General features: G+C 42.3%; 3 protein-coding genes, 1 long non-coding RNA gene and 1 pseudogene across 8 annotated transcripts; 3 read left to right on the top strand and 2 right to left on the bottom strand.

The window, feature by feature from the left end:
- Positions 1 to 13,083: 13,083 nt before the first annotated feature.
- On the top strand, positions 13,084 to 41,885 carry snx2 (sorting nexin 2). Of its 2 annotated transcripts, XM_041900612.1 has the most exons (16): positions 13,084 to 13,285; positions 15,278 to 15,398; positions 23,325 to 23,479; positions 23,760 to 23,826; positions 26,885 to 26,928; positions 30,931 to 31,072; positions 31,289 to 31,367; positions 32,455 to 32,530; positions 33,031 to 33,144; positions 33,654 to 33,747; positions 34,679 to 34,884; positions 35,282 to 35,425; positions 37,993 to 38,004; positions 38,916 to 38,996; positions 39,559 to 39,630; positions 41,334 to 41,885. In XM_041900612.1, the coding sequence occupies exons 1-16, from the start codon at positions 13,178 to 13,180 to the stop codon at positions 41,382 to 41,384; spliced, it is 1,566 nt and encodes a 521-aa protein (XP_041756546.1). In that variant the 5' UTR covers positions 13,084 to 13,177; the 3' UTR covers positions 41,385 to 41,885. The 2 variants fall into 2 exon arrangements, with proteins under 2 accessions (XP_041756546.1, XP_041756547.1); XM_041900613.1 differs by lacking the exon at positions 37,993 to 38,004.
- A 51,520-nt stretch (positions 41,886 to 93,405) lies between these two features.
- Positions 93,406 to 99,903, bottom strand: LOC121584302 (annotated as a pseudogene).
- Positions 99,904 to 112,585: 12,682 nt separating this feature from the next.
- Positions 112,586 to 166,454, top strand: prdm6 (PR domain containing 6). Of its 4 annotated transcripts, none has more exons than XM_041900608.2 (9): positions 112,586 to 112,720; positions 113,149 to 113,653; positions 116,066 to 116,373; positions 136,498 to 136,625; positions 143,023 to 143,147; positions 147,612 to 147,954; positions 150,252 to 150,335; positions 162,121 to 162,297; positions 164,923 to 166,454. In XM_041900608.2, exons 2-9 carry the CDS (start codon positions 113,161 to 113,163, stop codon positions 165,038 to 165,040), a joined length of 1,776 nt encoding a protein of 591 aa, XP_041756542.1. In that variant the 5' UTR covers positions 112,586 to 112,720; positions 113,149 to 113,160; the 3' UTR covers positions 165,041 to 166,454. The 4 variants fall into 4 exon arrangements, with proteins under 4 accessions (XP_041756542.1, XP_041756545.1, XP_041756544.1 ...); XM_041900611.1 differs by having other exon boundaries at positions 162,121 to 162,307; positions 164,923 to 165,009; XM_041900609.2 differs by lacking the exon at positions 112,586 to 112,720 and adding an exon at positions 112,732 to 112,865.
- LOC121584619 lies at positions 123,388 to 126,794 on the top strand. The gene is made up of 3 exons (XR_006003746.2): positions 123,388 to 123,690; positions 124,589 to 124,677; positions 125,975 to 126,794. It is a non-coding gene; the product is annotated as an uncharacterized LOC121584619 (long non-coding RNA).
- Positions 166,455 to 172,200: 5,746 nt separating the features above from the next.
- Positions 172,201 to 242,185, bottom strand: LOC121584617 (centrosomal protein of 120 kDa). The gene is made up of 20 exons (XM_041900607.2): positions 241,921 to 242,185; positions 241,372 to 241,528; positions 241,081 to 241,195; positions 231,180 to 231,324; positions 230,852 to 231,000; positions 214,263 to 214,460; positions 213,803 to 214,027; positions 213,348 to 213,588; positions 212,810 to 212,990; positions 202,100 to 202,249; positions 197,024 to 197,206; positions 195,137 to 195,233; positions 194,630 to 194,782; positions 194,414 to 194,503; positions 194,057 to 194,149; positions 191,555 to 191,716; positions 189,977 to 190,099; positions 182,618 to 182,716; positions 173,807 to 173,952; positions 172,201 to 173,020 (listed from the first exon to the last, which is right to left on the bottom strand). Exons 1-20 carry the CDS (start codon positions 241,967 to 241,969, stop codon positions 172,810 to 172,812), a joined length of 2,967 nt encoding a protein of 988 aa, XP_041756541.2. The 5' UTR covers positions 241,970 to 242,185; the 3' UTR covers positions 172,201 to 172,809.
- Between the last annotated feature and the right edge of the window lie 7,456 nt (positions 242,186 to 249,641).

Genomic DNA, 249,641 nt, shown 5'->3' with positions numbered 1-249,641 from the left:
ATTTGAGTTCCTGTCTGTATCAGTGACATGTATTGATGAGAGATTTGAAGTGACTTGATATACCCACACTTTGAGAATGAGGACAAGTGTCCTTTTCTAATCATGATAGGATTGTTAGGGCTCTGGTGGAATATAAATGGTTGATCATGTTTTTTTGTTGTTGTTTTTTTCTTTGGTATAACACACATTTGACAAAATGTCAAACAATGGATTTGATACATCCCCCAGTACAAATGCAATAGTTGCTCTAGTCTATGTGAGGTGTTAAACCTAAAGTGTATTTTACATTTTGTAGAAGAGTTGTCAGGTTTTGTATGCACAAAGACGCAATGAACCAAATATTGATGATGCTTTGCCCCCTCCCACTGTTTACACCGTTGTTACGTCAAACTCGGAGCTGAAATAAACCATTACTTGTCTTCTGTCTCCTGGTTGTCTGTATGATTCTGTGGATTCAAAACAAGTCTGAAATTGTTACGGTTTAAAACATTACCTGGGTCGTTCTCAGATGTAAGTCCAAATGCAGTCATGAGTCAGTATTGGCTCACCACAATCCATAATCAAGATAAAATGCCATCATGATGCGGTAATACAGAGTTATTACACAACTGTAATTTAAGTTGATGGCCCTTGAAGTGATGTGGCCATTGGCCAAGTATTCAATTCAAATAACTTTATTTTCCTGTGCAGGGAATGTCTTGTGTGGAGGGGTTCATAAAACAAAAACACAGTACATACAAATAATCAGAACAGGAAATAAAGGAGTCCATTAAATTGAGCCCATTCAATCATTTATCAGCAAGCATAGTTAAAGATGACTACTCTATTCGTTATGGAGCCTGATGAAGGTTGACAAAAAACTAGATACAACACATTGGGTTTATGCTGTTTTAAAAAAATCCAATTCAACCAATAGATAGGGTGTATCTAAGTGTAATATAGAGTTGAAGTCGTAAGTTTATATAGACCATAGCCAAATACATTTAAACTCAGTTCTCACAATTCCTGACATTTAATCCTAGTAAAAATTCTCTGTCTTAGGTCAGTTAGGATCACCACATTATTTTAAGAATTTGAAATGTCAGAATAATAGTAGAGAGAATGATTTATATCAGCTTTTATTTCTTTCATCACATTCCCAGTGGGTCAGAAGTTTACATACACTCAATTAGTATTTGGTAGCATTGACTTTACATTGTTTAACTTGGGTCAAACGTTTCGGGTACATTCCACAAGCTTCCCACAATAAATTGGGTGAATTTTGGCCCATTCCTCCTGACAGAGCTGGTGTAACTTGGTCAGGTTTGTAGGCCTCCTTGCTCGCACACGCTTTGTCAGTGCTGCCCACACATTTTCTATAGGATTGAGGTCAGGGCTTTGTGATGGCCACTCCAATACCTTGACTTTGTTATCCTTAAGCCATTTTGCCACAACTTTGGAAGTATGCTTGGGGTCATTGTCCATTTGGAAGAACCAAGCTTTAACTCCCTGACAGATGTCTTGAGATGTTGCTTCAATATATCCACATCATTTTCCTTCCTCATGATGCCATCTATTTTGTGAAGTGCACCAGTCCCTCCTGCAGCAAAGCACCCCCACAGCATGATGCTGCCACCCCGGTGCTTCACGGTTGGGATGATGTTCTTCGGCTTGCAAGCGACCCCCTTTTTACTCCAAACATAACGATGGTAATTATGGCCAAACAGTTCTATTGTTGTTTCATCAGACCAGAGGACATTTCTCCAAAAAGTACGATCTTTGTCGCCATGTGCAGTTGCAAACCGTAGTCTGGCTTTTTTATGGCGGTTTTGGACCAGTGGCTTCTTCCTTGCTGAGCGGCCTTTCAGGTTATGTTGATATAGGACTCGTTGTACTGTGAATATAGATACTTTTGTACCTGTTTCCTCCAGCATCTTCACAAGGTCCTTTGCTGTTGTTCTGGGATTGATTTGCACTTTTCGCACCAAAGTACGTTCATCTCTAGGAGACAGAACGCGTCTCCTTCCTGAGCGGTATGACGGCTGCGTGGTCCCATGGTGTTTATACTTGCGTACTATTGTTTGTACAGATGAACGTGGTACCTTCAGGCATTTGGAATTTGCTCCCAAGGATGAACCAGACTTGTGGAGGTCTACAATCTTATTTCTGAGGTCTTGGCTGATTTCTTTTGATTTTCCCATGATGTCAAGCAAAGAGGCACTGAGTTTGAAGGTAGGACTTGAAATACATCCACAGGTACACCTTCAATTGACTCAAATGATGTCAATTAGCCTATCAGAAGCTTCTAAAGCCAAGACATCATTTTCTGGAATTTTCCAAGCTGTTTAAAGGCACAGTCAACTTAGTGTATGTAAACTTCTGACTCACCGGAATTGTGATACAGTGAATTATAAGTGAAATAATCTGTCTGTAAACAATTGTTGGAAAAATTACTTGTGTCATGCACAAAGTAGATGTCCTAACCGACTTGCCAAAACTATAGTTTGTTAACAAGAAATTTGTGGAGTGGTTGAAAAACGAGTTTTAATGACTCCAACCTAAGTGTATGAGAACTTCCGACTTCAACTGTATCACTGGTTCATTCTATTGAGATATATCATTCAGACTGATCTGATTAAATAAGATCATTTATTTTTCAAGGGGTGACACTTAAGACAATCTTTCAATATGGTTTGTTCAGACATCATAATTAATATTAAAAACAAGAATACGGTCAGCTTGTTATAGTCACTATACATTTTGTGGCTTCATGCTACCAGAAACACATATACTGTAATGTTATACATAACATAATTGTTTTGTGTTTTTGCAGGAAATCAACCTATATTTATTACATGTAAGTATCCCAAACGAGTCTAATGGATCTTCACTAATTGTAGTTTTTAATCTTAGTCCACAATATGAAACATTTTCCATAGGTACACAATTAGCCGAACAATAATTCACAGATGTGAGTAGTGTCAATTGAATACATTCATAAAATGCATCGGTTTGGGAATCGGTTGAGAGACATTTTCAATTTATACCACACGAGCAGCTCGCAGTTCATGTTCCAAAAAACAAGAGCAATTTTTTCAGTGAAGTTAAACTGATAAATTAGACCTCATTTATTGGACAACAGTTTGAGTCAATATCCCAGGGAGCCATTCCACACCTTTGAAGACCCAGGGAGTTTAATTGGGTGATGGTGTGAGAGGAAACGTTTAAGCATGGGGCGCCAGGCTTGGTGTGCAACATGAAAATGGAGGAGACAAGCACTTGATTTGACAAGGGGAGTCATATATAGATTTTTGTGTCCATTGTTTTGGCTTATTTGTGTGTGCTTTACTCAGTCAATCAAATATAATTGACACCACTGGGCTCTGTTGTTTCTGGGATGACAGCAGTAAATGCCAGTGGAAAAAAACGCTAGGAGGAAACTTCTCCCTGTGAAGGATGGGAAAAGGTTTCTGCCTGGCCTGTGACAATCTTTCACCCGTCAACAGTATTAATTGATGTAATGGCAGGCAGAGATGATGGATACTAATAAATGCAACCTTTAAAATAAGGTAATTGCATTGCTCACATGCGTGCTGGTTGAACCTGGGGGCCGGTAAACAATGATACATCTCAAAAGCCCCACGCATTCATTTATTCATAGCATAGAAAAAACTTGAAATTGAAAAACACATTTTTGTAAGACACAGTTTTGTACATACGCAAATAAACACATTTGCATGTAAAAATATTTGTTGGTAATAATGAAAGTATCCAGTATTCACTCATTGTTGTATTACATGCAGTTTGTTATCTGTATAGATTTGCTCACAATAAGACATTTGCAACTTAATACCTTATATGGTTACTCATTGTTGCGTTATATTAAGATAGCAAATTGCCATTTATTAATTCAGAGAAATGCTTAGTGTCCAGTAGGGTGGACCGTTCCTTCCACGGTGTGCCAGAAGAGGGAAGCATTGCTGTTCAAGTTGTACCACATGCAAAAAGACACAATTACAGCAGCATTCATTCTCTTAGCACTGTTTTGCATCTTGTAACTCACAAACCAAAGCCATTTTGTTTATCTCAACATTTAATTGCTGATATTATTTACCTGTGCTGTCAACAGCTGTCATCTTTACAGGTAGTTTTTCAAAGCTATTATTTTTAAAATTAAAGTTAAAGTTAAAAATTAGGTGGAAACTGAAAGTCCAGTGATTTTCAATCAGGCTCTGAAAATCGTAGGTCACATGGACTAATTCTCTGTTGGTATATTGAAGTCATTAAGGAAAGGTTATCCACAAAGAAAATGAGTTAGGTATTGTCTCTGTGCCATATTAAACATATTCCCGGTATATTGCTATTGCTATAGTATGTTTAAAGTAATACTACACTCAAAAAGTATATTTTAGTATTTTGTTCACTGTTAATTCAATCACCCCAAAAATGTGCATGTAAGCAGTCAAGTTTTCAATATAGAGCATGTTCATTACAGAGCAAAAACTTTTATGATGATGCAAAATGCATCATATGATGCAAACTCATTAAAACCTCCTAATTTATAATTTCTGTATGCTAAAAACATTAAGTGATTGGTAATAAGGTAATAATTATAACTATTTTTATATACATAACCAGAGAGGAGAAAACATATTTTGTAAATAAATATATTTTTTAAATGTCATGTTCATGGGAGAAAGAATAATGTCCATTTGGTTTTTAAGCGAGTGCTATTTTGGAATTAGAGAGCAGCACCATTCACACTCCGTATTTGGACTGGAATGCCTGGGTTTTTAAGTTATTCCTGATGGACCCCTTATAAACATACCAGACATTACATAGTGTATATTTCACTTATGTGGGCATGAGACTGGTATGCATCAAGTGTGTTTTAGCAATATACTGTAAAACAGGGGTCATCTGGCAGATGTATATTACAACTACTATTTAACCGTCTGAAAATACCTCATGACCACATCATGAAATTGTAATGTCAACTTTTTGATTTGCATTAGTGAGGAGGAAATAGATAATAGAGAATCATATCTTTCTCTGTTTTACAGGAATTAATAATGATGCTTGTTTGTAGAGCACCTTGTAAATCATAACAACATTAAGTCTGTCAACACAGCCACTAGAGACACAGCAGCTCATTGTTAATCCCTAGTCCCCGGAGATGGCTCCAGACCAAAACATAGTCTCTGTCCCAAATGGCACCCTATTCACTTTATGGTGCACTACTTTTGAGTAGAGAGCCCTATGGGCCCTGGTCAAAAGTAGTGCACTACACAGGGAATAGGGTGCCATTTGGGACACAAGCCCATAACAGTAAAACACTCCATTTAAAATCTCAAAGGGGCAATCCAGGATTTGAAAAACAACAAAGCGGGCACCTCACCCCTTGTTTTGGTAAACAGCCATGGGATGAGGCTGGAGAAATGTAACCACTCTCAAATGTATAAACAGAGCTATTGAGGCATCTCTTGAATCACATTGCTTGCAAATGATTCAGTAAAACAAGCTTATATTTTAGGTTCTGATGGCGTACGACAGTTGAACTGAGCTCATGAGGCATTAATAAGTTATGGCTATATATAATTAATTTATGCGTCCAAAAATGTATCTACCAATCCCAGATTGCCCCTTTAATACTACATTTACATTTACGTCATTTAGCAGACGCTCTTATCCAGAGCGACTTACAAATTGGAGTCAAGCATAAGGGGAGAGAAGAGGGCAAATAATTCTCACCCAAAAAATTAAAGATTGAAATGTGAAAATAGCATCAGTTAAAGATCATGATAAACAAATTGGTTTTTATTGCAGTTTACATATCTTGGTAGTTGCAACATAGGCTACTGATTTTCCCTTTGGAAGAGAGAGAGAGAGGAAAACATGTACAGTGGGGAAAAAAGTATTTAGTCAGCCACCAATTGTGCAAGTTCTCCCACTTAAAAAGATGAGAGAGGCCTGTAATTTTCATCATAGGTACACGTCAACTATGACAGACAAAATGAGAAAAAAATATCCAGAAAATCACATTGTAGGATTTTTAATGAATTTATTTGCAAATTATGGTGGAAAATAAGTATTTGGTCAATAACAAAAGTTTCTCAATACTTTGTTATATACCCTTTGTTGGCAATGACACAGGTCAAACGTTTTCTGTAAGTCTTCACAAGGTTTTCACACACTGTTGCTGGTATTTTGGCCCATTCCTCCATGCAGATCTCCTCTAGAGCAGTGATGTTTTGGGGCTGTCGCTGGGCAACACGGACTTTCAACTCCCTCCAAAGATTTTCTATGAGGTTGAGATCTGGAGACTGGCTAGGCCACTCCAGGACCTTGAAATGCTTCTTACGAAGCCACTCCTTCGTTGCCCGGCGGTGTGTTTGGGATCATTGTCATGCTGAAAGACCCAGCCACGTTTCATCTTCAATGCCCTTGCTGATGGAAGGAGGTTTTTCACTCAAAATCTCACGATACATGGCCCCATTCATTCTTTCCTTTACACGGATCAGTCGTCCTGGTCCCTTTGCAGGAAAACAGCCCCAAAGCATGATGTTTCCACCCCCATGCTTCACAGTAGGTATGGTGTTCTTTGGATGCAACTCAGCATTCTTTGTCCTCCAAACACGACGAGTTGAGTTTTTACCAAAAAGTTATATTTTGGTTTCATCTGATCATATGACATTCTCCCAATCCTCTTCTGGATCATCCAAATGCACTCTAGCAAACTTCAGACAGGCCTGTACATGTACTGGCTTAAGCAGGGGGACACGTCTGGCACTGCAGGATTTGAGTCCCTGGCGACGTAGTGTGTTACTGATGGTAGGCTTTGTTACTTTGGTCCCAGCTCTCTGCAGGTCATTCACTAGGTCCCCCTGTGTGGTTCTGGGATTTTTGCTCACCGTTCTTGTGATCATTTTGACCCCACGGGGTGAGATCTTGCGTGGAGCCCCAGATCGAGGGAGATTATCAGTGGTCTTGTATGTCTTGCATTTCCTAATAATTGCTCCCACAGTTGATTTCTTCAAACCAAGCTGCTTACCTATTGCAGATTCAGTCTTCCCAGCCTGGTGCAGGTCTACAATTTTGTTTCTGGTGTCCTTTGACAGCTCTTTGGTCTTGGCCATAGTGGAGTTTGGAGTGTGACTGTTTGTGGTTGTGAACAGGTGTCTTTTATACTGATAACAAGTTCAAACAGGTGCCATTAATACAGGTAACGAGTGGAGGACAGAGGAGCCTCTTAAAGAAGAAGTTACAGGTCTGTGAGAGCCAGAAATCTTGCTTGTTTGTAGGTGACCAAATACTTATTTTCCACCATAATTTGCAAATCAATTCATTAAAAATCCTACAATGTGATTTTCTGGAATTCTTTTTCTCAATTTGTCTGTCATAGTTGACGTGTACCTATGATGAAAATTACAGGCCTCTCTCATCTTTTTAAGTGGGAGAACTTGCACAATTGGTGGCTGACTAAATACTTTTTTCCCCCACTGTATAGACAGTACACAGCCTGTGTTGCAGCACAGTATAAAGTCAAGAATGTGTTGAAATATGTGTGTAGTGGGTATCTCTTGAATGATGTAATGATAATCTCTCATGGACATATCTACGTAAACATAACTGGCACCGGTAGAATATGTCGAGAAGGAATGGGATGCTTGGGATATCGAGCAGCAGTAGTTCCGGTGTTTGGAGTTTTCGTCACTAGTTATTTGGACAAATGATGATTTTGCAGGTGTTAGCATCTTTCGAATTTCGGAAGCGGATGGGACATTCGGCCCTTAGCAAAGAGATAGGGTGGAGCTCTTCGTTCCGGTTCCACTCCTTGTTCTAGCATCTCTTCTCTTAACATGTATGGACTCAGAACTTAATCGAGCGGCTGACCAATTACGCAAGACTTTAGTTCAGGGTTAACCGAGATTACTGTAATGATAACAATAGATTGGATTTATTTAGTGTATTTCAGTGTTTGGCACTTTACTTTGTAAGGGGGGATTTACCTCATCCACCACCAAGGTAGTGCAAACCTGGTTGATATCACTGTCAACAGCTGCCATTAGAGAGAATAGAGAAAACAATAGGTGTGTCATATTCAGAGAGATTGTCAAATTATTCCTTGTAGATGGTACCTCTGTCTGTCAGTCCACTGAGTGTCCATACAGAGTGGTGTTCTTGTACTGCTAGAAATTACCCTTGACCTGCTGTCAGTCTGCTTGCCCTGCCTGAGAACTCCTTCTCAAACAAGTAGCTGACAGGTATTCTGGAAACAATACAACTCAATCTTAAAAAATATATATATTTCCCAAAAACTTTTGTAGCCGTTTTTATCTCAATGTCCTTCCTTACTGTTATACTTTCCCATTCAAATTGTAAAAAAATAAACACATATAGGTTTTTAGCAAAAGTCTATTTCTCAAGCATGAATTTTGCTAGGAGGGTCTGGGAGTGGTCAGAGTGAGGGGCCTAATTGGAGGGGCCTAATGGGAGGGATATGTAACCTGAAAAACGAGCTGTTATTGGCAGAGAGGTATCAAATTCTCTTTGTTATTGGTCTATTAATTTATACTGCCTGGGGATGTTACCAGGCAAGCCAAAACTCCACCCATGCAAAACCTACCGGATTAGAAGGTCCTGTGTAAATTGTATTTTCAACCAGCAACTATCAGGAAATAACACTGATCACATTTTTCACACATTTTAGTTTCATCAGCTGTTGTATAATATGATACAAATCACAGGAAAAACAGAATTTTGACTGCACTGGGCCTTTGAAGAGTATTTCTGTCATCTATCCTGTTCTGTCTGTCTCTGTCTCAATTTGTGTTGCAAGCCACTTTATTCAGCCAAATGCCTTTCTATGTTGTCATTTCATGAAAGCAGTTCCAGATAGAAGGACAACTCTTCCCGCTGACTCAATCTGCTGTGTGTACAGATTCCTTACATTACCACTTCCTGAAAGACACCCATTTCTAAAAGAAAAGTTATGAAGGAACAAAGCATGACTAACTATATACTTCCAGGGCTGGTTTCCCGGACACCGATTAAGACTAGTCCTGGAATGCACTTTCAATGAAGATTCTCCATTGAAAATTATTTTTTATCCAGGACTATAGGCTTAATCTGGGTCCGGGACATCGGCCCCAGTAGTTTTACAAATGCTATCCTTTGTAGTGGACTTCAAGTGCAGTGCAGCCTTGAGGTCCTGCAATATTGAGTTTTATAAAACAACTCTTTATATGCAAACACAATATCATGCATACGAACATAACATCCTTTACCATAACCAGGAGTTATATTGACGGAGGAAAGGTGACAGTTCCACCACCTTATATTTCTAAAAACTATTGTGAAAGTGACAGTTATTTGCTGCCTAGAGCCTGAATTATTTCTATTCATAAACCAAGACACAATTTTCACAATCAACTTTGGTAACAGTATATACTGTAGTAGGTCAAAGTGGGACTGGATCAGTCAGGAGCCAGCCAGGCAATTCCTCTTGGGTCCTCCCAGTTTGGGTGTGGCAAGAAATATGGTTAGAGAACCACTGACCTAGTCCCACTTTGACCTACTATATACCGTTACCAAAGTTGATTGTGAGTATTGTGTCTTGGTTTATGAATAGAAATGATTCAGTTTCTAGGACACAGGGTAATCTATAGCCTGGTCCCAGATATGTTTGTGCTCCATGACAAGGAGTTAACATGATAGCACAAACAGATCTGGGACCAGACTAGGTAATCTAGTGTTTTAAAATAGAATGATGAGTTCTTGTTTAACAGAAGAAAAAATGTCCGCAAGTGCACCCAATGATCGAAGGAGAACCCTCTTTATTCTAACAGCCAGTCATTATTCAACCTCTTTATCATGCCCTGGATGTATTATTTTCCTATTAGATTGTAGCCTAATGTTTCCGGGGCTGCACTTTTCATTGCTTATATCACACTGTGCTTCACTCCACTCCAACGCCATAGTTGGGTGCGCTCAGTATACATTTATTGGAATGCAATGGCTCTTTTAACCTATTTCATTGATTGGGGAGTGTCTCCCATTAAAGCTCAGAAGTGTGTCCACGGGGAAAGGAATAACCAGTCCCTCACTGCCTGCCTGCCTCCCTGCCAGGCCCTTCGCCCTGCCCTCGGGGGAGTGGCGGCTTCACCAGCACTTCATTTAGGCCTGTGTTCTCTTAGCCAGCTTATTTGCTGTAAATAGCAGCTCATTATAGCGGGGCCGACAAGTGCATTGTGGTCTCAGCTCGATGCCTGCGTTCAGCCTGCCAGTGATTCTGGACTGGGTGGTTGAGGGTGCGGGGAGTGGGGGATGCTGTCCCGTGGGGCCCTATCTTGAGCTCTCAAACTGTCAGGGTTCAATGCGACAGTTTAGTTTGAGGATGTAAAAAAATGTTGTCACCCTATCCTGTTACATCCCGGCAAATGACTTTTACCGCTGACATTTAGTTAGAGGAGAGACAGATGTGGTCGCAGTTTTCTTAAATCACCCATAGTCCTGTGCGATGCAATTCATCCAACTCAATTTTATACATCTTTAGCTAATAGCATAGTCGCCCTATTTTGTGACATCAATACAAAAAATCTCTCTCTCTATCTCCCTTTCTCTCTTTGTATCCTGTTTGAAGATGTCTCCCACGCTGCTGATGTGATATGTGACACAATGGATTAGACAAGGTACTGTAGAGCTCCCATGTTTCTAAGCATTCTCTGTAAAGTGATGTCAAGATGTCTTCACCAATACATTTTGGCTGAAGAGATATTCCAACTTTTTTTACACAGAGTAGCCTAGCTACAAGCCAAGTAATCTATATCATGAGTGGAGAACCCTTTAAAATATAAACCACAAACTAGCATAGAGGTAGGTCTACAGTAATGTGGATAAACTGTAATCAAACATCTACAGCAAGTCTTTGTATCTGGGTATAACATCACTTATTCATCGATAAGCCATTTCCGCGTAAAAAGGGGTCAATGTAAAATGTATTTACATTGTAATTATAATATTACAGTATAGGTACACATAATAATTACAGTGCAGGTATACTGTAGGCATATTTACATTGTTACTGTACACATAGTAGGCCTGCAGGCCTTTTAGAAACTATTTTTCCATAGACAAGGTTCCGAAGAGTCCTCTTGGATGAAAGGTGTGCAATGTAGAACCCTTTTTTCTACTATACAGGCACAAAGGATTCTATATGCAACCCTTTTCATCCAAGAGGGTTTTTCAGAACCTTCTTGAAAAAAGGCTTGTGGTTCTAGGCAGGGGCGTAATTTCAGCTGGGGTGGGCACTAGCATTAAAAACTCTAGTTTAGTTTAATGTCAAGTCAAACAACAGTTACCTAGCTAAGGGTTAAGGTAAGGGTTAGGGTAGGGCCGTCCCCATCCATTTGTTTTTTCTTATATACAATATATACAAAGCTACTTTTGTTAAAATGATTGCTGAAATGAAATAGGACCGTTTTTTCAATTGCTCTCTAGCTAGTGATACTGGAAATAAATAACTATCCTTTGGGCAGTGTTGGAGAAGCTACTCTGAAAAGATACACTGAACGAAATTTTCCATACGCACAAAAAGCTTATTTCTAAGGCCCATTGTGAGGCCCATTTTTTAAAAAGTTATCTGTGACCAACAGATGCATTTCTGTATTCCCAGTCATGTGAAATCCATAGCTTAGGGCGTAATGAATTTATTTCAATTGACTGATTTCCTCATATGAACTGTAACTCAGTAAAATCAATGAAATTCTTGCATGTTGTGTTTATATTTTTGTTCAGTATAGTTTACCAAGCTACCAATTACTTTACACTGGAAGAAGTTTAGCTACACTTAAGCTACCCTTAAAGGCCCAGTTCGGGATTTATCTACCTCCCCAGACTTAGATAAACTCACGGATACCATGTTCATGTCTCTGCATCCAGTATGAAGGAAGTTAGAAGTAGTTTTGCGAGCCAATGCTAACTAGCGTTAGCACAATGACTGGAAGTATATGTTATCTACTAGCATGCTAGCAGTTACTATAGAATTTCAGTCATTGTGCTGACGCTAGTTAACAACTTCCTTCAAACTGCAGGCAGAGACATACAAATTGCAACCAAGTGTTCTTTTGACTTAAGTAAATACATAAAGGGCTTCATTGCAAAAATACTGACGTATCATTTTAAGAAAAACATAGTTTACTTATCCAATGAAAAAAGAAGTTCACTACATCCAAACTACTTCATGAAAAATTCTCAAATGTAAATCTGAAGTGTCATAGACTACAAATTGTAAGAACATATCACTTTGGGGTCATATGTTAACAAAATGTATTAAACACTAAAAGGATGTTGCAAGTGAGAATTGGGCAGGTCTGATGCCGAAAAAGAAAGGAGATGACTGCCTACTTAATCCATATTTTCTTGCCTTTTAGCAAAATAACTACTGTGTAGTTCCAGTAGTTAGCTACACCGTTACATGGCAAAACAATTTTTATTAGCTACTGAAAACACTACCTAGATTTGAATTTAGTTAAACTACCAACACTACCTAGATTTGAATTTAGTTGAACTACCACCAACTACTGCTAAATGTAGTTCAATTACATGCACTTCACTTCATCAAAACACTGCCCTTCGTCATCATCCTTACTGTCATCATCAGCATAAACTAAATTAGTTAGTGCGACCTGTGCGAAATATGATCTCCATGAAAGCGCCAACTGTCACAAGACTAAATCAAAGATGATCTATAATATTGACAAGATAGCCGAGTGACCGCTCTAACAATGAACATACGTTCATATGTCCTCAATAATTAAAGGCAGGCGAGACAGGGGGGACCATTCTAGCCAATGAGAGGTCAGATACACGTGTGAACAACAGGCACAACTGTGGTGGTCGTTTTTCTCAGAGTTGCCGTAATGCCACGTACATTCACTTATATAAGTACATTTGTAACAGTCTTCTGTTACAAACTTCTATTCGATCAAATAAGCCTCACGTTATTCGACACTCTCTCATATACCTCCATACAAAAAAGGGCTTATCTCACGCAGACAGATTTTGGGCGGAGTAAATGCTCTCGCTTCGCCTCTTCCTCTCTGACTAAACTGTTCCTGTGAGTCACATGACAGCTCGCAAACCTCCTGACTCCTTTCTGTCGATTGTTTTCTTACTCGGATATTATTGCTAAAGGAAGATGGCTGCGGAGATGGAACCTCCACCACTGGGAGATGCAGGACAGACTGACTTCAGGGAGATAGAAGATGGAGAAGGCCTTTTTGTCAGTACTGTCACTACGCTAGAGGTAAGAGTGATCCGAGGCCGACGTATGAAAGCAGCTAGGGGCTTGATGCTCATTGATACAGTACTAGACGACAAGTAAGTCAGGCGACCTTCAGTTGTTGTGAGCTAGATACTGCTAGGTTTATGAAACGGTTGTGCTTCGGGCGTTATTTTCTTTAAATGAAAATAATGCAACAAAGTAGCCACTACAGTTTATTATAATCATGAATGATCATTTGTAGCCAGCTCACTATCCTGATGATGGCCAATAACGCATACTGGGAGTGGGTTTGTTCTTGAGATTCAGCCCTGCGTCAGAAAAACGCATAATGTCTGCGCTGTTAACTGTTTTCGGGTTTTCTGTAGATCAGGTGATCATCACAGGTGTGGCACATTTTAAATGAGTCCATTTTCATTTCATTTTATTTATTTAAATGGAATAAACTAACAAATGGGACACTCATGGAGTTGTACAAACATTAGCTTGGTCTTTAGCTGAATTCATTGTTGTGCAATTTACATTTTACATTTTAGTTATTTAACAGAGTCTTACGCTCTTAGTTGCAAAATGCTAAAGGCCTAATATTCTACAAACTATACCAAATATCTTTTTGGAGTATCACCAATTATGGGAGAGTGCACTAGCCCAATCCTAGAAGTTGACTCCCTCTGAAATGTAGACTATAATCTCTCCATTCCTGTTGCGTCAGTCATACATTTCCCTTGTGAGCTGTGAATTTACAGGTGTAAGTCAGGTGTGCATTTATTGCATAGATGGTCCTTGAAATTTTCCAATAAACAAATGAACAATGATGAGCATACACATTAACTAAGTGGACCTCTTTCTGCACTTTTAAGTGGAGTGGACTAAGGTTAAGTGGAGTCTCTATTGACCTCTGCCCCCTCCCCCTGCCCCAAAATGCAATGACACTGTAGTTGTGATCGAGGTGTTAGACTGCCTCAATAACATGTTACACCTACAGCGTAATTCCATGAATGTCGAACTTTTGCTGCACACATCCAGATCATGCTGCATACCATTTTGCGCAATGACGCTTTAAGTGTGATCGAGGCATAAGGTTTTGCTGCTGTTCTTTTTTGCCTGAGGTGAACTTTGATTTTGAACTCAGCAGCAAACATACATTGATGCCAAGGAGAGTTTCCTGGCTTTTCTCTTATCCTGTGCTGAGTAGTAGGTGGAGGAAACGTCCCATTATCAGTCCCACTTCCTCTTTTCTCCTTAGCTCAGCTTTTATTTACGTACACTCTAAAGTGTTCTTGAATTGTGACGAGGTGTCTTTCTGATGTGTGCTATTTCTATGCTTCTCGTTCTTAAGTTTAGTTTTTGCATCTTTTACTTTCGGTTTTGTACACCAACTGAAAATAAAATCTTTTTGGTTATTGGAAATATATTTCACTGCGGTTTAGATGGTACAATGATTCTCTACATTATACATGGCTTGTTTTGTCACAAACTGAAATTAGGCAAACTACTAGAATTTTAGCAACCAGGAAATTACGGAGTGTTTTCTGCATATTGCGCCTTTAAATTCATTTAAAACAATAGAAAATTGTAATAAGCTTAATCTTGACTGGAGTGAAACTGTGTGTTTAAAACACTAGTTATTGGTTTGTTATGTATTCATGTAGGCCTATTTAGGTTAATGTTTTATTTTACTGCCCATTATGATTCCTCCTTTTTACATTATGGCTGCTCATATATTTCATTGGAAGCTGACACATGGTTTTTGTGTTACTTTCCAATAAAATAAAAATGTTGTCATCTGAGGACATGCAACAGTTAGTTTTTTCTACTTAGTTCCAGTAGGCCCGTATGCTAGTTTGTTTCCAACATTTCACATGTCCCATAATAGGCCTATACTGAAATTCATTGGTTTTTAAGTTGACATTTAGCATTGGTTTATCCTTTATCTAGGCCTATGTGCACTTAATAAAATTAGTCTTAACTGATACGATTTTTTTGACTTTTTATTACGTTTGTGCTTTTCTGCAGTCTCCAGAACCCTCATCTCCAGACCCAGCCAGCATGCCTGCAGAAGGCATCAGTACAAACTCCAATGGACCTAAGCAAGAAGACATTTCATTAGATGATGACCCAGAGGATCTGTTTGCAGGTATTCCATCACCTCTGATTAAACAATTATCTGCAGGTACTGCGGGATTTTGTTCCAACTAGGCATCACACCTGACCAACTGAGCTAATTGATCAGTTCAGTGATTGCCTAAATTCAACACACCTGGTCTTCAAAAACATGAAGCGCCTGCGGCACTCCAGGACCAGGGTTGCCTATCCCTGCTGTAAGCAGTCTATGGAAGATAAGACACCAATCTTTGCTTTTTGGTTTTGTTTACCTGGTCACTGTCTTTTTTGCATTTATGGCGCAAAACCAATCCAAGTGGATATCACTTTTTGACTGCAGCCCTTTTGATTTGAACGAAACATTTTATACATATTTGCCCATGGTAGAAGTGGTCCGAAAGTAACTGAATGCCAAAACATTTAGGGAATAGAGGTGCTCAAATTTGACCTATTTTGCATACCCCACCTTACCATGAGACATCCATGTCTTCATCACTGGAAAAGATAAACGGTTGAGTTTCTTTTTAAAGCTCACAAACAGGGTTGTTAAACTATTTTACAATTTCTTGCAAACATAAAAAAAATAAAAATACAAAAAAGCTATGCACAAGTACTACTTTTAACAATTTACACAAAAGTTTACAAAAACATATTTACTTGAACAACAGTGCATCTGCACAGTTTGTTAACAGAATGACGGCGCCAACAGCACAAACTGTCATTCTGTTACCAAACTTTGCATGTGTACTGTTCTTCAAGTGTTTTTTATCAAACTTTCTGTGTAAATTGTTAAAAGTAGTCTTTGTGCATAGTTGTATGGTTTTTACATTTTCATATCAATGGATTTTGGTTGGCATACATTTTTAAAGTAAAAAAATCTGAGTCTGAGCATTATTACGGTACCATGGAATTGCCCTTAATCTACCAACCAATCATCTCCCACAACACCTTCTCCCTAACCCTCCTCACGCCTCAGTCGTGTGATTTGCTAAAATTAAATGGTGACAAATACTTTACTCAGTAGGTCACTCCCATAGAATTCTATGGTCACTCCCACTAAGGCCAACTTTGAAACGTTGATATTCCAGGCTTATATGCGCTGTGCGCCATCCCTCGTACAGTATGTCTCTAATTGTCCCCCACAAGAGCTATCTAAGACACCACTGGCCTGATTTTGACTAAACTTGGGTGAATGATGCGTCTTGCCATAGAGATCCAGCATTTACAAAATTACACTGATTGGCCCAAGGGGGTGCTATAGTAATCAACTGAACTTTGAACAAGCATATCTCCTGTCCTGTTTGAGCTACAGTCAGGATATGTTGTATGTATATGCAGCCCCTTATGAGCATCGTGTCCTATAAGGACCTATAAGTTCCGCCCGTTAGAATTTCAGCAAATTAGACTGTCTCCCACCAAACTTTGAACAAGCATTTCTCCTGCCCCGTTTGAGCTACAGTCATGTAATTTCGTACATACACTATATATACAAAAGTATGCGGACACCCCTTCAAATTAGTGGATTCGGCTATTTCAGCCACACCCGTTGCTGACAGGTGTTTAAAATCGAGCACACAGCCATGCAATCTCCATAGACAAACATTTGCTGTAGAATGGCCTTACTGAAGAGCTCGGACTTTCAACGTGGCACAGTCACAGGATGCCACCTTTCCAACAAGTCAGCTAGCGCTGCCCCGGTCAACTGTAAGTGCTGTTATTGTGAAGTGGAAACGTCTAGGAGCAACAACGGCACAGCCACAAAGTGGTAGACCACACAAGCTCACAGAATGGGACCGCTGAAGCGTGTAGCGCGTAAAAATCGTCTGTCCTCGGTTGCAACACTCACTACCAAGTTCCAAACTGCCTCTGGAAGCAAGTCAGCACAATAACTGTTCGTCGGGAGCTTCATGAAATTGCTTTCCATGGCCGAGCAGCCACACACAAGCCTAAGATCACCATGCACAATGCCAAGCGTCGGCTGGAGTGGTGTAAAGCTCGCCGCCATTGGACTCTGGAGCAGTGGAAACGCGTTCCCTGGAGTGATGAATCACACGTCACTATCTGGCAGTCCCACAGACGAATTCGGGTTTGGCGGATGCCAGGAAAACGCTACCTGCCCCAATGCATAGTGCCAACTGTAAAGTTTGGTGGAGGAGGAATAATGGTCTGGGTCTGTTTTCCGTGGTTCGGGCTAGGCCCCCCTAGTTCCAGTGAAGGGAAATCTTAACGCTACAGCATACAATGACATTCTAGATGATTCTGTGCTTCCAACTTTGTGGCAACAGTCTGGCTGCACAACCGATTGGCAAACGTACTGCAAATTGAGAAATTATGTGACTAAACTGAATAAAAAGAAGAAGAAACTATACTATGAAACAAATAAATTATATAAAGAATGATAGTAAAAAGCTCTGGAGTACCATCCATTGAATCAGATGGCTTGTTCATCACAAAACCCGCTGATATTGGCAATTACTTTAATGATTTTTTCATTGGCAAGATTAGCATATTTAGGCATGACATGCCAGCAACAAACGCTGACACTACACATCCATGTATAACTGATAAAATGATGAAAGACAAGCATTGTAATTTTGAATTCTGTAAAGTGAGTGTGGAAGAGGTGAAAAATGGTCTATCAACAATGACATGCCACAGGGGTCTGACAACTTGGATGGAAAGTTACTGAGGTGAATAGCTGACGATGTTGCCACTGCTTTTTGCCATAACTTCAATTTAAGCCTTCTAGAAAGTGTGTTCCCTCAGGCCTAGAGGGAAGCAAAAGTCATTCCGCTACCTAAGAATAGTTAAGCCCCCTTTACTGGCTCAAATTGCCGACCAATCAGCCTGTTACCAACCCTAAGTAAACTTTTGGGATTTTTTTTTTGACCAGATACAATGGTATTTTACCGTAAACAATTGACAACAGACTTTCAGCACTCTTATAGGGAAGGACATTCAACAAGCACCGCACTTACACAAATGACTGATTGGCTGAGAGAAATTGATGATAAAAACAATGTGGGGGCTGTTTTGTTAGACTTCAGTGCAGCTTTTTACATTATTAATCATAGTCTGCTGCTGGAAAAACGTATGTGAATGCGGATGACTCTACACTATACACGTCAGCTACTACAGCGACTGAAATGACTGCAACACTTAACAAAGAGCTGCAGTTAGTTTCAGAATGGGTGGCAAGGAATAAGTTAGTCCTAACTATTTCAAAAACTAAAAGCATTGTATTTGGGATAAATCATTCACTAAACTCTAAACCTCAACTCAATCTTGTAATAAATAATGTGGAAATTGAGCAAGTTGAGGTGACTAAACTGCTTGAAGTAACCCTGGATTGTAAACTGTCATGGTCAAAGCATGTTGATACAACAATAGCTAACATGGGGAGAAGTCTGTCCATAATAAAGCATCCTACAGGCCCTAGTTTTGTCACTCCTGGACTACTTTTCAGTAGTGTGGTCAGGTGCCACAAAGAGGGACTTTAAATTAAAATTGGCTCAGAACAGGGCAGCACGGCTGGCCCTTAAATGTACACAGAGAGCTAACATTAATGATATGCTTGTCAATCTCTCATGGCTCAAAATGGAGGAGAGATTTACTTCATCACTACATGTTTTTGTAAGAAGTGTTGACAAGCTGAATGCACCGAGCTGTCTGTTTTTAAACTACTAGCACACAGCTCGGACACCCATGCATACCCCACAAGACATGCCACCAGAGGCGCACAGTACTACATAGAGCCATGACTACATGGAACTCTATTCCACATCCGGTAACTGATGCAAGCAGTAGAATCAGATTTTAAAAACAGAAAAAAATACACCTTATGGAACAATGGGGACTGTGAAGAGACACACACAGGTACAGACACACATACGCACATGGGTGCTAGCACATGCGCTCTACACACACGTACAGTGAGGGAAAAAAGTATTTAGTCAGCCACCAATTGTACAAGTTCTCCCACTTAAAAAGATGAGAGAGGCCTGTAATTTTCATCATAGGTACATGTCAACTATGACAGACATTATGAGAAGAAAAAAATCCAGAAAATCACATTGTAGGATTTTTAATGAATTTATTTTCAAATTATGGTGGAAAATAAGTATTTGGTCACCTACAAACAAGCAAGATTTCTGGCTCTCACAGACCTGTAACTTCTTCTTTAAGAGGCTCCTCTGTCCTCCACTCGTTACCTGTATTAATGGCACCTGTTTGAACTTGTTATCAGTATAAAAGACACCTGTCCACAACCTCAAACAGTCACAGTCCAAACTCCACTATGGCCAAGACCAAAGAGTTGTCAAAGGACACCAGAAACAAAATTGTAGACCTGCACCAGGCTGGGAAGACTGAATCTGCAATAGGTAAGCAGCTTGGTTTGAAGAAATCAACTGTGGAATCAATTATTAGGAAATGGAAGACATACAAGACCACTGATAATCTCCCTCTATCTGGGGCTCCACGCAAGATCTCACCCCGTGGGGTCAAAATGATCACAAGAACGGTGAGCAAAAATCCCAGAACCACACGGGGGGACCTAGTGAATGACCTGCAGAGAGCTGGGACCAAAGTAACAAAGCCTACCATCAGTAACACACTACGCCGCCAGGGACTAAAATCATGCAGTGCCAGACGTGTCCCCCTGCTTAAGCCAGTACATGTCCAGGCCCGTCTGAAGTTTGCTAGAGTGCATTTGGATGATCCAGAAGAGGATTGGGAGAATGTCATATGGTCAGATGAAACCAAAATAGAACTTTTTGGTAAAAACTCAACTCGTCGTGTTTAGAGGACAAAGAATGCTGAGTTGCATCCAAAGAACACCATACCTACTGTGAAGCATGGGGGTGGAAACATCATGCTTTGGGGCTGTTTTTCTGCAAAGGGACCAGGACGACTGATCCGTGTAAAGGAAAGAATGAATGGGGCCATGTATCGTGAGATTTTGAGTGAAAACCTCCTTCTATCAGCAAGGGCATTGAAGATGAAACGTGGCTGGGTCTTTCAGCATGACAATGATCCCAAACACACAAGGCAACGAAGGAGTGGCTTCGTAAGAAGCATTTCAAGGTCCTGGAGTGGCCTAGCCAGTCTCCAGATCTCAACCCCATAGAAAATCTTTGGAGGGAGTTGAAAGTCTGTCTTGCCCAGCGACAGCCCCAAAACATCACTGCTCTAGAGGAGATCTGCATGGAGGAATGGGCCAAAATACCAGCAACAGTGTGTGAAAACCTTGTGAAGACTTACAGAAAACGTTTGACCTGTGTCATTGCCAACAAAGGGTATATAACAAAGTATTGAGAAACTTTTGTTATTGATCAAATACTTATTTTCCACCATAATTTGCAAATAAATTCATAAAAAAATCCTACAATGTGATTTTCTGGAAATTTTTTCTCATTTTGTGTGTCATAGTTGACATGTACCTATGATTAAAATTACAGGCCTCTCATCTTTTTAAGTGGGAGAACTTGCACAATTGGTGGCTGACTAAATACTTTTTTCCCCCACTGTACATTGTAATATTGTTGTATTGTGGTATCATACATTTTGTGTTTTAGATATATAGTGGTGTAACAATGTTATATCGTTTACTGTTTTATCTTTTGTTTTATATAAAATGTCAGTGCCTTAATGTGTTTGGACCCCAGGAAGAGTAGCTGCTGCCTTGGCAGCAGTTAATGGGGAACCCTAATAAATACAAATAAATGCAGTTTGGGGAAGGCCCTTTCCTGTTTCAGCATGACAATGCCCCCGTGCACAAAGCGAGGTCCATACAAAATTGGTTGTCGAGATCGGTGTGGAAGAACTTGACTGGCCTGCACAGAGCCCTGACCTCAACCCCATCGAACACCTTTGGGATGAATTGCAACGCCGACTGCGAGCCAGGCCTAATCACCCAACATCAGTGCCCATCCTCACTAATGCTCTTGTGGCTGAAGCAAGTCCCCGCAGCAATGTTCCAACATCTAGTGTAAAGCCTTCCCAGAAGAGTGAAGCATGTTATAGCAGCAAAGGGGGGACCACCTCCATATTAATGCCCATGATTTTGGAATGAGATATTCGACGAGCAGGTGTCCACATACCTTTGGTCATGTAGTCTATGCAGCCCCTCATGAGCAACACGTTTCCCATAAGGACCTACAATCTCTGCCCATTAGATTTTCCGCACATTCTATTTTTTTGTCCCCCACGATGGGGGAGGGGCTAGATTTATTTGATAAAATGCCTTTTTCTCTTCCTTCTGATATGATTTGATGACACTACATAACCGCCTGGTCTTTTGTCATGAAACTTTGCACAATGATGGAAAGTCACTCCCAAGGTTACTACGATTGACCACATGGTGGCTTAAGTTTGACTATGGCCTGCTTGGCCCCCGGAATTGCAGATTTAATAGTTTTTTTCTCTCTCTCATTCTATTTGAATAATTGTCACTAATTGGCCCAAGGGGGGGAGCTGCATCATTCGTATGGGACGACATGTTTACTTTTGCCTTGTTTAACAATTAAGTTGGGTACGGTGGAAGTTTGCACAAGAGGGCTTTATAAACAGAAAGAGAGCAGTGCATTGATCTATAAGACTTAAGAGAGGGCCAGCCTACTCTCTGATACAGAATGCATTGATGTGTACTGAACCTATCGCCAGTAATAAAGTGTAGTGTGCTATGATAAACTGTCCAATGGCTTCAATACAGTGGCAGCTGCATTCATATAGACGATATCGCCATAGTCAAATGCCAGAATGAATTCCGACTGAATGATTTGTTTTCTGCTGTTTAATGAAAGGCATGATCTATTCCTATAAAATAAGCCCATTTTAATTCTTAATTTCTTAACTAACTCATCAACATGCTTTTTGAAAGATAAACATCAATCCATATGCCCAGATAGATAAGCGGGATATGATCAATGAGGGCACCATCCAATGTTTATGCATAAATAATCAGATAACATATACTTGGTTTTACCTGCATTTAGTACCAATTTCAGTTCAGGAAAGGCTTTCTGCATGGCAATAAAGGCTGATAGAACATCTGAAAGAGCCTTGTCAAATGGGTGGGGGCAATAGCATACACAACAGTGTCATTTGTTTATATGTGTATGTAAAACATTTCTGCAGAGAGACCAATATTGTTTATATAAACAGTAAAAAGTACAGGACCTAAAATCGACCCCTGTGGGACACCTTTCATAATATCAAATGACACCCACCCTGTATTCAAGAGTATGCTGTGTCTCAACTGATGGCGGGCACAACACCTCAGATTATGTAAAATAGGGTCGACGCTACAACATATGCGAAAAATCTTATTTTTTTTGGTTTATGCGTTTTTAGATAATTGACGTTAAATTATATTTTTAAATGAAAACAATTTTTTTTTAAAGGAATGATCAAATTGTTTGATAACTCAACCTCAACCGTTTATCATTTCCAGTGATGAAGACATGGATGGTCATGGTAGGTTATGCAAAATGGGTAAACCTTGAGCTCCTCTATCTCCTAAATGTTTTGGCATTCAGGTCCAAAAATTCACTTTCTACCATGGGCAAATAGGTATGGTAAGTTTTGTTCAAATAAAAGGTGTGCGGTCAAAAAGTGATTGATTATCAAATGGAATATCCACAATTTTCACATTTCATGTCCAAGTCATCCCAAAGTGTCTAAAATTAATTGTGTAGCTCAATAAAGTTATTGTAAGATGATTTGGACATGAAACGAGAAATGCTAATAATAAATGTATAATTTGGGTGAACTATCCCTTTAAAAAGAAACCATTAACTCTGAAGATTGTGTATTACGCTCTTCGAAGGTAAAACAGTAGCAGTACATGAATACCATAATTCCCCAAGTGTTTCCCTTTCCATTTGGAGTCATCACTTGTATTGTCTTTCTCAGTGGAGTGTTTTGTTGTTTGTATTGTTCTCGATTCTTTGTATTTCAGAAGCAACAGAGGAGGTTTCTCTGGACAGCCCAGAGAGGGAGCCCATCCTGTCGGACGGTCCATCTCCGGCCATCACCCCAATCACCCCCACAGCTATGCTCACCCCCAGGATGGGCCTGGGCACCGCTGAGATGTTTGAGAGATCCTTGGATGAGGTAAGTAGTAGGGTTAAGTTGGCCCTAGACACTGATCTTGGGCCAGTTTTGGATTTTCCAAAATAATGGTTAAGATTAGTATTGAGGGAGGAGATCCTGATCCTAGATCTATACCTAGGGGAAACTTCACCGTGGAGCGTTCTCATAACACAAAGGTCAAGGTGGACTTTTAATACCACCAATGTTAGCCTCCAAAACATTGGTAGCATAAAAGGTTCACTGCAGGGAGAGGTTGAGAGTGCGACTTTCATTTTATTTTTCTGACTTTGTTTCCTTGTAGATTGAAGAGGACGATAGTGGTGACATCTTTGACATGCATATAGCAGTGTCCGATCCAGAGAAAGTTGGTAAGTTAATACCGTGTTAATGTATTCATATATTAAAGGGATACTTTTGGATTTTGGCAATGAGGACTTTTATATACTTCCCAAGAGTCAGTTGAACTCATGGATACCATTTTTATGTCTCTGTGTCCAGTATGAAGGAAGTAAGAGGTGGTTTTGTGAGCCAATGCTAACTAGCGTTAGCGCAATGACTGGAAGAAAAATTCTAATCTGTTATTAATGAAAAATTAAACACTAACTTCAGTAGATAATTACTCACCCCCCTGAGTCAATACATGTTAGAAACACTTTTGGCAGCGACTACAGCTGTTAATCTTTTTTGGTACGTTTCTGAGAGCTTTGCACACCTGGATTGTGCAATATTTGCCCATTTTATTATTTTCTAAGCTCTGTGAAGTTGGTTGATGATCATTCCTAAACATTCATTTTCAAGTCTTGCCAAATATTTCCAAGCACATTTAAGTCAAAACTGTAACTAGCGCCACTCAGAAACATTCACTGTCTTCTTGGTAAGCATCTGCAGTATAGATTTTAGATTATTGTCCTGCTGAAAGGTGAATTTTGTCTCCCAAAAAGTGCATTCCTTTGCCACATTCTTTGTAGTATTTCTTTAGTGTCTTGTTGCGAACAGAGTGCTTGTTTTGGAATATTTTTATTCTGTACAGGCTTCCTTCTTTTCACTCTGTCATTTAGGTTAGTATTGTGAAGTAACTACGATGTTGTTGATCCATCCTCAGTTTTCTCTCATCACAGCCATTAAACTCTGTAACTGTTTTAAAATCACCATTGGCCTCCCTGAGCTGTTTCCTTCCTCAGCAGCAACTCTGTTAGGCAGGACACCTGTATCTTTGTAGTGACTGGGTGTATTGATACACCATATAAAGCCTAATTAATAAATGTACCATGCTCAAAGGGATATTCCTTGTCTGCTTTTTCAATGTTTACCCTTCTGCCAATTGGTGCCCTTCTTTGTGGGGCATTGGAAAAGCTCACTGGTCTTTGTGGTTGACTCTGTTCTTGAAATACACTACTCAATTGAGGTATCTTACAGATAATTGTATGTGTGGGGTACAGAGAGGCGGTAGTCATAAATAAATCATGTTAACCCCTATTATTGCACACCGAGTGAGTCCATGCAACTTATTATGTGACTTGTTAAGAAAATTCTGACTCCTGTACTTATTTAGGCTTGCCATAACAAAGGGGGTGAATACTTATAAACTCAGCAAAAAAAGAAACGTCCCTTTTTCAGGACCCTGTCTTTCAAAGATAATTTGTAAAAATCCAAATAACTTCACAAATCTTAATTGTAAAGGATTTGAACACTGTTTCCCATGCTTGTACAATGAACCATAAACTATTAATGAACATGCACCTGTGGAACGGTCGTTAAGACACTAACAGCTGACAGACAGTAGGCAATTAAGGTCACAGTTATGAAAACTTAGGACACTAAAGAGGCCTTTCTACTGACTCTGAAAAACACCAAAAAAATATGCCCAGGGTCCCTTCCCATCTGCGTGAACGTGCCTTAGGCATGCTGCAAGGAGGCATGGGGACTGCAGATGTGGCCAGGGCAATAAACTGCAATGTCCGTACTGTGAGAAGCCTAAGACAGTGCTACAGGGAGACAGGACGGACAGCTGATCGTCCTCGCAGTGGCAGACCGATGTAACAACACCTGCACAGGATCGGTACATCCGAACATTACACCTGCGGGACAGGTACAGGATGGCAACAACAACTGCCAGAGTTACACCAGGAACGCACAATCCCTCCATCAGTGCTGACTGTCCACAATAGGCTGAGAGAGGCTGGACTGAGGGCTTGTAGGCCTGTTGTAAGGCAGGTCCTCACCAGACATCACCGGCAACAACATCGCCTATGGGCACAAACCCACCGTCGCTGGACCAGACAGGACTGGCAAATAGTGCTCTTCACTGATGAGTCGCGGTTTTGTCTCAACAGGGGTGATGGTCAGATTCGCGTTTATCGTCGAAGGAGTGAGCGTTACGCCGAGGCCTGTACTCTGGAGCGGGATCAATTTGGAGGTGGAGGGTCCGTCATGGTCTGGGGCGGTTTGTCACAGCATCATCGGACTGAGCTTGTTGTCATTGCAGGCAATCTCAACGCTGTGCGTTACAGGGAAGACATCCTCCTCCCTCATGTGGTACCCTTCCTGCAGGCTCATCCTGACATGACCCTCCAGCATGACAATGCCACCAGCCATACTGCTCATTCTGTGCGTGATTTCTTGCAAGACAGGAATGTCAGTGTTCTGCCATGGCCAGCAAAATGCACCGATCTCAATCCCATTGAGCACGTCTGGGACCTGTTGGATCGGAGGGTGAGGGCTAGGGCCATTCCCCCCAGAAATGTCTGGGAACTTGCAGGTGCCTTGGTGGAAGAGTGGGGTAACATCTCACAGCAAGAACTGGCAAATATGTTGCAGTCCATGAAGAGGAGATGCACTGCAGTACTTAATGCAGCTGGTGGCCACACCATATACTGACTGTTACTTTTGATTTTGACCCTCCCTTTGTTCAGGGACACATTATTCAATTTCTGTTAGTCACATGTCTGTGGAACTTGTTCAGTTTATGTCTGTTGTTGAATCTTGTTAAGTTCATACAAATATTTACACATGTTAAGTTTGCTGAAAATAAACGCAGTTGACAGTGAGAGGACGTTTCTTTTTTTTGCTGAGTTTATAACCAAGATATTTTAGTTATACATTTTTTATTAATTTGTAAAAATTTATATAATTATAATATATAAATGTGTGTGTGTATGTATATATATATATATATATATATATATGACATTAATGCAGCATTTTGTGTAGGTCAGTGATACAATAAATCACAATTAAATCCATTTCAATCCCACTTTGTAACGCAACAAAATTAGAAAAAATCCAAGGGGGGGTGAATATTTATGATATGCACTGTATAATCCTCTCAAATAGAAAATGAGCGACAATGCTGTTGTATAGAGGAGGGAATAGTTAAAACAATGTTGTGACTTTGGTTTACACTAATATTTATGTTTCTTCTTTAAGGGGATGGAATGAACGCTTACATGGGATACAAAGTAACAACAAAGGTAAGGAAAATATACAGAAGCTAGCCCTATTTGGTAAAATACCAAGTCCATATTATGGCAAGAACAGCTCAAATAAGCAAAGAGAAATGACAGTCCATCATTACTTTAAGACATGAAGGACAGTCAAAAAATTTCAAGAACTTTGAAAGTTTCTTCAAGTGCAGTCGCAAAAACCATCAAGCGCTATGATGAAACTGGCTCTCAGGAGGACTGGTTGAGAGAATGCAAAGAGTGCAAAGCTGTCATCAAGGCAAAGGGTGGATATTTGAAGAATCTCAAATATAAAATATATTTTGATTTGTTTAACACTTTTTGGGTTACTACATGATTCCATATGTGTTATTTCATAGTTTTGATGTCTTCACTATTATTCTACAATGTAGAAAATAGTAAAAAATAAAGGAAAACCTTGAATGAGTAGATGAGTCCAAACTTTTGACTGGTACTGTACATGACGGAGGCTCAACCAATCTAGTCGTCTTGACCACGTTCTTATGTCATTCTCGCTGGCACCAGAAGTTTAAAAAGTGTTGATAGGAGACAGAATGCGGTCGGACCATCAAATAATTGGCATATACATTACTCTTACAGAATTTCCACGTGGGCGAGACTATTAGAAATGTAATCAAAACCTATTGAATGACGACTTGTTTTTAACCAGCACAGAATAATTTATAACTGACTTTTTCCGACCTAATATAGGTACAGCAGATCCCCTTATTGTATATTCTTTCTATTAAAAATGTAAAATTAACAGCTGTACAGAAAGACTCACGTGAAGGTGAAATTACAGAGGAGGAACTTCTTGATGCAATTAAAGCCTTTAAGTCCGGGAAACATCCAGGGATGGATGGCATACCAGTTGAGGTATACCAAACCTTTTTTGATGTACTCAGAGGACAGTTATTAGCATGTTTTAACCACTCCTATAAAAGTGGTAGATTATCAGATACTCAACAAGAAGGTCTGATTTCATTATTACTGAAACAGGACCCAAGTGGTAAATATAAAGATCCAGTCCATTTAATAAATTGGAGGCCCCTTACACTTCAGTGTTGTGATGCAAAAATTCTAGCAAAATGCATAGGGCATTGAATTAAAAAGGTATTGTCTGATATTATTCATTCAAATCAGACAGGTTTTTTACATGGACTATACATTGGAAATAATATAAGACAAGTACTGGAAACAATAGAAAACTATGAAAAATCTGGGAAACCAGGCCTGGTATTTTGAAAAGGCTTTTGATCAAGTACAACTGGAATGTATATGTAAATGCCTGGAACGTTTACATTTTGGAGGATCTCTAGTACGATGGGTTAAAGTTCTGTATAGTAACCCTAGGTGTAAAATAGTAAATAATGGCTACTTCTCAGAAAGTATTAAACTGTCAAAAGGAGTAAAACAAGGTTGTCCACTATCGGCATATCTATTTATTATGGCCATCGAAATGTTAACTATTAAAATCATATCATAACAATAATATCAAGGGGCTAGAAATCCAAGGCTTAAAAACAAAGGTGTCATTGTATGCTGTTTTATTTTAAATCCACAATTTGGATCCCTCCACAGCCTCATAGAGGATCTAGATACTTTTTCTAACCTCTGGATTACAACCAAATTATGATAAGTGTACTATATTAAGTATTGGATCAAAAAAATGAAGACTTTTACATTACTGTGTAGCTTTACCAATAAAATGGTCTGACAGTGAAGGGGACATACTCAGTATTCATATCCCGAAAGAAAGAAATGATCTCACTACGATACATTTGAATAGAAAGTTAGCAAAAATAGATAAGATCTTGCTACCATGGAAAGGAAATTACCTGTCAATTTCTGGAAAAATCACCCTGATTTAACACTTTAGTCATATCCAAGTTGACCTATTTGCTTATGGCCTTGCCTACACCTAGCGACTTGTTTTTTAAATTATTCGGCAAACCAGACAAAATTAAACGGGCCTATTTATATAATTAATATGAATTCGAAGGGCAGAAATGAATAAATATAAAAGCATTAGACCTCTCACTAAAGCCTTCGGTCATACAAAAGTTATACTTCAATTCGAACTGATTCTCTAGCAGATTAGTAAGAATATCTCACCCCATGTTCAAGAATGTCCTTTTTGCCTTTATTCAGATTCCAACCTCTTACTTTCTGTTTTATTAAAACAAAATCATCTCCAAAATATCGCAATTTTTAAAACATGCCATAGAAAATGGTTGCAATTTCAGTTTAATCCACCAGAAAATACAGAACTAATATTACAACAAATATTATGGTTAAAGTAATATATTAATTGATTTAAATTATTATACACAATTCTTGCAACCAATAGAATGTTATATACAGTGCATTTGGAAAGTATTCCGACCCCTTGACTTTTTCCACATTTTGTTACGTTACAGCCTTATTCTAAAATTGATTAAATCGTTTTTTTCCCCCTCATCAATCTACACACAATACACCATAATGACAAAGCAAAAAGTGTTTTTTTAGAAGTATTTGCAAATGTATTAAAAATAAAAAATGGAAATATCACATTTACATAAGTATTCAAACCCTTTACTCAGTACATTGTTGAAGCACCTTTGGCATAGATTACAGCCTCGAGTCTTGTTGGGTATGATGCTACAAGCTTGGCACACTTGTATTTGTGGAGTTTCTCCAATTCTTCTCTGCAGATCCTCTCAAGCTCTGTCAGGTTGGATGGGAAGTGTCGCTGCACAGCTATTTCAGGTCTCCAGAGATGTTCGATAGGGTTCAAGTCTGGATTCTGGCTGGGCCACTCAAGGACATTCAGAGACGTGTCCCGAAGCCACTCCTGCATTGTCTTGGCTGTCTGCTTAAGGTCGTTGTCCTGTTGGAAGGTAAACCTTCGCCCCAGTCTGAGCTCCTGAGTGCTCTGGAGCAGGTTTTCATCAAAGATCTCTCTGTACTTTGCTCCGTTCATCTTTCCCTCGATCCTACCTAGTCTCCCAGTCCCTGCCACTGAAAAACATCCCCATAGCATGATGCTGCCACCACCGTGCTTCACTGTAGGGTTGGTGCCAGGTTTCCTCCAGACGTGACGCTTGACATTCAGGCCAAAGAGTTCAATCTTGGTTTCATCAGACCAGAGAATCTTGTTTCTCATGGTCTGAGAGTCCTTTAGTTGCCTTTTAGCAAACTCCAAGCGGGCTGTCATGTGCCTTTTACTGAGGAGTGGCTTCCGTCTGGCCACTCTACCATAAAGACCTGATTGGTGGTGTGCTGCAAAGATGGTTGTCCTTCTGGAAGGTTCTCCCATCTCCACAGAGGAACTCTAGAGCTCTGTCAGAGTGACCATTGTGTTCTTGGTCACCTCCCTGACAAAGGCCCTTCTCCCCTGATTGCTCAGTTTGGCCGGGTGGCCAGCTGTAAGAAGAATCTTGGTGGTTCCAAACTTCTTCCATTTAAGAATGATGGAGGCCACTGTGTTGTTTTTGGTACCCTTCCCCAGATCTGTGCCTCGACACAATCCTGTCTCGGAGCTCTACGGACAATTCCTTCGACCTCATGGCTTGGTTTTTGCTCAGACATGCACTGTCAACTGTGGTACCTTATATAGACAGATGTGTGCCTTTCCAAATCATGTCCAAACAATTGAATTTACCACAGGTGGACTCCAGTCAAGTTGTGGAAACATTTCAAGGATGATCAATGGAAACAGGATGCACCTCAGCTCAATTTCGAATATCATAGCAAAGGGTCTGAATGAGGTATTTCTGTTTAAAAAAATAAATAAATTAGCAAACATTTCTGAAAGCCCTTTTTTGCTTTGTCATTATAGAGTATTGTGTGTAGATTGATGCTGGAAAAAAATAATTAGAATAAGGCTGTAAGATAACAAAATGTGGAAAAAGTGAAGGGGTCTGAATACTTTCAGAATGCACTGGATATAAGTTGTATTATTTGTGTTAACAATAAAAATGACATTTTCCACTCTTGCATTTTCTTCTTCCTCCTTCCTTCTTCTAGACCTCTATGACAATTTTCAGCAAGAATGAAACAACTGTAAGGAGGAGGTTTAGTGACTTTCTGGGCTTGCACAGCAAACTAGCCTCCAAGTACCTGCATATAGGATACATAGTCCCTCCCGCTCCAGAGAAAAGCATTGTGGGTGAGTGAAATCTGCTTGGATGTGTATTGAGTTGAATTGAAGACGGTATTATTGTTGTTGCGTCAGAGCTAATTTAGTCATGTCTTGTGGTACCAAAACAGCAGAGCTGATATTTCCTACAGTAGGGTGTAAAGAGGGCAGTCATTTTGCCTGGGCAACTTTATTCATCTACAGGAATGACTGTGTGTAAACATTTGTGTATGTGTTCATCTACAGGAATGACTAAGGTCAAAGTGGGGAAGGAGGATTTGTCTTCTGCAGAATTTGTCGAGAAGAGAAGATCAGCCTTAGAAAGGTATCTATGAAAATACCAAAAACCCTTCTCAAAATCAGTAGATTTTCAGTACTTCAGACCGACTGCAAACATGTATTATTCTGCTGTTTCATTTGTTTTGCCAATTGTTACGACATGCATCCATGCCTGTCCTCCAACAGAGAATGATCCTCGCCACGCAGCTCGTTTAATGCCCTACTTGTCAGACGAGACAGCTCTCATGTCTTACACAAAACTTTTTCGTGAAAAGCCCCTTCAGTCTAAAGAGCATTCTTGTTCTGGTCTTTTGTGGCCTGAAAGGTTAACCTAGAAATATTAGGTAAATAATTATCACAGAGCTCCAGGGCTTCGGGGCTGTCAACACACGAACGGGGTGGGGAGGGGTGAATGCTGAGGGAGAAGATGGTGCTTTCCTCCAGAGCTTCATACCGTATCGTATTCTCTGGACAGAGCTGTCCGACGCGTTCGGTGTTCAGCCCGAGGATGACTACTGCTGCCCCATCCCTGGTTTTAGCCAATTCTGATGAATCGAATAAAAATGTACGTTAAGTGAGGCCCTGACATTTCTCTGCCCTTTTCATCATCTGCCCATTGACTGACATGAAGGTCAGCGTTTACAAGTGGGCAGGGTGTCAGCTTTATACACCTCACTGTTAAAGAACTGAATCCTGATGGCCAAAATAATTCATTTTAAAATAAGTTATTTTAATATATATGCATTAAAATAACTTACTTTAAATTAATTGTTTGGAAAAACAAATTGCAATACATATAGAACTTTGAGAATCACAGTACATATCATATTGGCACCTAAGTACATTTACATTTATGTAATTTAGCAGACACTCTTATCCAGAGCGATTTACAGTAGTGAGTGCATACATTTTTGTACTTTTTCATACTGGTCCCCCGTGGGAATCGAACCCACAACCCTGGTATTGCAAGCACCATGCTCTACCAACTGAGCCACACAGAACGAATTATCGTGATCTATTATTGTGAGGTCCCTGCCAATTCCTAGCCATATTTTTTCATAAATTGTTACCTCTGCACTGAACATGGTAATGATTTATTCACACAATGTAACCTTTTATTTTGTGCTCAATAGGTATCTGATGAGAACAGTGAAACATCCCATCCTGCTGAAGGATCCGGATGTCATGATGTTCCTGGAGAGTTCAGAGGTAGCGTTTCATCTCAATCTGTGTACGACACAAAATTGAACAACACCCAATTTGAGAATTAATGAAAAAAGCGCATTACTTTTTTGTTGTTCTTGTGTGGTAATATTTTTCCCCCATTTCAGTATCCTTTAATAAAGCCAACTTCTGAAAATAGTTTGGGATAAGCTCAAGAACATACGTGACCTTTGTTTTGAAAATGGCCAGTGTAACAGAAAACCGACCTATATGTTCCCATGAAATAACTGTATTAATCCAGTCGTAATGAAATGCCACTGTAGAAAAGAAGGATAAATGGCTGAAAGCAATTGAAAGCTATTTTTGCCCATTGTTCCTCTGAGAGTTTTCCCAGTAAATGGATTAAATTAGATTCTAACAACATTGAAATGTATGGGAGTGGAGAAAACCCCACACAGCTCCTGGCGCGGGGCTCCCTCTGGGATTAGGTCGGAGCCCTAGCCTGTTAACCGGTTTGTTTGCACTTATTTGTCATTTTATCCCAGCTGCCGAGAGCGGTTAGCACCCAGGCGCTGAGTGGGGCCGGAATATTAAGGATGGTAAACAAAGCTGCCGACGCTGTCAACAAAATGACAATCAAGATGAATGAATCGGATGCGGTAAGGGCTGATTTTTGGACTTGAATAATGAGACGAATTAATGAGGCTCTCCACTTGAATTCTAAGATTGGGCGAGTGAAAAGAAGAAGGCAGGTGCTGCTCGGGGGGGGTGGCCCTTTCCTTCCTTACTGGGAAAAGCTATATCGTTTTTATTTTCCACTCCATTGCAATTTATTAACTTTGTTTATTTTTATATACTTGTCGTTCAAATGTAACCTGTAAAAGCATTTTCGGCAATGGAAAGCTTGAATATATGGGGCCTGTCTTACACCGTCAATGTGTTGAACGTAAACCTAGCATCTCGCACACGGTCACTCAGGATGTAAGAAGAATTTCCATTTGAATGTGTTAATTAATTAATTAATCAATAATTGCAAATGTTTTGAAAACATACATAGTTGCTAGTTACTATCATTACTTATTCATACTATTATTATTTAATTTTGTGGAGAAACTGTATTATGTTTAAGCTTGACTTTATTGCTCTGATGTGTTGTGAATGTCAACAGTGGTTTGAGGAGAAGCACCAGCAGTTTGAGAACCTTGACTTGCAACTCAGAAAACTGCATGCTAGTGTGGAGTCTCTGGTCTGCCACCGGAAAGGTAAACCTACCCTGAGTCCTGACCTTGAGCCTCAGTTTACAGTGACATACTCTAGACGCATAAGGCAACATTCGGCTCTTTTAAATGCACAAGCAGTGCGTAAAGGATCTTCAACTAATATCAGCAACTCTGCAATTACTCAAACTTGATTGCACCGCATGTAGCGCATTTTCACAAACTGAAAGTAAAACGCTTCCCATAATGTATATTAATATACTATATAATGTGCTGTCCATTACTGGGCAATGTCTGGTGTTACAATTATCAAAAAATTGCGATGTATAATACAATTCTCAATTGAACAATGTTGTTATTTTGTTAAAGGCCCAGTGCAGTCAAAAACGTGATTTTCCTGTGTTTTTATATACTGTATAATTCCACACTATGAGGTTGGAATGATACTGTAAAATTTAAAATTATGATAATGCCCTTTTAGTGTAAGAACTGTTTGAAAAGACCGCCTTAAATTTCTGTTTTGGTGGGATGGACTTTTGGCCTGCCTGGTGGAGTTACCAGGTGGTAAATTAGGTAATAGACCAATAAGAAAGCGAGTTCCAAACCTCTCTGCCAATAACAGCTAGTTTTCCGTTTTCTCCTCCCCACTCCGACCACTCCCAGACAATCTTACCAAAATTCTTGCTTGAGAAATTGCTCTTTGCTAAGAAGCTGTTTTTGTTTATTTTTGAGCATTTTAATTGAAAACAATCACAGTAAGGTAATTGTTAGCCAGAAATTATTTGATATTGAGATAAAAATGGCTGCATTGGACCTTTTTAATCATCTTGTAAATTTTTGGTGAACCATTGAAATTGGACCACTTTGTACTAGCTTAAATTAGGGTTCAATGCTTCACCTATGAACCTGCTCTCTTTCTAAACAATGTCATGATCCCTTTCTCTTCCTTTCTCTTTTCTTCTCTCCTCCTCTTCAGAGCTGTCGGTAAACACGGCATCCTTCGCCAAGTCGGCAGCCATGCTGGGGAACTCAGAGGACCACACAGCTCTGTCGCGGGCCCTGTCGCAGTTGGCCGAGGTGGAGGAGAAGATCGATCAGCTGCACCAGGACCAGGCTTATGCTGATTTCTACCTGTTCTCTGAGCTGCTGGGGGACTATGTACGCCTCATCACTGCAGTCAAGGTATTCACTGGAGACCTGTACCACTGTGCTGGAATAAAACACTGGGGAGCAGCCTTATTCCGTGTGGGCCTCACATTTCTTTATCTGTATAATTCTTTAGCCCACACCGATATTCTCAAGTTTAGGATGTGCATATCACCTTCTTTTTTGATCACTGGACACCTAGCACAGTCCTATGAATGTATACGCTTACCTTCATTATCTGCAATACATTTTCAATTTCACTTAGAGTAAAATAACTTACGCACCAGCCCTCTATTACTACAAACCTTTGCCCTAATTCTGCTTTTCAAGATTTTGTCTCGGCTGTTGTAATAAAGGCATATTCCCATTTCGATTCCTTTTAACATGTGAGGTTAGCAGTGAACCCAAACATATGCTTTGTCTCTTTCCGTAGGGTGTATTTGACCACAGGATGAAGACTTGGTCCAAGTGGCAGGACACCCAGCTCTTGCTGCAAAAGAAGCGTGAGGCTGAGGCCAAACTCCAGTTCGCAAACAAGCCTGACAAGCTACAGCAGGCTAAGGACGAAATCAAAGAGGTAAGAGAAACGGGCACCTCACTAACAGGCAACCAGACGTTTTAATGATATGTGTGCTCAAATAGGCTAGATAGAATGACAAAACATAGCAAGGGAGGGTAGCTATATAGTGGCAGGACACCCAGAACAAAAACGTAAACGCAACATGTAAAGTGTTGGTCCGATGTTTCATGAGCTGAAATAAAAGATCCCAGAAATGTTCCATATGCACAAAAAGCTTCTTTCTCTCAAATGTTGTGCACAAATTTGTTTACATCCCTGTTAGTGAGCAATTGCCAATATAATCATCTACCTGACAGGTGTGGCATATCAAGAAGCTGATTAAACAGCATGATCATTGCACAGGTGCACCTTGTGCTGGGGATAATAAAAGGCCACTCTAAAATGTACAGTTTTGTCACACAACACAATGCCACAGATGTCTCAAGTTTTGAGGGAGCGTGCAATTGACATGCTGACTGCAGGAATGTCCACTAGAGCTGTTGCCAGTTAATTGAATGTTAATTTCTCTACCATAAGCCGCCGCCAACATCTTTTGAGAATTTGGCAGTACTTCCAACCGGCCTCACAACTGCTAACCACGCCAGCCCAGGACCTCCACATCTGGCTTCTTCACCTGCGGGATCGTCTGAGACCAGCCACCCTGACAGCTGATGACACTGTGGGATTGCAAATCCAAAGAATTTGGTGCTCTTTGTCTTCACCAGGGTCTTGACCTGACTGCAGTTCGGCGTCGTTGCCGACTTCATTGGGCAAATGCTCACCTTCGATGGCCACTGGCACTCTGGAGAAGTGTGCTCTTCACAGATGAATCCCAGTTTCAACTGTACCGGCGTCGTGTGGGCAGCGGTTTGCTAATGTCAATGTTGTGAACGGAGTGCCCCATGGTGGTGGTGGGGTTATGGTATGGGCAGGCATAAGCTACGGACAATGAACACAATTGCATTTTATCGATGGCAGTTTGAATGCACAGAGAGGCCCATTGTCGTGCCATTCATCTGCCGTCATCACCTCATGTTTCAGCATGATAATGCTCGGCCTCATGTCGCAAGGATCTGTACACAATTCCTGGAAGCTGAAAATGTCCCAGTTCTTCCATGGCCTGCATACTCACCAGACATATGTCACCCATTAAACATGTTTGGGATGCTCTGGATCGACGCGTACGACAGCAACTTCGCGCAGCCATTGAAGAGGAGTGGGACAACATTCCACAGGCCACAATCAACAGGCTGATCAAGTCTATGCGAAAGAGATGTATCGCGCTACATGAGGCAAATGGTGGTCACACCAGATACTGACTGGTTTTCTGATCCACGCCCCTACTTTTTTTTTAAGGTATCTGTGACCAACAGATGCATATCTGTATTCCCAGTCATGTGAAGTCCATATATTACTGTAACTCAGTAAAATCTTTGACGTTGTTGCATGTTGCGTTTATATTTTTGTTCAGTGTAGTTGGTTACAAAACATTTATTCAAGAAGTTAGTTTTCACATTGACAACATTTAAAACCCAAAATATAAGTTTAATTAAATTCATCTTGAACCACTAAAGCTTTATTTGAATGAAGCATGTTAACCCCAGTTGCTCTCCTTGATTTGGAATAGCAAGCCAACCTTAGTAGTGTGTCGGTTGTTTTGCTAAAACAATTACTTGGGTTGATTTCGGCATTCATCTCTAGATCCATTATTTGGGCATCAGCTTGGGAAAACTGGTTAAAGGATCACAAATTATTAGCGTAGACTAATATTGCTAATTTGAGTATGATCATATTTGACATTACTTACAATTAGGCCATCATTACATGTTCCGCTACTCAACTTAACAGTCCTTAGCTTTATGAGAACACAATTCTATCTCGCCTTTTCCTCTCCTGCTACCCTACTACCTCTCCCTATGTGCATTGCCGTCGATTCAATTGTTAGAAACGCTTCTGAATTGTAGTCACATGCTTTCCACTTTCATTTAAACATAAGTAAATGTTTGCATTAAATATGAGAAACCTAAGAAATACTTTGTTTAGGATGTTTGTAACAGACAAGGTGAAAAATCGGTCTGTCCCCTTGAGCAAGACACACCACACGCTCCAGTGGTGCCATACTACTATGGCTGATCCTGTAAAACAACACATTTCACTGCACCTATCCTGTGTATGTGACAATAAAACATATATTTTTGTATTAACCATGTACTTACTAATTTAATATTGAACCATACTGCCCCCTCTGGTCAGTAATAAGTATTGCACTAAGGACAATAATAATGGGTGGCGGTAGATTAATCCAGACGTTTTTGTCATAACAACGCATGCTACTGGGGATATTCACAGAGGGGTTGTTTTTTAAGTTGAATATCTCCCCTTTCAGTCTTGGGCATTACATGCTAACCAGGGTGACTGTTGTAATGGCTATTAACCTGCTTACCTTCTGCTTTGATCAGTGGAATGCCATTCCTCTGTAGTTCACCTGTGTTTGGCAACAGTGGGTTCATGTTTGAATTATTTTAAGAACAAAACATTTTCAAGCTCTTTAATTTCTGCATTTTCCCTGCCATGCCTCCACCAAGGAGATTGAGGAGGTAGGACCCTGGGCTTGGCTTTTTTAATTTACTTTTCTTCATCACTTACAGTTCCCTCCATTTCATCACTAAACTGCACCAATTGAAGTGCCTATCTAGTGTCACATTGATCATCTTTGTCAAAAGACTAAGTTTGGCTGATTCGTCATTTGAAACCCATAATGATATCAATAGACAAGTGATCACTTTGGATCACTTTGGGACTAGGGCAGGGTTTCCCAAACTCGGTCCTTGGGACCACAAGGGGTGCACGTTTTGGTTTTTTGTCCTAGCGCTACACAGCTGATTCAAATAATCAACAAGCTTTTTGATTTGAATCGGCTGTGTAGGATAAGGGCAAAAACCAAAATGTGCACCCCTTGTGGTCCCAAGGACCGAGTTTGGGAAACGCTGGACTAGGGGATGAGGATTTGACAAAGTGAGGGTTGCAAACCTAATAAACAGAATATATAAATGGACTGTGCAAATTGGCACAGCATTGTGCAAACTGCTTAATGTGACTGTCTTACAGTATCTATACGAACAGGACTGTTTCGTATTTGTAAGTGTAAAAATGGGCTTGTCTTCAATTTATTTTTTTATTTTTACTCCAACTTAATATTCATTGCTTCACCATTAACTTGGTATTGTCAATCATCTCCAGTAAATAGTGTGTTTACTTTACCCCATAACTCCTGAGAATTTGTCTATCCTCATTACTAGTAATTACTTAATAGCTTTTTCATTTTTTCAAATGCAACTGACTAATGGATAATGTATACAGTAGTAACTGACCAGTAACAGTTAATTCTGCAACAGGTTACAAGTGTATAAATACAGTACACCAGTATAGAATACATGTATACATTAGTGTACTTGTTTTGGACCGAGTACTTTCTTAGTGGAGAGAACTTGTCATTTTGTCTTTGCAGTTGGAGGGGAAGGTCCAGCAAGGTGAAAAAGACTTTGAGCTGATTTCCAAAACCATTCGAAAAGAAGTGAGCCGATTCGAGGTATGATGAACACGATAACATTTGACATCTTAGTCATTTAGCAGACGCTCTTATCCAGAGCGACTTACAGTTTAGTGAGTGCATACATTTTTTCATACTGGCCCCCCGTGGGAAACGAACCCACAACCCTGGCGTTGCAAGCGCCATGCTCTACCAACTGAGCTACACAGGGCCCCACCTTTTATGTATTTGGTTTCGCCCCAGAATATGGGCATCATGTGGATGGGAGGGGCCTGATAAACTAGAGTTAAAAAATAGGACAAATACAAATGTTTACCCTTATTGCTAGTTTGATGTTTCCATAACCACTGAATAGTTGATTTGTAATATCAAGATAGCCCTTACTAAAATATATATATTTTTTTTACTGCAGTATTATGAGGATACTTTTGATAGTGATTTATTACACCGACCGTATGTCAAATAAAATAAAATAAAATGTTATTTGCCACATGCGCCGAATACAACAGGTGTAGACATTACCGTGAAATGCTTACTTACAGCCCTTAACCAACAATGATGTTATTTTGTCTGACCTGTGACCATGTCTCTCCCGTTACAGAAGGATAGGGTGAAGGACTTCAAAGTTGTCATTATTCAATACCTGGAGTCGCTTGTGCAAACACAACAGCAGGTACAGCATATCTGGGTTTGGATTCCTATTGGTAGTGTAGTGGGAGACTACACATGCACATACACCACTTGCACCAACTTGTAACAAATGTCATAATTTATATTTCATTAAGGAATGTATTAAAATATGTTGACAATTTAGCGTTTTCCCAGAATTCTACATACTATCTAATTAGCATAATAATCAACTTAGAACTTAGCATAAAGTATGCGGCAAGTTTACTTTTTGAAAGTGAAGTATTAGCATCAGAAAAGTGCATTGTGTGACAGTATACTATACATACACTACCATTCAAAAGTTTGGGGTCACTTAGAAATGTCCTTGTTTTCTAAAGAAAAGCAATGATTTTGTCCATTTAAAATAACATCAAATTAATCAGAAATACAGTGTAGACATTGTTAATGTTGTAAATGGCTATTGTAGCTGGAAACTGCTGATTTTTTAAAATGGAATATCTACATAGGCGTACAGAGGCCCATTATCAGCAACCATCAGTCCTGTGTTCCAATGGCACGTTGTGTTTGCTAATCCAAGTTTATCATTTTAAAAGGCTAATTGATCATTAGAAAACCCTTTTGCAATTATGTTAGCACAGCTGAAAACTGTTGTGCTGATTAAAAAAGCAATAAAACGGGCCTTCTTGAGACAAGTTGAGTATCTGGAGCATCAGCAATTGTGGGTTTGATTACAGGCTCAAAATGGCCAGAAACAAATAACTTTCTTCTGAAACTCATCAGCCTATTCTTGTTCTGAGAAATGAAGGCTATTCCACGCGAGAAATTGCCAAGAAACTGAAGATCTCGTACAACGTTGTGTACTACTCCCTTCACAGAACAGCGCAAACCGGCTCTAACCAGAATAGAAAGAGGAGTGGGAGGCCCCGGTGCACAACTGAGCAAGAGGACAAATATATTAGTGTCTAGTTTGAGAAACAGACGCCTCACAGGTCCTCAACTGGCAGCTTCATTAAATAGTACCCGCAAAACACCAGTCTCAACGTCAACAGTGAAGAGGCGACTCCGGGATGCTGACTTAGGCAGAGTTGCAAAGAAAAAGTCCAGTGTCTGTTCTTTTGCCCATCTTAATCTTTTATTTTTATTGGCCAGTCTGAGATATGGCTTTTCTTTGCAACTCTGCCTAGAAGGTCAGCATCCCGGAGTCGCCCCTTCACTGTTGACGTTGAGACTGGTCTTTTGCGGGTACTATTTCTAATGATCAATTAGCCTTTTAAAATGATAAACTTGGATTAGCAAACACAACATGCCATTGGAACACAGGACTGATGGTTGCTGATAATGGGCCTCTGTAAGCCTATGTAGATATTCCATAACAAATCAGCCGTTTCCAGCTACAATAGCCATTTACAACATGAACAATGTCTACACTGAATTTTTGATCAATTTGATGTTATGTTTTTTCTTTTCTTTCGATAACAAGGACGTTTCTAAGTGACCCCAAACTTTTGAACGGTAGTGTATGTCTGAAAACATACTTTGAAATAATATACTTCCTAAATATACTATTTGAAAGGGAAATAAACATATGGGCCTAATACAACTAAATGTTTTGCTGTTTAGTTCGATTTTTTTAAAAACTGACAATAGACATTAATGAACTTCATTTTCATAAGGATTACCTTAAAAGTCTGAAGCATGGTCATGTAGCTAATGGATCCTCACTGTAGTTTCCCTTCTGCTCCACAGCTGATAAAGTATTGGGAGGCGTTCTTACCTGAAGCCAAAGCTATCGCATAATAACTGGATGGCCCGCCTTGCCTGCATTTTTGCCAACCACAGCACCCCTGTCTGATGATCACACATTTTCTTATGTTTACGTCCAGATCACGCCTTCAAGAGGATGCACAGAGAAACTAAATACACTTTTTGACATGCGAATTGCTCACCCTCCGCAGTTACCCTATGATTTTACCTGAAAGAAGCACCTGTCCTATTTCTGTTGAGAGATTAACCCCATGAGGACTGTGATAAGCCAGGGACTTCGCACTCCCTGTTTGATCAAACACTACTACTACTCTGTCTTATTTACTACCAGAATGATTTGTGGGTTTGATATTTGCCACCTAATGTGCAATGGTTGACGATTTCTTTAATATAATTTTTTGTTGTATTGTTTCATTTGAAGGCCTTGTTTCCCCCAATAAAAAAAAAACTGTGATCTTTTCTTTTCACTTTACATTCCCGTGCTGCAAATGTTTGAGTACTTTAATTCTAATAAAGGAATGTATCTCAGTGTTGGATGTGATGTTTTGAAATGGTATATTTGTTGTGCATATCACTTGGCTGACAGGCCTTGTCTTTGTGTACAGTACAAAAGGAGTTTTCAGTTACTACGGTGCTTCATACGTATTCCATGCGGACCACGTGATATTTTCTGAGGAGAGCTTGTTTATTTTTTTAAAAGTTCCACTCATTCTCATTAAAATATACTTTAAAATACTAACACTGTACATGTCATTGAGACAAACACTGAGTGTACAAAACATTAGGAACACATGCGCTTTCCATGACAGACTGACCAGGTGAATACAGGTGAAAACTGTGATCCCTTATTGATGTCACCTGTTAAATCCACTTAAATCCGTGTCGATGAATTGGAGGAGACGGGTTAAAGAAGGATTTAAGCCTAAAGACAATTGAGACATGGATTGTGTGCGTGCCATTCAGAGGGTGAATGGGCAAGACAAAATATTTAAGTGCATTTGAATGGGGTATGGTAGTAGGTGCCAGGCACACTGGAGTGTGTCAAGAACTGCAACGCTGCTGGGTTTTTCACACTGAACAGTTTCGTGTGTGTCAAGAATGGTCCTCCACCCAAAGGACATCCAGCCAACATGACATAACTGGGAAGGATTGGAGTCAACATGGGCCCGCATCTCTGTGGAATGCTTTTGACACCTTGTGTAGTCTATGAATTGAGGCTGTTCTGAGGGCAAAAGGGGGTGCAACTCAATATTAGGAAGGTGTTTCTAATGTTTTGTACACTCATTGATTGAACTACCAGTTGTTATAAGCAGTGGCCAATATTACAACTGCATTTATACTGGCCAGTATTACGTCTCTTGTAGCCCAACAACTTTATACAGAACACAATCATCCCGACATGTCCTGTCAAGTGTTTAGAACTGCATAATACATCTTCAATGCGCTGTCAAAAAGTCCAGTGCACATGACTTTGCATTGTCGCTGTCGTATTGACAAGCTGTCATATTAATGCATTGCTTTAGGTATCTGTAAAAGAGGATATTCATATGTGAGGCAGCCTGTTATGAGAGACACGAAGTGAGTCCTCTCCTTAAGGGCCTGTGTGTATGGGACCATGTCACTATTGACACCACTCAATTTAGTGCTCTTGCAGGGGACCACAAAGCCCAGTTTCACTAGAAACTCACAGGTGCTTTCACTAGCACACACATGCCTACCCTTTTATGGTGATTTGATACAATGCAGGAGACTAAGCTGTTGAAACAGGAAACACTCCAAAATCGTATCGGGTGTATTCATTATGCCGATTCTGTTGCAAAATGTTCTTAAACGGAACAAAACCGGGAGGGACCCACCTGAATTTGTCCAATAGAAACTCATTAGTTTGGACTAATGATTACAAGTTGTCACGTACTGTACTACTATACTACATCTTGAATGAAAGATATCCACCCATAGTTAGTTTCAGTGGAACATGTAATGCCACCTCATTGAACGTTTGGTTGATTCAACCAATTGTGAGTTAAACCAGTTAGTTAGGATATTGTTTGTTGGTGAGACAAAAGTCAGGGCCAGGGTTGGGGGTAAATTCCATTTAAATTCAGGAAGTAAACTGAAATTCCTATTCCAAATTTGTACTCATAGAGAAGCATTGAAAATGGAATTGTAATTTCAGATTAATTTCTGACTCTTGTCAAGAGGAACGAGACCTACTGTGTGCACACACACTGGACTCTACCCACACACTCACACATACTGGACTCTACCCACACACTCACACATACTGAACGCTACCGACACACTCCCACATACTTACACTGACACTACATATGCCCACACACACATAACGTGTACACACATACACACTGATGCCGCACACACACACACTTACACACTCACCTCTTACCCCTGCACATTGACTCAGTACTGGTATATAGCAATTCTTACTCATTATTGTTATCCACTGTGTATTTATTCCCTGTGTCACTATTTCAATGTTTTATTAAAATGTGTATCTTTATCTTTAACTCATTGTACGCATTGTTGGAAAAGGACCTGTAAGTAAGCATGTGACAAATACACATTTATTTGATTTTGCATGACCGTTATCTCACTATAAGATTTTGTTGTACTGTTTTGTAGTATTGTCTCTCACTTACTGACACATCCTGTGTTCCATGTAGAAAATGCATCAATAGCCTCTTCTTATTATCAAAAATAATGAAAAAGAAATTTTGACAGGGTTGAGCTACTCAAAACATATTTTTATATGTAATTATTTTTTGGGGGGAAAAACCTATTTCTATCCCGCTGTATTCAGTACTCTGGAATATTATATCTTGTACATTTGTATTTAATGTGTAATTTGCTTTTAGGTAAATGCATTTACAAATGTATGTAAATGTATTTAATTGTTCAGAAATTGGTGCTGTTTGAGTGGCACTGTAAAGGAGACACTAAGTGATCGCATGGATAAGCATATTCTAGATAAGCCTATTCTGCATCCTATAGGCCAAACCTTATCCTCACATCGTTGGCATTCAGAGCAGGTTTAGAATAATGTAGGTACATTTATTTTACCTCATCAATTACACAAAAACACTCTGAATGTCTCTCTATTTTCCCTTTGTAGTTTTAACATTCCTCAGTATATGTACACTGAGGTAAAAAAGAGCCGAATGAACAAAAAGCTACAGAACAGATAAAAATGTTGTCTAGCATTGGCTTTATTTATCATATCTCCAAATAGCAATGTAATGGTGTGTTATGGTCAAAATACAGTGACCTTACTTGATCAAGTACACCCTCAGCCCACAGATAAGAAGAGCAATATAATAGAGTACACTGAAAAGAGTGTACTGTAATTATTTGTGCCCTGTCAAGAGAAGGCCCCTGGACCCCTAGCGATTCAAATCTGAGAGCACTACGTACAGCAGGAACTAACCCTTGCCAACATGAGACAAATATCGCCCTGCTCCTGCGACATGGCTGAAATTGCACCAGTTTGTCATGCACACTGCTGCCAGCTCTCCTGAAATATAATTTGCTTGCAAATGTGAGCCCCCTTTCTCCCAGATCTCTAGCAGTCGTCTCAGTGGTTAGACATTTGTCTTTCCACTGTCACTATCAGTGAGCAATGATTACTCTCTGGGCTTTGTATTTTTCTACACAGTTGTGCTGATAAAGAGATAATAAAGAAGGAAATATTTGAATGCATCTGTTTTGTACTATTTTGTAATTATGCAGGATTGTGGACATGACGTAAAACTAATTGTTTCCCATAGTGATTATTTTTGGTGGTCTTTGTGTAATCTGCCTGGTTATGCCTTTGGTTTTTCTTTACATATTTTAGTCAAAGTTGTACAGGGTGACCATTCATTGCAGAGTGTTTGCTCAGTAGCTTACATGACATTCACGCTGAAATGACGTGAACAACATACGTTTTATAAACAATGTTACTCATTGTGTATTTATTATTACTTTTATTATTACGTGTTATTACTTTTCTATTATTTATTTGTTTTCTCTCTCTCTCTCTGCATTGTTGGGAAGGGCCTGTAAGTAAGCATTTCACTGTTAGTCTACACCTGTTGTTTACGAATCATGTGACAAATCAAATTTGATTTGATTTTAATATGTCTTTTTTTCTGACTTTTAGTGTGAAGCAGCTAACTCACTGATAGATTGCATTCGAAAATGTCTATTAAATCTGTCTCGAGTTCATGTACTAAAGGATAAGGGGGGGGAATGAAGTTCAGTGCCCAATCGTATTCATTTCTTTCTCTTATCTGTTGATAGTGTGGCTCCTGTGGTCTCGGATTATCCTTTGCCTGCTCATTTTGTGGCTGGAAGAGAAATGACTCCCCGTTGAGCTCATATTAGTTTCTGTGTCTTACCACCAAACCTTAATTCCACAGCTCAACACTGAGCATGTGGCCCTCTGGCGTCAGGGACTCCGGGTCATTGGAGTCAGAGGAGATGAGGCCTGATAACTAGCAAAGTGCTCCGATGAGCAAGTCTTTCTGTTCTGGTTAAATGCAGAAGATGTGATATTATCCATGGGTGACTATTAAACTGGGCTCAATCTGCACTTCCAAATGAGGGTCACTGTCTGCAATCGTTGCCACAGCATTTAAAGGAGTTTAAGTGTTTTGTTTAAGAGCATTTGAACCCAGAGTGCTATCACTTTAGTCAAAGTTAGAGACTGCCATACATTAGGAACTTATTATCCTATGGGGTGAATAATATACATTAAAAGGAGGTTTAAAAAACGGGAAAAAGCGGCCTTGGGGATGGGTCGAACAAAGGTCGTGCAGCCACTCCGAAAAATATAATAGTCTTCTGTTTGCTAACAAACTAGAATATGCATGTGAATTCAGATTACTTCTCAATTGCTTATAGCAATATTGTCAACATGGCCATTTACATGACCACTAGATCTTCGTTAAAGCACTCTCCCTTGTTTTTAAGATTCCTTAAAAAAAGATTGATCGTCTTCACAGAATGACTTTCTGTCCAAGTGGTAATGATTATGCAGATACCACAACCTTTACGTTTGACTTGAGTTCCCATGGGTACCAATGCCACTGTCTTGTTCCAAGCATGTCTGTCCTCTTGTGCTTAGTTTGTCTTTTATTTCTCGTTCATATTATCTATTCAGTTATTTATTTGTAAAGTAGTTGGGAGCACCATTTTGTAGGACGCGTGGATGAGGAGAGATTAATTGAATGTAATAAATGTTTTTGAAGGACACAAAGTGAATTTCAATATCACAATGTAAGTTATTTAGTGATGTAGCTATACTCCCTTGTCCTTTTGGTGACATTCATTGTTGATTTAATAATGCTGGAAGTCCTTGTGGAATATTGACAGGGGCCTTTTCACAATATCTCTGCTCTTCCTTCTGGTTAGGACTGTTTTCCTTTCATATTCAGTTTTTTCTGCGACTTGATTTTATTTGACAGAAAATATTCCTGAGCACCACAAATGCCATTGTGAATTTCAGCGATGGCAGACATATTGATCCTGTGCATTTGCATACATAAATCTATTGGCTATCTGACACTTGCCAATATTTCCGCATTCTGAGAGCTGTGGTGCTGACTCCTGCACAGCACATTATCATTTGTGATGGGCCTTTTATGGACTCTGACAGTTTTCCCTCACTGTCTACTCATGGCAATACGAGCAGTTAACTGTGCAGATATTATTACATTCTGTTTGTTATTTTATTTTAACAGAATTTATTTTAGCATCTGATTTAAGATATTGATCAAGTGCTTTTATTAACGTCACTAACAATCAAAGCCATTATGAATGCGTTGAGAAAATATAATTTACCTCATTGTGAGTGGTCCAAAATCGAGGCTCCTGCTGCCTGTTGTCTTTGTTCGCTTCGGGGAAAGGTCAGAATTGCAAAGGGAATTAATTTAATTGTGAGAGGGTGCAGCTGGCAGTGTCAAATGGCTTTGGCTGGAGTTCTTCCCATTTCATTAACTGGCCACGTTCCAATTCCTGGCCCTGTAAATGCACTGTGACACCCAAGCATTTAGTATGCAAGAGATTATGAATGGGCACGATTAGCAGTTAATAGCTCTGATGTGCTAGGAGGCCGCTCCCATCAACACCTATACAAACCAATCAGCAGGGTCTTTAAAATGATATAAATACAAGTGGCGTGATGTAATGAAGTTGTGTTCTTTAAAGCACTCTGTTGGGCAGCATAATGTCTTGGTTGGTAAGTGCCTATCTCAGATATAACCTCATCTGCTCCCTTGAATAGTTTTACACTGATCAATAAACAGTTTCCCCTGGCCTTTCACTGGTGTCACTTGACATTGAGGGATGGAAATTTATGTCAGAAACTAGCTTGACAGTTTTCCTTTTGCTACTTTGGAAATTACTCAAACGATGACGGCTACTGCGGAGGTCGTTTTCAAACACAAAGTTCCTTCCCACTGGGCACAAACTGGTTGAATCAACGTTGTTTCAACTTAATTTGTCAACGTATTGGGATGTGGAATCTTCGTGGAAAATACATTGGATTTGAAAAAAGTAATCTGTTGTTTTGAAGGTGAAATTTGAGGGGAGGACGGCTCATAATAATGGCTGGCAAGGAGCGAATGGAATAGCATCAAACACATATAAACCATGTGTTTGATACCATTTCACACATCCGCTCCAGTCATTACCACAAGCCAATTAAGGTGCCACCAACCTCCTGTGATATCCACTATGACAAAATAAACAACAATAGGCTGGGCAGCACCTCCTACTATAGAATGTATCTATCTACAGCTACCCTTTGGTCTCCTATCCAGGGTTTTAACCAGGCCCTGCTTAGATATTATATTTGTCACTGGCTATTACTAATGTGCTATCATGAGAATGACTGTTAAAAACTAAATAGGTTCACTGTTGCAATCGAAGTCATTCCAAAGGGTATAGGTTTAATAGAGAAATGAAATGTGACCATACTTTATCACTCATATATCATCAATGATGCTATTTAGGCCTATAGTTCCCTCAGAAAGTATTCACACCTCTTGACTTTTTCTACATTTTGTTGTCTTACAGCCTGAATTTAAAATGGGTTAAATTGAGATTATTTGTCACACACAATACCCCATAATGTCAAAGTGAAATTATGTTTTTCCTTTTTCTTTTTGCCACCCTTTGTTGTGGCAAGCCTAAATAAGTTCAGGGGTCAAATGTTGCTTAACAAGTCACATAAGAAGTTGTATGGACTCTCTCTGTGTGCAATAATAGTGTTTAACATTATTTTGGAATGACTACCTCATCTCTGTACCCCACACATACAATTATCTGTAAGGTTCCTCAGTCAAGCAGTGACTTTCAAACACAGATTCAACCACAAAGACCAGGGAGGTTTTCCAATGCCTCGCAAAGAAGGGCACCTGTTGGTAGATGGGTAATATATATATTTTTTAAGCAGACATTGAATTTCCCTTTGAGGATGGTGAAGTTATTAATTACACTTTGGATGGTGTATCAATAAAGGTACAGGCGTCCCTTCCTAACTCAGTTGCTGGAGAGGATGGAAACCACAGAGAGATTTCACCATGAGGCCAATAGTGACTATAAAACAGTTACAGATTTAAATGGCTGTGATGGGAGAAAACTGAGGATGGATTAACAACATTGTAGTTACTCCACAATACTAACCTAATTGACAGAGTGAAAAGAAGGAAGCCGGTACAGAATACAAATATTCTAAAACATGCATCCTGTTTGCAACAAGGCACGAAAGTAATACTGCAAAGGAAATTGGCAAAGCAATTAAAGTGTTATGTTTGTGGCAAATCCAATACATCACGTTACTGAGTACCACTCTCCATATTTTCAAGCATAGTGGTGGCTGCATCATGTTATGGGTATGCTTGTCATCATTAAGGACTGGGGAGTTTTTCAGGATAAAAATAAACTGAATGGAGCTAAGCACAGGCAAAATCCTAGAGGAAAACCTGATTCAGTCTGCTTTCCACCAGACACTGGGAGATTAATTCACCTTTCAGCAGGACAATAACCTAAAACACAAGGCCAAATCTACACTGGAGTTGCTTACCAACAAGACAGTGAATGTTTCTGAGTGGCCGAGTTACAGTTTTGACTTAAATCTACTTGAAAATATATGGCAAGACTTAAAAATGGTTGTCTAGCAATGATCAACAACCAATTTGACAGACCTTGAAGAATTTTGAAAAGAATAATGGGCAAATGTTGCACAATCCAGGTGTGGAAAGCTCTTAGAGACTTACTCAGAAAGACTCACAGCTGTAATCGCTGCCAAAGGTGCTTCTACAAAGTATTGACTAAGGGGTGTGAATACTTACTATACTTAATGAGATGTTTCTGTATTTTATTTTCAATGAATTTGCTAAAAGTTCTAAAATAATGTTTTCACTTTGTCATTATGAGGTATTGTGTGTACATGGTCGAGAGAAAAAAAAGCAATTGAATCAATTTTGAATTCAGGCTGTAACACAACAAAATGTGGAATAAGTCAAGGGGTATGAATACTTTCTGAAGGCACTGTATAGCATTTGCAAAGTCATCAACAGTTATTGTTTCAATTCCACCCAGAATTCAACTAACAATAGACAATACAATAGGCTAGGGTTTTCAGCTCTGGTTGATTTCAAATTGTATGAGATTTAGTGATATTGAATTGTGTTTGGTTGTCAACGCAACCTAATATCAACATTTGAATTAGATGTAGACAAATCCAGTTTGTCTCCAAATTAATAATTTATATGTCTCCATCTCAAAGTTTGATTTGAATTAGTCCTATTCTTTGACTTAGATTTTTGGTTGAGATGGAGACGTGAATCCAACACATCAATTATTAATTTGTAGACAAACTGCAATTAAAGCCAGACTAAGTCAGTGGCACGGATGGAACTTTCCAAGCAGAAGATAAATCTCCTTCAAATGTTTATTTTTGGCTGACAACCAAACACAATATCACTTTTGAAATACAATAAATAGCCAAAGTTAAAGCTATTTTACAAATGAATGTAACATTCAACCTTAAAATGAGTAATACATCCATGGCTAAATTTTGAGGTTACTGCAACTATACATTTCTTCTTATGTAATCATATAAAGCATGTTCAAGATAGCATCCATAGGTCATCGCAGGTCTGTGGAGATCTTCATGATTGCTGTAATAATCTGTGCAGAATCTCAAATGGCATTGATCACTCGGACCATGTACTTTTACTGCAATCCAGGTCATTTGGTTCTGCTATTAGATGAAGCACAGTGATAACACATGAATCTGTTGTATAAATAAACAAAATATCTGACATTGTATTCCCATTTGAACTTTGCTGTGTTTTTAAAATGGTTGAAAGCGCAGTGATAGACATTTGGGTGACAACTAAACCAAAAATCAGACATTGTTTTTCCATTGGATTTTGGTTGTGCTTTTAGATGGTTGAAGACATAGTGATAACACATTGGAAATTCAACTACATTTTGGCTCTCCTTTTGAGTGGGTGAATATAGGTTGTTGATCAATGTCTCAACCAAATATAACCCAATTATCCACGTTGAATTTACGTGGTGTGCCAGTGGGTAGTCTCTGGAGATGGCAGCAAAGTTCTTAGAAGTGCATGACATGAAAAATCAACACCTTGCACATAAAGTGTATGAAAATGTCTACCTCAGTATCAGAACATGAATGATGTGATGTTATAAATGATGTATATTGGGAGACAATATCATAAATGAAAAGCTGAGCTGTAGTCAACTTAAAGTGCCTACCATTCTTCATAGATGAGACCTGTGGTCTAGAGAGAAGATGTGTACATTTTTGCAGGGAGGACCAGGGCAGTACCAAGCATCTATTTTGAACGTGGTACAATAGCTTGAGTTTACTGTAGTGTATATAGCTTCTTCGTATCATCCCCACTGTATTGACTAAAACAATACTGCCTCAACTCAAATTTTTAAGACCCACTGAAATGTCGTCATTACAAGCAGTTTGGTTGTAATCTGTTTGTAATGACTGCATTCCAACCAGTTTTGCCCACTGGGTCAGAGGAAGACCCAGGCCCAGACCACCTCAACTCATCAGGAGATTGGACCTGACCAGCAGAGGAACTTGAGGGGGTTCAGGGGTAACACATTTTTTAAATATTTGTTTGTTTGTCTCATGATTTTTTTCTTTCCTTTTCTTTCATGCTGTTTTTGGTTTGGAAATGTTGTATGTTCTGTTGTCTTAGCGCATAAATCGCATTGTACATACAGTTGTATACTTGGATGACAATGCTTTGTAATAAAACATATTTGAAAACAGAAGGGCCAATTTCTGGTCTCAGTCCATCCCTGATTGTTTGCAATAATTTTACATGTTGTTCTAATTTCATAAATGAAAGAGGAATTTGCATCTCTTGCAGTTCAATACTGCAGTAATCGGTAGAGGCCAGTCTGAGTTTAATCCTTTCGTACAGTAACATTTAGTTGTAAACGTTTGACCAATGAATGTCTGCGTCATGCAATGTAATATAGCTGTTACTTTCACATCATCTGTTGGGTTAGTATTGAATTTCATTATTTTTTGTAAATACCCTTAAATGCTAAGTTTGAGTAACATAAATTGATAATGCCAGGTGATAACAAGGCTAGCAGGGAATTGTACCATCGTATTGTGTTCTCCACACCCCGTTCTGTCTGCTTATTAAGATTTCAAAGATACGAACACTAGTTCAGTAATTGCTTTCTTGAATCTGCCTTTAATAATTACACTTAGAAAAGCTGTAGTGAAAATTAGAGAGGCAGAGACTAATGGAAAACTAGATTTTTTCACTGAATTAGAGAGCAAGACAATCCATATATTGACAATCCATCAAGATGAAAGAGATCAGGAAAAGTGTTTTAGACTGTCCAAGAGAGGAAGGCAAACTGGTTCTGATGCAGTGTGGCATCTGCTGCGAGGCTCGCCGCCCGGGAGAGGAGGAGAGGAGATTCAGTGCAGATCAGACAGAGGAGGCATCAGTGTGTGTCTCACATCGTTCACCGAGCCACTTCAAGGGCCGCCATCCTCATCTCGGCCCAGATTGCAAAGTGTTCAGAGGGTGGGTGGGGTGTGGGTGGGGGGTGGGGGTGGGGGGTTTAACCTTTTGTTTGATGATTCTCCTGTAGGAAATCTAAATGAAAATTGAAAATTGGTTGTTGAGAAAGTGCTTTTCTCTGGCTATTGATAATTAACTAAGTTCTTGGCAAATGATAGCTTATGTCAGGGATCATCAACTAGATTCAGCCGCGGGCTGATCTTTTCTTGAGCGGATGGTCAGTGGGCCGGAACGTAATTAAAAATTATTTGTTGACTGCAAATTGACCGCAAAAAGCCCAATCAGATATAATATTTGACTAAAACATAATAATTTCCCAATTTGTAAGTCGCTTTGGATAAGAGCGTCTGCTAAATGACGTAAATGTAAATGTAATTTCAAACCTTGCTTACATTTGTATACGATCATCTCTTTATTTTGCGTGGGAATACTTTGGAACAGATTTCCCAAATTAAAATCACTTGAAGCTGATTCGCCTGTGTTTTTACAGTCTTTTATGGCCACCAAATTAAAAATATATTATATTTTTCTGCTCACAAAACTTGGGGGCCAAATAAAAACATATATTTGGCCTGCAGGCTGCCAGTTGGGGAACCCTGGCTTAAGCGTAAATTCCCACATCTTTACAATAAATATCAGCAAAAAATGTATCAAACATTTTAAAAGTATACAATCGACAGGAATAAATTAAAGTCATTTTCTAATTCAGAATGTTGGAAATAGGACAGAAAATAATAAATACATTATTATAGTATGCTGTAACAAAAACAAACACTACGATTTTGAGTTATGTATATGTCGCTGTTCCTCTTTCTTCAAACAGTGTTTTTGTTTGGAAACCATCCATCATTTTCAGATGTATATTTTTTTCTACCAGTAACATACTGAAGACAAAACGCAGATAGACAGTATATTGTGACTTACAATCATGTCAAATTCATTGAGAAAAGGAAAATGGACATGAAAAGACCAAATAAAGAACAATATTTTCATTGTGTAAACAATTTCAATAGAGGATATACTGTAGAACCCTATACAGTAGGGCCTACAGACTTTTTGTTCTCAGTGTGACATTGTTAGACACAAGAGTCGGTTCGTACCCTTACAGGTAAACGTCTGTTTTGAAACTCCTGTACATCTGTTGCGGCAAGGTTACAAATTAAGTGATTATGATGTATCATGTATTAGAGAAAGTCTCTTTGTTCAGGGAAAAAATCAATACCAAAGCTCCTGGAGCAGCCCTTTTTTCCCTTTTAAATGTCCAGATAGGATGGGTCTGGAATTGCTGATTCCACATTTAGAATGACAGTGATTCATACCATGGTGCTGTCCGGTTAGGCCTCTAACTTATACCTGAGGGTCTGCCTCTGACATTTCATCTGCAACTTTGGGAAAGGTTAAGGGCTGGGGGGCTGGAAGCTGGCGGAAAGCAGGGAGCCTTTACTATTGACTTATTTTTAGATTCTACAGTAGGAGAGAGGCCAAAGAAAAATAGTTTTCTTACTGTGGAAGAAGTGAAGCTGATCATTTGCAGAAATGATACAAGGGTTTTCTTTTTCTCAATCATGACAAGTGATATACAACATATGCAGGAGTAAAGAGGTGTTAAGACAGATGCTGTACGGGGAACGCAAAATCCTGTGAAAAAGCTCTTAATGGTAACATAGCTAGCAACCGGAGATCAGACAATACAGTAGAAATGTCTTCATGAAACCAATAGAATTTTTTAAACCTAAAAAATACGACTTGCCTCCCTCTTTAAACATTGTCGATCCTTAACCTCATGATATATGGTGACATTGATTTGAACACAATTTAATATTAGATAAAGTACAGTAAGTACTCAGAATATAGGCCTTATAAGCACTGTTCAATGGAACAGAAGATAATCCGATATCTAAACTAATCAAGTTATGGAGTCATTGAATACACTGACTGTGTGGGTGACATCGCTTCATGAATATCTGCACCAGATATCAGCATCACTTTATCAGTGTCTTACATTTAATGATAAACGCTGTATACCAAAGTCTTGTATTTCAGAGAGGTATGCACTAGACACCAATGGACAATAGGTGCGGACTGCATCCCTTTCTAGGCACCCCCACTCTGATTTTGACCTCTGACCCTACAACCCCAGTGGCTCTTGAGTGGCATGGCTTTGGGTCATAATTAGGGTGGCCTAGGGTTTCCTATCTTGACCTTGGTCCCCGAACAGCCAGGAACCACACAAACTACAGCTGGAACCAATTGGGTGCAGAGAATCCCTCTTTGAGATTTAATTGGCAAGGGTATCGAAGACCATCCAAAATAGTGCCCTTGTTCCTCTGGATGTAACTACATGGAGAAGCAGGGGGTGCATTGTGTTTCTCTTTTCAAAAACAGCTTTTAAACCTAGCATTTGCCCAACTTTATATAACATTTAGTTGATGAGTATTTTTTTTAAACAGGCAGGAACATCCCTCTAACCATGTGTTATGATGTTGTAGTACAATAATGTAATACAATATTTGAAATGTAATTATGTAAATATTGAAAATATTGGGGTTTGTCGTGTGTAGGTATCCAGAGTGCCCAAACAATTAAATCACAAGTGAAAAGGGAGCTTTTATCTGCTACTTTACATAAATTTTCGTCCTTGCTTTATGACAGAATTGGAGAGTTGATGGAATTGAAGTCGCTCAATACCTTGAGTCGTTCTTGGGGACAGAATCTCGCCAGTCCATGATATTGTTGTTGTCGTCATTGTTTTTTGTCTGTTTTTTGCCACCATTTCTTTCACCTGAAGGTATACTAATGAGCTACTATGGTGCATTCCATCTAGGGCTAAAGATGGCGAGTTCATAGTGGCCCCTTCCCCCAGCATCTGGTCTGGCTGTAGGAGGTGGTGGGCGGAGGCTGTGCAGAGCACAAGAGGTTGTTCATCATGGACTGAAGGGTCACCCTGTGAGTATTTATCTTGTAAGCAGCTTAGCCCTACTGGAAACTGGCCTTGTCTCCCGTTTGTCTTCATTCAGCACCAGCCATTGTTAATGACTGTCACCGGCCACACTACCTGTCCAGATACCTCAGGGTAGCCAAAGTGGGTGGAAAATACGGAAAATTAACAAGGCTGACAATGTAAAAGATACAACCTATACAACCTAAGGTGGGAAAGCCATAACCATGCAACATTATGGGGCGGTCTCTCAGACACAGATTAAGCATAGTCCTACACTAAAAACCTATTTCAATGGAGAATTTCCATTGAACATGCTTTTCAGTCCAGGACTAGGCTTAATCTGTGTCCCGGAAACTGGCTCTATGTGCCTGTTCTTTATTGGGATTTTTGCAACCTGCTATTTAGACCAGGGCACTCCATATAGTGATCAATTGAGAGGATGAGGATACATTATTCACCAAGGATCAGCTCCTGGTGTGTCTGACCTTATGTAGATATAGACATTCTTAGAATCAAACTTGGGTTTTTCAGCTGTCATGGTTTGAAAGGTGCATTAATCGGAGGTCTTCTGAGAAGTTGACCCCGTCATTTGGTGAAGCGGGGGAAGCTGACAGAACATGTGACAAACATTTTCACAGAATGATGGGAGAGAGCTGATCCCTATCACTGACAAGAGAACATCAAGTCTTTGTCATATAGTACCCTGGTCCAGTCGTACGGTACCCATCTTTATAGATCTGTAGCAAGATGCAACCTTTTAGATATCCGGCTAGACATGTTATTATCTCATGTCTAAGGATTTCACAACCAAAAATTGGTTGGGGTTTTCTTCAAACTTCAATTTTCAATATAGTTTTCTGCTTTCAAATGATTAAATATACTGTACCAGCACTATCTATTATGCATGTCACTAATTTTGATCTGTTAGTTTGGTGTGTACTATGAATTTCCTTTTTATGTGATCAATCTTGTGTAAACTTTTGTCATTTTATTAAATGTAGTCAACATATTCTGTATGTCCTACAAACTTTTACCTTTCTTATAGAAGCATTGTTTGTCCCAATGATGGACCATTATATATTTTTAACTATAATGTTAGTTTCCCCCCATTAAAAGTTCTATGAGATATTATACAACAGTTCTGTATTTGAACTTGAGAGGATGTGTGGATGGGTCTGGAGGAGGCAGCGTTAAGATTACACACGTTTACGTCCCAAATGGCACCCTATTCCCTACGTAGTGCACTACCTCTATGGGCCCTAGTCAAAAGTAGTGCACTACACAGGGAATAGGGTGCCATTTGGAACAGAAGCACAGTGAGCTGAGAGGAACACACAGTTTTTCTTCTTCATTAGGCTCTGTGAGAAGAGTGTTAAATAATATTAATGACCGGGATAGTCATTACTTACCTCCGTTTGTACCGGCTCAAGTGATTTTATCGATCACTGGGGAATGCAGCACAGTACAGAAGATTATTCTGCCTGATATTATCACTGGCTTAAATAAGTTGATTAGCACACCCACTATCTTTAAATAGATCTAGATGATGATGTTGATTGGAAGAAGCAGAGCACCATCCATCTTTTTGATCTGCTAATAACTGAAATCCATCACTGTTTCTATCAGGCCCAGGCTCTCTCCCTCTCCCGAGTCCACAGGTTTTGGAGAGCGGGCAGGCCCAGGAATGTAGGACAACACAGACTGGACTATTATTTGTTAATGGGTTGTGAAACTATAGTTGCCATGGCCCTATATACTGTTGTCACGGTTCAGACAGACGACAAGAGGACCACAATTGCGTCACACCAGAAAGTTTATTAAAACTTAAGGGAAAAGGGAAGTAGGGAGTGAGTGAAGGCTCCAGGGGTTATCCCGTCCAATGTGCTGGGTCTGTGCCCCCCCCCAGTGGCAGCGATGCGTCCGATGACGCCCGGTGGTTGGTGGTCCAGAAGTCCTGGGGGGAGGAAACACAGACACAACGGGGCGGATGAAACAAGGCAGAAGTACAGTTCAAGGGAAATCCAAATACGTTGTAGCAAGGCAGAAGGCTGGTCAGAGTTACCGGGGTCGAAGAGTAGTCAGGAGTCGTAATGGCAGAGAGCAGGTCTGGTTTTCCTGGGGCAGAAGAGTATCCAAGAATCAGGCAGGTCCGGGGTCACAAAACAAGGGTGAGCCAGAAGCGCGAGCACACAGGTTCGGGTGTGAGCTTTGCAGACGATCTGACAAAGGAGAGCTGAAAGACGGGACTTTAAATACTGGGAGAGGTTAGTGGGTAATGCAGCGCAGCTGGCAGAGTAATTCGAGCCGAGCAGAGCAGGAACAGGTGGAGCTCGTTAGGCTGAGTAGAGAGAGAGAGATGAGCAGAGTGGAAGATAGTGGAAACACATTAAGGTGGTAACCCGGTGGAGTGAGAGGGCTCATGACAGAACCCCCCCAAGGGACGGCCCCAGAAGTCCCAAGAGCAACACCACGCCGGGCGGGAGGAGGGGAGCCGGAGGAGGGATAGAACTCCTCCGAACGGTCCCGAGCGAACGCCCTCATCCTCGGAGGAAGCCGGAGGGCCGTGGTCGGGAGATGGGACAGGTCCCGAGACAGGATCAGGCACAGGACAGGAAGCCGAGCGGGCAGGACGGTTAGGGATCCCTCTGGGGCGGCCCCTACGGATTGCAGGTTGATCAGGATGCCGTTGGTGGAAGGCGGTGATGAGAGTCCTATCCACAATCCGACTAGCTGGCACCCAGGTCCTTTCCTCAGGTCCATAGCCCTCCCAGTCAATGAGGTACTGGAGACCCCTACCCCTCCGTCTGGACCGAAGCAGGCGGCGGACGGTGTAAACCAGACCACCATCGACGAGCCGTGGAGGAGGAGGACAAGGCGCAGCAGGGACCAGCGGACTCTCATGAATGGGCTTAATCTTAGACACATGGAAAGTGGGGTGCACCCTCATGGAATTAGGCAGTTGGAGCCGGACAGCAGTTGGGCTAATCACTCTTATGATAGGGAATGGGCCAATGAACCGAGGTGCCAACTTCTGCGACTCCACCCTGAGTGGCAGGTTCCTTGATGACAACCACACCCTTTGACCAACATGGTAGGTGGGAGCAGGGATTCTCCGACGGTTGGCCCCGGTAGTGTAGCTGGCAACGGATCTGAGAAGTGTGGCTCGGGCCTGTGACCAGGTGCGGCGACATCGACGGGCAAACGCAAGTGCAGATGGGCAAGTAACCTCCCCTTCCTGACTGGCAAATAGAGGAGGCTGGTATCCATAAACACATTGGAAAGGGGACATACCGATGGCAGAGCAGGTCAGAGAATTGTGTGCGTACTCCACCCATGTCAATTGCTGCGACCAGGAGTGGGGGTTGCGTGAAGTCATGCATCGCAGTGCCTTCTCGAGCTCCTGATTTGCCCGCTCTGACTGCCCATTGGATTGGGGATGGAATCCGGAAGTCAGACTGACTGTGGCTCCCAGCAGGTGACAGAACTCCTTCCAAAAAGCGGAGGAGAATTGTGGACCACGGTCAGAAACTACATCCTTTGGCAGTCCGTGGATCCGGAAGACGTGTTCCAGGACCACCTGGGCGGTCTCCTTGGCGGTTGGGAGCTTGGGGAGGGGAATGAAGTGTGCCATCTTGCTGAATCGGTCAACTATGGTGAGAATGACGGTCTTGCCCCTTGAAGGGGGCAGCCCCGTGACAAAGTCAAGGGCGATGTGAGACCAGGGACGTCTGGGCACAGGCAGGGCTGCAGCAATCCGGCTGGGGGCTGGCAGGACGACTTGTGTTGGTTGCAGATGGGGCAGGCTTGGACGAATTCCCGTACATCCTTTCTCAGAGCGGGCCACCAGAACCTCTGGGCGAGCAGGTTGTAAGTGCGGGTGGAGCCAGGGTGACAAGCTAGGCGGGAGTCATGTCCCCACTGAACGACCTGGGACCTTAGGTTTTCGGGGGACAAAAGGCGGTCAGCTGGGCAAGTGCTGGGACCGGGCTGGTTACGGAGAGCTTCCAGCACCTGTTCCTCAACAGCCCAGGTCAGAGCTGCTACGATGCAGGGACTTGGCAGAATCGACACAGGATCCTTGGAGGGGTTGTCATCCTTCTGGAATTGACGGGAGAGGGCGTCTGGCTTGGTGTTGCGTGATCCAGGCCGGTATGACAGAGTGAAATTAAACCTGGTGAAGAACAGGGCCCAGCGGGACTGCCTGGAGTTCAACCGTTTGGCCGTGCGGATGTACTCCAAGTTCTTATGATCGGTCCAAACGAGAAATGGAATGGTGGACCCCTCCAGCCAGTGACGCCACTCCTCCAAGGCAAGCTTCACAGCCAGCAGCTCTCGGTTCCCTATGTCGTAATTGCACTCAGAGGGGGACAACCGACGTGAGAAAAAGGCACAGGGATGGAGCTTCCTATCCTCCGCAGCCCACTGAGAAATCACAGCACCAACTCCCACATCCGAGGCGTCCACCTCCACAATGAATTGCCGGTCCACGTCAGGCATCTGGAGGATGGGAGCGGAGGTGAACCTTACCTTGAGGGTACTGAAGGCCTTGTCGGCTGCTGGGGTCCAGGTGAAGGGTTGCTTGGTGCTGGTTAGAGCAGTGAGAGGGGCAGCAACGGTACTGTAGTTCCGGATAAACTTTCTATAGAAGTTAGCAAACCCCAGAAACTGTTGCAGCTTCTTTCTGTTCTCCGGAACTGGCCATGACGTGACTGCTGATACTTTGGCAGGATCCATTTGGATACTTCCCTCTGCCACTATGTACCCCAGGAAGGCCACTGTCTTGACGTGAAACTCACATTTCTCTGCCTTGGCGTAGAGGGAATTCTCCAGAAGACGATGAAGGACTTGCTGGACATGGCGGGTGTGTTCAGACAGGTTTCTGGAGTAGATTAAGATGTCATCCAGGTAAACGAAGACAAACTTGTTTAACATGTCCCGCAGTACATCATTCACTAGAGCCTGGAACACAGCAGGAGCATTGGTGAGGCCAAAAGGCATAACCAGATACTCGTAGTGGCCTGTTGGTGTATTGAATGCGGTCTTCCATTCATCTCCCTCCCCGGATCCGCACTAGGTGGTAAGCGTTTCTGAGATCCAACTTGGTAAAAACAGTGGCTCCCTGGAGCAACTCAAAAGCAGAGGTGAGCAGAGGGAGAGGGTAACGGTTTTTCACTGTGATGTCGTTGAGTCCCCTGTAGTCGATGCAGGGGCGAAGAGATCCGTCCCTCTTCCCCACAAAGAAGAAGCCAGCACCAGCCGGAGATGAAGATGAACGGATCAATCCTGTGGACAGAGAGTCATTGATGTAGTCCTCCATGGACCTTCTTTCAGGAGCAGACAACGAATAAAGACGGCCCCTTGGAGGGGCTGTTCCAGGGAGGAGGTCGATGGCACAGTCGTACGGTCGGTGAGGGGGCAGAGATGTGGCTCTTGCTTTGTTAAACACTTCTCTGAGACCATGGTAGCATTCTGGGACATGGGAGAGGTCAGGGGCGGAGTTAGTAGGTACTGGCCGAGGGGGTAGTGCGGCAGCAAGCAGGCAGGTTCGGTGGCAGTCCTCTCCCCACTCCCTGATCACCCCGGTCACCCAGTCGAGCTGAGGGTTGTGCCGGGCGGAGCCATGGGTAACCCAGGATGAGGGGTTGGCCTGGAGAGGGGAGCAGGTGAAACTGGATAGTCTCTTGATGGTTTCCGGACAGACCCATCAAGACCGGGGCCGTGACATGAGTGACCGATCCGAGTAAGTGTCCGTCCAGTGCCCGGGCAGGAATAGGAGGTGTCAAACGGAGGTTCTCCAGTCCCAGTTGGCGTGCCAGCTTGATGTCCATTATGTTGGCTTCGGGCGCCAGAATCCACCAGAGCAGCCAGGGTGTGAGTAGAGTCAGAGAGGCGGAGGTGAACTTGCAGCAAGGGTTTGCGGTCGGAGGACTGGATGGTCATTGAGCTCAACCGGACTCCCCCTATGCCCGGTGAGCTTCGGCTTTTAAAGGGCAGGTTACCACACGATGTCCATCACCTCCACAATAGAGGCAGAGGTTTGAGGTGAAGCGGCGCTGGCGCTCTGCAGGAGTGAGAGAGGCTCGCCCAATCTCCATAGGCTCAGACTGATCAAGCTGACTTGGGTGAGTGGCAGTAGCTGACAGGAGCCCAGTCGGATCTCTCCGAATGCCGGTAGTTGGTGGACCTTGGCGCCCCCTCTCACGACGACGGGTCTGTATCCTTCTGTCGATCCGGACAGTCAGTGCGATGGCTTCATCAAGAGTGGAAGGCAGTTCATGGGAGACCAACTCGTCCTTGATATAGTCAGCCAAGCTATGGAAGAACGCGTCCACCAACGATGGTGTGTTCCAAGAACTTCGTCTTGCCAGGGTTCGGAAGTCGATGGAATGGTCTGCGACTGTACGTCTGCCTTGTCGAATACTGAACAGTTCACGAGACGCCTCTGCGGTTGGTGAATCCAGGTCAAACACCTTCAGCATCTCCTCAGCAAACAGGTCGAAGGTTGCACATGCGGGGGTTTGACGTTCGAACTCTGCTGTTCCCCAGAGTCGAGCTCGGCCCGTCAGGTGAGTGATGGCATACCCGACCCTAGCCCCCTCCGTGGCGAAGGTCCTTGGCTGCAAGGAGAACTGAAGTCGGCAGCTAGTCAGGAACGGCCGGACCTGGGTAGAATCGCCGTTGAACCGCTCGGGGGTTTCCAATCTTGGGTTCCGGGGCAGCGGCTGAAATGACCGGGGCAGGTAACTCGGAGGCAGGGCTGGTGGGCAGACTGGCTGGGGTAAGGTTGGTGAGGAGTTGGATGATCCTGGCGAGTTGTTGTTGCTGCTGCTGGGACTGCTGCTGGTGCTGCTGGAACTGCTGATGCTGTTGGTGGCCGACCTGAAGCAGAGAGGTGATGTCGCCGCTCATGCGACCTAGCTCTCTCTCAGTGTGTTCCAGGCGTAGCATGGCGGTGGGTTGCTCAGGTTCTTCGGTTTCCATGTCGGGGGAAGTGTGCGCTGAGTCCATGATGGTCAGATCGTACTGTCACGGTTCAGACAGACGACAAGAGGACCACAATTGCGTCACACCAGAAAGTTTATTAAAACTTAAGGGAAAAGGGAAGTAGGGAGTGAGTGAAGGCTCCAGGGGTTATCCCGTCCAATGTGCTGGGTCTGTGCCCCCCAGTGGCAGCGATGCGTCCGATGACGCCGGTGGTTGGTGGTCCAGAAGTCCTGGGGGGAGGAAACACAGACACAACGGGGCGGATGAAACAAGGCAGAAGTACAGTTCAAGGGAAATCCAAATACGTTGTAGCAAGGCAGAAGGCTGGTCAGAGTTACCGGGGTCGAAGAGTAGTCAGGAGTCGTAATGGCAGAGAGCAGGTCTGGTTTTCCTGGGGCAGAAGAGTATCCAAGAATCAGGCAGGTCCGGGGTCACAAAACAAGGGTGAGCCAGAGCGCGAGCACACAGGTTCCGGGTGTGAGCTTTGCAGACGATCTGACAAAGGAGAGCTGAAAGACGGGACTTTAAATACTGGGAGAGGTTAGTGGGTAATGCAGCGCAGCTGGCAGAGTAATTCGAGCCGAGCAGAGCAGGAACAGGTGGAGCTCGTTAGGCTGAGTAGAGAGAGAGAGATGAGCAGAGTGGAAGATAGTGGAAACACATTAAGGTGGTAACCCGGTGGAGTGAGAGGGCTCATGACAACTGTGTTTGAAATTATACTGAACAAAAATATAAATGGAACATGCAACAATTTCAAAGATTTTACTGAGTTACAGTTCATATAAGGAAATCAGTCAATTGAAATAAATGCATTAGGCCCTAATCTACTGATTTCACATGACTGGGAATAGAGATATGCATCAGATACAGTGGGGAGAACAAGTATTTGATACACTGCCGATTTTGCAGGTTTTCCTACTTACAAAGCATGTAGAGGTCTGTAATTCCAGAAAAAAATCCAGAAAATCACATTGTATGATTTTTAAGTAATTAATTTGCATTTTATTGCATGACATAAGTATTTGATCACCTACCAACCAGTAAGAATTCCGGCTCTCATAGACCTGTTAGTTTTTCTTTAAGAAGCCCTCCTGTTCTCCACTCATTACCTGTATTAACTGCACCTGTTTGAACTCGTTACCTGTATAAAAGACACCTGTCCACACACTCAATCAAACAGACTCCAACCTCTCCACAATGGCCAAGACCAGAGAGCTGTGTAAGGACATCGGGGATACAATTGTAGACCTGCACAAGGCTGGGATGGGCTACAGGACAATAGGCAAGCAGCTTGGTGAGAAGGCAACAACTGTTGGCGCAATTATTAGAAAATTGAAGAAGTTCAAGATGACGGTCAATCACCCTCGGTCTGGGGCTCCATGCAAGATCTCACCTCGTGGGGCATAAATGATCATGAGGAAGGTGAGGGATCAGTCCAGAACTACAAGGCAGGACCTGGTCATTGACCTGAAGAGAGCTGGGACCACAGTCTCAAAGAAAACCATTAGTAACACACTACGCTGTCATGGATTAAAATCCTGCAGCGCACGCAAGGTCCCCCTGCTCAAGCCACCGCATTTCCAGGCCCGTCTGAAGTTTGCCAATGACCATCTGGATGATCCAGAGGAGGAATGGGAGAAGGTCATGTGGTCTGATGAGACAAAAATAGAGCTTTTTGGTCTAAACTCCACTCGCCGTGTTTGGAGGAAGAAGAAGGATGAGTACAACCCCAAGAACACCATCCCAACCGTGAAGCATGGAGCTGGAAACATCATTCTTTGGGGATGCTTTTCTGCAAAGGGGACAGGACGACTGCACCGTATTGAGGGGAGGATGGATGGGGCCATGTATTGCGAGATCTTGGCCAACAACCTCCTTCCCTCAGTAAGAGCATTGAAGATGGGTCGTGGCTGGGTCTTCCAGCATGACAACGACTCGAAACACACAGCCAGGGCAACTAAGGAGTGGCTCCGTAAGAAGCATCTCAAGGTCCTGGAGTGGCCTAGCCAGTCTCCAGACCTGAACCCAAGAGAAAATATTTGTAGGGAGCTGAAAGTCCGTATTGCCCAGCGACAGCCCCGAAACCTGAAGGATTTGAAGAAGGTCTGTATGGAGGAGTGGCCCAAAATCCCTGCTGCAGTGTGTGCAAACCTGGTCAAGACCTACAGGAAACGTATGATCTCTGTAATTGCAAACAAAGGTTTCTGTACCAAATATTAAGTTCTGCTTTTCTGATGTATCAAATACTTATGTCATGCAATAAAATGCAAATGAATTACTTAAAAATCATACAATGTTATTTTCTGGATTTTTGTTTTAGATTCCGTCTCTCACAGTTGAAGTGTACCTATGATAAAAATTACAGACCTCTACATGCTTTGTAAGTAGGAAAACCTGCAAAATCGGCAGTGTATCAAATACTTGTTCTCCCCACTGTACCTTTAAATAAAAGGTACGGGCATGGATCAGAAAACCAGTCAGTATCTGGTGTGACCACCATTTGCCTCATGCAGCGCGACACATCTCTTTTGCATAGAGATGATCAGGCTGTTGATTGTGGCCTGTGGAATGTTGTCCCACTCCTCTTCAATGGCTGTGCGAAGTGGCTGGATATTGGCGGGAACTGTAACGCGGTGTCATACACGTCAATCCAGAGCATCCCAAACATGCTCAATGGGTGGCATGTCTGGTGAGTATGCAAGCCATGGAAGCTTCCAGGAATTGTGTACAGATCCTTGCGACATGGGGCCGTGCATTATCTTTGTGAAACATGAGGTGATGGCGGCAGATGAATGGCACGACAATGGGCCTCAGGATCTCATCACGGTATCTCTGTGCATTCAAATTGCCATCGATAAAATGCAATTGTGTTCATTGTTCGTAGCTTATGCCTGCCAATACCATAACCCCACCGCAACCATGGGGCACGCTGTTCACAACATTGACATCAGCAAACCGCTTTATATTTTTGTTCAGTATAAATTCCAATGTACCTGTCCAGTTTTATCATTTGAATCCTCTCCTTGTACAATCATACAGGTATCCCACTATTTGTTGGCAACTTAACTCGCCACGGACCCAAAACAGATCATGGAAAATTCTTGAATAAAAAGAAAGAATGAAAAACTAGATTGTTATTTTACTTTAGTTTATCAACAAAGAAAATCCCCACAAAAAAACATTTTGGGACATATATGCAAACCACCAGTCCATTTGACTAGTATTGCCCAACACTTGTATTGATCTTTTGGGTCACTGAACCACAGTAGTCTTTGTTCTGAACCAGAGGAGGTTTTTGCTGCTAAGCCAACTGTGAACAGTGGGGCTTGCATTAATCTTATTAAACACTTTGTTACTTGTAGCAATTAATGTAATGTTTTCCTGAAAAAATTGTCCACAGTTTCCCGCATCTAATATGGCCAGCCCTGCTTGATTATGCACTTGTTGATTGGTCATTTTCACTGATGGTTGCTAGGGTGATGTTATTAGAAGGGTAAGCTCGCTGTTGGACGTAAAATCTCTGCAGAGCATGGCCGCTCAGTCGAGTCCATTTATTCCCAGACCAAGTCTAATTACTCTGCCTGGCCTGCCAGAGGTACGGGCCGCCTTGATCCAAGCGCCACAGCCGCCCCAACACAGAACCAATAGGAAAAGATTAATTGTTTGCTTTGTTTTGTCCCCCAAGGGACCCGGGTCACTTAATAAAGAAAAAGAATTCCTTCTTCTTCTTGATTCGCCTGCTATTCTGAAATTATTCCAGAGTGCAGACAAGGAGGAGGGAAAGCTTTGTTCTCGTTACCGGGTGGGCTGTTACTTTCAAACCGGCCAGATACCCTGAAAACAAATCTAGTTAATAAAGGTGGAAATGGATGAGGGTTGCAGGACATTGTTCGGTGAGAGTTGTATCATCATTTGCAGAGCGTATTTCCTCTAGATGACTCATTAGAGAGACCAAATTAACACCACCCTCCCAATTGTTCTTAATTTGTAAAGCAAGCAGAATGGCAAAGGGTGCTGAATGGATGTGCAATTAGCAAGCGTGGTTAATTGACCCTCTGTGCTACATCTGCTGAGTGAACACATCACAGCCTGAAACACATTAATGGCATGCAGTCAGGACACTGCAACTGAAGGTCAATAGAGTGTACACTTAAATGCAAATGGCACTGTGACCTGTCACATAAGGCCACCTTTGTGCAGGAAAGAAGGACAGATTCTCAGGCTCATTCAGTAGCTTTGGAATGATAGTTACAACTAATGTTTAGACATTTACCAAGAGTACATAATACAGAGAAATAAACAGCTCATAGCTAGTCCTGCTGACCATATTGTAATATAGAAAACATCTAACTTCTTTCTTATGCATAATGTACAATAAAGTTACAGCCCCGTAGAATGTAGAGCAAGTGCTATCTTAGAAACCACCGAAAACAGTCATGTTTCACACAAGCTATAGGCCTACTATATAGTACAGTATAGATACAGGACATTTTAAATGATACACAGTATGGTATATGTACTGTATTGAATGTTCAATATCTAGCTATATTGGTAACAAATGCAGTAATAATTCAACATTCTGTAATGTGTTTGGTCAATACAGCAGTCTGCTGGTTTTCTGTGGGCGATCAAAGAAGATCGATGCGACACTGGGAGGTCTATGACAGTGTAATGCGTTGTGGCATGCTAGTTGGGTTTATTAGCAGAGCGTTTTTATTTTTCCTCTGCTGAATGGGGACCTAAGTGCAGATAGGTTCGTGATAAATGCAGTCTTACACCGTTGATCCAATTCATTTGTCAACGGCGTGAAAAAGGTTAATCAGTATTCTCCAGCCAGGTTATAGTGGTCTCTCTTTTCTCCAGAGTAATTGTGCCTCTCTGCGCCCCCTATCAACCCGGGCCTCACCAGCAAGGAAAGCGGAGCAAGGCCTCACTACAGACCAGCCATAAATAATTATCTGTGATTGCACAGAGATTATATTTCTCACTAAGGGCAAAAATACAGAACACAAATCACTAATATTGTCAGCTCTCCCTCACAATTTATACAGAGAGGTTATTTTAATTTTTATACAAGTAACAGAATGACCATGAGAGAAAAAAATCTGTTGGAATTCAGGCATTAATTAATTTAGGCATTCATTCAAAGGCCATAATTGCTTTGGAATGTGTGTGGTGGTAATTTGTTTGTGAGGACTGCACTGCAGTTTCTTGATGGCACTGCCTTTCCCTACCAGCTCTCACAATCTCATGTCAGACGCTCATCCATGTTTCTAAAACTTCACATTTTGAAGTTGTTCCCAACGTCATATTTCAAAGTGTTTAAGGTTAAGTTTAGGCATTAACTCAGAATTTTTAAGGTTAGGGTTAAGTTCAGGCCTTAACTCAAATTCTTAAGGTTAGGCATTAACTAAAAATTTTTAAGGTAAAGGTTAGGGATAGGCTTAAAACAAAAATAACTTTCTATCGCTGGATTTGAACTTGCAACCTTTAGAATCAGAGGCAGATGCCCATCCCCGTCCACAATGCCCTAGCAAAACCGAAACCTACTTGAAGCTAACAGCGCTCACTGTTGCCCCTAGTGGCCGGTTTCCACGTCATCTCCTGACGTCCTCAGACATGGATGGACGTCGAATACTGACTTAGATCACAGGTGACCTGGCTGACCTTCCCACCGGGCACACTACGCCATTTCAGCGTCAATAATTGGGTAATATAACACTCAAAAAGACAGCCAAAAGTTAGTTGAATTTCCAATGTGTTATCACTGTACATTCAACCATCTAAAAGCACAACAAAGCCCCCCGAGTGGCGCAGCGGTCTAAGGCACTGCATCGCAGTGCTTGAGGCATCCCTACAGCCCCGGGATCGATCCCAGGCTGTGTCACAGCCGGCCGTGACCGGGTGTCTCATGAAGTGGCGCACAATTGGCCCAGCGTCATCCGGGTTAGGGGAGGGTTTGGATGGCCGGGATTTCCTTGTCCTATCGCGCTCTAGCGACTCCTTGTGGCGGGCCGGGCGCCTGCAAGCTGACATCGGTCGCCAGTTGTACAGTGTTTCCTCTGACACATTGGTGCGACTGGCTTCCGGGTTAAGCGAACAGTGTGTCAAGAAGCAGCGCGGCTTGGCAGGGTCATGTTTCGGAGGATGCATGGCTCTTGACCTTCGCCTCTCCCGAGTCCGTAGGGGAGTTGCAGCGATGGAACAAGACTGTAACTACCAAATTGGGAGGAAAAAGGGGTAAAAAAAATTTTTAAAAATAAAATAAAAGCACTACTAAATTCCTTTGGAAAAACAATGTCTGATTTTTAGTTGTCACACAAATGTTTATCATTGCGCTTTCAACCATTAAAAGCACAGCAGATTCAAATGGGAATACAATGTCAGACCATTTGTTTATTTATACAACAGATTAATGTGATATCACTGTGCTTAATCTAATAGCAGAACCAAATGTCCTGGATCGAAGTTGAGATTTCATTAAAAACAGCCTACATGGTGCAAGTGATAAAAGCCATTCGAGATTCTGCAAGATTATTACAGCAATTGTAAAGATCTCCACAGACCTGGCATGACCTTTGCCTGTTATCGTGAACATGCTAACTTTATATGATTACATACAATTATAATATACACTACCGGTCAAAAGTTTTAGAACACCTACTCATTCCAGGGTTTTTCTGTATTTTTTACTATTTTCTACATTGTAAAATAATAGTGAAGACATCACAACTATGAAATAACACATCCGGAATCATGTAGTAACCAAAAAATGTTAAACAAATCAAAATATATGTTATATTTCAGATTCTTCAAATAGCCACAGCTTTGCACACTCTTGGCATTCTCTCAACCAGCTTCAGCTGGAATGCTTTTCCAACAATCCAGATGGGATGGCGTATCGCTGCAGAATGCTGTGGTAGCCATGCTGGTTAAGTGTGCTTTGAATTCTTAATAAATCACAGACAGTGTCACCAGCAAAGCACCCCCACACCATAACACCTCCTCCTCCATGATTTACGGTGGGAAATACACATGCGGAGATCATCCGTTCACCCACACCGCGTCTCACAAAGACACAGCGGTTGGAACCAAAAATCTCACATTTGGACTCCAGACCAAAGGACACATTTCCACCGGTCTAATGTCCACTGCTCATGTTTCTTGGACCAAGCAAGTCTCTTCTTCTTATTGGTGTCCTTTAGTAGTGGTTTCTTTGCAGCAATTTGACCATGAGGGCCTGATTCACACAGTCTCCCCTGAACAGTTGATGTTGAGATGTGACTGTTACTTGAACTCTGTGAAGCATTTATTTGGGCTGCAATTTCTGAGGCTGGTAACTCTAATGAACTTATCTTCTGCAGCAGAGGTACAGTGAGGGAAAAAGTATTTGATCCCCTGCTGATTTTGTACGTTTGCCCACTGACAAAGAAATGATCAGTCTATAATTACAGTGGGGGGAAAAAGTATTTAGTCAGCCACCAATTGTGCAAGTTCTCCCACTTAAAAAGATGAGAGAGGCCTGTAATTTTCATCATAGGTACACCTCAACTATGACAGATAAAATGAGGAAAATAAATCCAGAAAATCACATTGTAGGATTTTTAATGAATTTATTTGCAAATTATGGTGGAAAATAAGTATTTGGTCAATAACAAAAGTTTCTCAATACTTTGTTATATACCCTTTGTTGGCAATGACACAGGTCAAACGTTTTCTGTAAGTCTTCACAAGGTTTTCACACACTGTTGCTGGTATTTTGGCCCATTCCTCCATGCAGATCTCCTCTAGAGCAGTGATGTTTTGGGGCTGTCGCTGGGCAACACGGACTTTCAACTCCCTCCAAAGATTTCCTATGGGGTTGAGATCTGGAGACTGGCTAGGCCACTCCAGGACCTTGAAATGCTTCTTACGAAGCCACTCCTTCGTTGCCCGGGCGGTGTGTTTGGGATCATTGTCATGCTGAAAGACCCAGCCACGTTTCATCTTCAATGCTCTTGCTGATGGAAGGAGGTTTTCACTCAAAATCTCACGATACATGGCCCCATTCATTCTTTCCTTTACACGGATCAGTCGTCCTAGTCCCTTTGCAGGAAAACAGCCCCAAAGCATGATGTTTCCACCCCCATGCATCACAGTAGGTATGGTGTTCTTTGGATGCAACTCAGCATTCTTTGTCCTCCAAACACGACGAGTTGAGTTTTTACCAAAAAGTTCTATTTTGGTTTCATCTGACCATATGACATTCTCCCAATCCTCTTCTGGATCATCCAAATGCACTCTAGCAAACTTCAGACGGGCCTGGACATGTACTGGCTTAAGCAGGGGGACACGTCTGGCACTGCAGGATTTGAGTCCCTGGCGACGTAGTGTGTTACTGATGGTAGGCTTTGTTACTTTGGTCCCAGCTCTCTGCAGGTCATTCACTAGGTCCCCCGTGTGGTTCTGGGATTTTTGCTCACCGTTCTTGTGATCATTTTGACCCCACGGCGTGAGATCTTGCGTGGAGCCCCAGATCGAGGGAGATTATCAGTGGTCTTGTATGTCTTCCATTTCCTAATAATTGCTCCCACAGTTGATTTCTTCAAACCAAGCTGCTTACCTATTGCAGATTCAGTCTTCCCAGCTTGGTGCAGGTCTACAATTTTGTTTCTGGTGTCCTTTGACAGCTCTTTGGTCTTGGCCATAGTGGAGTTTGGAGTGTGACTGTTTGAGGTTGTGGACAGGTGTCTTTTAAACTGATAACAAGTTCAAACAGGTGCCATTAATACAGGTAACGAGTGGAGGACAGAGGAGCCTCTTAAAGAAGAAGTTACAGATCTGTGAGAGCCAGAAATCTTGCTTGTTTGTAGGTGACCAAATACTTGTTTCCCACCATAATTTGCAAATAAATTCATTAAAAATCCTACAATGTGATTTTCTGGATATTTTTTTCTCAATTTGTCTGTCATAGTTGACGTGTACCTATGATGAAAATTACAGGCCTCTCTCATCTTTTTAAGTGGGAGAACTTGCACAATTGGTGGCTGACTAAATACTTTTTTTCCCCACTGTATAATGGTTTATTTGAACAGTGAGAGACAGAATAACAACAACAAAAATCCCCCAAAACGCATGTCAAAAATGTTATAAATTGATTTGCATTTTAATGAGGGAAATAAGTATTTGACCCCTCTGCAAAACATTACTTAGTACTTGGTGGCAAAACCCTTGTTGGCAATCACAGAGGTCAGACGTTTCTTGTAGTTGGCCACCAGGTTTGCACACATCTCAGGAGGGATTTTGTTCCACTCCTCTTTGCAGATCTTCTCCAAGTCATTAAGGTTTCGAGGCTGACGTTTGGCAACTCGAACCTTCAGCTCCCTCCACAGATTTTCTATGGGATTAAGGTCTGGAGACTGGCTAGGCCACTCCAGGACCTTAATGTGCTTCTTCTTGAGCCACTCCTTTGTTGCCTTGACCGTGTGTTTTGGGTCATTGTCATGCTGGAATACCCATCCACGACCCATTTTCAATGCCCTGGCTGAGGGAAGGAGGTTCTCACCCAAGATTTGACAGTACATGGCCCCGTCCATTGTCCTTTTGATGCGGTGAAGTTGTCCTGTCCCCTTAGCAGAAAAACACCCCCAAAGCATAATGTTTCCACCTCTATGTTTGACGGTGGGGATGGTATTCTTGGGGTCATAGGCAGCATTCCTCCTCCTCCAAACACGGCGAGTTGAGTTGATGCCAAAGAGCGGCCCTGTATATGTGCTTTCTTGAGCAGGGGGACCTTGCGGGCGCTGCAAGATTTCAGTCCTTCACGGCGTAGTGTGTTACCAATTGTTTTCTTGGTGACTATGGTCCCAGCTGCCTTGAGATCATTGACATGATCCTCCCGTGTTGTTCTGGGCTGATTCCTCACCGTTCTCGTGATCATTGCAACTCCACGAGGTGAGATCTTGCATGGAGCCCCAGGCCGAGGGGGATTGACAGTTATTTTGTGTTTCTTCCATTTGCGAATAATCGCACCAACTGTTGTCACCTTCTCACCAAGCTGCTTGGCGATGGTCTTGTAGCCCATTCCAGCCTTGTGTAGGTCTACAATCTTGTCCCTGACATCCTTGGAGAGCTCTTTGGTCTTGGCCATGGTGAAGAGTTTGGAATATGATTGATTGATTGCTTCTGTGGACAGGTGTCTTTTATACAGGTAACAAACTGAGATTAGGAGCACTCCCTTTAAGAGTTTTTCTGGATTTTTTTGTTGTTATTCTGTCTCTCACTGTTCAAATAAACCTACCATTAAAATTATAGACTGATCATTTCTTTGTCAGTGGACAAACGTACAAAATCAGCAGGGGATCAAATACTTTTTTCCCTCACTGTAACTCTGGGTCTTCCATTCCTGTGGTGGTTCTCATGAGATTCAGTTTCATCATAGCGCTTGACGGTTTTTGCAACTGCACTTAAAGAAACGTTCAAAGTTCTTGACATTTTCTGTATTGACTGACCTTCATGTCCTAAAGTAATGATGGACTGTCATTTCTCTTTGCTTACTTGAGCTATTTCTTGTCATAATATGGACTTGGTCTTTTATTTTAGATTCTTAAAATTAGCCATCATTTGCGTTGATGACAGCTTTGCACACTCTTGGCATTTTCTCAAACAGCTTCACCTGGAACACTTTTCCCTCAGTCTTGAAGGAGTTCCCAAATATTCTGAGCACTTGTTGGCTACTTTTCCTTCACTCTGCGGTCCAACTCATCCTAAACCATCTCAATTGGGTTGAGGTCGGGTGATTGTGTAGGCCAGGTCATCTGATGCTGCACTCCATCACTCTCCTTCTTGGTCAAACAGCCTGGAGGTGTGTTGGGTCATTGTCCTGTTGAAAAACAAATTACAGTCCCACTAAGTGCAAACCAGATGGGATGGCGTATCGCGGCAAAATGCTGTGTGTAGCCATGCTGGTTAAGTGTGCCTTGAATTCTAAATAAATCACAGACAGTGTCACCAGCAAAGCACCCCCACACCATCACACCTCCTCCTCCATGCTTCATTGTGGGAACCACACATGCAGAGATCATCCGTTCACCTACTCTGTGTCTCACAAAGACACAGCGGTTGGAACCAAAAATCTCAAATTTGGACTCATCAGACCAGAGGACAGATTTCCACCGGTCTAATGTCCATTGCTCATGTTTCTTGGCCCAAGCAAGTCTCTTCTTATTATTTGTGTCCTTTAGTAGTGGTTTCTTTGCAGCAATTCGACCATGAAGGCCTGATTCACGCAGTCTCCTCTGAACAGCTGATGTTGAGATGTGTCTGTTACTTGAACTCTGTGAAGCATTTATTTGGGCTGCAATTTCTGAGGCTGGTAACTCGAATGAACTTATCCTCTGCAGCAGAGGTAACTCTGGGTCTTCCTTTCCTGTGGTGGTCCTCATGAGAGCCAGTTTCATCATAGCGCTTAATGGTTTTTGTGACTGCCCTTGAAGAAACTTTCAAAGTTCTTGGAATTGTCCGTATTGACTGACCTTCATGTCTTAAAGTAATGATGGACTGTTGCTTCTCTTTGCTTATTTGAGCTGTTCTTGCCATAATATTGACTTGGTCTTTTACCAAATAGGGCTATGTTCTGTATACCTTGTCACAACACAACTGATTGGCTCAAACGCATTAAGAAGGAAAGATATTCCACAAATTAACTTTTAACAAGGCACACCTGTTAATTGAAATGCATTCCAGGTGACTACCTCATGAAGCTGGTTGAGAGAATGCCAAGAGTGTGCAAAGCTGTCATTAAGGCAAAGGGTGGCTATTTGAAGAATCTCAAATATAAAATATATTTTGATATGTTGAACACTTTTTTGGTTACTACATGATTCCATATGTGTTATTTCATAGTTCTGATGTCTTCACTATTATTCTACAATGTAGAAAATAGTACAAATAAAGAAAAACCCTTGAAGGAGTAGGTGTGTCCAAACTTTTGACTGGTACTGTATATTATATATGTCAGTTAAAGAATAGGACTAAATCAAATCAAACTTTAAATGCACTTTAAATAAAGTTTGATTTGATTTATTCCTATTCTTTAACTTATATTTTTGTTTGAGACGGAGACCTGAATCCAACATATCAATTATTAATTTGTAGACAAACTGGAATTAAAGCCATGCTAAGTCAGTGGCATACATGAACTATCCAAGCAGAAGATTAATCTCCTTCAAATGTTGATATTTGGTTGCTTTGACAAACAAACACATTTCAATATCACTAAATATCATTCAATTTGAAATCAATCAGAGCTGGAAACCCTAGGCCTATTGTATTGTCTATTTTTAGTTGAATTCTGGGTGGAATTCAAACAATTGCTGTTGATTACTTAGCAAATGCTACCCACTGAGCACAGACGTCAGTTCAATGTCTAGTTTTGATTCACATTTGGTTGAGTTGTCAACTAACGTGAATTCAATCTGAAATCAACAGAAATGTCACCATATCATTGGATTTACGTTAAAAGTCAGGTGAAAAAAAGACGAAATTCCCTTACTTTGATGACTTTCTTCAAATCCAATCAGTTTTCCATGTTGATTCAACGTCATCAGATTGATTTGTTTTGTTGAAATGACGTGGAAACAACATTGATTTAACCAGTTTTTGCCCAGTTGGTATATAGGCCTTAATAGCATCATTGATGTTTAATAAAGTATAGTCACATTTAATTTGCTCTGTTAACCCTACCCTTTGGAATGACTTCTATAGAAACAGTTAATCTATTTAGTTTTCAAGTAGAGATCTTTCAACAATCATTCTCACGATAGAACATTGGTAATAGTCAGAGACAAATACCATGGCTGAGCTTGGTTAAAACCTTGGATGGGAAACCAAAGGGTAGCTCTAGATAGATCAATTCTTCAGTAAGAGGTGCTGCCCAGCCAATTATTATTTTTTGTCTTCTGATATACAGTTGAAAATCTGACTTTGTTTTAAAGGTACAAATTCAACATATTTTATACAAGGTTTGTCTATGTTGAAATTAGGTTACCATGATGACATAATCCTGTGGTTTAAATTTCACCCTCAAAACAACAGTTTACAAATCCAAAGTATTTTTCATGTAGATTCCACGTCACAATACATTGATAAATTACGTTGAAACAACATTGAGTCAACCAGTTTGTGCCCAGTGGGTTACAATGGAGACTGGTCTTATTTCTACTCTATACTCCATTCTGCCTACCCCCTGACCTAACGCCTTTCCTTTTTACCAGCTATCGCCGCTGGAAATAAGGAGTTGGTTGTCAAGACAATTGCATGTTTTTTTTTCTCTTACTTGACAACGTTCTATCATCTGTGAAGTTATCGATTTGCCAGTGTTTTAACCATCAAACTGGATCTATTTGAGTGACTCTGGTTTTTAAACAATTTTTTGGACAGGCGAGGCGTCACAGCAATTGGGTACTTTTAAAGACAGTATTTCAATTTGTAGACAGTACTTCAAACTGCACTACCCCCTTTGAAGGGGAATCAGCCTTGTTTAGACCCCATGGTGGACAGAGTTGTCATAGTGGGGGAGAAAAAAGAGCCGGCTTGCTTTATAGATTGCTGTTAGGTCAACAAAACTTTGGCAGCATTGATTAACTTGACAGTGAATACACCAGTACATTTATCACTAATGGCTGTGCTGTAGAAAATCTAATAAGAGGCGAACAATCCCCTGTGGAGCTGTAACAGGTTCAGTGTGGCCAGCAGAGCGTGTGCTGGAAATATCTGTCTCCCCCGACGCCCGTGTTGTGTGTCAGACAGGCAAGATCACAGCGATGATGCCCCCAAACACACGCATCATCTCGTCATGCCGCTCACTCGCTTGTTTCTTTACTAAACCCCCTCCCCTGTAACCCTGCAGGGATTAAAGCACAGCTTGACAGACAGCAGAATGGCTAGTGCCACTGGCCCATGCAACTGCTAAAGCAAAGGCGATATAGAGAAGTGAATTCCAAAGAGGACCATTTTTGTTTTTGTAATACTTATACATTAACCACTCTGCTCTTTGTCTGTAGCGTATCTCTATGAAATGCAATACATCTTCATCTTCTCTGCATTGGTCTACATTGTTTGCAGGTTTAAGGCATGTTCGGAATGACAAAACATTTTCAACACTTGGAGGAGAGTTGAGCATCATTTGCATCTCCGGCTATAAAACACCCTGACCGTATGTCAGAGTTTAGTGGTCGGGGGAATCGATTTGCCATCACCTGGGCATCAGGTTTGCTCTTAGGATTAAATTTTTTCCCCCCGGTTTTGCATAATGTATTGATCGGGCGTGGTAAACGAGCATCAAGCATGCGGCCAGGGGATGAATTGTTTACTCGCATAAAAATAACCTTTCAATAGGGGAAGATGCATGGAGTGGACCTCTGGTGGCATTCTGCTGCCCCAAGCAGATGGCATTCAGCTGTTATTGATCTGAGGCCTGCAGGCGAGTGGGGGACAGGCCGGGCCAAGCGGGCACCAATACTTGGCCCCTCCATCCCCACTTATCTCCTCCCATAGGCTACAGCCAGCTAAACAAAGGGAAACAACAGGGGGAAGTTCACTATTTCTCACTAGGTTTTCATTAGAAAAATGATATACATGGCCAGGAAGAGACAGGTGTGTGAAATCACTATTACTTTGGCCTGCCTTCCGCCTTCACCATTGACATTGGGCACCAGAGGGCCATCACACACAACCCACAGCGGAAATTCAAACGTTACCACGATAATATCCCCATGGAACTACGCAACGCAACCTCTAAGGCAAACAGAGAGAGTTGTCATAACTGCAGGCAACAGAGATTACAGAGTGTGTTGCCGTTTTCATTACAGAGTTTGTTGCGGTCTGTTTACTAACCTTGACGGTTAAGTTTAGGCATTCATTGTAAGGGTTGGTGTGAGGTGTGACCCAGGTGCGGTGCAGGTTAGACAGTAGGCAGTAGGCAGAGATGGTGAAACAAGGAACTTTACTGATGGTCCCGAAATCAGGATTCAAAATAACGGACTTTACACGAAAAAGAAAGGTAGAGAAAATAAGACTCCAAAAAACAGGCAGACAGCCAAAAATACAAAATACTAACTATGACTGAAATAATAAATAAACAGGGAGAACACTTCTCACGTACCTGTCCATACGTCCCGCCATCAGACACTAACTAGTACTGCTTGGCATAGTGAAACTAGCAGAGAAAACTGAGCAAGGAAACACAGGGAAGTGAGGGCATAAATACACAGGTGAATCAGATAGACACAGGTGACACCTGCCCTACCCTATGCTTTGACTTCTTTCTCCCCTCTCTCTCTAGATAAAATCTTGCGACTTGTGACGGCCGGCCGCCCAACAACCTGCCCGCTTGACCCTATCCCCTCCTCTCTTCTCCAGACCATCTCCGGTGACCTTCTCCCTTACCTCACCTCGCTCATCAACTCATCCTTGACCGCTGGCTATGTCCCTTCCGTCTTCAAGAGAGCGAGAGTTGCACCCCTTCTCAAAAAACCAACACTCGATCCCTCTGATGTCAACAACTACAGACCAGTATCCCTTCTTTCTTTTCTCTCCAAAACTCTTGAGCGTGCCATCTTTAGCCAACTCTCTTGCTATCTCTCTCAGAATGACCTTCTTGATCCAATACAGTCAGGTTTCAAGACTGGTCATTCAACTGAGACTGTCTCACGGAGGCTCGCCGCACTGCTAAAGCTAACTCTCTCTCCTCTGCTCTTGTCCTTCTAGACCTGTCTGCTGCCTTTGATACTGTGAACCATCAGATGCTCCTCTCCACCCTCTCCGAGCTGGGCATCTCCGGCGCGGCTCACTCTTGGATTGGGTCCTACCTGACCGGTCGCTCCTACCAAGTGGCGTGGTGAGAAGCTGTCTCCGCACCACTTGCTCTCACCACTGGTGTCCCCCAGGGCTCAGTTCTAGGCCCTCTCCTATTCTCGCTATACACCAAGTCACTTGGCTCTGTCATATCCTCACATGGCCTCTCCTATCATTGCTACGCAGACGACACACAACTAATCTTCTCCTTTCCCCCTTCTGATAACCAGGTGGCGAATCGCATCTCTGCATGTCTGGCAGACATATCAGTGTGGATGACGGATCACCACCTCAAGCTGAACCTTGGCAAGACTGAGCTGCTCTTCCTCCCGGGGAAGGACTGCCCGTTCCATGATCTCGCCATCACGGTTGACAACTCTGTTGTGTCCTCCTCCCAGAGTGCGAAGAGCCTTGGCGTGACCCTGGACAACACCCTGTCGTTCTCCGCTAACATCAAGGCGGTGACCCGATCCTGTAGGTTCATGCTCTACAACATTCGGAGAGTACGACCCTGCCTTACACAGGAAGCGGCACAGGTCCTAATCCAGGCACTTGTCATCTCCCGTCTGGATTACTGCAACTCGCTGTTGGCTGGGCTCCCTGCCTGTGCCATTAAACCCCTACAACTCATCCAGAATGCCGCAGCCCGTCTGGTGTTCAACCTTCCCAAGTTCTCTCACGTCACCCCGCTCCTCCGCACACTCCACTGGCTTCCAGTTGAAGCTCGCATCTGCTACAAGACCATGGTGCTTGCCTACGGAGCTGTGAGGATAACGGCACCTCCGTACCTTCAGGCTCTGATCAGTCCCTACACCCAAACGAGGGCTTTGCGTTCATCCACCTCTGGCCTGCTGGCCCCCCTACCTCTGCGGAAGCACAGTTCCCGCTCAGCCCAGTCAAAACTGTTCGCTGCTCTGGCACCCCAATGGTGGAACAAGCTCCCTCACGACGCCAGGACAGCGGAGTCACTCACCACCTTCCAGAGACACTTGAAACCCCACCTCTTTAAGGAATACCTGGGATAGGATAAAGTAATCCTTCTACCCCCCCTTACCCCATCCCACTCCCCCCAAATAATAAAAAAAACATTGTAAAGTGGTTATCCCACTGGCTATAAGGTGAATGCACCAATTTGTAAGTCGCTGTGGATAAGAGCGTCTGCTAAATGACGTAAATGTAAAATGTAAATGACACCAATAGGAAGATGATTAGTCCCGACTGTGAGTGAGGAGGTGCCTAAGGCTGTTGGAGGATGACACCTAGTGGGTCTCTCTGGAACTGCCTCCCAGGGGGAGGCGACGGAATGTTGTTATCAGCCCTGGGTCCAGAATGTCCCTCCTGGGCACCAAGGACCGCTCCTCCGGCCCATAACCCTCCCAGTCCACCAGAAATTGGAGACCCCTGCCCACCCGCCGGCAGTCCAGGATCCGGTCCACACTAAAAGCCGGCTGCCCTCCGACGAGGTGCAGCGGGGGAACAGGACGAGGAGTGGGAGCCAGGGGATAGGTGGCGACGCGCTTGAGGAGGGACACATGCAACGTGGGATGCACCCGCATGGTGGGGGGACGTTGCAGGTGGTAGGCCACTGGGTTGACTCGCCAGACCACTCTGAATGGCCCGACGAACAGGGTGACAGCTTCCTGGACTCCACGCGAAGGGGAAGATCCCGCATGGCGAGCCACACCCTCTGTCCCGGGCGAAAGACCGGGGCAAGGCAACGCCTGCGGTTGGCCTGATGTTGAGACCTGACGAGGCCCGCTTAAGCGCCATCAGTACCTGCCTCCAGGTGCGGCGACAGCGACTGATGTGGGACTGACGGGACCACCGCCTCCTCCTCTTGCTCGGGGAATAGGGGGGGTTGGTACCTGTATTGGCACTGGAAGGGGGACAGGCCGGTGGACGAGCAGAGAAGGGTGTTGTGGGCATACTCCGCCCACGCCAGTCGCTGACTCCACGTAGCTGGGTTGCTGGAGGTGTAGCACCTCAGCGCCCCCTCCAGGTCCTGGTTGATGTGCTCCGTCTGCCCGTTCGACTGGGGATGTAAGCCGGAAGACAAGCTGACGGAGGCGCCGAGGCAGGTGGCGAACGCCTTCCAGAACCTGGAGGCGAACTGAGGGCCCCGATCCGACACCACATATTGGGGAAGGCCATGGACCCCGAAAACGTGCTGCACCACCAACTTAGCTGTCTCCCGGGCCGGTGGGAGTTTGGGAAGGGGAATGAACTGGGCAGCCTTCGAGAACCGGTCCACATGACCAGGATGATTGTGTTTCCATCAGAGGGGGGTAGGGTGGAAATTAAATCCAGCGAGATGTGGGACCAGGGGCGCTTGGGCGCTTGGGCGCTTGGGGACGTGAGCTCTTCATGCGCGCGCACACCGGGCAAGCAGCCACGAAGGTGCGCATATCCCCCTCAGCAGATGGCCACCAGAACCTCCTATGCAGGAACTCCAACGTCCTGGCACCCCCGGATGGCTGGTGAGGTTGGACGCGTGCACCCACTGAAGCAGTCGCGAGCGCGCAGCCTTGGGTACGTATGTCCTCCCCGATGGACATCAACCCGGATCGGGCTCCCGCCGTAGCGCTGCTCTGATCAGCCTATCGATTCCCCACGAAACTGGGGCAGCAATCAGGGCGTTGGGGACAATGGGGCCATCCCTCTCCACCACGTCCATGGTATAAGATGGGGAACTGGAACCTGGTGAAGAACAACGCCCACCTGGCCTGGCCCATCCACCTCCACAATTAATGGCAGGGACGGATCAGGATGCCCGAGGACCGGGGCCGATGTAAAGCGCTGCTTCAGCGCATCAAATGCGTTCCCCGCTTCCGGGGTCCAGGTGAAGGAGCGTGCGCTTGTCTGGGTGAGGGCTGTCAGGGGAGCGGCTAGGGAGCTAAAATTGCGAATGAATCGTCTATAAAAATTAGCGAACCCTAAAAACCGTTGTAGTTGCTTGAGGGAAGAGGAATGAGGCCAATCCAGTACCGCGCTGACCTTGGCTGGGTACATCTGTAGGTCCCCCTGGGTGACGATGAACCCCAGGAAGGAGACTGTCTCAGTGTGGAACACACACTTCTCCGCCTTGACGTAGAGCTGGTGATGGAGAAGGCGTTGGAGGACCTGCCGAACATACTGCTGGTGTTCACTCATGTCCATCGAAAATATGAGGATACCATCCAAATACACGAAGACACTGTACTCGAGGAGGTCCCGGAGCACGTCATTGACCAACGCCTGGAACACCGCAGGCGCGTTGGCTAGACCAAACGGCATGACTTGGTACTCGTAATGCCCACTAGGTGGTAGGCATTACGTAGGTCCAGCTTGGTGAAGACCCGGGCTCCCTGCAATGACTCGAATGCCGTCGTCATCAGGGGGAGTGGGTAGCGGTTCTTAAACGCGATATCATCGAGCGCCCGGTAATCAATGCACGGCCGCTGCCCACCGTCCTTTTTCCCCACGAAGAAGAAGCCCGTCCCTCCAGGATGTGTCGCCCCGTGTACCAGTCTATCCGGGGTTTGTGGGCGACCAGCCAGGGGTGCCCGAGGACGAGGGGACACTCCAGAGAGTCCACAATGAAAAACTGGATATCTTCCCATAGCCCCCCCGCCACCCGGACACGCACGGGAACAGTGCGCCGGGAGATGAAGCCCGACCCCAACGGCCAGCAGTCCAGGCCCATGACTGGAACCGTCTCGGAGAGAGGGAGAGTAACGGGAACGCTCCACCCTTGGGCCAGCCCCGCGTCCATCAGCCCCAGAATCCACCAGTGCATGCGCCCGACGCAGCGCGGGCCCACTGAACCCTGACGGGGAGAAAAGTCTGGGAGTCTCTGGAGTTGGGGTTTCCTGTCTGGCCACAGTACAGGCAACGTCCCTGGCGCGAGACGCCTCTGCCTCTCCATCCTGGACAAGCGCGCCGCACCCAGCTGCATAGCCTCCTCCTGAGGCGTCTCCTCCCTGAATCAGCGGAAAGCCTCAGGGCTGATAGGGGGACGCGGAGGCGCGCCTTGCGTCATGCCTCTCTCGTGCATCCTCTCACGACGCCGATTGTCTACCCGCACTGAGAAGTCGACAAGGCCGTCCAGTCGCTCAGGCAGCTCCCTGAAGGAGAGTTCGTCCTTCATCCCCTCCGGTAGCCCCTGAGTGTAAAGGACGACCAGGGCGGCCTCCTCCCATCCTGCCTCTCGAGCCCTGGTCCGGAACTCCACGGAGTAGTCCGCCACCGAACGGACACCCTGCCGACAGGCCATGAGCCTGGGGCAGCAATCAGGGCGTTGGGGACAATGGGGCCATCTTTCTCCACCACGTCCATGGTATGAGATGGGGAACTGGAACCTGGTGAAGAACAACGCCCACCTGGCCTGGCCCATCCACCTCCACAATTAATGGCAGGGACGGATCAGGATGCCCGAGGACCGGGGCTGATGTAAAGCGCTGCTTCAGCGCATCAAATGCGTTCCCCGCTTCCGGGGTCCAGGTGAAGGAGCGTGCGCTTGTCTGGGTGAGGGCTGTCAGGGGAGCGGCTAGGGAGCTAAAATTGCGAATGAATCGTCTATAAAAATTAGCGAACCCTAAAAACCGTTGTAGTTGCTTGAGGGAAGAGGAATGAGGCCAATCCAGTACCGCGCTGACCTTGGCTGGGTACATCTGTAGGTCCCCCTGGGTGACAATGAACCCCAGGAAGGAGACTGTCTCAGTGTGGAACACACACTTCTCCGCCTTGACGTAGAGCTGGTGATGGAGAAGGCGTTGGAGGACCTGCCGAACATACTGCTGGTGTTCACTCATGTCCATCGAAAATATGAGGATACCATCCAAATACACGAAGACACTGTACTCGAGGAGGTCCCGGAGCACGTCATTGACCAACGCCTGGAACACCGCAGGCGCGTTGGCTAGACCAAACGGCATGACTTGGTACTCGTAATGCCCACTAGGTGGTAGGCATTACGTAGGTCCAGCTTGGTGAAGACCCGGGCTCCCTGCAATGACTCGAATGCCGTCGTCATCAGGGGGAGTGGGTAGCGGTTCTTAAACGCGATATCATCGAGCGCCCGGTAATCAATGCACGGCCGCTGCCCACCGTCCTTTTTCCCCACGAAGAAGAAGCCCGTCCCTCCAGGATGTGTCGCCCCGTGTACCAGTCTATCCGGGGTTTGTGGGCGACCAGCCAGGGGTGCCCGAGGACGAGGGGACACTCCAGAGAGTCCACAATGAAAAACTGGATATCTTCCCATAGCCCCCCCGCCACCCGGACACGCACGGGAACAGTGCGCCGGGAGATGAAGCCCGACCCCAACGGCCAGCAGTCCAGGCCCATGACTGGAACCGTCTCGGAGAGGGAGAGTAACGGAACGCTCCACCCTTGGGCCAGCCCCGCGTCCATCAGCCCCAGAATCCACCAGTGCATGCGCCCGACGCGCAGCGCGGGCCCACTGAACCCTGACGGGGAGAAAAGTCTGGGAGTCTCTGGAGTTGGGGTTTCCTGTCTGGCCGCAGTACAGGCAACGTCCCTGGCGCAGACGCCTCTGCCTCTCCATCCTGGACAAGCGCGCCGCACCCAGCTGCATAGCCTCCTCCTGAGGCGTCTCCTCCCTGAATCAGCGGAAAGCCTCAGGGCTGATAGGGGGACGCGGAGGCGCGCCTTGCGTCATGCCTCTCTCGTGCATCCTCTCACGACGCCGATTGTCTACCCGCACTGAGAAGTCGACAAGGCCGTCCAGTCGCTCAGGCAGCTCCCTGAAGGAGAGTTCGTCCTTCATCCCCTCCGATAGCCCCTGAGTGTAAAGGACGACCAGGGCGGCCTCCTCCCATCCTGCCTCTCGAGCCCTGGTCCGGAACTCCACGGAGTAGTCCGCCACCGAACGGACACCCTGCCGACAGGCCATGAGCCGCCTCCCGGCCTCGTTCCCCGACAGGTGTCAAACACCTTGCGTTGCTCCTGGGTGAATAGGTAGGAATCGGACATTGCCAGAGTTTGGCTCTCCCACTCCGCGGTAGCCCAGGAAAGGGCCCGACCCGTCAACAGAGTGATAATGTATGCCACCCGGTCCTGCTCCGTTGGGAAGGAGGAGGGTTGTAGGCTGAATATCAAGGAACACTGGGTGAGGAATTCCCTGCAACCCTCTGGATGTCTGTCGTTCCTCTCCGGAGGTGGTAGGCGGGGTTCCCGCGATGTCGCAGGCGAGACTGGAGACGCCGCTGCCGCGGCTTCCGCTCCGCCAGCTGCCGGTGCTGGTCGGGTGTCCACCCGGCTCTGCACGGCGATCGTCAGCTGGTGGAGATTCTCGGTGATCTGCTGCAGGCTGCGGTCGTGCTGGTTCAGCATGGCTCCCTGCGTTGCCAATGCGCTATGATACTGTGCTGCCTCTGCTGGTTCCATAGTGGCTCAGTTTTCCTTAAGGGTTGGTGTGAGGTGTGACCCAGGTGCGGTGCAGGTTAGACAGTAGGCAGTAGGCAGAGATGGTGAAACAAGGAACTTTACTGATGGTCCCGAAGCCAGGATACAAAATAACGGACTTTACACGAAAAAGAAAGGTGGAGCAAATAAGACTCCAAAAAACAGGCAGACAGCCAAAAATACGAAATACTAACTGTGACTGAAATAATAAATAAACAGGGAGAACACTTCTCACCTACCTGTCCATACGTCCCGCGATCAGACACTGATTAGTACTGCTTGGCATAGTGAAACTAGCAGAGAAAACTGAGCAAGGGAACACAGGGAAGTGAGGGCATAAATACACAGGTGAATCAGATAGACACAGGTGACACCAATAGGAAGATGATTAGTCCTGACTGTGAGTGAGGAGGTGCCTAAGGTTGTCGGAGGATGACACCTAGTGGGTCGCTCCGGAACTGCGACCCACTCCTGTAACATTAATTCAGAGTAATTGTTAAGGTTTGGGTTAAGTTTAGGCACTAGGGACACGTTTAGGCATTAATTCAGAGTGGTTGAACCCATTATGTTCAGAGCCATAACTCACAGTTTATGGTTAGGGGCTACGTGAGCCCCTCCCCAGGTTTAGCCCATCCCTAGGTTAGGGGCTATGCGAGTTACGGCTCCGAACATTGCAGGTTCAATCCCGGAGCCGAGCACTTTATTTTTTGTTTTAACCCTAACCCAAACCTTAGCCTGAACCTTCACAGTTTTAGCCCATCCTCACCCCCATCCCCAACGCCCTAGCTCGTCACGAGCCTACTAGATGGTAACAGGCACTAGCGTTGCCCCTAGTGGACGGTTGCAAATAAAATGATAAGCCATCCTGTAACTTCACCATTCATCATTCTAATAATGCCTGGACAGCGCATAATCCACTGGAGTTTGTGCTGGAACTAACCACTCTTGTGTAATTTAAGCTCATGTTTTTTAAAGAGCAAATAACAGCAGAGATAATGAACATCTTTGTCTACTTCCTCCTTGCGGCAAGAATAATTTGCATATGTAATCCATGAGTTATTACAGATTTTTATGATAGCTGTATAGTATTTTAATCCAGTCGATGAAATATGGACATATTCCAAAGTGATTTAAAGCAGAGAAAAGAAAGGACTATATTACCCTTTAATCTCCTTCACTCATGTAATATCAAATATATACTGAACTATAAACATACAGTTTGTATTGTTTCAATGAAATCTGAATATTGACCAGCTTCCATTGGCAATCTGGGGGCAAAAGCAGTGAGTGAATGGAAATCATCCTCTAATGATGTAGCTGTAATGAGGCCTTGATGCTCAGATAAGTTGGATGCAGTGGAGTATCCATTGTCTCTTGGCTGAGTGGGCTTCCAGGGCTGAGAGAGAGCTCACCCGCAGCCCTCTGTGTCTCATCGTCACTCCTCTCCCGGCCCTTCGCTTCTCCCTCCACTCCCCTCCTTGCCTTCCCAGTTAATTAGTTTCAGAGGGAGTGGAGGGCTCCTTACTCCAATCCCAGGCCACACAGTGTTCGACTGCAGAGCAGAAACATTAGTGAGACAAATACTGCCGGAAAACTGCAGCAGCACCATTCTGGTCAGGGAATATTCTCAGTTCTAGTAGTTGGCTGTTATAAACTGGTTGTTTCAGTATGTTCAACGAATGTTGTTGTAGTAAAACCTTTTTAGAACCTGATACATCTCTGGTTAGGACCAAAATAAAATATAGCAGGAGTTAATTTGGTCAGAAAAAAATGCCCTATGTGCTCCATATGAGATTATGCAGAAGCTGTTCATAATTGATTTACCTTTAATAATATAATTGTTGTGGATACGTCAGAGGTTGTGAATGCTTTGCTGTTGTTTTATTTGTGCACGGTTATCAGTGATCTGTTATGCACTGAGATAGTTTACACATGCACTGTACCCACAGGTTATCAGTGAAGTGGTGTTGTGAAGAAGAGAACCTCTCCTCTCTCAATGCTTTCAGGTGGAAAGCACTTACAGCTCAGTATCTCCTGATTTATTAAGCAGCTTTTCTTTTCTGCGTTCTGAGCCTTGAATCCAGCTTATGATAAATGTGGCGCGATGCATAAATTTAACACAATGGCTCCCGCGCCAACCTTTCGTCTTAATGATTAAACATTGAAGTGATCGTCCACCTAACTTTTTTCATCCATCTTCCTCTATAAACTCCGTTTTTGCCAAGAGATTTTTAAGTTTTTAGTTCAGGAATAATTTTTCAAATACATATTTTTGTTTGTTCATGTATTCCCATCCATTGGAGAGTGGGGGAAAAAGGCTGTGGGTATTTGTTCTGTCTGGCAGCTGGCAAAAAAAGCCCTATTACATGGAGGTGTGATCTGAAGCTGCTGTGAAGAATCCTCTATTCATTTCTAAATAGCTCCTCAGGGCATGGTGGCCCTGAAGTCTGTGCAGTGTGGCCTGTTTGGCATTGTACACAGTCATAATCTCAGAAGGTTAGTGGCTCTCTCGTCCCAAGATGTGAGTGCGCTCTTCCGTTACTGCGGTAATTGGCTGATGAGGAAGCCCAAGTTGAAAAGGGAGTGTCAGTGTTCGATTTCCCCGGGATCCTAAGTGAGGATATGTCACCATTTATGCTACTTTCTGTGACACTGCTCCTTGGCGGAAACTCAGGGGAAATCATTAAGCTGTTTATACCTCTCTCCTGTCGAGGCCGCTTCCCTTTGATATTTTCACAATGTTTTCCACCGAGTGATGGTACCTCGCTTGGGTCAAGAGAGAACAAGTCCCTTTTGTAAATTTGTGACCAAATTTTAACTGTGGAAAGAGAAAAATCCAGACAATTGGTGAACATGGTGGTAAGGTGCTGAAAGAGCCTGAGAGGCTGTCAATGCCATCCACCTGGTGTCCTAGTCACAATTTCAAGAGATGGAAACTTAATGATTGTATGTGTATGTTCGGCCACATTCTCAGGGTGAACTGAAAGCTAATGGAAGCGGGGCTAAAAAAGGGTTTTAATCAGAAATGCTTATACTCACAGGGTTCTAAACACTTTTTAACCACAAAGTATGTTTTCAAATCAATATCTGTTATTCAACAAATTTGGATCATCTTATAAATATATAGAAAGTAGTCCATGTATGGACCAGGAGAGTTAGTGACCCATTATTTAGGTTTGTTTACTTAGCATTGCAAAACAATGGGAGTGGTAGAGCCCCTTGTTACCATGCTCTCAATAGCATGTTTTAAGTGGATATAAAAGTGGACAAAATGATAGCTCTGGAATCACCAGAAATTGCTCAAAGTGTACTGATGCTAATATCTCTGCACACAGTAACTCTTCATACTATCTGATAGTGCTGTCGAAAGGCTGTCAGAAGTGTCAATATGATAATACAGAGTATAATTGTAGCCTGGTGGACTAGGAGCGGTTGGTGATAATTGTCAGTGTATAACAGAGTGAGACACTGTCAATATGGCCGACACTGAGAAGAGATCTGTAAATGATTTCACTGTCAGAAATCAGTAGAGGGACATAAAAAGAGCTTTTCAATAGCCCACTCTCAATGAGTTTATTCAATGCTTGACAACGCAGTGAAATGAAGCCTAGCCAAAAGGGCCTTTTACAGGAACTCTATGTCACTGTTATACAGAACGGACATGTTAGTGAAAACTAATGTGTATAGCATACGAGTATTGTTGTATTGCCTTGTATAAGCTTTACGAGGATGACGACTGTGGAATATAATAGTGATTATATGGACCCTGCATAATTTTATCACAGACACATTCATACTGTAAATTCCTCTGCTTTACAGCATGGCCTACAAAACCAGTTGCCTCTTTAATTCTGTGGTCTGTGACATCCACACATAACTTAACAATATAATCAGATATCACTATTTGGTTTTATTAGAGCAGGGGGGTGCATCGTTTGAGTCATGCGAGAATTGTATTTCTAACTATCTTGATTAAAAGATACCAAGTAGATCTGTATAATTGATAGGCCATTTATTTGCGGGCAGAAAGTTGCACTGGTCTGTATGGTTCTGTGGTTCTATCAGGCTTTTGTTCTGCGATGCTGATTTGTCTGTTCTTGACCTTTCTAGCATACTGTCCCATCATCCTGCACTGAGGGTCCTGTGGGAGCCCTGCATGCTGCCCAGTGTTGTTGCTAATGAAGCCTGTCATCCCTTCACAGCCTCTCCCAGCCCTGCAATGGACAGAGAGCCAACTTTTAGCCCATCTCCCATTGATCCTCTCATATATTCCTAACCAGCTCTGGACTGCTCTTACCCAGTTACCGAATTGGACTATTTTCCACTCTTGTGTACACGCTGCATGGTCAGACCTCTCATTACATGCCCAACCACTGAGATATGGTTCAGAATGACTACAGATACACTGCACACATCATGTATATGACTACCTGGAATGAAGTACAGAAAAATACATTAGAACAGGTTTCGATGGAGATGCACTGTTTTGATGAGGCCATTGTATACAGTATAAGTAATTGCATATGAAGCTACCATGCGATCAGGGAAGGTAGCTTTTCATTTCAGCTGGAGTGGAAAGATGGAGGGAGATGGAGAATATAGACTTTCTGTGTGTGTGTTTTTAGTGTGTGTGTGTGTGTGTGTGTGTGTGTGTGTGTGTGTGTCTGTGTGTGTGTGTGTGCGTGTGTGTGTGTGTGTGTTGTGTGTCTGTGTGTTCCATGGTGTTCTCATGAGATGTATCCTCTTGCTCTGACCTTTGTGTCCATGGCTGTTTTCTTCCTCTAGCCCTGGCAGTGTGGAGACATGGGAGTGAAGAAAACAAATCACACTGTGTTCTCATTAGTTCACAGTGCTGTCAATTTACGCAAATCACCTGTCAGCCCCAACACTTGCACTTGACCATTCATTTCAAATGTCTGCGTGTTCTACTGGCCCCCCAGAAGTTATTAATTCATACATACCATATTTAGCCCATGAATGGATTTTTTTCCCTAGCGACTCATTGATATACTGCAGTATTTCTACAAGGCAGAAAGACTAATTCCTATTGTATTAATTGATGAACTAGTAAGCTCACCAGTAATTAGCTTGAGTTTGGAAAAATACCAATGCAAACAAACACTAGAACAAATACTAACACCACTTGAGACTGAGGTCCATATGAACAAAATAACAACCCGTACAAATACATAAATTCTAACAATAGCATTTTATTATAGGAAATACCCTTGCTGGTACTTTCCTTTACTATTATTGCATTGCAAATAACGAATGATATGATATGATAGGATGGACTGTTTCTGATAACATAGATGAATTCCATGCAAACAGAAATTAGTCATTAGGACGTCCCCAGAACATCCCGAAAATAGTCGCCTAAAGTCGTCAGGACGTTGTGTCATTGTTCTGTGGATGTTTTGTCTAGTTCCCGGGACATCCCCAAGGACGATTTTAGGATGTTCTCCGGACGTTGTGTCATGGTCGCGTGAAGGTTTTTGTCTTGGTCCCAGTTTGTTTCCGGGGACGTCCCCAAGGATGTTTATAGGACGTTCTTAGAACGATCTGTCATGGTGCCCTGGATGTTTTTGTCTAGTACACGCTTAGAAAAAAGGACTCCAAAAGGGTTTTTCGACTGTAGGAGAACCCTTTTTGGTTCCAGGTAGAACCCCTTTGGGTTCCATGTAGAACCCTCCACATGGAACCCAAAAGGGTTCTACCTGGAACCAAAAAAGGTTCTACCTGAAACCAAAAAGGGTTCTTCAGAGGGTTTTCCTATTGGGACAGCCGATTAACCCTTTTAGGTTCTAGATAGTGTACCCGGTTTGTTCCAGGGTGGTCCTCAAGGACGTTCATAGGATGCTCTTGGAACGTTCTGTGATGGTCCCCTGGATGTTTTTGTCTACTACCCGGTTTGTTCCGGGATGCCACAAGGATGTTTATAGGATGCTCTTAGAATGTTCTGTCATGGTCCCCTGAAGGTTTTGTTCCGGGATCGTCACCTGATGGTTGCAAAGAAACGTTCTACCCCAAAATAAGTTATACCCAGGCACGTGCACCCTCATTTCTTTACATATCACCCCATCAAGATACACTCAAGAAAAACTATTTAATTTAAGGAGTAACATTGAAACAGAATAATATGTCCCACCAACATTAGACCAATGTATAGAAAACTCTATAAACAAGTAAATGAAATCAATGAGAGAAAATAGTCACATTAACTTAGAACTAAAATAAAAGTGCAGATGGCACTCTTTTGCTAAGTGCAGAGAGAAAGTATTCAGACCCCTTGACTTTTTCCACATTTTGTTACATTACAGCTTTATTCTAAAATGGATTAAATAAATACAAATCATCATCAATCTACAGACAATACATCATAATGGCAAAGTGAAAACAGGTTTTTAGAACGTTTTTGCTAATTTATAAAAAATGTAAACAGAAATACCTTATTTACATAAGTATTCAAACCCAATGCTATGAGACTCAAAATTTAGCTCAGGTGCATCCTATTTCCATTGATGATCCTTGAGATGTTTCTACAACTAATTGGAGTCCACCTGTGGTAATTTCAATTGATTGGATATGATTTGGAAAGGCACACACCTGTCTATATAAGGTCCTACAGTTGACAGTGCATGTCAGAGCAAAAACCATGAGGTCAAAGGAATTGTCCGTAGAGCTCCGAGACAGGATTGTGTCGAGGCACAGATCTGGGGAAGGGTACCAAAAAATGTATGCAGCATTGAAGGTCCCCAAGAACACAGTGGCCTCCATCATTCTTAAATGAAAGAAGTTTGGAACCACCAAGACTCTTCCTAGAGATGGCCACCCGGCCAAACTGAGCAACCGGGGAGAAGGGCCTTGGTCAGGAACCCGATGGTCATTCTGACAGAGCTCCAGAGTTCCTCTGTGGAGATGGGGGAACCTTCCAGAAGGACAACCATCTCTGCAGCTCTCCACCAATCAGGCCTTTATGGTAAAGTGGCCAGACGGAAGACACTCCTCAGTAAAAGGCACATGACAGCCCGCTTGGAGTTTGCAAAAAGGCAGCTAAAGGACTCTCAGACCATGAGAAACAAGATTCTCTGGTCTGATGAAACCATGATTGAACTCTTTGGCCTGAATGCCAAGTGTCACATCTGGAGGAAACCTGGCACCATCCCTACGGTGAAGCATGGTGGTGGCAGCATCATGCTGTGGGGATGTTTTTCAGTGGCACGGACTGGGAGACTAGTCAGGATCGAGGGAAAGATGAACGGAGCAAAGTATTTTTCCTTGATGAAAAGTCAAGGGGTCTGAATACTTTCCTAATGCACTGTAGGTAATTAACGTGTAGGGGACTTCTGAGAATGCTACAGACAGCAGAAAGATCACTGTACCCCAAATCCAGAAGTTATGAGTTCATATCCCAGGTGTGGTCACATTGAAAGGTTTGATTATGTCAAATTTAATCATATTGTCTTCGATTAAAGATTTGTACACTATTTTAGCTGAACAGCGTACCACTTGTCTTAAAACCCCCATAACATTTAATTACTTTACTTATAATGGTTTGGGACACCTGGGACCATCACGTGACGTTCTGACAACTGGTAAAACAAATGTCTTGAGAACATCTTACAATTGTCCTACATGGTCCTCAATGACTTCCTGTTAATGTAACATGTGGGATATGAACCCTGGTCTACCTCGGGAGGAACCAACATCTTGACCAATAGACCAAGAGGAAATTCCCTTTTGGTCTGAGGGCCGAAACTGATTTTGAAGTCGCAGGCAGGGTTACCCATCACATGACCATGAGCAACCATGAGCAACTCATGTCCACTATAATAACTTAAAGGGAACTACACAAATGTCCACCAGAGAACGTTCCCTTGGGACCATCACGCGGCGTCCTACCCTGCAAACCAAAATTAGTTGTTAGGACATCCTCAGAACGTCACGAAATGGTTTCCTAAAGTGGTCAGGATGTTGTGTCATGGTGCCCTGGAGGTTCCCGGTTTGTTCCAGGGACATCTTTGAGGACGTTTTTTTAGGACGTTATTGGGTTGTTGTGTCATGGTCCCCTGGAGATTTTTGTCTAGTTCCCATTTTGTTCCAGGGACGTCCCCAAGGATGTCCTCTTATGGTCCCGAGGTTTTAATGTTCCTAGAACGTTCTCTGAACGTCAGTGGGATAACGTCTCGCCGAACCCTCAAAGGGACCTAACAGAAACGTTGCCTAATGCATTTGTGCACAATTTAAAAAATATATATTAATAACTTTGCCGCCTGCTAACTACTACATCTTCCTGATTAATCCCGACAATTTGATTTCTCATAGAGAATAGAAAAATATTATGACCATGACAACGCAACATACTTTATTCACAAAGGTAACCTCATTAACATGTTAAAATGCATTTAATGACATACAGCTGTGGGTGATGACGTTTATGCATAGCATATGTGAAAATGTGTGAAGTATTGCATACTTTGTTTACTCGCATTAACAATGTGAGAGAAAAAAAGTTTTCAGCTTAGCATGACAAAGTGCTGAGTGGATAGTGCAAATTACATACTGATCATTTGACAATTAGTGTAGAACAAACAACAAATTATATCCAAAAGTTTTAACATATTCATCATCAATTACATCTTCTCATGAATTAATTCACTGTATTTATTTTGTTAATAGTTGGTATACCCATTAGAGAGCCACGGATATGCTCTAGTAATAAATAAACATAAACAACACCTGCATACTATTTATCTAGATAGAGTGAAAAAGTAGTGAAAGTGTAGTGATATCCCTACCAACCCTCCACCTCCACAATAAATTGCTTTTTGACTTCAATCTTGCCACTGTTGACAATGACACACTCTGTATAGGGCAGGTTCCGGTCATTTGTGTCTTGGAGCTCGATGGTGTGAACCACAGACTGAAAAGAGAAGATTAGAATATGTACTAGTGACTAATCTTACCACTGTGTATATCCTGTGTGTGTACACGTGTGTGCGTGTGTATATGTGTGAGTGACAAATACTTTTTCAATGTCAGTGGCCAAAAAAATTATTCAAACTCTACCAACAAATTGTTTGCCTCCACTTACCATACCCTCTAGGATCTTTCCAAACACCACATGCTTCCCGTCCAGCCTAGGAGCCCTGGCCGCAGTGATAAAGAACTAGGAGCCATTGGTGTCTGGGCCCGTGTTGGCCATACTGACCCAACCTCCTCTCAGGTGCTTCAGCTTGAAGTTCTCATCAGCAAATTGGTTGCGTTAATGCTTCTACCTGTGGCAACAAATGAGGAAACAGCATTTAGGGACTGTGTGGGGACGGATCAAGAGACTGGGACTAGAGACTATGTGCCCTGGTCAAAAGTAGTGCACTATATAGGGAATAGGGTGCCCTCTGGGATGGGCCCACTGAGAACTTTGGGGGAGTATACGTAACCACCTTCTCTGCTTTGTTGATGCACTATTCCCAACATTCAACATGAGATCAAATATATGAGACAGGTCAAACTCTAAGTGATCATCTTTCTTATCTCCAGCTGTGAAGTCACTGCCTTAGATCATGAAGTCCTTGATTACCCGATGAAACGTACTTCCTTTGTATCCTTTCTGCAAAAACAACGATTTGGGAAATTCAGATGATTGTATCGCCTATCCATTTGCAAATGTGCAAGAAATATGCAGGTGTGTTAGACTATAGGCTACTTTAGATGATGTGTTCAGTCTACTCTTCAAGAACAACGTCATGTCAACTCTTAAAGGGGAAGTTCAGGATTTTACAACTTGTGTAGAAACTGTAATCCATGGGCCAGGAGAAACTGTAATCAATGGGTTGTTTTTTCTTCTAAACAGCCATGATCATAGATCTATGATCTATGGATGGATAATTGGTATTCTGATGCTTTCCTCTCTTGTTCACTCACACCACAATAACAACTTTTACACAGACAGCGTACAGTGGCCTACCTCCCCTGTGGCAAGAGCCACAAAGTTATTCACAGTCAGTGGAACAACATCTTCAAACTGGCCAATCACAATCCTGCCAACCTCATGGCCTGCCACAGTGATGTCAAACAACACCTGGAATAGGGAAACAAACACAAAACACAGGAACTAATTCTATAGCTAAATAATATAATAGATTGAATGGAGTACAATGGAATATAATTACTTTATTTTTCACATGAACTTCAGTAATTGATTAATATACAGTAGAGTTCTATTGAAACGTAAAACAGAAGTGATCCTATTTCATTCTTGTGGTGATATCTTGAGTTGTGAACTGAAGAAAATGTCTCTACTTTCATAGGATACTAGTCCCTTTCGCGTAATGGTGGGATATTAAACTTTAAAGTATGCATACATACAGTAGGTCCACATTTTATTTATATAAACATTTGAATGGCTGAGCTATCTCATAAACATTAGCCTGAAAGGCTTTTTATAAAGTATATTTTCCTGTATAGTGCACGCCAGGGGAATGAGTGTAGCTTATTATTTATCATATCTAGGCTACAGTAGTCCTACTCCTTCCATTCCAAAGCCTAGCCTATTTGAATAAGTGCTACTATATGTATAACAAACATAGGTTATTTTGAGATCAATCTCCCGTGAACTAATCCTAGATCCTAGAATTGTATAAGATATGTCGATAAATGTACCAAGACGTTCAACGTTAAAATGGGATAAATGCAATGTGCTGTTATTGTGCTATATCCGTTATGAACATGTAGACTCTCGTAGACTCTCGTACCAGTATGTATTCAACACAGTAGCTGTTCATTCATGAAGGCTTCCATCAAATTCCCCCTTGAGGCAAGCTTGTGTTTGTGTATGCGCCGAAGTCGCATAAAATAACATGATCGCACGATGCTCTACTAACCGTTTCGGTCACTTTAGCTTAAACTCTTCCTCTGAACATAAGATGTTTTATAATAATAATAATATGCCATTTAGCAGACGCTTTTATCCAAAGCGACTTACAGTCATGCGTGCATAATTTTTTTTGTGTATGGGTGGTCCCGGGGATCGAACCCACTACCTTGGCGTTACAAGCGCCGTGCGTTTTCTAATGCAAGAGCCAAGAAAACGAAGGCGGCCAACATCATTTTCGGCACGACCTTGCAGAAATAAGGGGCCCGGAAAAAAAATCTCAGCTTGTCAAAGATGCTAGAAAAAGCTATTTTTACCATCCATCCTTCCTGCATCATAAACCCCACTCCAAATTGAGCAGTACTTAGTGGAGAGGTTGGCTTTATGTGCGTAGATCTACATGCATGCGTGCTCTTGGGTAGAGTCAGATTTTTTGGAGCAACATGCACCTTTTGTAACATGATACCCTCGCCGGTCCATGTGTTCCTAAACCTTCAAATAGCAACATACACAAGGGGGCGATAGCAGAGATTTTCTTGTTGTTGTCTTCCCATTTGTGGTAAAAGCAAAGAAGAATCACGTATAAAACATAATCACCACTGTTAGCTTATTTAAATGAAAACCAACTGCATATTTGAATAATAGCTACATGTAATGAAAGTTTAGGTTTGTTTTACATTATCTCGTGTGCCTGCCAGTTGGCTGTAGGCTACGCCACTAGCAGCTTGTTAGCTAGCTGGCTAAAAACAGCAAGCAAGCTGGCCTTTTAGCTTCCTACGTGTGAAATAATCAGATTTCAAATTAAATCATATGCCCTGGCAAAATTCTTTACTTGCCAGTATAACCTACAACATTATCCCAGTTTAATATGCTACTTGAATGTATCGCTCCCATATCAGCTAAAAATAGAATGCCATCATTTTGCTCACAGAGAAAAAACACATGGCTTGGGGCTGTTTTTAAGTAGTCAATCAGGTCGTTATTACAGTACTTCTAAACAAAATACCTTTTGGGGGAATTCTAATTAGGCTACAGTGTTGTTTGGTTTATTGTTTGAACAGTCGCTGAGATTATATATTTGGTTATCAATGGAAAATGTTACATTTACATTTTAGTCATTTAGTAGATTTACAGTAGTGAGTGCTTACATTTTTTATAGGCTGATTATTTAATGCCAAGCTAAACCAAGACAGCAATCTTGAAGTTGCAGTGATTTTGAAGTTGATTGGCTTCCCGCATAGCAATGTGAAATAATCAGATACGAAATTCCCTTACATTGATGACTTTTTGCAAATCCAATCAGTTTTCCATGTTGATTCAAGGTCCTCAAATATCATTTTTGGGTTGAAATGACGTGGAAACAACGTTGATTCAACACGTTTTTGCCCAGTGGGTATAGATCAGATCAAGGAATCAAGCAAGCTTCATTGCCTACACAACACTGCCCCACTGCTACGCAAGGAATGATATGGCGCGTTACAAATGTAATGTTGCACAGGAGTACATCGAATGTCTACAAGGAGCTGCCCGTTTTGTGACGAAAAACGACATTACGACCCTGCGCTACGCTCCGTAGAGTCCGTCTCAGTAGGGTATAAATAGCCCTAGAATGTAGCCAGCCCTACATACTTCAGCTCAGTGAGAAATGGCGGAGAGATAGATGCGCAGGAGCGAGCGCTCTACAATCCGACAGTGCATTCTGTGCAGTGGTAAATGTAAAGACACCTTCACAGAATATTACTCAAGTAAAAGTGAAATACTACTTGAGTAAAAGTCTAAAAGTATTTGGTTTTAAATATACTTAAGTATCAAAAGTAAATGTAATTGCTAAAATATACTTAAGCATAAAAAGTACAAGTAAAAGTATAAATCATTTCATATTCCTTCTATTAAGCAAACAAGACGGAATGATTTCTTGTATTCATTTTTTTTTACGGCTAGCCAGGGGCACACTCCAACACTCAGACATAATTTACAAACAAAGCATTTGTGTTTAGTGAGTCTGCCAGATTAGAGGCAGTAGGGAAACCAGGGATGTTCTCTTGATAAGTGCGTGAATTGGACCATTTTCCTGTCTTGCTAAGCATTCAAAATGTAACAAGTACTTTTGGGTGTCAGGGAAAATGTATAGAGTAAAAAGTACATTATTTTCTTTAGGAATGTGGTGGAGTAAAAGTAAAAGTTGTCAAAAATATAAATAGTAAAGTACAGATACCCTAAAAAACTACTTAAGTAGTACATTAAAGTATTTATACTTAAGTACTTTACATCATTGATTCTGTGTAATTTCGAGTTATAACAGCATTACAAACCCTAGCACATCATTTTACGATTTATAACGTGGAAGGCTATACTGGGCTTCAGCCATGGTCATTATCTCTAGGCTATGTATTACACATTCGTTAATTAGGCTATTGTTCATAGGCCTACCTGGTTATTAGGGCTAGGGATTTATTTTCATGGAACAACTTGAAGAGAGTTGTTTAGAGTTTTCAGTTTGTTGTGCTCTTGATGGAGTTTTCAGTTTGTCAATGCACTTGATTTCAATCTCTTCCTGTAGATTGAAGAATTTCAGCATGGAGTGGAGATTGCTTTTTTCAGTCTCTCCAGTGCTGCTTGTTGTTCTGGGTGCCACTGCCATGCCATGTCCTTCCTGAGGAAGATTCTGAGTGGCTTCGTCTGGGATATACTGGGTTAGGAAACATGTCATGCCCAGTAGCGTCTGTAGATATTTTCTGTCTTCTGGTGGGGGCATTTGTGTGATTGCTGTCAACTTGCTTTAACCCCATCTGTGCTGGTGATGTGCCCTATATACTTCACTTCACTTCACTCACTATGTACTGTATCTTGTCATCATTGAACTTCACATTCGGACGGATGGCTCTGTCCATCACCTGCTGTAGAATGCCGCTATGCTCTTCTCTGGTGGCTGCTGCAATTATCATGTCATCTGCAATTACATAGACATCATCAATGTCACCAAAATTCTTTGAGTTCATCTGCTGAAATACCTCGCTGGCACTTTTTATGCCATAGGGTAAGCGATTGAACTGGTACCTCCCCCATGGGGTATTGATTTGCCAATACCCATCCTTCTCATCTAGAATAGTGAAGACCTTCTTGCCTGCTAGTTTGCTGGTGTGGGTATGGAGAAGTGTTGGTGCTGTATGGACTTGTTCAGGTCCTTAGGGTCCAAGCATACCCTAAGAGAGCCATTCTTATTTTCAGTTATGACTAGACTGCTCACCCACGCTCTTGGTTTTGTTACTTTGCTGACCATACCCCTCTGCTCTTGGTTGTCCAATGTCTCTTTCAGCCTGTCAAGCACAGCATATGGGATTTTCCTACATCCATGAACAACAGGAGAGTCTTTGGAATCAATGTAGATGTGGTGCTGGCCTGGAAACTCACATAGTCCTTTGAACACAGATGCGTAGCGCTGGCTGAGCGTGGCGTGCAACTGTTTCAACTTTTCTGATGAGGTCAAGTTGAACACAGGCCTCTCTGCCTAGTAGTGGTGTGTCAGATGCGTCTGTAACATAGAACTGTAGCTTGTTTGTGCAGAGTGTGTTACAATGTCATTACACCCTTTGGTTTGATGCAGGTGCCTCCATAGGCTATGACTACAGTCTCAGTCTCTTTTACTTTGAATTGCTTGGTAGATTTTTCTGCTACCACTGTCTGTGATGTTAAACACCATTTTCTCCTTTAGCATTAGATCCTCAGTGTCTCTGAACTCACAGTTGCGTGCTCTCAGTCTCAGTTTGGTTATAAACGTGTCAATACCTGCCTGTTCATTGAGCTTGTGTTCCTAAAACTGATGTTTCTCAAAAACAGTATTCCTCCGTGGTGCACAGTATTTTTCAAACACTTGCTCACCTCTGCCATTTTCTTGTCCTGTGGATCAGCATATGGAATCTCCATCGTGTTGTAGATCTCCAGCGCATCCTCGCCGATGCAGTGTAGAAAAACGGCTATTTTCCACCGGCTTGTCGTTTAGCCTACTGGCAACATAGTACAGGTTCAGTCTTGTTCCCATTTCCGCCAATTTTCTGCAAGGTTTAAACCAGGGATTCCCAAACACATTTAGGTTTTTGCCCTAGCACTACACAGCTGATTCAAAGAATCAAAGCTTGATGATGAGTTGGTTATTGGAATCAGCTGTGTAGTGCTAGGGCAAAAACCAAAACATGCACCCAGGCGGGGCCCCAGGACCGAGTTTGGGAAACCCTGATACACGACTGCATTGCTGCTAATCCCAAACTCATATCAAAGTATGTTTGTTTCACTCACGTCCTTTAGCGTTGGTAGTCTGCTGGCGAAGTCCACGTTCTCACTCATGCAGCTAGCTACTGGAATTTTCTCCCTCCATGTTTGATTGAAGATAATGTCCGAATACATCCACTCTTCTGCCACCATGTCGTGCTCTTGATGGCACTGTAGAATTAACTTGTCAATAGAGACTGAATTACCATTTACTTTATACTTTTAATATCAAACCGAAGCATGGTAAAATAACAAAGTGCAAGCAGGCACACTTACATTTACATTTTAGTCATTTAGCAGACACTCTTATCCAGAGCGACTTACAGTTAGTGAATACATATCTTTTTATACTGGCCCCCCGTGGGAATCGAACCCACAACCCTGGCGTTACAAACGCCATGCTCTATCAACTGACCTACATCCCTGCCGGCCATTCCCTCCCCTACCCTGGACGACGCTGGGCCAATTGTGCGCCGCCCATGAGTCTCCCGGTCGCGGCCGGCTGCGACAGAGCCTGGATTCGAACCAGGATCTCTAGTGGCACAGTTAGCACTGTGATGCAGTGCCTTAGACCACTGCGCCACTCAGGAGCCTCGCTTCAAGGAACACAGCTCATTTGCATATCCACTTAACCTTCAATCTCAAGTGGGATACTGATTGGCTGTTAAACACAAGCAGAGATACTGGATACAATGATGAGATGCTTGTGTCTCCGCCCTAACAATGTGATTCATTGTCCACAGAGTGGAACAGCGGGCTGTCAAGCTCCCACCTATTCCTCTCTTTGGATTGGTGGATACATCTCTTTATTTGAATATTCTTTGAATATTCGATGAGGGATGTTGACGTCAACCACCTGCTTTCAATGGAGAGTGAGATGCTATGAGGCTGCCTCATGACTAAGCATAGACGTCTCAAATTTCAACAGGGACAACTCCAATATAACATTTTTTTTGTTTTATTTTGCCAGGATGTCACGTGCATCAAACTTATATCAGTAAACTCGTAACAACCTAAACATTATGAAATGTATATTAGTTCAAATAAGCCTCAAGTATCAAAATAGCAATTCATTTGTATCTTGACTAAATTCGACTCTCTCATTGCCCCCCATACAAAAACGAATCACTTAATGTGGACAGATTTTTGGTGGAGTAAATCCTCTCGCTTTTCCTAGTCCTCTCTGACACAAGGGAGTTATGGACTATCCTTAAAGGTGTATATCTCCATATACTACACAGTTAGTTAGCCTATCTAATAAACTGATCTCTTTAGTAGGCCAAATGTATGAAAAAATAAGGTCTGGGTAGCTATAGTTTAGTCTTGTCAACTCAGTTAGGTTGTGCATGTAGTTCACCTGTGTGTCCGTGTCACTGTCCATGGTCATGTGGTATGATCGGATTTATAACACCATACTGAGGGTCTACTATCTTATTTATGAACTTTGTTATTATGGATGGACACTGTCATCTGTCAGACTGCATAACCATAGGATTACAAGCCAACCTTCCTTGACTCAGCTGAGTTCAGCTATCCTTTCTCAACTGCTACTCAGGCTGGTGTTGGGATTGGGTTTACTTGTGTTGCCAGTCTGAAGTGACAGAGGACCATGAAGACAAAGAATATAAACAGTAGCTAGTCTAGGCCTACTTACTATGGCCAAATATGGATGAAAGGCAAATTAAGTCAGAGGAACATCTTTTGGCCTCAGGCAGGATTACTATGATAATAGTGATAGAAGAAGTCTTCACTAATGTCAATATCACAACTTTTGATATGCCCTGTTTAGAAATTATAAGGTCAAACAGGAGCACGAGACTTGTCTTGTAGGCCTACTTACCTTCTGAGTAACACTTGTAATATGTCTAAAAATGATGCCATTACTATATTACACTGTAACGGAAAACTGTAATTTATATGGTAGGGTCCTCCTGTGTCTGAACTAGGGTTGAATATGTTCTGGGTATTTTACACTGTCACACCCTGACCTTGAGAGCCCTGTTTTACTCTAGTTGGTTTGGTCAGGGTGTGAATTCTAGATGTTCTATTTCTATGTTGGCCGGGTGTGGTTCCCAATCAGAGGCAGCTGTCTATCGTTGTCTCTGATTGGGGATCATACTTAGGCAGCCATTTTACCTACCTTAGTTGTGGGATCTTGTTTCTGTTTTGGCTTGTGGTTGTGTAGCCTGTTGAACTTCACGTTCGTTTGTATTTTGTTGTTTATATTCAGTTAATAAAGGAATATGTCCGCATACCACGCTGCACCTTGGTCTGATCCGTCTATCAACGAGCGTGACAGAAGATCCCACCACCAACGGACCAAGCAGCGTGGCCAGGTGGAGCAGACATGCTGGACACAGGTGGGGAAGACATTCTGGACATGGGAGGAGATATTGGCCGGTAAGGGACCCTGGGCGAAGGAAGAAGCCCAGTCAGGAAAGGATCAACGGCGACATCGTAGTTCAAGACTGCGAAGGTAGCCCGAGAGGCAGCCCCAAGAAAATGTTTGGGGGGGGGGCACATGGGGTGGTTGGCGAAGCAGCAGGAGGCCCTGAAAGGGCTGATTGTGGAGGAGGAGGAGGCCGCTAGGATAGAGGCCCTCCAAGACCTGCAGCTCAGCACTCTAAGAGAGGAGACCACCACATTACGGGGGCTGATAGCTAAGAGGGAGCAGGAGATCTCCCTTCAGAGGGAGGCGCTGCAGGAGGCCCACAGGGAGAAGGAGTCAGTGGATGCACTGAGAGAGGAGCTGGCCAGGCAACAGGAGGAGCTGAGAGAGGAGTTAACCCTCCAGCAGCAGAGAGCACAGTCCTTAGAGCAGAGGCTGGCGGAGCCAGGTTTCAGAGTAGAGCCAACTCCCCGCACTCGCTTTAAGGAGCGTGGGACCATTCAGTGCTGTGATACGCACTGTGTCTCCAGTGCGCATTCACAGCCCAGTGCGCTTGGTGCCTGCGCCCCGCACTTGCCGGGCTAAAGTGAGCATCCAGCCAGGACGGGTTGTGCCTGCTCCTCGCACCAATCCAGTGGTGCGTGTCCCCAGCCCGGTACGGCCCATGCCTGCTCCTCGCACCAGTCCAGTGGTTTGTGTTTCCAGTCCAGTAAGGCCCGTGCCTGCTCCGGTTAGCTGCTCCACTCCAGTGCTGGAGCAGTCCGCTCCACCGGTGCCCAGTCCAGCACCGGTTATCTGCTCCCTACCAGAGCCGGGGCAGTCCTTTTTCTATTTCTATGTTGGCCGGGTGTGGTTCCCAATCAGAGGCAGCTGTCTATCGTTGTCTCTGATTGGGGTTCATACTTAGGCAGCCATTTTGCCTACCTTAGTTGTGGGATCTTGTTTCTGTTTTGGCTTGTGGTTGTGTAGCCTGTTGAACTTCACATTCGTTTGTATTTTGTTTATATTCAGTTAATAAAGGAACGCATACCACGTTGCACCTTGGTCTGATCCGTCTATCAACGAGCGTGACATACAAATATTCCATCCCGAGAATAAATCACTTTCTCCCGGGTAACCCGCCAAAATCAGAAGTGTCCTTCAAAAGCATTATAAAGCATATAAATAGGCCTATGTCTGGATTTGATTAGAGCTTTCATCTAAAATTCAAGCCTGATTCTCCCTGAGCCTGATGAGCCATACATTAAATACATTTTATGAGCACTACATTAAAGACATTTAATGAGCCCAAGCCCCAAAAAGAACAAATGATTGTGCTGTTATCTAATACATATATGATATGGGCTACTGCACATTACCCATAACAGGAAAACATAAAAGCCCATAGATGTAGCTAGCTGTATGCTCTCTTAGGTAAATAAATGAAACTAGCTCCAGTAGGCTAATCTTCTGAGTGTGAACTGTATTACTGTACTGTATTGTATTATACTGTATTATATGGACTGGAATTACGCACATCGTTCAAACCATGATAAAGCAGAAGAGAACATGCGATTCTGGTGCAGCACATGTGGCCTACAAAGTTCTACAAAGCCTCACCTGGAATGCTTTTCCAACAGTCTTGAAGGAGTTCCCACATATGCTGAGCACTAGTTGTTTGATGAGGTGATTTGGAAGGAGTCAGGCACAGGAGGGTAAATCACAGAATAACAGGATTTATTCTGAAGCACAAAGTTACGCAGTAATGCATCAGAACACTCAAGAGCGCAAAACAGGCGCACTGGAAAATACAAGGCACATGGGGAAATATCCCGGCGATACAAAATACACGGAGCTCCACCGAGCTACTCTATCCTCCACAATAAACAATCACACACAAAGACAAGGGGGCAGAGGGAACACTTATACAGCTACTGATGAGGGGTTATGAACCAGGTGTGTGTAATAAACAAGACAAAACTAATGGAATGATGAGATGAGGAGCGGCAGTGGCTAGAAGGCCGGTGACGAAGAACGCCGAAGACTGCCCGAACAAGGAGAAGAGTCAGCCTCGGAGGAAGTCATGACATTACCCCTCCCTTGACGCGCAGCTCCAGCAGCGCGCCGATACCGGCCTAGGGGAAGACCAGGAGGACGGGGAGCAGGGCGAGCCAGATGGCGACGGTGGAAATCCTGCAACAGGGAGGGATCGAGGATATCCCTCACCGGAACTCAGCACCGCTCCTCCGGACCGTACCCCTCCCATTCCACGAGGTACTGAAGGCCCCCCACCCGACGCTTCGAATCCAGGATGGAACCGACGGAGTACGCCGGGGCCCCCTCGATGTCCAGAGGGGGCAGAGGGACCTCCCGCACATCAGACTCCTGGAGCGGACCAACCACCACCAGCCTGAGAAGAGACACATGGAACGAGGGGTTCCATGTGTCTGGAGGGTAATCTGGAGGGAGTAGTAACCTATAAGTAACCTCGTTTATTCTCCTCAGGACTTTGAACGGTCCCACAAACCGTTGGCTCAGCTTCCGGCAGGGCAGGCGGAGGGGCAGATTCCGGGTCGAGAGCCAGACCTGATCACCCGGTACAAAGACCGGGGTCTCACTGCGGTGGCGGTCAGCGTTGGCCTTCTGGCGATGCACGGTGCATTGGAGGTGGACGTGAGCAGCGTTCCACGTCTCCTCCGCGCCCCCGAAACCAGTCATCCACCGCAGGAGCCTCGGTCTGGCTCTGATGCCACAGTGCCAGAACCAGCTGATAACCTAAAACACATTGAAATAGCGTTAGGTTAGTGGAGGAGTGGCGGAGAGAGTTCTGGGCATATTCGGCCCATGGCAAGAACACCGACCATTCCCCGGCCGGTCCTGGCAGTAGGACTGCAGGAACCTACCCACATCCTGATTCACCCGTTCCACCTGCCCATTAGACTCTGGGTGAAAACCAGAGGTCAGGCTGACCGAGACTCCCAGACGTTCCATGAATGCCTTCCAGACCCTGGATGTGAACTGGGGACCCCGGTCAGACACTTTGTCCTCTGGCACCCCGTAGTGCCGGAAGATGTGTAAACAGGGCCTCCGCAGTCTGCAGGGCTGTGGGGAGACCGGGCAGAGGAAGGAGGTGGCAGGCTTTGGAAAAGCGGTCCACAACGACCAGGATGGTGGTGTTACCTTGAGAGAGGGGAATATCAGTAAGGAAGTCAATACACAAGTGGAACCATGGCCGTTGTGGAACTGGTAAGGGCTGTAACTTATCCGCTGGGAGGTGCCTAGGTGCCTTACACTGGGCGCACACCGAGCAGGAGGAGACACACACCCTCACGTCCTTAGCCAAGCTGGGCCACCAGTACTTTCCTGTCAGGCAGCGCACAGTACAACCGATACCTGGGTGACCAGAGGAGGGGGACGTGTGTGCCCAATAGATCAGACGGTCACAGACAAGAGAAGGCACGTACTGCAGCCCAGCTGGACATTGAGGTGGAGATGGCTCTGTGCGTAACGCCTGCTCTATGTCCGCGTCCATTGTCCATACTACCGGCGCAACAATGCAGGAGGCCGGGAACATGGGGGTGTTGTCTATGGGCCTCTCCTCTGTGTCGTACAGCCGTGACAGTGCGTCTGCCTTCACGTTCTTCATTCCTGGGATGTAAGATAGAGTAAAATCAAACCGGGTGAAGAATAGGGCCCACCTGGCCTGGCGAGGGTTCAGCCTCCTCGCTGCCCGGATGTACTCCAGGTTACGGTGGTCCGTCCAGACGAGGAAAGGGTGTTTCACCCTCTCGAGCAAGTGCCTCCACACGGTCAGGGCTCGGACAACAGCCAACAGCTTCCGATCACCAATGTCGTAGTTCTGCTCCGGCGGGCTGAGCTTCTTGGAGAAGAAGGCACAGGGCGGAGCTTGGGTGGCGTGCCCGAGCATTGAGATAGGACAGCACCTATCACTACCTCGGACACATCCACCTCCACTACGAACGGTAGTGATGGATCGGGATGGGCCAGTACCGGGGCTGAGGTGAACAGAACCCTCAGGTTACTGAAGGCCCCGTCAGCCTAAGCAGACCAGCGGAGGCAGGATGGCCCACCCTTCAACAGGGATGTGATGGGAGCTGCGACCTTGCCAAAGCCCCGGGTAAACCTCAGATAGTTGTTGGCAAAGCCAATAAAGCGCTGCACCTCCTTAACCGTGGTTGGAGTCTGCCAATTACGCACGGCTGAAATGCGATCTCTCTCCATCTCCACACCTGAGGTGGTTATGCGGTATCCGAGGAAGGAGACGGACTGTTGGAAAAACAGACACTTTTCTGCCTTGGTATAAAGGTCATGTTCCAACAGTCAGGCCAGCACTTTGTGAACCAGGGACACATGCTCGGCGCGTAGAGGAATACACCAGAATGTCATCGATGTAGACCACTACACCGCGACCAAGCATGTCCCGAAACACCTAATTCACAAAGGACTGGAAGACGGATGGAGCCTTCATCAAACCGTAAGGCATCTCCAGGTATTCGTAATGCCCCGTGGTTGTGCTGAATGCTGTCTTCCACTCGTCCCCCTCTCGGACACGTTTTGGAAAACGCGTGAGCCAAATCGAGGTATTCGGGGGAATGCGCAAGGTGGAGGTAGTGTCTGGACTTTCCACCGTGGTTGCACCAACGGAAACAACTAGACACCTACCCTGACACTCTCGTGACCACCCCGTGAGAACCCTCTGTGGCCATGAAAAGGTGGGGTTGTGTAGTGCTAACCAGGGAAGACCTAACACAACAGGGAAATCAGGAGACTCAATAATAAAAAAGTGACTTGCTCTCGATGAGTCTCGTGCGTAACCATAGTGACTAGTGCTGTAACTTCCCTAACGAACTCAGACCCATAACACTTCCTTCTCCATGCATTACGGTGGGAACTACACATGCGGAGATCATCCGCTCACCCACACCACGTCTCACAAAGACACGGCGGTTGGACCCAAAAATCTCCAATTTGGACTCCAGACCAAAGGACACATTTCCATCGGTCTAATGTCCATTGCACGTGTTTCTTGGCCCAAGCAGGTCTCTTCTTATTATTGGTGTCCTTTAGTAGTGTTTTTTTTTGCAGCAATTCGACCATGAAGGTCTGATTCACAAGGTCTGATTCACACACCCTCTGAACAATTGATGTTGAGATGTGTCTGTGACTTGAACTCTGTGAAGCATTTATTTGGGCTGCAATTTCTGAGGCTGGTAACTCTAATGAACCTATTGTGATGAGGTGATGTTGAAGGAGTCAGGCGCAGGAGGGTAAATCACAGAATAACAGAGTTACGCAGAAATGCGTCAAACAATAGTGCGCAAAACAGGCGCACTGGAAAATACAAGGCACACAGCGAAATATCCTGGCGATACAAAATACACAGAGCTCCACCGAGCTTAGCTATCCTCCACAATAAACAATCACACACAAAGACAAGGGGGCAGAGGGAACACTTATACAGATACTGATGAGGGGATATGAACCAGGTGTGTGTAAAAACAAGACAAAACAAATGGAATGATGAGATGAGTAGTGGCAGTGGCTAGAAGGCCGGTGACGATGAACACCGAAGCCTGCCCGAACAGGGAGAGGTGGCAGCTTCGGAGGAAGTCGTGACACTTATCTTCTACAGCAGAGGTAACTCTGGGTCTTCCATTCCTGTGGCGGTCCTCATGAGAGCCAGTTTCATCATAGCGCTTGATGGTTTTTGCGACTGCACTTGAATAAACTTTCAAAGTTCTTGAAATATTCTGTATTGACTGACCTTCATGTCTTAAAGTAACGATGAACTGTAGTTTCTCTTTTACTTATTTGAGGTGTTCTTGCCATAATATATGGACTTGGTCTTTTACCAAATAGGGCTATCTTCTGTATACCACCCCCCCCCTTCCTTGCTTTCAACAGTTAAATGAAATATGTTTTGTTGTCCTTATCTTCATCATTCTAATGACATTCTTGAATAATATAGGACTAGAATTATATGCGGAAGGTTTTCACATCGCTCTTCTTTCAAACTTCCTGTGAGTTCTATTGGCTGCATTATTTAACAAGAGCTTGCATCCCTCTTCGAATAGTCTATTGGTATAAGATATGGTAAAAAAAAATATGTCCAGCAAGCTATTCTAGTCTAGCTTTTCCTGCATGGGACTCCAAGAGCTAAGGAGCATTTTTTAAGGAGAAAGGCCAGAGGAGCACAGGTGCCATGTGTATTGTTCAAGAGACATAGGCTATAAGTTAGAAGCATACTATTTATAACCAACCCATCATTAATTAGCTAAATATAAGGCTAATACTGCATTCAATGTTTTACCTGAAAGAGGTAGGCTAGGACATCTAGGGCTATATATCAATCTACAACAGGATTATTTTAACTGAACAAAAACATAAAAGCAACATGCAATAATTTCAATGATTTTACTGAGTTACAGTTCATATAAGGAAATCAGTAAAATATAAATAAATTAAGTAGGCCATAACCTATGGATTTCACATGGCTGGGCAGGGGCACAACCATGGGTAGGCCTGGGAAGGCATAGGCCCACCCACTGGGGAGTCAGGCCCAGCCAATCAAAATAAGGTTATCCCCACAAAAGGACTTTATTACAGACCAAAATACTCCTCAGTTTCATCAGCTGTCCGGGTGACTGGTCTCAGATGATCCCACAGATGAAAAAGCCGGATGCTGGCGTGGTTACACGTGGTCTGCGGTTGTAAGGCCAGTTGGACGTACTGCCAAATTCTCTGAAACAACGTTGGAGGCGGCTTATGGTAGAGAAATTAACATTCAATTATCTGGCAACAGCTCTGGGGGACATTCCTGCAGTCAGCATGCCAATTGCACTCTCCATCAAAACATGAGGCATCTGTGGCATTGTTGTGTGACAAAACTGCACATTTTAGAATGGCCTTTTATTGTCCCCAGCACAAGGTGCACCTGTGTAATGATCATGCTGTTGAATCAGCTTCTTGATATGCCACACCTGTCAGGTGGATGGATTATCTTGGCAAAGGAGAAATGCTCACTAAAAGGGATGTAAACAAATTTGTGCACACCATTTGAGGGAAATAAGCTTTTTGTGTGTATGGAACATTTCTGGGATCTTTTATTTCAGCTCATGAAACATGGTACCAACACTTTACATGTTATGTTTATGTTTTTGTTCAAAATATAGTTTTAGAGTTGATGGAAGAGAGAAAGACTGAGAGAGAGTGCTCATGTGTGTACTGATTTAAAGCAAGGATATTGGAGTGATAGGCTGTTTTAAACTCTGTAGCTGCAATAAAGAAATACAATCTTTAGAATTAAAAAAATAAGGTGACCCCTAGAAGCCAATGGAGATGGGTAAATTAGACTGGGTCTTTATATCACTGTAGCATAGACTATGCTGCAGTAAATGCAGGCCTACCTGCCACAAGAACAAAAGTTACCATAATGAGATGATAGGTTTACATGCATTGTGAACTGCGCTCCATACTGAGATGGGCTGTCTGTCCCCACCCTGAGCGTTGATGATTTATCATCCAGAGGCTGTAGAGAAGCCAGATTTAGACATAGCATATAATTTAACAGTTCAAATAAATAATTTATTATAATTTACCGGTTTCTCGCAGTTATTTATCCCGGAAAAGGGGAATGGTTTTGGGCGGTAAATCCCGGTAAATCTCGGAAACCGGGTTCCCGCCATTCAACCCTAGTCTGGACCAGGCAACTACTGCACGCTCTGGCAACTTTGGAGACATCACAATTATTTGTTACACATCCAATATCTGCAGCCCTTGAATTGAGACTATACTTATACTCTCATTGTCTTTGGCTATTGCTTATTTTCTTGTATACAAACAAATGGAGAGTTGAGATTTATGTCTGAGAAGAGACTGCGAATAGGCTAAGGAATTCAGGACAGGGCAGGCTATTTAGGCTATTCGATATTGACAGAATACATGTGTTATAACCTACATGAAACCCCGACAGCGGGCTACGTTTTATGCCCATGAAGACCAACATCATCAAAGTTTATTTGAACTAATCTCCAGTTCCATCTGAGATGGATTCAATAGGCCTAATCAAAATAGCCTACCTATATCGAAACGTGGCAATCCAAAACCACGAATAAAGAAAATACTTCCTCCTACATTTCCCATATTAAAAGTAATGCCTAGGGGAAATTATAGCCTAGGCAACACCACCAATAAGGGCAAGTGCTCAAATGGTGTATTGTGTCATGGCTGCAGAGCTTGTTCATTGAAACAAATGAACACTTTCAAGTATACAGGTTGTAAGAGATACGATAAATATGGGAAGGCTGGGGGCAATTGTATCAGGGGGCAATTATAACACTTTGCATTTCCCCAAACAGAAAGAAGCTAATGACACACACGGTACATGCCTATTTAGGTTCTCTCCCTGCTTGAAACGTCACAGCCAAATATCTCACTATTTGCACGTTTTATGGGCCAATTTTTGTTTTTTATGGGTGAAAGTCGTTTTTTCAACTGGCGGTATTTTTCTTATACTGCCCTGAGCATGAATGTCCAATAATTCAAAATAGCATAATTTTAATTGGCTATATAATTTAGTCGTCCTAAATATTAAGCAGTTACACAATTCTCAAAACACTTATAGGCCTTATAGGTGCAGAATAAGTTGAAATAAAGAGAGGTATTCAAATCACTAACTCCCATCTGAATATACGTCCATATTAATGAATTATATACTCAGCAACCCGTGACCTTAGAGGCATGATCAGGAGACACTTGGGGCATGGGGAGAGGTTGTTGAATTCTTTATCGGACTTCTGTCAAAGACAGCCGTCCATTTGTCTTGCATTCATCAGGCGAATTAATTAACAAGAAATGTAAACGTTTTAATTGAATGTCAAACAGAATACACTATGCAAATGAGAGCTACAACAATTTAAGTAGGCTATAGCCTGCTTTCAAATCAAGGTTACATAAATATATAAATACTATTTTCTATAGGCCTGTTTAAATAATTAGCTTTTGTCATAGAAAATGATTAATTTTGGCAGTTAATTTATTGATCCGGGCCCCTACTCCGATGTGCTTTACTTTAGGAAGCATTAATCAATGAATGAAAACACCAATGCTCTCCTTCTGTAGGCTACGCTTTGTTCTAGAAACGATGTTGTAGCTTAATTAAAAGTCCAAGCATAGGACAATATCAATTATTTGGTCATGCTTATAGAAAACAACAACAATAGGCCTACATAATAACCATTGAATAGGCTTATAACATGAGTCTATTATTATCATTTATAATTATTATAGTCATTATTATTATTATTATTATAATAAAAAATATGAATAATATCCCTTTAATCATGCAACACCAAATTAATAATCTAAGGTTCTGAATGGCTGTTAAATGTATTGATAGGTTTGAGTGCTTCAGTGAACTTGGGAGGGCTTATTAGCTCCAAACTTGCTTGATGCATAAATAACTGACTTATTCCCATGTTGTAAAGTTGAGTTTGATGATTGGAGTTGAGGTGAATAGGCCTACTGGTGTGCAAAAATAAGGGGTTGAGGTTCTAATCAGTTTTTGTGTGTATAGCCTACATGAGCTAGGCGATTCATCCCTCAAGAAATCCCTCAATCAGTCCGTTTGGTGGGCTGTGTTATTTTTCACATTCTTTTACAGTGAAATTGCGCTTTTGTAGACAAGAGTTAATTTTCAGACGATTATGTTGGTGTTTTTGTTCGTTATCAATCTACAGAGGTCTCGAGATGACAAATGGCCTTGTCAAAATCACGCCAGTCAAAACATTTTACCACCCCTCTGGAAGGAATTGTGTAAAATGCCCTACATTTAGATAGGCTATGCAGACACTGTACAAACAGTAATAACTTTCTCAAGCGCATGTGAAACGATGGGAAACACAAGGGCTGGATAACAAGTTAAAGCAACAATACCATGAGGCAGTCTATATTATCTTGAGGTGCACCTATTTATTGAATCAATCGACAAATGTCATGAAATAGGGAAAGTTGTACAGGAATACGCCTAAGTAGCCCTTGCGCACCTTGAACACCATTGAAAATAAAACTTTCAAAACATGATTAACAAAGGTTCATATTAAACATTAGCATAATATTTTTTTCCTTATTCATGTGGTTGAAAATAAATTAAAGGTGCATGACTGCATGCCTCAGATTACAAGTTAAATACGCACCCAAATAAGCAATATATGCTAATACTGTTGGTCATGGGCGTTATCTTTTTGAATTTCTAATTTAACTAAAAACTGTCCCACTTTCAACTCCTTCAAGCCTAAAATCCAAGAATAGTTTTGGCAAAGAGATGCGGCAATACAATTTTGGGCCAGTGTGAACTTTTTCGTCCCCTGTGTTTTATGCTGTCGTAAAACCCACGTGCCCTTGCTCTGATCCTGCGAGTGCTCAGAGGAGAGGGGGCAAGAGCGGGAGGAGACTGTATTGTACTTCAGATGTAGAGCTTGAAACAGACGCCGCGTATCCGAAGTCATACTGTTATGGTGTAGGAGTCTGGGAAATACTATTGGAATCACCTTCGAGGACCAATCCCCGTTTTCGCGCAACAGAGTAAGTCTTGCTAGATCGATGCTCCACTTGCCATTTCGTTGAAAAGAACATTCCTCTGAAAAGTAGCGGACTGTCTTCTATTGCCTTAGCGCAAGGATGAGTAGCCTATGTGATGGGAGGTTCACAGACCTGAAACGCTCATGAGGTTGACTTCCATTTACATTTTAGTTTTTGTACTGTTAAATCGCTTTCGGTCAGGTCGACTCGCTGTGTTAGTTTATTTTACTTTCAAAACCGATTACACATTTTCATGCAATGTGTAAACAGTGCGTAAACCGTGCTTAAAGTGCGATTGTTTGATACTTTGCATCTTTTACATATGTTGTATGGTGTAATACTTAACTTGTTTAAAAGCAACAGCATTTGCATGCTCAACTTGTCTCTTCCAAGTAGACTAAGTTAGGCCTACTGTTTACTGTCTCCTCTAGCTCCTGTTTGAGATGCTAAAACCCGGTGACCCTAGCGGATCTGCTTTCTTGAAAGTGGACCCGACGTACATGCAACACTGGCAGCAGCTCTTCCCTCAAAGCCAGCTGAAGAATGGAGGCATTACGCAGCTGCAGCCGCCGGACAGGGTAGCTGTTCCGGTGGAAAGTCTCCGTCAGCGGCCGAACCTGATCTCCTCCACATCATCATCGTCGGCTTTAACACCTTCCTCCACATCTTCATCGACTCCATCCGTTTCATCATTGGCAGGTTTATCTCAACTATCTGTGCCACAAATTGCACTTTTTGGACAAACTCTCTGTTCCGACATTGTCTCGTCAGACAACACCAACCTCCAAGCGAAAGAACTTTGTATATCCTCCAGCTTTAAGAATGACAAAGGGTCCAGATTTAAACTGACCTCCGATGAGTTAGACTACTACCTCTACGGACAGCAGAGAATGGAGATTATCCCATTGAACAATCACACCGGCGACCACAACAATCGTATGTATGAATCCCACACACATACTGCAATCTATTCCAGTGGAAATCTTGTTTTACAGCAGTTAAAATGTTACCACATGTTAGGCCTGTTAGAAAACGTGATTTGGCTTTATGCTCACAATTGAACAAATGAACTTCAATCATTTAAATCTCGCTCCACCCCATCACTCAAAATCAGCCTTTATGGGCTAGTATAAACTAAACTAGAGCTAGACGAGGCTTTCTATTGCCTTTTAATCGAGGGTCCTCGAGCACACCAAACTTCTGTTTTGCCTCATTAAAGTCATGCTTCTCAGCACTGACCATCAGCAGGTGCCCCGCGCTTGTGTGGGTAGCATGGGTCAATTAGGCGTATGCATGATTCACTAACTCTGATCGTCTATATTCACACCAATTTATGTATAGGCTATACCACTGATGAGCAAATATTGTCTTTTGCATGTGTTCAACTGCAGCACCACAACTTGCAAGGGCGACAAATGTAATAGCTATAGCCCATTTACAACCGTTAATATGGGCTTTAACAATAGCCTACATGGCCTTATTGGCGTATACTTTTTTAATTTATAGACAGTTAAAGGGATTCCACAAATAATCCTCTTCTGATAAATATGATAAATAAGAAATAACACTGAGCTCGTCATTGATATGCTAATATTAGGCCTTTAGGCTAAAATGTTTGTAATTAATGTAAGCTTTTATCAATTTGTTTTCTTATTAGTGCCTAATAAAACAATCCGTTTCTCTTTTCATTTTGCTAAAAGAAACAACATCACATTATTTATATGTATTATTAAATAGATTTTGAAATCAGATTTCAGTCTTCGTTCTTCATCTGTCTTTAATTTTGTTTTTCTGCTTGGAGAATTTTAGCTTTGACATTATCGGCTGGAAATAGACGTCGAGGACAACCCTCTCTATATTAAAGCGAAGTTTGAAATGGTGGTGTTTATTTAAGGTGATAAAACGGCCCATCAGCAGTAATCTCCATCGATATGTGCCACAAGGAGATGAGGGATGGGGGGACAAGCCACAATTAATTGCTGTATAGTTTTGTAGAAGAGAGTGGACTGAGTGTGGATCAGAGATCGATCTTTTCCATCGGCCGCTATTCATCATCCGAACATGGTATATGGAAGTCTCCCGGGGACAGCGAGACTGCTTTATCTACATTCGGTATTCTCTCCCCCATATTTCAAACCAATGCAATGTCGGTCATTTATAAAATAGCTGAAGTGTGTATTACACAAGGAAACATACAATTCCATGTACGTTATAATGTGTGTAATTACACCGACAGCCAGATAGGTTTTAATGTGTAGGCCCTACTTGAGTTTAGGCTATGTGTAACCTGTTAATAGGCTAAACTGTTTTTCTAGTTCAAATCTTAGAAGCCCTAACATAGGACTTTTTGGGGTACTTGACACTTGAAGGCGATTATATTAATCCGTCTAAAAGGTGTTTGTTTGTCCTCAGGCCATTTCTCCAAATATTTTGGGCAACGTGTTGAAATTAAACTTTAGAAAAATTATCTGAGAGTGCTCTTTTTTACTGCATGACCAATGAAGCGTGTTGCTGGTGCTGTTCGGGTATTTGAATGGCTGTAACAAATGGGCAAGTAGCCTACATTTTCAAATTTGATTATTTAAATGATATTCATTACGCATTACATAGGGTACAATCTGGGAGTAGCCTACGATTCCAGTTTACTCCATTCATGTTTGTAAGACAGACCCAATTTCTCGCCAAAATGAATAGATCAACAACATGACAACATCGGTGGGATATGTATGGTCTTGACTTGAGTTGCACACCTATTTCAGTTCCAAAAAGAAACCCCGCAGTGTCATGACTCATGCTGCTATGACAGCACACTATTCTTAAATTGATTTAGATAATGCTTTTTTATTCATTTAGTGACAGAAGCTGCAATGTTTTTCCATCCCTCTGTAAACCCAATTAGGCCTATATTTAACATAATTATGTTTGGTTATGCATAAACATTATTGTGGCCTTTAAATGAGCAATATAATCCCATTCTAATTTTAAAACAAAGCAGAAGAGTTGCATGAAAATGTTGTCAAAACATTTTTGAATGGATGTCACAAAATACTTATGTTGAATGATTACTTAAAAATGTGTGTACTTCCTCCCTTCCTCCTGACCAATGACTGTCCTACCCATATATATATATATATATATATATATATATATATATATATATATATATATATATAAAGTACAATAAAAAATATATATATATCAAAACCCATATTTAAAAATGCAAATAAGTTATACTTCTTACACATATATTTTTTCCCTGGTCAATGTGTTAGTACATGTTATAGTAACCCATGTGTACCATGTGAGATGAGTTGCTGGTAAACCCCCTTTACCTTCTGTGCCCTGCAGGTTGTGACATGTGTGCAGATAACCGTAACGGAGAGTGCCCCATGCATGGGCCCCTGCACTCGCTGCGGCGCTTGGTGGGGACAAGCAGTGCAGCGCCGGCCGTGCCGCCCCCAGATGTCCCTGACTGGCTGCGGGACCTGCCCCGTGAGGTGTGCCTCTGCACCAGCACTGTGCCCGGCCTTGGCTACGGCATCTGTGCCGCCCAGCGTATCCCACAGGGCACCTGGATCGGCCCCTTCGCGGGAGTCCCCCTCCTCCTGGATAAGTTGCAGTCAGGAGGGGTGCGGAACACAAGGCACTTATGGGAGGTAAGTTCATGGTTCATGATGATGAAATTAAAATTGTGCAACATCACCCCAGGTACTGTAACAGGACAGATGAGCTGGATTGGGTTGTGAAGTTTTGGACACATCCATTTGGTTCTGTCTTTAGAGTGTGGCCTCATGATATTGTTACTAGAAATGACCCTGAAGTGTTTCAGTATAGGAATAATGTCATGATGTAAGTGCCACATACACTGATTGAAAGTGATTCAATGTGTATACAGTTCAAGGGAGAATTCAATGTCCTGTATACTGTACTTATGAATACCTGCATTACCATTTGGCAGTATACTAATGATTTGAATCGGTTTTTGTGTGGCAAGTGAAATTGATAGATAACTCCCATGAGGTAGTGGTGATAAAGGTCACAGTTTCCTCAGCTGACCAATGATCATTCTCACCAGTTAACCACATCACCGGATATTTGAGGCTGAGAATTCAGAGCACAGGCGAAGGCCACGATACAGTGTACCTGCCAAAAGAGGTGCCCTTTAAACTAACTGACACAAATTATTATTTTCCCTAAAATCCAACATACAAAAATTACAAAGAAATGAAGTGTGATGTTTTTGAATGGCATTCGGTTTGAATGGTGTTCTATCAGTTTGTCGCTTTAATCAATTGATTTATCACTGCCAATTTTGACCACATTAAAGGGTATATATATATATATATATATATATATATATATATATATAGTGTATATCTGTGCAAAAATATGATCTCAAGATCTCAGGGTGTATAATTAAAGAACATTGTGGTATTTGGCCGTCATGGCTCTTCACCCACAAACTGGCTGTTGTAAAGGCCCCTGAGGCAGAATAGAACACTATTACTGCTTATATATGTATTGTGTGACAGAGCTTTAAATACTGGCTCTGCCAGAGAGGACTGTAAAAATTCCAATAGATTAAACAGATCTGAGGTGGGTGGAGGGAAAACTCCGAAAGGGAATCCAATATTCCAATCCACCCTCGGCTGCAGGGCCTCTGTCTTCACGAAATGCAGTAAGTGTTAAACTCTCCAATCATTATTGCTAAAAAGGAAAACAGGCACCGATGTTCTCTCCTCAATAGCCACCCTGTGTTGTCTACTCTGCACTTTTGTGTCCTGCTAAGCCACTTGATGCACAATGTTCAATAAGCATATTCTTCTCTGCATTAAATTGGGATAGCATGGATTTTATAACTATTCTCTGGAAGACTGCAGCAATTATTTTGGGGAAGATGGGATTTATCTTTTTTCTAGACCCAGACTTAGCCTACTCATAAACTTAAAATCATTGTCGATGGAGAATCTCCAATAAAAATGTTTTTAGGTCTGGGAATAGACTTCATATGGTTTCAGAAAAGCAGCCCTGTGAATTCTGGAGGGTGATGTCATCATGAGTTGGAATATGCCAGGATTAAGGTCACTTATGAACTCAGTATTATGTTGTATCATCTATAGGTTCTCAATATGTTCAGGTTACCCTACACAGCCCAGATGATTGAAATACAACATTTCGCCTGTTCAATGAATAGGGCCATACAGATCTAACATATTCTTAACATTGCAGTCAGTTTTTGTTTATATTTTAATGGATGTCATGTAAAAAACTTTTAAAAAACAATGATTGAGAGGTATGCATAATAACAACAACAACATTGTCGCCACTGTTTATTTGTTCGGTTCTGTGGGAAATGTAGGCCTACCTTGGCCATAGATTCTGTGGTTGACACATAGTGATTGTGGTTGTGCACCATTCCTATTAGAGACTCAGGAATTGAGTGACCTAATTTTACGGAACAGTAACTGAAGTTCCACACAGAGTGTCGGCATTCGACTTTCCCACAGTGTTCCCACTGGACGTGTAGCATGGTCTTGTGGTAAGACTGTCCACTCCGACGCTGGAATGTCCAGGGTTCAAGAAGGTCCCATGTGCTTGCCATAGAACATAAAGAATGGCATCTTATAACAAGATAAGAATGAAGTGATATAACTTATGCAACAACAACTACATTATAGCCATACATAAGCCATCTCCTCAAAAGGAGAAAATAATGTGAAGAATGTTGTGTATGGAGATTAAAATGAATCACTGTAGATGTGATTTAATGTGGCAAACATATTACAACAAATCTTAGAAGTTTTATGTATTCTCTAGTGGCAGCTGTACCAGAGTTAAGGTTCGTGCCGTATGCTCACTTCACAGCTTGAAATGTCGCCAATGGCTCTGTTGAATTACTATTAAAAAAAATAAAAAAAATTGTTAATTGACAAGCAGGGCAGTCATGTGTGTTGGCAACGTAGAGGACACGACATCTAGTACCGGTAAGGACTTGTTAGTGAGGAAGCTGTACTGCTAAGCAGCACTGTGACGTTTGTTACAGTGGTGCCATGCCCACAGCTGCGCTCACCTCAATGGCTGGGGTCACTGTGGTGTGAGTTTAGAGGGGTGAGTATAACAGAGTTAAGATTGTGCCGTAAACTGACTCTACTGCTTGAAAGGTTGCCAATGGTGCCTTTTCAGTGGTGCAACTGGTTAGTACGTTGTCAAGCAGGGTGTTCACGTGTGTTGGCCAGGCAGAGGACACGAGATCAAGTACCGGTAAGGACTTGTGAACGAGGAAGCTGTACTGCTAAGTAGCACAGTGATGTGGCCCATGTCTGTGCCTTTGAGTTGCCTATCTCCATGAGACTCAGATACAGTAGACTTATATGACATCATTCCTTGAAACTGCACCAGTGGGTGTTCTTCGGGAATAATATGCTGCTTAGGCCACAGGCCAGGAAAATTATTTGTATTTTGCATGAGCCAGTGTGGAGGTGACATGTTTAAAGTTGGTTCACTGACTCAGAAAGCTACATAATTTGTCATTTAAGTTATTTTATGGTCCATTTCCCCTCTGATTCCTGGCCTCTGTTGTGTGAGAAAGCATGTCTACACTCTGAGAAAGAAGGGTTCCAAAAGGGTTCTTTGGCTGTCCCCATAGGAGAACCCTTTTTGGTTCCAGTTAGAACCCTTTCTGGTTCCAGGTAGAACTCTTTTGGGTTTCATGTAGATCCCTCTGTGGAAATGGTTCTACATTAAACCCAAAAGAGTTCTACCTGGAACCAAAAGGGTTTTTACCTGGAACTAAAAAGGATTCTTCAAAGGGTTCTCCTATGGACACAGCCGAAGGACCCTTTTAGGTTCTAGATAGCACAATTTTTTCTAAGAGTGTATGAACAATTGTATTAGATGTATCAGGGTCTATTATCTAAACATTGACTTATTGAATGATAATTATTATGCCCTGATTTATTTTATAGTTGTAAAATGTGAGTGCTGAAACAGTTTCAAGTGAACATTTAAATGTTTTTAGTCTGTATGTCAGCAGACAATTCTTCTTGGTTGGGTTTTTAAAGGTCCAGTGTAGCTGTTTTTATCTCAATATCAAATCATTTCTGGGTAACTATTAAGTGCCAAAACTCCATCCCACCAAAACAGTGTGAAATTTCATGTAGTCTTTTCAAACAGCTCTTACACTAAAAGGGCATTATCATAATTTTCACAATTTTACAGTATTATTCCAACCTCATAGTGTGGAAATATATATAAAACACAGGAAAATCACGTTTTTGACTGCACTGGGCCTTTAATGATTTATTAAGATTAAGATGAAAATCACTTTATCGGTCAATTGCACACAAGATCCAACTGAAATGTATGGTTTCCTAATCCAATATTTAAATACTTATCTGTCACATCATACCATACTGTAGCAGGTAGCTGACTTTGCTTCACTTTTACAGTGTATGTATCAGTAGAGGCTGGTGGGAGGAGCTATAGAAGGACGGGCTCATTGTAATGGCTGGAATGGAATTAATGGAACAGAGTTCTACCTGTCTTTGATACTGTTCCATTTATTCCATTCCAGCCTTTACAATGAGCCCGTCCTCCTATAGCTACTCCCACCAGCCTCCTCTGGTATGTATATGAGATATACAGTGCTTTCGGAAAATATTCAGACCCATTGACTTTTTCCACATTTTGTTACGTTTACTGCCTTATTCTAAAAGGGATTAAATAAATAAAAATCCTCAGCAATCTACACACAATACTCCATAATGACTAAGCGAAAAAAGGTTTTTAGAAACAGAAATACCTTATTTACATAAGTATTCAGACCCTTTGCTATGAGACTCGAAATTGAGCTCAGGTGCATCCTGTTTCCATTGATCATCCTTGAGATGTTTCTACAACTTGATTGGAGTCCACCTGTGGTAAATTCAATTGACTGGACATGATTTGGAAAGGCACACACCTGTCTATATAAGGTCCCACAGTTGACAGTGCATGTCAGAGCAAAAACCAAGCCTTGAGGTCGAAGGAATAGTCTGTAGAGCTCAGACAGTATTGTGTCGAGGCACAGATCTGGGGAAGGGTACAAAAAAAGATCTGCAGCATTGAAGGTCCCCAAGAACACAGTAGCCTCCATCATTCTTAAATGGAAGAAGTTTGGAACCACAAAGTCTCTTCCTAGAGCTGGCCACCCGGCCAAACTGAGCAATCGGGGGAGAAGGGCCTTGGTCAGGGAGGTGACGAGAACCCGATGGTCACTCTGACAGAGCTCTAGAATTCCTCTGTGGAGATGGGAGAACCTTCCAGAAGGACAACCATCTCTGCAGCACTCCACCAATCAGGCCTTTATGGTAGAGTAGCCAGACGGAAGCCACTCCTCAGTAAAAGGCACCTAAAGACTCTCAGACCATGAAAAACAAGATTCTCTGGTCTGATGAAACCAAGATTGAACTCTTTGGCCTGAATGTCAAGCGTCAAGTCTGGTGGAAACCTGGCACAATCCCTACGGTGAAGCATGGTGGTGGCACAATCATGCTGTGGGGATGTTTTTCAGCGGCAGGGACTGGGAGACTAGTCAGAATCTAGGCAAAGATGAACGGAGCAAAGTACAGAGAGATCCTTAATGAAAACCTGCTCCAGAGCACTCAGGACCTCAGACTGGGGTGAAGGTTCACCTTCCAACAGGACAACGACCCTAAGCACACAGCCAAGACAATGCAGGAGTGGCTTCGGGACAAGTCTCTGAATGTCCTTGAGTGGCCCAGCCAGAGCCCGGACTTGATCCCGATCAAACATCTCTGGAGAGACCTGAAAATAGCTGTGCAGCAACGCTTCCATCCAACCTGACAGAGCTTGAGAGGATCAGCAGAGGGAATGGGAGAAACTCCCCAAATACAGGTGTGCCAAGCTTGTAGCGTCATACCCAAGAAGACTCAATGCTGTAATCGCTGCCAAAGGTGCTTCAACAAAGTACTGAGTAAAGGGTCTGGATACTTATGTAAATGTAATATTTCCGTTTTTTATTTTTAATAAAATAGCATAAAATGTATAAAAACTAGTTTTTGCTTTGTCATTATGAGGTATTGTGTGTAGATTGATGGGGGGGGGGGGACTATTTAATCAATTTTAGAATAAGGCTGTAACGTATTCATACCCCTTGACTTTTTCCACATTTTGTTGTGTTACAGCCTGAATTTAGAATTGATTAAATTTAGATATTTGTTTTGTTTCCAATAATATCAAAGTGGAATTATGTATGTATTTTTTTGTTTTACAAATGAATTACTAATGAACAGCTAAAATGTATTTTCAGTAAGTATTCAGCCTGTTTGTTATGGCAAGCCTAAATTAATTCAGGAGTAAAAATGTGCTTAACAAGTCACATAATAAGATCCATGGACTCTGTGTGCAATAATAGTGTTTAATATGATTTCTGAATGACTACCTCATCTCTGTACCCCACACATGCAATTATATGTAAGGTCCCTCAGTCGAGCAGTGAATTTCAACCACAAAGAGCAGGGAGGTTTTCCAATGCCTCGCAAAGAAGGGCACTTATTGGTAGATGGGTAAGGCGTACATTACTGATAAATTAGAATGAATACGTGCAGTAGTTTGTTATACTATAGGTACTGAATGTATGGCATTGTTGCAATCTGTGTCTGTGTCCTCTGATCACTTTCAGGGCAGTGAGCTGGAATAACAAGTAGTGGAGATTAAGAGAACTGATAAATGACTGAACTTACATTGATTTGCTGTAAAAGTGGACCAACAGTCATTGATTAAGCACCAGTTTTTCACTTATTTTGGAAAAGGCCCATGCTAGGTAGATTATGGAAGGTTTCGAGGAAAGGTAAGCAGATCCACTGCACTCACCTTAAGTGGAGAGTAAACGTAACATTTTAAATTATAATCTAACAGTATCACTGAGACTGCTTTTACTTAGCAGCCAGTGTGAAGCCCAGTAACAACTTAGGTTCACATAGTATTTGCCATCACCAAGAGAGAGCAATAACCATGAAAAAATCTGTTAAACCTAATCACTGATGGCCCTATATGAAACATGAAAACTAATTATCATGTAATGTTCAATGCAGTTTATATTCCACTGCACCTGCAATCTCAACCAGGGGTTTGGTAAGGTGTTGGTATTTTTGTTTTGTGACATTTTAAAGCTGCCACGATATGTGTATTGATGCTCTTTTATACTGTAGTTACCTACCTCTGCGGGATCTATTTGTGGCATATGTTAGTGTGATAGTCACATCGAAAAGTCCTTAACCCTAATTCAACAGCCATTTTCTCTGGGTGAGGGCATGATGACAGATTTGAGTTGTCTCTGCCTTTATACCTCTGCCATTAATTACATTGAGTGAGCTTAAAGAGATGTTCCAGAACTTTTGTATACTGTTTTGCCAGTAGTTCTGAAATTAGCCCTCACGAGCCAAAAGTGGTCCCAGAAAATTGCGTCCTACGTCACATATGTGGAGATATATGCACCACGCCATTGCTCGCTCTCTCTCTCTGCTGTGTGTACATGTGCATGGAGTTTCCACTGAGCCGTTGGGCCTGCCCTGCAACCTCATTGGATAATGCTGGGCAGGCCTGGGCCAGCTTTCTTCTTTCACTGTGCAACCTCATTGGACCTGATCACATGATTGTGCCTTCTCTGGAAAAAACAAATGTCATGCATGTAGCTCTCTCATGCACTCACTCACTCCCTCAAGCCAGCCATAAAGGAAGGTTGCTCCAGCCATAATTGTGCTAAACATGTAGCTAGGATGCTATTGATACTTATGATGTCATGCCCAAGAAGAGAAAACTAGATCTAGATATCGAATGGCAGGGCCGCTCATGAAAGACAAAGGCAGAAAAATTATAGATATCGGATGCTTTTCCGAGATGGCCTCAAGGAAGAGAAACACTGTTGCCTCATCCAGTGTTGGACATCCATAAAAGTGATCTTCGGTCGAAAGGTAAGAGACTAAGCTTTAGCATTTGAAACAATGTTGATATTTTATTCAGTGAGAAGCGTATTTTGAGTGTTTGTGTAAAGAGGAACTGGTCTGTGTCTCCGTTAGCTAGGCTAGCCAACAGTCTGTCTGTGTCATAGTATGCTTTCAAAGGTAACGTAGCAAGCTAGCTAGCTAGCTGTCATGGTAAATGCATATTAGAGAACATCATACTGTCCGTCTAGCCAACTAAAACACATTTGAAAACATGAAATCACTCTACTAATGTATGTTGTGTTTTTTTGTAGCTGCATATAATCTCTCGTTGACTGGCTATAAGGGTAGAAATTGTTGTTGTTTGTAGCTACCAGTGTATAGCTAGCAGGCTAAGTGGCTAGGCTAACTGCTAGTCTGTAACTATATGAAACAGTAGGTTTCGGTGCTAGCTATATTGTTATTATTAGGCTATACCATAGAGAATGATAGAGGCCTCTAGTGGCCAAAAGGCTGTTTTAGCATGGGCAGCGCCATTGAGGGCTTCCACCATTTTAATGTTATCAACTTGGTGGGACTTCCAACTTCATTGGCTGATCCCTCCTGATGACTCATGTCCAACCAGGTCATCAGGAGGAATCAGCCAATAGTGAAGAAGAAAATGTACTACTTAAAAAGGGAGATTGCCTCAATGGTGCTGCCCTGTCAGAGATGCTATAATGGCACAGATACAAAGATGAGTCCTCTATCTATCTCTATGGGCTATACCTAGTACAGGAAGGGCTGAAAAGTCTAAAACCTTTTCACTCTCTGCAGCTCGATTTCATATTTTGATCTGCTGCCTAGTTGAAGCCAAGGCCCTGATGCAGTGTCAGTGTGTTACTTTGACTTTTTAGTATCCTTTGTAAGTAATATGATCATTTTCCAGACAACAATTCCTGATAGAAGAACAAGGAATATCAGAGCTGGGTTCAGACATGCCAGATGATCAAGCATGCAAGAGGCCCTTGGCATCAGGTAAGGTTTGATTTGTACTAGCTGTCATTTGTTGATGGAATGTTTCCCATGTTATGTGTGTCATATATGGACTCTGAAGAATTAGATCGCTCCCGAGTGGCGCAGCGGTCTAAGGCACTGCATCTCAGTGCTTGAGGCGTCACTACAGACCCCCTGGTTCGATTCCAGGCTGTATTACAACCGGCCGTGATTGGGCGGCGCACAATTGGCCCAGCGTCGTCCCGGTTTGGCCGGTGTAGGCCGCCATTGGAAATAAGAATTTGTTCTTAACTGACTTGCCTAGTTAAATAAAGATAAAACATGTAAAGGCCTAGCTTCATCATGTTCTGGCCATTTACCCTGTTGGGTTTTCTATTTGAAGAATGGGCAAGATGAATATTGCTGATGAGGATGATGGCAGTTTGAATGAGGATGAGATCAATGACATTCACAACAGCATGTAATTATTACTGTGCGCTGTTCCCTGTAATGTAGCTACATTACAAATGTTTTGTGTAAAACTAGAGTACTGTGAGAAGCATCACATAAGCATGCATGTAGGTCATGTGATGAATTGGCATCAACACTCTTATGGTCTGTAAGGAATATGTCTCTCTGGATTCTGCCCTGTGGAATAACAAGTAGGTTGATGGCTAGGATGATGGTTCCAGCAGTTTACAAACAATAGGTCTGACCCATCAGGGAGTTTACCTGTTAGGCCAAACATGTTGTTTGTAAATGGATGGAACCATCTCCCTAGACGGCCATATACCTGCCTGTTGTTCCATACCGACAATTTGCAGTTGTACACATTACAATACAGTGTAGCCTATTGTCAGGTGATGCAAAGCCTCTTTTAAATAATAGCTGTCTCTAATTGAGGTTATATGATGACTCATCATTGATTCTATAGAAGTGACAGCAGTGTAGCGTTTACTTGACTCATCTATGTTTTCAGCATGACATGGGCTGATGACAACTGTGAGGAGAACTCTGAGGAAATTGAAGATGATGCTGAGATTGTGAGCGGTTTTAAAGTGATTGATCATATCACACAAACGTCAAATCCACTAACACACGCATCGCCAAATCTACTTTAGAGTTCACATGAGCAAAGGACTAGGTTTGAGAACAGAACCAGAATATCTACATGTTTACATGTTGGTAAACCAGGTGCACAGCTTTATGTTCATGACTGACACTGTGTGCAAATTCCCACTCTTAATGTCATAAAGTTTTGAATAGCTCTGCATGAATTAATTTATTCTGTTTGACATGTAACCCATTTCTGTATGCTAAAGTCATTTTGTATCTGCAGGAGATGGACATCAGCAGTCATGACCCGCCAGTCCCACATCCACCACACCTTGACCTTCCTGTGGCCTTCCTTCCTGTGGCCTTCCTTCCTGTGGCCTTCCTTTCTGTGGCCTCGGCAATCCCCTTACCACACTGGAGTTGCAATCATGGAGCAAGAAGCATATTATGTAAAACAATGTATAAATGTAAATACTATTCACACAGACAATGTTATTTTTCTGGAACTTTATTTTTTTTAAACAACCAGTGGACTTCTGAACTTTACAAATACCAAATCAATTCACACATAAACAAATGTCAACATGGATTTTCATAAGACACCTAGACGTCTATAAAGCTTTGGCTGCAGTAAGCTCTAATAACCTTGTAATGTCCCATATGAAAATGATTTATACACATTTATAAAGGCCAATCATATGATTATGGCCTACTTCCTATAAGAAAACACACAACACATATTATTCTTATACAATTCCTGTGTTTCTCACATATGTGACAATATATACTGCCAACATGTAGTTCTGTATTTTGTGTATGAATGTGGCCTACTTCATCTAAGACATATAGTCCACTTATGTTAGTTACATGTTTCAGCAGTACCCATATAAGAATACTTTTAATTCATAGAGACCCTTTCGGAAGTGCCATACGTGGCACAGTTATACAGGTGTAACAGAATGGGCTATTGTGCTAGAAAATGTTTAATAGGTTACTGGAATTATATTGAATATTGTTTATTCATGCTATCGAATATCCCTGTATTAGAGTGGGAAAGAGAGCTATGTTCAGAAGTTATGCATTTTTATAATAAATGAGTCCTATGAAATATCCATTGACATTTTGTATGCTGAGCGCTATTGCAAATGCACCTCGTACTGTGTCATCATTTGCTCCCGCATTCTCTCGGTCGTCGGCCCTAGAGCATCTTTTCGCTGCTCGACTTCGACACTGGGCAGCTCGAGCCTGGCCCTGGGTGCACGCACCTTGCACAGCCTATCCTCGTCCTCCTCTCATCCGTGGACCATGTCCTCTTCCTCGGCTATTCTGATGACGAGCAACACATTGTATATGTTGATTGTCAATATGGGAAGCTACAAATAGACTTATGATTTTCAGATTAAATATTTTAAAGGTAAGTAATAAAAAGTAATTACTGAAGTTATGAACGGGTACTGCTAATCCTGTAGCTTTATCAGTAGAATATTTGCATTAGCTACATATCCACGATGTGGAGTATTTTCCTTTCTCTTTCTTTTTCGATTCTAGTTTGATAAGCTAGCTATAACCAGAGCCATGTATTTATTGTTTCTAAATACATGGCTCTATATATGGCTCTGGCTATAGCTAACAAGCTAGCCTAGCTCGACTAACAACCGGCGATGTTGTCATAAAATACATCAGTTCGTAAATCAGTGTTCATAAAAACACTATGCATAGCTTGTATACCGTGCCTCTTCAGCTGACATGTCGAAAATATGGTATTTGTTTACACAATTCATGTGACAACTCTGTTAGCTAACTACTGTCGGTCTCTCGTCAATGTGCATCTTGCTAGCTGTCACTCAAATGATGAGGGGCTGAAGCTCATTGGCTGGAACTAGCATTGCTAGGGGGCTGGCCCACGTGGGCCAAGCTTGAAGTATGTCACCAAAATGTGTGTAGATTCCCTGAATAGGGAAATAGTGCCACACAGCTTCCAGAAAACAGTCGCTTTCAAACACATTGACACATCCAGCCCAAAGCGGGAGGTTTAAAAAATACGCCAAAGTTCCGGAACATCTCTTTAATCGTCTGTGTTACTACCACTGGCACAATAAATGGTTATTTCAGTGTATCATCATCCTTTGGTAATAATGCTAAATGGTAATTATAGCTAAATGGTAATTATGGCAATTATTGAATGAGTGGTTTGGCCTTGAACTGCACACAATCCAATGAACTGAAAATGAAAATGAGCATGATCACTTTAGGTGTGTTTACACCATTGAACCGATACAGTGCGGCTCGACTATCTCATTTGAAGCATCAATCATACGGAGCATAACTGATCCACGTAACCCATTTACATGCCAGCATCGCTTGGGACATGGCCGTTAAGTGTTTCTGCAGATAAGAAACCAAATTCCATTAGCCAGGGTGTGTGTGCACATGTGTGAGTGGTGGTGGTGGGTAATCCTGCCTGCTTGGGGTCTGTGCTATCCCTGAGTGGGCTGGGTGGGACTCCCAGCCCCCGTCTAATGGCTTCGGCGGCTGATTTACTTGCTGTAATAAGGCCAGGAGGTCAAACGACTATCAGGCAGCCTTTGGGGTTGCTCCTCTAGCAAGGCATCGACACACAGCTGTTCCAGGACGATTTACAGCCCGGACAGTGACAGGGCCCAATCAGCGCGCCGTAAATGTCGGCCCAGGGAGATTGAGCAGTAACTAAAGCAGTGACAGGACACTGGGAGACAGATCAATGGCTGAGGGGCCACTGAGAACTAACTGTAAGCCACAGCACCTTCTTACCGGACTCAGGAAAAGTAAACATGAGGACCATAAATGGGTGTTATATGTTCTTGGATATCTTACACGTTATTGGATATCTGACTTCCTCTTCTGAACATTTACTGTATGTCATTATCCCCCTCCTCAACGCTCCATCGTTATCATATATGGTACGTATATAGTACTACTAGAGTATAGTACTTCTAGTTACAAAGAAATCATTATTATGTTTTCTTTTCTGCAATTAAAATCAGTTCTGTGTGGCGCCTGGAGAATTTGACATAGGACATCGGTCTCCATTTACTGACAGGGGTCATTCCACGAAATGAGTGCCTTTTGATATTTTAAGTAGAAATTGTGCACCAATATTGAATTGTAAAAGCCTGTTATATTAAATGAAGTGCCCTTTAATATTGACCACATGGAGAATTCAAAACATCAGATTTGAATATGAAAAAAGGCTCGTTAAAGTGCCATAATTCTTCATTTTGACATATCCCTCCGTCAACCCTGTGTCACTTCTAGGAAGATTTTAACCCACTTAATCCCTAAATTTCTCCAAGTTTCACCATCATTGTAAAGCCCTAGTTATTTTGTTGCTTTGACAAAGTCGTTTCTAAAGATTATTTTTATTTCATGTGATTAATTTACATCTGTCCCTAATTTTAAGGTCAACCCTGTTACATGAACTGAACTCTCGTTTTAATATGGTGAAACTATTCCTTTTTAAATATTATTTTCAAAAGAAACATGTATCTAATATCTAAATCATAGAGTAAAAGCAGGTGAGCTGGTTCTACATGTCAATCATAGATAGACAGGCTAGAAATGTTTGAACAATTACATTTATTTTGTTAAGCTTGTATTCAATTGCCACTCCCTGTTGCACACAACAACCTTCCATCCCCCGTGTCACAATTTAAGAAGAAATTGTCAACTCTGTTACAGTCAACCTGTTATTTTATTTGGCACTTAATAGGCACTTACTATAGTCATTTTTAGATACCATGCAGATTTTTGAGTAGGCTACTTTACTTTATATTTACTTTATATTTCAGTTTTATTGTAATTATGATATCGTTATACCAACACAGGACATATTATGGTATTGACATGGCAAGACATGGCAGTTATTGTCTGTCTCTTGATCATGGTGTAGCTAAATTTCGTCCACTTGGCTTTGAAATGATTTGTTTGTTAACTAAACACAGTCGACAGAGGGGTGTGAATAACAAAAGAACGAAAAGCTCTTCTGCTCCATTTTACGGTTTATCTTTATTTCTCCTTTATTTGCTCAACACATCAGTAAAATCCCAATCCCACAACAACACATACAAACAACTCCCTTTGCTTACAGGACATTAGAAGTTATTGTAAAGCGGCCATAAAAATGCTGTATACAGAGATTTATAAATTAGGCAATTTCCTTGATTATTGCAATCATTTACAAAATTGATTGCTCCAGTGAGCTATAGACAGATTTCAGCAATGCTATTGACAGGGTTCACCTCCGTAATAAACAGGCCGCTCCTCAATAAAGTGAGATGTCACTACGCCAGGGCTTGTTTAGCATGCAGAGAAAACACAAGGTCACGTATGCAGGGAAATGTATAATAATGGAGGGGCTGAACTGTTGACATTGAGAGCATACAGAGGGTAAGTCATAGGCTGTGGTGTTTATTGGACATGATGGGGAGAAATACAACGGGGTGCGTGTGTGTGTGTGTGTGTGTGTGTGTGTGTGTTGTGCTGTCAGATCCTGCAGGGAAAAAAATACACAAAACGGGAGGGAAAACTGCTTGAGATGCTAAATGCTGTTTTCACTGATGTCGAGTTTGCAGACACACACTTTGCCTTTGCTTTGCATTTGTAACCCTCTGTGTAGATTAGACTACAATGAGGGCTATCAATCAGAGTGTGTTTTCTGGGCTGCCCTGTCGTATATGGGTCATTCCACCAATTCGGTGCCTTTTGAGAAGTGTGACTTGGTCAAAAACCGTAACAGGGTACCGATTTCTTCTTAAACCAGTCATCAATCCTCTTGTGACAGGGGTAATGGAAGCTTGTTGTGTGCAACAGGGAGTGGTAATTTAATACAAGCTTCAGATGTTTTATTTTTTTAATGTTTAGCCTGTCTATCTATGGGTAACAGGGTTGACGTGTTATGTTCGACCTGAACAGTTTTTCACCACAAAACACCAGAAAATTGCCAAAAAGAGAAGAACCAGATCACCTGCTATTACTGTATGATTTGACTATTATACTGAACAAAAATATAAACGCAACATGCAACAGATTTTACTGAGTTACAGTTCATATAAGGAAATCAGTCAATTTAAATAAATAAATTAAGCCCTAATCTATGGATTTTAAGATACCTTAAATAAAAAGGTAGGGGCGTGGATCAGAAAACCAGTCAGTATCTGGTGTGACCATCATTTGCCTCATGCAGCGCGACACATCTCCTTCGCATAAAGATGATCAGGCTGTTGATTGTGGCCTGTGGAATGTTGTCCCACTCCTCTTCAATGGCTGTGCAAAGTTGCTGGATATTGGCGGGAACTGGAACACGCTGTCGTACACGTCGATCCAGAGCATCCCAAACATGCTCAATGGGTGTCATGTCTGATGAGTATGCAGGCCATGGAAGAACTGGGACATTTTCAGCTTCCGGGAATTGTGTAAAGATCCTTGAATCATGGGGCTTTGCATTATCATGCTGAAACATGAGGTGATGGCGGCGGATGAATGGCACGACAATGGGCCTCAGGATCTCAACACGGTATCTCTGTGCATTCAAATTGCCATCGATAAAATGCAATTGTGTTCGTTGTCCGTAGCTTATGCCTTCCCATACCATAACCCCATTGCCACCATGGGGCACTCTGTTCACAATGTTGACATCAGCAAACTGCTCGCCCACACAATGCCATACACATGGTCTGTGGTTGTGAGGCCTGTTGGACATACTGCCAAATTCTCTAAAACGACGTTGGAGGCAGCTTATGGTAGATAAATGAACAATTAATTATCTGGCAACAGCTCTGGTGTTGTGTGACAAAACGGCACATTTTGAAGTGGCCTTTTATTGTCCCCAGCACAAGGTGCACCTGTGTAATGATCATGCTGTTTAATCAGCTTCTTGATATGCCACACCTGTCAGGTGGATGGATAATCTTGGCAAAGGAGAAATGCTCACTAACATGCTCACTTTTTGTGCATATGGAACATTTCTGTTATCTTTTATTTCAGCTCATGAAACATGGGACCAACACATTTACATTTTAGTCATTTAGCAGACGCTCTTATCCAGAGCGACTTACAGTTAGTGAGTGCATACATTATATATTTTTTATTTTTTTCATACTGGTCCCCCGTGGGAATCGAACCCACAACCCTGGCGTTGCAAACGCCATGCTCTACCAACTGAGCTACATCCCAACACTTTACATGTTGAGTTTATATTTTTGTTGTGTAGATGATGTTCAATGTTTCTTTAGACATTGTTTTTGGAATAGTTTCACCATATTAAAATGAGAGTGCAGTTCACATAACAGGGTTGATCTTAAAATGAGGGACAGACGTAAATGAATCACTAATCACAGGAAATAAAAAAAATTCTTCAGAAATGACTTTGTCAAAGCAACAAACGAACTATTGCTTTACAATGATGGTGAAATTTGGGATTTAAGTGGGTTAAAATCTCTGTAGTAGTTACACATGGTTGATGGAGGGACATGTAAAAATGATTAATTTTGGCACTTCTTTCACATTCAAAATCAGATGTATTGAATTTTCCATGTGGTCTATATTAAAGGGCACTTCATTTAATATAACAGGCTTTTAAAATTCAATATTGGTGCACAATTTCTACTGAAAATATCAAAGGGACGCAAAAGGAACACATTTTGTGGAACGACCCATATTACTCTATGTGGAGGTAATTGGGGCCTAATACGTACTGTAGGGATCAGTGGCTTCCCAAATGTGTTCCAATGTACTTTAGATAGAAGTTCATAAAGCCTTCTTAATGCATGTTATGCATTTCCAACGTGTCGTACATAAATATTGTGTTGTCATGTGTTATGTCAAATCCATTGTCACATGAAGGCCAGAAAAAAATATCATGCAGCATTTTGGGACAACACTATGCACATGTTGTCAATCATTATATTTTCATGCGACCTTATGATTTTTTTAGTCCAGGCACAATATGGATAATTTTTTGTGCTGACAGCACTCCATGTGTTTGTTATCAGCCTAATATAACACGTTGGAACAACATGACCCGAGACTCGGCAGCGCTGATAGCAGGATGGAATACAAATGTATCTATCATCTCAAAAGGAGTGAAAAACGATTCCACTCCAAAAGATATTTGGATACTGCAAAGCAAACACAAAAAAATATCAACATAAATATCACATCTGTAAACATCACTTGCTGTTGTCCAGCTGGACAGAAGAAAAGGAGGAAAAAAATACCCATATAACAGTGAGAATATTTCTCAGTCAGAAAGACGGACGAGGACTTATTTCTCCCTGGATTTGGGAAGAGGAGCTTGTACTCAGCGGGAAAGCCTGGAAGAGCTCCAGCATCAAAGGGGCTGGATCAGACGAGTCAAACAGTGTGCTGCTCCACAGGCCAGGGAAATGAATGGCCTGTCAGGACTTTTTCAAGTGGACCCCAAAAAAAAATGTTGGGGTGCAGTGAAGGGTTCAGTGGCTGCTGCTTGTGATCACAGCACAGGCTCTGTTGATGAGAGGCTGCTCTCCTCACTGCTTCATCGGCCTGTGGGATCTATAAGCACTATAGTACAGATGACAGGCTGGCTTCTCCATCCAAATAGGATTTTTTAAATGTCACTTTTTCATCCTGCTTCTTTCCAAATAACAATAACCTGATGTTGAATGTCAGTACATTCTGTTCCCATTGCAAAATACGATTTTTTTGTAAATCGGAGGTGATTTTTCCCAAATATTCCCAATTCCATGACTGCTGTATGGCAGTGATATGACATTGATTCAGCAATTTCTTTATCCTTTATTTTTGTATTACGGGAAATTACCAAATGTAAGATTCCACTTTCTATTTCCCATCACACCTTGTCTATTATTAAGTGCTCACCACTTAGTTGAAATTGTGACTCAGTCCAGATTTGAGGAAAATTTGTTAAAAAATGTCAGCTGTTGGATAGAAAAAAGGAACTAAGTAAATAAATGTATAATTTATACCATTTTCTTAACAATTTCTTAACCTCTCTCTACAGTGCACAATCATCTCTTGTTTCTTTGTCTCAAGATGGACATGATCATTTAGATAAAGCAGCTGGAGGACCTGTCTTGTACTTGTGTAACAAATAGCTCCAGTGTAAGTAATGTCTTAAAGGGAAAGTTCACCCAAATTAGAAAATTACTATTGGTTTCCTTGCCATGTAAAAGTCTATGAACAAGGTGTGACAGCAGTATGAAAAAAAAAATGTATGCACTCACTAACTGTAAGTCGCTCTGGATAAGAGCGTCTGCTAAATGACTAAAATGTAAATGTAAAAGTAATCCATTGCTTTGGTTTATTTTCTCGGGCACTGTTTCCACATGCTAACGTTTTAGCATTTGTGGCACAAATCTCATTCAAGTCAATGGACCGATATTAGCATTTTTCACGCATCATGTTCAAATGATCTATAAGTGACTTTGTTGAGGTTCACAATCAATTTGACATACTTTCGGATGATTTTGACATGTTGCGCAAAACATGCTAATATAAAATGCTAAAATGTTAGCATGTGGAAACAGTGCCAGGGAAACTAGATTGCTTACAGGGTAAGGAAACCAATATGTAATTTTGTAATTTGGGTGAACTATCCCTTCAAGTATTCTATCATGCTGTCAAAGCCGGAGATGGTTCACCAGAAAAGCCACAAGGATAAGAATGGAAAGGGATAAGGAAGGGGAATCACTGCCGACAAACTAGATGTCAGAGATTCAATGGGGTCAGTGGGGTCTTGAAATCTCATCCATTTAGCTGGTGGCCAGTGACAAGGCTCGAATCCCCTTACTGCCTAGATGCAAACTGAATGAACTGCGACAGGGATAAAGCTGTTTTATACATTTCTAAGAGTAGGACATTGTACATCACTATTGTCCATGATTATCCCTGACAAAAATATATTACAAAATAAAGAATTAAAATGTTTAATTCAGAAATTATTATATTGCTTAGCTACGGTCCTTACATATTTTATTTCTGTCTCTATTTTTTCACTTCAATGTACTTATTAGTCAACCAGCTTTTCCGATATGTGCAGATTTTTTGCCATAAACATGATGAAATGGCCAAATAAATATATATTGTTTTCTCATTGTGTGGCTATTTCAGATTGGTTGGTTGATATACAGTGACTGATATTGGGGGCACATATGTTAACACAGCTTTAAGTGAGAGTGAGAGTGAGAAGCCCCGTTTATACCTGGTGCTAACCTGCATCCTTTGTCCTGATCTTGTCCACATTCTGATTGTACCCACATGTTCAGATATGCATCTACACATGGTATTAAAATGTGTCTCTTATCTGTCCCCTGTGTCCACATTGTGACCAGATTTCCTGGTCCCCTCCCTGTATGCAAATGATTTGACGGATATTCTTTAAAAATATTCTTTATTTATTTAAAGACACATATCGATGTCATAAGTCAATGACTTTAGAAGTGATCGTGATGATGATTTAAATTGTTTCACTGTCCAAATGTTTTATTATTGTCACACACCGGATAGATGCAGTGAAATGTTTATATTTGTATTATTACAGGCTCAGCCATAGTAGTACAGCACATCTGGAGCAAATTAGGGTTAAGTGCCTTGCTCAAGGGCACACAGAACGATTTTTCACTTTGTCGGCTTAGGTATTCGAACGCTCTAATCCACGTGTCAAACTCATTCCCCGGAGGGCTGAGTCTGCGGGTTTTCGCTCCTCCCTTGGACTTGATCGATGAATTAAGGTCACTGATTAGTAAAGAACTGCCTCACCTGGTTATCTTGGTCTTAATTGAAAGGAAAAAACAAAAACCAGCAGACACTAGGCCCTCCATGGAATGAGTTTGACACCCCTGCTCTAACCACTAGACTACCTGCTGCCCTATGTCTACACTTGTGAGATATCCAGACACAATGCGTGCCTGACTACCTCCGGAGGTGGGCAGGAAGATCACAATCAGATCATTGTCTACACCTGTCTACAAATGTGGGCACAATCAGGACAAAGGACGCATGTTAGAACCTGGTATAAATGGGGCTAGAGCGAGGAAGGAAAGGAAGCCACTAAAATATTTGAAACCAAAATTGTATGCCATCCTTTTAAAGATGGAATCCGCAGTAGGTGGAAAAAGCGCCACTGTCCGCCCCATGGCCGGTGTTATTTTTTACAAAGCAGAGGTGGGGGTAAAACTAATTTCATTATTTATGCTGCTGTTCTATCGCACGCGCAATGATGTCAGAGGGGGAAAAAACGGTTTGTTGTTTGCAGTAACTTTGTTTTAATATCGCAAACTGACATGGCAGTTTCACCATTAAAGAGTCCATCTTTAACTCACATCATCAACTTTAGATGCTGTTAACCTAGGGCAAATCATTTTCATACTTATACGATACTCTAGGGCAGGGCTCTCCAACCCTGTTCCTGGAGAGCTACCCTCCTGTAGGTTTTTGCTTCAACCCCAGTTGTAACTAACCTGATTCAGATTAGAATGAGTGTGTTAGGTTAGGGTTGGAGTGAAAATCTATAGGACGGTAGCTCTCCAGGAACAAGGTTGGAGAGCCCTGCTCTAGGGCGAATCATTTTCATACTTATACAATGCTCTCACATGTACACTGTTTACATTTTACAACAACTTGTGGAGCTTGGCAGTCCATCACATTCCTAATTCCTGTGTGCGTCATTGTTGAAAGTTGTGTAGATAACGATTAAAGGGTGCTTTAATGAATCATGTTTGTTGTGTATCTTTAGGAAGACTAACTACATAAACCCCCATTGCTTTCCAGATCTATGACCAGGAAGGGACGTTACAGCACTTTATTGACGGCAACGAGCCGAGCAAGTCGAGCTGGATGAGATACATCCGCTGTGCACGACACTGTGGCGAGCAAAACATGATGGTGGTCCAGTACAGGTAAAGACTGCATGGAATGTGGGTGGGGAAGTACCATGTTAGTTCCACCAGGAATTGAATTTGAATTTAATCATTTAGAATTTGTATTAACATTAATATTACTCCATACCATGTAGGCCCAACTGTGAGTACAGCATGTGATCAACACAATATATTCAGGCATAAAGTATATTCACACTGCAAATTTGACACTGTCAGCTGTAGTCTATGCAGGCATACCATACAGATGCCATATCTTAATTCGATCATCATGTTGCAGGAATTTTCCTGCACAGCTGGGAATTCAAGCTTGTAGTGTATTTGAGGTTTAAAAAGGCTCCTAAAGTTTGTAATTTCCACTTAAAAATGTCAGACTTGATTTGCCCTAACAAAAAATGTATCAACCCCTACAAACATAATTATAATTCACATTTCCTGTTGCTGCAGGATTATTTTCCTGCTGTGAGAAACTGGGTCAAATTAAGATTCGGCATCTGTAGATAGTGTATGTATGTATATGTATGTATATATGTATATATATAAATATGTATATATATATATATATATATATATATATATATATATATATATATATATATATATATATATATATATATACATACATACATACAGTGGGGAAAATAAGTATTTAGTCAGCCACCAATTGTGCAAGTTCTCCCACTTAAAAAGATGAGAGAGGCCTGTAATTTTCATCATAGGTACACGTCAACTATGACAGACAAATTGAGAAAAAAAAATCCAGAAAATCACATTGTAGGAATTTTAATGAATTTATTTGCAAATTCTGGTGGAAAATAAGTATTTGGTCACCTACAAACAAGCAAGATATCTGGCTCTCACAGACCTGTAACTTCTTCTTTAAGAGGCTCCTCTGTCCTCCACTCGTTACCTGTATTAATGGCACCTGTTTGAACTTGTTATCAGTATAAAAGACACCTGTCCACAACCTCAAACAGTCACACTCCAAACTCTATGGCTACACTATGGCCAAGACCAAAGAGCTGTCAAAGGACACCAGAAACAAAATTGTAGACCTGCACCAGGCTGGGAAGACTGAATCTGCAATAGGTAAGCAGCTTGGTTTGAAGAAATCAACTGTGGGAGCAATTATTAGGAAATGGAAGACATACAAGACCACTGATAATCTCCCTCGATCTGGGGCTCCACGCAAGATCTCACCCCGTGGGGTCAAAATGATCACAAGAACGGTGAGCAAAAATCCCAGAACCACACGGGGGGACCTAGTGAATGACCTGCAGAGAGCTGGGACCAAAGTAACAAAGCCTACCATCAGTAACACACTACGCCGCCAGGGACTCAAATCCTGCAGTGCCAGACGTGTCCCCCTGCTTAAGCCAGTACATGTCCAGGCCCGTCTGAAGTTTGCTAGAGTGCATTTGGATGATCCAGAAGAGGATTGGGAGAATGTCATATGGTCAGATGAAACCAAAATATAACTTTTTGGTAAAAACTCAACTCGTCGTGTTTGGAGGACAAAGAATGCTGAGTTGCATCCAAAGAACACCATACCTACTGTGAAGTATGGGTGTGGAAACATCATGCTTTGGGGCTGTTTTTCTGCAAAGGGACCAGGACGACTGATCCGTGTAAAGGAAAGAATGAATGGGGCCATGTATCGTGAGATTTTGAGTGAAAACCTCCTTCCATCAGCAAGGGCATTGAAGATTAAATGTGTCTGGGTCTTTCAGCATGACAATGATCCCAAACACACCGCCAGGGCAACGAAGGAGTGGCTTCGTAAGAAGCATTTCAAGGTCCTGGAGTGGCCTAGCCAGTCTCCAGATCTCAACCCCATAGAAAATCTTTGGAGGGAGTTGAAAGTCCGTGTTGCCCAGCGACAGCCCCAAAACATCACTGCTCTAGAGGAGATCTGCATGGAGGAATGGGCCAAAATACCAGCAACAGTGTGTGAAAACCTTGTGAAGACTTACAGAAAACGTTTGACCTGTGTCATTGCCAACAAAGGGTATATAACAAAGTATTGAGAAACTTTTGTTATTGACCAAATACTTATTTTCCACCATAATTTGCAAATAAATTCATTAAAAATCCTACAATGTGATTTTCTGGAATTTTTTTCTCTCATTTTGTCTGTCATAGTTGACGTGTACCTATGATGAAAATTACAGGCCTCTCTCATCTTTTTAAGTGGGAGAACTTGCACAATTGGTGGCTGACTAAATACTTTTTTCCCCCACTGTATATGTATATATGTATGTATGTATGTATGTATGTATGTATGTATGTATGTATGTATGTATATACCCCAACTGGGGTTTATATATACAGTGGGGAGAACAAGTATTTGATACACTGCCGATTTTGCAGGTTTTCCTACTTACAAAGCATGTAGAGGTCTGTAATTTTTATCATAGCTACACTTAAACTGTGAGAGACGGAATCTAAAACAAAAATCTAGAGAATCACATTGTATGATTTTTAAGTAATTAATTTGCATTTTATTGCATGACATAAGTATTTGATCACCTACCAACCCGTAAGAATTCCGGCTCTCACAGACCTGTTAGTTTTTCTTTAAGAAGCCCTCCTGTTCACCACTCATTACCTGTATTAACTGCACCTGTTTGAACTCATTACCTGTATAAAAGACACCTGTCCACACACTCAATCAAACAGACTCCAACCTCTCCACAATGGCCAAGACCAGAGAGCTGTGTAAGGACATCAGGGATAAAATTGTAGACCTGCACAAGGCTGGGATGGGCTACAGGACAATAGGCAAGCAGCTTGGTGAGAAGGCAACAACTGGAAGAAAATGGAAGAAGTTCAAGATGACGGTCAATCACCCTCGGTCTGGGGCTCCATGCAAGATCTCACCTCGTGTGGCATCAGTGATCATGAGGAAGGTGAGGGATCAGCCCAGAACTACACGGCAGGACCTGGTCAATGACCTGAAGAGAGCTGGGACCACAGTCTCACAGAAAACCATTAGTAACACACTACGCCGTCATGGATTAAAATCCTGCAGTGCACGCAAGGTCCCCCTGCTCAAGCCAGCGCATGTCCAGGCCCATCTGAAGTTTGCCAATTACCATCTGGATGATCCAGAGGAGGAATGGGAGAAGGTCATGTGGTCTGATGAGACATAAATAGAGCTTTTTGGTCTAAACTCCACTCGCCGCGTTTGGAGGAAGAAGAAGGATGAGTACAACCCCAAGAACACCATCCCAACCGTGAAGCATGGAGGTGGAAACATCATTCTTTGGGGATGCTTTTCTGCAAAGGGGACAGGACGACTGCACCGTATTGAGGGGAGGATGGATGGGGCCATGTATCGCGAGATCTTGGCCAACAACCTCCTTCCCTCAGTAAGAGCATTGAAGATGGGTTGTGGCTGGTTCTTCCAGCATGACAACGACCCGAAACACACAGCCAGGGCAACTAAGGAGTGGCTCCGTAAGAAGCATCTCAAGGTCCTGGAGTGGCCTAGCCAGTCTCCAGACCTGAACCCAATAGAAAATCTTTGGAGGGATCTGAAAGTCCGTATTGCCCAGCAACAGCCCCGAAACCTGAAGGATCTGGAGAAGGTCTGTATGGAGGAGTGGGCCAAAATCCCTGCTGCAGTGTGTGCAAATCTGGTCAAGACCTACAGGAAACGTTTGATCTCTGTAATTGCAAACAAAGGTTTCTGTACCAAATATTAAGTTCTGCTTTTCTGATGTATCAAATACTTATGTCATGCAATAAAATGCAAATTCATTACTTAAAAATCATACAATGTGATTTTCTGGATTTTTGTTTTAGATTCTGTCTCTCACAGTTGAAATGTACCTATGATAGAAAGTACAGACCTCTACATGCTTTGTAAGTAGGAAAATCTGCAAAATCAGCAGTGTATCAAATACTTGTTCTCCCCACTTTATATAATATACACACAAAGTAGTCCAAGACCATGAAGAGGAATAACTTAATACTGATGATCTGTGGACTAGATCCAATACTTTTGCAGTCTTGACCCATGATTGTACCAAACTAGGCCCATATCCATAGAGCTTCTCAGAGTAGGATTGCTGATCTAGGATCAGTTTTTCCTATTAGATCATAATAAATAAGATTCCATGGACAGCAGGAACCTACTCTGAGATGCTTTGTGAATACAGGCCCTGGTCCATAACTATGAGAGAGCTATGATTAGTGAAAACCTTTGAGACTCAGTTCCACATCATCCTATACGTGCACTCCTAATGCAGACACTCCTGTTTCCCTCCTCTGAGCCGTGTGGGGATGTCCTCCACAGGCAGTCAGCTGGTTTGAATTCCTTATGTTATGATTTGCAATATCTAAATGGAATTCTCTTCAAAGCAGCTCGTGATTGATTGACCCTGGGATGGCTGTTTTGTTTTTGCTCTGACAATAATGTCCATTGGCATGTGCTTCACTTTGCCTGCACTGGGACGTCCCGCCGTTGTCTTTATGAGTCATCCAACCACAATACTAAATACATGTCAGCAAGGGAAATATTATCCAAAACTGAAAATATGCCTTTGATGTGCTCCACTGAGCTGAGATTTGCACAAGTTTTGAAAGTGACAGCAGGCTTGTAAGAAATGGTATACATTTACACTCTTTCACCCGCCTCAAAGTGTGCAAGACCACCTATCGCTTAGAAAACAGCCCTCTGTCAGCAGCCAACTGAGTCATTTAGTCCCAGTACATTTATTTGTGTGCTCCAGTGTTTATGTTAAGTGAGGCCAAACTGAGAGACAGAACGTTACAAGGGTATAAAATACATGGCATACTTGTGTTTTTCTCAGGTTATAAGATGTTTGATTTATGGGCTTGTCTTTGCTTCATTTTTATGTTGTGGTGGAAAGAATTAATACAAACTCACAGGCTTCAGCAGCTCGGCCAAGACCAAATAACCATTTTTGTTAAATGTTTGTTTATTTTTTAACTTTATTATTTGAAATATATGGATATGTTATCCGCTAGTGAAGCAAATGCCTGGAATGTCAGCATGGGTGCACATTTAAGATAGAAGCCCCCCCAAAAATTGTTCTAGCCGCTGAAAATAAAAGATAGAGGTTTATATTGATCTCTGTATTATCACTGCCAGGGATGGTGGTTACTTAGTGGTGACAAAGTAATGCATATCCCACTGCCATGGAAATGTACAGTATAATGCCTATTCATTTCGAGACTGATTCATTAAATAAGCATTGCGTCACAGCTGCCATGTTTCTTCTTGTAGAACCTCAGCCTCACGCATGCAGAGTTTTTCAACTCGCCAAAGAGGAAATTAGATGTGATGCTTGGACGTGATTATATATTCTGTCAGACACAAAGCAAAAGGCATACTGAGGGCCTCTAATAATTTTTGTTTGCATTTACTGACGTACATCGTTTGTACATGAAATTGTGTTGTGAGTAGTTCACACTGGGCACGCCACATTTCAACGTCGAAATTTGGGTAATATTTGGTTGAGACGTTGATCAATGAGATTTCAACCTTTCTTCACCCACTCAAAAAGACAGAAGTTTGTTGAATTCCCAAAGTGTTATCACTATGCTTTCAACCATCTAAAAGCACAACCAACTTCTAATGGAAAAACAATGTCAGATTTTTGGTTTAGGGCTCGATTCAATCCGTATCGCCAAAGTTGAGCACTATAGCACACGTGAAATGTAAAGGTAATTTTCGATTGAGCCGACATATGCAGTGTTTACCGTGAATGAAGTCCCTGTGAATGCAGGAACAAGTTAAAGAATGGGACTAAATCAAATCAAACTTTAAAAGTACTTGAAATAAAGTTGGATTTGATTTAGTCCTATTCTTTAACTTACATTTTTGGTTAAGATGGAGACAATAGCTGTTGATTTCGCAAATGCTATATAGGCCTATTAGATTATATGACTTTTAAAGTATGGTTACATTTCATTTGCTCTGTTAAACCTCCTTTGGAATTACTTTGATAGCAACAGTGAATCTATTTAGTTTTTAATTGGTACATTGGTAGTAGTCAGTGACAAATATCAAAACTAAGCAGTCCAGGGCTTGGTTAATACCATGGATGGGAGACCAATGGATAGCTGTAGAGAGATCAGCTCTCCAGTAGGAGGTGCTGCCCAGCCTACTGTTTTCTTCTGATAGTGGCTATAACATTGAAAATCTGACGTTGTTTCAAAGGTACAAATTCAACATATATTATACAAGCTTTATCAATGTTGAAAATTGGTTACCATGATGACATAATTCTGTGGTTGAAACTTCACGCTCAAAACAACGCTTTCTTTCTAATCCAATGTATTTTCCACGTAGATTCCATGTCACAATACGTTGACAAATTACGTTGAAACAACCAGTTTGTGCCCAGTGGGTAGATTAATTGACAGCACTGTTTTCTCTACCGTACAGATCATGTATATTCTACCGGGCATGTATGGACATTCCAAGAGGAACAGAGCTCCTCGTCTGGTACAATGACAGCTATACCTCCTTCTTTGGCATCCCTCTACAGTGCATTGCACAGGATGAAAACTGTAAGTCTCTCTCTGTCTGTCTCTCTCTCTCTCTGTCTGTCTCTCTCTCTGTCTGTCTCTTTCTCTCTCTGTCTGTCTCTCTCTCTGTCTGTCTCTCTCTCTCTCTGTCTGTCTCTCTCTCTCTCTGTCTCTCTCTGTCTGTCTCTCTCTGTCTGTCTCTCTCTGTCTGTCTCTCTCTGTCTGTCTCTCTCTGTCTGTCTCTCTCTCTGTCTATCTGTCTCTCTCTCTCTCTGTCTGTCTCTCTCTCTCTCTCTCTCCCCCACCAACTAATTTGTTTCATTCTTCTGTCCCAATTAACTTACACAGGAAGCATGAGTAAGACAAAAACATACATACAGTATACATTACTCTGCTCTGGGCCATTGGGTTGGCAAGCAGTTGTCCCCATTTCATCTTAACATTCCAAAGGAATATGATCCACATACAGCCATCAGCATGTACTGATTTAACAAGGGATTATTTCTATCCAAATATAGTATGACTCCTATAAAGATATCTAGTATTTCCATGTAAGAATACTAGAATGATCTAGTACATAGCATTGTCATGAATAGGACTTAATGACAAACATAACATATCTGGTGCCTAGCATAACCCAACAAAACATATTTGCAGAAGGACTACTGTCCAAAAAGTAGTAGGTTAATGAAAATGCTATAATTTACTTTGGATTTCAGTGTGTAATTTTATTAAAGACAAAAAGCATTTGACTGGGCATAGTTGCGCTAAGCCACAAAAACCTATGCAAATATTGGACCCTTAAATTTACTTAAGCCTGATTTATACATCTGAACCAAACAAACCTTGCCAGTGCAAACAGGAGGAAAACATCGTTTTTCATGTTGTGGCAAATTAAACCAATGACTCAATGTTGATTTTCAACGGACAGTACCCGTTAGTTACGTATAACTATTTTCTATTTTCTAAGCGGTTCTCTCATTGAAGAGACAATCGGTTAGGCTTATTGAAACAATAGTATTTCTCTCCCCCAGACATTTTTGAGGGACTGTCTGTTAACAGTCTTCGTAGGAGCGTTTGGGGAAAAGGAATGACTATTTTCTGTCTAAACCAGCATTTTGCCCCATACTGCTCTGTCTGGTTTCTTTGGAACTCACTGGCCACTGGAGGTCTTGGACAACCGACAGGGCCTGACAGTTCACTGTTTACATGTTCAACATTTTATTACTTCAGTCTAGTTGGAGTCCTGTTTAGACAAGTGCCTTTTCATATAAACTGTTTTAAAAGTGTATAGTATAATTTGATAGATGCAGTATTGTAGCCTTAAAACGTGGCAAACAATGGAGAGGTCGAGGAGGGAGAGTGCTGTGAACTTGCGAATCAGCATACCCTGCATGAATCAATATATCCTAGTATAGCTCTCTTAAAGGAGAATCTACCCATTACAGACACTGAAGCCTGGTTACACAGAAATAGACCGCTTCCCCTAATACAATCCACATGAAGGAATAGTGTGTGCATGTGATAGCAAATGAAAGCTACTGGATTGGTGAGGTTTAGTACTTTGCCCTAACTCAGAGACTTTAATTAGTCCCCACCCTCCTCTACAACATGCACAGCTTCAGAACCACCTCACAATTGTTTTTCATGTATATTTTCATAAGTTAACATCAATCACACTTCCTTAGCCTGATACTGAACAGCGTTCCGAGATCTAACATTAAAACGATGCCCAGAAATACATAATTGAAGTTTTATTATATTATATCTTTATTAAATAAGAAAGGCCTAGCCCTACTCCCACATGTATCACGTTACGGTTGTGTAAATCTGTGTTTATGTACACAGCATGTTGCAATACAAAGAATGTGGGATGTGGTTTGTCCACCGATGAGTTATTATGGCTCTGACTTCTTGAATGCAGTCAGAGATCAGTGTGTAGTGATGAAGAATCATCATATGTTTCTTATAACAACAATGAAACGTTATTTCATCAAGCTGCTTATGCTTGGGATGCACAAAGACTGCAGCTTTTCTTTTCCGTGATCCAGTAGCTGAGAGAGAATAGATCTCATCTGTGTTGTTATGTTTTGGTCATGACTAGAACTCACCGACATGGAATGAAAAACAACAACAACCTATGACAGTCGAACTCAGAGCCAAGATAAAATACGTTTGAAACATTTGTGCGTTCCAAATGGTACTCCATTCCCTATGTAGTGCAATACTTTGTTCAGAGCCCTATGGGCCCTGATCAAAGTAGTTCACTAAATATAGGGAATAGGGTGCCATTTGGGATGCAAACACTGTCCATGTACACAAGTAGCGATGGCTGAAAAACATGCATGATCCTTATCTTTGAATGTTATCTACATTTAAATTACATTGACCAATATTTGCTTATAAGGTTTGTGGCAAAATGAGTTGAGCATTTTCGAGAGGTGTAATGCATATGTCAACTGCCATTGGGAACTTATAAATGGAATAATTATCTCCATATTATTAGTCTAAGATCAATTTAGCCTGTCTGCATTTAGCCGAAGTGAAATGAAGAAAGATTAAATGTGGTAATGATGTCTGATGACAGTATTCTATTAACTGTAGCTAGGGAAACATGTACAGTGGGGAAAAAAAGTATTTAGTCAGCCACCAATTGTGCAAGTTCTCCCACTTAAAAAGATGAGAGAGGCCTGTAATTTTCATCATAGGTACACGTCAACTATGACAGACAAAATGAGAAAAAAAAATCCAGAAATTCACATTGTAGGATTTTTTATGAATTTATTTGCTAATTATGGTGGAAAATAAGTATTTGGTCAATAACAAAAGTTTCTCAATACTTTGTTATATACCCTTTGTTGGCAATGACATAGGTCAAACGTTTTCTGTAAGTCTTCACAAGGTTTTCACACACTGTTGCTGGTATTTTGGCCCATTCCTCCATGCAGATCTCCTCTAGAGCAGTGATGTTTTGGGGCTGTCGCTGGGCAACACGGACTTTCAACTCCCGCCAAAGATTTTCTATGGCATTGAGATCTGGAGACTGGCTAAGCCACTCCAGGACCTTGAAATGCTTCTTACGAAGCCACTCCTTCGTTGCCCGGGCGGTGTGTTTGGGATCATTGTCATGCTGAAAGACCCAGCCACGTTTCATCTTCAATGCCCTTGCTGATGGAAGGAGGTTTTCACTCAAAATCTCACGATACATGGCCCCATTCATTCTTTCCTTTACACGGATCAGTCGTCCTGGTCCCTTTGCAGAAAAACAGCCCCAAAGCATGATGTTTCCACCCCCATGCTTCACAGTAGGTATGGTGTTCTTTGGATGCAACTCGGCATTCTTTGTCCTCCAAACACGACGAGTTGAGTTTTTACCAAAAAGTTATCTTTTGGTTTCATCTGACCATATGACATTCTCCCAATCCTCTTCTGGATCATCCAAATGCACTCTAGCAAACTTCAGACGGGGCCTGGACATGTACTGGCTTAAGCAGGGGGACACGTCTTGCACTGCAGGATTTGAGTCCCTGGCGGCGTAGTGTGTTACTGATGGTAGGCTTTGTTACTTTGGTCCCAGCTCTCTGCAGGTCATTCACTAGGTCCCCCGTGTGGTTCTGGGATTTTTGCTCACTGTTCTTGTGATCATTTTGACCCCACGGGGTGAGATCTTGCGTGGAGCCCCAGATCGAGGGAGATTATCAGTGGTCTTGTATGTCTTCCATTTCCTAATAATTGCTCCCAAGAGTTGATTTCTTCAAACCAAGCTGCTTACCTATTGCAGATTCAGTCTTCCCAGCCTGGTGCAGGTCTACAATTTTGTTTCTGGTGTCCTTTGACAGCTCTTTGGTCTTGGCCATAGTGGAGTTTGGAGTGTGACTGTTTGAGGTTGTGGACAGGTGTCTTTTATACTGATAACAAGTTCAAACAGGTGCCATTAATACAGGTAACGAGTGGAGGACAGAGGAGCCTCTTAAAGAAGAAGTTACAGGTCTGTGAGAGCCAGAAATCTTGCTTGTTTGTAGGTGACCAAATACTTATTTTCCAACATAATTTGCAAATAAATTCATTAAAAATCCTACAATGTGATTTTCTGGATTTTTTTTTCTCAATTTGTCTGTCATAGTTGACGTGTACCTATGATGAAAATTACAGGCCTCTCTCATCTTTTTAAGTGGGAGAACTTGCACAATTGGTGGCTGACTAAATACTTTTTTTCCCCACTGTATGTACGGAAATGTATTCAGTATAAAAGTTTTGTGATAATACAAATACTGTCATCAGACAAATACTGTCATAAGCTTCAAAGCATAATATTTTTCCAATGTCTTTATTTTCACTATTAAAACTCTGACCTTGGGTGAGAAATGTGAATTAGGAGTGTTACACCATTCCAGTTGTATAAGGTTGCTAAGGGACAACATCCTATCGGTATCCTCACATCACATGCTGATAGTGGTTTACATGACCATATGTTCCATCTTTTCTATTGTTGTTTTCCTCCTTTAGTGAATGTACCAACCACAGTCATGGAGGCCATGAGCAGACAAGAGACCCTGCAGCCGCTCAGTAAAACGGGCAAAGGCTTCTCGGTGGCCCTGCTGCGCTCCATGGTCTTCCCCCACTCGCCCTGCTCCAGAAGCTTCTCCCTGATGGACAAGGGCGGCCACACGGACTCCGGCTTCAACCAGATGAGCTCTAAGAACCAGCGAGTCCTAGCCAGCCCCACCTCCACCAGCCAGCTGAGCACCGAGTTCAGTGACTGGCACCTCTGGAAGTGCGGCCAGTGCTTTAAGACTTTCACGCAACGCATCCTGCTCCAGATGCACGTGTGCACACAGAACCCAGACAGGTAAGGTAACAGCCATCGAGTCATCTCATAATATGCATCATCATACTGCATGATATATCCTAGTAGTCCCAGACTCTTATAGCCATTTAGGCATTCTTCTTGCTTTGTCAATTTTTCATTTCAGAATGTTCTGTTTCCATTGGGTTCATTGGGGAAATACAAAACACTGTTGCTATGCTATTGTATATAGTGTAGTGGTGAACGGGGTTGGTTGTCACACTTTTTACTCGTGTGTATTTCTCAGCACCAGTATATCGTACAAGACTCTTTTCTATATGAGGAGAAAGACCAAAGTCTTGGGTTGAAATGGGGACCCTTTTTATCCTCACATCTTATTCCAACATGGCGTTATAAGCCATCAAACACACTGTCCACTTGTGACAACCAGCCCCATCGTGGGGTTGGTTGTCACACAGTATGGGGTTGGTTGTCACAATGTTTGCTAGTAGCTTCTTCCTTTTGTAGCATAATATAGCATACAGTCTTAGAAATAGCCTTTCTTTGATCAAATTATATTTCTAACACAATTTAGCATTTTATGCCTTGATAATAACATGTCATTTTGAGTACATGTCTGTGTGTATGTGTGTGTTTGCACATGTATGTGTTGGGGTGTGACAGACAATATGTGTGTAAGAGTGAGGCAACGAAGGGAGCTCTTTATAGCACAAGCACAAAAGAGCTTGGGATTTTTACTGGATACTGGCTGTGACACTGTCCCCGAACAATATGGTTACAATGGGTTGGATTGTGACAAGGACATTTCCATGTAAAAGGTCCCATGAGCACTAACATAGGAGCACATCAAATTCCATGTCAAATGAAAGCTAATAAATAGTCTGGGCTATATTTTTGAGAAATTAAGGCATATATACTTTTTCCAACAATTTTCCATCCCAAAAATTTTTGGAATAAGCAGGCTTTGTACTGTACTGAACTCTACTCTGCTGTGATGACCAAACCTGTGAAACGGGCATATATGATTGGTACAGATTTGGTCCGGACCCCCTCCCAATGCTAACTAAGATGGTGGTTACCACATGGCTTGACCTAGGTAACAGACAATTGTTCATGGATATTCCCAAAATTAAAACATTTACAAAGTACCAATATATATATATATATATAACTTTCACCTATGAAAAACTCAAATTCCCCTCACCTCAATGTTGTCATGCTGACATGAATTGACCAGGTGGTTGATTTCTTTCAAAGAATTCACACATTTTAACCTTTTCAATTATTACACAGAGCCATTTAGATTGGGAGTAATTAGCACTGTGACAACCAACCCCCGAGTCTCCCCTGTACTGTATCAGAAACAATTCATTGTCCCTATCAGTAATTTGCATGCCTATACATGTGGTCTTTCTCTGTCACAGTGGTTTCAGGGTTCAAATCCAGTGTGTAACATCTCCCAACTTAATTAAATACAGTGGGGGGGATGTATTGGACATTTTTGCTTAGCACAATTTTTCTTCAGAGCATACAAACCTATAAATCAGTTGCAGCTGTCACAAAGAAATACCTACCCTAACTGTGATGCGGAGGAAAACAGATGCCACTTATTCAATAAACTAATATTCATACAGAAGAAAAATGTTGCCTGGATACCCAGGAGTTGAAGTCAATATGAGCGTTTGTCAATACTCAACTTTATGACCCTGGGGTGCAGATAAAATTTAGCTGAACAAGGGAATCTGGATCTGTTGATATTTGGATGCACAGCCTTTGCACCTAGTAAATTACCCAATGCATCTGTTTAAAATGTTCTCGGCTGTGGTTTATGGGTTTTGGCTTATACATATTTATTGATGTTTAGTTTATATGTACATTTGGGGCAAAGATTAATTGCTGTAGTATATCAGCACTAGAAAAATCATTTTGCTGATCTATTTTGCTGACTGTTTTGCTGAGATCCTACAAAGGAGTGTCCGATAAGTTTTTCGTCTTTTTTCAGTCACTTGGAATGTATCCGTCAATTTTAGAGAAATACAGTATCTTTATGATAATATAGTAGATCAAGGAATAATGTGTTTCCGTTTACTTTGCTACTTATCCTTTCACTTAGTATTCAGCCTTCAGTATGTATCGATACTATTTATTAATATTTAATATCTACTAACAGAACAATACTGTACAGTATTACTTTAAGACATGAAGCATTTGAGGACAGTCTTTCACTTACCCAAATGAGGTGTGCAGTAACTATGAGCATTAATTTTATGTTTGTTCTTCTGCATTTCCAATGAACGATAGGGTGGTTACTGCTCAGGCTTTGTTTTTTCTGTTCTTAGGGCGAAAAGGCCAGGGATCGCCCTACTGAGAGTTTCAAATGGGAAAGAAGTGGTGGTCTGTAGCACAGAAGGGCCTCTACCTCAGTAAATAACGTTTCAATACTCTAATCAGCAATGAAAACTTGATATTCTAGTGTGGTTCTGTGTTGCTCAGTTGGTAGGGCATTGAGCTAGCAATGCCTAGATCGTGGGTTCGATTCCTGCTGAGCCACCCATATAAAAATGTATTAATTCACTGTTGTAAGTCACTTTGGAGAGAAGTGTCTGCTAAATGGCTGACTTTGTTGATACAGAGGATTATTCTGTTATTTTGTTGATAACTCTTGAGTCTAAAATGCGCTACTGGTTTGAGGTCTAAGGATTGCTATGGAAAATCAAGAGCATTGATATATACAGTATGTTGGGCAGTGTAGATAGTGGATGCGGCCCAAATGGGACCGTTCTGAGCTCTGGTCAAAAGTAGTGCACTGTACTGTATAGGGAATAGGGTGCCATTTGTGAAGCACCTTAGTTGTAGATTTAGATCATGCTGAGACGTCTATCAAACTTTAGCCCCACTAGCTGGGAGATTGTAAGATAATGTTATATTTATTTATGCATAAATGTAACATCTCCTGAATTGTAAAACAAGGGATAGTCACACAATTACTCAAAAGCAAAATAACTTTAAATAGCGTCTTTATACAGGTTACACAGAAAAAATCGGACCTCTCAAAAATTAAAATGAATGGCCCTCCCTTCAGCAAAATATATTTTACCTAAACCATCCCTGAACGCTTGAAAAAAAAAAAAAGTGCCCCTCCCCTATACCCCAAATAATAATTACAACAAAGTGGATAGCAGAGAATATGTTTACTGTTTACCCTCACTTCTTAGACAGACCAGAGCCTTAGATATGCAGTTTTAAAGCTCTTCTTCGTCCTGTAAGCATTACAGGGCAACGCAGGAATTTTGATAGCGCACAGGGCTGCGGGCCAGAAGGTTGTGGGTTAGCAGACAAGCGTGGACAAGAGTAAAGGTGGAAAGATCTCCTTTAAGCATTACATGAATCGATCATTGTATTTGCAGGTCCGAGAAAACATTTCCTTTTATAAACAGGTCATGCAATTCTATTTCACATATTTGCATAATATTTTTGAATACCACACAAATTACCGAAATTACAGGCTAAGAATGGACAGAGATAGGCCTATGTGTTTATCTTGTATTTCTCCAGTGCCAAATCAGTGTGACTTGTTTGCAACGAAACTGTCCCTGTTTACAAATAATTACATCTGAGATGTCATTAAGAATCTGAGCATGGTACTTTCAAAAGTTAGGCCTACCTTTCCACTCCAGACAGAGTAGGCCTACCGACGCAGAAAAATGTAAGCTTTAACTGCTGGCTACTCCTCTTCTGTGGCTTAACCCAACGAGAGAAGGTCACAAGTGTTTCCCTAAAAGCTGTCTGGGTTTAAACATCTCTGGTGACATAAATACATTAATTTATTGTCTCGTTCAGAGGTTGTAGCTCAGCCTCTGAATGTCAAATAAATTAAACAATGATATCCCCATATGCATCGGAGTCACGTCTTTCACGGGTATTTTACAGATTGTTTCTAGCATGAAGCATTGCGGACCAAAGCGCTGTTATAGATAACTTTATATAATCAGATCGGTTTTATTTTCTTCAATCTTAAGCTAACAAGGGGTAGGCCTGTGCTTTTTGCCATTTTATTTAATAAAAGGTAGGCCTATGGCATACCCTCTCATACCCCCTCAATTTGAGTCTTGGTTTTAACTTAACAGCCCTTCACTGACACAGAGGTAGGCTATTTAAAGAATGAATGGTGGGTGGAGGAATTGACCGACAAATCTATGGATATAGCAGCCCATAGCCTAATTTTGTCTTTCAAACAGGTAGGCCTAACTCTTATTTCTTAAATAGGAAGAAATAGGCTCTAACACAAAGCCCTCTTGTTGTTAGTAAAGTCTAATTAAAATGAAGATGGTTGAAATGAATTATGATTACTCAAATTTGCCTACTTTCAGCACCATGAGCTGTCCATTTCCGATTGATTGTGCCGCGGCTGCTGCTTCAAGTTTCAGCACCACAATGTAAGTTACTCGAATCTGGCTTATTGTGAGGTCAATAACTCAGATAAATAGGCCTACATCATGGGCAAACATTTCTAATCAAATAGATTATAGTAGTAGCAAGCTATCAAAGTTGACCTCCGGTCCTCCTCATCTTCGCTCTCTCCTTCTCAAACTGAACAGAACATAGGCTATAGGCTAGTCTGCACTTCCTAGCCTATATGCTATGGATCATTTCATTGAGACCACACTAAATAGCCTATAGGCGTACTTGATATTGCGCACCCAGAGGAGAATCAGAAATGAGGGGCGGTATCGGGCACACATCGATTTATAGCCTAATATGCAACTAATTCTAAAACATTGAGAAATGTAGACATTTTATCAATTACATGACCCTCCCCTGGACTAGATGATAAAATAAAAGACTAAACCCTCCCCTTGACTGAAATTGAAAAAGCATGACCCTCCCCCATTTTCCTCCAGGTACCCATTATGTAAATGTCGATCCTAAAGGGAGACCGGGGTTGGTTGTCACAGTGCTTATTACTCCCCAGTGCTTATTCATCTAAATGGCGCTGTGTAATAATTTTAAGGTTAACGTGTGAATTCTTTGAAAAAACTCATCCACCTGGTTTATTCGTGTCAGTATGACAAGACGTTCAGGTGAGGGGAATTTGTGTTTTTCATAGGTGAAAGCAAAAATAAAATATTGGTATTTTCTTTGTAAATGTTTGAATTTTGGGAGTGTCCATGAACAATTACGTTTGTTGAAAAGAGGAAAGGGAGAGCTATATTTCAACCTTTTTCTGAGTTCCTAGGTTAAGCCATGTGGTAACTAGCATCTTAATTAGCATGGTCGGGGATGGTTGTCACATGGAATGTGGGGTTGGTTGTCACAATAAACTCCATTATAAAAATGTTTGGGGTTGGTTGTAGGCAATTCCATTGTAACAGAATGATGGTAACAGAATGACATCATGGGTCCCTGATCTGTACTATACAGAAATACATAATTACGAATGTCATTCTATTCATGGTGATGTATCCTGAATAGGTACACAAGGTAGAAACATTTAGAACCTCCTTTGCATATTTGGGTATTATTCTATACACTGCCTATTATTCTAATGAGCTCCGCCCCCCAAACAAGACCCTATTTGGTTGGTCTGGACCAAATCTGTACTAATCATAGATGTCTATGTTTCACAGGTTTGGACATCACATTACAGCACAGTAAAGCACAGTAGAGCACAGTAGAGTGGAATAGAATACAGTGCAGTAGAGGGCAGTACAGAAAATTATACTGTACTCTAGTGTGCTATACTGTACTAAACTGTACTGAACTCTAATCTAATCTACTGTACTTTATTGTACTTTATTGTACTGAACTATACTGTACTGTTTTCGAAGACCCCTTTCCATCTGTTTTGACCAGAAATCATTGCCTTTGCTTATTCCTCATTAGGAGGAAACATTGTTGAAAAATGTATATATGCCTTAATTTCTCAAAAATATAGCCTAGACTCTTAGCTGTCATTTGACACGAAATTTGATGTGCTCCTGTGTTAGTGCTCATGGGGCCTTTTACATGGAAATGCCCATTTCACAATCCTACCCATTGTAACCATATTGTTCAGGGACATTGCCACTGCCAGTATACAAAAAATCCCAAGCTCTTTTGTGCTTGTGCTATAAAGAGCTCCCTTCGTTGCCTTCCTCTCAAGCCCAAATCACATGGAGAGACGCCGTCAACAGTGTCAAAATGTGCACGCGAGAGTAGAGAGCGTCAATTCACATACACTGCGTAGCGTATGCCAACTTAATTGTCAGGAGAATCCATAATGAACAGTTGTATTTGTTATGTTCGCTATGTAGCCCTTGTGAATTATGGTTGTGTTTTCCTTTTGACTCACCTTATACTGCATGTCCTATGGAGCCACTGTACCTGCCTGTTCTAAACAGTTACGTTAGCTCAGGAACGTGAGCATAGTTGTAGCTAATACACCCGAGCAGTTTATAAAGAATTTAGCTAGTCTCGTTCTTTCCGTATTCTCTCTTGAAATCGGATTTCCTCAAGTTTTCCAGCCGTAGCCTGCCTAGGCTATATGACTGTTATCAAAATGAACACAGGTAGGCATAATGTTGTTGTTTTCAAATATGTATTATTGACACTTTTTAACTATAGATGTCACTATTCCAGACGTAACAATTCACAAACGGTCTATTTTCTGGCAATTTATCCGCTAATTTTATCAGCATTTCTTTGCGTAGCCGCATAGACATGAGAAAAATAGACTTGCTTTTTAATTTGACGCGCTATGGCGCCGTTGACGCACCCGGCCAGTCTGTTTGTTTCTCATTCACTACCGCGCATTCTAATTCCAGCGTGTACACAGTCGTTCACGGGCATAAAAAATATGCTTTTCATTTGATTTGGGCTTCACACACATTTTTTCTGTCACACAACCACACACATGTGCAAACACGCATTCACGAAATGTACTCGATGTCATATTTTGTTAGTAACATCGTTCTATCAAAGAAAGGCTATTTCTAAGACTCTGTATGCTATTTTGCTTTTTTTCCTGTTACAGAAGGAATAAGATGCTAGCAAACATTGTGACAACCAACCCCATACTGTGTGGACAGAGTGTGTTTGATGGCTGATAACAAAGAGTCCTGTAAGATATACTGGTGCTGAGAAATACACACAAGTAAAAAGTGTGACAATCAACCCGGACTCCCCTACTGACCTGGAGTGTGGGATAGCTCAAAAATGGATATACAGTGCCTTCGGAAAAGTATTCAGACCCCTTTTTTTGTGTGACTTTTTCCACATGTTACGTTACAGCCTTATTCTAAAATGGATTAAAAAATAATAATCCTCAGCAATCTACACACAATACCCCATAATGACAAAGCAAAAACAGATTTTTAGAAATTTTTGCAAATGGATTATAAATAAAAAATATACCTTATTTACATAAGTATTCAGACCCTTTGCTATGAGACTCGAAATTGAGCTTAGGTGCATCCAGTTTCCATTGATCATACTTGAGATGTTTTCACAACTTGATTGGAGTCCACCTGTGGTAAATTTAATTGATTGGACATGATTTGGAAACGCACAAACCTGTCTATATAACGTCCCACAGTTGACAGCGCATGTCAGAGCAAAAACCAAGCCATGAGGTCGAAGGAATTGTCTGTAGAGCTCAGAGACCGTATTGTGTCGAGGCACAGATCTGGGGAAGGGTGCAAAAAAAGATCTGCAGCATTGAATGTCCCCAAGAACACAGTGGCTTCCATCATTCTTAAATGGAAGAAGTTTGGAACCACCAAGTCTCTTCCTAGAGCTGGCCCCTGGCCAAACTGAGCAATCGGGGGAGAAGGGCCTTGGTCAGGGAGGTGACCGAGAACCCGATGGTCACTCTGACAGACCTCTAGAATTCCTCTGTGGAGATGGGAGGACCTTCCAGAAGGTCAACCATCTCTGCAGCACTCCATCAATCAGGCCTTTATGGTAGAGTGGCCAGACGGAAGCCACTCCTCAGTAAAAGGCACATGACAGCCCGCTTGGAGTTTGCCAAAAGGCACCTAAAGACTCTCAGACCATGAGAAACAAGATTATCTGGTCTGATGAAACCAAGATTGAACTCTTTGGCCTGAATGCCAAGCATCACGTCTGGAGGAAACCTGGCACCATCCCTACGGTGAAGCATGGTGTTGGCAGCATCATGCTGTGGGGATGTTTTTAAGGGGCAGGGACTGGGAGACTAGTCAGGATCGAGGCAAAGATGAACAGAGCAAAGTACAGAGAGATATTTGATTAAAACCTGCTCCAGAGCGCTCAGGACCTCAGACTGGGGGCGAAGGTTCACCTTCCAACAGGACAACGACCCTAAGCACACAGCCAAGACAACGCAGGAGTGGCTTTGAGAGAAGTCGCTGAATGTCCTTGAGTGGCCCAGCCAGAGCCCGGACTTGAACCCGATCGAACATCTCTGGAGAGACCTGAAAATAGCTGTGCAGCAACGCTCCCCATCCAACCTGACAGCGCTTGAGAGGACCTGCAGAGAAGAATGGGTGAAACTCCCCAAATACAGGTGTGCCAAGCTTGTAGCGTCATACCCAAGAAGACTCGAGGATGTAATCGCTTCCAAAGGTGCTTCAACAATGTACTGAGTAAAGTGTCTGAATACTTATGTAAATTTGTCATTTCTAAAAACTGTTTTTGCTTAGTCATTATGGGGTATTGTGTGTAGATTGATAAGGGAAAAAAACACTAATACATTTTAGAATAAGGCTGTAACCTAAATTTTTTTAGAAAAAGTAAAGGGGTCTGAATACTTTCTGAATAGACTGTATTAACTTAGTTTCATCCCACCAGATGAAGACCTGGGCCCGTATTCACAAAACATCTCAGAGTAGGAGTGCTGCTCTGTTATCAGGTCCCCCTGTCCATATTAACTATGATCTAAATAGAAAAACTGATCCTAGATCAACACATCTACTCTGAGACGCTTTGTGAATACGGGCCTTGGTCCTTGCTGTCTTTGAGAGATATAATTTGGCAAACAGTCCCCACCACCACCACTTTCAGAGGGCTCCGGGGTGAAGTATCCCCTAGGTACCGATCTAGGATCAGTTTTCTCTTCCCTAACCATTAGTGGGGAAAATGCAAAACTGACCCAAGATCAGCATCTAGGGGCAACTTCACCCCACACCTTTTAAGCTCAGAAGAGCCCTGCAGATGTTGCTTCCCTATAGCTTTGCGCCGGTTTGTCCGTCTGTTGATAACAAGGGATATACGAGTCACTTGCTTCATTGCAATTCTGCAGAACAGTAATATTTTCAATATAAACAGTATCATGCTACTTTTTCCATTGGGTCATATTTTGGAACAGTTGGCACAACACAATGGTTAGACTATGAAAAAGTGCTGTCCTCATCCACCAATTTAGTTTATCATCTAAATCCTATCCTTCACTCATAAACCCGATTTAAGCTTTCAACTGGTGCAATAAAATACAATACAACCTTTATGTGAGATCTTTGTTTTTTCCCCTGCTCATTTGATTACCATGATTGGTTGACGAGGGGCATTATCTCAACACTAGAATTTAATAGATTGATCAATACATGGAAACTAAGACCTTGTGTGTGTAGTGTAGATATTTTCTGTGGAGTGATTTTCTAAACCATTGATTATGTATTGACGTGTTCAAAACCAAGAATATATATATATATATATATATATATATATATATATATATATATACAGTGGGGAAAAAAGTATTTAGTCAGCCACCAATTGTGCAAGTTCTCCCACTTAAAAAAGATGAGAGAGGCCTGTAATTTTCATCATAGGTACACGTCAACTATGACAGACAAATTGAGGGAAAAAATCCAGAAAATCACATTGTAGGATTTTTTATGAATTTATTTGCAAATTATGGTGGAAAATAAGTATTTGGTCACCTACAAACAAGCAAGATTTCTGGCTCTCACAGACCTGTAACTTCTTCTTTAAGAGGCTCCTCTGTCCTCCACTTGTTACCTGTATTAATGGCACCTGTTTGAACTTGTTATCAGTATAAAATACACCTGTCCACAACCTCAAACAGTCACACTCCAAACTCCACTATGGCCAAGACCAAAGAGCTGTCAAAGGACACCAGAAACTAAATTGTAGACCTGCACCAGGCTGGGAAGACTGAATCTGCAATAGGTAAGCAGCTTGGTTTGAAGAAATCAACTGTGGGAGCAATTATTAGGAAATGGAAGACATACAAGACCACTGATAATCTCCCTCGATCTGGGGCTCCACGCAAGATCTCACCCTGTGGGGTCAAAATGATCACAAGAACGGTGAGCAAAAATCCCAGAACAACACGGGGGGACCTAGTGAATGACCTGCAGAGAGCTGGGACCAAAGTAACAAAGCCTACCATCAGTAACACACTATGCCGCCAGGGACTCAAATCCTGCAGTGCAAGACGTGTCCCCCTGCTTAAGCCAGTACATGTCCAGGCCCGTCTGAAGTTTGCTAGAGTGCATTTGGATGATCCAGAAGAGGATTGGGAGAATGTCATATGGTCAGATGAAACCAAAATATAACTTTTTGGTAAAAACTCAACTCGTCGTGTTTGGAGGACAAAGAATGCTGAGTTGCATCCAAAGAACACCATACCTACTGTGAAGCATGGGGGTGGAAACATCATGCTTTGGGGCTGTTTTTCTGCAAAGGGACCAGGACGACTGATCCGTGTAAAGGAAAGAATGAATGGGGCCATGTATCGTGACATTTTGAGTGAAAACCTCCTTCCATCAGCAAGGGCATTGAAGATGAAACGTGGCTGGGTCTTTCAGCATGACAATGATCCCAAACACACTGCCCGGGCAACGAAGGAGTGGCTTCGTAAGAAGCATTTCAAGGTCCTGGAGTGGCCTAGCCAGTCTCCAGATCTCAACCCCATAGAAAATCTTTGGAGGGGAGTTGAAAGTCTGTGTTGCCCAGCGACAGCCCCAAAACATCACTGCTCTAGAGGAGATCTGCATGGAGGAATGGGCCAAAATACCAGCAACAGTGTGTGAAAACCTTGTGAAGACTTACAGAAAACGTTTGACCTGTGTCATTGCCAACAAAGGGTATATAACAAAGTATTGAGAAACTTTTGTTATTGACCAAATACTTATTTTCCACCATAATTTGCAAATAAATTCATTAAAAATCCTACAATGTGATTTTCTGGATTTTTTTTTCTCATTTTGTCTGTCATAGTTGACGTGTACCTATGATGAAAATTACAGGCCTCTCTCATCTTTTTAAGTGGGAGAACTTGCACAATTGGTGGCTGACTAAATACTTTTTTTCCCCACTGTATATATACATACATACAGTGAGGGAAAAAAGTATTTGATCCCCTGCTGATTTTGTACGTTTGCCCACTGACAAAGAAATGATCAGTCTATAATTTTAATGGTAGGTTTATTTGAACAGTGAGAGACAGAATAACAACAAAAAAATCCAGACAAACGCATGTCAAAAATGTTATAAATTGATTTGCATTTTAATGAGGGAAGTAAGTATTTGACCCCCTCTCAATCAGAAAGATTTCTGGCTCCCAGGTGTATTTTATACAGGTAACGAGCTGAGATTAGGAGCACACTCTTAAAGGGAATGCTCCTAATCTCAGTTTGTTACCTGTATAAAAGACACCTGTCCACAGAAGCAATCAATCAATCAGATTCCAAACTCTCCACTATGGCCAAGACCAAAGACCTCTCCAAGAATGTCAGGGACAAGATTGTAGACCTACACAAGTCTGGAATGGGCTACAAGACCATTGCCAAGCAGCTTGGTGAGAAGGTGACAAGTTGGTGCGATTATTCGCAAATGGAAGAAACACAAAAGACCTGTCAATCTCCCTCGGCCTGGGGCTCCATGCAAGATCTCACCTCGTGGAGTTGCAATGATCATGAGAACGGTGAGGAATCAGCCCAGAACTACACGGGAGGATCTTGTCAATGATCTCAAGGCAGCTGGGACCATAGTCACCAAGAAAACAATTGGTAACACACTACGCCGTGAAGGATTGAAATCCTGCAGCGCCCGCAAGGTCCCCCTGCTCAAGAAAGCACATATACATGCCCATCTGAAGTTTGCCAATGAACATCTGAATGATTCAGAGAACTGGGTGACAGTGTTGTGGTCAGATGAGACCAAAATGGAGGTCTTTGGCATCAACTCAACTCTCCATGTTTGGAGGAGGAGGAATGCTGCCTATGACCCCAAGAACACCATCCCCACCGTCAAACATGGAGGTGGAAACATTATGCTTTGGGGGTGTTTTTCTGCTAAGGGGACAGGACAACTTCACTGCATCAAAGGGACGATGGACGGGTTCATGTACCGTCAAATCTTGGGTGAGAACCTCCTTCCCTCAGCCAGGGCATTGAAAATGGGTCGTGGATGGGTATTCCAGCATGACAATGACCCAAAATACACGGCCAAGGCAACAAAGGAGTGGCTCAAGAAGAAGCACATTCAGGTCCTGGAGTGGCCTAGCCAGTCTCCAGACCTTAATCCCATAGATAATCTGTGGAGGGAGCTGAAGGTTCGAGTTGCCAAACGTCAGCCTCGAAACCTTAATGACTTGGAGAAGATCTGCAAAGAGGAGTGGGACAAAATCCCTCCTGAGATGTGTGCAAACCTGGTGGCCAACTACAAGAAACGTCTGATTGCCAACAAGGGTTTTGCCACCAAGTACTAAGTCATGTTTTGCAGAGGGGTCAAATACTTATTTCCCTCATTAAAATGCAAATCACTGTATAAAATTTTTGACATGCGTTTTTCTGGATTTTTTTGTTGTTATTCTGTCTCTCACTGTTCAAATAAACCTACCATTAAAATTATAGACTGATCATTTCTTTGTCAGTGGGCAAACTTACAAAATCAGCAGGGGATAAAATACTTTTTTCCCCTCACTGGGGTTTCTTCTTATAAATGTAAGTTATCTCACAGGAGAATAACTGTTAGTTGCTGAGAGACAGAGCTTTACATAGTACTGTATTGTTTGGAAATAATAGATATGTCTCATTAAGAAATTGATGGAACAAAAACAGATCCCAAGAAGTAAATCATTTGATCCAAATTATTCCAAATACTCTCAAATTGTTGTATAGACTTTAGATTATAGACACATTATAAACACATTATTTATTATTTACATAAGCAATTCATTGAATATCAAGCAATCAGTGACCTGTTAATCTATTGGAAACCTGAACAATTACTTTCATATAAGTATTTGTGTGTACATTATTTTTTTCCTTTGTTATTGTGCGTATGTGCATGCGTGCATGGCCCTGCAGAGGCTCCCTGTGTTGTGATGGAGGTGTTTATCTGTGGGGCTCTCCCAGGCTCACTGCTGTAATAAACAATAACCTGACATTAATCACACGGCGCGGCCCTAATAAATAATATCCACACATTAATCACATTAAAGTATTCACAATCAATGCACCTTCTCATAGAAAAACCTCCAAATAAATTGTGGTCTAAGTCACTGAGGCATACTTTATAGAATGGGACTGATAAATGAATAGAACCCCGACGGTATTGCAGCTTTATGTGGAAAACTGCAAGTGAGAATTTCTCCTCTTTCTCCTTTTTTTGCTCGTATTACTTTTTTCCCCTGCATAATACCACTAGATATGGCTTCTGATTCACAGAATATGCATTGTTTAAATTGCCTATTTAACAACAAAATAGACAACATTGTTCCCAACTTCTGCACACGTATCATCTTGTGTTAGCCTAGAGTTTAACAGCACGTCTAAAATCACACCATCTAATTGATGCAATCATTGTCATTAGCTAAAGGGAGTAATAACTTTGTCCTGGATGGTTTGTCTTCTGAAGGAATCATGTGATTGATGGCACAGTTGAATAGTCAATTAGTCTAATTACTCCTTTAAGAGCATTTCTTTGTGGCCTCTGTCAATAAATGTGTGATTTGTCATCATGCCCCACTTATTCATTGGGATCACTGTGAGAATTAGCAAAGATCATTAGAGCGCTACATGCAGATAGGAACCACAGACAGAAGGAAGCAGAGAAACACAACTATACCTAATGTTGCCATTATGTTTCCAGTATGTTGTGCACACATTGATAGATGGCCGAGTCATGGACTGGGGCCACATGGTTGATGAGGGTCATGCTGCCATGGTAACGGGAGCGTGGTGTCCCTCTCTAACCCTCTGTGTGTGTGTGTGTCTGCAGACCTTACCAGTGTGGACACTGCTCCCAGTCCTTCTCTCAGCCGTCGGAGCTGCGCAACCATGTCGTCACTCACTCCAGCGACCGGCCCTTCAAGTGTGGCTATTGTGGTCGGGCGTTTGCAGGAGCCACCACTCTCAACAACCACATCCGGACCCACACTGGGGAGAAGCCATTCAAGTAAGTAACAGTGAGTACCATTGCTTCCTCCAATGACACCATTACAGAAAGCACAATGAATGTTTACGATACACTGTCTGTACTCCTATTGTCGCCCCCACCATTGCCCACCGTGTCTGAAAAGGCCTGTGATAGTTGAATACTGACACACACTAACACTTAGGGTTAGCACACACTCAGGGCCAGAAGACACTTATTAGAGGACGCCAAAGGTTTCACAATGCCTACATTGTAAAAAAATAAAATAATAAACACTTCAACTGCACTGCCATTTGAAATATTTACTCACCTCTTTTTGAGTGTATCTCAGTGGCAAGGCTGTATTTGAAAGTGGAGTCCATCTCTGCTACAGCACATATATCACAAAGCATAGGTATTGTTCTGTCATAGGCCTCTTAGCGAAAGCATTCCCAGTTAACACATTTTGGTTCCCAGAACGTCCCGGGAACTTTTTATTTATTTTTGGGAAGGGAGGGGAACGTTTCCTGGACGTTGTAAGGTTATTTTTTCAAATAACCAAAGGAGAACCTTTAGGGAAAGTTACGAACAATGTTCTGTGTTAGCTGGGCTCTGGCATGCCAGATGCCTCCCCATATCTCTGCCTGTCTTATTGATGCTGTTGGAGACGCACACTAGATTTATGTAAATAATTGAGCAAGTTAAAGGCTCACACCGGCTAATAGATTTCTGTTAATCTAATGGATGTTAAATACATGTGACCTTGTTGACTCTAAAGCATAAACAAATGCTATTGGAACGGTCACCGTAAAGCCAACATTGGCTTTAATACAGTCACATATTATATTACCCGGTCCTATAATAAGACATTGTAAATGCCTTATTACTGTGCAATTAACTCTATTAAATTAAGTGAGATAAGTATGTTATGATTTCATACTGTATTCCGCTCTTACACAATAACAAAGCAAGAACCGTTTCTACTAGTAAGTACAGTAGGACTGCTTGATATAAGTATCAACATTTACATGATTGCCAGGACAGCAGTATTGACATTATATGAGCTTATCCAACTATATTGAATGTTCATTTTATAGATACAGGTAACTGCCAAAATAAAGGAAACACCAACATAGTGTTCAATGTGCCTTTGCATAGATTCTACAAATGTCTGGAACCCTATTGGAGGGATGCAACACCATTCTTCTACAAGAAATTCCATCATTTGGTGTTTTGTTGATGGTGGTGGAAAACGCGGTCTCAGGCGCCACTCCAGAATCTCCCATAAGTGTTCAATTGGGTTGAGATCTGGTAACTGAGACACACATACCCTTTAAACACCCTATGCTCCTTTGAGACCCCTCTTTCAAAGTCAATGAGATCTCTTCTTCTAGCCATGGTAGCCAAAATAATGGGCAACTGGGAATTTTTATACATGACCCTAAGCATGATGGGATGTTAATTGCTTAATTAACTCAGGAACCACACCTGTGTGGAAGCACGTGCTTTCAATCGACTTTCTATCCCTCAAGTGTTTCCTTTATTTTTGGCAGTTACCTGTATATCAGTGCATGGATCCATAGTCTTTCGCTAGCTTGAAACTGGGATGAAATTGAATTTACAGCGGCTACTGTCCTCTCATCAATATAGATAATAATTCCCACCAGATTGTCACCATGTAGCCAGGGACGGTGGTGTGAAAAGGTGGCCGACCAATCAAGTAACGAATCAGCTTTCTAATAAGCAATCAGTGATATACAAATGTGTCATCAGCACTTCAAATGCTCCAGAGAGGAAGAGGCGCACAAAGACGTTAATGAAGACACCACAGTAATCTTTAGCTAATCAATAGGGGCTGAGTTATTTTCATTGAGCTGATATGCTTGATAGATTAAAGCTGGCATTTTCTGTTTGTCAGGAATGCGCACGTCTTTTCTACAGCAAAACGTCACTAAACGAATTCCGTGCGGTCTGCAACTTTGGCCCTTTCACTGGCTCTACTTTTACCTTAGTTTTACTAAATTTGCTTTGTGCCTAAGAGGACACTACCGTATATCTACCGCTTTTTACTGTTAGCAGATTGACAAACTGGTGCATCCTTGTCACATAATCTGGAAGACTTGATAGTAGAAGGATCTAGTTTACTGAAAGGGGTGATTCTCACAAATTGCTATGATGTAACTAATGATTAGATACAGTTAGTAGAACAAAATGCTATAAGAAGCTGTCCTTACAGAATTACTGCTCTAGACACCAAGCCCCCTAGCCAAGTGCATTAGCAGCACCCAGCCCTCTACATTGCACACGGTCCATTCTTTCTGAGCTGCTAAACACAATACTTCAGGAGAGGCTCTCTTTGATAGCCGGCCTACCGAAAATCTCTTTTTGTTCTCTATCTACTGGAAGTGACAATGATGCGCGCCTTATCTAGACAGGCCCCTCGAGGTGGACCCCCTCCTCTGAGATTATTGACAGGGCCCAATGTTGGGAGGCATTGGGGCCTTCGCCCATCATCGGCATCAAGGCCAGAGGACTAGGCTCCAATTACAGCCCTCTGGCCCAGTCAGATTCCCAGCCACTTTGGAGTGTCAGTTGCCATTAGGGTGCCGAGTGATGAGGTGGCATGTACGGCTGGCCTCTCTGAGTCGTTTTGTGTTGTGTGTTCAGGTGTGAGCGGTGCGACAGGAGCTTCACGCAGGCCACCCAGCTCAGCAGACACCAGCGGATGCCCAACGAGTGCAAGCCCATCAGCGGCGAGAGCAGCGAATCAATCGAGGTGGATTAGCTGATTGACTGGCCGGAATTAAACTGCAAGGAAAATCATGATTAAATGTCACGGACACTTAAACAAAACCAAAGATTTCCTCTGAGAAACTCTCAATCAGCCCCAGAAAACCAAAAGCAGTAATAAAATAAGTAAGATGTTAAGAGATATTGATCTTGGCACAGAAAAGGGACCAGGAAGGGGAGGATGGGGGAGGGGATGTTTGGGGGAGGTGGAGTTGTTGAAAGGGGGAGAAACAATTATTTATTTATGACTGGGGAGTTATGGTTCTCAAAGAAGACCTGAAACTGGGACAGCAAAAAATACCAAAAATGTCCACTATATGTAGCTCTATATCTCAGTTGTCTTATTCTTTGTATCCTAATACCAAAGGGAAAGGACTGTTGGGGGGAACAGAGAGGGTAGAACATGCCTCTACTGAGAATGCACAATTTCTCTTAAATTGCACCATGAAGCATGATTTAGGAGGGGACTGTGTTTCCACCACAAAAATAAACTATCCACAGTATGAATTGTGAAAACTAAATTATATTTCTAATTTCTATTGCTTCTATTGCTCTCATGTCATGCTTCGGGCACTTTTAATAATGATTATTTAATTGTTTCAGTTCAATCTGATGCTCCTAAATATAAGAATGGAGACTATTTGAATATTAATTTCTTGTAAAAAACAAAAGACTAAATCTTCAGATTCTTGTTATTCAATGTAAAACTGATAGTTGGCAGATTAAAATAGACATTTTGTCCAGAAAAGGAAGATGTTTTTTCATGGCATTTATTAAGAAACTACTGTATTTCAGGGCAAGCATTTCTTTTAGATCCAGGCTGGAAATCAGTCATATCTGGTTTGTCCTTAATCTCAACATATCAGTTATATCTGGTATAAATTTGTCACAGGCACAATTGTAAGCTTTCCTATATCTGTTTAATGGTGACATTAATTTTAAGATTCAAGGGCAAACTACATCATGATTTGAAACGATGTGCTGCATTTTTTTTACATTGTTATTGTGATTATTTTGTTAGGACTTACATTGCGTAGTAAAACTTTCATTTTCATGCAATTTTGGATGTACATAGTGTCATAACGATACACTTCTAACAGGTGAGGAAAAGCACGACAAACCCCAAAGAGGTTTGAGCCTGAAATTAGAGCATTAGGAATGGATTAACTTGGAGACCAAGCCATCAGACATGTTGATGCAAATCTTATCAAATCACACTGGTTTATTGCTGTATTATTATGGACCTAATGATTTGAGTTGAAATAAGCAAAGCAATTTCAATCAGATTAAAAGAAGAAACGTGTATGATAATCATCAGCTCCACTGTATATGACTGGGATCATCAACTAGATTCAGCCGCGGGCCGATTATTTTTCTTGAGCGGATGGTCAGGGGGCCGGAACATAATTACAAATGATTTGTAGACCGCAAGAAGCCCAAACAGATATAATATTGCTTACATTTGTATACGATCACATATCTATCTATTATGCGTGGGAATACTTTGGAATATATTCGAAAAATGTAAATCACAGAGCTGATTTGCTGGTGTTTTTAGTCTTTTGTGTCAGAACTTGGGGGTTAAATAAAATCACCCGCGGCCATCCAGTTGGGGAACCCTGGTATATGAGAAAGACTTCTGCAAAGTGTGTTAAACTCTGACTTTTCAACATTTGGACGCTTGTTTGCATGATTTCAGCCTTTCCCTTTTCTTTTATATAAAAAAAGGGCTCGAACCAAACCATTCCTCTGTAGAAATTAAAACAGTGACCCAGTTTTGAATATTATCAATAATTCTATTGATGGTTTATTAATTGCTTCTTAATATTTTTTTACTTTTGTGAATGTTTGTCATTTGTATATCAAATCACTATCATTATATTACACTTAACTCCTATCACAGGTATAAACAGTTTATAGATGTAAAGGTATTGAACTTTGAACAAACAATATCCCTGCTGTTGCCCTAAGAATTAGTAGTATTATTTTAGTACTTAAAAAAATGCCTGTGATATTTTATGGAGGACAATGTGCTATACTATTCTAAAACAAATAACACTGAAGTAGATTTTTGAACATGGTTTTTGAAAAATGGCAAATCGTGTCTGAAAACACGATCCATCACTTCCAGCCATCACAAACCAGAAAGTCTGAAATATTCTGTTTTTTCATCCATGAGTTTCCTGTCACTTGATGTTTGTTCTTTACAAAGAGAGTCTGTGTGTGTTTGTGTGCGTGTTGGAAAAAAACATAGCGTTTTCTTGGAGGGGCTCAGATTCATCTTAGCAGGCGGTGATGTATCAGTGTGTCCGCAGGGCGTGCTCCCTGCCCATGGCCCCTGCGTTGTGTGTCTGTAAGGTCACGTCCCACAGCGCCGCTGGTTCTAGTGCGCGGGCAGCTGTCGAGAGGTTATGGATCTGACCCGGAGAACATGAACTCCTCTTGCTCACACCGCCCCTGATTTATTAGGCCGTCCATACACCTTTCAAGCATGGCCCTTTTTTTTCTCAAGCCCTGGCTCAAATCGTCAAGTAAAAACAGAATTCAAAGCAGCTTTTTCAATAAACCTATCCACAAGTCTTTCCCCCTTCAGCAATGTGTGGGTGTTGCTGCTCTGAGACCTGTGCTGCTGTTAAAGAGAGCCTTTCACATGACTGAGTCAGGGTAAAACTTTCATTTCCCATGTTGTCCATGCCACTCAAACAGAACATGTAAATGATTTGCAATGCTTATTTTGGCTCCAGTTGCCCAATCTTATTTGGTGAGGATAGACAAGGTTAAGAATTGTCATCTATATACAGGTCTTTTAAGGCATTATAAACTCCTCACTTGGTTTAGTGCTGGTAAACACTGTCTGGTGGCTATATTTGGGACAGGATGGGATTTGAGTTCCTAAGCAGTCTGGACCCATATTCCAATAACAAATTATAGTTGGGACTAACGTTCTGCCTATTTCCTCTTGACATTGAAACGTTTTTATATTTTTATTTTGGGCATTATTTTGCATTCAACAAAGTGGAATCAAAATGCTATTATCTTTGTTAGTGCAGTCAAAAACGTGATTTTCCTTTGTTTTATATACATTTCCACACAATGAGGTTGGAATAATATAGTGAAATTGATGATAATGCCCTTTTAGTGTAAGAGCTGTTTAAAAAGACAGCCTGAAATTTCAGCCTGTTGTGGTGGGATGGAGTTTTGACATCACCAGGTGGTAAATTAGTAAATAGACCAATAAGAAAGAGTTCCAAACCTTTCTGCCAATAACAGCTAGTTTTCCCCTCCCCACTCAGGCCACTCCCAGACAGTCCTAGAAAAAGTATTGCTTGAGTAATTGCTCTTTGCTATTTTTGTTTCTTTTTGACCATTTTAATTTAAAACAATCACATTAAGGTACTTAATTGTTACCCAAAAATTATTGAATATTGAGATAAAAACAGCTGCATTGGACCTTTAAGTGTGCTAGCAGTCAACTTTAACAAAACATCTTATCTTCACCCACTGGTGGGACACGTTAGAGCTTCAAATCACCTGTATTGTCATGGTGTGTTTGGATTAGTCATATAATGGCCATATTTTGCCAGCTGTTTCCATTTTCCAGTAATAATCCTACTAGCTCTCCCATGCACACACTGCATACATTTGAAGGTTATAACAATTATAACACTACCTTGAACTCAAATAGAAAAAACATATTTAACCACCTTTCCGCACATGCTTAGCAACTATCACAGTTTGAAGATAATAGAAACAAAGTTGCCAGCATTTAGAGTGATTTAAACAAATTATTCTCATGGGAATTTGACGAATTTGTAAAACAAATACAGTTAAGATGTCATACATCAATCACCATACTTTGCCATGGGAACTAGGACCTGTGAAATGCAGCTTCACTCAGGCTAAACAAATGATCGCACAAAAATTATTATTTTGAAAGGCTACATATGAAAGTGGCCCTGGGGTTTTGGACTGTAATGGTTTGCTTTTCATGGAATTTCCTGCTCAGGAAAATATTAAACAGACAAGGGTCACACTTTCAAAAGCAATTAGTGATCATGCTGGAGTTTTTCTAACTTCTAAAAAATAATGTTAACGGGAAACATAATATAGGGGGAAAAGTCTGAGAAATTAAAGTTCTCTCTTGACCTTTTTCAATTACAATGACCGTTTATTAACTTGACAAATGTGTCCGAGCGCAGGATTTCCCCCCAAGTTTTATTGACTTTACTGTACAGTTGTGTATGTCAGAGAGCATACACCATGCACATTCTGTGATCCATTGTGATCAATTTAAGTGTGGAACATAACAGCCAGAAGTGAAAGAGGGTGGGAAACCCCACTATCCCATCATCCTCGCCTGACCTTACTGGTCACAGCACTGTACGATCATGGTAACTAATCTTAATGACCTGATTCATTTCTACTCATCTGATTAACACGGATTTCAGAATCCTTGGCACCACTTCATGGAAACTCTCCCAGAGTAAAACATGGTCTAAGGGATATTTTTTTTATGGCATGGGGCTTGGTGATCCATATTCACGAGTCTGACAAATTACTATTAATTCCATCTAGGTTCTCCCATTAGCTGCAACATGACAAACAGTCTGTTCACATTATGCAGAGCGAACACCAGTCACACAAGTCATGCCAGAGATACTTATCATTGTCAGGTTAGGCCCCATGCATAATGCCAAAGGTAGCAATCAAAGCCCAGAAAAGTGTACCCAGGCCCAGAGTGATCCACCAGGGCTCAAACGAGCATAAATCACATGGGCCCGGGCTGGAGTGAGTGACTCGGTAAACATGCTGATAGTGTGTCTTTATGTCAGCTGTGTAAGCTGTTGCTGACGGTCTGTCCTCATAAGTACAGGGGAGTTCAATCGGCGAGGAGGGCCAGTGTCTAAACAAGCCATACGTCACTATCAGCTGGGCCAGATTTTACAGACAGCAGTCTCCAGCAGGCCCTGGGCCCTGCTCCTCACCAGCCAGATAAAGAGCCAGGAGGAATTCAGCCCTTCACGTCAGCCACCAGATGGATGAGCTGTGAGCGTCTGCACACTGTCGGACCAGATGACAACACAAGCCATCCACCACCCACCACCAGACAGACCGCATGGGAACACACTCAGGCACACTCAGGCGGTGTGTTTGGGACGGTGTTAAGACATGTGATTACATGTGTAAGCTATCACACTCCTGTACCCGCAGGTCAGCAGATTGAGCTCATCAACCCATCTCGCAATATTCAATTACATTGTTCTATCATTTGTTAATGTGGAATTTGGGTTGGTGCCCTAGAATCCATCTGTAAATCCTTGAGTATCAAACCCCACCCCCCAAAAAAGAAGAGCGATTAATAGAGGCACTTAACATCAAACATATGGGCGGTGTCAGAGAGGTAGAGTAGCGGCCATTGACATGACAGATACAACATTTACATTTACGTCATTTAGCAGACGCTCTTATCCAGAGCGACTTACAAATTGGATATACCGTTGTAGGATGTGTTTTGAGAAATACTTTTGGGGACTGGAGTCATTTAATGTAATGGGATATTATGCCAACTACACTCCATACATCTTTAGAAATTACCAGGCCAAATAAAGACACCACTTCGTCAACTTTAAACGAAGTATAACATTAAGGCTTAAAGAGCAACTGCCCCTAAAAACAAACTTCTCTTTTTGTGGCATCGATATGAGTCCAAACATTTATTCTACTGTCAAAATTGACTACAAAGTGTAAAGAGGATAATTTTGGTCATAAAGTCAGTCTTGTCCAAAACGGAGTTCTGTGAGACTTGTGGTTGTGACTGCACCACAATGTAAATTAAGAATGGGCACAAATTATCTATTATATTGACCAGCTGGTCAAATGCCCGCTCTAACAATGGAAATAAAAGTCCTCAAAGATTGAAGGCAGTCGGGAGGAGGCGAGATCAGGTGGGAGCATTCTAGCCAATGAGAGGGCAGATACGCTTGTGACCAAAAGGCACATCTCCGATATAAAGTAGTTTTTTTCCAAAGTTGCCAGGATGTTACGTTTCCTATTTATATCAATCAGTACACTCGTAACAACCTAAGCATGACAAAACTTCACATTTTTTGTTGACCAAATTCGACACATTGACCTTCAAGCAAAAACACCTCATTTGGTGGGCGAAAAAACGCCACCTGCTGGAGACAGATTTTGGGCCGAGTTGGACCTCTGGCTTCGCCTCTTCCTCTCTGGGTTGGATTTGTTTCAATCCTGCCCACAGCTGGCAGCACACAGGTAATCATCAATTCGGAGTGCAGCTGCACACGACCCAATCGTAATGCCTGTGGTAAATTTGGGTTGACTTTGGATATCCCTATGGGGCTAGTTAGGGAACATAGGTAAATTAGACAATGTACAATATGTTAAAATTCCAATAGCTCCAAATTTCAATGACTTAAAAACCTAAAACTACAAATTGTAGAAATTAATATACAAATATTACAAGCATTTAATGAGAAAACTAAAAAGTGTGCAACATTAAATATAGTATAATTTATATTGTAATTTATTGATAGTCCCTAACTAGTCCCAGACATAGGCTATCCAAAGTCAAACCAACAACTTTTCCACGGTCGCACACCAGCTGGCTGAAGCTAATTGGCAAAATAATTTGGATAACTCTTCCCACCTGCGAACACACACAAGAAACCCATCAAACCACAACCCTAAAATAACTCACGTTTGAATTGTCATGGCCACTAGTATTTCTTAATGAACCAAATCAAAGAAGATCTATTATATTGACAAGATAGCCAGGTGACCGCTCTAACAATGGAAATACATGTCCTCAATGATTGAAGGCAGGCGAGATCAGGTGGGACCATTCTAGCCAATGAGAGGGCAGATACGTGTGTGAACAGCCACAATTAAGTCGTTTTTCTCAAAGTTGCCGAGATGCCAGGTGCATTCACTTATTTCAGTACATTTGTAACAGTCTAAACATTACAAAACTCTTTGATCAAATAAGCCTAACGTAATTCGACAAGCTCTCATAGACCTCCATACAAATAAAGTGCTCATCTCACACGGACAGATTTTCCCCTCAGCAGCCTCCACTGGTGTAGAGATGTAAACCAACCTGTGCTCACTAACACAAGACTGTGAAGGCGCATATAATCCCCAAATAATGTATTTAATACACACAAATCAATATACATTCAAGAGTAGTCTATGCATGTTAGTCATGACAAACAATAAATACTTTTAACACACTAATTCTGGATCTGAAAAAATAAGAATAACTAGTATATTTACACGTAGCTTTGCTGATGTTACAGCGCCATCTGGTGTCTACAGACAACTCACTCAGTATAAACACACCAACGAACATTCAACCACTAGAGTGACCTCTTTCGTTCTAATAATTTAAACCATAGACATTTGGAATGTAATGCTTGGTAAAATAAAATAATTTGGGCCTTTCCCGTTTCACAATCATCTCTAAAATGTGGATATTAGCCCATAGTATAAAACAGATAATATAGCCTATTACAAATGTAACAAAGAAAGCCAAAATGTACTTAAAAAACAAAAAACACAAAACACTTACACAAAACAAAGTCAATCCCTTATGCTAGCTTTCTACTGTCCCTGGAGCTTGAAGTGATCTGATAGTCCAATTCAGACCATTTGGCACACTAGGAATTGATAGACACTTCACATTTAGGCGAGTCCGATGGCTGGTTTTCTAACATGCATTAGCATGAGGTGCTAGACTAGTGGTCAGTGGGCCACTCTGTGTGCCATGGCCTCTTGGATTTGCCTGTTGAGCTCGCTGATGATGCGGTCTTGGTGTGTGTACACACCCGTGCGTAACAGAGTGTCTCTCTCCTCCAGAAGCCGGCTGAGGTGATCGTCGGCGCTCTCGTTGAGAGACACGGCGGGGCCGGCAGAGTCACTACCCCACGGCCTCTTGTCCTCCTGTTGTTTTAACCTGCGGTAGAAAAACACAGCCAGCGGGGGGAGGAGAGTAAGAGGTCGATGCCAATGGATTCAGATAACAACCCAAGAGGTCCACGGTTGGACAAGGTCAATGTGGCACAAATAAATGACATCTCAAATCAAATCAAATTCTATTTGTCACATGCACCGAATACAACAGGTGTAGTAGACCTTACAGTGAAATGCTTACTTACAAGCCCTTAACCAACAATGCAATTTTAAGAAAGAATACCAAAAAAATACCAAGAAAACATTAAGTAACAAAATAATAAGAAATAAAAATAACAAATAATGAATGAGCAGCAGTAAAATAACAATAGCGAGGCTGTATACAGGGGGTACTGGTACCGAGTCAATGTGCGGGGGCACTGGTTAGTCGAGGTAGTATGTACATGTAGGTAGAGTATTATCTATGCATAATCAATATAATAAAACAGAGAGTAGCAGCAGCGTAAAAGAGGACACACACACACACACACACAATGCAAATAGTCTGGGTAGCCATTTGATTAGATGTTCAGGAGTCTTATGGCTTGGGGGTAGAAGCTGTTCAGAAGCCTCTTGGATCTAGGCGTTCCGGTACCGCTTGTCGTGCATATAGTATATGGCATATGAATGTCTAGTAATGCATTACCTTTGTATACAGGGAGCATAAAAAAGTCCCTTTTGCCTTTGACTGAAGGTGTTTTGAATTAAATTCCACTTAACTGGTCTTAAGTGAACCCTCCAGGCTTTTGGAAGATAAATAATGCTAGTGTGGTAGTGTGTTAGTTGGTACCTGTTCAGCTCGTTCCTGATGTCCTCCAGCTCGTGTTTCTCGCTTTTGACGGCTTCCTTCTCCTCGGCTGCCAGGTAGCGCAGCCTCATGGTCTCCAGCTCCTGCTGCTGCTTCTTCAGCCGTGTCATGGCGCTCTCCTGCTCTCTCTAACACAACATACCAGAGAAGGCTGCGATCATATCACTCTGTTCTGCAGCACAGCATACTTTCTCAAACAAAGTAGGAAAACAACCAGGTGTTTGAGGGCTGGGAATTGCCAGGGTCCTAAAGATACGAAATTATCACGATACTTAGGTGCCGAATATGATAATAGTATTTCCCGATTCTACTGCAATTCGATACTGCGATTTGATGTTCCAAACATTTTGCTCACTATATGTCTGCTGCAGAGACGAGAGAGCATGACAACATTTGTTTTGATTAGTTATGGAAATAAGTGTTGAAAACATGTTGGCTCACTATTTAAAAAGAAGAAGAACAAGCTATAGGGCATTTTTGGCGCAGGTACAGCCGACTAGCGCTAGCTAACGTCATCTTAAAAAAAAATATATATATATATATATATATATATATATATTTTTTTATTACAAATTGATACTTGGAAAGTATCGATATAATATCATCCAAAATAATATTGCGATATCTAACTATCGATTTTTTCCCCAATCACTAGTGTTTATGTTGGTACCATGGAATAAAAGCTGATCATGGAATAAAAAGCATTTTGACCAAGAGACTCCTATGACGGTTTCAATGAACAGCAGTTTAGGGACATGTCATGTGTTCCCTGACACTTAACAGTTACTGGTTCAAATATGGACAAGTTCCCTTTTCTCACAATCTGCTCCCTTTTCCAGACAATCACCGGTTAAAATACAGACAAGTTCCTTTTTCTCACACAGCCAGGGCAAAACTCAGTTCATCTTTATCACAGAGTGATATGTTGGCACAGAATTACGTTTAATTTAGTGTTTTCTGTGAACATTAGTCGCCTGTAATACATTTGCTTTACCAAAATTGCTACAAAAACAAACCACAGAAACATTTCTGGAGCGCACATTGCCAAGTAAGCGCCAAAGCACTGAAACAATTAATGCAGGGCTTTTTCTAAGGTCTCTTGGGCAAAGGGTTTCCTCGGCTACTGCTGGTTGAAGAGTGCATTAAGTGTTTCCAGTGGACAACAGCGCCACGCTAGGGGTTAGGTGTGTGGTACGCCACTGCATTCTCAGTAATGGATGCCAGGTTCTTGGTAAACACAGCCCTCCAGAGTTTGGCTCTCTCCAGGAGGGAGAGGACAAAGGCAGCGCAGGCAGGCCTGAGTGACCAGCGAACGACCCCCATTCCCATTCCCTGTGGCCTGCATCCAGTGGGTCAGACTAGGGACTCGCCTGAGTGAAGCAAGCTGCCCAGATGGGCCTCAACTGCAGTTTTCTGGAAAATAAGCCGACTGACAGACAGACACCTGGGGGATTTCAAAGCTCCAGTTTTTCAGGTCTCACACTATCTGACACCAAATACCAAGGCGGTTCAGAGTTAGGGGAGTAGGAGGCGGCAGGCATACTTAATCAAATTAATCAGTTGACCGTATCTGCTGTATTAGAGGCTAAGAGATAAGATAAGGCTAAGGGCTAAGTCAGGAATGTATACGTTTTCTAAAGAGCTGCATTTCATTCTTACCATCTGGACATTTAGAGGGAAAAGGCATTATTCCTGAGGCGAGAATTTCTTTGCCGCAACTTGGCTAAAAAGTATGCCGACGCGTTGATAGGTGAAACAAATAGTGATAGCATAGCGCAAACCAAACAAACGTTAACTACACCGAGTGTATCCAAGCACGGGTCTGACAGATACCCCTAAAAACAAGTGTGACATTTCAATGGTTAACGCCTGGGCTAATGCTTAACATAATACAAACATGATTTATAGGGCTATTTCACATTAAGTTATGAAGCCCTTAGTGCAACATAAATCAACTTGTGTTTTCTTAACATATATCTGGCACTTAGAAATTCCAGAAAAAAGGGGGTTCAGATTTTCCAGCTGGCTTTTGTCTTTAACAGTTATTAGTGAGGCCTGATAAGCCCAGTGTGCCGACTTTGTTGACATTGGATTAGTCCCTTGAAGGGCTCACTCCAGACGCAGCACAGGTTTCAGAGCCCACTAGAAGGTTGTGCTGATTTAAAAGTGATCAATGTCTAATACACGTTGTAAAAATATTTGGGCCCATGTAAAAACACACAGCGAATGACTCCACATGATATACTGTAAGACGAGGCTGTGAAAGGTAGTGTAAAGTCGAGGCTAATGTGGCTTCCTTTATTTGCATTCACACTTATCCTCAAGCTGTTAATTACTTATCATTGACACATGCTGCAAGGATCCAACAAATTGAAAATATTTAGACATCTGGGGGTGGGGGGGGGGGAGAACTCAAACATGATTTAAGCCTAGGGCTGGGCAATATGGCCAAAATAACATATCACAATGTTTTTCACGGTATGACAGTATTTGACGGTATTTTATGTTTTTGAATAATAGTTCAAAACATGCTTTATGAGTAGTTCATTACCCTAGCGTTGCAACACATTAATTATAAGTGATTTCAATGCGGCTTTCTCCATTCTGATTGTTTTATACTATTCAATTCAACACCCCCAAAAATGTCTGCATTTCCTGCACTTTTGTTATCATTTCCACACTGTGCCACGTAGGGCTGCATGATATGGGCTATATATATATATATATATATATATATATATATATATATATATATACACATATATATATACACACATACATATACACACATACATATACACACACACACACACTACCATTCAAAAGTTTGGGCTCACTTAGAAATGTCCTTGTTTTCCATGAAACGTTACATGAAATGAGTTTGAATAGGAAATATAGCAAAATGAATAGGAAATGTAGTCATTGACAAGGTTAGAAATAATATTTTTAATTGAAATAATAATTGTGTCCTTCAAACTTTGCTTTCGTCAAAGAATCCTCCATTTGCAGCAATTACAGCCTTGCAGACATTTGGCATTCTAGTTGTCAATTTGTTGAGGTAATCTGAAGAGATTTCACCCCATGCTTCCTGAAGCACCTCCCACAAGTTGGATTGGCTTGATGGGCACTTCTTACGTACCATACGGTCAAGCTGCTCCCACAACAGCTCAATAGGGTTGAGATCCGGTGACTGTGCTGGCCACTCCATTATAGACAGAATACCAGCTGACTGCTTCTTCCCTAAATAGTTATTGCATAGTTTGGAGCAGTGCTTTGGGTCATTGTCCTGTTGTAGGAGGAAATTGGCTCCAATCAAGCGCCGTCCACAGGGTATGGCATGGCGTTGCAAAATGGAGTGATAGCCTTCCTTCTTCAAGATCCCTTTTACCCTGTACAAATCTCCCACTTTACCACCACCAAAGCACCCCCAGACCATCACATTGCCTCCACCATGCTTGACAGATGGCATCAAGCACTCCTCCAGCATATTTTCATTTGGTCTGCGTCTCACAAATGTTATTCTTTGTAACCCGAACACCTCAAACTGTCCATAACACTTTTTTCCAATCTTCCTCTGTCCAGTGTCTGTGTTCTTTTGCCCATCTTAATATTAGCTTTTTATTGGCCAGTCTGAGATATGGCTTTTTCTTTGCAACTCTGCCTAGAAGGTCAGCATCCCGGAGTCGGCTCTTCACTGTTGACGTTGAGACTGGTGTTTTGCGGGTACTATTTAATGAAGCTGCCAGTTGAGGACCTGTGAGGCGTCTGTTTCTCAAACTAGACACTAATGTATTTGTCCTCTTGCTCAGTTGTGTACTGGGGCCTCCCACTCCTCTTTATATTCTGGTTAGAGCCAGTTTGCGCTGTTCTGTGAAGGGAGTAGTACACAGCGTTGTACGAGATCTTCAGTTTCTTGGCAATTTCTCGAATGGAATAGCCTTCATTTCTCAGAACAAGAATAGACTGACGAGTTTCAGAAGGAAGGCCATTTTGATCCTGTAATCGAACCCACAATTGCTGATGCTCCAGATACTCAACTAGTCTCAAGAAGGCCAGTTTGATTATTTCTTTAATCAGCACAACAGTTTTCAGCTGTGCTAACATAATTGCAAAAGGGTTTTCTAATGATCAATTAGCCTTTTAAAATGGAAAACTTGGATTAGCAAACACAACGTGCCATTGGAACACAGGACTGATGGTTGCTGATAATGGGCCTCTGTACGCCTATGTAGATATTCCATTAAAAATCAGCAGTTTCCAGCTACAATAGCCATTTACAACATTAACAATGTCTACACTGTATTTCTGATCAATTTGATGTTACTTTAATGGACAAAAAAATTGCTTTTCTTTCAAAAACAAGGATATTTCTAAGTGACCCCAAACTTTTGAACGGTGGTGTATATCACACAGTGCATTCGGAAAGTATTCAGACCCCATGACTTTTTCCACATTTTGTTACGTTAAAGCCTTATTCTAAAATGGATTAAATCATTTTTCCCCTCTCATCAATCTACACACAATACCCCATAATGACAGGTTTGTAGAAATGTTTGCAAATGTATTAAAACAGAAATACCTTATTTACATAAGTATTCAGACCCTTTGCTATGAGACTCGAAATTGAGCTCAGTTGCATCATATTTCCATTGATCATCCTTGAGATGTTTCTACAACTTGATTGGAGTCCACTTGTGGTAAATTCAATTGATTGGACATGATTTGGAAAGGCACACACCTGTCTATATAAGGTCCCACAGTTGACAGTGCATGTCAGAGCAAAAACCAAGCCATGAGGTCGAAGGAATTGTACGTAGAGCTCCGAGGCAGGATTGTGTCGAGGCACAGATCTGGGGAAGGGTACCAAAAAATGTCTGCAGCATTGAAACTCCCCAAGAACACAGTGGCCTCCATCATTCTTAAATGGAAGTAGTTTGGAACCACCAAGACTCTTCCTAAAGCTGGCCCGCCCGGCCAAACTGAGCAATCGGGGGAGAAGGGCCTTGGTCAGGGAGGAAGTGTCACTTCTGGAGGAAACCTGGTATCATCACTACGGTGAAGCATGGGGGGTGGCAGCATCATGCTGTGGGGATGTTTTGCAGCGGCAGGATCGAGTGAAAGATAAACGGAGCAAAGTACAGAGAGATTCTTGATGAAAATTATTGACCATAACCTGTTGTTGAAAAAATTTGTGTTATGGCTTTTCAACCTCTGCCATATTGTGGATTCAGAGCTATCTATCTAATATAATTCAAAGGTTTTTCTTTAATTGAAACTTCTCCAATGTCAAACATGGAAAGTGTAGTGTACCGCAGGGCAACTCTCTAGGCCCTCTACTCTTTTCTATTTTTACCAATGACCTGCCACTGGCATTAAACAAAGCATGTGTGTCCATGTACGCTGATGATTCAACCAAATACACATCAGCAACCACAGTTAATGAAGTCACTGAAACCCTTAACAAAGAGTTGCAGTCTGTTTAGGCATGGGTGTCCAGTAATAAACTGGTCCTGAACATCTCTAAAACTAAGAGCATTGTATTTGGTACAAATCATTCACTAAGTTCTAGACCTCAGCTGAATCTGGTAATGAATGGTGTGGCTGTTGAGCAAGTTGAGGAGACTAAATTACTTAGCGTTACCTTAGATTGTAAAGTGTCATGGTCAAAACATATAGATTCAATGGTTGTAAAGATGGGGAGAGGTCTGTAATAAAGAGATGCTCTGCTTTTTTTTGACACCACACTCCAAAAAGCATGTCCTGCAGGCTCTAGTTTAGTCTTATCTTGATTATTGTCCAGTTGTGTGGTCGAGTGATGCAAGGAAAGACCTAGTTAAGCTGCAGCTGGCCCAAAACAGAAAGGCACGCCTTGCTCTTGATTGTAATCATAGGGCTTATATAAATACTATGCATGCCAGTCTCTCTTGGCTAAGAGTTGAGGAGAGACTGACTGCATCACTTCTTATTTTTTAAGAAACATTAATGTGTTGAAAATCCCAAATTGTTTACATAGTCAACATACACACAGCTCTGACACACACACTTACCCCACCCAGACATGCCACCAGGGGTCTTTTCACAATCCCCAAATCCAGTACAAATTCAATAAAGCGTACAGTATTATATAGAGCCATTATTGCATGAAACTCTGTTCCATCTCATATTGCTCAAATGAACAGCAAACCTGGTTTAAAAAAACAGATAACGCAACACAACGCTTCTCCCCTATTTGACCTAGATAGTTTGTGTGTATGTACTGATATGTAGGCTACGTGTGCCTTTAAATAAAAAACATTGATGTAGTTCTGTCCTTGAATTGTTCTTGTCTATTAATGTTATGTATTATGTCATGTTTCATGTTTTGTGTGGACCCCATGAAGAGTAACTGTTGCAACAGCTAATGGGGATCCTAATAAAATCCCCCAAAAAACAAATACCAAAACCTACCGAGTTGAACCCGATAGAACATCTCTGGAGAGACCTGAGAATAGCTGTGCAGCAATGATCCCCATCCAACCTGACAGAGCTTGAGAGGATCTGCAGTGAAGAATAAGAGAAACTCCCCAAATACAGGTGTGCCAAGCTTGTAGCGTCATACTAAAGAAGACTCGAGGATGTAATCGCTGCCAAAGATGCTTCAACAAAGTACTGAGTAAAGGGTCTGAATACTTATGTAAATGTGATATTTCTGTTTTATATTTTGAAATTAGCTAAAGTTTCTAAAAACCTGTTTTCGCTTTGTCATTATGGGGTATTGTGTGTAGATTCATGAGTTTTTTTGGTTGTAATTTAATCAATTTTAGAATAAGGCTGTAACGTAACAAAAATGTCAAGGGGTCTGAATACTTTCCGAATGCACTGAATATATGTATGTGTGTGTGTGTGTGTGTGTGTGTGTGTGTGTGTGTGTATATATATATATATATATATATATATATATATATATATATATATATATATATATATACATATACACACACACACACACACACACACACACACACACACACACACACAGTGAGGGAAAAAAGTATTTGATCCCCTGCTGATTTTGTACGTTTGCCCACTGACAAAGAAATGATCAGTCTATAATTTTAATGGTAGGTTTATTTCAACAGTGAGAGACAGAATAACAACCAAAAAATCCAGAAAAACGCATGTCAAAAATTTTATAAATTGATTTGCATTTTAATGAGGGAAATAAGTATTTGACCCCTTTGCAAAACATGACTTAGTACTTGGTGGCAAAACCCTTGTTGGCAATCACAGAGGTCAGACGTTTCTTGTAGTTGGCCACCAGGTTTGCACACATCTCAGGAGGGATTTTGTCCCACTCCTATTTGCAGATCTTCTCCAAGTCATTAAGGTTTCGAGGCTGACGTTTGGCAACTCGAATCTTCAGCTCCCTCCACAGATGTTCTATGGGATTAAGGTCTGGAGACTGGCTATGCCACTCCAGGACCTTAATGTGCTTCTTCTTGAGCCACTCCTTTGTTGCCTTGGCCGTGTGTTTTGGGTCATTGTCATGCTGGAATACCCATCCACGACCCATTTTCAATGCCCTGGCTGAGGGAAGGAGGTTCTCACCCAAGATTTGACGGTATATGGCCCTGTCCATCGTCTCTTTGATGCGGTGAAGTTGTCCTGTCCCCTTAGCAGAAAAACACCCCCAAAGCATTATGTTTCCGGTGGGGATGGTGTTCTTGGGGTCATAGGCAGCATTCCTCCTCCTCCAAACACGGCGAGTTGAGTTGATGCCAAAGAGCTCCATTTTGGTCTCATCTGACCACAACACTTTCCCCCAGTACTCCTCTGAATCATTCAGATGTTCATTGGCAAACTTCAGACGGGCATGTATATGTGCTTTCTTGAGCAGGGGGACCTTGCGGGCACTGCAGGATTTCAGTCCTTCACGGCGTAGTGTGTTACCAATTGTTTTCTTGGTGTCTATGGTCCCAGCTGCCTTGAGATCATTGACAAGATCCTCCCATGTAGTTCTGGACTGATTCCTCACCGTTCTCATGATCATTGCAACTCCACAAGGTGAGTTCTTGCATGGAGCCCCAGGCCGAGGGAGATTGACAGGTCTTTTGTGTTTCTTCCATTTGCGAATAATCGCACCAACTGTTGTCACCTTCTCACCAAGCTGCTTGGCGATGGTCTTGTAGCCCATTCCAGCCTTGTGTAGGTCTACAATCTTGTCCCTGACATCCTTGGAGAGCTCTTTGGTCTTGGCCATGGTGGAGAGTTTGGAATCTGATTGATTGATTGCTTCTGTGGACAGGTGTCTTTTATACAGGTAACAAGCTGAGATTAGGCGCACTCCCTTTAAGAGTGTGCTCCTAATCTCAGCTCGTTACCTGTATAAAAGAGACCTGGGAGCCAGAAATCTTTCTGATTGAGAGGGGATCAAATACTTATTTCCCTAATTAAAATGCAAATCAATTTATAAAATTTTTGACATGCGTTTTTCTGGATTTTGTTGTTGTCTCTCACTGTTAAAATAAACCTAACATTAAAATTATAGACTGATCATTTCTTTGTCAGTGGGCAAACGTACAAAATCAGCAGGGGATCAAATACTTTTCCCCCTCACTGTATATAAATAAAACTTTTAACAAGGCACACCTGTTAATTGAAATGAAATATATATCCCCCTATATATTCCAACTATAGAATTGCACAAACATGCTGGTCTAGGCCTACACCAGCACTGGTATCAGGCTGTATTCGCATACTACGGGCAAACACATTTCTGTTGAATCAAAGTGGCAGTCATCTAAATTGGCCTACCTGCTTGAACCTGGCCAGTTCTTTTAAAGCACGCCCCCACTGCTGCTTGTAATGAAGTTTCGACTTTGTTGTGGATTCCAGTTTCCTTTCAAGTTCCACCTTGAATAACAGATAGTTGATTAAAAGATGCAGCACAACCGTAACAAAAAAAAATACACCCTACATTTCTATTCAAGGTCAAAATGATAAAAACGGTGGTTATAAGGTCTTACAAACAAGTTAGAAATGGTTGTAAACAGGTTATAAGTGGTTACAAACAGATTATAAATGGTTATAAACAGGTTATAAGTGGTTCTCTTTTAATTACAGGTAGCCTAGCGGTTACGAGGTCGCTGGTTCGAACCCCCGAGCCGGCTAGGTGAAAAATCTGTTGATGTGCCCTTGAGCAAGGCACTTAACCCAAATAGCTCCTGTAAATTGCTCTGGATAAGAGTGTCTGCTAAATGACTAAAATGTAAAAAGAATGTACATTGCTAGCTAGTGTGACTCGGCTAGCTTGCTGCAAGGAAAGTATTCAGTTCCCTTGACTTTTTCCACATTTTGTAACGTTAGAGCCTTATTCTAAAATGGATTTAAAAAAACAATTTCCTCAGCAATCTACACACAATACCCCATAATGACAAAGCAAAACCAGGTTTTTGGAAATGTTTGCTAATTTAAAAATAAAAACCAGAAATACCTTATTCCCATAAGTATTCAGACTATGAGACTCGAAATTGAGCTCAGGTGCATCCTGTTTCCATTGATCATCCTTGAGATTTTTCTACAACTTGATTGGAGACCACCTGTGGTACATTCAATTGATTGGACATGATTGGAAAGGAACACACCGTTCTATATAAGGTCCCACAGTTGACAGTGCATGTCAGAGCAAAAACCAAGCCATGAGGTCGAAGGAATTGTCCGTAGAGCTCAAAGACAGTGTTGTGTCGAGGCACAGATCTGGGGAAGGGTACCAAAAAATGTCCGCAGCATTGAAGGTCCCCAAGAACACAGTGGTCTCCATCATTCTTAAATGGAAGAAGTTTGGAACCACCAAGACACTTCCTAGAGCTACCCGCACGGCCAAAGTAAGCAATCGGGGGAGAAGGGCTTTGGTCAGGGAGGTGACCAAGAACCCAATGGCCACTCTGACAGAGCTCCAGAGTTCCTCTGTGGAGATGGGAGAACCTTCCAGAAGGACAACCATCTCTGCAGCACTCCACCAATCAGGCCTTTATGGTAGAGTGGCCAGACGGAAGCCACTCCTCAGTAAAAGGCACATGACAGCCCACTTGGAGATTGCCAAAAGGCACCTAAAGGACTCAGACCATGAGAAACAAGATTCTCTGGTCTGATGAAACCAAGATTGAACTCTTTGGCCTGAATGCCAAGCGTCACGTCTGGAGGAAAACTGGCACTATCCCTACGTTGAACCATGGTGGTAGCAGCGTCAGGCTGTGGGGATTATTTTCAGCGGCAGGGACTGGGAGACTAGTCAGGATCGAGGGAAAGATGAACGGAGAAAAGTACAGAGAGATCCTTGATGAAAACCTGCTCCAGAGCGCTCAGGACCTCAGACTGGGGCAAAGGTTCACCTTCCAACAGGACAACAACCCTAAGCACACAGCCAAGACAACGCAGGAGTGGCTTTGGGACAAGTCTCTGAATGTCCTTGAGTGGCCCTGCCAGAGCCCGGACTTGAACCCGATCAAACATCTCTGGAGAGACCTGAAAATAACTGTGCAGCAATGCTCCCCATCCAACCTGACAGAGCTTGAGAGGATCTGCCGAGAAAAATGGGAGAAACTCCCCAAATACAGGTGTGCCAAGCTTGTAGCGTCATCCCCAAGAAGACTCGAGGTTGTAATCGCTGCCAAAGGTGCTTCAACAAAGTACTGAGTAAAGCATCTGAATACTTATGTAAATGTAATATTTTAGTTTATTATTTGTATAACATTTGCTAAACATTCTAAAACCTGCTTTTGCTTTGTCATTATGGGGTATTGCGTGTAGATTGAGGGAAAAAACTAATTTAATCCATTTTAGAATAAGGCTGTAATGTAACAAAATGTGGAAAAAGTCAAGGGGTCTGAATACTTTCCGAATGCACTGTATGAAATGTATTAATTACACTGTTAGAATGTTGCAGTCAGAATGACTGCTCGTTAGCTTGAAGGAGGGTCCCCCGAGGCCCAGCGGTTCTAGTGTGAACAGATCATTTAAATGATTATTTCTTACCTAAATATTAAAATTAACATTATTTAATAACTTTTTATTCGTGGTTTACATGATAACCACCAAAAAGCAACTATATCCTCTATAAATACAGAAGTAAATATAAAACACTTGTTCAGTTTACCTACTTAGACATACATATCTTTAAGTTGTATCTATCTATGGCAGTGGATAAGAATGCAGAAGTGTTTGTGCTGAAGCACCACAAGCTCACTAATAAACAAGGGCTGAATGAGATGAATTAAACTTTGTCTCAAAGTAAATCTGAAATGGCACTGTTCACAAGTTCACACAATATGCAGTAACATGCAGTTCGTAATGTCACCACTAGATGTTTTTATTGAGTAGATTCACTACAGTGCTTTACAACAGTCAAAGTAAACAGTCATGTAAAGAAACACTATGGCAACCTGGCAATGAGAGCTTGTTTTGACAAGCACACGCTAACTGTTCATTACGAGAATGTTTTCTTATTGAAATCATTGTAAATTACAATGTTATTCAATACAAAATGTATTGGCTATATATTTCAACTGCAAATGGCATGCGCTGATGACTGAAAACGTTCATGCAGGAAAATGTTTGCAGAACTGACTTGTCACACACGTTCTAATTTAGCTAGCTAGCTAACAATCTTATCTCTATGTATAAGCATGAAGTAGAGGCCTAAGCATTGTTGTTCACTAGTTTACTCCAATTAGGGAGGGGATGGTGGGGTTGGAAAGTAATAAAGGGAAATATATATATTTTTAAAGGATGTGTATGTATGTTTGTATGTGTATGTATATATATGTATATATATATATGTATATATATATATATATATATATATATATATATATATATATATATATATATATATATATACACACACACTGCTCAAAAAAATAAAGGGAACACTTAAACAACACAATGTAACTCCAAGTCAATCACACTTCTGTGAAATCAAACTGTCCACTTAGGAAGCAACACTGATTGACAATACATTTCACATGCTGTTGTGCAAATGGAATAGACAACAGGTGGAAATTATAGGCAATTAGCAAGACACCCCCAATAAAGAAGTGGTTCTGCAGGTGGTGACCACAGACCACTTCTCAGTTCCTATGCTTCCTGGCTGATGTTTTGGTCACTTTTGAATGCTGGCGGGGCTTTCACTCTAGTGGTAGCATGAGACGGAGTCTACAACCCACACAAGTGGCTCAGGTAGTGCAGCTCATCCAGGATGGCACATCAATGCGAGCTGTGGCAAGAAGGTTTGCTGCGTCTGTCAGCGTAGTGTCCAGAGCATGGAGGCGCTACCAGGAGACAGGCCAGTACATCAGGAGACATGGAGGAGGCCGTAGGAGGGCAACAACCCAGCAGCAGGACCGCTACCTCCGCCTTTGTGCAAGGAGGAGCAGGAGGAGCACTGCCAGAGCCCTGCAAAATGACCTCCAGCAGGCCACAAATGTGCATGTGTCTGCTCAAACGGTCAGAAACAGACTCCATGAGGGTGGTATGAGGGCCCGACGTCCACAGGTGGGTGTTGTGCTTACAGCCCAACACCGTGCAGGACGTTTGGCATTTGCCAGAGAACACCAAGATTGGCAAATTCGCCACTGGCGCCCTGTGCTCTTCACAGATGAAAGCAGGTTCACACTGAGCACATGTGACAGACGTGACAGAGTCTGGAGACGCCGTGGCGTTCTGCTGCCTGCAACATCCTCCAGCATGACCGGTTTGGCGGTGGGTCAGTCATGGTGTGGGGTGGCATTTCTTTGGAGGGCCGCACAGCCCTCCATGTGCTCGCCAGAGGTAGCCTGACTGCCATTAGGTACCGAGATGAGATCCTCAGACCCCTTGTGAGACCATATGCTGGTGCGGTTGGCCCTGGGTTCCTCCTAATGCAAGACAATGCATTAGGAGGAAGGCATTGATGTGGCTGGAGTGTGTCAGCAGTTCCTGCAAGAGGAAGGCATTGATGCTATGGACTGGCCCGCCCGTTCCCCAGACCTGAATCCAATTGAGCACATCTGTCTCGCTCCATCCACCAACGCCACGTTGCACCACAGACTGTCCAGGAGTTGGCGGATGCTTTAGTCCAGGTCTGGGAGGAGATCCCTCAGGAGACCATCCGCCACCTCATCAGGAGCATGCCCAGGCGTTGTAGGGAGGTCATACAGGCACGTGGAGGCCACACACACTACTGAGCCTCATTTTGATTTGTTTTAAGGACATTACATCAAAGTTGGATCAGCCTGTAGTGTGGTTTTCCACTTTAATTTTGAGGGTGACTCCAAATCCAGACCTCCATGGGTTGATAAATTTGATTTCCATTGATAATTTTTGTGTGATTTTGTTGTCAGCACATTCAACTATGTAAAGAAAAAAGTATTTAATGAGATTATTTCATTCATTCAGATCTAGGATGTGTTATTTTAGTGTTCCCTTTATTTTTTTGAGCAGTGTATATACAGTGAGGGAAAAAAGTATTTCATCCCCTGCTGATTTTGTACGTTTGCCCACTGACAAAGAAATGATCAGTCTATAATTTTAATGGTAGGTTTATTTGAACAGTGAGAGACAAAATAACAACATAAAAATCCAGACAAACGCATGTCAAAAATGTTATAAATTGATTTCCATTTTAATGAGGGAAATAAGTATTTGACCCCCTCTCAATCAGAAAGATTTCTGGCTCCCAGGTGTCTTTTATACAGGTAACGAGCTGAGATTAGGAGCACACTCTTAAAGGGAGTGCTCCTAATCTCAGCTTGTTACCTGTATAAAAGACACCTGTCCACAGAAGCAATCAATCAGATTCCAAACTCTCCACCATGGCCAAGACCAAAGAGCTCTCCAAGGATGTCAGGGACAAGATTGTAGACCTACACAAGGCTGGAATGGGCTACAAGACCATCACCAAGCAGCTTGGTGAGAAGGTGACAAGTTGGTGCGATTATTCGCAAATGGAAGAAACACAAAAGAACTGTCAATCTCCCTCGGCCTGGGGCTCCATGCAAGATCTCACCTCGTGGAGTTGCAATGATCATGAGAACGGTGAGGAATCAGCCCAGAACTACACGGGAGGATCTTGTCAATGATCTCAAGGCAGCTGGGACCATAGTCACCAAGAAAACTATTGGTAACACACTACGCCGTGAAGGACTGAAATCCTGCAGCGCCAGCAAGGTCCCCCTGCTCAAGAAAGCACATATACAGGGCCATCTGAAGTTTGCCAATGAACATCTGAATGATTCAGAGGAGAACTGGGTGAAAGTGTTGTGGTCAGATGAGACCAAAATCGAGCTCTTTGGCATCAACTCAACTCGCCGTGTTTGGAGGAGGAGGAATGCTGCCTATGACCCCAAGAACACCATCCCCACCGTCAAACATGGAGGTGGAAACATTATGCTTTGGGGGTGTTTTTCTGCTAAGGGGACAGGACAACTTCACCGCATCAAAGGGATGATGGACGGGGCCATGTACCGTCAAATCTTGGGTGAGAACCTCCTTCCCTCAGCCAGGGCATTGAAAATGGGTCGTGGATGGGTATTCCAGCATGACAATGACCCAAAACACACAGCCAAGGCAACAAAGGAGTGGCTCAAGAAGAAGCACATTAAGGTCCTGGAGTGGCCTAGCCAGTCTCCAGACCTTAATCCCATAGAAAATCTGTGGAGGGAGCTGAAGGTTGGAGAAGATCTGCAAAGAGGAGTGGGAAAAAATCCTCTGTGATTGCCAACAAGGGTTTTGTTTTTTTGTTGTTATTCTGTCTCTCACTGTTCAAATAAACCTACCATTAAAATTATAGACTGATCATGTCTTTGTCAGTGGGCAAACGTACAAAATCAGCAGGGGATCAAATACTTTTTCCCCCTCACTGTATGCGAAAAACAACAACAACAAAAAAACATATGGGGGATCGGAAGTGATGCAGACAATTACATTGATGGAAGTTACAATCTATCTGCAATATTAAAGCTGATCTACCACCTAAAAAAATAAGAAATAAAAATAAATCTTATCTCATCATGAATACACGCACATGGCCTGAACGATAGATCTGCGCCAACAGTCTTGCTTTTTTTGCAGATTGCATATTTTGTATCAAGGATGAGTAGGTGTTCACTTTGGCGTCCGTCCAGCGTTCGCACATAAGAAGTACAAATTGATAGCTAGCTAGCTAGCTTGGCTAACTACCTAACTGGCTTGATAGAGCCCAACTACACTGCTGGCTAGCTATGTGTGCAAGTGATGAGGACAGGGCTGCTTGCTTGGTGAAGTGTACTTTTGATTATTTACTTATTCAACTATGCTGTCGCTGGCAAGCCACCATGCCCACTCTCTCTCACGTCGTGACTTAGGAGCTGAAATGATGTTCAATGAGCAGCTCGTAGAGCGCCCTCTTCAGGCAACCATTGAAACATTAAAAAAATGAGCAGACGTATTTGTTCATTCTATGTATATAATATCAGCACTTTATCTGTTGAATAAAGATCAATACAAATATTTCTGTGAAAGGCTAATATCGGCCGATAATATCAATCAACCAATTTATCGATCAGTCTCTAATTGGGATAGTGGGATATATTATGATTTCTTCTAATAGTTGTGTGTCGGCCTTTGGAGGGGGCTTGCGACGGCCCTCTACTACAGAGACATGAGCAGGTTTTCTTTTGGGGTATCTCCTTTGAGATATAATGCTTTGTTTATGGGCATCCCCTCACTGTTGAACTTCTTCCCGATGGTTTGTTTCTGTGCCTTTACGGAGCGTGCACCCTCAGTTTTGCGATACGGGAGTTTACCATATCCCACCGTCAAATACGGAACGGGTAATTGAAAGAGAACAAGGTTATTTACATAACCCCGGTTATCTGATATTATGAGTGAAGTATTTCACCACACTTCCCTGCTCGCAAGACGAGGAAGAGAAGCATGTTTGAAAACATTTGGCAGTGAGCAGGAGAGTGGCGCCTTTACACAGGGTGAGGGCGCACCATATTATCTGCTCTCCAGGTCTGTCTCCAACAGACGTTTCTGATTGGTTACTTCGAGTTATGGGAGTTTCGGAATGAAATCCCACTGTGAAATACGTCACTTAGAATATCAGAGAACTGGGATTATGTAAGGTGTATAGTTAGAAGCTGATGTGCTCACCTTCTCCAAACTTAGCAGGTTGATCTCAGACTGTAGTCTGATCTCAGGGCGAATGCTCTGCTGCTCCCGAAACTGCTGGTACTCCTTCTCCAGCAGTTTGTATTTGTTATCTGCATCCAGCATCTACAACAGAAGAGACAGAAGAACTTACTATGAGGAGCGAAACTGAAAAATATTGTTCCTCATCACTACCAATTATGTCATGTGTTACACACACAGGGCGACATTTTCGTAGTGCAATGTAATTTAATTGTGCAAAGTGCAAAAAACTTACCATAAACCTCAATCTGGCAATGTGATTTAAATTTAAAACTCTTCTTCAACAATGTGTGTTATAAAGAGGCGACTATTTATGTATTGCTCAATTTATTAAACTCTAGTTAAATAATCACCGCACAATTGTTGAAGAAAGGTTTCACATTTAATCTCACAGATTATAATGATGATTATGGTATTTTTTGCACTTTCCTAAATTATTTTGCATAAAAATAAATGTCACCCATAGGCTTAACTGCCAGTGTTACATTTTAACAACCTTACAACTGCTCTGACTAAACAGAGAACAGGAGAGTAGCTCATGACTCATTGTCAATTTGACACTTGGCTAGGAGCGCAAACCACAAACATGAATAATACATTATACGGTAATAACTTTCATTGATGGCCGTGAGTCCTATGCAATGCTTCCACTGACTAATAAACAAATGCCAAATGCCTCGAAATCATAGAAGGAGCCTAGCTGGTGTTTGTTGACGTCCAAAACCCCAGCGTAATTGAGATTGTGCGGTTCTCAATGTTCTCCTGTCTGTCTTTTAGACAAGGCAGGCAGCAGAGCAACAAACCCCACACACAATGCCTGGTATTCTGGGCTGGAAGGCTGGGAAGGGCTGGCAGGCAGGGTGGATGGATCCAGGCCTGATAAACGGGCTCTGGTGTGTGCCGACAGAGGACGACAAATGTGTGTTTACACATTCCTGACATGGAGAGACAAGATATAGAGCCGCGTGGCAGACTGGCTAGCAGATTTCTCAGCACTGCCTTCTTTCCGCATGTCAGAAACCTACTTTGCTTGATTTGTTATGGCCGGAGAGTCCAGATATTTTCTGGGAAAATGAGACGGCAGACAACTATTTCAGTAAGTGGGTTTGTCTGCAAGGAGGACGAGGGAGAGAGAGATTCTAGCGAAAATGACATATTTTCTGCTTTACTGTAAAACATCCAGAGCATACTGGGGGGGTGGAGTGGGACTGAAAAGAACCGACATCTCATTGCATACTGTAGCCTACACAGAGAACACAGCAGGTCGGGGTTGGATGGTCACGGCTGGTCAGATATTGATGGTATCCTTAGAGACTGCAAGAGGCCAGAGGCCTGGCAGCAGCCCCGGTGTCCGTCTGACCCGTGCCAATGACTGACCCGTCCTGCTTTCTTCTATCTTTTTTGTCCATTTCACTATGTCCATGGGGGGGATGACATGGCCCATTGACCTCGTCGTCAATTCTCACCCCCCCTCCCAGGGAGGGGCATTGAGCGGGCCAGCCTAGTATCCCTTCACCAGCCCAGCGCCCTGACGCCTACCTGCTGTTGCTGCCTGCCATGCTCCTCCTCCAGCTGCCTGACCCTTGACCTCTCCAGATCCAACTGGTGAGCGCAGTCCTCGCGGAGCCGCTGGCCGCTCTCCTGCAGCTTGCGCATGCTTAACTCATGCTCAGCACGCATCTCCCTCTGCAAGCGCTGCATCTGAAAGCACAAGCAGTGATGCTGGGGTTAATGATACAGGGTTCTGTTATGGTGTGGTGTTATGGTGTGCATTTTTCTGGCATGGTTTAAGTCCACTCAACCCCTTAGAGGGCAAGATAAACTGCAATAAATACACAGCCGTTCTGAGTGATTACCTTCAACCTATGGTGAATAATTTCTATCCTGATGCAGTATTTCCCCAATAATTTGTTTCTGCAGCGGTGGCAAAGTTCGCAAGTGGGGGTAGTGGGCATGGCCAATGGCACGGTCTCCGACCAACAATTTTAGAGGCCCTCCTCTTGGCCACAGAGACAAAATGTTGCTGTTTTAAAGCTAATTCCCTGCAATTCTACACATTTTGCCATGGGGCTGAGAGAAAAAGTGCAGTTTTAAAGCTAGTTCCCTATCCGGTGTATGTGACAATATACTTTTTTTTGCAGTTCTACACATTTTGCCATGGCTTATGCAGTGTTCTTATGCTATCTGAGTGACTCAAACATTATAACAAAATCAATGGGAGCCCCATCAGTCTCAGCGCCAGGATAAAGTGATTAATGGGACAGTTGAAATCGACGAGGGGGGCACCATTTTTTGGGGTTCCTGCATTGGAATTATATTGAATTCTGCTTATATCACGCTATACCACAATAAACAATGTTCATATGCCGAGACTCCGAGAACATTGAGTGCTTTTGAAGTGACAGGTTGGCGCGAAATCTGTAGCCCATCTCCGCTGCTCTATATCAGCACAATGGACAGCGCTAGGCCGTTTTGGTAATGAACATAGGCTACAAGATAGATAGGGTAATTCACCTATTACAAACAGCCTATGTGAATGCAGTCGTACACACAGCTGTCTTCCTAAAATAATGCGAACTAAATGCTGAAAGTTGTAGCCTAGTTATTCATGCATGCAAACAAAAATACTGAATTTATCAGATTGATAAATGCATGACACAATCTACATTTAGGCTAGTTACATTAACACTAAACAAACGCAGTAAACAAAAGGCGAATGTTTCACCCTTTTCACATCTAGAAAGTCTCTATGGGTCAAGGGCACACAGGTCCTCCTCCAGTTGGCTGTTGGGTTCGCTGAATCGTTCTGACATTTCACCAATGACAGCATCAGCACTGCACTATGCCCAAATGACTTTGAACTCTGTCACACCTCAGCTTCTCGACGCACTCGGACCACTTTGACTCCAGTGTTAAGATCCGTTGCATTTGCCTCAAGTCATTTGTTTGGAGGATCGAGAAGATTGAGGATCCTGTGCATCATGGTGGCTATAAACTTAAAGCCGGGCTCTGTCACCACCTTCAGCAGCCCTGTAGCCTCAAGTCTTACTTCTGTGTTGTACGAACGCGTGCATTCGATGTCAGAGGAACTTCACAATGCTCTCACAACTTTTAACAACCACTGACACAGTAGCCAGGCGTCCGGTCCACCTTTGATCCATTAGACTTTTCAAGGTTTCTCCAGTGTACAGGGCAGCCACTGTTGGTTTCGTTAAGAACTAGTGAGTCACAGACATAAAAAATTTCCTCCAGCGCATTCTCAGACATTGCGTGAACGACCACTAAGTGAAGCTTGTTTTTTCCTTCTTTTTTTGGAAACCCAAAGGAGTCATACCTAATTGCCCCAGTGTCTTTCCATAGCCCCCTACACACACCGCAGCACGCTCTATCCATTGTGCTGACACAGCGAAGGGGAGATACACATTTTGCGCCAACCTGCCACCCAATCATTTTAACTTTTTTGCTATTTTTATATAGGGACATAAAACTAAAACTGAGGGGACAAGTTTCAACTGAGGGGCCCTCTTTTGCCCCCTTGTGGAGCCGGGTCCGAGCCCCATGCATGACATTTTTGGCATTTTAGATTCTCAAGGACTGTTTAGTTTTTAATTTCTGTGAATGTTAATTCTCAAAGATGATCTTAACAAAAAATATATAGCTCCATTATCTTTTCTACATACTTTATATCTATAACTCTGTTTTATGTGGTCATTATCATCTATGTCATGTCTGTAAATGTTGATGTTTAATGTCGTTTAAATGTATTTTGCCTTTACAGGAATTTAACTGATTTCTGTTGAACAACACTATGGAAAAATGTTTACATTATTTTGGGGGACAGTTGCACTACGTAGAATACTGTCATTTAAGGTGTAGCGAGACCGGCTCCATCAGTGAGGTGACTACAGGGTGCGTATCAGGCAGTCAGATTGCACCCAGTGCATGTGCAGTTTCACATTTGTAAGACTATATATACTGTACTATACATTACACTGTGCGTCCCGTGGTCTCCTTGAAATGTGAAAATACAAATAAACCAACCTCCATTTCTGCATGGGCTAAATGCTTCTCTCTCTTCTCCAAGTCAGCCAGAGTCTTCTGAAGCTGCTCTTCCAAGATGTTGTACTCTGCCTCCTGGGAACACATCACGAGGGCCTTCTGTCACATAACGCCCATAAGAAAAGTATAATGCTCCGGATTGAAGTTTCCCCTAGGTACAGATCTAGGATAATCTTCCCCTCCCCCAATCCAAACCTTAACCATTACTGGGGGAAATGCAAAACTGACCCAGGATCAGCATCTAAGGGCAACGTCAACCTACTCCTACATTACAGAATCATTGTTGAGGTGTTGTAATCAGTAAAGGCAGTTATTGTAGCTCTTGCAGTAATTGTGCACCTTCTTTCTGACCAGAGACTCGCGCTCCCGATCCCTCTTCTTCCATTCCTCGGCCAGCGCCTGCATGTGGCCCAGCTCTTTCTTCTTCAGCTGAGGACGGTGCGCGCACACACACACACACACACAAACACACACACACACACACACACCTTTGTACAAAAACAAAAAGGCATCAATGGAACTACTTCAATAACACATTCACTGCAGTATAGCCACCTGGTCATCGAAGAGATCCTCCTGCATCTCCTTCCACATCTCCAGCTCCAGGGCAGCCCTGTACTCCAGCGTCTCGCGGGGGACTCCACCTGCATTGCTGGGAGGAGCTGGTTGCGGAGCTGGCACCGTCTTCTGTGCCACAGGATTCCCATTCTGTCACAATACAAGATCATATTATATATTATGATCTAAAAGGCTAAACTGAACCTGGATCCGCCCTTCTACTGTGAGACACTTTATAAATATGGGCCTTGACCAGTCCCTTATTCACAAAGGGTCTCTGAGTAGAAGTGCTGATCCAGGATCAGTTTGGGTTTTTAAATTAGAATGAATCTGATTACATGGGCAGGGGAGACCTACTCTTGAGATAATAATAATAGAATATGTGCCCTGGACTTCCGCTTGGTCTCTCACACTACAGCTCAAGTGGTAAATTACAGTATTAGTTGTCCACAAATCAAAAAGCATCAACTCAGGTACAAACATACAGCATGTGGCACATTGTACCTGGGAGGACTCGGATATGAGGATATCTTGGACCTTGACTAAACCAAGGTCCTCCAGGGTTGTGACGTAGTACAGGTCAGCCACCGTTTCACTGGGCCTGTGGAAGGAGACACACACACACAAGTTGTTTCACACCGTACTAACACTAGCTCAACCAAGCAGTCAAGAGGCAGTCAAGGGTGCCATCTAGCAAGCATACATAGAACTGCAGCCACACATGACTTGACTACTGATGATAATACAGTGAGGGAAAATAATATTTGATCCCCTGCTGATTTTGTACGTTTGCCCACTGACAAAGAAATGATCAGTCTATAATTTTAATGGTAGGTTTATTTGAACAGTGAGAGACAGAATAACAACAAAAACATCCAGAAAAACGCATGTCAAAATTGTTATAAATTGATTTGCATTTTAATGAGGGAAATAATTATTTGACCCCCTCTCAATCAGAACGATTTCTGGCTCCCAGGTGTCTTTTATACAGGTAGCGAGCTGAGATTAGGAGCACACTCTTAAAGGGAGTGCTCCTAATCTCAGCTTGTTACCTGTACAAAAGACACCTGTCCACAGAAGCAATCAATCAATCAGATTCCAAACTCTCCACCATGGCCAAGACCAAAGAGCTCTCCAAGGATGTCAGGGACAAGATTGTAGACCTACACAAGGCTGGAATGGGCTACAAGACCATCGCCAAGCAGTTTGGTGAGAAGGTGACAACACTTGGTGCGATTATTCGCAAATGGAAGAAGCACAAAATAACTGTCAAATCTCCCTCGGCCTGGGGCTCCATGCAAGATCTCACCTCGTGGAGTTGCAATGATCATGAGAACGGTGAGGAATCAGCCCAGAACTACACGGGAGGATCTTGTCAATGATCTCAAGGCAGCTGGGACCATAGTCACCAAGAAAACAATTGGTAACACACCACGCCGTGAAGGACTGAAATCCTGCAGCGCCCGCAAGGTCCCCCTGCTCAAGAAAGCACATATACAGGCCCATCTGAAGTTTGCCAATGTACATCTGAATGATTCAGAGGAGAACTGGGTGAAAGTGTTGTGGTCAGATGAGACCAAAATCGAGCTCTTTGCCATCAACTCAACTCGCCGTGTTTGGAGGAGGAATGCTGCCTATGACCCCAAGAACACCATCCCCACCGTCAAACATGGAGGTGGAAACATTACGCTTTGGGGATGTTTTTCTGCTAAGGGGACAGGACAACTTCACCGCATCAAAGGGACGATGGACAGGGCCATGTACCGTCAAATCTTGGGTGGGAACCTCCTTCCCTCAGCCAGGGCATTGAAAATGGGTCGTGGATGGGTATTCCAGCATAACAATGACCCAAAACACACGGCCAAGGCAACAAAGGAGTGCCTCAAGAAGAAGCACATTAAGGTCCTGGAGTTGGCTAGCCAGTCTCCAGACCTTAATCCCATAGAAAATCTGTGGAGGGAGCTGAAGGTTCGAGTTGCCAAACGTCAGCCTCGAAACCTTAATGACTTGTAGAAGATCTGCAAAGAGGAGTGGGACAAAACCCTCCTGAGATGTGTGCAAACCTGGTGGCCAACTACAAGAAACGTCTGACCTCTGATTGCCAACAAGGGTTTTTCCACCAAGTACTAAGTAATGTTTTGCAGAGGGGTCAAATACTTATTTCCCTCATTAAAATGCAAATCAATTTATAACATTTTTTACATGCATTTTCTGGATTTTGTTGTTGTTATTCTGTCTCTCACTGTTCAAATAAACATACCATTAAAATTATAGACTGATCATGTCTTTGTCAGTGGGCAAACGTACAAAATCAGCAGGGGATCAAATACTTTTTTCCCTCACTATCTTCCAAGAGTCTCTATTTGTAGCATGACAGAGACAGGACTGTACCCTTGGGCCTTTATGACTTGGATCCTCTCGGAGAAGGTCTGCCTCCAGTGATGCTGGCCCGTGGGGCCCAGGAAGCGGCTCTTCTCTGCAGTCAGGAGGTGGGACAGCTGAATGCTGGCCGTGCCCAGGAGAATGTCTCTGGAGCTGGGATTTTTGTGCCACACCTCCACCACTAGGGGCACCCTACACCAATGAGAAAAATCCATTAACAAGGTTAAGGGAGATACCTAGTCAGTTGTATAACTGAATGCATTCAACTGAAATGTGTCTCCCGCATTTAACCCAACCCCTCTGAATCAGAGGTGCGGGGGGCTGCCTTAATAGACATCCACGGAGCCCGGGGAACAGTGGGTTAACTGCATTGCTCAGGGGCAGAACGACAGATTTGACCTTGTCTGCTCGGGGATTCGATCCAGCAACCTTTCGGTTACTGGCCCAACGCTCCTACCCGCCAGGCTGCCTGACCCAACGCTCCTACCCGCCAGGCTACATGCCGCCCCAGCACAGTGGGTATAGAACCTCTGGTGGGCTCCAGGGTGAAGTTTCCCCTTAAAAAGGTGTACATTAATGGGTATTTACAGTGCCTTCAGAAAGTATTCAGACCCCTTGACTTGTTCCACATTTTGTTACAGCCTTATTCTAAAACGGTTTAAATTGTTTTTTTTCCTCCTCAATCTACACACAATACTCCATAATGACAAAGCAAAAACAGGTTTTTATACATTTTAGCTAATTTATTAAACATAAAAACATAAAATATCACATTTAAAATCAGTATTCGGAACCTTTACTCAGTACTTTATTGAATCACCTTTGGCAGCGATTACAGCATCGAGTCTTCTTGGGTATGACGCTACAAGCTTGGCACACACACCTGTATTTGGGGAGGTTCTCCCATTCTTCTCTGTAGATTCTCTCAAGCTCTGTCAGGTTGGATGGGGAGCGTTGCTGCACAGCTATTTTCAGGTCTCTCCAGAGATGTTAGATCGGGTTCAAGTCTGGGCTCTGGCTGGGCCACTCAAGGACATTCAGAGATTTGTCCCAAAGCCACTCCTGCGTTGTCTTGACTGTGTGCTTAGGGTTGTTGTCCTGTTGGAAGGTGAACCTTCGCCCCAGTCTGAGGTCCTGAGCGCTCAGGAGCAGGTTTCTCTGTACTTTCCTCCGTTCATCTTTCCCTCAATCCTGACTAGTCTCCCAGTCCCTGCCACTGAAAAACATCCCCACAGCATGATGCTGCCACCACCATGCTTCACCGTAGGGATGGTGCCAGGTTTCCTCCAGATGTGACGCTTGGCATTCAGGCCAAAGAGTTCAATCTTGGTTTCATCAGAGAATCTTGTTTTTCATGGTCTGAGAGTCTTTAGGTGCCTTTTGGCAAACTCCAAGTGGGCTGTCATGTGCCTTTTACTGAGGAGTGGCTTCCGTCTGGCCACTCTACCATAAAGGCCTAATTGGTGGACTGCTGCAGAAATTGTTGTCTTTCTGGAAGTTTCTCCCATCTCAACAGAGGAACTCTAGAGCTCTGTCAGAGTGACCATCGGGTTCTTGGTGACCTCCCTGACCAAGGCCCTTCTCCCCCGATTGCTCAGTTTGCCCGGGCGGCCAGCTCTAGGAAGAGTCTTGGTGGTTCTAAATTTATTCCATTTAAGAATGATATAGGCCACTGTGTTCTTGGGGACCTTCAACGCTGCAGAAATGTTTTGGTACCATTCCCCAGATCTGAGTCTCGACACAATCCTGTCTCGGAGCTCTCCGGACAATTCCTTCGACCTCATTGCTTGGTTTTTGCTCTGACATGCACTGTCAACTGTGGGACCTTATATAGGAAGGTGTGTGCCTTTCCAAATCATGTCCAATCAATTGAATTTACCACAAGTGGACTCCAATCAAGTTGTAGAAACATCTCAAGGATGATCAATGGAAACAGGATGCACCTGAGCTCAAGTTCAAGTCTCATAGCAAAGGGTCTGAATACTTATGTAAATAAGGTATTTATGTTTTTTATTTTGAATACATTTGCAAACATTTCTAAAAACCTGTTTTCGCTTTGTCGTTATGGGGTATTGTGTTTAGATTGCTGAGGATAATTTAAAAAAAATCAATTTTAGAATAAGGCTGTAATGTAACAAAATACGGAAAAAGTTAAGGGGTCTGAGTCCTTTCTGAAGGCACTGTAAATCAAAGAAACCTTGAGTTGTCTTACCTGTACACAAGCAAAATGAAACAAGTAGACAATCATCAACGAGCTACAGTGTTTCCCAATCCTGGGGCCTCATTTATCAACCATGTGTACTAAATTTAATTAACAATTCTGGAGTACGTGGAGATTCTTGGATTTGAATGCGCAGCAAATGATTGGGATTTATCAAACTGTTGCAGGCAACATATACGGATGTTTTCAATGATAAATCAGAGCCATACTATACATGTGTGCTTGTGAACAAGCATCACAACCCCACCTGGAAAATACCCTCCATTCACCTTTTATTGTAGCAAAAATGCTGTATGATTTGAAAATGTTGGAAATTGGGCCATGACAGTTTCTAAAAGAAAGCACAATGGCAAATGTAATCACATTTCTGTAGAGACTTTTTCAAACAAGTACCAAACACTGGCCACACATTCTGCAAGATTCATTGTCTATTCGAACTAGGGATGTTAACGGTTAACCATTAATCATTTAGCCGTCAAAGCCAAAAATAAATTTGACCGTCATACTTATCGGTCTATAGGATAATTTACATTATTTAGTGGAATTATATATATACATACACACGCAAAAGTATGTGGACACCCCTTCAAAATAGTCGATTTGGCTATTTCAGCCACACTTGTTGCTGACAGGTGTATAAAATCGAGCACACAGCCATGCAATTTCCATAGACAAACATTGGCAGTAGAATTGCCTTACTGAAGATCTCAGTGACTTTCAACGTGGCACCATCATAGGATACCACCTTTTCAACAAGTCAGTTCGTCAAATTTCTGCCCTGCTAGAGCTGCCCCAGTCAACTGTAAGTGCTGTTATTGTGAAGTGGAAACATCTAGGAGCAACAGCGGCTCAGCCGCGAAGTGGTAGGACACACAAGTTCACAGAACGGGACCACCGAATGCTGAAGCGTTTTGCGCGTAACAAAAAAGTCTGTCCTCGGTTGCAACACTCATTACCGAGTCCAAACTGCCTCTGGAAGCAACGTCAGCACAAGAACTGTTCGTCGGGAGGTTCATGATATGGGTTTCCATGGCCGAGCAGCCGCACACAAGCCTAAGAACACTATGCGCAATGCCACACGTTCTCTGGAGTGATGAATCACGCTTCACCATCTGGTAGTCTGACGGACGAATCTGGGTTTGGCAGATGCCAGGAGAACGCTACATTCCCCAATGTTGTGTGTAATTGCGGGCTATTCTTTGGGTGCTGAAACGTTAATTTTATGTGATGTCTGAGCTCCAGTCTGCCTACGCTAGTTGCCGCTCAACCCCATCGTAAATCGTGGAGTCGAGTTTAATCGGCAAGTACTGGAGTGAAATAGGTACTTTTATAAGCCCAGTCATTGCGCAACAAATAACAATTCTAAATGCAAATTGCATGGTAAAAACTGTAGATGGCCACGATTAAAAATAGCTACTATTTTTATTTCTCAATCTCAACGCCTCCCATTCGCCATTCGAGTGCATAGGCTATAGTCAATGGTAGGCAGGATATCACTGCGTCACCCATCACATTGCAATGTGAGCTTGAGGCAGTATAATTGTTTGAAACCTGAACATTTGACTTTACTTCAAATAATGAGGAATGTCTAACTTTGCTTCAAAGTAGCCTAGCCAAAATCCAACCACTGAAATGTGGGAGGCAATTATTTTATAATGACTTCTTCATGCCATTAACCAGCATTTTTCTCCTGTTCTATTGGTTTTCATATCAACTTGCTTTCATTGTCCAGTAGCCAAAAGCACAATCCTAGTCATATTAGCAACCCATCCTAGTTGTTGCTACTAGATTACCCCTCTAAATTTCTAACCAAGATTTCCATCTGTCACATATGGAACCGCTCGCATTAGGAGTGCTGTTTACAACAGTGTTTTCTATTGCTGCATTTTTTCATTAAGCTCTTAATGGAAAATGTCCATTCCTTGCATGCATGCATAGTATTTTCTGTTGGTCACCTCATTTTACTGTTTGGGAAATGTTTTACTGTTTGTTGACCGGTCAATGAGGGTCTGTTAGTTGGCAGCAAAATTGACCGAAAATTGCATCCCTAATTCTAAAATGTTGAAAGTACATGCTACAGACAACACTCCTATGTAAAATACAAATGTTTGTTCAATATTATGTTCATCAATAGACGATTATGATTATCTCCTGTCTTGGTATAGGCTCTGAGATCAAATAGGCTATGATGTCAAGCTCCTATCGCATAGCAATACTGTAGCCTACCCATACCGTCAAACAGGTTAGCGGTCTATTTACTTTCGAGCATGCTTGGCTATTGAATGAGCGATGGATAAATTGGAGCCTAATATGTGTTGTGTAGCGGGAATAAACCAGTCCTGCAATAGGATTATGATTTAGGCCTATATAATAAAAGTAAAAGAAACATATTAGACTACATGCTGCTATGCAATCTCCTTACCAACAGCAAATGCATCCGTTAACATTATTATAATTCAAAGACACTTACATTTCCCCCAAAATAACAATATTTGCTTGCAATACAATTGATCAACCACTAGAAGGCCTGAGCTGTACGTGGAGATACGCACACTTCCTTCAAGTTCAAAATGGATAAATACTAACCTTCGTGGAAAAATGGCATACGCAAGGTTTAGAGTGTGTTTTTGTGCGCACGCACTTTTGATAAATGAGGCCCCTGATCCTGGGGACCCTAAGGAGTGCACATTTTAGTTTTTGCCATAACACTAACACACTTGATTCAACTAACCAACTCATCATCAAGCCATTGATTAGTGCTAGGTCAAAAACACCCCTTTGGCACAATGAAGCAAGTAGGCACAACCATCAACAAGCCCCTAAAAGAGCATGCTTCACGTATTCCTCTAGAATGTGACAGACACCTGAGGAAGGTGTCCTGGAGTTGGTGAGGCAGAGCGGCAAAGTCAAAGGCACAGTACGACTGGGGCAGGAACACCTCCATGTTCCTCTTCACCTCCATCGGGGGGTTGGTCATGATGGGGGCGGCACTCCCGAAAAACTGGTACGCATACCTGGAACGAGAGAAAATACTTGGGTTGTTCCACGAAAATAGTGCCTGTAACAATATAGAATTTTAAAAGCCTGTTATATTAAAGGTGCAATTGCAGAAATCACTCCGCCATTTCCTGCTTGCTAAAATTATAATAGTATGTCTAATTTCAGTTTATATGTGACAAAGCAAGCAAGTGTAGAGAATCATTGTACCATCTAAACCACTGTGAAATATTTTTTCAATAACCAAAAATATTGTATTTTCAGCTGGTGTACAAAACCGAAAGTAAAAGACGGAAAAACTAAACTTAATAACGGGAAGCATAGAAATAGCACATATAGAACAGATCTACCACTTCTTAGACTTGCTTTCAGAGAGAATGACAGATCTATAACTGTCTACGTTAATGTGGGCAGGGTTGCCCAAAAAGTTACGTATTGCAGCTTTAAATGAAGTTCCCTATAAATAGACCAAATGGAGAATTCAATAGATCAGATTTTTAATATGGCAGTGTTTTTCATTAGCTCCAGCCGTCGGCTAAAATCAGACCGTTACAGACAAATTATCCGCTTGCAATTTTTTCCACTTCATATTAACCATTCTAGTGGGAGCCCTCTCCCGCTAGAATAAACAATATGCATCTTCTAGTGATCTATTGATAAGATAGGCAGGCGCATGTCAGTCACAAAGCGAATGATGACAGGGAAATGCAGTCTGCTGTCTGTCCCGCCTCCTGGGACAAATTGTATGCTCTGTGGTTGGTTGAAATCGTTTTTTCATTACAGGGAGAGTATTTGTGGTAACCATGAGTCGAAATCCACTTAACCACGCGGAGTCGTGGCGCATAGGCTATTTGCTGTGCTTTGATTGACAACTGAACAGCAAGTGTTGACTAGTTTATAAAAGGTGGCGAACTGACTGAATAAAGTCCATCTTTGCCATTCATAAATCATGAAACTTGGTTATACAGTGCCTTCAGAAAGTATTCATACACCTTGACTTATTCCACATTTTGTTGTGTTACAGCCTGAATTCAAAATTTATTAAATCGATGTTTTCCCCCTCACCCATCTACACACAATACCCCATAATGACAAAGTGAAAACATGTTTTTAGAAATGTTTGCTAATTTATTGAAAATTAAAATACAGAAATCTCTCATTTACGGAAGTATTCACACCCGAGTCAATATTTTGCGCCTTTGGCAGCGATTACAGCTGTGAGTCTTTCTGGGTGTTTCTACCCGCACCTGGATTGTGCAACATTTGCCCATTATTCTTTTCAAAATTCTTCAAGCTCTGTCAAACTGGTTGTTGATCATTGCTAGATAAACATTTTCAGGTCCTGCCATAGATTTTCAAGTAGATTTAAGTCAAAACTATAATTAGGCCACTCTGGAACATTCACTGTCTTTTTGGTAAGCAACTCCAGTATAGTTTTGGCCTTGTGTTTTAGGTTATTGTCCTGCTAAAAGGTGAATTAATCTCACAGTGCCAGTGGAAAGCAGACTGAACCAGGTTTTCCTCTATGATTTTTCCTGTGCTTAGCTCCAATACGTTTATTTTTTATCCTGAATAAGTCCCCAGTCCTTAATGATTACAAGCATACCCATAACATGATGCAGCCACCACGATACTTGAGAATATGGAGAGTGGACTCAGTAATGTGTTGGATTGGATTTGCCCAAAACATAACACTTTGTATTCTGGGCAAAAAGGGCATTTTTGCAGTATTACTTTAGTGCCTTGTTGCAAATAGGATGCATGTTTTGGAATCTTTCATTCTGTACAGGCTTCCTTCTTTTCATGCTGTCAATTAGGTTAGTATTTTGAAGTAACTACAATGTTGTTGGTCCATCCTCAGTTTTGTCCTATAACCCTAACCCAGCCATTAAAACTCTGTAACTGTTTTAAAGTCACCATTGGCCTCATAGTGAAATCCCAACTGAGCGGTTTCCTTCCTCTCCTGCAACGAAGTTGGAAAGGACGCCTGTATCTTTTTTTAATTTTGGGGGGTAGATCAGCTTAATATTGCAGATAGATTGTAACTTCCATCAATGTAATTGTCTGCATCACTTCCAATCCCCCATGGTTTTATATATATATACATACTGTGATGTCACGAGAGGCTGTGTCCTGGAGGGACGTTACATCCCCCTGAGGTGGCTGCAAACCCAGACAGCTATGGCTCCATCTGCTGGTATGGTCGGGAACTCCAACCCTCTGTGGCCAATCTTCCCACGCAGCTGAAACCAATCAGGGGCTGATGGGCTGGAGTTGTTTGGAAGAGAAGAGACACGGTCTCGAGGGTGGGCTCGGGGGAGAGACAGAATGGTGTTATTATTTCGTTAGTTGCCGAAGACCTTTAATAAAATCCTTGTTTTGGTTGAACCTGGTCTCCTTGCACTACTTGGGCAATCCCGCTGGAAGCTGTAGCCTCTCGTGGCATCACAGATGGTGGAGAATACGGGCACGCTCAAGCGTTGATAGTGCATGTCGGAGGAGGATACCGAAGGTTTGATCACCCAGTTTTCCAAGTTGGCCGTAGGCTCCCCGCCGACTGATATGGAGGACATATTGAAAGCCCTTGTTGCTGGCCAGCAAGCCCAGATGCAAGCAAACGTGGCTCTCTTGGAGGAGCAAAAGAAAGCCAACCTTCTGAAGGCAGAGGAATTGCAGTTGCAGAGACAGAGGGTGGTCCAAAATACCCGCCCAATAAAGGCAAGTGACTTTATGTCTAAGATGGGAGCTACCGATGACATTGAGGCATACCTGCATGCATTTGAGGCCACGGCCACTAGGGAAGCCTGGCCCAAGCAACAGTGGGTTGGTCTGTTAGCCCCCTTTCTAACCGGGAAGCGCTGAATGCTGTCCGGGACCTGGGCCCTGACCAGGTTACTGACTATGATGCCCTGAAGTCTGAGATCCTCAGCAGATATGGACTCACAAAGTTTGGTATGGCCCAGCGCTTTCACAGTTGGACCTTCCAACCAGACCAACCTCCTCGGGCGCAGATGCATGAACTTGTCCGAACCGCAAGGAAATGGCTGGATCCGCAGAGGAATACAGCAGCGGCGGTGGTGGAGGCCGTTGTGGTGGATCGTTACCTACGCGCCCTGCCTTATGAGGCAAAACGGGTCATCAGTCAACAGGCCTTGACCACGGCTGATCTGACCGTGGAAGCTGTGGAAAAGTACCAGGCCACAGCGGAGATGCTGAATGCTTCCCGAAAAGACCCCAGGAGTGCGGCCCCACCACAAATGGGAAGAACCCGTCCAAAGGACCCCCAAGGTCTCGAACCCAGCCACGTCAGGACTTATCCCGGCTCCAGGGGGAGCCAGAAACCAGGCGGGTCCAAGAAGAGTACACCAGGAGGGGGAAACTTCGACAGTGTTACCGGTGTGGGGAGATGGGACATATCTCCTGGCAGTGTGGGAAACCAGCCGATGAACCTATGCCCACTGCGGAGTCCTCCAGCTCAGCACCCACACACCGTTTGCCTCGCTCTTGGGAGTCGTAGATGGCGGCCCAGATCGACCCCCCACCTGCCCGGTAACTGTGAATCACCATGATGTGGAGGCCTTACTGGATTCTGGTAGCCGGGCCACCCTGGTGCGTAAGGATTTGGTGGGCCCAACGTGTCTGACCCCCGGGGAAAGTCCTCCCAGTTTCCTGTGTCCATGGGGACACCAGAGAATACCCCATTACTGAACTTACAATGACCAGCACACGGGGAACCATACACACGACGGGCGGGGGTGGTTGATTCCCTCCCCGTCCCTGTCCTAATTGGACGAGACTGCCCAGCCTTTTACCCACTCTGGAGAGAGTCTCAGGAGAGGATAACCCGAGTACCTCGGAAACGGAGAGGCAAGACTCATCCTGGGAAGGCTCCGGTGCAATCCTCCGAATTACTCACTCCCGCCCGGGCTCTGATAGGGAGGGCAGGTGCCCAGACCGACACAGAGACGGAGCTACAGAATCTGGACAAAGAACTGTCTGGTCTGAAGGGGACCGCTGAGAGGTATCGTTTGTTAAAGCAACAGTTAGACATGAAGACAGAAGAGTTAGATATCCTCCAGGCTAAACTCCAACAGAGCTCCTTCCCTAAGCAACAGGAGGAGCTGGAGAGGCTGCGCAGGACCATCGAGGAGTGTGAGGAGACCCTGCGCAGTAGTAAGGAGGTCCAGAAGAAGGCAGAGGAGAAGTACAAGGTGTTGGAGAACAAGATGAAGAATGCGGAGGCAGAGAGAGAGAAGGAACTGAAAGCTGCTCAACAGAAGCTAAACTCTGCTAAAACCAAGGCTGATGCGTTCAGTAAGAAACTCAAGGAGAGACAACAGGAGCCTGAGTCCCTGGTCCTAGAGGTGGAGGAGTTGAAGAGAGAGCAGGCTGGCAAGCACCACGGCAATGCGGACGCCCTCTCCCGGCGTGATGCCTTCTTCACTGCCTTTACCCCGACGAGGACGTCGGTCCCGAGGAGGGGGATGTGTGATGTCACGAGAGGCTGTGTCCTGGAGGGACGTTACATCCCCCTGAGGTGGCTGCAAACCCAGACAGCTATGGCTCCATCTGCTGGTATGGTCGGGAACTCCAACCCTCTGTGGCCAATCTTCCCACGCAGCTGAAACCAATCAGGGGCTGATGGGCTGGAGTTGTTTGGAAGAGAAGAGACACGGTCTCGAGGGTGGGCTCGGGGGAGAGACAGAATGGTGTTATTATTTCGTTAGTTGCCGAAGACCTTTAATAAAATCCTTGTTTTGGTTGAACCTGGTCTCCTTGCACTACTTGGGCAATCCCGCTGGAAGCTGTAGCCTCTCGTGGCATCACAATACATACATACACACACATACATACACATACTTTAAAAAATATATATATATATTCCCCTTTATTACTTTCCAAACCCGCCACCCTTTCCCCACTTGGAGTAAACAACAACGCCTAGGCCACTACTTCCAGCCCATACCCACTATCTACATTTTATGGACACAGTCAATTTTACAGTAATTACATTTTGTTTGTTCTTTCTCCTGAACTTCTTCTACTCTCAACCTCTCCGATCATTTTCATGATGTCCATCCGGTTTGCTTCTATATGCCATATCTTTCTAACTGTGCTCCTTCACAAAAGCTCCCAACCTACAACCCATACACTTATTATGGACACAGCGTGCCTACATTATTAGTTATTTTGTTATTGTTTGTTGTTATTAGTCCCATCCTTCAATTCCATTCAACACCTCCCATCTATCTTTTAACACCATCCATATAGGATTTCTATTTGCCATATATATTTCAACTGTACTGTGATGTCTTACAAAAGTTCTGAACCTTTCTATTCTCATTGTTTCTAAAGATTGTGAATTGAAAATAAACATTTTTGCTAATAGTATTATTATGTTATTGATCGATTGACTATGACTTTTCAGATCACCCAGTAGTGCTATCTGCAGGGTTAGCTCCAGGTAAATATTGCAATCCTTTAGCCATTCCAAAAGCAAGCTACAAATGGACTGTACCAAAACAAATGATCTAATGATTCTGTCTCTTCGCAGCAAAATCTGCACAGCTGGGAAGATTGTATCCCCCATATAAATAACATTCTATTGGTAGCAAGAATTTTATATAATAATTTAAATTGAAAGATTCTAAGTTTTGAATCTGGTGTCGTTTTGCGTATCAGTTCATAAACACTATGCCATGGGATCGGTATGTCAAAAATCTCTTCCCAACTATTTTGCAATCTATATGGGACGGCTGTCAATCCTTTGGTCCTTAAATGAAACTGATATACCTTTTTATTTATCACAGTTTTCCTTAACCAATTATGTTCTTTAATGCAAGGCCGACAGACAAGTTCCTTACTTTCTCCTCCTTCCATTTTCCTCTTCCATTTTTGCGGTAAGGCTGCAATTATTTGGTTGTAATTTTGGGTAGAGCAGACATTTCCATATGTTGTTGTTAGCTGCATGTGCGACATAACTCCACCAGTCCTACCGATGACATCGTTTACAAAGATTATACATTTTTTAAACATTTTGTCAAAAAAAAAATGTTTTTGTCAATTAGTATATTTGAGTTTAACCACAATTTTGTTGCATTATTTGTTCTGTCGTTTCTGGAGGATTACATTGAAATTGCAACCAACTTTCTATGGCTTGTTTTATAAATAGTGATATCTGGGAGATTATTTCCTTTTCAAATAACTGAAAGTGAGTGGTTGTAATCTGAATAAAGGGAAAAACGCCATTCTTGAACATGGGGTGAGACAATCTTACTAATTTGCTAGAGAACCAGTTCGGATTTAAGTATAACTTTTGTATGACTGAAGCTTTTAGTGATAGGTCTAATGCTTTAATATTTAAAGTTTCTGTCCTCCGAATTCATATTCATTATATAAATAGGCCTGTTTAATTTTGTCTGGCTTGCCGTTCCAAATAAAATGGAATATTTCTTTCTCATATAATTTAAAAAACTGTTCGCTAGGCTTAGGCAAGACCATAAGCAAATAGGTAAACTGGGATAATACTAAAGAGTTTAATCAGGGTGATTTTTCCACAAATTGATAGGCACCCACCTTTCCATGGTAGCAATATCTTATCTATTTTTGCTAACTTTCTATTATAATTTATTAAAGTGAGATCATTTATTTCCTTTGGGATATGTATTCCGAGTATATCCACATCACCATCAGGCCATTTTATTGGTAAACTACATGGCAATGTAAATTTTTTATTTTTTATTGATCCAATACGTAATATAGTACATTTGTCATAATTTGGTTGTAATCCAGAGAGGTTAGAAAATTTATCTAGATCCTCTATGAGGCTGCGGAGTGATTCTAGTTGTGGATTTAAAAGAAAACATGAATCATCAGCGTACAATGATACCTTTGTTTTTAAGCCCTGGATTTCTAATCCCCTGATATTGTTGGATCTGATTTTAATAGCTAACATCTCGATGGCCACAATAAATAGATATGCCGATAGTGGACAACCTTGTTTCACTCCTCTTGACAGTTTAAAACTTTCTGAGAAATAGCCATTATTTACTATTTTGCACCTAGGGTTAATATACATGATTTTGACCCAATTTATAAAGAGATTCACCAAAATTGAAATGCTCCAGGCATTTATATATAAACCCCAGTCGTACTTTACCAAATGCCTTTTCGAAGTCTGCTATGAATAGCAGGCCTGTTCTATTGTTTCCAATACTTGCCTTAAATTATCTCCAATGTATCTTCCATGTAAAATACCTGTCTGATTAGAATGAATAATATCCGACAATACCTTTTTAATTCTATGCCCTATACATTTTGCATCACAAGACTGAAGTGTAAGGGGCCTCCAATTTTTTTAAATGGACTGGATCTTTATATTTTCCACTTGTATCCTGTTTCAGTAATAATGAGATCAGACCTTCTTCTTGAGTGTCAGATAATCGACCATTTACATAGGAGTGGTTAAAACATGCTAATAGCGGTCCTCTTAGTATATCAAAAAAGGTTTGGTATACTTCGACTGGTATGCCATCCAACCCTGGAGTTTTCCCAGACTTAAAGTATTTAATTGCATCCAGAAGTTCCTCCTCTGTAATTTCACCTTCACATGAGTCTTTCTGTTTGGCTGTTAATTTTACATTATCAATAGAAAAAAATCTCTACAATTAGCTTCAGTTAGAGGAGATGGAGGCGACTGCAACGAAAACATATGCTTAAAGTACCTTGTTTCCTCCTTCAAAATATAATTTGGTGAATCATGGGTTACTCCGTCGATTGTAACCAATTTCATTACATTCTTTTTGGTAGCATTTCTATGTTGAAGATTAAAAAATAATTTGGTGCATTTTTCCCCATATTCCATCCAGTTTGCTTTATTTTTATAATATATTACACTTGATCTTTCTTGAATATGTTTCTCCATTTCTTTTTGTTTTTCCTCTAATGAATTTATCTGCAAATTATGGTGGAAAATAAGTATTTGGTCAATAACAAAAGTTTCTCAATACTTTGTTATATACCCTTTGTTGGCAATGACACAGGTCAAACGTTTTCTGTAAGTCTTCACAAGGTTTTCACACACGGTTGCTGGTATTTTGGCCCATTCCTCCATGCAGATCTCCTCTAGAGCAGTGATGTTTTGGGGCTGTCGCTGGGCAACACGGACTTTCAACTCCCTCCAAAGATTTTCTATGGGGTTGAGATCTGGAGACTGGCTAGGCCACTCCAGGACCTTGAAATGCTTCTTACGAAGCCACTCCTTCGTTGCCCGGGGGTGTGTTTGGGATCATTGTCATGCTGAAAGACCCAGCCACGTTTCATCTTCAATGCCCTTGCTGATGGAAGGAGGTTTTCACTCAAAATCTCACGATACATGGCCCCATTCATTCTTTCCTTTTACACGGATCAGTCGTCCTGGTCCCTTTGCAGAAAAACAGCCCCAAAGCATGATGTTTCCACCCCCATGCTTCACAGTAGGTATGGTGTTCTTTGGATGCAACTCAGCATTCTTTGTCCTCCAAACACGACGAGTTGAGTTAACCAAAAAGTTCTATTTTGGTTTCATCTGACCATATGACATTCTCCCAATCCTCTTCTGGATCATCCAAATGCACTCTAGCAAACTTCAGACGGGCCTGGACATGTACTGGCTTAAGCAGGGGGACACGTCTGGCACTGCAGGATTTGAGTCCCTGGCGGCGTAGTGTGTTACTGATGGTAGGCTTTGTTACTTTGGTCCCAGCTCTCTGCAGGTCATTCACTAGGTCCCCCCGTGTGGTTCTGGGATTTTTGCTCACCGTTCTTGTGATCATTTTGACCCCACGGGGTGAGATCTTGCGTGGAGCCCCAGATCGAGGGAGATTATCAGTGGTCTAGTATGTCTTCCATTTCCTAATAATTGCTCCCACAGTTGATTTCTTCAAACCAAGCTGCTTACCTATTGCAGATTCAGTCTTCCCAGCCTGGTGCAGGTCTACAATTTTGTTTCTGGTGTCCTTTGACAGCTCTTTGGTCTTGGCCATAGTGGAGTTTGGAGTGTGACTGTTTGAGGTTGTGGACAGGTGTCTTTTATACTGATAAGTTCAAACAGGTGCCATTAATACAGGTAACGAGTGGAGGACAGAGGAGCCTCTTAAAGAAGAAGTTACAGGTCTGTGAGAGCCAGAAATCTTGCTTGTTTATAGGTGACCAAATACTTATTTTCCACCATAATTTGCAAATAAATTCATTAAAAATCCTACAATGTGATTTTCTGGGAATTTGTCTGTCATAGTTGACGTGTACCTATGATGAAAATTACAGGCCTCTCTCATCTTTTTAAGTGGGAAAACTTGCACAATTGGTGGCTGACTAAATACTTTTTTCCCCACTGTACTCACATACTCCAACACACTCATCCCCCCTCCTCCACAATCCACCATAAAATCAGATACTCAACGGTTGTTATATCCCAGAGCCCAACTCAAGAAAGGACCTGATTTACGAGTGCACATACAATTACAGCTGATTGAGAAAGCATGCTGTCAGATCCACCCTCTTCACCTGAGACACAAACACTCTGGTCCCCCGTTGTAACCATTTTTCCCAAGCATCTCCGTGCAGTCAGACCTTTGATTATTTTGTGCCACCTGGGCCACAATGATAAAAAACCCTCTCTGACGCCTGTATCTTTGTAGTGCCTTTGTATTGATACACCATCTAAAGTGTAATTAATAACTTCACCATGTTCAAAGGGATATTCAATGTCTGCTTTTTTTAATTTTTACCAATCTACCAATAGGTGCCCTTCTTTGCGAAGCATTGGAAAACTTCCCTGGTCTTTGTGGTTGAATCTGTGTTTGAAATTCACTGCTCGACCTTACAGATAATTGTATGTGTGGGGTGCAGAGATGAGCTAGTCATTCAAAAATAATGTTAAACACTATTATTGCACTAAGAGTCAATCCATGCACCTTATTACGTGACTTGTTAAGCAAATTTGTACTCCTGAACTTATTTAGGCTTGCCATAACAAAGGAGTTGAATACTTATTGACTGAAGACGTTACAGCTTTTCATTTGTAAACATTTTTTAAACCAAAAATTAATTTCTAAAAACAATTCCACTTCGACATTATGGGGTTTTCTGTGTAGACCAATGACCAAAAAAATCTCAATGTAATTCATTTTAAATTCCGGCTGTAACATAACAAAATGTAGAAAAAGTCCAGGGGTGTGAATACTTTCTGAAAGCACTGTATTTCGTCATTGAGCACGTTCGGATTGGCCAGTGAGGTGCCAAGCCTCGACACACCCACAACTTGTTTATTCATCAAAACCCAGCTCATTCGCACCACCGCCAGCTACTGTGCCCATAAAACGAGCCCTCAAATATATGTGCCAAGAAGGGGGGAATAATTGGACTAAACCGGTGGCTTGTTAAAGGAATACTACACAAATATATTTTAGTATTTTTTTCATTAGTCCACTGTTAATACAATCCTAGAAAATTGTGCATGTCAGCAGTCAAGTTTTCAGGATAGAGCACTTTCAGTACAGAGCAAAAACTGTGATGATGCGTTTTGCATCAAAATCTACCTGAGTGTGCAGCTGACGGGGAAGCCCAGGTTTAGGTTGCGGATGCTGCGCAGGTCCATGGAGAAACAGTAGTGATGTGCTGAGGAGGGGATGGCTATCTTTGGTGCAGAGACGCTGACCGAGGACAGGCCTCCCTCAGGCTTGTACTCCACCTCCTCCTGGCATGGGGCAAGGACAGAACCTGGAGGCCCGAGTTAGACAGACACACACAACCACAGACATGTTAGTGCTTTTCACCTGGCTTTCTTGTTCAGAGGCTGCGGCAGCTTTTCAAATTGACTAATTCTTGGGCTTAACCGAGGGCTAAGGAAAATGCTGTGTGAAAAGCCTTTAGAGGAAGTGTAGTGGGTGTGCTTACTGTTTTGTTTCCCAAAAGTGGTACAAAAGGTGTCAGGTCTTACTGCCAAACCCTTGAGACAGGGCGCATTGGTTTTGTGTCTCCCAGTACCCCGGTGGGTGGAGATTTCCCTTTAGGACCAATGGAATGGTCTAAAATGTCCAAATGAATGTGAATGAGCCCACTCAAACAAACACCTACCAGTTGGGAGATGTTGAGCCTGCGAGGCTACTTCTTCCTGCAGGCTGTCAGCCTCGCTTTCGGTGCGGGGGTTGGGAGGGGACTCAGCTAGGTACGTGGGAGACTTAACAGGGGACTTTATGCCAGGTGAGGGGGTGCGGGGCCTCTTTTCAGCAGGGGGAGATGGAGGGATGACGGGCGCCACAGTCCCGGTCTTCAGTGGAATCAGAGGACCATCTCCTCCCTCTGCATTACCTCCCACCTACCAACACACATACAGAGAGAGAGGAGAGCGAGAGAGAGAAACCAACCATCAAAGTGTTCCTCCTGTCATTTGCAATGATGCAAAATGGAGACGACCAACATCAGAGACAGTAACCAAGTAATTGAGCCCTACAGCAGTAGGGTATTAAACATTCAGATCAGTAGGTTAATAACCGTGATTAGCTCAATGTGTCGTGTAGGCCTTTCTTTACCGGAGTAGTGAGAGCCTCTCTCCTGAGTGTGACGGACACCCCCACAGTGGGCTGCAGATCAATGGGGACAGGAGGCAAGCTTTGCTTGGCTCGGTTAGGAGGCCGGAGGATGAAGGCCCCCTCCACTGTGGCCACCTGCTTCTCCAGGTCCACACTGCTCTTAGCCAGGCCAGCCAGGGAGACCTCTGTGCTGCCAAGGGAGTGGTTCCCACAGCAGAGGTGGACCTGTGACAAAACATACACAGAGACGACTATGAAACACTAGTCTAACAGATTCCATTGATAGCAAGTAGAATCAAAAAATTTGCAAATGAAGCTACATTTATGTCACCATTTTATGGGAGTTATGTTATTTCTGATTAAAAATCAAACGATAATGACACCAGACTTTGTTGACACTCATGCAAAGCAACTATTTGCGTCGAGTTTGCGCGTGTGAGCATGACAGATTGCACAGCACCTGAAGACTGGGCTGCAGGCTGAGAAAGGCCAGTAGAACCGGATCACTGCTGCGGATTCGGACCGAGGCCCTCTCTGGCTCAAAGCTGGGGCTCATCAGGTTTTGGAAAGGTTCACTGGTGATGTCATTACCCAGCAGGGTATAATAGAAGAAAAACTCAGACCCTTCACCGGCCAGCTTCATCGTACTGGGAATCAACTGAAACACACAAGCAAACAAACCACCATCAGTACACACCTGCAATACCTGCATGAACTACAAAATACATGTTTTAATATAGCTGTGAGCAGCAATAAACAGGGTTCACAGGATGACAGAAAGGACAAGATCACCTGAATAACAAAGCTAGCACTCTATCATGGGGGAACTATCTTCCTTTACATACAATCAGTGAAAGCATTACCATGTTTATCCCTTAATACCAAGAGATAACAGATGACGCAAGTAAAGTTTAGTCTAGTGCTGTAGGTTGGTTATGTTTGAATGCAGCAAGTAATCCTTCTTAAAGTCATTACTTATTGTATTGTGTTTATATACACATTCTGGGGTCAATTTGACTAATGGTTTATGTTAAGATTTGTGAAATATTTTCAGCATTAGTGTATATTGCGGTCATCTTTGAATTCTCAGTGTTTTCCACAAGTACATAGGGTAGCCAGCCAAATAAAACAAGTAGCCAGCCAGGCGCCCCCGCCCTTGACATTTTCTGCAGAAGGAGCTCTATTTTGGTGGCCTCTGGTTTGAGCCTGTGCTGTGCCAATTCAGTATGTCTTGCTCACATATGGACAGGGCCACTGTATTCTACAGCTCCCGGGTTTTCTGTGGATATAACAGTTTACTAGTCTAGTATTCATGGCCCTCTTTGTACTTTATTTTATCCAGGCATAGACAATATAGGCAAAAATAGCTCCAAGGCTGTCAGCTCATGAGGTTAAAACAGAAAAAGTACATAGCCCAACATTACCTTGAAAAATAAATTAAAGGTTTTGTTTTTCCAGGTTACCATTTTCCCATTTGTTTCAGGTTTTCGCTCTAAAAATACCACTTTTTTAACACAAAAAAAACAAACACATTTGGATGTTCTAAGTCCACAACAATGCTTAAACCACATCAGTAGACCACTTTTGCGATATAGGAAAAATCTGAGAAATTTGGTATTTGGGTGAAGTTATTACCCTTTAATTCGCACCTAGCAAGAGGCTGCTGTTAGCAGTGCTAACAGTATAATTTGCAAAACAAATACCCACTGGATTGTTAAAAAATTATATCATTGTGCCAGGTAAGCATAGGCTACTTTGTAGTTAACATTTAATTGAAAAGGTTTTTGGGGAAGCCTTTCCATCAACCAGAAGACTGTTTTCCTTAGCATCATCGCTAACGGATACACAAAGTGTTAGACGCACGCACCGCACACACAAAAACAGGGGCATTCTCGTCGCCTCTTCAAAAAGTTGCAGGAAATACGAATCAATTATGCATTCTGTTCATGTCTTATGATAAACTTGGGCAAATTAATACATTTGAAATACATTTAGTTGATTCCCTATTAAAAGGAAAACTCCACCGAAAAAAAAAAAATGTTGGTACTTGTTTAATTAGTCCATTGCTGATATAGTCCGAAAATGTTTTGCTTGTGAGTAATCATGTTTTTAAGATACACTACATGACCAAAAGTATGTGAACACCTGTTCGTCGAACATCTCATTCCAAAATCATGGGCATTAATATGGAGTTGATCCACCCTTTGCTGCTATAACAGCCTCCACTCTTCTGGGAATGCTTTCCACTAGATGTTGGAACATTGCTGCGGGGACTTGCTTCCATTCAGCCACAAGAGCATTAGCGAGGTCTGGCACTGATGTTGGACGATTAGGCCTGACTCGCAGTCAGCGTTCCAATTCATCCCAAAGGTGTTAGATGGGGTTGAGGTCAGGGCTGTGTGCAGGCCAGTCAAGTTCTTCCACACCGATCTCGACAAACCATTTCTGTGATTCATCACTCCAGAGAACGCGTTTCCACTGCTTCAGAGTCCAACGGCAGGGAGCTTTACACCACTCCAGCCGACGCTTGGCATTGCTCATGATGATCTTAGGCTTGTATGCCTCTGCTCGGCCATGGAAACCCATTTTATGAAGCTCCCGACGAACAGATATTGTGCTGACGTTGTCTCCAGAAGCAGTTTGGAACTCAGTAGTGAGTGTTGCAATCAAGGACAGACTATTTTTACGAGCTACGCACTTCAGCACTCGGCAGTCCCGTTCTGTGAGCTTGTGTGGCGTACCACTTCTCAGCTGAGCAGTTGTTGCTCCTAGACGTTTCCACTTCACAATAACAGCACTTACAGTTGACCGGGGAAGCTCTAGCAGGACAGAAATTTGATGAACTGACTTGTTGGAAAGGTGGCATCCTATGACGGTGCCGCGTTGAAAGTCACTGAGCTCTTCAGTAAGGCCATTCTACTGCCAATGTTTGTCTATGGAGATTGCATGGCTGTGTGCTCTATTTTATACACCTGTCAGCAACGGGTGTGGCTGAAATAGCCGAATCCACTAATTTGAATATACAATGTATGTAACTTCAAAAATACAGAAATCATCCCCTTATCATGCATTTTTAAAACTTGATTGCTAAAAAGCAAAACATTTTGGGACCATGTCAACAATGGATTAATGAAACAAATACCAAAATATAGTTTTTCGGTGGGACTTTCCTTTAAGGTCTATAAAAAATTTAATATAATTGAATTCCGTTTTAATGCCTGTATTCCATGAGGGCCCTAATTATCATATTTTGACCAGAATAAGGTTTGCCACCTATTGTTCCTGCAGTGATGATTCAAATCAAATGAAAATGAATTGGTCGCGTACACATATTTTGCAGATGTTATCGCAGGTGCAGGGACATGCTTATGTTTCAAGCTTCAACAGAGCAGTAATACTGAACAATACAAAACCATACATACAAATCCCCCCAAAAAATTAAAAGAAAGACATTTCAGAACGAGCAATGTCAGAATCCGGAAAATAACTATATCTGTACTGTACATTATTGTTTGTATGGACAGCATGGACAGTATATGAAGAGAAAAAGGTGTGTACAGCAGTAGTTATATAGGATGAGCGTTGACTAGAATACAGTATATACAGCGCATTCGGAAAGCATTCAGACCCCTTGACTTTTCCAACATTTTGTTACGTTACAGCCTTAATCTAAAATGGATTAAATTGCTTTTTTCCCCCCTCAATCTACACACACACACACAATACCCCATAAGGACAAAGCAAAAACAGGTTTTAAAAAACTGAAATATCACATTTACATAAGTATTCAGACCCTTTACTCAGTACTTTGTTGAAGCACCTTTGGCAGCGATTACAGCCTCGAGTCTTATTGGGTATGACGCTACAAGCTTGCCACACCTGTATTTGGGGAGTTTCTCCCATTCTTCTCTGAATATCCTCTCAAGCTCTGTCAGATTGGATGGGGAGCGTCACTTCACAGCTATTCTCAGGTCTCTCCAGAGATGTTCGATCGACTTGTCCCGAAGCCACTCCTGCGTTGTCTTGGCTGTGTTCTTAGGGTCGTTGTCCTGTTGGAAGGTGAACCTTCGCCCCAGTCTGAGTTCCTGAGCGCTCAGGAGCAGGTTTTCATCAAGGATCTCTCTGTACTTTGCTTCATTCATCTTTCCGTCGATCCTGACTAGTCTCCCAGTCCCTGCCGCTGAAAAACATCCCCACAGCATGATTATGCCACCACCATGCTTCACCGTAGGATGGTGCCAGGTTTCCTCCAGACGTGACGCTTGGCATTCAGGCCAAAGAGTTCAATCTTGGTTTCATCAGACCAGAGAATCTTGCTTCTCATGGTCTGAGAGTCTTTAGCTGCCTTTTGGCAAACTCCAAGCAGGCTGTCATGTGCCTTTTACTGAAGAGGGGCTTCCGTCTGGCCACTCTACCATAAAGATCTGATTGGTGTAGTGCTGCAGAGATGGTTGTCCTTCTGGAAGGTTCTCCCATCTCCACAGAGGAACTCTAGAGCTCTGCCAGAGTTACCGTCGGGTTCTTGGTCACCTCCCTGACCAAGGCCCTTCTCCCCCGATTGCTCAGTTTGGCCGGTTTCTGCCAGCTCTAGGAAGAGTCTTGGTGGTTCCAAACTTCTTCCATTTAAGAATGATGGAGGCCACTGTGTTATTGGGGACCTTCAATGCTGCAGAAATGTTTTGGTACCCTTCCCCAGATCTGTGCCTCGACACAATCCTGTCTCTGAGCTCTATGGACAATTCCTTTGACCTCATGGCTTGGTTTTTGCAGGTGTGTTCTTTCCAAATGATGTACAATCAATTTAATTTACCACAGGTGGACTCCAATCAAGTTGAAGAAACATCTCAAGGATGATCAATGGAAACAGGATGCACCTGAGCTCAATTTCTAGTCTCATAGCAAAGGGTCTGAACACTTATGTAAATAAGATATCCGTTTTTAATTTGTTATACATTTGCAAAAAAAATTCTAAAAACCTGTTTTCGCTTTGTCATTATTGAGTATTGTGTGTAGATTGATAAGGGAAAAAAATGTAATCCATTTTAGAATAAGTCTGTAACGTAACAAAATGTAGAAAAAGTCTAAGGGGCTGAATACTTTCCGAATGCACTGTACATACAAAAAAAGCATGTGGACACCCCTTCAAATTAGTGGATTTGGCTATTTCAGCCACACCTGTTGCTGACAGGTGTATAAAATTGAGCACACAGCCATACAATCTCCATAGACAAACATTGGCAGTAAAATAGCCTTACCGAAGAGCTCAGTGACTTTCAACGTGGCACCGTCATAGGATGCCACCTTTCCAACAAGTCAGTTCGTCAAGTTTCTGCCCTGCTAGAGCTGCCCCGGTCAACTGTAAGTGCTGTTATTGTGAAGTGGAACAGCTCAGCCGCAAAGTGGTAGGCCACACAAGCTCACAGAACGGGACTGCTGAAGAGTGTAACACGCAACACTCATTACCGAGTTCCAAACTGCCTCTGGAAGCAACATCAACACAATAACTGTTCGTTGGGAGCTTCATGATATGGGTTTCCATGGCTGAGCAGCCGCACACAAGCCTAAGATCACCATGTGCAATGCCAAGCGTCGGCTGGAGTGGTGTAAAGCTCGCCGCCATTGGACTCTGGGGCAGTGGAAACACATTCTCTAGAGTGATGAATCACGCTTCACCATCTGGCAGTCCAACGGACAAATCTGGGTTTGGCAGATGCCAGGAGAACGCTACCTGCCCCAATGCATAATGCCAACTATAAAGTTTGGTGGAGGAGGAATAATGGTCTGGGGCTGTTTTTCATGGTTCGGGCTAGGCCACTTAGTTCCAGTGAAGGGAAATCATAACGCTACCGCATACATTGACATTCTAGATGATTCTGTGCTTCCAACTTTGTGGCAACAGTTTGGGGAAGGCCTTTTCCTGTTTCAGCATGACAATGCCCCTCTGCACAAAGCGAGGTCAATACAGAAATGGTTTGTCGAGATCAGTGTGGAAGAACTTGACTGGCCTGCACAGAGTCCTGTCCTCAACCCCATCTAACACCCTTGGGATGAATTGGAATGCAGACTGCGAGCTAGGCCTAATTGCCCAACATCAGCGCCAGACCTCACTAATGCTTGTGGCTGAATGGAAGTAAGTCCCCGCAGCAATGTTCCAACATCTAGTGGAAAGCCTTCCCAGAAGAGTGGAGGCTGTTATCGCAACAAAAGAAGGCCCCGCTCCTTATTAATGCCCATGATTTTGGAATGAGATGTTGGACGAGTACTTGTCCACATACTTTTGGTCATGTAGTGTATGAAGTGAGTAAAACAGTATGTAAACATTATTACAAAATGACTAGTGTTCAACGACTATGTACATAGGGCAGCAATCTCTAAAGTGCCGGGTGGTAACCAGCTAGTAACAGTGACAAAATTCAGGGCAGGGCACTGTGCAGAGGTCGGCTAGAGTTGAATATTTAACAGTTTGATGGTCTGGAGATAAAAAACTTTTTCAGTCTCTCGGTCCCAGCTTTGTTGCACCTGTACTGTTTCCCCCTTCTAGATCGTAGCGGGGTGAACAGGCCGTGGCTCGGGTGGCTGAGGTCCTTGATGATCTTCTTGGCCTTCCTGTGACACCGGGTGCTGTAGATGTCCTGGAGGGCAGGCAGTGTGCCACCGGTGATGCGTTCGGCTGAACGCACCACTCTCTGGAGAGCCCTGCGGTTGTGGACGGTGAAATTGCCTTAACAGGCGGTGATACAGCCCGACAGGACGCTCTCAAATCATCTGTAGAAGTTTGTGAGGGTCTTAGGAACCAAGCTCAAATTATTTAGCCTCCTGAGGCCTTCTTCACCACACTGTGTGCACGCCAATGAATTTGAAGCTTTTCACTCTCTCCACTGAGGCCCCGTCGACGTGGATGGGGGCGTGCTCTCTCTACTGTCTCCTGAAGTCCACAATCAGCTCCTTCGTATTGTTGACTTTGAGGGAGAGGTTATTTTCTTGGCACCACACCGCCAGAGCCCTCACCTCCTCCCTGTAGGCTGTCTCATCATTATTGACGTCTGAAAACTTGATGATGGAATTGGAGATGTGCGTGGCCATGCAGTCATGTGTGAACAGGGAGTACAGGAGAGCATGCATCCTTGTGGGGTCCCAGTGTTGAGGATCAGCGTAGCGGAGGTGTTGTTGCCTACCTTCACCACCTGGGGTCGGCCCATCAGGAAGTCCAGGACCCAGTTTGAGGGGTCTAAGGTGTCGGGTAAGGTGTAGGTGATATGATCAGCAATGGTGGACATCTTGAAGCAAGTGGGTACAACAGACTGGCATAGGGAGAGATTGAATATGTCCGTAAACACTCCAGCCAGCTGGTCTACACATGCTCTGAGGATGTGGCATGGGATGCCGTCTGGGCCGGCAGCCTTGCAAGGGTTAACACGCTTAAATGTCTTACTCACGTCAGCCACTAAGAACGAGCACTCACAGTCCTCGTGTGCAGCGGTGGTCCGCGTCACTGTATATTCCTTGAAGCGGGCGAAGGAGGTGTTTAGCTTGTCCGGGAGCAAGATGTCGGTGTCCGGGACGTGGCTGGCTTTCCCTTCATAATGAGTTATTGTCTGGAGTCGCAGCCACATATGCCTAGTGTCTGAGCCGTTGAATTGCAACTCCACTTTGTCAGTGTACTGTCGTTTTGCCTGTTTGATTGCCTTACGGAGGGGCATAGCTGGTCTGTTTGTACGAGTCAATGTTCCCAGTCACCTTGTCGTGGTTAAAGGAAGTGCTTCTCGCGAATGCTGCCATCTATGCACGGTTTTTGGTTTGGATACGTTCTAATCGTCACCATCGAATGTTGTTTTCAGAATGTACTTGCAGATAATAGCCAAAAAGCCTAGGTCTACCAGTATCATATGCATATTAGGGAGCCAAATGAACAGATCTCTCACTGAAGTGAATCGGTTGGCTACACTGACTGACGAGAGTCGCTCACTTTAGCGTCACTGTCTGACATCCTAGGAAAGGAAACCCAGGAAATCCTTTTGTTTACTTGTCCCGATGCAATACCATGGACATATAACCACGTTGCATGATTTATGAATGGCAAAGGGATAAGAAATCGACTTTATTCAGTCAGATCGACAGTTTATAAACTGTCACTCACTCAACACTCACTGTTTAATTGTCAATCAAAGCACAGTAAATAGCCTACTATGCGCCACTACTCCGCATGGCTGGCTTTGTGAAATATGTAAAATAAAATAAATGACTGTACCAGAAAAACTATAAATTAGGCTAAGTCATGATTTCGACTCATCGTTACTACATACATTAAAAGGGACGTCCAAATTCTTGATCATCACGCTCCTCCGTGTAAAGAAATTTGACAGCAACCAACCAAAGCGCACACAAATTGTACCGGGAGGCGGGACAGACAGCGTTTCCCTGTCATCGCTCACTAGATGATACATATCGTTCATTCTAGCAGGAGAGAGCATGACGGACTAGTGAATTGAAACTTTTAAATTAAAAGTAGATTAGTTAACATGAAGTGGAAACAGTAGCCGGCTGAAAACGAGTCTGTAACTGGCTGATTAGCTGACAGCCGGCGCTAATGGAAAACACTGAATTCTGGGGACTTCATTTTGTCTAAATCACATTAGCGTCCCAAAATTCTTAAATACATTCTCACAGCTATAATACGCTGACTGCGCAAGCGACAGGACTAATGGTGTCTAATTTTCCCGAATAAAAGATCCGCTTTTCACTACGCTCAGACAACATAATACAGCAACAATGTGATAATACATATACTATATACTATTCATGATATTTCACATTGTTCGTCTGCATAATTTAAATCTAACATTAATTTGCATGAGACATTGTCCACTTGATAAAATTGTTACTGCGCTTGTATCCTATGGTGACAATGACATCTATAGTGCGGCCAACTGGTCTGGCGCAGCCATCTAATGTTGCAGTGACTTTATATTCACACAGCTTCTAAGGACATACACATAAGGTTTACATACAAAATGTCATGGTCCCATGTCCATCGGTTCAGTTTTTACAGCCCTGGTGTGATATGGTGTCATCTAATCTAGTGGTGTAGTGTGACCAACATTGAACACAGCAACTAATCATTCTCAAATTCATTAGAGGCTAATTCATCAAGTCTATATACCAAATCTGGAGTCAATCTGATTAATGGTTCATGTAAATAAGATTTTCAAAAAATGGCCGACCTGTACCTACAGATTTATTTTTGAAAGCAGCAACAATTTGAGCAACAATGAGACTTTAAAGACTAATGTAATAAGTCTAAATTCAAAATCTAGAGTGAATCTGATGTATGGTTCATGAGGAGAAGATGATTGCAGATGATGTTGAGCATTAGCGTTGCATAGAATGCGCTGTTTATAGTTCTTGTTTTGTTTTAGATATCAATACCAAATTCAGTGTGGTTCATCTTAGGGACGTCCATGATAGTGATGACAAGTTTCAAGTTGATAGGCCACTGTGGAGTGGGTTTACAGTGGTTTAAATGGACATGTAAAATCTGAATTCTTATTAACTCTGCCATCTTTCAACCAAACTAAGATAATACCTGTACCATGGGCATACATTCCAAATGTGGTATCATTTGGTCCTATGGTTAATGAGAATACGTTTTTTTAGCATGTGGCTATCTATGAATACATCAACGTTATTTTCTCAAACCCTTAAGGGACTATTGTGATGAGTCCAAAGACCAAATTTGGAGTGAATCTTTTAAGCATTAGAGTTACATAGTCAATAAAGTTAATAGTTAATAGTTGTGCATATACACACACACACAGTAATATGCCATTTAGCAGTACTAGTCAAATGTTTGGACACACCTACTCATTACAGAGTTTTTCTTTATTTTTACTATTTTCTACATTGTAGAATAATAGTGAGACATCAAAACTATGAAATAACATGTATGGAATCATGTAGTAACCAAAAAAGTGTTAAACAAATCAAAATATACAGTGGGGAAAGAAAGTATTTAGTCAGCCACCAATTGTGCAAGTTCTCCCACTTAAAAAGATGAGAGAGGCCTGTAATTTTCATCATAGGTACACGTCAACTATGACAGACAAATTGAGGAAAAAAAATCCAGAAAATCACATTGTAGGATTTTTAATGAATTTATTTGCAAATTATGGTGGAAAATAAGTATTTGGTCACCTACAAACAAGCAAGATTTCTGGCTCTCACAGACCTGTAACTTCTTCTTTAAGAGGCTCCTCTGTCCTCCACTCGTTGCCTGTATTAATGGCACCTGTTTGAACTTGTTATCAGTATAAAGACACCTGTCCACAACCTCAAACAGTCACACTCCAAACTCCAGTATGGCCAAGACCAAAGAGCTGTCAAAGGACACCAGAAACAAAATTGTAGACCTGCACCAGGCTGGGAAGACTGAATCTGCAATAGGTAAGCAGCTTGGTTTGAAGAAATCAACTGTGGGAGCAATTATTAGGAAATGGAAGACATACAAGACCACTGATAATCTCCCTCGATCTGGGGCTCCACGCAAGATCTCACCCCGTGGGAGTCAAAATGATCACAAGAACGGTGAGCAAAAATCCCAGAACCACACGGGGGGACCTAGTGAATGACCTGCAGAGAGCTGGGACCAAAGTAACAAAGCCTACCATCAGTAACACACTACGCCGCCAGGGGACTCAAATCCTGCAGTGCCAGACGTGTCCCCCTGCTTAAGCCAGTACATGTCCAGGCCCGTCTGAAGTTTGCTAGAGTGCATTTGGATGATCCAGAAGAGGATTGGGAGAATGTCATATGGTCAGATGAAACCAAAATATAACTTTTGGTAAAAACTCAACCTCGTCGTGTTTGGAGGACAAAGAATGCTGAGTTGCATCCAAAGAACACCATACCTACTGTGAAGCATGGGGGTGGAAACATCATGCTTTGGGGCTGTTTTTCCTGCAAAGGGACCAGGACGACTGATCCGTGTAAAGGAAAGAATGAATGGGGCCATGTATCGTGAGATTTTGAGTGAAAACCTCCTTCCATCAGCAAGGGCATTGAAGATGAAATGTGGCTGGGTCTTTCAGCATGACAATGATCCCAAACACACCGCCCGGGCAACGAAGGAGTGGCTTCGTAAGAAGCATTTCAAGGTCCTGGAGTGGCCTAGCCAGTCTCCAGATCTCAACCCCATAGAAAATCTTTGGAGGGAGTTGAAAGTCCGTGTTGCCCAGCGACAGCCCCAAAACATCACTGCTCTAGAGGAGATCTGCATGGAGGAATGGGCCAAAATACTAGCAACAGTGTGTGAAAACCTTGTGAAGACTTACAGAAAACATTTGACCTGTGTCACTGCCAACAAAGGGTATATAACAAAGTATTGAGAAACTTTTGTTATTGACCAAATACTTATTTTCCACCATAATTTGCAAATAAATTCATTAAAAATCCTACAATGTGATTTTCTGGATTTTTTTTCCTCATTTTGTCTGTCATAGTTGACGAGAACGGGAGACCCATGGGGCGGCGCACAATTGGCCCAGCGTCGTCCAGGGTAGGGGAGGGAATGGCCGGCAGGGATGTAGCTCAATTGGTAGAGCATGGCGTTTGCAACGCCAGGGTTGTGGGTTCGATTCCCACGGGGGACCAGTATGAAAAAATAATAATGTATGCACTCACTAACTGTAAGTCGCTCTGGATAAGAGCGTCTGCTAAATGACTAAAAATGTAAAATGTAAAATGTGTACCTATGATGAAAATTACAGGCCTCTCTCATCTTTTTAAGTGGGAGAACTTGCACAATTGGTGGCTGACTAAATACTTTTTTCCCCACTGTATTTTATATTTGAGATTCTTCAAAGTAGCCACCCTTTGCCTTGATGACAGCGTTGCACACTCTTGGCATTCTCTCAACCAGCTTCATGAGGTAGTCACCTGGAATGCATTTCAATTAACAGGTGTGCCTTGTTAAAAGTTAATTTGTGGAATTTATTTCCTACTTAATGCCTTTGAGCCAATCAGTTGTGTTGTGACAAGGTAGGGGTGGTATACAGAAGATAGCCCTATTTGGTAAAAGACCAAGTCCATATTATGGCAAGTTTCTTCAAGTGCAGTCGCAAAAACCATCAAGCGCTATGATGAAACTGGCTCTCATGAGGACCACCACAGGAAAGGAAGACCCAGAGTTACCTCTGCTGCAGAGGATAAGTTCATTAGTTAACTGCACCTCAGATTGCCGCCCAAATAAATGCTTCACAGAGTTCAAGTCACAGACACATCTCAACATCAACTGTTCAGAGGATACTGTGTGAATCAGGCCTTCATGGTCGAATTGCTGCAAAGAAACCACTACTAAAGGACACAAATAAGAAAAGACTTGCTTGGGCCAAGAAACATGAGCAATGGGCATTAGACCAGTGGAAATCTGTTCTTTGGTCTGATGAGTCCAAATTTGAGATTTTTTGTTCCAACCGCCTTGTCTTTGTGAGACGCAGAGTAGGTGAACGGATGACACTGTCAGACAGCTGGTGACACTGTCTGTGATTTATTTAGAATTCAAGGCACACTTAACCAGTATGGCTACCACAGCATTCTGCAACGATACGCCATCCCATCTGGTTTGCGCTTAGTGGGACTATCATTTGTTTTTCAACAGGACAATGACCTCCAGGCTGTGTAAGGGCTATTTGACCATGAAGCAGAGTGATGGAGTGCTGCCTCAGATGACCTGTCCTCCATAATCACCCGACCTCAACCCAATTGAGATGGTTTGGGATGAGTTGGACCGCAGAGTGAAGGAAAAGCAGCCAACAAGTGCTCAGCATATGTGGGAACTCCTTCAAGACTGTTGGAAAAGCATTCCTCATGAAGCTGGTTGAGAGAATGCCAAGAGTGTGCAAAGCTTTCATCAAGGCAAAGGGTGGCTACTTTACATTTTAGTCATTTAGCAGACGCTCTTACCCAGAGCGACTTACAGTTAGTGACTGCATACATTTTTGTTAATATAAAAAAAAAAAATCATACTGGTCCCCCATGGGAAACGAACCCACAACCCTGGCGTTGCAAACGCCATGCTCTACCAACTGAGCTACACAGGACTTTGAAGAATCTAAAATATATGTTTTATTTGTTTAACACTTTTTAGGTTACTACATGATTCCATATGTGTTATTTCATAGTTTTGATGTCAAACTGTTATTCTACAATGTAGAAAATATTAAGAATAAAGAAAAACCCTTGAATGAGTAGGTGTCCAAACTTTTGACTGGTACAGATATATATATTTAGTATTTATATTTATATTTTTTCCCCACACCAGATACAAAACATAGTATGTTATTCATTTTAGGGATGTCCATCTAGGCCAGAAAGTATGCCTTCAGAAAGTATTCATACCCTTTGACCTTTTCCACATTTTGTTGTGTTACAGCTTGAATTTAAAATACACTAAATTGAGATTTTGTCCTCACTAGGCTACACACAATACCCCATGATGTCAAAGTGGAATTATTTTTCCATAAAAAAACAAAAACAAATTAATACAAAATAAAAAGCTAAAATGTCTTGAGTCAGTAAGTATTCAACCCCTTTGTTATCGCAAGCCTAAATAAGTTCAGGAGTAAAAATTTGCTTAACAAGTCACATAATAAGTTGCATGGATTGACTCTGTGTGCAATAATAGTGTTTAACATGATTTTTGAATGACTAGCTCATCTATGTACCCCACACATACAATTATCTGTAAGGTCCCTCAGTCGAGCAGTGAATTTCAAACACAGATTCAACCGCAAAGACCAGGGAGGTTTTCTAATGCCTCGCAAAGAAGGGCACCTATTGGTAGATCGTTTTTTATTTAAAAAGCAGTCATTGACTATCCCTTTGAGCATGGTGAAGTTATTAATTACACTTTGGATGGTGTATCAATACACCCAGTCACTACAAAGATACGGGCGTCCTTCCTAACTCACTTGCCGGAGATGAAGGAAACACCAAGAGGCCAAAGATTACTTTAAAACAGTTACAGAGTTAAATGGCTGTGATGGGAGAAAACTGAGGATGGATTAACAACATACTCCACAATACTAACCTAATTGCCAGAGGGAAAAGAAGGAAGCCTGTACAGAATAAAAATATTCCTAAACATGCATCCTGCTTGCAACAAGGCACTAAAGTAATACTGCAAGAAATGTGGAAAACCAATTAACTTTTTATCCTGAATACAAAGTGTTGTGTTTGGGGCAAAGCCAATACAACACATTACTGAGTTCCACTCTCCATATTTTCAATCATAGTTGTGGCTGCATCATGGTATAGGTATGCATGTAATCGTTAAGGACTGGGGAGTTCTTCAGGACAAAAAAAAAAGACATGGAATGGAGCTAAGCACATGCAAAATCACAGAGGAAAACTTGGTTCAGTCTGCTTTCCTCCAGACACTGGGAGATGAATTCACCTTTCAGCAAGACAATAACCTAAAACACAAGGCCAAATCTACACTGGAGTTGCTTACCAAGAAGATAGTGAATGTTCCTGAGTGGCCAAGTTACAGTTTTGACTTAAATCTACTTGAAAATCTATGGCAAAACCTAGAAATGGTTGTCTAGCAATGATCAACAACAAATTTGACCAAGCTTGAAGAATCTTGAAAATAATAATAATGTGCAAATGTTACACAATCCAAGTGTGGAAAGCTCTTAAAGACTTACCCAGAAAGACTCACAGCTGTAAATCGATGCCAAAGGTGCATCTACAAAGTATTAACTCAGGGGTGTGAATACTTTATGTAAATGAGATATTTTTGTATTTCATTTTCATGTTTTCACTTTGTCATTATGGGGAATTATGTGTAGATGGGTGAGAAAAAAAAATGAATTTAATGAATTTTGAATTCAGGGTGTAACACAACAAAGTGTGGAATAAGTCAACAGGTATGATTCTGAAGGCACTGTACATATGAACAACAACTAACAGACACACACAAATAACGACTACATCTCATCTGTCCAGACCCGCATGCTCACACCCCCATCCCTAGTGCCTGAATTGATTGATTTCCACGTTTTTAGTATACGTTTTTTCAAGATGAGTGATGAGCAATGTTCCCTCTAAGTCGCCACACAGAAGAAATGACAGGCTGCGCAGACACACAAGAGATTGAACTTCATCCCATTATATAGATCAATGTTTTTTCTGTGATCAAATCAACATGATAAAATCAGCCATTTGATGCAATAAACCAAAACAAATTTAGTTTGTGATTTTGTTGTAGGCAGAGCCAGAGCAGAGCCAGAGCGCAACGGAGTAGAATTCTATTGATCTTTCAATCACCTGTGAGTGAATGCGCTTTTCAGATCAGTTCGCGCATGTGCACATTTGTTGATATTCTTTGCTAGTTAGACGAGTTATTAGCCCAGTTATAGATAAGTATAGGTCAGCAATGGGGAGTTACTGCTTCCTACAAGAGCACAAAACGTGTACGCTACATTTCAAGCTGTGTTTGTAAAGCCAGTCAGGTAAAAAGCTTATGTCTTAATTAAAGGGGCAGTGTTTGATTTTGAGACAGGCTTGAATATGCAAATAAGCCAATAGGCAGAGGGGTAACCTACATTGTCTAATTCTCTGTATGGCAATAATAATTAATTTTATTTTGTAAAGTGTTTTCTTGCATCATACAACACAATACAATTTACAATCACCTATTTGGCCCATGGTGTTACAGACCAAATAAAAAATCATTAATTAATGTCAAGACCATCATAATGTAAAAACGTTTTTTAAAAGTTTGATGTAATGTAGGCCTGCATTGAACACCACATATAGGCTACTGTAGGCTAGATCATTGAAATCAAAAGCTATTTCTTTGTAAAATGTTACGGGATTTGCTCCATTGGTTTGTTGGTAGGCCTACATTATGCTCAAGTAGCAACAAAAGCCTATTGGCTACTGTCTAAAACTAAGGGAACAACCTCAGGGTTCACTCTAAACGCGCGGCAGAAGTTGCAAACTTCTCACAACGTTCAAGTTTCCGCTCACAAAACAAAATATTTGAGGGAACATTGGTGATGAGAATAGAATCGTCCAGCCCATTGGGTATCTCACTACACCCCCATATGGCATGTCTTGAAATATGCAGACAGACGGATTAAAAGTAAGTTTCCATTAACCAGGTTTCCATCAAACCTTTTTATGCGAGTAAAGTACATGTCGAATACTATTTTTTATGACCGGCCGGATGGAAACAGAACATTTTTCTGTAAACTTTCCAAATGTCAACAAAACAAAATATGCTAGACAAGGTGTGATCTTTTTGTGTCAGTAAAATTAATTATGTGAGATATGCAGGTGGAAAAGCTTTGATGCGCAAATATTGATATAATAACCATCATATCGAAGTAAACTTGGAGTCACATGATGACATGTGTGGTCCTTCCACTACGACTCGGGGAAACCATTCAGTTCATTAGGCTACAGATGAAATAAATTGTGATGAACTTCACAGGGCGCTGAAAGTGCAAGGTGATGAGCTTGATGCTCCTTTCCGATAAATATCGAGGGTCTTATTCTGGTGACATGATCATCGATGCTTGGCTGCCGTTGGACAAAAACATAATCTCGCTCTTTGTCCATAATAATAATAATAATAATAATAATAATAATAATAATAATAATCTCATCATGTAGGCTATACGTGCGCTCTAGCCAACAGCGCGCAGATAGTGCTGGTGGCTAGAGCACACCTGCCAATACCGGAGTGGGCACACTCTCTGTAAAAAACCATCAGTAGAGTTGAAAATGTGAAGGAAACCCATTTAACTTGTCTTTTTATATAGTACATGGGAATTTAACCACAAAAGGTATTTTTATGTGCACTATGTCATGACGCACAGCCTTTTATCTGCAACAAGTCAATTTGATGGAAACATCTCCGGCGGGAAAATGTGCATACTGTTTTTATGCAGATTTTAGAATAATCTGTCGCCAATTGGACGGAAACCTAGCTATTGACAACTATTACACATACATTTCCACAATGCTTATGAAGAAGCACTTTACCTGTTCCAGCTTGGTAGCAAAGGCCACAGTAACTGACAAAACAAACAAGTCAGTGCAATGATCTTCATGTCCAATTTGGTGATATCCTTCATCCTCTTTCAGAACAGCCTCTAGTTTCTCTGGCAAAAGGTTACTCAACACAGGAGAACCTACAAAAAAAAGTGACGTTGTTAAAACACCAAATATAGCCTAATCCCCCACATTTGTTCAACTAATATATTATAACTTATTTATGGGTACATCCCAAATGGCACCCAATTCCCTATATAGTGCACCATGTAGGGAAAAGGGAGTTATTTGGGACACAACCTATGTAGACACTCCTCACCTTGTCTTGGTGGTGCTTTTTTGGCCTTGAATCGTTCTTGTGTCAGCTCTGTTTGTTTGGTGTCATTCTCCAGTGCAATGGTGAGCAGAATGGCTGGCTTCAACTTGGTGTACTTGCTGCTTAGTAAGGGATACCATTTAGGAGCCTGGTGACAATGAAACAAGTCTGTCATCAGAATCACCTTTATTCGCCAAATACATTTGTATGTACAGGAATTTGACTGGCTGAAATAGTGCTGCCACAATAAACAAAACAACATACAGATACACAAACATATACAGTGAATTCGGAAAGTATTCAGACCCCTCAAATTATTCCACATTTAGTTACGTTACAGCCTTATTTAAAAATGGATCAAATAATGTCCTCAATCTACACACAATCCTCCATAATGACAAAGCGAAAACAGGCTTAGATTTTTTTGCCAACGTACTGGGAAGAATAAAACTGAAATACCTTATTTACATAAGTACAGACCCTTTGCTATGAGACTCGAAATTGAGCTCAGGTGAATCCTGTTTCCATTGATCATCCTTGAGATGTTTCTATAAGTTCATTGGAGTCCACCTGTGGTAAATTCAATTGATTGGACATGATTTGGAAAGGCACACACCTGTCTATATAAGGTCCTACAGTTGACAGTGCATTTCAGAGCGAAAACCAAGCTATGAGGTCTAAGGAATTTTCCGTAGATCTCCGAGACAGGATTGTGTCGAGGTGCAGATCTGGGGAAGGGTACCAAAAAAAATTCTGCAGCATTGAAGGTCCCCAAGAACACAGTGGCCTCTATCATTCTTAAAATGGAAGAAGTTTGGAACCACCAAGACTCTTCCTAGAGCTGGCCGCCCGGTCAAACTGAACAAGATTATCTGGTCATGCTTCACGGTGGGAACTACACATGCTGAGATCATCCGTTCACCTACGCTGCGTCTCACAAAGACACAGCAGTTGGAACCAAAAATCTCAAATTTTTACTCCAGACCAAAGGACAGATTTCCAACGGTCTAATGTCCATTGCTCGTGTTTCAAGGCCCAATCAAGTATCTTCTTATTGGTGTCTTCTGTATACCCCCGGTGAGACCAAAATTGAGCTATTTGGCATCAACTCAACTCGCCGTGTTTGGAGGAGGAGGAATACTGCCTATGACCCCAAGAACACCATCTCCACCGTCAAACATGGAGGTGGAAACATTATGCTTTGGGGGTGTTTTTCTGCTAAGAGGACAGGACAACTTCACCGCATCAAAGGGACGATGGACGGGGCCATGCACCGTCAAATCTTGGGTGAGAACCTCCTTCCCTCAGCCAGGGCATTGAAAATGGGTCGTGGATGGGTATTCCAGCATGACAATGACCCAAAACACACGGCAAAGGCAACAAAGGAGTGGCTCAAGAAGAAGCACATTAAGGTCCTGGAGTGGCCAATCCCATAGAAAATCTGTGGAGGGAGCTGAAGGTTCGAGTTGCCAAACGTCAGCCTCGAAACCTTAATGACTTGGAGAAGATCTGCAAAGAGGAGTGGGACAAAATCCCTCCTGAGATGTGTGCAAACCTGGTGGCCAACTACAAGAAACGTCCGACCTCCGTGATTGCCAACAAGGGTTTTGCCACCAAGTACTAAGTCATATTTTGCAGAGGGGTCAAATACTTATTTCCCTCATTAAAATGCAAATCAATTTATAACATTTTTGACATGCCTTTTTCTGGATTTTTTTGTTTTATTCTGTCTCTCAATATTCAAATAAACCTACCATTAAAATTATAGACTGATCATTTCTTTGTCAGTGGGCAAACGTAAAAAATCAACAGGGGATCAAATATTATTTTCCCTCACTGTATGTATGTATGTATGTATAATAATAATAATAATAATATGCCATTTAGCAGACGCTTTTATCCAAAGCGACTTACAGTCGTGCGTGCATACATTTTTGTGTATGGGTGGTCCCGGGGATCGAACCCACTACCTTGGCGTTACAAGCACCGTGCTCTACCAGCTGAGCTACAGAGGACCACATGTATGTACAGTGGGGAGAACAAGTATTTGATACACTGCCGATTTTGGAGGTTTTCCTACTTACAAATCATGTAGAGGTCTGTAATTTTTATCATAGGTACACTTCAACTGTGAGAGACGGAATCTAAAACAAAAATCCAGAAAATAACATTGTATGATTTTTAAGTAATTCATTTGCATTTTATTGCATGACATAAGTATTTGATCACCTACCAACCAGTAAGAATTCCGGCTCTCACAGACCTGTTCGTTTTTCTTTCAGAAGCCCTCCTGTTCTCCACTCATTACCTGTATTAACTGCACCTGTTTCAACTCGTTACCTGTATAAAAGACACCTGTCCACACACTCAATCAAACAGACTCCAACCTCTCCACAATGGCCAAAGCCAGAGAGCTGTGTAAGGACATCAGGGATAAAATTGTAGACCTGCACAAGGCTGGGATGGGCTACAGGACAATAGGCAAGCAGCTTGGTGAGAAGGCAACAACTGTTGGCGCAATTATTAGAAAAATGGAAGAAGTTCAAGATGACGGTCAATCACCCGCGGTCTGGGGCTCCATGCATGATCTCACCTCGTGGGGCATCAATGATCAAGAGGAAGGTGAGGGATCAGCCCAGAACTACACGGCAGGACCTGGTCAATGACCTGAAGAGAGCTGGGACCACAGTCTCAAAGAAAACCATTAGTAACACACTACGCCGTCATAGATTAAAATCCTGCAGCGCACGCAAGGTCCCCCTGCTCAAGCCAGCGCATGTCCAGGCCCGTCTGAAGTTTGCCAATGACCATCTGGATGATCCAGAGGAGGAATGGGAGAAGGTCATGTGGTCTGATGAGACAAAAATAGAGCTTTTTGGTCTAAACTCCACTCGCCGTGTTTGGAGGAAGAAGAAGGATGAGTACAACCCCAAGAACACCATCCCAACCGTGAAGCATGGAGGTGGAAACATCATTCTTTGGGGATGCTTTTCTGCAAAGGGGACAGGACGACTGCACCGTATTGAGGGGAGGATGGATGGGGCCATGTATCGCAAGATCTTGGCCAACAACCTCTTTCCCTCAGTAAGAGCATTGAAGATGGGTCGTGGCTGGGTCTTCCAGCATGACAGCGACCCGAAACACGCAGCCAGGGCAACTAAGGAGTGGCTCCGTAAGAAGCATCTCAAGGTCCTGGAGTGGCCTAGCCAGTCTCCTGACCTGAACCCAATAGAAAATCTTTGGAGGGAGCTGAAAGTCTGTATTGCCCAGCGACAGCCCCGAAACCTGAAGGATGTGGAGAAGGTCTGTATGGAGGAGTGGGCCAAAATCCCTGCTGCAGTGTGTGCAAACCTGGTCAAGACCTACAGGAAACGTTTGATCTCTGTAATTGCAAACAAAGGTTTCTGTACCAAATATTAAGTTCTGCTTTTCTGATGTATCAAATACTTACAGTGGGGAAAAAAAGTATTTAGTCAGCCACCAATTGTGCAAGTTCTCCCACTTAAAAAGATGAGAGAGGCCTGTAATTTTCATCATAGGTACACGTCAACTTTGACAGACAAATTGAGAAGAAAAAAAATCCAGAAATTCACACTGTAGGATTTTTAATGAATTTATTTGCAAATTATGGTGGAAAATAAGTATTTGGTCAATAACAAAAGTTTCTCAATACTTTGTTATATACCCTTTGTTGGCAATGACACAGGTCAAGCGTTTTCTGTAAGTCTTCACAAGGTTTTCACACACTGTTGCTGGTATTTTGGCCCATTCCTCCATGCAGATCTCCTCTAGAGCAGTAATGTTTTGGGGCTGTCGCTGGGCAACACGGACTTTCAACTCCCTCCAAAGATTTTCTATGGGGTTGAGATCTGGAGACTTGCTAGGCCACTCCAGGACCCTGAAATGCTTCTTACGAAGCCACTCCTTCGTTGCCCGGGCGGTGTGTTTGGGATCATTGTCATGCTGAAAGACCCAGCCACGTTTCATATTCAATGCCCTTGCTGATGGAAGGAGGTTTTCACTCAAAATCTCACGATACATGGCCCCATTCATTCTTTCCTTTACACGGATCAGTCGTCCGTCCCTTTGCAGAAAAACAGCCCCAAAGCATGATGTTTCCACCCCCATGCTTTACAGTAGGTATGGTGTTCTTTGGATGCAACTCAGCATTCTTTGTCCTCCAAACACAACGAGTTGAGTTTTCACCAAAAAGTTCTATTTTGGTTTCATCTGACATTCTCCCAATCCTCTTCTGGATCATCCAAATGCACTCTAGCAAACTTCAGACGGGCCTGGACATGTACTGGCTTAAGCAGGGGGACACGTCTGGCACTGCAGGATTTGAGTCCCTGGCGGCGTAGTGTGTTACTGATGGTAGGCTTTGTTACTTTGGTCCCAGCTCTCTGCAGGTCATTCACTAGGTCCCCCCGTGTGGTTCTGGGATTTTTGCTCACTGTTCTTGTGATCATTTTGACCCCATGGGGTGAGAACTTGCGTGGAGCCCCAGATCGAGGGAGATTATAAGTGGTCTTGTATGTCTTCCATTTCCTAATAATTGCTCCCACAGTTGATTTCTTCAAACCAAGCTGCTTACCTATTGCAGATTCAGTCTTCCCAGCCTGGTGCAGGTCTACAATTTTGTTTCTGGTGTCCTTTGACAGCTCTTTGGTCTTGGCCATAGTGGAGTTTGGAGTGTGACTGTTTGAGGTTGTGGACAGGTGTCTTTTATACTGATAACAAGTTCAAACAGGTGCCATTAATACAGGTAACGAGTGGAGGACAGAGGAGCCTCTTAAAGAAGAAGTTACAGGTCTGTGAGAGCCAGAAATCTTGCTTGTTTGTAGGTGACCAAATACTTATTTTCCACCATAATTTGCAAATAAATTCATTAAAAATCCTACAATGTGATTTTCTGGATTTTTTTCCCTCAATTTGTCTGTCATAGTTGACGTGTGCCTATGATGAAAATTACAGGCCTCTCTCATCTTTTTAAGTGGGAGAACATGCACAATTGGTGGCTGACTAAATACTTTTTTTCCCCACTGTATGTCATGCAATAAAATGCAAATGAATTACTTAAATATCATACAATGTGATTTTCTGGATTTATGCTTCTACATGCCTCTACATGCTTTGTAAGTAGGAAAACCTGCAAAATCGGCAGTGTATCAAATACTTGTTCTCCCCACTGTAAATAGGTATATATATATATATATACACACACAGTTGAAGTCAGAAGTTTATATACACCTTAGCCAAATACATTTAAACTCAGGTTTTAATTCCTGACATTTAATCCTAGTAATAATTCTCTGTCTTAGATCAGTTAGGATCACCACTTTATTTTAAGAATGTGAAATATCAGAATAATAGCAGAGAGAATGAATTATTTCAGCTTTTATTCATTTCATCACATTCCCAGTGGGTCAGAAGTTTACATACACTCAATTAGTATTTGGTAGCATTGCCTTTAAATTGTTTAACATGGGTCAAACGTTTTGGGTAGCCTTCCACAAGCTTCCCACAATAAGTTGGGTGAATTTTGGCCCATTCCTCCTGACAGAGCTGGTGTAACTGAGTCAGGTTTGTAGGCCTTCTTGCTCGCACACGCTTTTTCAGTTCTGCCCACAAATGTTCTATAGGATTGAGGTCAGGGCTTTGTGATGGCCACTCCAATACCTTGACTTGTTGTCCTTAAGCCATTTTGCCACAACTTTGGAAGTATGCTTGGGGTCATTGTCCATTTGGAAGACCCATTTGCGACCAAGATTTAACTTCCTGACTGATGGCTTGAGATGTTGCTTCAATATATCCACATAATTTTCCTTCCTCATGATGCCATCTATTTTGTGAAGTGCACCAGTCCCTCCTGCAGCAAAGCACCCCCACAGCATGATGCTGCCACCCCCGTGCTTCACAGTTGGGATGGTGTTCTTCGGCTTGCAAGCCTTCCCCTTTTTCCTCCAAACATAACGATGGTCATTATGGCCAAACAGTTCTATTTTTGTTTCATCGGACCAGAAAGTATGATCTTTGTCCCCATGTGCAGTTGCAAACCGTCTGGCTTTTTTATGGCGGTTTTGGAGCAGTGTCTTCTTCCTTGCTGAGCAGCCTTTCAGGTTATGTCAATATAGGACTCGTTTTACTGTAGATTTAGATATTTTTGTACCTGTTTCCTCCAGCATCTTCACAAGTTCCTTTGCTGTTGTCCTGGCATTGATTTGCGCTTCTCGCACCAAAGTACGTTCATCTCTAGGAGACAGAACGCGTCTCCTTCCTGAGCGGTATGACAGCAGCGTTGTCCCATGGTGTTTATACTTGCGTACTATTGTTTGTACAGATGAACGTGGTATCTTCAGGCGTTTGGAAATTGCGCCCAAGGATGAACCAGACTTGTGGAGGTCTACAATTATTTTTCTGAGGTCTTGGCTGATTTCTTTTGATTTTCCCATGATGTCAAGCAAAGAGGCACTGAGTTTGAAGGTAGGCCTTGAAATACAGTGGGGAGAACAAGTATTTGATACACTGCCGATTTTGCAGGTTTTCCTACTTACAAAGCATGTAGAGGTTTGTCATTTTTAGGTACACTTCAACTGTGAGAGACAGAATCTAAAACAAAAATCCAGAAAATCACATTGTATGATTTTTAAGTAATTCATTTGCATTTTATTGCATGACATAAGTATTTGATACATCAGAAAAGCAGAACTTAATATTTGGTACAGAAACCTTTGTTTGCAATTACAGAGATCATACGTTTCCTGTAGGTCTTGACCAGGTTTGCACACACTGCAGCAGGGATTTTGGCCCACTCCTCCATACAGACCTTCTCCAGATCCTTCAGGTTTCGGGGCTGTCGCTGGGCAATACGGACTTTCAGCTCCCTCCAAAGATTTTCTATTGGGTTCAGGTCTGGAGACTGGCTAGGCCACTCCAGGACCTTGAGATGCTTCTTACGGAGCCACTCCTTAGTTACCCTGGCTGTGTGTTTCGGGTCGTTGTCATGCTGGAAGACCCAGCCACGACCCATCTTCAATGCTCTTACTGAGGGAAGGAGTTTGTTGGCCAAGATCTCGCGATACATGGCCCCATCCATCCTCCCCTCAATACGGTGCAGTCGTCCTATCCCCTTTGCAGAAAAGCATCCCCAAAGAATGATGTTTCAACCTCCATGCTTCACGGTTGGGATGGTGTTCTTGGGGTTGTACTCATCCTTCTTCTTCCTCCAAACACGGCGAGTGGAGTTTAGACCAAAAGCTCTATTTTTGTCTCATCAGACCACATGACCTTCTCCCATTCCTCCTCTGGATCATCCAGATGGTCATTGGCAAACTTCAGACGGGCCTGGACATGCGCTGGCTTGAGCAGGGGGACCTTGCGTGCGCTGCAGGATTTTAATCCATGACGGCGTAGTGTGTTACTAATGGTTTTCTTTGAAACTGTGGTCCCAGCTCTCTTCAGGTCATTGACCAGGTCCTGCCGTGTAGTTCTGGGCTGATCCCTCACCTTCCTCATGATCATTGATGCCCCACAAGGTGAGATCTTGCATGGAGCCCCAGACCAAGGGTGATTGACCGTCATCTTGAATTTCTTCCATTTTCTAATAATTGTGCCAACAGTTGTTGCCTTCTCACCAAGCTGCTTGCCTATTGTCCTGTAGCCCATCCCAGCCTTGTGCAGGTCTACAATTTTATCCCTGATGTCCTTACACAGCTCTCTGGTCTTGGCCATTGTGGAGAGGTTGGAGTCTTTTTGATTGAGTGTGTGGACAGGTGTCTTTTATACAGATAACAAGTTCAAACAGGTGCAGTTAATACAGGTAATGAGTGGAAAACAGGAGGGCTTCTTAAAGAAGAAGAAACAGGTCTGTGAGAGCCGGAATTCTTACTGGTTGGTAGGTGATCAAATACTTATGTCATGCAATAAAATGCAAATTAATTACTTAAAAATCATACAATGTGATTTTCTGGATTTTTATTTTAGATTCCGTCTCTCACAGTTGAAGTGTACATATGATAAAAAGTACAGACCTCTACATGCTTTGTAAGTAGGAAAACCTGCAAAATCGGCAGTGTATCAAATACTTGTTCTCCCCACTGTACATCCACAGGTACACCTCCAATTGACTCAACTTATGTCAATTAGCCTATCAGAAGCTTCTAAAGCCCAGCTGTTTAAAAAGGCACAGTCAAACTTAGTGTCTGTAAACAATTGTTGGAAAAATTACTTGTGACTTGCCATAACTATATTTTGTTAACAAGAAATGTATGGAGTGGTTGAAAAAACTAGTTTTAATGACTCCAACATAAGTATGTAAACTTCCGACTTCAACTGTATAAATAAGACACAGAAATTACACAATCCACATACAGTATGTTATGTGACATTCTGTCAAAATACTGACTTTCAAGAGTTCAAGCTAACTTTGTACGTTCTTCAGACATAAGAGTGGCGCAGTGGTCTAAGACACTGCATCGCAGTGCTAACTGTGCCACTAGAGATCCTGGTTCGAATCCAGGCTCTGTCGCAGCCGGCCGCGACCGGGAGACTCATGGGCGGCGCACAATTGGCCCAGCGTCGTCCAGGGTAGGGTAGGGAATGGCCGGCAGGGATGTAGCTCAGTTGATAGAGCATGGCGTTTGCAACGCCAGGGTTGTGGGTTTGATTCCCACGGGGGGCCAGTATTTAAAAAAAAAATGTATTCACTAACTGTAAGTCGCTCTGGATAAGAGCGTCTGCTAAATGACTAAAATGTAAATAAGATCTGGTGCCAGGACAACGACCTCTCCCTCAACGTCAGCAAGACAAAAGAGCTGATCATGGACTACAGGAAACCGAGGGGTGAGAACGCCCCCCATCCACATCGATGGGGCTGTAGTGGAGTGGGTCGAGAGCTTCAAATTCGTCGGTGTCCACATCACTAAGAAATTAACATGGTCCACACACACCCAGACAGTTGTGAAGAGGGCATGTCAGCACCTCTTCCCCCTCAGGAGGCTGAAAAGATTTAGGCCTTCAGATCCTCAAAAAGTTATACAGCTGCAACATTGAGAGTATCTTGACAGGCTGCATCACCACTTGGTACAGCAACTGCAAGGCACCCGACCACAAGGCACCACAGAGGGTGGTGAGCACAGCCCAGTACATCACTAGGGCCATGCTCCCTGCCATCCAGGACCTCTACACCAGGTGGTGTCAGAGGAAGGCCCAAAAAATTGTCAAAGGCTCCAGTCACCCAATCTACCGCACAACAATCTGTACCAGTGCACAAAGTCTGGAACCAACAGGACCTTGAACAACTTCTAACAACTTCTACCCTCAAGCCATAAGACTACTAAACAAGACTGCTAAATAGCTAATCAAATGGCTACCCGGACTACCTGTATTTACCCTCTTTTGCACTGACTAGGAACACACACTGGACTCTACCCACACACTCACACATACTTACACTAACATCCCAACACGCACTACACTACATACGCCCACACACATGCATACTGACGCCATACACACATTCACACTCACCACATACGCTGCTGCTACTGTCTATGATCTATCCTGTTGTCTAGTCACTTACCCCATACCTATAGCTACCTCAATTACCTCATACCCCTGCACATCGACTCGGTACTGGTAGTCCCTGTATATAGCCATGTTATTTTTACTCATGATTGTTTTTCACTGTGTATTTATTCCTTGTGTCACTATTTCTATTTTGTATTTATTTCAACTCTGCATAGTTCACTGTTAGTCTACACCTGCATGTGACAGATACAATTTCATTTGATCTTCAATGTATGAAACGTAATCTAGCAAAAAGCAGGTATCACGTTTCTAGCTAACATCTTGAAGGAACAGAATGACAGAAGGGCAATATTCAGAGAAGTCCTGAGGAGCTCACCTGTTTGATTTCTTGCACAGATCTTAAATCAAGAATAATATATCCAACACACTCTTTCACAGATGTGGTACTATCAACAGCATAGCACTGTAGTTTGATGGGTGTGCGCTGGAGTCTGGGGGTACAGAACATTGACATTACAATCTTCAGTCGCGTGCATGTGTACTAGTAGTAGCCTAATACATCAGCAATCAAGGTGCATAACTGCAGGGAAATGTACCATCATAAAAGTAAAACCAAGTAACTGGGCATCAATAGTATCTAGAGAGAATGTATGTAGTTATGAATGACCTGTGCTGGTGCAGGGTCCTGCGATCAAGTTCCCAGGCCAACTCTGTGCAGAACTGAGGCTGCTCCTTGTGATCAACAGGGTCTGTAGCCAACTGCTCCCCATCAAACTTTGCATGTACTATAAGGTCGTGGCGCTGGCTCTTTGGGAATTGACGACCTGGGTCGGGCAAAATAGATTTCAAACAGACTTGCTTGTAGCTTATGTGGCATTTAAGAATGTGCTTAGCTAACTATACATCTTGGCTAGCTATCTAACCAACAATTTCAATAAGAAGCTTATCAGCTAGCAACATGTAGCTAGCTAGTTCGCTAGAGTTAACAGTTAACTAGCTAACGTTAGCTAAAGTTACAAGATAGCTAGCTAGCTAGCTAGCTAACTAGCTAGCTACGTTAACGTTGCATAAACAAAAGGGGGAAGATTAGCTAGCTAGCCATCAGTATCTTTGGGCTGACGTTTTCTACAATAAATACACGTGGCACATATTTTAGAACTAGATAACTAGCCTAGTAAATAAGGAAAACATACCAGACAGATTGACTTTGACCTACCTTCAAGGATGGACACCACGATGAGAAGTTGGTCGGATTTCGATGTCATAATGACATTTGTGTAACTTAGACTGGCTAGTTAGCTGACTAGCTAGTTTTATTTTTCTAACAAAGTGTATCTGGTTGTCTTGCTAAACTTGTAGATAACTGACTTATCTAGCAATAGCTGTCATAAATATGTTTCACCAGTGAGAGTCTGCCCGTTGCATACCCCGCTTTGTTGTTATTATTTGCCGCCACCCCTTTCAATCGGAAGCGTAGAATGAGACCTCGGGTGTATTCATTTCTAGATTCTGTTACAAAACGTTTCGTCTGTTGCAAAACGTTTTGCAACAAGCAGTTTACTCCAAACGGAAAACATTTTGGAACGAAAAGGAGAGTTTCTATTGGACAAATTCAGGTAGGTCCCTCTCCGTTTCTTTCCGTTTGCAGAATCGCGTAAAGCCTAATGTCCACCAGATACATTACATTCTTTGCGTCCTGGCGGAAGTTATTCATTGTAAAAAACTTTATTTAACCAGGTAAGCCATTTGAGAACAAGTTGTCATTTACAACTGCGACCTGGCCAAGATAAAACAAAGCAGTGCGATAAAAACAACAACACAGAGAGTTTCATATTGGGTAAACAAAGCATAAAGTCAAAAATACAACAGAAAATATATATACAGTGTGTGCGATTGTAGTAAGTTGGAGGTAAGGCAATAAATAGGCCATAGTGCAAAATAGTTACAATTTCGTATTAACACTGGAATAATAGATGTGCAAAAGATTATGTGCAAATAGAGATACTGGGGTGCAAATTAGCAAAATAAATAACAATGTAAATAACAATATGGGGATGAGGTAGTTGGGTGGGCTAATTTGAGAAAGGCTGTGTACAGGTGCAGTGATCGGTAAGCTGCTCTGACAACTGATGCTTAAAGTTAGTGAGGGAGATAAGAGTCTCCAGCTTCAGAGATTTTTGCAGTTCGTTCCAGTCATTGGCAGCAGAGAACTGGAAGGAATGGCGGCCAAAGGAGGTGTTGGCTTTGTGGATGACCAGTGAGATATACCTGCTGGAGCGCAGACTACGGGTGGGTGTTGCTATGGTGACCAGTGAGCTAAAATAAGACTGGGATTTGCCTAGCAGTGATTTATAGATGACCTGGAGCCAGTGGGTTTGGCGACGAATATGTAGTGAGGGCCAGCCAACCAGGGGCGGTGTGTTCATTAGGGCGATATGGGCGACGCACTGCCAAACGGGAAAAGGAAGGGATTTTTTTTCTAATCAATTATATCACAGCAACAGTAGTTATCAGTGTTCTAATCTAGACGTCTGATCTGCCACTAAATGTCCAATCAGGCTAAAGTCGTGCTTCAAATGGCCCGCCCCCTTTGGGGCGATTTCAGTCAGGTTGAAAATCGCCCAGAAGTCTCTCATAGCCTGTCATGTAAAATCATTTTTTTTCAAATATCAGAGCTTTCAAAACAATCTCTATGGGTTTCTGAGGGCTTGCACTTACGCGCTTTCGTCATACGTAACATAACCATGAACGTAACTAAGAAAAGAGCGGGTAGCAGCGTCAATCAATTCACGTACTACTATCAAGATGGCTAGCCTTCAGTGCAACTCGATTGTCTCTTTGAAAGAAGTTCACATCAAAGACCATTCAAAACGAGCTACTGTAACTGGAGTGTATGCTAGCGGTCATGAGGGAACATATTGTGGAGGAGGTGAAGTCGGCGAACTTCGTAGCTATCCAAGCTGACGAGACCACGGACGTTTCTACACAGATACAGCTGGTGCTTGTGCTGAGGTACATAGATAGCAACCACAAAGTGCAGGAGCGCTTTTTTGAGTTCCTTCCCATCTCGGAATCAACCTCAGTCTCAATCGCCAGTGTGCTTTTGGAGAGACTGAACGGTCTTTTTGCCGACAACGAGAAAGTCAAACTGTGGTGCACTGGCACTGTACCAGGTTCTCATGAGCTACAACCTCCAGGAGACGTTCTCTGAGACTGTGACTCTGTTGAACATCCTCATAACTACTCCCATGACAACAGCTGAAGCTGAGAGATGTTTCTCAACTTTGACACGAGTTAAGACATTCCTGCGAAATTCAATGGGCCAGGAACGTCTGAATGCACTGGCCATGCTTTCCATGGAGAGTGAACTAGTCCTCAGCATGCCTGATTTCAATGAGAAAGTCATTGACCGCTTTGCTGCATTGAAAGAGAGAAGAGAACAGTTTCAGTACAAGTAATGTAGCCTCTCTCTCTTTGTCCCTCCCTGTCTGTCTCTTTAACACACACACGCCCAAATCAGTTCACAGTTGATGTTGTTTAAAATAGTTATTTTTCATTTTAAAAAAAGTAAAAAAATAATAATAATCTGTTCATGTTCATTTTTACAAATCTATACAATTGGCCAGAATATGGTTGTTCATATTTACAAATCTATACAATTGGCCAGAATATGGTTGTTCATTTTTACAAAGCCATACAGATAGCTGTGTTTATCTTTTCTAGAAATTATTTTCAAATTCTGTTTTCAGGCAAAATGTCTATCACTGTTCATTTTCACAAATCTATACAAGAGGGCAGAATATGGAAGTCTATAAAAATGTCTTATTACCAATAACTTGCATCAATGTTTTCAGTAGCCTCTATCAAAAGCTCCTGCTTGCTTGTTGTGAATTATGCTCAGGTGCACATATTTCCAATTCAACCATGAGGCAAAAAATGTGGTAAAAGCTCTTGTTGATCCTGCAATCTGAACAAATACCAATATGCTGTATTTTCAGCTGATATTTCATTTGTTTATGGAAATGCATATTGTTTATGCAGTGTTGAGGAATGTGAAAGAACACCCTTGATTATTTTTACTGTGATAACTTATTTTGCTTTTGTAAGCCAACACTTTTGAGATCAGTCAATAAATGCTTCTGGCATTGACTTATATGCTGCCCCTGTCTTCATGTTGTTGCTGGACATATCTTTTTTAAAATGTGTGTAGGTCACCTAAATCATCAGAAAAATTGCCCCCCCTGAGAATTTTTTCAGGAGCCGCCACTGCAGCCAACAAGAGCGTACAGGTCACAATGGTGGGTTGTATATGGGGCTTTGGTGACAAAACGGATGGCACTGTGATAGACTACATCCAATTTGCTGAGTAGAGTGTTGGAGGCTATTTTGTAAATGACATTGCCGAAGTCAAGGATCGGTAGGATAGTCAGTTTTACGAGGGCATGTTTGGCAACATGAGTGAAGGAGGCTTTGTTGCGAAATAGGAAGCTGATTCTAGATGTAACTTTTGATTGGAGATGCTTAATGTGAGTCTGGAAGGAGAGTTTACAGTCTAACCAGACACCTAGGTATTTGTAGTTGTCCACATACTCTAGGTCAGACCCGCCGAGAGTAGTGATTCTAGTCGGGTGGGCGGGTGCAAGCAGCGTTCGGTTGAAATGAAGCAAATCAAATCAAATCAAATTTTATTGGTCACATGCGCCGAATACAACAAGTGCAGACATTACAGTGAAATGCTTACTTACAGCCCTTAACCAACAGTGCATTTATTTTAAACAAAAAAAGTACAAATAAAACAACAACAAAAAAAGTGTTGAGAAAAAAAAGAGCAGAAGTAAAATAAAGTGACAGTAGGGAGGCTATATATACAGGGGGGTACCGTTGCAGAGTCAATGTGCGGGGGCACCGGCTAGTTGAGGTAGTTGAGGTAATATGTACATGTGGGTAGAGTTAAAGTGACTATGCATAAATACTTAACAGAGTAGCAGCAGCGTAAAAAGGATGGGGTGGGGGGGCAGTGCAAATAGTCCGGGTAGCCATGATTAGCTGTTCAGGAGTCTTATGGCTTGGGGGTAGAAGCTGTTGAGAAGTCTTTTGGACCTAGACTTGGCACTCCGGTACCGCTTGCCGTGCGGTAGCAGAGAGAACAGTCTATGACTAGGGTGGCTGGAGTCTTTGACAATTTTGAGGGCCTTCCTCTGACACCGCCTGGTATAGAGGTCCTGGATGGCAGGAAGCTTTGCCCCAGTGATGTACTGGGCCGTACGCACTACCCTCTGTAGTGCCTTGCGGTCGGAGGCCAAGCAGTTGCCATACCAGGCGGTGATGCAACCAGTCAGGATGCTCTCGATGGTGCAGCTGTATAATTTTTTGAGGATCTGAGGACCCATGCCAAATCTTTTTAGTCTCCTGAGGGGGAATAGGCTTTGTCGTGCCCTCTTCACGACTGTCTTGGTGTGTTTGGACCATGATAGTTCGTTGGTGATGTGGACACCAAGGAACTTGAAGCTCTCAACCTGCAGTCTGCCACACTGCGTTGGTGATGCTGCGGTGCGTTCTGTGTGCCGCAAGAATTCAATATTTTCAACTCCTGTGTTGTTGCTTTACCATGCGGTGGTACAAACAGAAGTTCATAAACAGTCATATACAGTCAATCCAGTTAGCTAGCTATCTAACTACAAAGCTAACCACTTTGCTAGATAGCTTAGCTAATTGCCAGCACCTAGCTTCCACTTTCCAGCTAATTATTTCACATTCAACTGACCAGGTAATTAATCATATTGGCAGTGTCTCCATGCATCATTTTTAGCATGGAGATCCAGGTAGCAATCAACGCTTTGGTCGAACATGGCAGAGAACCCAGAGACAGCAAAAATGACCTTCTCCATGCTGCAAACCTTTCTGTAGCCTTGCGGATATATGCATCTGGTGGACATCAGGCATAGGTTAGTGGAAACTAAAACTGCCCTCAGAACATGCTGCTACTCATCTTCGCTGATTGGTCAATTCACAGCGCTGGTAAACCCTTGTTTTTGATTGGCTAGCTTTGCGAGGTGCGCATAGCTAGTTTCACCAGCATGTTGAGCCTGAAGGGAATCCCGCTGGTGGTGCGAAATGGTTTTACCTCATGAATAAATTATGAGGTATACTATAGGCATAGTTAAATGGTTCCAGTCTGCCGTGAAGCATTCATCCATGTATATGGGTAAGAGTCTAGCTACATTTTCTGATATTATACGTTTCTAATTTAGTCAGAAAGTCATTTTCATTGCAAGTTAAAGCGTACTGTTCGCTAGCTAGCAAACGTTAGCTTGCTGGCTTGCTAGCTAACGTTACATGTATGATCTGTGTAGTAATATTATTAGAATCAGAAATCCATTGGGATTGCTAGTTATAGCCTAATGTTAGCTAGCTAACATTTAACCTAGTTGGTTAGCTATTTAGCTACCTGCAGATTCATACTACAGCTATGACAATGTTTGTATTGGTAGCAGTATGAGTTGGGATTTTGCCGGTTCATTGTTTAGCTAGCTACATGTCTAAACAAAAGACTCCACTTTGCCAGATGATTACATAACCCATTAAGTTAGCCAGGAGTGTCTGGGGGTGATTACGGCTATCTATTGTATTTCATGAACATGTGTACATGTCTAGACAATAGTGACCCATCCACTTAGCTAAATGTGGCTGGGGGGTGGTTATAGCATTTCCTTCGCATGACACATCAATTTAGACAAGTGTGTCGGGTAAACGTAATCAAAAATATTTATAACATATTTTTATCTGGACACTTTCTGCTTTTGATATTGCTATTATGCAAGTAACCATTTCACTGTACCGTTTACACCTTCTGTATCCTGTGCATGTGACAAATAAAATTAGATTCTATTTGATATAGTGTGTGTTTACCAGAGACAGCAATGTGAAGAACAACATGACCTGCACCAAAGTCAAATTAGGATATAGGCCAAAAACTACATCAAGTGTATTTTTACCTGAACTTTTTCCTTATTGTAGGCTACTACTTTGACCACTTTTAGTCTTGAAATCTTTTGTTGTTTACTAAACTACTCACTCTGTTTAGCACATGGCCTCACATGTGAATCCTTAAAGAGATGGGTGGGGCTAAGGCTTAAGAGGGTGTGAATGATATGAATGGGTGTAGACCAAGAAGAGCTCTCCAGTAGGTGTACCAAAACATTCAAGGGCCATTTTCTCAAAAGTGGGGTTACAAGTTTATCAACTTTCAAAGCAGAATTACTTTCCCATTGTTCCTCAACTGCAGTGTATGATATACCATTTTCTAGCTCTGAGTCTCTACTTTTATCCAATGTAAAAAAATAAATAATAATAATTTCAAATTTTGCTACATAAGACCGAATTGAGGCAGTTGGTCACATTTCTACTTTTTGAACTATAACAGTTTTAAAATGTTCATAAAAGCTCCATAGTCTTCAATGGGAAATATTTGGATTCGCCACTGCTCTTGAACTGTTAAAACTACCAACACCAAAACAACTTAAAATGTGAAGACTGGCACTAGTACTGTTGCTTGAAAAACACTATTTGATACTACTTGTACTTTTCACACTACAACCATATTGTCACGATCGTTACCGGAAGACACGGACCAAGGCGCAGCGTGATAAGCGTACATCTTTATTTGAGTACTTAATAACACGAACAAAACAACAAACAAACGATACGTGAAGTCCTGAGGTTATACACAACAAACCTATATGGAAGACTAGTGCCAAACAGGCTGCCTAAGTATGGTCCCCAATCAGAGACAACGAGCTACAGCTGCCTCTGATTGGGAACCACCCTGGCCAACATAGATCTAAACGATCTAGAACAAAAACATAGAAAAACTAAACATAGCAAATCCACACCCTGGCTCAACATTTAAGAGTCCCCAGAGCCAGGGCGTGACACATATTTGCATGAATCCCAAAGCATTTCAGGTGCCATAGACTTTAGACTGGAATGGGAAAAATTCTCGTTACTACTATTCTTCTAGAAACTCCATTCAAACTTAAAAATGTGCAGACTGGTCTGAAATAGTGTTCTTGTATACTGATGACAACCATACAACTACTGACCACTACTGACCACAAATACTGACCACAACTACTGACCATACAACTACTGAACCACACAACTACTGACCACAACCACACAACTACTGACCACAACTCCTGACCACAACCACAAAACTACTGACCACACAACTACTGACCACAACCACAGGCCTACTGACCACAACTACTGACCACTACTGACCACGACCACACAACTACTGACCACAACTACTGACCACAACCATACAACTACTGACTACAACCATACAACTACTGACCACAACTGCTGACATAACTACTGACCACAACAACTGGCCACTACATACTGACCACAACTACTGACCACAACCACACAGCTACTGACCAAAACTACTGACCACAACCATACAACTACTGACCACAACTACTGACATAACTACTGACCACAACAGCTGGCCACTACATACTGACCACAACTACTGACCACAACCACACAACTACTGACCACAACTACTGACCACGTAATCAAACTGTCCACTTTGTGACGAGATTTGACGAGATTTGACGTGACTTCCGTCTCGCTTCCGCATTGTCTCCGTACTGCTGTGCTGTTTTGTTGCTACTTGGCTACCTGCCAAACTATTCACGTTTTACTTTTAATAAACGTTTAATCAATCTTTGTGTTCAACAAATTTACCAACTTTTTAGTTTTGTCCTCACTCATCTTTTTTCGTTAAACTTTTTCACCCCGGACGTTTATCCCGAGACAGAAGAGTCATTTTCCTGTGCGTTTTAGCTGCCAACTTTACGTTATTTTCCTTTTTTCCATCGCAACTTTTTTCCCTTATTCAACTTTTTCACTCCGGACGCTTTATCT

Source organism: Coregonus clupeaformis, chromosome 16, assembly GCF_020615455.1.
Source record: "Coregonus clupeaformis isolate EN_2021a chromosome 16, ASM2061545v1, whole genome shotgun sequence".
Classification (NCBI taxonomy): domain Eukaryota; kingdom Metazoa; phylum Chordata; class Actinopteri; order Salmoniformes; family Salmonidae; genus Coregonus; species Coregonus clupeaformis.
Note: the sequence above shows the minus strand (reverse complement) of the source record. Positions and strands in the feature narration are given on the sequence as shown.

What these genes read in the sequence shown, in the direction of transcription:
- snx2 (XM_041900612.1), top strand. Translation starts at nt 13,178, where the DNA reads ATGGCTGCGGAGATGGAACCTCCACCACTGGGAGATGCAGGACAGACT. An exon ending in AGATGAATGAATCGGATGCG is followed by an intron (nt 33,145 to 33,653) that starts GTAAGGGCTGAT and finishes GAATGTCAACAG; the next exon opens with TGGTTTGAGGAGAAGCACCA. An exon ending in TTGTGCAAACACAACAGCAG is followed by an intron (nt 39,631 to 41,333) that starts GTACAGCATATC and finishes TCTGCTCCACAG; the next exon opens with CTGATAAAGTATTGGGAGGC.
- prdm6 (XM_041900608.2), top strand. Translation starts at nt 113,161, where the DNA reads ATGCTAAAACCCGGTGACCCTAGCGGATCTGCTTTCTTGAAAGTGGAC. An exon ending in CACCGGCGACCACAACAATC is followed by an intron (nt 113,654 to 116,065) that starts GTATGTATGAAT and finishes TGTGCCCTGCAG; the next exon opens with GTTGTGACATGTGTGCAGAT. An exon ending in ACACAAGGCACTTATGGGAG is followed by an intron (nt 116,374 to 136,497) that starts GTAAGTTCATGG and finishes ATTGCTTTCCAG; the next exon opens with ATCTATGACCAGGAAGGGAC.
- LOC121584617 (XM_041900607.2), bottom strand. Translation starts at nt 241,969, where the DNA reads ATGACATCGAAATCCGACCAACTTCTCATCGTGGTGTCCATCCTTGAA. An exon ending in TCATATCCGAGTCCTCCCAG is followed by an intron (nt 194,783 to 195,136) that starts GTACAATGTGCC and finishes GTATTGTGACAG; the next exon opens with AATGGGAATCCTGTGGCACA. An exon ending in AGGATCTCTTCGATGACCAG is followed by an intron (nt 194,504 to 194,629) that starts GTGGCTATACTG and finishes CACCGTCCTCAG; the next exon opens with CTGAAGAAGAAAGAGCTGGG.